Source organism: Choloepus didactylus, chromosome 17, assembly GCF_015220235.1.
Source record: "Choloepus didactylus isolate mChoDid1 chromosome 17, mChoDid1.pri, whole genome shotgun sequence".
In the NCBI taxonomy this organism is placed as follows: Eukaryota; Metazoa; Chordata; class Mammalia; order Pilosa; family Megalonychidae; genus Choloepus; species Choloepus didactylus.
The window spans coordinates 61,131,172-61,419,529 of record NC_051323.1 but is presented as its reverse complement, the minus strand read 5'-3'; the positions used below and the strand labels follow the sequence as shown (position 1 = coordinate 61,419,529).

Below are 288,358 nucleotides of genomic sequence, written 5' to 3'. Positions count from 1 at the left end.
CATGTTGCAATCACCTGGGGAGATTTTAAAAATGCTTATGCCTGGGCCCCACCCCAGATCAGTCAAATCAGAATCCGGGATGGAGTGAGGGCACTCTAATGTATTTTAAAAGCTCTCTGGATGATTCAAATGTGCTGCAGGCTGGAGAACCACTGGTTTTATCTGTTTCTTACCCCCTGGATCTGCGCTCTGGTTTCAGACCTTCAGGAGGGGTCCACTTCCGGGAGCTCACGGCCTGAGCCACACCCTCTGGCCTCCTGGAGACTCCGACCATGCCACCCCACCCAGGCCTGCTCCCTCTCGGAGTGCAGCGTGGGTACCCCCCCCAACAAGTGCCATCAGTACTAGGAGAGTACAAGGATTTCCCCAAGTCCTTGAGGGGGGACCCGCAGTTCTATATCCACTTTCACTGACAGCACTCAGATAACTGATGCTCTGACGGTCTGATGGTCTTAGGTCAAGTTCCCCAAGAAACAGACTCTGACAAGGAGATTTATGTGCAGAAGGTTCACTGGAGAGTGTTGTTGGGATCAATCTTTGTGCAGGAATGAAGGAAGAAGTGCTAGGTGGAGAGGGTTGCTGAGCTGTGATACCCTCGCAACGAAGGCCTCAGCCAACACCACGGGCAGCTCTAGGGCTGGGGAGGAGTCCCTTCAGACTGTCCCACCTCGAGACAAGGAGGAGGTCCTTTAAGTCCCCACAGCGGACAGTAACTGGATGCAGGCTGCCCCTGGAGAGATAGCATGACCTTGGACAAGGTGATGTTTTCAGTCAAGGGCAAGTACGGGCAATTCCTGCAGAAGATCTCAGCTGAGAGCCATCAGCTAGGGACACAGCCAGCAGGTGGGGAAGGGGTCCTGAACGGGAGTCTTCTACCTGGCACTGCATTATCCTCTACACCAACAATACCCTGGGGTCTTTCTTTATTGAGAAAGGGCTTGCAACATAAATGAATATATAATTCAAGTGACCTTGAGGAAGGGAGGCTTCTTAATGACCTTCAGAGGCAAGTCCAGTGTGGTATAAAAACTTTGGGATTTGAATTGGAATTTGCCCCCTACCTGAATCTATTATCTTAGGTAAGTCACCTACCATCTCTAAGCCTCAGTTAATTCTCCTTTAAAATGGGGCTGATGACTGAGAACCTCTCAGGGTCAATGTGAAGATTAAATGCATTGGCATGGGTAGCACCCAGAGCACTGGGGCAGGTGTGGACGCCGGCTCTGCCCCAAGTGGCCCTTTGCCATTTGGGTTCTTTCTACTCCTCTCTGACCCCACAAAACACCTAGAAGCAGGACTAAGCCATTTTCTCCACCTCTAGGTAATTCTTGTGGCCTCTGTCTTGTCCCAATAGCTGAGATGCTGAGAGAAAACTGATGACATCCCCCGGGGGGGGAATGCGGCCCCGACTTCCTCGATTCTCACTTTTCCGGTTTTCTCACTGAAGTACCAAGAAGTGCCTTGGGCAATTTTCCCTTGGGAAAGGTTTGCATTTTGAGGGAACAAGACCCCCTACTCCATCTCAAAGTCAACTTGGAGGCAACTATTGGTAAGGCCAAAGAATTGACTCAACTGGATTTCTGCTACGTCAATGGGGCTGCCAAACTCCCAAATAAAATTCATTATTAAGCAGATTAACAACCAGCCTTCACTGTGAGAATATCAAAGGGGAAAAAAAGACTCAAAATAATACATTCAATATGATTTCAGCTATGTTATACAATGGTGCAGAAAAATTCTGAAAGCAAAATACCAAGATGTCCAATAACTGTAAAGTAATTGTATGGTAGGATCACGCCTTTTTTCATGCATTATTTACACGTGTCTATAGAATAAGACTTTTTCCACGAAGAACAGCGGGTGGGGTAAGAAAAGGAAAAATAAATGGGAAAATGTGATCGCATCAGGGTAATGCACATGCCAGCATTCCCCACCAGTTTCTCCCCCAGATGGCGACAGGCCTGCGGGAGACGTGCAAAGCCGGGTGTTATCCCTGGCTTCAAATGCCTACGAGAAGCCATGTAAGAAAAACACACACTTGTGCTAATAACCATTTGGAGCTTGGCTGCTGAATGTTTTCTGGAAGGCTCATTGTCAGTTGAGGGCTGCCTGCTGCGCGGGGTGGATTTCCCAGCCTTCAGGAGATAATTTTATCACCAAGGAGGACATTTGTGATTTTGCAGGAGCAGCTCTCCTGGTGAGATAGAGAGGGGGGCACTGGCTCAGGCCTCAGGGCTGAGGTGGAAGGGCTCGGAAGGCTGGTGTTTGGGATGGCACAGGTTGCAGAAGCTGTAAATAGCACAGGAGACTGTAGTGGCCAAGAAAGGGGCTTTGATTGAAACTGGTAGGCCCCTCTGTCTTCAAAACACTCCACCACTATGAGCCTTGCCTTGGAAACTTTGGGCAACAGGTGTCCTTTCACTGGTGTCAAGTGTTTTTCAAAGTTTAACCCATCACTGAGAGACTTCTCAGGAGAGAGCCAGACCATAGGGGATGGATGTCTGATCAGCACATTCTGAGGAAAAGGAAGAGAGATGTGTTTGCCTAGGAGCTTTTAGAGCTGGATGACAGTCTTCAGGTCAACTGGTCCTACCACTCATGTTATGGGGTGGGGTACTGTGTGGGGCTGGGGAAGGTTGAGCCCCAAGGAGGTTAATAATGAGCCTGGGTCTGACCCGTCTGAATCCCAACCAACATCCTGTCAGTGCCAGGCTGGTGGGAGGTTTGTCAGAGAAGGACTCACCACGCCGGCCTTGTGGGAGGAGGCAAATCTGTGAATTCCAGCAGCCCAGGCCAACGCTGCACCTTGTGGTTATTGACAAATGAGTGGAAAGCTCACAGACAGCCAGCTAGTTTGGTGCATCTTTTTTTGGAAACTCAGCTTATGTTCAAGGACCCAAGGAACGAAATGCCATCTTCGGTTTGCTCCAAACTGGGCAGAGCAGGTCTGCCAGGCTGTGGCTCTAACTCCACAGAGAGCGGCTGCCTCCGGAGCAGGGAGAGGCTCTCAGGCCACAGGGACAGAAATGAAAGCAGGACTGGACTTCCAGCCCTTCTTCTCGAATTTCAAGAGGTGTCATTCAGAGACCAGAATGAGCTTCCGAGTGTCACTAACTAAGGCATCAGCTGCCCTGGGTTGACCCTGTGACCCGGGAGACCCAGTGGGGGCCACAGGAGACAAGTTTGAGGAAGGCAGGGGATGGATCAAACCTCTCTCTTCAGTAGGGGTTTTTCTCAAAACCTTCCAGTTCAGCACTTGAGTTCTTTTAATTAGTAACAAGTGAAGTTTCGGGACACCTGCTGTTGGCGATGCTATTTGGCCAGGCCCAATCTTGGGGACTGGGGATTCATGTCACGTCTGCTTTCTCCCCTCTCCTGCTTCAGCTTGTGCTCTGCAGCTGCAGCTAAAAGCAGCAATAGGTCTCTGGGTTAGAAATCGTCTCTCCCCCCACACACCTTTGTATCCAGAAAAGTGGTCTGACAGTCCAACCTGTTGACGCACTGGTAAACACAGATATTTAGCTGGCAAAATGCCATAGCGCCATTGTGGGGGAAAAAAAATTAGCTGTGATGATTGCAAAGTCATGTGGAGCTCAAGGGTTTATCTCGGTGAAGAGGCACCTGGGTGCAGAGCTCCAGGGCTGGCCCTGGCCTGTGAAATGGCGGACGGAATAGTGGAACCAAAGTTCTAAGTACTGTTTCCCTTCTTTTTTAAATCAGTGGAACTGTTTGCTCAAATCTTAGTTAGAAGTACAAACAGATTTTAAAATTAATTTTAAAATGTGAGCAGCTCTGGTTGAATTTTTTAAATCTGTCTTATGTATTTGGGCTTCCAATTATGGTTTTTCCCTGCTTCTCTTCCACCCGTCACATACCCCATAGCCCATCAGAGGAGGCTAGAGGGAACTGGGCTGTGCAGTTTCAAAACCCCCGGATTCCAGGATCCAGAAGTTCATTCCAATCTGATCCCACACGGGTTCAAGACTGGTGGTGGAACTTTCCCTGCCCAGGGCACTTTGGTGTCTGCACTATGTCATCAAAAGCCGTAATCAGGACCTTCTTTTTTCCACACCTTCCTTTTGTCCTTCCCTTCCCAGTCAATAAAATGTTTTATTTTTCCAAGTTACAAAGTTATACGAAGAATTATAAAGAAATAAGGAAGAGCTCCTGTTCTTAAGAAATTCGTTATCCAAGTGAAAAGATGGATTTCAGAATGCAGACAACATAATCTTAAAAGCAGGTCCACTGTATTCCTGAGAAATGCTTATTTGGTTAGTAGAGGTTTAATTCTCTTTGGGTTCAGTTCACCTCAAATTAACAGATAACAGAGGGATTTGCAAACAAATTTGTACTTTACCCTTCAGAGACCCGCATAACTTAAAGCTGTGTTTTTTCCTGATTTTTCCTGAGATAAAATTTTATGGGATGAGGAGAAGACTCTCTCTCTTGGTTTCAAATTTTTATGTAGGAATAGACCTTCTAGAAGACTTTATATAAGGGATTTTTTAATAAGAGAAGTCAGTCTAAGCTTGATGACCCAAAGAGCTCTGATCTATTTATGCAAACCTTTCTGAAGGAAACATTTTATGTTATGTTATGTTATGTTATGTTATTTGAAAAATTTTGTAAGATTTTGATAAACTAAATATGGCTGCAGCTCAGAAACCTGCCAATTATGATAGAAATATAACACGCAGATTTCCCAATGGGCAATGTTCCACTTCTGAAACGTCTTCTGCTCTTGACCTGAGAATTGTTTCAAAATGTGTTTTTTAATCTTATTTGGGCCTTAAGGAGAATAATATGCCGTTAATAACTGGTTAACATGCAGAGCTGTTCCCTTTAAATTTTATATCCTCTTCCTTTGTGGCGATGCTGGGTGTTTGGGGGTGTCCATGTGTGTAATCCCTTCGGTGGAGAGTCTGCCAATGAGAACTTTGTTTTGGAGAACATCATTTTGAAGGTGATTTGTATTTCAGGAATGTAGAGTCAGCATTATTTGTGAAATTTGTTTGCAATTTGTTTCCCTCTGTTTAGAATTGTCTTTCTCTGTATATTTAAATGCTAACAGGATTAGAGAGTCATCAACCGGGATCAGTCAGGGAAGCTTCCCCGGGGAGGCAAAGATCGAAGGCAGTGATTTCAGTAGAAGAGTGACGTGGCCTAGTAAGGAAGACACAGGGAGGACTTTCTAGATAAGAGCCAGGGCCCATGGACGGTGGGTAGTAAGTTACTGATCTGAATCAAACAGAAGTTTGGGGCCAAAGGGAGTGGGTAGGAAGAGTCTTGTCTAAAGTAACAAACACTTACGATTAGCCCTTTTCTGTTTTAATCTAGTCTATTGAAACTAAAGGGTCAATTTACAAAGCACTTCCTTTTGTTTTATTGTGCAACATTCTGGTGAAGTAGGCAGGTCAGGTGTTTTTATTTTCATTTTCTATTCTTTGTAAAATTAAAAAATTGTAACAGCTTTATTGTTTTTCTGTGATTAGGGAATAAAAGCATGCATGTTGTAAATTTTTTTTCCAGAAAATACTGGAAGATATAATGTCAAGTTCATCTGTAATTCCACTGTTAACATTTTGTATGTGTGTTTCCAAATGTTAAAATACCGTTTTTTTAAAAATGGGCGTTATACTGTGCATACTGTTTATAAATGTTCTTTTTTCCTCTTCTTTTATATGATACATATTTTTCGTGTCATTAACTATAAAAACACATGATCATTTTTAATGGCTGCCTAGCGTGCTATAATATGAATCTACCAGAATTTGACTAATCCCCTATTGATGGCTGTTCAGGTTGTTTCCAGATTTCACTCTTTTTAAGAAGACTGTCAAGAACATCTTTATGCATGAATATTTGTTCAGTGACCTGGTAATTTCTTATGATAAATTCATAGCTGTGGAAGTACTGGGTTAAACATTATGAATATTTTGAAGCTTTTGACAGAGACACAAATTACCCTTCAGAAAATTTTGATTTATTTACATTTTCATCAACATTTTATGAGCATGCCCCTTTCCCCAAACCCTGGACAATACCATGAAGTACTGTTCTCTTTAACCTCCTTGCAAATAATAGATCTTTTAACTTTATGTAATGTTTTAAATCATTTGAATTTTTAAATTTTTATGAAAATAAATCAGATTTTTGCTTTCGGTGACATGCTTAAAAACTCCTTCTTTAGCACAAGATTTGGAAAATATTTACCCATTTTCTCTGTAAAATTTCAGACAAGAAGGATGAAATGAAAACTTCCATTGACAGCTCTTCATTCTCAGTCTCTTTCCCAGAAGTAACTACCATTATCGATTTGGTATCCTTTTGAACATTCTCCGTGTTCTATATGTAAATCTTCATGCCACCTGTAATTTAATTTGCTACATTTTTACGTTAGGTGATTAACCCCTCACCTCCACCTCACAATAGTTAGCTAGCTGTAAGGGACTAATCCATCCCTTACTGACTGATTTGAAATGCCACATTTATCATATACCAAATTCTTTTATTTGCTTGCATCTTGCTCTGGAAATTATTTTCTCCATTAATCAAGCTTTCATTCATTTGTTTGCAACTTGTATTAAGTGACAGCTATGTGTCTGGCACTAGGCTACAGCAGTGAAGACATATGTCTCCTCATAGAACTCACAGTGGAATGTGGATATAGACATTTAAAATGTATTTATGCACAATTAGTTAAATACAAAATCATCAGTACTAAGGAACAAAAGTAGAGGGTGCCATGAGCAGTAGTTTTTTTAGTAATAATAACATGTTATTTTAAACACTTAGCTTAACACCAGAGAGATCAAGTTTTCCTTTATCAGTATTTTTTTTTAACAAATGTTCTGTTTTCTCTATCACATTTATTCTTCCAGATTAATTCCATGCCATTGAACCAAACCAATCAATCATGGAATAGCCCTAACCCAGGACTTCCTGCTGTGAAATGACATAAATATCCTCATTGTATAAGTTGAATCAGGGTTTTTGATACAAAATATGATGTTAAGTGATGCAATTATCATCCTTTATTTTTTTGCTTATTCTTCTGTTTTCCATATTTTTCTATATAGTCAGTACTTTCTTTGATCTCTTTCCTTTTGTGGGAGGGTGGGATGGGATAGGGGCGATGCAGGGAGGCATACATCCTGGTTTCGTTTCTATCGGTGCTTTCCTTAAAATCTTTAATCCACCCATACACACCCCAATATCCCTAAACCTTTCAACCTCAAAAATAAAACAGATTGCTTTACTTATTTTGTACTCCCATATATAAAATGAGGAAATGAATGCACTTTTACTCCCTTTACCCTGTCCTATTTTTCCTCTTCCTTGAATCCTTCGCTTTCCTTCAACAAACCCGTATAAACCTCTTGTTCATTGTTCTTATTTGCTCTGGGATTTTCTGCACCAACCTCTTATAGTTAATTTTGTTTTGCATTATATGTATCTTGTAAAGAATTATATTTTCTACTTGATTTGGAACCACATTTTAACCATTTTTAAACACCATTGTTCCCTTGTATGTACTGTATCTTTTCTTATTGGAGGCTTCTAAGATTTTCTCTTTATATTTGGTTTTCAACAGTTTGACTATTGTGTGTCTACATGTGGTTTTCTCTGCATCTATCAGTAGACTGAGCTTTTTGAATATGTGAATGGATATTGTTCACCAATTTTGGAATTTCCTAAGTCATTACCTCTTCAAATATTTCTTCTGCCTGATTCTCTCCCCACCATTTCATCAATTACATGTATATTAGAATTTGATTTTCCCACAGATCTTGGATACACTGTTTTTCTTTTTTCATTATTTTTTCTCTTTCTGTTTCAGCTTGGATCATTTATTTTTACCTGTCTTCAAGTTCCTAATCCATTCTTCTGCTTGTTCAGTCTGCTGGTAAATCCATTGAATGAATTCTTAACTTCCAATATTGCATATTTCATTTTTAATATTTCCATTTTTGTGTGCATTGTTTCAGTTTCTTTCCTGAAATCCCCAACTGTTCATTTCCCTCCACTATATCCTTTAGCATAATTTTTCATAGTTATATAAAGTATTAAAGTCTTTATCTGATAATTACAACACTTGGACCATCTAGGTCTCTTTCTATTGATTCTTTTTCTTTTCCTTTTGATTATGGTTCACATTTCCTTCTTCACTATCTCCTTATATTTTATGTTTGCTGGAAGTTCTGTAAAAGAACAGGATAATCTAAAGTAAATTATATTTACTCTTTCTTCTTTCAGATCATTTGAATGGGTTGATAAATAAATATAATTTGCAATTGACCTGTATCTCAGCCTTTGTTAGGCTTACTGAGATTCAATTCATCACTGGCTTCAAAATTTTTAGTATAGAAGAGAAGAACAAAGTTGGATTCACACTTTCCAATTTCAAAAGTTACAGTGATCAAATAGTGTGGTATTGGCATAAGGACAGACATACAGAGCAATGGAATAGAATCTTGGGTTCTGAAATAAACATGCAACCTATGGACAACTGATTTTTGCAAGGGTGCTAATTTCACTCAATGGGGTAAGAATAGTCTCTCCAACAAATGGCGCTGGGAAAACGAGATATGGATATGCATATGCAGCAGAATGAAGGTGGACCACTACGTCACACCATATACAAAAGTTACCTCAAAATGGCTCAAGGCCTAACTATTGGAACACAAACTACAAAACTCCTAGGAAAAAACACAGGGAGACCTCTTTAGGACCTTTGTGTTAGGCAATGGTTTATTAGACTTTATACCAAAGCAAAAGCATCAAAAGAAAAAATAGATAAATGGAATTTCTTCAAAATTTTTAACTTTTGTGCATCAAAAGATTTGATCATGAAAGCACAAAGACAACTTACAGAATGTGAGAAAATATATGGAAACCACATAGCTGATAGAACTATATAAAGAAATCCTACAACTCAACAACAAAAGACAACAAGTCAATTTAAAAAGAACACAAAACTCAAATAGACATTTCTCCAAAGAAGATATACAAATGGTTGAAAAGCAGATGAAAAGATGCTCAACATCATTAGCATTAGGGAAATGCAAATCAAAACCCTATGTCATACCACCTCACACCCACTTTGGTGGCTATTATTTTAAAATTGGAAAATAACAAGCATTGCAAGGATGTGGAGAAATTAACTCTTATGCATTGTTGGTGGGAATGTAAAATGGTGCAACCATTATGGAAAACAGTTTGGCAATTCCTAAAAAAATTAAAAATAGAATTACCGTATGACCCAACAATTTGATTCTTAAGTATAGTCTCCAAAGAACTTAAACAGGGACTCAAGCAAATACTTGTAGACCAATGTTCATAGTGGCATGCTCACAATAGCCAAAAGATGGAAGCAACCCAAGTGTCCATAGACAGATGAATGGATAAGAAAAGTGTATGATATCCATACAATGGAATACTATACAGCCACGAAAAGGAATGATGTTCTGTTACATGCCACATACCATATAGTCATCCTAAGTGCACGCTCAGTTGTTCACAGTACCATTATATAGTTATGAATTCATCACAACATAATTGAATGTTTAAAACATTATGATGGATGAAATAAGTTAGACACAAAAAGACAAATATTGTATTATTCCATTTACATGAAATATCTAGAAGAAGCAAATTTGTAGAGACAGAAAGTAGGTTAGAAGTTACCAGGGGCTTGGGGAGTGGGACTGGGGAGTTATTGCTTAATGGGTGCAGAGTTTCTATTTGGGTTGATAAAAAATTTTGGTAATAGAAGGTGGTGATGGTAGCACAAAACTGTAAAAGTAATTAGTACCACTGAGAATTTTACACTTAAAAATGGTTAAGATGGCAAATTTTATATATATATATATATATATATATATATATATATATACACACACACACACATATATATATATATATATGTATATATATCACCCAAATAAAGAAAGCTGAATGTAGAATCAGTACATTCCCTTCAATAGAGAACTGAGCACCAGCAAGACACTGAGGTCTCTGTTCTTTACAGCCTAGCTGCCAGGTTTCTGAAGCAGGGGAGGAGTCTCTGGCCTTGAGTTTGGCCACTAGCTTTTTAGATCACCAGAGTTCTCCTTAATCCCCAGCTCTATTCTTGGCATTTTTCAAATTCAATTTTATTGAGATGTACTCAATATCATATAGTCATCCTAAGTGTACAATCAGTTGTTCACAGTACCATTATATAGTTATGAACTCATCATGAGAATTAATTTTTGAACATTTTCATTACTGCAAAAAAAAAAAGAGGAAGAAAAATGAAAGTAAAAAAGAACAGCCAAACCATCCCCTCCCCTCCATCCCTATTATTCGTTTACTTTTTGTCCCCATTTTTCTACTCATCTGTCCATACACTGGATAAAGGGAGAGTGAGCCACAAGGTTTTCAGAATCCCATGGTCACACTGTATAAGCTATAAAGTTATACAATGGTCTTCAAAAATCAAGGCTACTGGGTTGCAGTTCAACACTTTCAGCTATTTCCTTCTAGCTATTTCAATACACTAAAAATTAAAAAGGGATATCTATGTAACACAGAAGAATAACATCCAGAATGTCTTCTTGACTCCATTTGAAATCACTCAGCCACTGAAACTTTACTTTGTTTCATTTCTCTTCCCCCTTTTGGTCCAGAGCCTTTCTCAATCCCATGATGCCAGGTCCAGGCTCAACCCCAGGAGTCATGTCCCACATTGCCAGGGACATTTACACCCCTGGGAGTCATGTCCCACATAGTGGGGAGGGCAGTGAGTTTACCTGCAGAGTTGGCTTAGAGAGAGAGAACACATCTGACCATCAAAAGAGGTTTTCTTGGGGAGACTCTTAGGCACAACTATAAGTAAGCTTAGCCTCTCCTTTGCAGTAACAAGCTTCATAAGGGCAAGCCCCAAGAAGAGGTCTCAGCCTTCCAAATTGGTAGTGCACAAGGCTTGTGAGTATATCATTAATTCCCCAGGTGGAGAAGTTTAGTATTTCCACATTTTTTCCCAGCCCCTCAAGAGAATACATTTTTATTCTCTGCCCAAATTACCCTGGAATGTATCAGGGCTTCACACTAACCTGTACAAACCAACTAGATCTCACTCCCTATTCAAAGTTCCATGTAATTATGGTGTTTGAATAAACTGACCATAGAAGTTAAATTATATACTGTGCTACAGAAAAATACAGATTTTGCACTAAATAAACATCTTCTCTTTTGGTCTCACCCAGAATTTGAAGTTTTAAAACACCATCAACATCATCCTTTACCCTTTAGTCTGATTTACTTTTGTCCTAACCAAGTCCATTTCATTCATATCTCTAATTGAAGTCTGATCTCTTTTTCAGACTCTTTAACATTTGCTGTATGGGGTAATGCTGACATTCATAGCTGCCAAACTCTGGCTCTGAGTCCCAAGTTCATGTCACAGATACCTGAAGTTCCAGGGACCAACCTGGTTATACACAAGAGCTCAGCATCTCTGAATTTAGAAATAGCCATTACAACTCAGGAATGGATGTAACTGCTATAAGCTTTCTCCTGATAACCTATGCTCTCAGATTCAATTCTCACAGGTTGCTCATTATTGTTAGTCCATATTATAATGTTTGTCTTTCATTTCTGGTTTGTTTCACTCAACATACTGTTATCGAGGTTCATTCACCTAGTTGCATATCTCACAATTTCATTCCTTCTTATAGTTGCTCAAAATTCCTGTGTGTGTATACACCACTGTTCACCGTTCCGTTCATCAGTCAATGTACTCTTAGGCCGCTTCTATCCATTGCGAATTGTGAATACTGCCACCATAAACCACACTGTGCAAATGTCCATTCTTGTCCCTGTTCTCAGTTCTTCCAAGTATACACCCAATGACAGGGTTGCAAGACCATATGGCACCCCCATACTTAGCTTCCTGTGGAACCACCACACTGCCCTCCAGATGGGCTGCACCATTCTACTTCCCCACCAACAGTAATTAGGCACAACCCTCTCTCCACATTTCTCCAGCACTCATATCCCTCTGTTTATTTTTTAAACAATTTTACTCACACACTGTACATTCCCTCCTAAGTAAACAATCAATTGTTCCTGGTATAATCACATAGTTACGCATTCACCACCACAATCTATATATGGACATTTCCATTTCTTCTGCAAAGAAAGAGGAAGAGGAGAAAAAAGAAAAAAGAAAAAAGAAAAAGAAAAAAATGATGACTGAAAAAAAAAGAAAAATAAAATAGAAAGGTCAGACACCACCAATGCCAGGAATCCCATACCCCTCCATTATATCCTCCTTATAGACATTTAGTTTTGGTATTTTGCCTTTGTTACAATTAATGGAAGCATATTACAATGTTACTGTTAATTATAGACTCTAGTTTGAATTGATTGTGTTTTTCCCAAATACCATCTCATTTTCAATACCTTACAAAGCTGGCATTCATTTGTTCTCCCCCATGTAAAAACATTCTTATATTTGTACATTTAATCACAATCATTGACTACTCTAGGTTTCAGTAAGTTATACAGTCCCAGTTTTTGTCTCCTATTTTCACTTCTGGTGTCATGCATACCCCTAACCTTCCTCTTTCAACGGTGCTGAGTCACCTTTGTTCAGTGTACTTACAATAGTGTGTGCTACCATCACACACTATTGTGTTATCCATTTCTGGATCTATGCAATCAATCCTCTTGAACATTCTGTACTACTTCAGCATCAAAATCCCAATCTCTGCCCTCTTTCTATCTCCTGATATCTTCATTTCTATACTCTTCTCCAAACCTCTTTCTCCTGTCTTTTCCTGTCTGTAGCACTCCCTTTAGTATTTCTTATAGGGGAGGTCTCTTGTTAACGAACTCTCTCAGTGTCTGTTTATCTGTAAATATTTTAAACTCTCCCTCATTATTGGGTGGCAGTTTTTCTCTTTCAGTATCTTGAACATAGCATACCCACTGCCTTCTCACCTCCATGGTTTCTGCTGAGAGAGGCACACTTAGTCTTACTGAGCTTCCCTTATATGTGAGGGGTTTGCTTTTCTCTTGCTACTTTCAGAATTCTCTTGGTCTTTGACATTTGACAATCTGATTAGTAAGTGTCTTGGAGTAGTCCTATTTGGGCCAATTTTGTTTGGGGTATGCTGTGCTTCTCGGACATGTAATATTATGTCTTTCATAAGAGTTGGTAAATTCTCATTGATTATTTCATCTATTATTCTTTTGCCCCCTTTCCCTTCTATTCTCCTTCTGGGGCACCTATAACATGTCTATATGTGTGCTTCATGCTGTCATTCAGTTCTCTGACACCCTGCCTGTTCTTTTGTTTGTAGGATTTCAGATGTCCTATTCTCTGGTTCACTGATCCTTTCTTCTGCCTCTCCAAGTCTTCTGTTGTATGTCTCTATTGTGTTTTTCATCTCTTCTATTGTGCCTTTCATTCCCATAATTTCTGCCATTTGTTTTTTCAAGCATACAAATTATTCCTTATGGTCACCCACTGTCATCTTTTTATCCTTCATCTCTTCTGTCACATTTTCTTTCATCTCACTGATTTGATTTAGATTTGTTTGAGCATCTTTAGTTATTTCACCTCTTGAATCTCAGTTGAGGTGTTAGTTTTTTCCTTTGACTGGGCCATATCTTCATGTTTCCTGGTGTAGCTTGTGCTTTCTTTTGCTGTCTAGGCATCTGATTTTCTTGATTAGTTTGTTCTAGAGGCTGTTTTCTCTCTTTTGCCTGTGGTTTCCTTGTTGGTTGTCTTTGATCTCTATCTTTTCTTTGGTTTTCTTGCTGGCCAGTTGTCAGATTGACTCTACCCCAGTCTTCCCCTCAAAATCAGGTGCCCACCATGGCCTGCCACAGGAGTATGAGATAGGCACAGGGCACCCCAGAAAGTTCTCTGTGTATGAGAGTACAAATCTGCTGGCTTGCAGTGGTGCTCTGTTTTCCACTGGCCAGCAAGATCTGTGTTTGTTTTAGAGCCCTGCTTTACCAGTTGAGTCTTCTGTATTTGTCAGCCAAAACAGGACCGAGTTTCTCTACAGGGCATGTAGACCAGCTCCTGTGGTCCTAAGAAAGGGTCTGGGGCTACTCTTTAAAAGTGTTTCAATTCCCTTGCACCTTCCAGACTGTCCAGCAGATGGCACTGTTCGGTAAGTTAATTGACCTCGGACGCTGCTTTGCCTCCAAGCACAGGCTATGTCTGCATGGATGAGCTGAAACTGTGGGATTCCTTTCCCCTGCTTTTCTAGCCAAAATCTGGCTCCATGTGGGGCACCACCTGTGGGAAATTACTCCCTCAGCTGACACAGTACTCCAGCTATCCCCAAGGCAAGGAAATGGCTGCCAGCTGCTGCTTCCCTCAAGGGTGGGGGAAGGGCTTTCAGAGCCAGGGCTGGAAACACTGTCTCTATCCATGTTTTCTCAGTCTCTTTGTCCCTCACTGACCTGGGCCTTGAGATGTCCTCCCCTGTTCCCCAGGCCTTCAAACAGTGGGGGTGTGTCTCACTGCTGTGAGATATTTTATAATCTGTGTCCCTGGTAGAAGTGGTCCTGTCTGCTGACTCTGTGCCTTTCCTGCATGGAGACCAAGTGAGGGGAAGGGAGAGAACCTGTTTGGTCCATGATAGACGATTCCTATCTGATACTCCTTCTCTTTCTTTGATTCAGCATTTGCAGGGTCCTTTTCCAGTCTATATCCTCCTCCAGAGTTTCAAACAATTCAGAATTGCCCTTTACTCATTGGACCTCTGGAAAGAAGTTTTCAGTAGCTGTTTACATTGCCACTCCTGGCTTTCTTGTCTAAGAAATTTCTTTCCACCCTATTTCCCTGCTCCTGGCATTCAGAGGAACATTTGACCTTGATGAGATTTCTCCTGGCTTTCTTGTCCTGCCCCCATTCTGCAGGCAGCTGCTACCATTGGCTCAGTGCAGGCCTATTTGCTCCCAGGGTGATTTCTCTAGGCTCCCCTGCTGTGTCCCCAGGCTTCGTGGGGGGAGGGGCTGCTGCCTTGCCCCAGGTGAAGGCCCAGTCTGTCTTGGATGGATTTCTCTCAGCAATCCTTTCAGGTCCCCAGCCCTCGTGCCTTACACTTGGGTACCTTGCATTTGGGTACCAAGTGGGATCCCCCCTGCTCTCCTGCTCTCTCCCCAGACTTGAGTGCACTATTTTCATGCTCTTTGTGAAGGCCCGTGGGAGACAAGCGGAGGGTGAGTGCAGACTCATTCTGTGCCTGGTGCTGCTTGGGCTCCTCCATGCAGCCCACATGCAGCCTTTCCTCCTCACCTCGGCTGTGCTGGGTTCCTCTTCCATCACTCCATCAGAGACAAAAATAGATGTCGGTCTCCTCTCTCCTAAGAAGGTTTTGCTAATTTCTGGAATTGACTTCATTTAGGTTTCTTGGCATCCTCATTTTCTGATGGGTGTTTAAAATCTGTGATTTGAGAATTTTTCTGGCTTGTTCTTTTTGTTAGGGTGGAAGTGTCACTCTCTTTGACTTTCTACATCCTAACCAGAAGTGGAAGCTTACTTTTAATCTCAGCATGCTGCATTATTATCTCATCTTTCATCAATACCATATTTTCTCTTATTTTTTCACAGAAGGAGGACAAAGCAATAACTATCCAAATTTAAATTTTGTTTTCAAGGTAATTATTTCTCAGCTATGTACCCTTCATCTGTCTCTGTCATGTTATCTATTTCCTTATTCAATTTGGCATAGAATCCAAGGGTTTTTTTTTTCTTTCTTTTATTTTAACACATTCAAGAATATAAGTCTTTTTGTAAGGTCTATTTGCCACCAAAATCATATCAGGAGATCCTTCTGGGGCTCTTTTGGCTCTTTTCCCATAGTCCTGAGAACCATTCAAGCCATCCTTGTACTTAAGTTGAAGACCTTTGTAATTTATGTTTTTATTATTAGTTCAATATTCCACAATCTGAGGGGAGGGAGGGGAAATTAGGTCTTAAGCAATCACAGCCCACGGAAATTTGTATCTGCGCTGATCTCAGATTGTCGAAACTACTACTTTAGGAGCCAGCTTCCCACTGGAGCCAGTTTTGTCTTGTTCAGTCTCTACCCCAGGTCTTTGCTAGGCCATGTCTTGTCTGACTCACCTGCTGCATTGGGGAGCAGCCCCTGTTTTGTTCCACTGACAGGTTCTCCCCTCATTCTGGATCATTCTCTCCTACTGTGGGATGAATGAACCACAGGGATAAAAAGTTGACAGAAGAGTATGTCTGACTGCCCAGAGTTCTTCTCTTTTATGAGAATCCCTCTTTTCCTGCTCTGCCCCAGCAGGTTAATTACATTAGTCCCCTCTTTCCAGTGATATGCCCTCATCAACTAGTCTCACCCTTCCAGGCTGCAAAAGGCTCTCCCAACCCCAGGTCTGCATGAGCCCAGGCCACTAGCAAAGAGCAGGACCAGAGGAAAACCATGTGCTGATCTTTAACCTTGCAACCAAGGCACCTCAGTGTCATTCACCTGCCATGGACGGGCACTAGAACGGGGTGGGTCCCACAGCTTTCATTGTCTACCCTTACGGCCAGTCCTAAAACCATAAAACTCAGGGATATTTGTGGAGTTTGCCAGAATGTCCTTAACCTGGCTCCCCCATCCCTGCACCAATCTTTGGCAAAGAGAGATTTTATATTGGCTTAATCCAAGTGATATGAAGCAATTCCTAACAGTTTATGGCATAAGATGTGCCCATTGCCCAGCTTCAATGAGGATGAAGGGTTTTTCTTCTAATTTTTGTTTTTGTCACTTTAATTGTGTCCTGGAAGATGGTGTTCAGCTCTTCTTATGCCATCCTCTTTTCCTTAAGCTTCTGATCCTCATTTTAAAATGAGGAAACTAAGTTTCAGGAGGATTATATACCAGCCCATGGCAGCAGGTGCTGGAATCAGCTGCTACAGGGCCTGAGAGCCAGTTACGCATCTCTTCCTATCTCCAAGTCCCGCTACATCATACAGGCAGCTCGAAATCAGCCATTGTGGGAGTGTTTACACCATGGAAATGGGTAAGTACACATCAGAGTGTCCCCTGCCCCCTCGCCCACCCCACTACCCACCCCTCCCCCACCCCCCAGCCCAGGGAGCCAGTTCACCAGCACATCACTGGTCCAGGGCACAGGGCCACTGAAACAGGCAGCTAGGGTTTGAGCTTGGGTTGTCTGATTAAAAACTTGTGAATTTCTTAAGTTTGGCAATATGGCCCCAGGTTATAAAAAAATTAAGCACAGGGAACCAATATTTGTATGTGTATGAAATCTTCAGACACTGACTCCACATACTATACCACAGGCTGGGTTTTTAAAAACAATTTGGCAAGATGCATTGAAAGTCTTAAAAATGTCCATATGCATAGGGGACTGGTGGTTTGATGGGTTGAGAACTCTACCACAGGACCTGCCCTTGGGAAGACTGTTGCTGCAAAGGAGAGGCTAGGCCTCCCTATGATTGTGCCTAAGAGCCTCCTCCCGAATATCTCTTTGTTTCTCAGATGTGGCCCTCTCTCTCTAGCTAAGCCAACTTGGCAGGTGAAATCACTGCCCTCCCCCCTACGTGGGATCAGACACCCAGGGGAGTGAATCTCCCTGGCAACATGGAATATGACTCCTGGGGAGGAATCTGGACCTGGCATCGTGGGACGGAGAACATCTTCTTGACCAAAAGGGGGATGTGAAAGGAAATGAAATAAGCTGCAGTGGCAGAGATATTCCAAAAGGAGCTGAGAGGTCACTCTGGTGGTCACTCTAACGTACAATATAGACAACCCTTTTTAGGTTCTAATGAATTGAGGTAGCTGGTGGTGGATACCTGAAACTATCAAACTATAACCCAGAACCCATGAATCTCGAAGACAATTGTATTAAAATGTAGCTTATGAGGGGTGACAATGGGATTGGGAAAACCATAAGGACCACACTCCCCTTTGTCTAGTTTATGGATGGATGAGTAGAAAAATGGGGGAAGGAAACAAACAAACAGACAAAGGCACCCAGTGTTCTTTTTTACTTTAATTGCTCTTTTTTCACTTTAATTATTATTCTTGTTATTTTTGTGTGTGTGGTAATGAAGGTGTCAGGGATTGATTTAGGTGATGAATGTACAACTATGTAATGGTACTGTGAACAATCGAATGTACAATTTGTTTTGTATGACTGTGTGGTATGTGAATATATCTCAATAAAATGAATATAAAAAGAAAAAAAAATGTCCATATGAAATGTTCACTATTTTATCTTCTTGGGCTCTGTGCAGAGGAAATCATCCAAACAGCAAAGAGAATTTGTACACAGAGTTCATATTCATCTTCAATATTTATTAGAGTGTTTTATTGTGACAAATGAGAAAAAGTAAAAATGTTTACCATAAAGGCTTTGCAGGTAAAGTATGATACATGCCCTCTGTGTAATAGTATGAAGCAGTTACAGTTAATTTTCTTAAGACTACAGTATGGCAAAAGCACATAAACTTTGATAATAATTATGTAGAAAAAAGGAAACAACCTAGAACTTGCAAAATAAAATCTCTAACTTTTTCCTTAGTATCAAAGTGGTATGTTATGCATGCCCCTCCTATTTTTTTCTTTTGAAAAAATTCATTATAGATATCTTCAAGATGAAAATAAGCATTTTCTTTCCAATCAAAGAGGTATGGAATATAAGTGCTGGTCAGAGCTTTGAGTTTTAGAAAACCCAAAACTAAAATCAGATATTTGATGAATTTTCTATATTTATAATTATCACTCAACTTTTCTATAAACAAAATATAATTCTATGCAAGAAGAAAATGTAAATACTCTATTGATCTAAATGATACATTAGAATATTGTAAAGCCACTCACACAAACACATGCACAACATTTAACAACATGGAGAAAGACTCATTATGTATGGTAAAAAAGAAAAAAGAACCAACATTGTATAGATAGTTGTGCCAGTTTGACTATATTGTGTCCCCCAAATGCCATTATCTTTGATGTAATCTTGTGTGGGCAGACGTTATCAGTGTTGATTAGATTGTAATTCTTTGAGTGTTTCTTTGGAATGTGCCCCACCCAGCTGTGGGTGATGACTCTGATTGGATGATTTCCATGGAGGTGTTGCTCCGCCCATTAGGGGTGGGTCTAAGTTGATTAGTGGAGCCATATAAATCAGCTGACATAACAGAAGGAGCTCAGTGCAGCTGAGAGGGAACTTCTGAATAGGAGCTATAGCCAAGAGGGACACTTTGAAGAAAGCACAGGAGCTGCAGATGAGAGACAGTTTGAAGACGGCTGTTGAAAGCAGACTCTTGCTCTGGAGAAGCTGAAAGAGGACAAATATCCTAAGTGTAACTAAGAGTGACGTTTTTGAGGAACTGCAGCCTAGAGAGGAACGTCCTGGGAGAAAGCCATTTTGAAACCAGAACTTTGGAGCAGACGCCAGCCATGTGCCTTCCCAGCTAACAGAGGTTTTCTGGATACCATTGGCCATCCTCCAGTGAAGGTACCTGATTGCAGATGTATTACCTTGGACACTTCATGGCCTTAAGACTGTAACTGTGTAACCAAACAAACCCCTTTATAAAAGCCTATCCATCTTTGGTGTTTTGCATTCTGGTAGCATTAGCAAACTAGAACAATAGTACAATCTAAATAATACTCTTTGAAAAACACAAACAAAATCAGGACAAGACCATAAATGTAAAGTTGTGGAGAGAAAGAAGACTGGACAGAAAGATTTCAAAGTGTAAACTGCTGGTTATATCTGAAAGGTGGTATTATGAGTGACTTTTATTTTCCTCTACAGACCTTTCTGCATTTTCCAAATTGTCCATAACACACCCACATACCCACATACACCCACACATGCATGTATATGCTACTCTTAAAATGTATGCAAATATTTTTTTAAAAAATTAGCTTCACCCAATTTAAATTACAATCCAGGTAACACTCGGGGCTCAAATAAAGGGATAGAGTTGGTGATCAAGTTGAGGAGGTGGTGGGCCAAATCGTGGGGGTCTCTGACAGTCCAGCTGAGCTGCTGGGTAAGAGGAGCCGTGGGCGGAGATGCTGCAGGGGTCCCAGCCTGGCCCAGCTCAGGACGAGTGGAGCAGGAGGGGGAGGGGAAGCCAGAAGTTATCGTGGGCTCTCATGCCCAGGTGCTGTACCTGCGCCTCCCTACGTGCCGCGGAGGAGATAAAGACTAAGAAGTGACTTGCCCAATGTCGCCGAGCGAGCAGGGGTGGCGCTCTGTCTCACACCGCGATGCATCTGCGCTCACCTCCCTGTCCTTTCTTCATTCCATGCTATCTTCTTGTTATAAATGAGAGGACGGGGACAGAATGGTAGGAGAGGAGAAGGCAGAGAGAATGGGAAAAGGAGAAAAAGAAGAGACGAAATGGAGGAAAAAGAAAAAAAAATGAAAGGGAGGGCCAGGAGACAAGCAGATGATATTCAAAGCTGCAAACAAGAACAAACTTTTAAATAAGATCCTGAATATGCATTGAACTTTTGACAATTATGATTTGTCAGCCTGGTAACTGATCCGTAATTATTTTATGGGAGTTTAGCAACTCTTTATATAACTGTGCAGAGCAGTTGCAGAGCTGTTAATCCTGAATGTTTATTACCCACCATTCAATAAATAGCTTAATAAATCTAAAGAAGTCAAATTTATGGGAACGGTGATAGCATGTTATTCAAATTCTAAGCAATTACAATAAAACCATGTCTATTCAGGGAAACACAGTTTTTTGTGGTGTTTTTGTGTTTTTTTCAAAAATTTGGTATTGGAGGATGGTTGTAACTTGACATCCCTTGAGCAATTCTTAGTTCTCTGTCTGGGTCAGGACAGAGTCTGCCTCCGGGTTGCTGTCTGCCAAGGAGATGGAGTGAGACTGGGACTGACTCAGTCTTATCATTTTCCATATGTTTAGGGATTCAGGTTCCTGATGACAGTGACATTTCAGGGCTATTTTGTTCCCCGTCCAGGGCTCACCTCTGACCCAGCTGGGGTAGAAGTTGCTGTAGCCCAGGTCAGGTGGGTTTCAGGGATGTTCTAGAAGGTGAACGATCTGGGAAGAACCAGGGGTGATGGAGTCTCTCCTCCCAGCCCCTTTGAAGGTCATACGCTTCTTTTCTCACTGCCAGCAGCTCAGCTCAGCCACAAAGAGGGTTGAAGGTAGAACCAGAGAGGAGGACACACACACACGCACACACACACACACAAACACAAACACATGTAATGGCATTACCTACCACTCGGCCCATGGGTGGCATCTCGTTCCGTTATCTCCCATTTAGGAGGAAACGCACTGAAAGTGACGCAAAGAGAGAGGGGAGAGGGAGTCATAGAATGGAAAAGGCACCAGGCTAAAGGACATTGAGGAGAGCCAGTCTAGCCTTACGGTGTGGTCTTGGGCAAGTCACTTCAACCACTGTTTCCCCTTCCAGTTGTGACATTCTGTGGTTCTGTGACTCAATGAAAAGCAAGAAGTGATGAATTCGAGAGATGGGCAGAAGAGGTGTCTGCAGAGGTTCCACCTGTCTGAGCCGGATACAAGACTTCACATCACCAAAGGCCAGAAGTTGAGCTCCACCTTCTTCCAGACCAAGCATTTGCGGAGCTCCTACCTATTCAGTGTTCAGTTCGGTGTTTGAAGCTACACATGAGTGAGATGCATCCCCTTCCCCTGGGGAGTTCAAGTCTAGTAGGGTAGGAGACACATATTCAAGTAATCACAGTCCAAGGAGGTAATGATTAAACTGACATTCCAAGAAAATGTTTTAGCAGTATGGAGGAGGAAAATCAGTCTTTCTGGATTGGGAAGGGTGGACTTAGGTCAGCCTTCATGGAAAAATTGGTTTTTGAGCTAGGCCTAAAGGAGGGATGTGAAGACACTCCCCACAGAGAAAATAGAGAAAGTTCTTCCCAGTAAAGGAAGGAGCAAAGGTAAAGAAGCATGCAGTTGCCGTCATTCACCGGCCATATGGGAGGCACAGGTGGGCACAAGGGATGCAAGAAAAAGTCCCTGATTTCTTGTGGCTTCCCATCGGGTGGGTGGAGATGGGTATTAAACAGTAAAACATATAAATATATAAGGTCTTAGGACATGGAGAAAGAGGCCTGGGTACCTGAAGTGCAGGAAGTGCGGTGGTGGGACGCTGGATACGAGCCTGAAAAGATAAAAACTTAGAAGACTGTAGAGGGTCTTAGGTACAATGCCAAGGAGTTTGCCCTTTGTTCTTTAGGCTAAAAAAAGATTTTTTCAGCCAGGACACATTACCATATTTATGTTTTAGAACTACGACTAGTAACCAAGTAAAGAATCCATTAGAAGGAAAAGATACTGGATGGTGAAAAGCAATTAGAATGTTATTACCATAGTCTAAGAAAAAGATGATGAGAATGGATTTAGGGCAATATCTGTGGGGATGAAAGGCATTTGAGAGGCATGAACAAGATTTGGTGACATGGGCACAATGAGCAACAAAGAGGCAAAGATGACACCATTTGCAGATGGAATCACTTGGGAAATAGTTATGCCATTCTCGAAGGTAAGGAATAAAAAGGAAGAGGGTTTGAAGGAAAACCACCCAGTCAAATTTGAGGTGCCTCTGGGACATCTAGTAGGCTGATAGAAATGAAAGCCTGGCTCTCATACATCTGGGCTAAAGCCAGAGATTGGAGAATCTTCAGTCTAGAAGTATGTTGAAGACAAAGGAATACACAAGGCCACTCAGAAAAAGAGTGGAGAAAGTTTTTCAAAATATACATGCCTGCCCCTCTCTAGCAGGCCACGTGTTATGGATTTAGGTAAAATGAACTATTTTTTTCCCACATTTAATGACCTCACAGTCTTTTGGAAGATTTTACTTACAACAGCTTCACAGTGAAGAGAGAACCTTTGACACACATCATAACTTGGGTTGCCTCTAAAATAACACATCCCTGATGTTATACGTATTTTTTCCAGAGATTTTTTTTTAATTAGAGAAGTTGTGGGTTTACAGAACAATCATGCATAAAATATAGGACTCCCATATACCACCCCACCACCAACACTTGCATTGGTGTGGAAAATTTATTATAATTGATGACAGCGCTTTTTTGTAATTTTACTATTTTTTAACAGCAGTTACATTTGTTACAATTGATGAAAGATTATTAAATTAGTACTATTAACTATTGTCCTTAGTTTATTTTACATAGGGATATTCCCTCCCCCCCATATTCCCAATCTACTGTTTATTTACTTTTTCATGCATGTCCTTATTTTATTGTTCATCGACCCATACACTGGATAAAGGGAGTGTCAGTCCCAAGGTTTTTCTAATCACACAGTCACAAGATAAAAGCTATATAGTTATGCATTCATTATCAAAGATCAAGGCCACTGTATTACAGTTCAACAAAATGAACTATTTTTAATTGCTAGTATTGGAATAGCCCTATACAGCATCTCAATTTGATCGACCGAGAAACTAAGGGCCAGTGAGGTCGCTGATATTTCTAGGATCTTCTGAGCCCAGAAGACATACTCTTTCTGTTGCACCCCCTGCCTTTTAGGAGAATTCACCAATGCCTCTGAGGAGGTACCTTTTTCCCTCAAATGAATCCCTGGGAGTCTGATAAGCAATACCTTTTTCAGTTTTCACTTATTCTGCAAACGATTCTTGAACTTGTAATATGTGCTATGCACTATGGTAGGTGCTTGGAGTGGAGGGTGAGGAGGCTAAAGGGCACATGCGGAAATACAAAGATGAACAAAACAGGGCATTTGCCTTGGAGGAGCTCACAGCAAGTAGGGGAGGTGGATCAGTTGAAAAAAATAAAAGGCTAGAGGAGTAGGGGATTAGAGCCTGGGAACACCTCTGAAGTCACCTAGGGTACCGGTGTTTAGTGCCCACTCAAAGCGAATGGGTCTATTCAGACCCACCTGTTTCTAAAAGGGAGTAACCCTGTCCCTTCTGAACTAGTAAAGCGCACCTCTCTACTCCCCTAGTGCCTGCCATATTGGAGCACAATGCAAACAAAGGCTACTTTTTCCCAGTGTTTTCCGTGGACACCTCCACTCCTCAGGCAGGTGAAACAAAGGCCTGAACAAACAAAGGAAATGGGACTTCAAAGTGTTTTTAAAGAAATGAGTGTGATCTTATCAGAAAGAACGGGGGGTCACCAGGTAAAGAAAAAGGGAGGGAAGAGGATTCTGAAAGGCTCGAACAGCCTGAGTAGAGGCCAAAGTTCAAAAGAGCGCGGCATGCTCTGGAAAGAGGGGGGCATTTCTGACTCAGAAACAGAGAAAGTGCGGGGAGAGGGGGGTGAGGCTGCCACGGTCGGTTCATCCAGATTGTATAGGATCTTCCAAGGAGTTTGGCATTAATTTGGGGAAAATCGGGAGCTGGGGTCGATTTTTAGGGTGAGTTGGTGCAAGGTCATAAAGTATATATTATCCATCGTTTCATCATAACTCCCCAGTGGTTTTCCCAGCAGGCAGGGATTTCCGTGAAGCGTCTGAAGCCTGCCTGCGCGTGAAATCAGCCACAGAGGGACGGCGATGGAATGACACATCTGACAGCAACTGGATTTCCTATCTCTTCAAAGCAGAGTGGAACCCGGGGCAGGAGGGAGGCACCCCAGGGTGAAAAGTGGTGGAAGGAGCCTGCAAAGCCAAATGCTTGTAAAGCTGCTGCCCGGTGGGCTCAAGCACTTCTGAAACTTCTGCTCTCCCTCTGTGCTTTCAACCTATAAAACTGCCTCTTTGATCTAAAGGGAAAAAATAGATTCAGCTTCTAGGTTAATGCCACTGGCTAAGTATTTCAGAGAGGCCGCGTGACTGGAGTATGGGCAGAGAACCAGCCGTGTGGATAAAGGAGATTCACTCCACCTGGATGTACCACAGTGTCCTCTCCATAAAATGGGGGAAATTAACCCCTGTCCAAAATTCCTTTCCAGAATTACTGGGAAGAGCAAAGAAAGTCAGGCAAGGGCAGGTCTCTTCATCAGTTAACTATTGCCAGAGTCCTGCTGCTTAACAACTTGGAAGCCACAGTGGCAAACAACAGCGGACACATTTTTAGCTCGGGAGCCTGTGGGTTCGCAGCTCTGGGCTCGGCTGCTTCCGCCTGGGCTTGCCCCTGTGACTGTGGTCAACTGCGGGTCTCTGGCACAGCTCTGCTGATCTGGGCTCGCTCCCAAGCCTGGGGGTCCCAGTCTATTGCCCATCCAGCATGGCCTCAGCTGGGACCACTGGGGTGCCAGGGCTCTGTTGCAAGTGTAGCTTACTTTTTGGCAGGCTGGTTCAACCACGTCCTTCTAATGATGATGGCAAAGGGCAAGGATAAAAAGAAACAGGTAAAGGGCTTTTTCAAGCCTCTGCTTGTGTCACGTCTCCTAACATTTCATGGGTCAAAGCAAATCATTTGCTTAAGCCCTGCTCCAGGGCGGGAGGGCGGAAGGCAAGGATGCAGGAGAAGTGGAGATGCAGGGCCATTTTTGCCATCTACCATAGCCTCTATAAACTGTAAGCTTGCAAATAAACGTGAGGGGCTATTGTCATCCACAGGCAATTTGATCAATGTAAGCTTGTTGAATTGATTTATTTGGGCACCGGTCTGCCTCAGATGGATTACTTTTGCAAGTGTTCTTCATTTGCCCCATAGTTTGTCATAGTTAGAATAAAACTTTTTTTAAAAACTATCTGTAAATCTTTCTTGGACAGCTAAAGCATTCTGCTTTGTCTCCCTGTGATGTTATAGTGTGTGTATGTTTGCGTGGAGGGTGTTGGCGATGATTTTCTGTTTCCATTTACCTTAAATTGTCAGCGATAACCTTAACTTGGCAGTTTCATCAGGGCTCTTTCTAAATGTGCTGACATTTCAATAAAATGTCAGTGGCATCATCCAGCTTACCAGCTGGAAGATTTGTAATGGGAAATATCGGCAGTGCCAGAGAACAGAGATTTCCACTCAGTAAAATGCCAGGTGCTATCGTTTGTCTCTACTATACCCTGATGGTACCTTCCAGGTGTGTTTTGAGACTTATTGGCTTGTCAAGATGTCCTTGGTGCTCTAGGTCAGGAATTTTCAAACTGTCCCCAGGACTCTAATGGAGGTGCTTTAGGGGTTAGGTTATTTTTGATTTTTTAATTTACTTTTAAGTCTTGGAATAAAACGTCTTCTGCCCTCCCTACTTAATTAAAGAATAGCTTGAGATGGTAGGGCAGGTGATTAAAAAGTTATTGCAATTATGTATTTATATATACTAGGCTTTTGCTTGGGAGTAATAAAAGAAAATAGTTATTCAAATCATGGACTCAGGCTGGGTTGGAACAGCTCTGTCACTTGTGAGCTGTGTGACCTTGGGCCCCTGATCCAGGTTTCTGGGCTTCCTTCTCCTCACCTGGGAATGATAACATTGTCTTATAGAGTTCTGAGGTTTAAGTGAGTTAACATATTTGAAGTACTCAGAGCAGCACTGAAGTATTAGTTATTATTGGCTATTAATATAATACCACCAAATTAAATATGGATAGAACGCAGAAGTTGATTTTAAAAATCAGCTAATATAAAAAAGTTACAACCTTGAACCTTGATTTAGTCTTTTTTCTTTTTTAATTTAACAACAACCTCATTATTGATAATTATTGACATTGTGAAAAAGAAAATATTATTCCTTGGAAATTACAAAATAAATACGTAAAAAGTAACTACCATTTATCCATTTAATTTTTATTGGGTTCTGGATAAGTTCTCATTATTGACAGTTATTGACTTTGTGAATAAGAAAATATTATTCCTTGGAAATTATAAAATAAATGCATAAAAAGTAACTACCATTTATCCATTTAATTTTTATTGGGTTCCAGATAAGATTTCATTATTGACAATTACTGACTTTGTGAATAAGAAAATATTGTTCCTTGGAAATTATAAAATAAATGCATAAAAAGTAACTACCATTTATCCATTTAATTTTTATTGGGTTCTGGATAAGATTTCATTTGTGGGTCAAAACATTCTGCTGCTCAAAACTTTGAAAGCCACTGTTCTTATTCATTGCACATGACTCACAGGCTTGAAACGCAGACTCAGCTACCCATCCGGCTCCCTAATCTACGTGGCCTTGGAGGACGAGTTCAAGGTTGAGTGTTTAAACCTAATAGTACAGAGTGAAGCCATTCTGTGGCCGTTTCCACCAGTACGTCCAGTTGAACCACACAATTGTGAGAGCATTTGGTCACGATGATCTTTTTTGGAAAGAGAAATTGCCTTGTGCATTAAACGGGGCCCAGAAACGACCCTCTGAGTGGTTGCTAAACACGGGAAGCCCCCCCACAGGAACATCTGGCTCATCTTGTCACTGCTCTCAGGCTCAGTTCTAATATTCCAGTTCAGCAGAAGCAGACAGTGGGACTCCAGGGGGAGCCCAGAGCAGGTCCCTGCCTCTCCATTCCTGCCACCGTGTGGACAGACTGCTGCAAATGAATTAATTCGAGTTAAGGAAGGGCCAGCAAGTCCAAACTGATGATGGCCGGCCCCTCCTCTCCAGGCACGCTGTAGTGGGGCTACCCTTGCCCTCCCTGTGCGTGTGGGAAAGCTCTGACAGCCACCTCCTCTCCGACCACAGCAGGGTCAGGAAGTCACACATATGGGAAGGTCACCAGCTACCTCATTTACTCACAACACTCCCCACTGTGGGGGTGGAGAGCCCTCCCCATTTTACAGATGGGCACACTGAGGTCCAGTGGCCCAGGAGGCCTTGAACTAAGCCTTTCTGACTCCAAGTCCATTATGCTTTTTACTCTGCCAGCCACCTTCAGGGACTACTTCAAGAAGGAGCTGGCAATTGCTGGAAACTTTGATTTACAGATTAAGGCAAAACTTGATTTATGTACATTATTGATGTGTTTGTTGTGTGACTTTTGGGCCCGATTCAGCTATTTCTGGCTTTGCTCAATGCTGTGAGAGCCCAAGGAGCCCCCGGGAGACAGAATCTCTTCCCCTTTAGCTGATTCCCATTGTGGGGAGCCCAACACTCTCATGTCATGGGCTCCCATGGCCATTTTAGTGGCTTTATGCTAATCCACAGATTAGAAGTGCTGTGTTCTTAACATTTCTGTTATGGTTGACCACATAGGTTGCTTTACTTTACACTGTTACTTGGTAATAAACTACACATCTTTCAGTTTAATGCCAAAATGTCTTTGTCAAAATACGGGCTCGTAACTTATGTTTATACATTTATCATTACAGGAAAAAAACCCTCAATTATGGAAAGGCAGAAAGAATGCAAACATTGTGCTTACTCAGACACCCCCATGGCTGAGAGGGGTGGACATGTGGCTACAGAGAAGGTGGGTACCAAATTGTGGAGGGGCTTGAATGACAAAGGAAGGGGTTTCGACTTTTTTTTTCTGGGAAATGGGATGTTGCTAAAGAGGAAGGAGGACGATATGTGGAAGCTGGGTGTGGGAATATGAGTTTGAGGTCAAAGTATAGAATGGATGGAGCAGAGTCTCAAGGCAGGGGCAGATGTCAGACCCTGGCTCCCGCTGCTATGTCAGCTCTGGGTCTGTTTCCTTGTCCTTGAAATGACTGGAAAGCTTAAAGCACAGAAGAGTCCGGGCTTTGGAACTAGATACACCTGGGGTACACCTAGGGGTAACTTCTAGCTCAGCTACTTACCCATCTGTAAAATGGGGAGAGTGATACCTATTTTATAGGATTAGGATGATGATTCAACACAATTATACGTGTAAAGCACACAGTCCAAAGTTTCGCACAAACTTGGACCAACAGTAACTGTGGCCCCATTGTCCATTTTACAGACTGGAGACTGCCTGAAAACTCTTTCAGTCCAGATGTGCCGGGGTTCTGTGAAGTGATTTGAAAGAATGAGGGCCTGAAAAATATATCACTGGTCAATGGATTAATGGTTTGATCTACTTTTAAAAAATTCTCTCCTGGCAAGAACCCAAAGGAAAATAATAGCCCTCCCTGTGCACGGGGTGCCTCCCAGGGTGCCTCCCACAGGTGCCTCCCAGGTGACCACGCTGTCGGAATCCTCTGGGTATCAAGCTCCTTTCAGAGAGCCAAACATTTCGCTGAGAGAAAAAATGCCGTTGACTAGAGAGAAAAAATGCTGCTGACATGTGTTTAGTTCATGTTGCTCAGGGCCCCCCAGCCCTCTGGGGTCAGTTTCTCCCAGTGCCCAGGGGAGAGATGGCAAGATGCGAGGAGCACACCTTGAAATTCTTGGATGATAAAAAAGGATTAAAAATCAATAGTCTTTCCACAGGGGACTGGTGGTTTGATGGGTTGAGCCCTCTACCATAAGTTTTACCCTTGGGAAGACGGTTGCTGCAAAGGAGAGGCTAGGCCTCCCTGTATTTGTGCCTAAGAGTCTCCTCCTGAATGCCTCTTTGTTGCTCAGATGTGGCCCTCTCTCTCTGGCTAAGCCAACTTGAAAGGTGAAATCACTGCCCTCCCCCCTACGTGGGATCAGACACCCAGGGAAGTGAATCTCCCTGGCAACGTGGAATATGACTCCCGGGGAGTAATGTAGACCCGGCATCGTGGGATGGAGAACATCTTCTTGACCAAAAGGGGGATGTGAAAGGAAATGAAATAAGCTTCAGTGGCAGAGAGATTCCAAAACGAGCCGAGAGATCACTCTGGTGGGCACTCTTACGCACACTTTAGACAACCTTTTTTAGGTTCTAAAGAATTGGGGTAGCTGGTGGTGGATACCTGAAACTATTAAACTACAACCCAGAACCCATGAATCTCGAAGACAGTTGTATAAAAATGTAGCTTATGAGGGGTGACAGTGGGATTGGGAAAGCCATAAGGACCAAACTCCACTTTGTCTAGTTTATGGATGGATGTGTAGAAAAGTAGGGGAAGGAAACAAACAGACAAAGGTACCCAGTGTTCTTTTTTACTTCAATTGCTCTTTTTCACTCTAATTATTATTCTTGTTATTTTTGTGTGTGTGCTAATGAAGGTGTTAGGGATTGATTTAGGTGATGAATGTACAACTATGTAATGGTACTGTAAACAATCGAAAGTACAATTTGTTTTGTATGACTGCGTGGTATGTGAATATATCTCAATAAAATGATGATTAAAAAAAAAAAAAATCAATAGTCTTTCTGCTTCAGCTCTTTCAATTTTGTTTTTATCTCCCTTCTGTATAAAGAAGGACAGCTACTAAGGAACAGCAGGTGCATTTAAGGGTACTTGGTATGTTTTGCAGAGAGGTATAGGAAAGTCTCTCCAAGTGCCATCGCCGACGGCAGGCGTGCCCTGCATCATTTGGCAGAGCCAGCGGCACGGGGCCTTGAACCCTCTAAAGCTGCACTTTCCAAAATGGTAGCTGAAAGCCACATGAATTAAAAATTCACTTCCTCAGTTGCACTAGCCACATTTCCAGGGCTTAATAGCCACTTAGGCTAGTGGCTACTGTGTTGGACACAGAAAGAACATTTCCATCATCGCAGGCAGTTCTACAGGACAGCGCTGGCCTGGAGAGTAATTTGCTGATACAGAATCTGATTCTCCAAATATTAGAGTGCAGAGGGTTATTAGAGATCTTCTAGTCTTGCCCTCAAACTAGACTGGGGGACAGAGACCTGAGTTCCAGTCCCAGCCCTGCCATAACCCATATGTCACTTCAGTCTATTAGCTAAGGATTGCAGCCCTTAGTTTTCTCATCTATAAAATGGGTTTAATTAGTCACTCAGTCCATCAGCTGATAATTATTTATTGAAAATCTGCTAGGTCCAGGTGCTGTGCTACAGGTTTTGCCAAGTTTCTAGCAGCATCCCTCAGAGCTGATCGAAACACACCAGTGTGTCACCGTGCCACCAGTGAGCATCACCCACATAATGTGCACGGGGTGCCTCCCAGGGTGCCTCCCACAGGTGCCTCCCAGGTGACCATGCTGTCGGAATCCTCTGGGTATCAAGCTCCTTTCACAGAACTCCCTTTGGCATCTCCCACTTCTGCACATTTTTACCAGCTGAAAATGGCTTAGAGAAGAGACAGGGCAGGGATCTGGAAGCCATGCATACAAGCAATGAGCTGGAAGCACACCAGAATGTGTGGCCGTCCCCCCAGACCCCCTCTCTACCCTCCCACCCCCACCCAGAAGAACCTGGAGAGTCTGTTCGGAAGGAGAAACTAGAGGACCTGTTCCCACATCTTGTCTTGGCCCTGCAGCATCTTAGCAACATTAGCATCTCCTTCTTACAGAACATCCATCAGGAGGTGGATGGAGGAAGTGGAACCCAGAGAGGACCAGAGACCCACAGCATTTACAGCTCCTGGTATTGGGCCTCCTGCAGGAGTTGGCGAGGGTCAGGGTGACCACACTTCCGGTGCTGAGGCCCGCCTGGCTTTGCCCGCCCATGCCAGTGCCATCAGTGTCTCCATCAGGGTCTGCCCATGGGAGGACAGCTTGGCCACGCACCCTGTGCTTCTAGAGGTTGGGCTCTGGGCCAGAGGGGAGGAGCCTGGAGTTCCCACCCCAACCTGACCATCACTGTAGCTCGGGCAAGTCAAGCAACCTGCCAGGCCATGCATCAATGAAACGGCCGTGATATCCACCTCCTGTGTGTGTGTCTTAATGAGAATCAAAATTTGAAAGCTAAAAGAAAGTGTTTTCCAAAGTAAAGCCCCAAGCAGAAATATTGCTATATTGTGCCTGGAAGGGCTGCTCGGAAGAAGCACTGAAGAACTGCAGATGTCTGGGGCAGCGTGTAATGTAAGGACTCTGTGGTTTCAGGACCATGGGGAAACAGTGAAGGGCTAGGACAGGCTCGCAGACTCTTCCTCTATTGCTGAATCTGAAGCCTGCTCTAATGCCCCGGCTTCCTTCCCAACTAACTGGGTCCAAACCTTCAGCCCATGAGTAAATCCCCTGTGACAGCATCTCTGCCCACAGTCACACAGGCTCTGCTTGGATACCTCCAGTGACCAAGAGCTCACCACTCCTAAGTCAGCCTACCCCATCTTTGGATAGTCCCATCTGTCAGAAGAGCAAGATGAAGCGTTCTTTATTGGGAAGAGTCTCTAATTTATTGTTAGTGACTACCTGAAGGACTAAATTTTAAGGAGGATTCTGAGGCTGTGTCCAGGCTCAGTGGTAAAGAGCTAATGATTAATTAGCGATGCCTGCTATTGGTTTCAAAGAGGGTACCTGTGAAATGGATGTAGCATATCTGCCTTCCAGTACTAGAAGCTCTTCTTTCTATGAGTCATAATCTGTGTCTATTTATCACCCTTGTTTTTCCCTGTAGAAAACATGGCTGAAGGTCCTGCCAGATATCAATCCCTTCTTCCTCCTTCCTAATAAAGCCCGATTTTGCTAGGGTTGCTACCATTCCGCCATTAAAACTCAGGAGAAGCTGACCTGCAGGAGCTTCAGGTTGGAGCATAACTAGTCTTAAGCAATCAGTCATCCCATCTTCCTAACTGTGATGATTAATTCAGAAATGGGCATGTGACCTGTTTTCAGCCAGTGAGATGTCATAGGAGATATTTGTTGAGGGCTTGTAAGGCCTTTCGTTGTTCTGAGAGAGGTAAGGGGAAGCCAGTTCTAGCTTTCTTTCCTACTAGAAGGGAACAAGAGAACATATCTGTGACTCCTACTGGTGGCCGCTGTAAGCTCTCCAGAGTAACCAGTTTAGGATAAGGTCAACACTGAGGAGAGCAGAGTGAAGATGGAAAGAATTGAGACCTAGATTGTACCATTAAGCCACTGGATCAAGCATCCCTGAAGCCCGTCTTTCCTCTGGACCTCCAGTTATGCAAACTAGTAAATGTCCTAGTTATTTAAACCAGTTAGAGTAGGGTTTTCTGCTGTCTGCGTTAATTGATTCGTTCCCCTTGGGCCATGTAGATTTAACAAGTCTAATCCACGTTGGGATGTCTAGAGATGGCCACGCTCTTCTCCCTGTGTCTTCTCTTCTTCACGTTCAACGTCCTTGGTTGAACTTCAACTACACCTCATATGAAATGTCTGGGAGCAATTCAGCATTTCGGTGGCTCCCCATGAGTACATCCAAATTTGTCTTAAGTAACTACAACACCTGATATGATTCTCTGACTTCCACATTTAGGTACCTGGTGAGGCCAGCAGAAAAGTCAGCTCAGGTGTGCACTCTGGCACCGCACCTCCCGACGCTGCTCCGGGGATCCACATGGTGCCCCGGGTCTCCTGGGGGCTCTCTCCCCACAGCGCCGCCGGGGCGGCCGAGTTCCTCCTGGCTTCTGGGTAAATGACTCATGTTCTCGTAAGTGCGTGTCACAGAGAGAGAGTTTTCCGTGGGGTTCAATGTAATTGCTACCATCTATCACTTTAATAGCCTAATGGAGGTGAGATGTAATTAGAAAGGGTGTCAGTGGAATATGGAGTTTGTTTTACAATTATCTATACAGCCGGGGGGACCATCAGCGCAGAACATTGCTTTTAAAAGCCCAAGAAACATGCAGCATAAATGGTTCATCATTGAATGACTTAAAGGGGCCTGTGGTCAAATTGCACCAGGTTTTCTGTTAGCTCCTTTGAGTAGGATGCAGGCTTGTCTGCGTTGGGCAATGGGTGGGCTCTGTGGAAAGTTGCATAAAATCCTGCGTCTTTGTAAATCAAATCCTCATTTCCTCCTGACTTACAATAACATTGAAGAGTTGTTTCTCTTTTCTGGAATGTCTCTGGCTGCGCCTTCTTTGATGAACAGTTAATGATTTCTAAATAAACATCATCGTCCTGGGATTGGTAGTGAAAGGAAACCTTTGGTAGCATAACATTTATTTTCATCAAGCGAAAAGTTTCTTCCTGAGATGTTAAATCTTCAGGTCTTTCAAGTGGGGCTCACCTGTCCGAGTTTCCCGTGGTAGCAAGTCCACCAAGGGTGGGGAAGTATCCACGAGCACTGGTTTCCAGAAGCCTCCGCTGCCCGCCGTGTCATCCAGGGACTTCACTTCTTGATAAGTGACAGGTTCAAGCACCAGATTATGCTCTAGTTGGAAGAGGGGAGAGGGCCCTGGAGGTGAGAATCAACCAGTGTGGCCCCAATCACTGTCTAGGTTCAACCTTTCCCAATTTCAGTGTTTTCATCTGAAACAAGGACTCACAGAATTGTTACAGAGGGTTAGATTAACAATGAGAAGGCACCTGGTGCAGTGTTCAGCACATGTCAGGCCTCAGTAAATATGATCCAACCACACACTTACATTTGCACCTTGGCCTCTGTTGGTCTCAGTTTCTCCAAGTGTGACCCTTAGAAACTCCACGATGGCACAAGGACTAAATCAAGGTTTCCTCTCATTTCCCCAGTAGCCTTGTTCGTACAGCCCCGGGCATATAGGGCTCTCTGTTAATTGAAGTTCTTATTACTAGACTTCAGCTTTCAAACTAAGGCTAAGATAAGTAAAGTAACAGAAAGAAGGCCAGCCCCTGAGGCTGCAAGACTGCGGGGGAAGATAGTACAAGGCAAATGACCTCAACAAGGTCAACAAGAAACCCAAGCACAGCAGTCACTGATGTGTGGAGCCCTCCAGGGTCAACACAGCACTTTCTTATATGTTATTATCTCCTCTATTTCCCCGCAACAACCTGGGAGAAGGGGATCAATGTTATTCTCCTTTGGCAGAGAAGCAAATCAAGGCCTAGACTTGAACCGGGTCTTCTGATGCCGGGTTCTGGGCGGGTTTGATGACAGTTCATTCTGAGCACCTCGACTCAAACCTGTTCCAGATTCGGGTCTATTGGCAGGAAGACAAACAACGGAGACTGAGAGCCACAGGTGGCGTCCTTCTCTGTTATCTCCCCAGCACCCAGAACGCCTCCATCCTGGGAAATTACTGGATAGTCTGCTCCGTTATTGTAGTTCCAGGTTTGCTGAAGTGGAAATGAGGATCCCCCCTGGTGTGTGTCTTCCATCTCAAAAACATTTGCTCAGTAAACGTTTGTCAGAATCAAGCTCAGCCTGATTCCCTGGCTGAGCTGTGGGATGACAACCCTCCCTAACCACCTCCTCCCTGCCCGCTCCCCACCGCCTTGGTTTGAATGTGGTTTATCCGGCAGGAAGAAAGCAGCAGCAGACAGACCGCTGGGTGGCTGACCCTTACTGAGAAGATACTGTCAGTGGGAAGAACAGTGCCACCAGATAACGATCACTCGCTGCTAGATAAATGCCAGGGTTTGTCTCCTGATGGATGCTGTGCAAGAAAATAACAATTACTCACCATGGCCATGTTGGACTGCTGCGGTGTTCACCCTTGCCAAGGGGCATGAGCCCCGTTTCGGGAACTTCACCAGTGGGGACTGACAGCATCTCCGATTAATACTCAGGGCCCAGACCAGGAAGCAAGAGATGCTAAATGGGCAGGGGTAGGAAGAAAGGGGGTTGGAGTCTGGCTCACCTCCAATCTGCTGTGTGACCTTGGGGGTGATTTCTTGCTTTGGCTGTGCCTCAGTTTCTCCCACCTGTACCAGAATATCGGTTACCTGCCACCCAGGCTGTTTTAAGTGTTTGTGAAGCACTTGAAACCAGCATTAGGATGTCAAAAGGCATTTCCAACCCTGGTAAGGTGCCTACTCAGCTCTGATTTCACAGTGAGGTGGGCAGTGGGGGCAGAAGAGTTAGAAGGACAGAGTGTGGACTCTGACAGGGGCATGACACAGGGCAGGGAGGTGACAACTCCCCTGGTGTGATAGAGATGGGCAATAAAATAAACCTCATGCTAACACTGAGGGCAGTTTTCCTTTCTGGGCAAACGTCAAAGTGGGGCACAGTAGGGCAAAATGACAGAGCATTGGAGTCAGATGGTTCTGGATTCAGATCCCAGCCCAGCACTTATTAGCTGTGTGATTGTGAGCCAGATATATAGTCATGTTGAGTTTCACATTCCTGAATTATCCTGAATTATCATAATATCCTCCTGCTTCCTCTTTACTTCTCTTATGTCAGAGCCAGAGGGGGCCTTTTATTAGCATGCAGGTCAGATCATGGCATTCCTGTATGTTAAGCCCCCAGCAGTTTCCATTTCACCGAGAATAAAAGTGTGTCTTTATGATGGCCTTCAAGACTTTGGGACCCAGTCTCCCATTTCCCTGACTTCCCATCCTTCTTCATCCCTCACCTCCCGCCCTCAGTCTCCTCGGCCCCTCGTTGCACCTCAGGGCCCTTGCTCTGGCTGTTTCCCCTACCTGGAACACTGTTTACCTGGATACCTGCCTCCCTCCCTCCGCCCCTTCTGTTTGTTCAGATGTCTCCTCAAGGCAACCTACCTCACCAGCCTTTTGAAAGTCACAAGCCTTATCTTGCTCTGTATTTTTCTTCAGCATGTATTATCTTCAAATGTACTGCACATTTACTATTCACAACTCACACTATACATATGCATTAGGCTTATTTCCAAGCTCCCCTCATTAGAATGTTTGACTCCATAGGGCAGGGAATTTTGTCAGCGTTATTCAATGCTCTCTCCCCAGCACCTACAAAAGTTCTTGGCACATGGTAGGTGATCAATAACTATGTATTAAATAAGATGCTTGTTGCATTGTGCTTTGTGGAGGGTTAGAAATACCACCTGTAAAGCCCCTGGCACCACACATCGGACCTTGGGGGGTGTGCCGTCATTGTTGGGATGCTATGGCGTGCCAGGGTGTGAGCCGAGCATGTGCAGAGATGCTCTTGCTCCCCCTGCCTCACTGCGCACACGAGCCTTTTTGGGATTCAGAGGGCACGGCGTCCGTCCACACACATGTGCTCACAACAGCTCTTAGGACTATATTAGTGTCATAATTCTCCTTCAGGATGAGGCAAAGGCTCATTAAATATCCTGCTCAAAGGCACACAGCTCAGCTACAAAGGGAATTGCCCCCCCAATTACTATGCCAATAAGGAGAAAAATTGCACAATTTTGCACACTTGGGGGTCTCACTTTTTTTTTAAACCTCCCTATAGAAAAATTAGAGTATAAGAGAGGAAAGAAAATGAACAAACCACTATAATACGGCCACTCAAAGTTAGGTATGCTCAGGATTTTGGTAAGTATCCTTTCAGGCTTTTGTATATATATATAAATTATGTATACATAGATTTATCTTTTTAAGTGGGTTTGTACTATAAATATTATAAATCAACTTGCTTTTTATCAAAAAAACTATATTGTGAATTACTTTCCATGACATTGCACTCAGATCAACCTCATTCCCTTTAAAGGCTGCCTGGTATTCTGTAGTATGATGGACTATAATCCATTCAACCAGTCTCCTGTTGATAGAATTTAGCTGTTTTTTTCCAGTTTTCACCAATACAGATAATGCTGCGGTGTTCATCCTTGTACACATGACTATTTCAGCAATTTTACTGTGATGTGACCAGGTATGGTTTCTTTTTTTATGCCTTTTGTATTTATTTTGCTTGAGAGGCACTGAGCTTCTTGCATTTTTTTGTTTGTTTGTTTGTTTGTTAACAATTTGGGGAAATTTCAGTCATTACAAATTATTGAAGTCAGGAGACCTGGATTTTAATCTAGGCTATTCCACATGATAGTCAGTTTATAGGAATCAATTTCTCCAATTTAAAAATAGTCACAGTAATGCGATATTGTGATGTGGGTGGGACAAGTGTTAAGAAAACGCCTGGCACAATGTTTGACACAGGGAAGAGCTCAGCGAGAGTTGAACCTGAATTTTTTCTGAGTTCTGACCTGTCAGCAAGTGAGAACAGAAGTCTAGGATTCTTGGCTCGGGGCTCTGTGGATCTCACCGTGGGTCGGGATGTGGACGCAGATGGAGGCAGCAACCTGCCGGGGACACGAGGGAGGAGAAGGAGTGGGAACTCGGGGTTGTATCCCTCCAACCACTAGCATTTGGGTTTGTTCTCTGGAGCAATAATAAATAGCTACTGTTTTAACCCACTGAATTCCAGACAGTTTGTCATGCATAATTATTGTGACAACAGAAAACAAATGCAGGTGATGTGACTAACTTAACGCAGCCAGTTGGGTGAAACTGGGATGAACGTCCAGCCCGTCTTACCCACGATGGCACCTATTTCCACACTTATGAACATACCTGAGAGCCTGGGTTAGAGGAGGCACTCCATAAATCCCGATTGAATCTAGATCTGATTCTGAATTATCGTGCATGTGTCTCCCAACCAGCCTCACAGAGCTGAGACTGGGGGACTGGGGGCAGTCACCGTCGGAAGGTCACCAGTCCTGGGAGGGGCTGGTCCTGGGAGCTGGACACCGAGAGCCCCAGCTCTCCTCTCTATCTTCCCTTGGCTGTCTGGCCCCCTGGCACTAGGGAGGCCTGTGTGGAATGGGAAAAGTTAAAACCAGGAAATGAGCGGAAAGTCGGAGAGGGCCAACGAGCAGTGGCTAGGCTCCTTGAGAAAGATCACAGCAAACCACAGCCATTGGCTGCGTGCAGTGACCCTGGACTGGGAAATCGACTCAGGGCCCGTGGGCTTCTGGCTCGTTCCGGGAGGTCAGCTATTCCTGTTGAGTACAGATTTGGCAAGGTGGCTCCTTGGACCAGGGATACACAAAAGCCTGGATTTTCTCAGGCAAAAAAAATGAAAAAGGAGAGGGAGCTAGAGATATCTCACCATTTTGAGGATTCCCCCAAAATATACAAATAGGGAAATGAAAAAGGAGAGGGAGCTAGAGATATCTCATCATTTTGAGGATTCCCCCAAAATATACAAATAGGGATAATGACCAACTTCCTCAGAATCTAACAATAACCTGTGCAGAGTTGCATCTGGAAGCTCTGACGAATATCAGTGTGCACAGGCTTAGGGCAAATGTGGTCTAGTTTACAAAAATCTAAAATTAAAATCTAAGCATTAAATAAGGGGGTGGTTTTCTCTCTACAGTGAGAATCCCCATAGGGTTCCTTTAAGCAGTGAGCTCCCCTACTGCCACTAAAATATTATTTGATTTGCGAAAGTTTAATTAGAACCAACTTTTCTGGAACACATCTAAGGTGAACCGAACTACCCTGTGTGGATAGAGACATCATGTCCTCACCGTTGAGTATCTCTTGTGTCAGGTGCTGTGCTGGGTGAATAAGACAGTCCTTGACTTCCAGGAGATCAGCATTTAATGGAGGAGATGGCCGTGTGCACAGCTATCCAGAAAATGCAATAATAAAAACATACACAGAATGCTCTGAGGCCACAGAGAACAAAACATTAACTGGGGCCCTGGAGGAGAGGCTGTGTACCCTGGGGCCTTCACAGAGAAGGCAGCACCTGTACTGGAGTTTCATTCAACCACTCAGTCCCTGGGTGTTTACTGAGCATCTACTACGTGCCAAGTGTTGTGTTACAGCTGCAGCACCAGCAAGATGACACACAAGGCCCCTGCTCAAGTGCATTACATGCTTGCAACATGCTGTGAAAAAGGTAAAGAGGGGGCTGTGATTGCCGGTCCCTGGGAGATGCAAACTTTAAATCCAGTGGGCAGGAAAATGTTCTTGAGGGGGAGATGGCATTTGAGCTGACACTTGAGAATAAGACTTACAAGGAATGCTGGTAAAAGCTCTGAATGGAGCATGCAGCAAGTGCAGAGGTCCAAGGGTGGGAAAGAGTTAATGTGCTGCAGGATCAGGAGGTTTTGGGTGTGGTTGGGGTGTACTGGGCAGTGGGAGAGACTGCACCCTGCAGTGAAGAGCCTGCTTGCTGCTTTTGGAAACAGGAGGATTTTGAGAGGGGAAGGAAATGCATTTCGATTTTCCGGTTAGAAAGAGGTGCATCCGCTGGGAAAATCCTCAGCACTTCCTGCCTAGTTTGGGGCACTCTCCCCATGTCCCTCTCCCAACCTGATCCTGTCTTTGTTTAAAATTTTGATATTGTGCTCATCATAGATTTTTTTAAAATTTTATTGAGATTGTTCACATACCATGCAATCATCCAAAGATTCAAAGTACACAAACAATTGCCCATGGTACCATCATACAGCTGCGCATCCATCACCATAATTAATTATTTTTCAATTTTTAGAACATTTTCATTACTCCAGAAAGAAATAAAGACAAAAAAAGAGAAACCTCGAATAGTCCCATACCCCTAACCATCCCCCCTTCATTATTGATTTATAGTTTTGGTATAGTACATTTGTTACTGTTGATGAAAGAATGTTAAAACTATGTGGTACATAGTTTGTGATACATATATTTTTCCCCTATACACTGCTCTATTATTAACTTCTAGTTGTAGTGTCGTACGTTTGTTCTAATTCATGAAAGAGTTTTCCAATATTTGTACAGTTAATCACGGACATTGTCCACCACAAGATTCACTGTTTTATACATTCCCATCTTTTAAACTCCAACTAAACTTCTGGTGACATACGTGACTCTAAACTTCCCCTTTCAACCACATCCACACACCCTTCAGCATTGTTAGTTATCCTCACAACAATGTGCTACCATCACCTCCAAACACTTAAGTTCAACCTAGTTGAACATTCTGTGCATAATAAGCAACTGCTCCCCATTCTTTAGCCTTGTTCTATATCCTGATAACATATTTCATGTCTATGAGTTTATATATTCTAATTAGTTCATATCAGTGAGACCATACAATATTTGTCCTTATGTGTCTGACTTATTTCACTCAATATAGTGCCCTCAAGGTTTCTTCAGCAACCCATTTTTTTTAAGACAGTTTTGTTCACCCACCATACATTCCATCCTAAGTAAACAGTCGATGGTTCCCTGTATAATCACGTATTTATGTATTCACCACCATCGCCCCTATCTATATAAGGACATCTCCATTTCTTCCACAAAGAAGGAGGAAGAGTCAAAGAAGGTAGAGAGACAAAAGAAAAAGAAAAAAAGTAAAAAAATGACAGCTAAAAAGCAACAAAAGGAAAGGCAGAATTAAACTAAAGTACACTAAAAGAGTCAGACAACATCACCAATGTCAAGAATCCCATACTCCTCCCTTATGTCCCCCTCTTATAGGGGGCATTTAGCTTTGGTATACTCCCTTTGTTACATTAAAGGAAGCATAATACAATGTTTCTGTTAACTATAGTTTCTAGTTTGCATTGATTGTATTTTTTCCCCAATACCACCCCATTTTCAACACCTTGCAAGATTGACATTCATTTGTTCTCCCTCATGTAAAAACATATTTGTACATTTTATCACAATTGTTGAGCACTCTAGGTTTCACTGAGTTATAGGCTCCGAGTCTTTATCTTTTCTCTTTCCTTCTGGTGTCCCACATGCTCCTAACTTTCCTCTTTCAACCATACTCATAGTCATCTTTGTTCAGTGTCCTTACATTACTGTGCTACTGTCACCCAAAACTGTGTTCCAAACCTCTCACTCTTGTCTCTTGCTATCTGTCTGTAGTGCTCCCTTTAGTATTTCCTATAGAGCAGGTATCTTGTTCACAAACTCTCTCATTGTCTATTTGTCAGAGAATATTTTAAACACTCCCTCATATTTGAAGGACAGTTTTGCTGGATATAAGAATCTTGGTTGGCAGTTTTTCTCCTTCAGTATCTTAAATATATCGCACCACTTCCTTCTTGCCCCCAAGGTTTCTACTAAGGAATCGGCATATGGTCTTATCAAGCTTCCTTTGTATGTGATGGATTGGTTTTCTTTTGCTGTTTTCAGGATTCTCTGTTTGTCTTTGACATTTGATAATCTGATTATTAAGTGTCTTGGCGTCGGTCTATTCAGATCTATTCTGTTTGGGGTATGCTGCGCTTCTTGGATCTGTAATTTTATTTCTTTCATAAGAGATAGGAAATTTTCATTGTTTATTTCCTCTGTTATTGCTTCTGCCCCTTTTCCCTTCTCTTCTCCTTCTGGGACACCCATGACATATACACTCATGTGCCATGTGTTGTCATTCAGTTCCCTGAGACGTTGCTCATATTTTTTCATTCTTTTCTCTATCTGTTCTTTTGTGTGTAGGAGTTCAGGTGTCTTGTTCTCCAGATCCTGAGTGTTTTCTTCTGCTTCTGAGATCTGCTGTTGTATGTCTCTGTTGTGTTTTTCATCTCTTGCATTGTACCTTTCATTTCCATAAATTCTGCCAGTTGTTTTTTCAAACTTTCAATTTCTGCCTTATGCTCACCCAGTGTTCTTTTTATATCCTTCATCACTTTTATCGTATCTTTCTGAACTCATTGTTTTGGTTTTTGAGTTGATTTAGCATATTTCTTTGAAAATCTTTAACTGATTGTTTTGTTAAAGTATTTTTTCCCCAACTGTATCTTAATTGAGGTGTAAGTTTGTTCCTTTGACTAGGCCATATCCTAGTTTTTCTTATTGTAATTTGTAATTTTCTGTTGTCTAGGCATCTGGTTTCCTTGGTTAACCCAATCAGATTTTCCCAGACCAGAACAGGTTCAGGTCTCAGAATGGGTTTATATTCAGGGTGTATCTTAGAAGAATGACAGACTTTCCTTTGAAGCCTCTAGCCTCTGTGCTTTTCCTAACCTGCCCAGCAGGTGGTGCCTGTCAGCCTGTCACTCCCGTCTATGTAAGGATGTGTGGCTCCTTTAGTTTCTGTTTTGGCTGTTTTCCCCCTGGCTCTGGGTTCTGAGTTCTGAAGGGAAAGCCAGTACTAGAGCTGGGTCCTGTTTGATTCGTCTTAGGGAAGGTAAACCACCTAGGGAGCTATCTTCTGCATTTGAATTGCTCTTTGTCTGTCTGACTCTGTTCTCTCTACCTGTCTGGGTCAGAGTGCTGCAAATTGAAAATGGCTGAGTCTTTCTCCATTGAGCCACTCAGGTTGAGAGAGAGAAAAAGGGAAAGAAAACCCCCTTTCAGAGCCAGTCCACTGCCCCCCAGTTTTTCCTGTTGGTCAGAGACAGCACCTGGCCTTTCTCGCTCTTTAAGGTCAGTCATCTCTAAAAGCCTCTGTCTGCTTGTTAGGGGTGTGTCTGTGTTTGTAGCTTGTGTTCAGCAGTCCACATTTGTTAATTAAAACCCCAGTTGAAGCTAGCTTGCACTATATTTGCTTGCTCCAGGAATACTGCTTTCTCCCACAGCGAGGTTTTGCAGCTCAGCCTGCCATGGGGGGCAGGGGTTCCCGGCGTGGTTCCACAGTCTTTACTTACTGATTTTATGCTGCAATCTCAGCTTTTCCACCCAATCCAGGTTGGTGTGTGATATGTGGACAGTTACGGTTATCCCCCAACAGTTGTTCCAGATTATTTACTAGTTGTTCCTGGTTGTTTATTAGTTGCTCCAGTGGACTAATTAAATTCCACTCCTCTCTATGCCGTCTTGTGGGAGAAGCCCCCAATAAGGTCAGGGAACTTGGGGTTCAGCTTTGGAGGACCCTGGGGCTCTGTGATAGGATCCCTCTAGAGGCTTCATAGTTTCCCACTGACTGACTCCTCAGCAGCTGGGCTTGTCTTGAGCATCTTTTTTTCTCCAGCATGTAGTATGTGCCTGGCACCTGGTGACACCATAGTCAGTTTCAGTTGAATGAAATACTGAGTGAAGGGTAAGACAAACAAAAAACAAACCAACAAATGTGGCAATGGTGAAGTGACATTCTATGCCAAGGACACTCCCTTGGGGCCATCTTAAATTGTCCTTAATGAATCACTCCTTGTCTTCTAGCCTCTGCCATCTCAACTGGACTTATTCTCACTAATAAACTCTTCCTCCGATTAGAGGCTAATTTGAAAAGTTCTTCATTGTTCTTGAAGATCTCTGAATTATTTTTCAAGTGTATTTAACACATTGGAGGAAAGTTGGATTTTGTGCATAAATGACCTAGGCTTGGAAATGGCTTATATTTAAAAAAATAGATTCTTGAGTATTATATAATATTTGAATACAAAAGATATGCATTCACACAAATTCCTCAAACCCCCATACTCTTGCCAAGGTTAACACTGTGTGAAATCTGGTAGCCTCTTCTGAAGTCCTTACAGGACTTCTCTGTAGCCCATGGACCCCTTCTTATATGTTCCACTATCATTTTTCCTGGTTGTCTTTCTACCTCTTGAATTGCTCCTTTTATTTCCTGTCTCAGTCTTCTCTGCTGTCCCTTTTTCCTCCCCCTGCCCTTGAACGTTGGAATGAATGGGACTCCATCCTTTCTCTTTTTCTCTCCCTGGATGATCTCACTCATCTCATAAACTGGTGTCACTTATATGCCTTTTTATCCACATCTTTCCTTCCAACTCTCGCCTCTTTCGTGGGCTCCAAGCTCAAATTTCCAACCACCTTGGACAGCTCCACTTGGATTCTAACATTGCATGACATTAAACTTGTCTGAGAACAAATATTTGCTTTTCATCTTGGTCCCCCACCCCCTCCTCTCTCAGTTAATGGTTCCATCACCATTTTAGGTATTCTGGAGAAATCTCTGAAGCTTCCGGCTGGCTCGTTCCTCACATCCAGACAAACTTAAATGCTGTGTAATATCCTTGGGAATGCTTCTTTCTCTCCATATCATTATCCCTCCCTTAAACCCTCACATTTGTTTTTCTCTTGCAAAAACATTGCAAACCCCCCAACGAGGTCTTCATTCTTCAGTCTCTTTCCTCTCCAATCTTTCACCTGAATCCTGGTTTTACGTGCTGGAGCCTGCTGCCAGGAGTTCTGCCCTTCCCCTGGGCAAATGAGGTGGACTCAGCCACCCGCGGGACCTGCCAGTGGTTGGGAGAGTATGTCCTCGCACCCTGTTCTCCACTGCAGATTGTACCTGCCTTACCTGCCAGGGCAGGTGGGATGGGAGCTGTAGCCTTCATCCACACTGATCCAGACGTGGCAGGAGATAACAGTAAAGTTGCCTTTTGTTTTTCTCATATCTGGTAAGTGTGCATTTCCTTTGCAAGCTCCCCCTCAGTTGGAAGCAAAAAGAGCAGTTAGATCCACCTTCAATAGCAGTGCTTTAAAAAATGTTTTATTAAGGAAAATTTCAAACATACATAGGGTACAGAAAAAGGTACAATAAACCCTAATGTACCATCACCCAGCTCCAACAGTTTTTAACTTGTGGCCGGTCTTGTTGCTTCTCTACTCTGTGCAATCTCCCTCTCCCCATCTTGGATTATTGTGAAGCAAATGCAACACGAAGACATTGGATTTTAACTGAGCTGAAGCACCAGGGGCACAAGTTCTTTGTTGAGCCACAGCCTCACTGCCCATTTCATCTCTTCTCAGTGCCTTTCTGTCTGGCAGCTCTTGGGGGCTGCACAAGGACCCCTGGGACTCAGCCCGGGCTCAGTGTGGCTCATGACCCCTGCTCCAGTCTTCCGTGGGTGACAGCCTCCCCTCCCCGTGGGAACCACATGTCTGGTGTCTCACTGATGCCAGGCTCCGCCCACCCACGCCCCACACTGCCCTCTGCTGGCGGCATCTGGGGCAGCCAGGAAGGCACCACCCGCCCCTCCCCTAAAGGAATGCCTGCCCCTGGGGTGCTTATCAGATGTCATTCCAGCAAATGTGTGGATCTATTCCTGAGGGAGAAGGAGCAGTGGCATAATGCAGGGGAAGAACTCGAATTCTTGAGAGGTGACATAGAAAAGACATTATCCGGGTCTCCAGGGGCTGGTGGGAGGGACCCAGCAGTGAATTTGGGGCAGAAACAAGGTGGCACAGCGAGAAAACAGTGTGTCCAGTCTGCCGGAAGAGAGGGGCGCCAGGCCGGACACTGCAGCGGTTCGCGGACCCAGGACCACAGTGTCGCCCCCCACCCCCACCCTTATTTCGTAATTGAGAACATTTGCCAAGCTCTGGGCTAGGATACAAATTTGCATATTGCTTTACATAAGTCAGCATATGGAGTTCACTCACCCCTAACACAAGAAAGGGAAATTAAATTCAATTAGATTAATTAGTGCAACTGATTGCAAATTGTTTTTAGACCTAATATTAAGGGTGCTGCACATAGGAAATACAGAATGGATTTTTTAATCGGGAGAGGGGGAGGAGAGGAGGAAGGCAGCTTGGGCAGCCCCCCCAGACTTGCCAGAGAGGAGTTGGGGAGGGAAACAGGGGGTGCGCTCCTGTACTTCTGTGGGATACTCACACACACACACACACACACACACACACACACCAACTATACATGCACCTCCCTACTCCACCCCCACCCGCATTTGTACAAATTACTCGTGGGCAATTTGGATGAAGCTTAGGTTTATATCCACTCTCTGCTACAGGCCTCTTCCAAGGCTCAACACTCAACTTTGCACTTGTGATAGTAACTTCTTCCTTTGGTTCCCATCTCCCCTTTCCTGTCTTGTTTCTTAGAATTCATGGGAGGGGGGGGAGGGCTCAAGGCAAGAGAGTTCTTGGGGGTGGTGCCACCCCCCTGCCGAGGTGTTCCAGCCCCGCCTTGGCCAGCCCTGCAGAGCTGCAGGTCCGTGAGCACTTGCCTAGCCCCATTGGACACCCAGCTGGGCACACGCTGGCAGCCCCTGGCTCACAACCTCTGGAGTCTGTCCTCACAGCTCCACTGTTGGGGCCTTCTCTTCCCTGACCTGTGACCGCTCAGTTCCTGAGGTCCCGAGTGGACTCCCCAGTCCTGTCTGAGAGAAGACCCCCATCAAGAAGCCCGGCCCACCTGGCTAGAGCCCCGGCATCCTGCCAGCCCCTGCACTGCCCCAGGAAAGTCCTGTCCCTGGAGCTCTTCTGCCAGGTGGGACGGTGATGGGCACTGCAAAGCTGCCATGCCCCCAGCACTCCTGCTGCCTGCCCTCTTCCCTCTGGGCCTGGCTGCTGCCCTTCACTGGAGTCCCAGCAGGCCTAGGACAGAGTCTGTCGCAGTTCTGATATAAAGGAATGCATCCACTTCCTTTATTTTCCCTGTCCAGGTCCAGTCCCCTTTCGTGAGATTGTGGACAGTCAGGAATTTCCCCAGGGAAGTAGAGGGTCTGGTTCCCAGGGCATCTGCTCCACTCCCTTCCCACACTTTCTAAACAAGACCCTATAGATGGATTTTCTGCAGGATGAGTCAGAGTTGGTGGCACAAGGATTCCTGGATAGTCAGTAGCGTCATGGAGACTCTTCCACTTGGTTCAGGTTAGAATTCATTCATTTATTTACTCATTCATTCAACAGACACATTGTCTCACCCGTGTCAGCCCTGTGCTGGTGTGAGATGCTCCCAAGGAGGATCCACACGCTGTAGTAAGGGAGGTAAGACAGCCTGACCCTAACGTGAGACGAGGAGGCTTGGAAGAAAGGCACAAACAGGTCCCAGGTTGTTTAGAGGTGGGGGAGAGCCCACATGGTTGCACAATCCAGGAAGACTTCAAGCAGGAGGCCACACCTACTGGCCCTATCAGACAGGGTAAGATTGCTACAGGTGGGCATCGAGAGGAAGGGGCCAACATGGAGTGACCAGAAGCTGGAACGACAAGACTGGGCAAGACTCCCTTATGAACGAGCAGTTGTTAGGTTGTGCATTAGACAGAATCTCAGTAGGAAAGAAGTTGGCCATGAGTGGAGAGATCTGTGGGCAAAAGCCAAACTGAGGGGAGGGGAGAGGAGGAAGGAGTGGCATCAGAAGTGGGGGCAGAGCTACATGTGGGGGTGGCGGTGCCCCCAGCCTCTTGTTTGTTTTCATGAATTCCTCCCCTTTCCTGCTACCCCTAGCTCATGTGAAGACAGAAGTTGGAAGACCCCAACACGCTGCCCCCAACACTTGGCTCAGCTGAGTCTGGGCTCCCCACCTCATTGGGCCTTTGACCTCCCAGACACACCTCCCTGGGCATCCGAGAGGAGCAGGGGCTCTGCATTCAGGCAACGGCCTGTTCTGCGTAATGACAAGCGTGTCCCTGACATTGGTAAACGGTCGCCTCCTTCTAATAAACCCCATGCTGGTTGGCGCAGCCCGCGAGGTGCTAATTGCTCTTCCCGGCTTGTTCCAACGTAGTTGGGAATACAAAGAGGCATGAATCAGAGATGGCAGCCCGCCACGGAAGCTTCACCTCCAGCTGTTTTGTTCATTTTCTAAACAATAACAGCACATTCCCTTTGTCTCTTCCCTCCACCCCCACCCACTTTTTCCTTTGGTTTGAGATTTGTTATCATCCGAATGCACTTGTCTAAACCTCCAGGCTTGCACAAGGAGAACTGGGGTGAGGGCGGCCAGACATGTCCAGATCACGGGAAGCCGCGCTGTACCCCTGGCCACGTTTGCCTCTCCTCACTGCCCATGTGGAGCACCTGCTGGGACTTCCCACCTGGAAAGGTCCGGTTGGCCCTCTGTGCTCCTGGGTTGCTCTCTGCTCAGCTGGACACAGGCCGTCCCCCCTGCAGGCTCTGCCCTGCCCCTTTTCCCAACGCTCTCAGGAGCCCTGGCCCTATATTCAGCGGCTTAGCCTCAGCTCTCCCTTCCTAATAACTGGTCCACTGCCTGCTCCTGCAGACTTGGTCCCCACCGTCTATACCATGTTCTCGTACCTGGGAACCTGTCTTGGTACTTCCTGTTGCCAGGATGGTTCTGAAGTCCTAACTCACTCTTGCCCCCCTGCTCCCAAGCCCACCTCAGCTTGAGGTCCAGCTCACTGGCAGGTGTCTGGTTCCTATGTTGCCTACATTGCCAGGTGTTTCTTGCCTCTGGATCACCTGTTGTCTGGGGCACCCCTCCACCTTGTGCTAGCCTTCCAGACGCAGATGGCTTGCTGGACCGTTGCTCCTTGCACTTGGGTGGGTGGGTGTGGGGGACTCCTCTAGCTAGGATTCCTCTCAGCAAACCAGCTGGTTCTCTCCCTGCAGCCCCCTGCCCTGTCCCCATCACAGGTCTAACCCAGGCCCTCCTGCTCCCTGAAGACTGAACCGTCCTGCTACAACTGGGCCACTCTAGCAGGATCTTGTGACAGAAACGGGTCTCAGTGACAGAGTGCAATTGCTAAGGACATGGAATCTGGAACCAAGGACCAAATCCCAGCTCTGTTGCTTACTACCTGGGTGTGCCGGTTTGAGTGTATTGTGTCCCCCAAATGCCATTATCTTTGTAGTCTTGTGTGGGGCAGAAGTTTTGGTGTTGGTTAGATTTGCTTGGAGTGTGCCCCACCCAGCTGTGGGAGATAATTTTGATGAGATGTTCCCATGGAGGCTTGGCCCCACCCATTCAGGGTGGGCCTTTATCGGTGGAGCTATATAAATGAGCTGACTGGGGGCGGGGGGAGGAATGAGAGTGCAGCTGGGAGTGATGTTTTGAAGAGAAGCAAGCTTGCTGGAGAGGAACGTCCTGGGAGAAAGCCGTTTTGAGGCCGGAGCTTTGGAGCAGATGCCAGCTGCCTTCCTAGCTAACAGAGGTTTTCCGGACGCCATTGGCCATCCTCCGGTGAGGGTACCCGATTGCTGAGGTGTTACCTTGGACGTTTTGTGGCCTTAAGACTGTAATTGTGTAGTGAAAGAGGAGCAAGCTTGCTAGAGAGGAACATCCTGGGAGAAAGCCGTTTTGAGGCTGCCTTCCCAGCTAGCAGAGGTTTTCCGGACGCCATTGGCCATCCTCAGGTGAAGGTGCCCGGTTGCTGATGTGTTGCCTTGGACGCTTTGTGGCCTTAAGACTGTAACTGTGTAGTGAAATAAACCCCCATGTTATAAAAGCCTATCCATCTCTGGTGTTTTGCATTCTGCAGCATTAGCAAACTAGGACACTGGGTGATTCCAGGGAGCGATTTAACCTGTATGTGATTCAGTTTCCTCATCTGTAAAATGGGGATAATTATTGTACCTACATCACAGGACCACATGGCAATTAAGGGAGTTAATACATCAGAAGGACAGCTCAGCCCACAGCAAATGCTCCATGGTGTTGGCTTTTACTAGAAATGTCCCAAATACCACCAGCTCCCTGGGAAGGGCCTTGAGACGCCAACAACCAATTAGCATGGATGAGCTCCCTGCTTTCCTAGGTCCAAGCTTGGCGGTGATGGTGGTGGGGCCACTAGACCAAGGAAACAATAAACCTATTCTTTGTGCCAATGGCTACGACTGTCAACTAGGCACAAGGAGGGAAGGAGAGTTGGGGTGCAGGGCCCAAAACCAACCTTGCCGGTTACAAAATCCCATCAGTGCCTCTCAGATTAGATGAATCTACAGCCAATTCAGCTGCATGGTTCCCATGTGATCTAATAAAAGAGGCAGAAAGCAGGAACCTTATTTTGCTGAGCCGTCCTGAGTGGTTTCGTGTGTGTTTTCCTCCCTCGATTTGCCTGCTACTGAGTCTGGGGAAATCTTGTTATCTCCTGCTGTAATTACCGGCAGGTTTGTGTCCTGGGGCCAGAGGCAAACCTCCCCGACAGTCAGTCGCCTGGAAAGAAGCCTGGAAGGAGGACCCCCCCCCCCACCCGACACCCCTGGTGGCTGTGTCCTTTTCAGAGTTGCCGATGAATCATTCCCCAGGAGGGAGGTGAGCCCCCGGATTTACTGTCTGCCTGAACAGGCTCTGTGCAGCGTGACCGAAATAAAGAGGGAGAAACAGAGCCATCTCAGCACAATCTGCAGAATCAGAATTAACGTGAAAATCTTGTAACTAATGATCAGAAATTACAACGTACTCAGGAGCCGCGGTGTTTAACGGAACCCCCGGGCTGCAGGGTGGAACAGTGAGGGCGAGGGAAATTGGAACAGCTCGTATTCTGCTCTGGGAACTCGGGGCGACTGTTCAGAAGCTTTGGTGAGGTGGGAGGCTGGACCCCCCAGGGCCGGGGGCACCTTCTCCCCTTGCCCCAGCCCACCACACCTCACATCAAAGATGCGATGCACCTTTGTGTGGCACTTCAGTTTACAATCCCCTTCTCATCGGATTCTCAGAGCCGGGGGCAGGTGAAATTCCACCTATCTCTGTTTTACAGGGATGAGTATTGATGTTCAGAAGATTACGCCATTATATGGTAGGACTTGACCCAGGATGCAGGTCTTTGAATTACTGGAATTCCTGCACAGAGGCATCTTTGTCAGCACATAAATAATCTCCTCTAATTTGCCTTCCCTGTAAACCTGGATTTTCCTGTATTGTGTACTTAAAAGGGCTAGGGACTGCAGCCTGCTGGCAAATACTGAGTCTGAGGCTCAAAAGTATGGCTGTTTCCTGTATTTTAAATGCTAAAAATAGCACAGAAGTCAAATACTTTCTTGCTCGCTAACTGTAAAAGCACTTAACAAGTTTTACAAAATAATTCAGATCTGGGGTTGCATCGAACCGTGAATATTTTTAGCCTCTAAGTAAATGTCTCAGAAAGCTATGGGGAATGAAAAAGAAGGGTGTATAATGAAACGAGCTTGCAGCCTCGCCATGCCCTCTTGCCTTTCAGACACCTCTCATGCCACCCAATTATCAATATCATGATTTGCCACACTTCACCTCCCAGAATAATGGACAGCAGCGAGACAGGCACCAGCCAGTCCACAGGCTGAGGGGAAGACACAAGCATGATTTGATTTCAGTTTTATTTGCAGATGTCTCCCTGGAAAGACAGAGAAAAGGCCGTTCCTCCCGAAGGGGAGAGCTACATTCTTCAACTGTAGGGAAGCACTGGGAGCATGGCGGAAAGAGGAAAGAAACCAGGCAGGCAACTGGGCTGCTCGTCTTTCTACACTAGTAGTCTTGGGGTCTTGAGAAAACCCTTCTCCTTTGTGCCTCACTTTCCACATCAATTAAATGGGGGCAATGATGTCTTCCTCGTAAGAGTTGTTGAAAAGTATCAAATAATACATATAAATTGATATATATGTTGTGTTTATCATATAGTAGGGATTCAAGGATTGTTATATGATTATATGATTATCAGTAGCAGTAGTGCAGAGTTCGGGGGCAGTCCCCCAAATAGTCCTCACTTCTAACACCAACTTACAAGTTCAGGGTCTCCAATGCCCCTCAGGCTTGAAAATTGGCTAGAAAGTCTCACAGAAATGACTGAAAGCTGTTATACTCATGGTTGGGGTTTATATCAATGAAAGTCAGCTAAGGGAAGAGATGCCTGGGGCAGAGTCCAGGCAAGTTCCAAGCTTGAAGCTCCCAGCAATCTCTTCCTGGTGGAGTCACGGACAGTGTCGACTCCTGGTAGCGATGTGTGGCAACGCACACAGAATATTGCCAACCAGGGAAGCTTGCCTGAGAATTGGTGTCTGGAGTTGTTGTGTTTTGTGTGTGTTTATTTTTATTGTGCTAACACATATGCAACACAAAAATTACCGCTGTAACCATTCTTAAGTGTACCATTCAATGGTATCAACCACCTTCACAATGTTGTGCTAACATTACCCCTTCCATTACTAAAATTTTCACATCACTCAAAACAGAAACTCCCTAACCACCAAGCAACAGCTCCCCATTCCCTCTCCCCCTAGCTCCTGGTAACCTCTAATCTACTTTCTGTCTCTATGAATTTGTTTATTCTAGATATTTCATATAAGTGAAATCATACCATATTTGTCCTTTTGTGTCTGATTTATTTCCCCCAACGTACTGTTTTCAAGGTTCATTCATGTTGTAGCATGTATCAGAACTTCATTCCTTTTAATGTTGAACGGTATTCCATTATATGGATATGCCATACTTTATTTATCCATTCATCTGTCCATGGACATTTGTGTTGCTTCCCTCTTTTGGGTATTGTGGACAGTGCTGCTAGGAACATTGGTGTACAGGTATTTGCTTGCGTCCTTGTCTTCAGTTCCTTGGGGTATATACCTAAGAGTGGAATTTTTGGTCACATGGTAATTCTATATTTAACTTTTTGAAGAATCACAAAACTGTTTTCCATAGTGGTTGCACCTTTACATTCCCACCAGCAATGCACTAGAGTTCCAATTTCTTCGCATCCTTACCAATGCTTATATCCCATTTTTTAAAGACGTCCTAGTGGGTGTGACGTGGTATCTCATTATGATTTTCATTTGCATTAATCTAATGGCTATGATGCTGAACATCTTTTCATGTGCTTATTGGTCATGTGACTAGCTTCTTTGGAGAAATGTTTATTCAAGTCCTTTGCCCATTTTTAAATTGGATCATTTGTCTTTTGGTTGTCACTTTGTAAAAGTTTTTTTTGTAATATATTTCAGAGATTAAACCCTTATCCAGGATATGGTTTGCAACTATTTTTTCTCATTCTGTAGGTTGTCTTCCCACTTCCTTGAGAATGTCCTTTGATGCACAAATTTTTTTTTATTTTGATGAAGTCAAATTTATCTATTTTTCTCTTGTTGCTCTTTTTTTTTTTTTGGTCATGGCTAAGAATCTACTGCCTAATAAAAGGCATTAAAGATTTTCATCCATGTTTTCTTTTAAGAGTTTCCTTTCTTTAGCTTTTATATTGAGGTTGTTCACCCAGTTTGAGTTAATTTTTGTATATGGTATGAAGTAGGAGTCCAATTTCATTCTTCCGTGTGTGGATATCCAGTATTTTTGGTGCCATTTGTTTGAAGGAACTATTCTTTCACTATTGAGTGGATTTGGCACCCTTGTGAAAAATAATTGACCATAGATGTGTGTGTGTGTATGTGTGTGTGTGTGACCAATTCTATTCCAATGGTCCATACATCTGTCCTTATACCAATACCACATTTTTTGGTTACTGTAGCTTTGTAATAAGTTTTGAAATTGGGAAATTTGCATCCTCCAACTTTGTTCCTTTTCAAGATGGTTTTGGCTATTCGGGGCCCTTTGCCCTTCCATATAAATATGATGGTTGACTTTTCCATTTCTGCGAAAAAGGCTGCTGGAATTTTGATTGGGATTGCATTGAACACGTAAATAGTTTTAAGTTGTACCGAAATCTTAACCATATTAAATCTTCCAATCCATGAGCATGTTATTTCTTTCCATTTATTTAAGTCTTCTTTAATTTCTTTCAGTTAGGTTTTGTAGTTTTCAGTGTACAAATCTTTTACATCCTTGGTTAAATTTATTACTAGACACTTTATCATTTTAGATGCTATTGTAGATGGAACTGTTTTCTTGATTTACTTTTTGGATAGTTCATTTTTGTGTATAGAAACACAACCAATTTTTACGTGTTGATTTTGTGTCCAGCAACTTGGCTGAAATTGTTTATTAACTCGAGTAGCTTTTTTGCGGATTCTTTGGGAAGAATCATGTCATCTGCAAATAGAGATAGTTTTTCTCCTTCCTTTCCAATTTAGATGGCTTTTCTTTCTTTTTCTTGCCTAATTGCTCTGGCTAGAACATCCAACACAAAGTTGAATAGCAGTGGAGGCCAGAGTTTTTATTGAGGCTGTTATGTAGATATGGTGAACTGTCTACATAGCTGACTTTTAGTCTCCAGCCCCTCTGGAGGTCAAATTCATAACACATTGCTCAATGTCCCCACCATAAATCACATTGTTAGACTATCCAGTGTGGTCCAAGACCCCCAAATAAATAAAGACACTGCTGGACACGGTGTGGGCACCATCCTTCCAGAAGCTGAAAAGCAAATGGGAGGCAGGAGGATGGACACATAAAACGGGGAAGGAAAGGAAATGAAGCAAATGCTAAGACAGGATGCACGCAGAGTGCTGTGGGAATACAGAAGGACATGGGGACACAGTCGCCATGGAGACACAGACCTGACACCTCGCCTCCCTGCACCCCTCCTGCCGGGTGTGCCCAGAAAAGGTCTCCTAGAGGAGAGCTGAGTCTTCTTTTGGTCTCATATTCTTCTTCAACCTCAAGACAAATAATTTAAAATCTTTAAAAGATCCTGCCTACATTCTATTAAAGTGAGGGATAAACCAGGTATTCAGACAGCATGAAGAAGCAAACATGGGTTCCTCCGTCTGGAATCCCACCCTCTCTTCCTTTTGTCCTGTCAACCTCACAACTCAACACAGCCATCCCGTTCTTTGAGGATTTAGGGGAACGTGGGAAGCTTTCCCTGCTCTGTGTCCCTGTACTCAACTGATCTCTACTGTAGCAGTGATCCTACCGAGCAATCCTCCCTCCCTCCCCTTTTCCTGTGCTTCCTCTCTCTCTCTTAAATAAATGTGCTTCTCTCCTCTGCTTGTCCTTGAAAGCAAGGACTGGTGGCCAGATAGTGCCTGTCAAATAATAGGCGCCTAGTAAATATTTATTGCTTGGTGATTTATATACATTTGGGGGGCTGAGTTGCCAAGTAAGTTGGAGGCAGTGCAGTCACTGAGAAGGGGGACAGACGGCTTAGCCACTTACCAGCTGGGCAACCCTGATCAGTTACACGACATCCCTGAGACTTCCTTATCTAGAAAGTTGTGATAATATCTACCTCATAGGAATGCTGTTAGCATTCAATAAAATAATGAATTTAAAGCGTGTGCACAGAGTGCTAGTACATAATAATCGCTCAATAAAGGCTAATTCCCTTCTCCCTCCCCTCTCTAATAAAAGATGGAGGGATGACTGAATCTGGCAGTCAGATCTTGGGAGAGGACCGTGTTCTAGGAGGCTGGGATTCTCAGATGGCTTTCCAGCGAGCCACCCGCCGGGGTGCTTGCCGCTCCTTGCCGCCTCTGGACAGTGAGTTATTGCAGCCCCGTTATCTTGGGCAGCAAGCGGAGGCACCCGGGCCGCTTCCCTCCACAGGGCGAAGCCAGGTAACAGTTACCGACCCTGAAGAGGGTAACCAGCCCCTGTCACAGCACAGACGATGACAGGATGTGTCTCTCACCCAAGGTTGTTGTTTTTTCTCCTCCTCTCTTTCTTCATTATGTTGGTAATTTTGTTTTATTATTTCCCATTGGAAAGCTGTGAAATGAAAATGATGCAATCTATTGCTGTGAAATAATGTCGTGTTCGAGTCCTTTTCCAATAAGCCCTGAGGTTTGCACTGTGACGGCTTCATTAAATTAGTTGGTGCCGTGGCAAATGGAAAAGCACTGGTAGCTTTGGATTTTGCTAATCCCAGTTGGGCCGCCCGAGACCACAGACCACAAGGGCGCTGGGGGGTTGGCCCTGGGTGCTGGGGGAGAAGGGGCCCCTGCCTCCTCTCGCCTGCTGCCTGGGGAGGTGCACGGCTGCCAGAGCTCGCAGGTGACACTCCTCAGGAACGCCTCTGTGCCCCAGATGCTGTCCCCCACGCTGTCATGAACCAAGGCTCTGTCTCCAGGGGTCCGGCAGACGAGATCGCTAATGTGTGGGGTGGGGGAAGGGAGGGGCCTCAACCCTACTGTGGGTAAGCTACGGTGACCCTGGGAAAACCCTGTACTTGAAGGAATCTGCTGAAACCCCCACGGCCAGCCAGGACACAGACGGCCAGATGCCGGGAACACACAGTTCTCCAGAGGAAGTCCGAGTGCCGGGCGCCCTCCACCCCATCAGCACACCCTAGAGTTTACAGGAACAAATCCTCTCTTGCTGGTTTCTACCGCAGTATTAAAGATTTCCATTACTGATAATCTTCGCAGTATTAAAGTCTGTCACTGTGAAGTAAAATATGCATGATCCCTAAATCTATGTTTATTATAACTAGGTTTCATTGTTATAAATTTGTCTTCCCAGTTTTCCATTTCTGCTTCTGCTTTTTAAAACTCTAATGTCTGATAACTGTAGCCAGGAGGTAATTAGGAAGTGGCACTAAAGAATCACAGGCTTATTCTCTCACTCATTCACAGAAATTTATTGAGTGTCTGTGGGAAGATATGGTCCCACAGCCAGCGGGAAAGACAGTGGTGATGGCTAATTACAGCACTCAGGACTTTTGGTCTGAGCTGCCACTGGAAGGCTCCTCCCCAGTCACCACACATATAAACATCGAGTAAAATACAAGAAAACGACTTAAAATTACAGATGCGTTTGAAAGGAAGAAAGGGGAGACAATTCTCGATTTCAGAAACAGGTGGGCATTGGAAGCCAGAGTAGTGAGTGAAAGCCGCAGGGGAATTGAAGCCAGATATATCTATCTCACCAGGGCTGGGGTTTTGACACCCAAGCAGAGGTAGAATCGAGACCCTATATATAGTCGGGTGCCTGGAGGGGCTAGGTAAACCCTACCCCCCTCCCCAGGCCGGGCGAGTGGCCATGACCCAGAAGGAGGACCACAATTTTGGGCACAAAAAGGGTAATTTGCAAGAAATGAAAATCTAAGCTTGTGCCAAACATAGATGTGGGGCCCAAATTCTCACCACTTTCACAGTGTGGGAACCACAAATGGAGAAATCAATGTACAAATTGGTTTGGAATCAACAAATCCCAGCAGAGGCCTCCAGACCCGGGCACACGGTAAGCCCAGAGGAAAGAACTCCTGCGGAAATGAGCTTGCAGAAAGAAATTACAGAACACATGAGGAAATAAACTGCTGCAGGACAGTCTCAGATCCAACTTGGCACCAGGCTCAGCCACCTGTGCTGAGCCTGGAATTTCCTAAAAACTCTCCTTTTTCCCATCTACTCAAAACCATTATCCCCCCAACTCTAATCCAGCCACCAGAAAGAGCCTGAAGCCCTGCCTCCCTCTCTCTTCCCAGTTCATTAGAACGTATACGTGTGTGTACCTATACACACATACATGTAATGTATGTGTAAATCCCCTTTCATTTAGCTTGCATGTCACACCATTAAGATACGTCAGCCCAGATTGACCACATCTTCTCTCCTGGCCGGGTGTGTTCCTGGATGAGGAGGTTTCCACCAAACCTGACCACCTCCTTGCTTGGCAGTGTGGTGAGACTGCTCTAGGGTGATGATTCTCCAAGCACAGTTTGGAGTCTAAATCTTGCAAACCCATAAGATCTAAAGAGTGCATGTCTTTTAGGTGCTCATAGGCTGATGCCATGCTATTTGACAATTTTCCCTTTTCACCCTCAACTACTGGTGACCTTAGTAAGCTTACTAAATTCCAGCTTACTAAAATTTGGTGTTCATACTCAATTATCAGAGTTGGCAAAGGACTCTAGGTCAGTATCCACCCAAAGACCTGACTGCCAGGCACAGCACGGCCACACTCATTCTGTGCCTTTGATCTCTTCTCAGAGTATCTTCAGCTCCATCTCAAATTGGTGGAGGTTTGGAATGGCTTCTATTCTTGAGTGGAAATCACAAATTACTCTTCCTTGGGCTTCATCACTATCAGTTCAGCGTGCATTCTGATAACTCTACAAAGCTTTAGTGATTCCTATTTGTATCATCAGAGTTGTCAACCTCTCTTTTCCACTAAGGCAGCCTTAAGAAACATGTCTGCAACTCAAATGGGCACCGATGATCTCTCTACTGGCAAATTACCCCCACACACCTGTACACGTGTTCAGTGACTCATCATTGTTACCACCAAGCTCTTCCATGGAAAAGGGGAATGAAATGGGATAGCTGGATGTTAGCTCTGCTGCCACATCAGAAGAGGACGAGATTACAAATGTTTGTCCCGTGGGGGAAAAGGCCACCCATCCCCTTGGGTGTTTGAGAGACCCCTAAGACCACCTACATTCTTTGACTTTATGGGGGAAGTAAAATGTAGATAAAGTCACTTCATCTTGGGCAGGGAATAGTTCTTTCAATAATTCATCTTAGAAAATATTCAGTGTAGGAGAGCCCGAGGTGGCAGGCCCAGTGCTGGGGACAAAGAGAGGCTGTTCAGGAACTTAAAGAGAGACCCATATTCAGAGCTCGACAAGTAAATAGACGAGGACAACACGAGGCGCCGGTGTTTACTTAATACATATCTGCTTCACTTTTTTCCGGGAAAGGACCCTGGCGAGAGGAACGTGCCCGTTCTCTCTTCTCCGCAGGGCTGGGTTAAGCCCTGTGGACGGTGTTCAATGAGACGCCCAAATGTCTTCTTCTATAGGTGTCTACCCATCCATGGCCTCCCTCCTTTTCAGGGTACAGTAGTCACTTCACAAGTAAAGAAAGCACTAGGGTGACTGAGTAAGCAAATCCATCCAGCCTCTGGAGATTCTGGGTCTACACACTCAGCCCTTCACTAAGGCTGTACTAGCCTACAGAAACGGATTTTTATGATGATGAGCTCAAACCACTGCTCCTCACTGACGGACATTCTGAAAGAAGGCAAGATGGACGACTGGGGTAGGCTGTCTCGGAAATGACCCCCAAAGGTCCCCGTGACCCCCCACTTCTGGGCATTCCCTCTCTTGTGTATGTGGCCCCTTCCCCTTGATGGGGGGCTGGACCTGGTGACTTGGAAAGCAGCAGAAGTGATGGGAGGCAACTCCAGGTCAGGTTATCAAAGACTGAGCCTTCTGCCCTGCGTGCACTTGCTCTCCTGCCAGCACTAGGGCCTTCCCTGCTTGCTCACTTTGGTAAGCAAGCAGCTATGTGGGAGAGACCGAGGGGGCAGGTAAAGGAACGAGGCCTTTCACCAGCAGCCTGCGAGGAAGTGGGTTGTGCCAGCAACTGCTGAATGAGGTGAACCCTGAGGTGAGTGTGGCCTTGGGCAGTACCAAAACTAGCCTTATAAAGAAACCCCAAAAAGCAGAGGACCTAGTGACGCCGTGCCTGGATTCTTCACCTGCAGAAACTGTGAGAGAATAAATGGGTGCTGCTTTAAAGCTGCTAAATTTGGGGGTAATTTCCGAAGCAGCAACAGATAATTAAGACAGTTACTAAACGGCATATGGTGAACTTGGCAGAGACTGTACAAGCATCTTTCTGAAACTTCTAAACAATATCAGTTGGTTCTTCCCTTACACCCTAGTGATCCGGAACGGGCAACCACAGTGCCCACTGGTGAACTGGGGATTTACTGGAGTGAGAAACACTAGGCTAGTGGCCAGAGGACGGTCTTACTTCTCCACGTGACACAATAGGAAGCAGATGGCCAGGGAAGTTAGTTTTTTAAGATCACACAGCTTGTTGATGGCAGAGTGAAATATGAACACAGGTTTCCTATTTCCCTGTCCTCTTCCTTGTCCACGCTGCCCCCGGCCTCCCCCGTACCCCTCCAAACCACCCACAGCCCCTGAGATGAAGAATTCGTTTAGTCCTGAGCTGACCTAAGTAGAAACACACTGACACATACACAGCAAAAACTAAGGTTATCTTTATTTGTTTTGAAAACAAACTCCATTCTTTACCTCTCAATTTAGTCCTGGCCTGGTGACAGGAAAGGCTTTTCTCTCTGGCCTCTCCCAGTGCCATTTCCAGAAGGAAAAGAACAGACACTTCCCACTGGTTATCTGTTTCCAGGTACCAGTGAGGGGAAGATCCGGCCAGGGCTGGAATTCAACGGCATTGAGAACACGTGGGCATCTCTCTGAGCCCCACTTGGCGTCAGTCCTTCCCTCCATCCTCCCCAAGGAAGCTGCTCCCGTCGCGGGTGGCCTCGCCCTGCTCCCAGAGCGGGGCGCCTGGAGTAGTGGCGGCTGCTGGCAGCCTGGTGCCCAGGCCTGCGTCGTCTGGGGATGCACCACTCCCTGGCACACGCGGGGTCCGGAAGGCCCCTCAAACGCTCTGCATGTCCCAGTGCTGGCTGATCAGCGAGGACTCGCATGGGTTGATGACAATTTCACGAAACATATCTGCGTCCAGGCAGAAGTGGGATTCGACGTGCTCGATGCGTGAACCGCTCTTGGTCCACTGCTGAGAAGGTGGAGAGGAGAGAGTGTGAACCAGGTTTTCTCTGGCCAATGCCCCAGCCCCTACTGTTCACATCGGGAGATCCAGTGTAACGGGACGCTCACACCACGTCTAGGGTCACTCGGAGACTTGACTTCACGCAGTCTCACGGGGGAATGAAACTACAACTAATTGCTCTGCCAAGTATTATAGCTGGTGCCTTTTAATTGGATAGAAAAATAAAAGTGAAATCAATATGTTTGCTAGGAAAACTCATTAGGAGGCAATAACTTTCCAAGCAATAGGCCAGAAAATGTGATACGAATTAGTATAGGTGCAAACAACAACAAAATGATCCAGCCTCTGTATTTGCATGGTTACAAAGGAGTGGGAAAGAACTGGGGGATGTTGAGAGCAGGCCACGCAGAGAAGCCCCTGGGCTGCCCCAACACAGTGAACCTCTATTTCTCTGAGGGCCCGACACGCAGGTGCCCAGGCCAAGAGGTTGTTTATGTGCTGCTGTTTGCCAGACTTCACTTCGCATAACATGGAGAGAAGGAGAAGGGTGCGTATTGGAGAGCCACCGTGTAGCAGGCACTGAGCTCTACTCCGTGCACACCATCTCAGTCAACTGCTATAACAGCTGCCCTACATGGTGAGCATCCTCAACCCCATTTCATAGAGGAAACGGAAGCTCAGAAAGGTTAAGCAATCTGCTATGGGTCACACAGCCAGTGAGCCATAACACAGGCATTTGAATCCTGGGTTCTAACTCCCATACCCACGTTGCTAGGAATCTGAATGGATCCCAGGCTAGAGGAACTGTACACACGGCACATCCAGGGAGCCAGGCACACTGGGGGACACTGTGGAACCCCAGGCCGCTAGGGGCAAGGCTGGAATCTTGCTCATCCTTGTAGTACCTGACGTGGGATCCCGAGAGAGGGTTAGAGCAACGACAGGACAGCACGAGAGGAGCCTGCCTGGTGTGGCCGGGGGCCCAGACGCCTCCAGGTGGCTTGCACACCTGCCACCGAGACTGGCACCACCTTCCGCTCTTGACCAGGACTCCTTTTCTGTCCCCAAACCTGTCCTCTTCTAATCTTTTTTTCCTGCCCACAGGATTCAGCCCCACAGGCAGACCGGTTACTGGGGGCTGCCATGTCCTGGGGTGCACCTGGCCCCACTGGGCACGTACCTGCTTGACATCTCCATTCTTGCAAAGGACGAGAACCACCGGGGCGCCAGGGAACACGGTGGGGACTGAGAGGCAGAAGTCTTCCTGCATGATCTGCTGGGTGTACGTGAAGGCCCATATCTGGGAGGAGAAGAGGCCAGAGAAGGTCCTCATGGGGATCCCGAGGCTGTGTGGGATGTGAGGACAGCGTGGCAAAGCTGGGGTCCCGGCAGGCACCGCTTGTAACAAAGCCACCTTGGAAGAGGCTACTCAAGGCCACGTCCCCTGCCACAGAGGTGGTCTCTGTCCCCACTGTCCCCTGTGAAAAGCACTGGACCCGGGGCAGGTGGGCTGCCTCTGGGAGTTCAGGGAGGGACCCCCCCCACACACACACACACACCAGCTGAGCTGCTTGGCCTCTTTATTTGGAGAAAACATCTCGGTCGGAATCTGTTCCCTGCACTGGACATCACAAGCCGCCTCTGGGCAGGCTACCCCCAGCTGTGCTGACGTGAACCACTGTCCTTGGAAGAGGCATCCAAGCTCGTGTCCCGAGAACATGAGAGTAACGACAAGAGGCAGCACGAGGGACAGAGGGGATGAGGTGCTCCAAGGGAACGGTGAAAGAAGAGCTCAGAGGGAAAAAAGAAAGTTTTAAGAAATAAAATTATATCAAGAGGATGCATGCCCTGCAACGTGCAAGCACGATAGGTGATTGGTTCAACATCTTCTGCAGGGAGAGAGGCTGACAAATCAGATCGGCCAGCAGAGTTCTGACAGCATAAAGAACCGAGACATTCTGTGGGGTTTGTCACAAGGAGTAATTCTCACGTGTTTCCTCTGAAGTCCCAGAGATCACAGAGCAGCCTAAAGCACCTCCCAGTTCCCCATTGGGGGAGGGAAGTGGCTGGTGTAACGCTGCCCAAAATATGAGCCCGGATAAGAAGCGTTTTCCCAGGTTGTAAAATGGGGATGATGCCTGCCGTTTGCCTTCGTCATGGAGCAGAAGCGATTCCCGAGTTGGATCCCAAGGGAAGCTGCTGGGAGGGACCTCTGGTAAAGGCTGGATCTGGCTGCCTACACTATGCTGTGGCTGGACGCCCATCCTCGGCCTCTGGACCAGGCCACATGGGCCACTTCTCCTTGGTTCAAGGATGCTAAAAGGACCCCTTAGCAGGCCAGCCCCTGCCCTCGGGCCAAGCGTCCCCTAAGCTGACCTGGTGGCGTCCAGCTGCCTCTTGTCCTGGGCCTTCCCTGCCTGCCTCACGCCAGCCCCCTCCTGGCCCCAGGTCCTGCCTTGGCCTCCACTCTCTCTGAACATCAGGCCCTGACCCCGTGGCCTGTCCTCACCGAGGCTGCCTGGCCTGCTGGCTGCTGAAGCTGCCTCTCCCGATCTGGGGTCCTCACCTGCCCGTCACACCTGGATGGGGCTCAGCCCCCTGGGAGTTGCCAGCCCCTAATAAAGGCTCCTATCCGCAAAGCCCTTGACCTCTTTTCAAACTGCTCAGGTTGGGAGAAGACCTAGACCAGAAAGTACTCCCTGGGGAGTAGATGGAAATATAGATGATAATAGACCATCCATGAGATGATAATTCCTGAGGCTCAGCAACAGGTGCATGGGGGTTTTTATACTATTCTCTCCACTTCTGTATTATTATGTACTCAAAATTTTCTATAATACAAAGTTATAAAACATCCTCGTTGGGGCATATGGAGAACTTCTCCGGCCTTGTGAGCATCACCATGCTTGTCATATATCACTTGCCTTGCTCCAGGAGAAGCTCAAAGGGGACATGGTCTGTACACGGAGGGGTCACGTGATAAACATGGTAACTACATTGCCAGTGATGGCTAACATTTATTAAGCATTTATTATGTGTCAGGCCTTGTTCTAAGAGTTCTACACAAATTAATTAATTTGATCTTCTTAAGAATCCTATTAAGTAGGTATTATTATTTTCCCCATTTTACAGATGACGAAACCAGGGCTCAGAGAGGTTGTCTGAGAGCATATACCAGTAAGTGGTGAAGGCAGGAGTTGGAAAATCTGGGCCCCAAACCTACCCTCCCAAATGCTCTGCTATCACTGAGGCTGGCAGAGCCACAGCTGCTCCTGGAGCTCCTGGGAAGAGACGCCTGCCCCTGAGGCTCCTCTTATGGGTTGTGGACACTGAGAAATGCAGATCGTCTCCTCCTCGGCAGAAGATGCCTCGGCCAGGTCCCAGTGGCAAGCCCACAGAAAGGGAGAGCAGGTCATTCCCTGCATCAGGGTCCGGGGTGGGCAGGCCCGAGAGTCAGCCCATACCCTACCACTTATGGGAATTGAGGCAGGGGGATAAGTGGAGGCCTGCACTCCAAATTTCTAGATGCTCCTCGGATTCCATGCCAAGCCACGGGGATGCACGCAGCGCTGCCCCCCAGCCTGGCCCACCCCCCTTTCCCGCCCCACACCGTGAACCCCCCCAGCCTGCATACCCAGCTTGGTCACCCCCTCTGAATGGTCACCCCTTGGGCCAGGTGTGTGTACCTGTGTCACAGTCCGCCCTCAGGGGGACACCCAGGGGTCCTGAAACCAGGCTCGGGTCATTTGGCCAGGGACACTGAGGTTCCAGTTACCTGCAGTGTATCTAGCAGACGGAGCAGGTCTTGGGCAAGGGCCCGAGAATTCCTTGCACTCTGGGGAGGAGAAGGACCCCGCACCCAAGGCCTGGGTCCAGAGGCTCCTGGGAGCCAGCTGCCCAGGCCATGGTCCAGCCGGCCGACTTGAGACTTTCACTGTTCTCTGGAAATGCAGCCAGACGGTCACTGATAGTGACACAAGATGAGGTTGCTCCCTTCTGTCCCATCACCCACCCCTACAACCTGTAGGGAACCACGAATTCACATTTTAAAAACAAATTCTGTGATTATGATCACCGCATATGACGGCATTGTATTTTTTGTGTTAAAAGTATTAGCTGATTAGACACAAAAGTTAATACTTCACAATTTCTGATAGTCTGTTTTGACAATTCTTCTTTAATATCCTAGGGGCCTCAAATCCTACCGTAAGTGCCCTGAAGCCTTCTGACACCAGACACCCTGTCCCCAAATGCCTTTCTGGAAGGAGCACGTGTGGGACACCCCAGGGGCCGGGGGCTGAGGAAGCCACCGAGCAGCCCCCAGAGGGGGTGTGAGAATATGGCAGAGCACAGAGCAAAGACTTTACAGGAAGTGGACTTTGCATCACCTGGTGCTTTACTGGCATTTAAATAATCCTGCCTCCCAATTTCCCAGAGGAAGGCTCAGCTCTGGCCATGTCTGCAAGGGAGAAGACTGGAGTGGGGCAAGCACAGGAGCCGGAGGGACAGGACAGAAGCAGGGAGGGGTTTTCTGATTCCCATTCTGTGGCACATTCCAGTTCCCAGAACAGCTGGTGATGAAGGGGTTCATCAGACCTGTGCCCCTGGAAGGCAGCGGTGGTTGCTCAGCAAGAGCTGGGCCCTGGGGTGGTGTCTCTACATGGGGGGTGATGGGCAAAAGCACCAGCCAGGTGGATGCCCTGCTCACCCCGCAGCCCCTGGATGCAGGTGCATCTGCACCCACGGAGGGTAACCCTGAAACCACCCTGGAGGCTGGTGTGGACGGCCTCAGAGCCCCCTGGCTCCAGCCTCTCTGTGCTCCCCCTGGAGGAGGGGAACTGATGGGGCAGAAGGGGAGCGTCCCGGCAGGATTGCCCAGGTCTTCTGGGCTTAAAAGAAAGTCTCTGGTGGAAGAAACTGCTGGTGGGAGAAGGGAGAGGGGTGCTGATGGGGCGGCCCCCTGGTTCCCTCTAGTAAATGCCTGTCTGGCAGTAGCTGTGCAATCTGCGGTGAAACAGGCCACAGCCCCCCAGCCCAGGTGGAGATGGAGAGAGGAAAGATTATCCTCAGCAGAGATAACTGAAGGAGAGAAGCGCTGAAATAGGAGCCCACCACCCAGGCAGAGCGGCTGCACTGGAATATTCTGGGGGTACCCCCTACTTTAACAGGTAAGAAGCCCCAGCCTGGGGCAGCACAGGGGACATTTGGCTGTCTCTGGGGACATCGTTTTGATTGTCATGACTGGGGGGAGGGTGCTATTGGCCTCTGGTGGGCAGAGGTCAGGGATGCTGTAAACGTCCTCACTGCACCCAGCAGACCCCCGCAGCTCACCTGGCCCTCATGCAAGAGTGCGCAGGTGGAGGATCCCCAGCCTGGTCTTGGGGGCATGGGCTGTACCAGCCACAGGCCTGCTTCTGTCCCTGTTATGCTGCAGATGATGGGGGCAGCCCGTGGGAAGAGAGGGTGCTGGGGAGCTGTGCATGGAAAACTGCCTCTTGGTTTCCGACCAGGAGATAAGCTGGAGCAGGGACAGTGGTGGCCCGAGGGTGGGCTGAGGAGGCAAGGGGAGAGGGCTGGGTCAGGCAGGGAGGGTGATGAGCCAGTGGCCCGGCCGGCCGGCAGACCTGAAAGTGCCCGTCTGGGTCTGGGCTTGGGGAAGAGCTTTCCTCTTCGTCTCACCATCCAGGACATCGGCTGCCTGTAAGGTGCTTCACGAGCCGGCAGCCTGAACCGCTGGGATGCAGGTAGAAGGACACGTTAAAAAAATTTTTTTCCTCCTTTCTTTAAATGGGGATAGAAACGAGATTGGTGCCTCTGTCTTTTTACCTTTCACAAACATTTTTCTAGAGAATCCAATAAGGTTAAGAGGAAACTCGTTAACCTGGAGACTTCTTGGGCTTCACAGGTTTACAAACTGATGGATGTATTTCTTGTTCATTTCACCCAAGGCATCTGTTTGCTGGTATCTTGGATACACAGGCTTAGAAAGTTTGTTCCCAAGGCAGAGAAGGCAGAGAAGGGGAGTGAGGAGGATGAGGGGTGGGTGGACACGGGGCGGCACAGAGATGTGAGCCAGTGCCCAGCTGCAGAAGCCACGGTCTGAGTGTCTCCATCGGCAGGTGGGTGGGGGCCCCGTGTCTCCTGGACAGTGAGTGGCCACCTGGGACCAGGACCCAGAGCTCCTGGGGCCTGCTCTCTGCTGTCCACTCACTCCAGATATCCCCCGGCCAAATGGCCCGAGCCTGGTTTCAGGACTCCTCGATTTGTCCTCCTGGGGATGGACTGTGACATGGGTACACACACCTGGCCCAAGGGGTGAGCATTCAGAGGGAATGACCAAGTGGATATGCAAGCCGGGGGTTCACAGTGTGGGGCAGGGAAGGGGGGTGGGCCAGGCTAGGGGGCAGTGCTGCATGCGTCCCCGGGGCCTGGTGTGGAATCCAAGGAGCATCTAGATGTTTGGAGAGCGGATGTCCACTTATCCTCCTGCCTCAACTCCCATAAATGCTAGGGTATGGGCTGACTCTCGGGCCTGCCGACCCTAGACCCTGACTTGGGAATGACCTGCTTGCCCTTTCCATGGGCTTGCCCCTGGGACCTGGCCAAGGTGTCTCCTACTGAGGAGGATGTGATTTTCGTTTCTCAGTGTCACAACCCAGAAGAGGAGCCTCAGGGGCTCCAGGAGCAGCTGTGGCTCTGCCAGCCTCACCACAGCAGAACATTTGGGAGGGTAGGTTTGGGGCCCAGATTTTCCAACTCTTGCCTTTACCACTTACTGGTGTATGCTCTCAGACAACCTCTCTGAGCCCCGGTTTCATCATCTGTAAAATGGGGTAACAATAAGACCTACTAAATAGGATTCTCATGTCACCATCTGAGTGGCCTCTCACAGACAGAAGCAGCAGGTGCGAGGGCCGAGCAGGTCAAGGGTGGGAGGGCCAGATCAACACTGCCCTCAGGACGGGCCAAGTGGCAGGACATGTAGAGAGGACAGACATGGGGAGAGAAGGGTAAAGGAAGGTCAAGAGGAGAGAACCCCATCAACGCCACTAGCAGGAAGGGTTGGGAAGCAGAGAGACGGTTCTGATCATTTACACAGCAAAGAGAAGTGGCCACTGAAGGGAAGAGAAGACAACGTAAGGGAAATACATTAAAAAAAAAATTCTACAAGGCATATACTCCACCCCTACATTGCAGGGAGGAGGCTTATTCTAGGTGGAATGTGAGTTCTATTGGTCTGACACAGGTCTGAGCCCTCCGGACCACTCAGGAGTGCAGCCGAGTTCTGCTGTTGGCCGTGTCTCCTCCGTGCAATGCCACGTTGCGTCACACCGCACAGCCTGCTGCCTGGGGCAGAGCAGGGACTGGGGACAGCCTTCTGAAGGGGACTGAACATCTTCCTATCTCGGCCTTCTTCCACTATCCTAACTCATATTTCTGCTCCACAGACTCAGTTGGTCTTTACCCAGGAGAGAGGAGTGATGGCTTTAAAAGTATCTCCTGGAAACTAACTCTTTGCTCACTTGAACACCGTTACTGCGATGGCTTTAGACGGCCCACAGGTGGCTGACGTGCCCCCGTTCTCACACCCCAGGAAGGTCAGGGGTCGGGCATCCAGCCTCTGGTCAGCTAAAGGCCTGGCCACCCCTCCTCGGGGCCTGGGCACTAGGACCCTCCCAGAGGCCCCCACATCCGGGGCCCTTCCCTCCCACTTAGTTATCCAGCCAAGGACGGTGCGTGCCAGAAAAGCCCCTGCTCTGCTGGAGTCAGCCCAAAGAAATGCTGTCCCAGGGAGGGGGAATCGGGCTTCTGGCAGTTGGGATCCCCGAGGAGCTACACAGAGTCACAAGACAGGGGGCGCATCCCCTCCTCCCACATTTTATAAAATGCCACTTCAAATTGTGCCATTCTCAGCCAAGCTGCCGCCCCTAAGGCAAAACTGACACCTCTATTTCCTTTCCCTTTTCTTGTCTGACTCAGACCCGTCCCTCCCCTGTCCTGCTGGAGCGAGAGACTGGAAAGCTAGAAAGTGGGGTAGTCTGAAGCCAGGTGGTGACAGGCCTCAGATGGCAGGCCCAGGGTCTAGGTTAGACAATGGGGAGCCATCGAAGGCTGTATGGAGATAAGGCTTTGGGAACAACAATGCGGTGATCACGTGGGAAGTGGAGGTGAAGGGCAGGGCCTGGAGGCTGCTGTCATCGCCTAAGGTGGATTCTCAACCAGGGCAGAGTTTGCCCCACGGGGGACATTTTTGATTTTCATTATTGGATGCGGAGTGGGTGATACCGGCATCCATCGTGTAGGAGCCAGAGATGCTGCTAAACATCCTCCAATTCAGAGGATAGCCCCACAACCAGGAATTACACAGCCCCAAATGCCGAGCGCTGAAGTTCAGGAGTGGTGATCTAGCATGAAGAATAAACAGCTATTCCGAACGAAGATGAGGTGGGCTGTCCAGAAAGGGGGTGCAGGAGAAAGAGGGGCTGCAGGAGAGAGGGTTGGAACCTTGGGGGGCACAGGAGGGAATCAGAGGGTGGGCGGAGGGCTGGAGTGCTGCCAGGTGCCCACACCCAGTAAGAGTCTGAAATGGCTGTGACTTGGTCGCCCCATGTGTGAGAGGCAGAGCCTGGGTGGGAGGTGGGGTGCAGGCTTGGGATCCCCCAGTCCTCTGCTGGCACCTGCAGCATCCCTCCCCTGGAGCTACAGCTTGACCATCTCTGCCTGGCCAAGGAGCCGGAGACTTGGCTCTTGCCTCCTGTCCAGCCTCACCCTCACTGCCCCCCTCCCCACTCCCATGGCCCTCAAGGCACCATCCCCGCTCTCTCCCCAGGTCTGTGCGTGGCTGCCCTTCTAGGGCTACCTGTTTTCCCCACTGGCCTCTTCCTATATGCCTCCCAGCATGCGGCTCATTCCAGTCCCACTGGGAGGACTTCCTGATCCTCAGGCACAAGTGGGAGCCACGTCTCCCTGCTTTAGAGCCTCTTGGACTAACTCTGTCTGTCCAGGACAGAGACCATGTCACAGTGGCTGTTTCTGCATTAGACCTCTCGGGGGGCCCTCGAGGCCAGCAGCCAGCCTTTCATCTTGGTGTCATCACAGTTAGCAGAGAACCTGAAGGAAGGAAGGGTGGGAGGGAGGAAGAGGGGAGGGAGGGAGACAGGGAGGGAGGTGAGAGGAAGGAAGGAAGGGAGGGTTGGTTCATGGGTGGGTCCTGCCCCCATCTCGATGGTGGAGTGAGAGCTTCTGGGCTCTGTCCCCCACAGATGCTCCGAACAACCAACAAGCACTGGCAGGAACATCTTTCTCAAAGCTCCAGGAAACAGTTAAAGGACTGCAGTGACGAGATGGATGCCAATTCAAGAAAAAGGTCACTTGAAAGCAGTGGATCTGGGGCCTCTGGCTGACCCTCCTTCCCCTCACTGGCTCAGCGTGCAGCGGACCCCTGGTCTCGGTTCTGGAGGGAGCGTGTGTGTCCGCCCCACCCTGCCTGGTGCTGCCTGAGGGACTCGCTGCCCAGAACCTGCCCCGTGTGCAGGAGGCGGCTCCCAGGGCTGGAGCGGTCGGGTGGCTGCCCGAGGCAGGGGTGGGCTGCCCGCAGGACATTCAGTGCAGTGCCTGGACCCTGAGGAAACTCTTTCCCAGGGGAGAGCGGACACTTGTATCCACGTAACTGGGGGATTTCCTAGGGCCGCAGCACACGCCCAAGACAAGAGGCACGTGCGGCGAGGACCAGAGAAGCCCCTACGCGCTGGCCTGGAGCTCGCCCCTGAAGGACAGCACTCACTCAGCGCACGCTGCAGAGACGGGGAAGGTGCTTTCATTCCCCTCCTCCTCCTCCTCCTCCTTCTTTGTTATTATTTATTTATTTTGCTAGCTTTAAGGAAAGCTCTGTGTTAACACTAGCTGGATACAAGCTAAGGAACAGATGTTTCAGAATCTAAATTCCAGCAATGACCAACTAAAATAAGAAAATGGCGAAGTTGCAACAAAAGATTACAAAATATACAAAGAAACAGAAAGTGATGCCTCAGGTAAAGGAGAAAATTAAAGCTTTAGAAATCATCAGTGAGGAAGATCAGACCTGAGCCATTACAAAGACCTTTAAAAAATAGTTCTAAATATGCTCAAGGAACTAAAGGAAAACATAGATAAAAAACTAAAGGAAATCAGGAAAATGATTTCTGATGAATTCAAAGAGAATATTGATAGAGAGACAGAAATTATGAAAAGGAACCAAACAAAGCTGAAGACCATAGTGACAGAAATTAAAAATTCCTTTGAGGGGTTTGACAGCTGATTAGAGTTGGCAGAAGAGAGAATCAGTGAACTTGAAGAGAAGACAGTTGAAGTTAGTCTGAGGAACAGAAAGAGGAAAGAAAAGTGAACACAGCTTGAGGAATCTGTGGGACACCATCAAGCACAGAGAAATTACTTAAAGAAATAATAGCTGGAAATGTCCCAAATTTAACAAAAGACATGAATATACAGATCAAAAAGGCTCAAAGAACTTTAAGCAGGATAAATCCAAAGAGACTCACACTGTGCCTTGTTATAATCTGTCGAATGCCAAAGATAGAATTTTGAAAGCTGCAAGAGAGAAGCAACATGTCACAAGGGATCCTCAATAAGGTTAAGTGCTGATTTCACATCGGAAACCATGGAGGCAAGAAGGCAGTCAGCAGATATTTAAGTGCTAAAAGCAAAATATTGCCAACCAAGAATTCTCTATCTGGCAAAACTGTCTTTCAAAAATGAGGGCAGGATTAAGACATTCCCAGGTATACAAAAGCTGAGGGACTTTGTCAACACTAGACTGTCCCTACAAGTGATGCTAAAGGGAGTTCTGCAGTAGAAAGGAAAGGACACTAGACAACTGACTGAAAGTCACATGAAGAAAGAAAGGTCTGGTAAAGCTAATGACATGGGTAAGTATAAATATAAGTAGTATTGCATTTTTTATTTGTAACTCCATTATTTTTTACTTCCTTCAGGATATAAAAAGCAAATGCATAAAATGTAATAATAAATCAATGGTTTTGGACTTATAAGGTGTAAATATGTAATTTAGGACAAGAACTGCATAAAAATGGAAGGTTAGAGAAATACAGAAACAAAGTTTATGTATGCTACTGAAGGTAAGTCGGTATCAAAGAAAATGACTTTTATAGACTTAGAGTGTGAAATTTAACTTCCATGGTCACCATAAAGAAAATATTAGAGCATCTGCAAACTCATGGAGACAGAAAGTAAAGCAAAGGTCATCAGGAGGAGGGGCCGGGCCAATGGGGAGTTAATTCAAAATGTGTAGGGTTTCTCTTAGTGGTGAAGGGAAAGTTCTAGTAATGGATGGAGGTGAGGGTATTGCAACAGTGTGACTGTGAATAATCCCACTGAATGGTTTGCTTGAGAGGGTTGAGATGGGAAGATCTATGTCATATATAAGCCTCCACAATTCAAAAAAAAAGAAAGAAGGAAAGAGTAACTAAAGAGACAATGACAATTAAAAGCAATACATGATATTGGATGGGATCTAACAAAGAGGAGAAAAGGCTCAAAGAGACATTACTGGGACATAAGAAAAAATTGGAATATAGAATGTAAGCTTTATGTCAATGTTAAAGTTCTTGAACTTGATAACTGCACTTAAGGTGGTTACAAAAAGTGAATATCCTTGTTTGTAGGAAATCTAAGTATTATGTGTTCAAGGAGTATATGATATGTGCAAATTGCTCTGAAATATTCAGAAAACAGGTAGATGGCAGACAGAATGATATGGCAAAGGGGGCAAAATGTTAAAACTGGTGGATCTGGGGGTGCGAGGGGGTAGGGGTATGTTGGGACTCTCTGTAAGGGGTTTGTACTATTTTTGCAACTGTCCTGTAAGTTTGAAATTATTTCAAAATAAAAAGTAAAACAAACAAAAAAAGGAATTCAGGATGGATAAAGATACAGAATGTGTGAATCAATGGAACACAGGAGACTGCTGAAGCTGAAAGCAAGACAAAAGTTCCCAAGAAACAGTCTGTAGTGAAAAGAGCCGTGACCCGAGACCCCTGCTGAACAGCCAACCAGAGGGTGTGGGGCTGGGGGAGAGGAGCCAGCACAAAGGTCAGAGGACAGAGGCAGAACAGGGGGTGCCACCGAGCCCAGGAGAGGGGTGACACGGTGGGGGGCCTCAGCGCACTCAGCAGGGCAAAGTGCTACAGAGAGGGTGCAGGGGCAGGCCCGGGGGTAGGGTGGCAGCCTTTAAAAGAGCAGTTCTATGCCAGAAGGGAGAATTTGCCCCACAAAAACATGGGGGTTTGCCCCTTTGGATGCACGAAGCCAGGCGCAGGCAAACCTTCTGAGAAGGGCTAAGTAGCCTCTCTGGACCTGGGGGGCTGTGGGAGACAGCAGAGGCGGAGCCGGAGGCCAGGTGAGGGGAAGATGGGGAGGAGCGAGGGCACTGGCCAGAGATGGGGGCCGCAGACAATGGGGAAGGTCTCACCAAATCCAGTGTGACCACCTGGAAGTCAGAGATAAATCTGCCGGGAGACTCGTACCCCAGGCTGTCTACTGTGGTGGCTGTGGTGCCAGCAGCCTGCTTTTCTCTGTTGGCCATTTGTATCTGCGAGGCGGCTGTGACACCCTCCCCGCCTGACCCAGCCCATGTTTACTGCCAACAGGCAGGACGCCAACATCGGACTCTTAAAACCCCTGCTAATGGTCGTTTTCCTCCAGGCCTTTTACACTGTCTTTAAGAGAAATTCTCTGCATTTGGAAACCTGAGTACTACGCGTACTGAGAGGGGCCACTCGTCTGGGTATAACTGGGCACTCGATGTCAGGTAAAGCCGTCGCCAAGGCTGAGTCGTGTCCCCTCCTTCCTATGTCCCCAGCCAGTTCCTTTACCTGAGACTTTACATCCTCGCCACTGATCTTGACACAGGAGGTTAACCGGGGGTGGGTGCCCTCTTCGTTTGGCACCTTATGAGAATCGAGGCACTTCTGCCTCTGTCGGATCTTGCCCTTCTCGATCGAGGAATCACTGGGGATTCTAGAGAAAGCCACAAGGAGATCTGAGAATCCAGTGCTCTTTGGATCAGTAACCGCAGCAGCTGGAGCCGTTGGGGGCAGTGCCTTGAGACTGGCAGGGCCACCCCACCCCCCCGCCCCGGGCTCTGTTGTAACGATCTGCACTGCTGGGGAAGGGAAGAGGCCTCTGTGAACATGGCAGCAAGGCCAAGGGGAAGAGAGGAGCCGGGGTCTGAGTCCGTGCCCTCTGCTCGCAACCCAGCGCTCAAACCACAGCAGGTGAGGAATACTGCTACTAGCTAACCTAAATCCCTCACGCTGTTGGTAAATATAATTTCCCTTCTGGGTTTCAGGCATACGGGTTTCAGGCACTGGTCTTCTCAGTTCTTCATATACTTAAAACCCTCATCCAGTTGGCCATGGTCTGTCTCTACAGACCCAGCCAGCCGAGGGCCTCTCCTTGCAGCCAGCAACGGCTCAGCCAGGTGGGGGGGTACCTGAGTTCTGGATAGACGTTCTCCAGGTACCACTTGAAGCTCTCACACTGCAGAGACCTCTTCAGGTTCATTCTCTTCTGGACACTATGGAGGGGGGTGGGAGGTGGGGGCAATGACAAAATACAGCTGGGTCAGGGCCAGGCACCAGCACGAGGGGAGCACAAACGTGACTGGGGGCAGGGCTTTGAGCCCATGTCTCTCTGGAGGGTGCTGGAGAAATGAACCAAGAAGTGGTTTCTATAACTCCAGCAGACCGAGGGAACCTCATGGCAATAGCTCACAGTGGTGTCACGGCACTGAGGCCCTGTGCTTTTCCTTGAGGATGGAATTCGGTCATGTTTCTCTTTTGCACTGGAGGCTGCAGTGTGTGTTAGCAATTCACCCCCAGGGCTCTGGGTCTATTAAAAAGCTCACTTTGGATTCTGCAGTCAAAATGCCACCCCTACTGCCCAGCCCCAGAGGATCCTCTTCTCTGATTGGGCCTGGGGCCTGGTTGTGTTTTTGTTCATTAAATCCTTATTGTGAGCCTAGTGTGCGCCAGGCAGTGTGCCTGATGTGTGATATGACGGCGAGCTATCAAACAACAGAGAAAATAAAACAATGAAGCAAGTCATCCCTGCCCTCTGTGGACATGGGGTGGGCACGGGGGACACTGGGAGCAGCTCAGAGGTGTCCCCTTGCCTGGGGGGGTCGATGGTGATCCAGGATAACGTTGAAGCTGGCATCTGGAGGGAAGAGGGGCAAGCCAGAAAGCACGTGCAGTGGGACCCCTGCTGCAGGCCCAGGAATAGCAAAGGGAGCTGAGTGCATGTGAAGAAATGAAAGATTTCTCCTGGCAGGGCCAGCACTGCAGGAGCTTAAAATAGGGTCTAGGGTGGGGGCGATGGGAGGGGGTGAGTGGGACGGAGGAGAGGTGAAGACATTCCATGGAGGCCCCGCTGGCGACTTTGGATGTGAAAGCCGAGGATGCCATCGGTGGGTGCTAAGCCGAGGGTGCACGTTAGGGGCAGGCTGCTGGTGGTCCAGCGGAGCAGGGGAGGCATCGGGGACAGGGAGGCAGGGAGGAGGCTGTCGCAGAAACCCGGGAGCCGATCGCGCTTTCAGGCAGGGAGGTGGGGGTGGGCAGGGAGAGAAGCGATGGGTTCAAACCCCTCCACTTCTCCCCATCCAAGTTCCACCCACACCCTGTCCTTCCTGATGACCCCACAGACCAGGCCCCGACCCCAAATCTGGGCCAGGAGCTCTCAAGGAACCAGGGCATTTAAAGAGCACTAACGACGCCTGTCATTTAAGGAATTACACCTAAAAGCACATGTTACAGTGTGCCTCTCTTGCCAGGCCATAACCTCCCTGGGGGCAGGAATGATGGCAATCTTTAAAAAAATGCCAAATGTCTGCATTTAGCCAGGACTGGGGCTCCGTGCATGAGGAGCCAGTCTCACCACGATAGGAGGCTGGACACAGGAGGGGAGGGGGGTGCCATGCAGAGTTCCGACACGCATGGAGGACGGTCACCAAAGGAGGACTGTCCACGAGCTAGGGAATAGGAGACAAGGAGCAAGTTTAGGTGCAAACTTGATGAGCCTGTGAGCAGCAGGAAACAGCAGAAAGTCACGTTCATCCAGGGAGGAGGAAGCTTTGCAGGGGTGTTGACAGATGTACAATGAGGGGCCAGTATAAGGACAGGCTCTTTCACACACTGTCTTATGCCAGAGAGTGGACTCGAAGCTGGTGAGGAAAAGGGGTGAAGACAGGGGGGTGGATGCAGGGCCAAAGAAGAGAGGCTGATGAGTCGGCAGATCTGGGGAGGCAGGAGGATGGGGCCTTGGGGAGATCCTGACTGAGACCTGGAGAGCCAGGATGAGCTCAGGATGTCGGAGGTGGACATCATTTCGGCTGGTTCTGATTAAACCCTCCAGTGACAGGCTCGACCTCTGAAGTGGAGGCTACGGGAAAGCCCCTCTGCTGGGCAGCCTGGCTCACGGCCAGCATGTGACTAGTCATTAGCTGCCCCCAAGGAAATGCAGATGGTGGTGTAAGTGAAGTTTTTTTTTTCCACTCAAATAGGTGCTGGGCTCGGGAAGGCAATGCCACATTGTTTTGGAATGAGGTAGGTGTGGCTTTGAGCCTTCCTCCCCTTACAGTGGTGAATCTAGGGCAAGTTACTTAACCTACATGAGCCTCAGTCTCCCTATCTGTAAGATGGGGGTAAGCAAGCCCACCCCTCAGTGCTGGGAAGATTAACGGGATAGCTCAGGCGGTGGCATCCAGTGCTTAAAAAAAACATTCCTTTCCTTTCCGTTTCTATTGCCAGGAGGCTGGGGCACTGCTGGGCGGGACCTCTGTTGGCGGACTATTCCTCTGAGGAAGAAGGAACGGTCAGGCTTGGGTGTCTGAGAACTAAACGAAAGATCCAGAATGCTGACCTGGAGGGATCCAGCCATTCAGCCCACAGCTGACATCCCATAAAACGCTGCAACAGCAGCTCACAGTGCAATGCCGAGCTCAGCTCTACCCGCCGAGGCACTGCCAGATGAGCGTTTCATGAGAGCTGCCCAAGGCCTGGGACCGGGTGGGGCTGGGAGGGACACGCAAGGGGCTGGCCAGACCCTGGGGGGCTTCAGGCCCGTGAGCTGGGCTCTACTTGGCTCTCCACCCTCCTCGCCCAGAAAGGACACTCACTCTCCGAAGGGCTTGTCCAGGGCGAAGGGCCGCGCGGCGTAGTAGTACTGCTTGTATTCCTCCATCCACACTTCGGCCGTCCGCTTGGTGTTCCTGGGGAGACAAGGGGTGTCAGGAGGGGTGAGGGGGTGGGGGTGCTGCAGCCCAGCCAGTCCACACACGCACCCAGGGGCGAGGCGCCGCCCCGTCTGCTGGCATGTTTGCTCCTTGGGTGCTGAGTCCAGCTGAGCCCCAGCCAGTCCCCAGGGCTGCCTTTACCCCTAGACACAGGATTTCAGCAGTAATGACAAACTGTCCCCCTAAAGGTGCAGAGCAGATGCGTCACTTCAGATACGGAACTTCTGCTGCTCCCCCAAAAATAGGGAGACAAGAGCCGGGAGAACCCAGAGTGCCCCTTTGCGGCCAGTAACCAAAAGCCCAAAGGCTAATCTCTCACCCCTGTTCCTCCCAGGCTCTTGTTTCTGGGGGCTCCCCGCTTTACCACACAGTTGAGGCTGAGGTCACAGGCTCTCCAAGGCTAAAGTAAGTCATGGAAGGGCTTCCTGAGGCCATGCAATTAGCTTGGTGCCAGTGTAAAGAATTAAGTGATCGAGCCGTCTCTTTCAGGCATGCTGCCAGCATGCTCAGCAAGCTTTCGTTTTTTTAATCAGGTATTTGCTCCGAGATTGGTCCCAAAGGATACAGAAAAAGAGGCGGGGAGACAGACCCTGACAATGTCATCATTGAGCTGTCAGAGATGCAAGGACACAGGAAAAGTAGAGAGAAAGAGAGTGGAAAACAATCAGATGCAGAGCAGATGGCCAGTGGCATGATGTGAGGGTAGCACCTGCCAAGGCCCGTGGGTGTTGAACTTGGGGTCTAACCAGAAAGGCCTTGCTCCTGCCGATACTGCCATTCTGTTTCGGAGGACAGGCGTTTGGTAAAGGAGCAGGGAGGCCCTTCCAAGCTAGAAACGACAGTTAGGTGCACTGAGGGAAGTTGACTGCACCTCGTTGGCACTGTCCACCGGCCTAACCATCTACAAACTGGAAGGTGCTTAAGAGACATCTGTGCCCCGTTTCTCAAGCCACGGAGGAGTCACCCGCGAGTGGTGTGTGGACGCCTGCTGGCCAGGGCCCAGTCTCTAAGACAATTTTGGGAGCCCCTGGTTGGGCCCTTCGCTCCCAGGCTGGCCCACCATACCGCTTTCCTATGCCGGATGTCCCCAGCCTCTCTCGGCTTTTTAAAACCTTGCAAGCTGAGGCAGCCTTGTCTTGGCTTCCGGCTCCCCCAAGGCCTACAGATTTTCCCATTGTCGCTCCCTCACTGGCTGTTTTTGCAAAAGGTGGTGCTAATCTTCCCACTGCTCAAATCCAGGCCCCTCCAGGACTGCTGGGCACGAGGGTGACCTGTGCCCACTCACGTGCGAGAAAAGCCGAGGAAGGATGGGCATGGAAGAGGAGGGTGGCACCTCCAACAAAGAGAAAGGAGAAATGGGTGCTGAGCTCCCCCTTCCCAAATGGAGCAAACAACAGAAAAAGGGAAGAAGGGGGAACAAGTGGGTGAGCAAAGCTGTCAGAGGCTAACAGACAAGATTAAGGAAAGAAGAAGCTCAAGGAAAAGATAAGAAAAGGAGAAAGGAGCTACATGTGAGTTATCTTTAAAGGAGAGGAGAAACCAAGGAAAGGAGGATATGGATGTGCCATAAGGAGGAGGGAGGGAGCAGGGAAGAGGGTGGTGGCACCCTCAGTGGTGAAGGCCCTGGAGTCTGCAAACCAGGCCCTGGCAGGAGACACCGTGGTCGAGACCCTTCTGGAGCAGGCACGGGGGCTGTATCCGCTTGGGCCTCCCCCATCCCCTCACCTTCCCAAAGGCCTCTCCGCTGGTGACCCAGGCTGAAGAGGGGAGCAGCAGATCTTCTAGAACTGGGGGCAAAAGCACCCTCCCCTCACAACAACCCCAAATGTCCAGAGCCCTGAGCCCTTACTGAGCATATGTGGGGCCTGGTCAAGTCCCAGGGGCATCGGTGGATGGAAACAGCCTTGGGTCCTCCAGCCCTGATGCTGGACTTAGCAGATGGACACCCCCTGCTGGGGCTCCCGTCCACCCGGACACTCGGGCGACCTAAGAGAGGACCAGGGACAGCGGCCACAGTCACAGCCCACTGCTGCCTGAGCTCCGGCCAGCCCCTGAGCCCCCGGGACGCCCACTTACTTGATGTACGTGTTGGTGTTGCCATCGGGGAAGTCATACGGGTGCTTCTTCCGGAAGACATGCCCCACGCGGCTGCAGGGGATGATCTCCAGGCTGCCCCCGCACATCCACACCCTGAAGGAGATTTCTGCAAGACAGTCATGGCCCTCCTTACCGCTCGGCCGGTCCGGGAGGCGCGGGGACACAGGCAGGGGGCGGCAGGTCCAGGCCTCCCGCACAGCGGTCAGGGGCAGGCTGGATGGCTGCGCGCCTGCTGGCTGGGCAACCTCAGCCTTCCCCTCTGAAAACGGGGACGACCTTCTGCTCCTGGTGACCTGGGAGGGGGCAGCCAGTCCGAGGGAAAGACCTTTTCATTTGAGAACACAGAGGCATCTTTTTAAAGTGACTGTCATGAGAAATAACGAGTGTGCCACCCAGGACAGGCTAAGACAGCCACATGGCCAGGCTGCAGCAGAGAGCACTAAATCCCCGGAGGGCATCTGAACAAGGGGTTCACAAACGCTCCTTCCAGCGCAGAGGCTGCAATTCTCTGATGCTGTAGGGACCCCGAACACAGCCGGGAGGAGGAAGTCTGCCTAGTAGCGCTGCTGCGAGCTGCTGCGGACATGACAGCTACAAAGTGGGTCTGGGGGTGCCCCCTGGATGGGGCTGTTGTGGGAAGCTCCGAGTGGGGTGGGGGTGAGTGGAGTCAGCAGAGGGGGCTGTGCTCTGGTGGGTGGGCTGCATTTCTCCCCTGGGACTGATTGGAACAGGCGTGAAGCAGGGATTCTGCCCGGAGAAAGAAGCCAAGGCAAACGGAGGCGGGGGGTGGGGGCTGGGAAGGGAGGGGCGGTGGTTCTGCTTTGGAGGGGAGGCATATTTTATCCCTGACATTGTTTACAATTGCCAGCGTGTGGTGGTAATAAAACGTAGACCGTTTTATTACTGCCTGTAAATTCTCTGCAGACCATGCACCCCCACACTGACTGCACCCAGGGCAGGCTGCCCCCCTTCCCTCTTGGTACGTGGCCGGAAGGAAAGGCTGGCTTCTGATCTGTGGGATTTCCTGCTCTCCCAGATTCCATAGCGCGGATCATGAAAAAGCCACTGTGGCTGCCCGCATGAAGGGCCCTGTGGAATCAGGCTGGGTGTGCACGGGTGGGTGAGGGTTCCAGAGCACCCCCACCCCCGCCCAGGCCTGCATCCCCCGGCCGCCTGGGCCAACCCCCTGCCTCACCGGATTCTCCACCACAGGCCCTCCCTCTCCTCCAGCCGTCCCTGCCACTTCCCTCCACCCCAACTCTCCAAAGCTGATGCCATCTCAACGAGGCACCAACTCACGCCCAGGAACCAACACTCTTGGATGAACAAAAGACTTCTCAATATGGCGACTGAATGATGGCAAGAATGGGGGGAACAGAGACAGGAAGAGCTTGGTTTGGGGAGGTCAGTAGACCGATGCTACAGTGATCCACGGGAAAACTCACTGGGCTTTGCAAAGGCTTGGTTTCTTCACGTGTAGGGTGCAGCTCATAAAAACACTTCGCAGGATCTCTCTTGGGACCAAATGAGACAAGATTTTGAGAATACTTGTGCACCCCTAACCCCCACCTAAAGGTCAGCCTCCGTTATTACGAGGTACCCCTCTGCAGCCAGTCTCTTTAAGGCACGGAGAGTGATGGGTGTGGGCACCCCCATGCCCCTTTCCACCTTCCTGGATGGCTCACAGCTTTCTACTGTCCGTCTCCGGCCGTGGGAGACCCTTCCAATTTGTGAACTTAATATCTGGGGGTTTGATTTCTCCATAAAGGTCCACGACACACACGATCTGGCATTTTGCTGAGGCACTATTTGAACTGTGTGCCCCTCTGGGCTGGTGTTTGTGCGAGAGTCACCTGGTAGGTGAGTGAGCTCAACCAACCGCCCGACAGCCACATCTCCATGTGGCAGGGAGTGAACTGAGGGCCTTGGGGGGTGGTCAGTGGAATTATGTTTGTACACTCGTGAATCTGAGTCTCAGTACGACTTCCTTGATGCGTCTAAGTTCTACTGCACTTCGATCAACTACTGTCTTCTCCAGGGACTCAAAAGGGGCTTTTCCAGTTCCTAAAATAGAAAACCCTCTAATCCCTCAAAACTAGAGATTAAATCCTTGCTTGCTAGAAGTAACCTAAAAATGTTGTGCTAGCTTTCTTCTAAAAATATGCATATGCTTCAGCTATGGTCTCTTCCTCTCCATGTATTCAAATGAAACATATGCCTCTCCTCATTTGCAAAGCAAATCCCTGCAACCCGTGCCTCAACCCCCTCCTCCCTCCGGCCCCACACCCTGTTTCTTCCCCTCTGCTCCCCTGGCCCACCTTCTGCTTCTCTCTGAGTCTTCTGATTCTCTCTCCTCTGCCACAATCACGCCCAGGTTCCCACCGTGGAAAGTACTTCACGTGACCTGTCCTTGGCCTTTCCTCTGGTCTCCTGGCCTTCTCCGACTCCATGCAAAGGCTCTGCCTTGGAGGCCATCCTGGCACTGCTTCCTCTGAAGACCTCATCTGATGCCCAGACTCCCTGGATGCGGAGAGCCTCCCTCCATCCCCCCAGCCCCAGCCGTAGTCCAGGCTCCGGCACCAACTTCCAACGGTGGACACGTCCGGCAGGGAGCCCAGGACACCAGCAGACACAGTATGTCTTCTCCCCATCTCAGGAACTTCCCGCAGCCCCCTGCACCCTGCCTCCTCTCCCCCCACCAAAACCATTCTCAGTCTTCCTTCCCTGCCTGTTTCTGCCGCCTCAGCTAAACAATTCTGACTACCTGAGTTCAGCAAACATTTGCAATAGAGGAAAACGACCCCTTCGCTCACTGCCGGGACAGGCTCTGTTAGGTTCTTTCTCAGGTGGTAGCACATTGGTCCCACCCTAATGACCACGCTAGTGTTATGTTATTACTCTTCTTATTTTACGATGCAGAGGTTCCAATGCGATAACTGACAGCTAGCAGCTGGGAGCTGAGCTCATCTCCGTAACTCCAAGACGCACACCCCTTCCCTGACCCCCTCGCCTGGGTACCTAACATCTTTCATCAGCCAACGCAGCCGAGGAGATAAAGATACTGACATCAAGGCACCCAGAAACTACAAGAAAGACAAACATGACTATCTCATCTCAACCTCACCAGCTCACTCATCCAATCCTGCCAGCTGCTGCAGCCCGAGGTAAGTTAAGGGCTTCTCTGCTCTGATATCCAGATTATCCTAACTCAAATTATTTGAGCCACAAGCCCTGACATGGATTGTTGTGCTGTTTCCAGAGTCAAGAGCTGGCCTGAGTGACGCAGTTCGGAGTTTTCAGAACAGGGTAATGATTTACAGGGACTCTAGTTTGGATCATTTAAAATCAAGGACACGGAGTTGCCCTACCCCTATTTATACCACTCGCTACAGGATGATGGCGTGGAATCCAGGCCCAGACATTTGCAGGTAGCTGCTGGAACCTTTGGAAAAGTCTTGTAATACTGGTGCCCATGCACTGAAGGCTTGTACAAGCACCACGAGAACCGCTGTCGATTGAGGTGGGGCAGGGGGCCTCCCGGGGACAGCTTGGAGCTGCTCCAGCAGAGCCATCATTTCCAGGAGATCGCCTCTGTTGAGTGAGAGGAGGAGGGATCAGAACGACTGTGTGTAGGGTCTGTACGGGTTCTTGTTGAGTCAGCACCCTTGTAATCTCCCTTGTGATAAACGTCACACAGACGCAAATCCACTCTGAACTCCAAGCAGGGAGACGAGCAATTATTCTGTCCTCCAAGGAGCACAGGTGTCTTCTTCCTTTCTTTAAACTTCAGACTGATATTGGAGAGCAAAGTGCCCTCTCCATCCTCCATTCCCGGCTCCTTCCTTCTTATCTCCTCATCAACCCATCAGTAGTTTCTACCCAGGAATCCAGGAGAGAGGGGCGGCTTTCTCCCCAGGAGTCAGACCACAGCTATTCAAATGCTGCCCCTCACCCACCGGGGCCAGGCTTTGCCTTCCTCGGATTACCTGGTTTCCAACCAGTGGCGAAGGGGACCACTGACCAGGGACGGGCGCCGCTGACTGCAACAAGCCCGGCTTTGAATGGAGCCTCCTATTTTGTGGACTCACATATGTTATACAGACAACAGTGTTACCCATTCTACTTTGGGCCAAGTTAAAAGCTACTGAGGACAAAGCCGGAGAGAACATGGTGGGCAGAAGGAGGCAGACACTCATCAGCTATCCTCACTCTTCAGCCCCACATACATCTATGGGGATGAAGACCATTTTTCAATAATCTTTAGGTTCCCAGGGCCTCCTGGGCCAGGAAGCTCTATTATTATTTTCAATAATGAACGGACTTGAGTACAGACCATCTCACTGGCCCACGAAAGGCAGCCTTGGATCTGGGTACAAAGGCTCTTCACGCCCGTCTGGGCACTCGAGGCTGAACCCAGGGCCCCTCCCTGACTTGGAAGGTCAGCCACGACCACGAGTGGACAGACAACTGCAAAGGCCATATTTCCCTACGGAGAATGATCAACCGGTGTCCTCTCCGACTGAACTTGATTAGACTTGGGGAAGTCCAAGTGGCAGGAAAAGATGACCCCAAGGACCTGGATGGTCTGCTCTAGCTTTCCTTTTCCTCTGGGGGGGAAAAGTTGGCTTTTCATCAGACGTGGATGCTCTTTTCAGATGAGGCTGTTTCCCTAACCTTGAGCCGTCAAGCGTGGAAAGGGTGAGACCCAGTGAGAAAGTAGGAGGAATGAACTACTCCAGCAGGTCAGATTACAATCCCCCTTTAGCAAATGTCGCTCACTGTGGCCTAAAGGGGAAGGGAGCCCATCCTGGTGCAGCAGAGATGCTGTACATCATCTCACAGCGTGTGCTTGTTTTCTATTGCTGCTGAACAAATTACTGCAAAACTTAGCAGCTTAAAACAGCACACATTTATTCTCTCACAGTCCCGTAGGTCAGAAGTCAGGGGGGGTCTGTGTTGAGGCCTCCAATTAAGGTCTCACAAGGATGAAATCAAGGCTGTGCTCACTTAGGGAGGCTCTGGGGAAGTTCACGTTGCTGTCAGGGTTCTGTTTCTTATGTTCCTTGCTGGCTGTCAGCTGGGGGCCTCGCTCATCTCCTTTCGTGTTGTCCCCTCCATCTTCATACCAGCAGTGGTGCATTAAGCCCTCAGGCTTCCAAACTCTTTGACTTTCCCTTCTGCTGCACGGCTTCTGCCTCTAGCCAGAGAAAGTTCTCTGCTTCTCAGGGCTCACATGATCAGAGGAGACCCAACCAGGTAACCCTGAATAACCTCCGCATCTTCAGGTCACTGATTCGTAACCTTGCTTACGTCTGCAAATCCCTTTTGCCATGTAAGGTAACAGAACGTATAGGGTCCAGGGACTGGGGTGTGGACATCCTTGGAGGACCTTTCTGCTTACCACAGGGATCATTTTGAAGACTTGGCCAGAGGCTCGCTGAGGTGAAGCAACTTTCTCAAAGACATACAGATTGCCAGTGATGACATGGGATTCAAATTTAGGCCTGTGACTCCACAGCCCATGTTCTTTCTATAACACACAGACGTGCACACACACATATACCAAGCCTGACAGACGACGTCTCCGAATACGTCCTAGAGATGGTGGGTGGTGTAGTTCCTCTCTGGACCCACCACCTCTCACCATCTTTTGGGAACAACATGCCTGCTGGGCTTTGGAAACCCCTGTTCTGAATTCAGGAATCCCATCCTCTCCTTGGTAAGTGCCAAGGCCTCCTCTTTTGTGACCCTCCCACCCCCCCATCGACACACACACACACACACACACACACACACACACACACACACACACACACAATTCTTCCTGGGCAACAGATTCCTTTTAAGGCTAAAAGATCCAGACCTAAAAGTGAGATGCAGCTTGAAGTGAGTAGATATATTACAAGCATCCTGTGTTATGTAAATTGGAGTTTAACCATCCAATTGTAATGCAAATCAACTTCTGAAAGAAACAAAATAGCTTAAAAGCCACATTTCCCTAAAGGCTGCTCAAGTGCTGAGCCCTGATGTAATTATCAAAACTATTCAGCTCATCTTGGAAATATTTTGTGGGAATGTCGGTGCAGGGTCAGGGCCTTCGGTTTAAAACCAGAGTAGGTAGTGGGGCCTGGCTGTCACAGGCCGCCGCGGCGGGTCCCTCGGGGGCTGCTTGGAGCATCTGCAAGGCGAGGCGTGTGGCCGGGCAGCGGACCGTGAGCGTTGTCACCACCGTCCTGGCAGCAAGTGAGTGCGGTCACCGTTGTCCTAGATAGAGACTTTTCCAGTAGCCTCAGGGATTTTTCTGCTGTCACATCAATGCCACATATGCGAACAGGTCTGCAGCACGCAGAAACCCCGTTTCTTAGAAAGGAGAGACACCTCCACCTGCTGTTATTACTATTATTATCAGGTTTAAAGGGAACCATGAATCATGGGCTCCGTTTTTCACAATGGCAGCTATTTTAAGTGGCACCCCATGGACTATATACGTGTCACCCTCCCCGTTCAGCCCCCACTTTTGCTCACACGCTCAGGGAGACACTTGCACAGTCCCAGGCCTTGGGAAGCAGGTGAACGACGCGTTGTTGCCTTTAAAGAGCCCCAGGCGCAGTGAGAGGCAGGGCGAGGGGCACAGACGAACCAAGAGACAAAGACACAGGAGGCCAAGCGCGGTGAGGGGTGAGGGAGGGTAGGGTGGGGAGGGCAGGGGGTGCCCTGGTCCTGGAGGAGGTGACCCAGGGCTGACCTCCACCAGGGGACAGGCACTCGGTGCCGAGTGGAGGAAAGGCCAAGCCACCTGAGAGGGACAGGCACCGTCCAGGACCGCGGGAGGCTCCACTGGCATGTCTGGAGGAGGGCGGATTTGGTGGGAGATGGACAGAGGCGGAGGGACCCCTTAGGAGAGTTCTGGTGGGGACGGAGAGAAGGTGCACGATCGGATCTTCTGGGTATGTCCATTTGAGGGATGCGGGTGGGCGGGCTCCTGCCGCGTCTAGAGTTGGGAATCCTCCACTCCAACACGCAGCTTCCTTCACCTCGTGGCGCCATCTCCCTTTTGCAGCTGACGCATCATTCCCCAACCCTACCCAGACCGCTGGGCTTCACCCATCCTGCAGGGCTCCTGTTCACATCCCCCCGCCTGTCCTCGGGTGCTTCACTACCCCCACCCGCAGATCTGACACTGTCCTCATGATATATCCACCACTGGAAAAGCACTGCATTTTCTGCCTTATAAAATACTACAACAACCACCACCACCACAACCAAAATCCATAAAACCCAGATATGGCTTTCAAGTGCCAGCAGCTGGTTATGACATAAAGGAATGTTGGGTGAGGGAAAACAGAGTATTCTGGTGATAGCTGTCTCCAGTTCCTTTTTTGTGGTTTACAGCATTTTGTGATGAACCTTACAGCATGCCTCCACCCCTCCCAGCACCCCCTCCCAACTTCTGTATTCGCATCACCACTTGTTAACACCAGCCCCCTCGGAAGCAGACGAGATGAGACTGCTATGTGATCTGAGCAGATGACGTGTGCCAACACTGCCAGGAAAGGCCTGGGTAGGTGGGACAAGAACGTGCCGTCATTAAAACCATCGTGTGCTGGAATCCAGACGTGCCTGCCACGTGGAAAGGGGTCAAACTCACTGCGCACAGTTCAAGAGGGCAGAACAAGCCCCGACAGACAGGAGGTGGGGGAAGGAGGCCTCCGCTTAGAAGAATTTCCTAACAATTCAACAACAAAGAATCCTCTACAAAAGAGAGTGTGTGCCATCCCAGAGTAATTTGGGCAGATAATAAAAAATATATTTACAGCCTTCCCCTCCCCAGCCCCGAGGATCTGGGGGAAGGTGTGGATGTGTTGGACATCCTCACATGGACTGGTGTTGATGTTGTCACAAACATTGGGACTGGTGGCTTGATGTGCTGAGCCCTCGAGCGTGGGACTTGCCCTTATGAAGCTCATTACCACAAAGGAGAGTCTAAACTTTCATGTAATGGTGCCTAAGAGTCTCCCCCTGAGTACCTCTTTGTTGCTCAGATGTGGCCCTCTCTCTCTCTAACTGAGCCATCTTGACAGGTGAACTTGCTGCCCTCCCCTCTACGTGGGACCCGACACCCAGGGGTGTAAATCTCCCTGGCAATGCAGACTCCCGGGGGTGAATGTGGACCCGGCATCGTGGGACTGAGAGTATCTTCTTGACCAAAAGGGGGATGCAAAATGAGACGACATAGTTTCAGTGGCTGAGAGATTTCAATTGGAGTCGAGAGGTCACTCTGGTGGACATTCTTATGCACTATACAGATAACACCTTTTAGGTTTTAATGTATTGGAATAGCTAGAAGTAAATACCTGAAACTACGAAACTCCAACCCAGCAGTCTGGACTCCTGAAGACAATTATATAATAATGTAGATTACGAGGGGTGACAGTGTGATTGTGAAGACCTTGTGGATCACACCCCCTTTATCTAGTGTATGGATGAGTAGAAAAATGGGGACAAAAACTAAAGGACAAATGGGGTGGGATGGGGGGATGATTTGGGTGTTTTTTTTTCACTTTTATTTTTTATTCTTGTTCTGGTTCTTTCTGATGTAAGGAAAATGTTCAGAGATAGATTGTGGTGATGAACGCATAACTATGTTATCATACTGTGGACAGTGGATTGTATAACATGGATGATTGTATGGTGTGTGAATGTATTTCAATAGAACTGAATTTAATAAGAAAAAATAAATAAATAAAATAAAATAATAATATTAATAAATGAATTAAAAAAAAAAAAAGTGTGTGCTGTGAAGCAGCGCGTGCACCATCTTGGATGCCATTCAAGCAGAGACTGGAGGACTGCATCCACCCACAACGCTGCCCAGGGGGAAAGGTCAGGACCCACTGCCAGGGGCTGTGAGAGGAGCTGTGGGTGTGAGAACACGTGGTTGGCTCTGTCCAGTGAGTGAGTGGCAATGCCAAGGGGCTGCCTGGCTCTCTGGTTCTCCTGGCCGGCCTGGAATCCCACCTCACCCACCCTCTTCTGGAGGCCTTCGCAGGCTCAGTCCCGGGGAAGGGATTCCAATTGGTTAGTGGGGTGGGAGTTTTCTGCTTTGTTTGCCGAGCTTCCAATCTGGTCCCTGTCCGGCAGGAGACCGACTTCTCTGATGTACATCTCTAGACTGCCCAGTTAGGGAGAACAGATGCTGTGGATAGGGCCAGCAGCCACACATTTCCGGGAAATAACTCTAATGACTGAGGAAGAAGCCATAAACCAGGCTGGAGGCCAGACAGGGGGGACACCGAGGCCTTGGGGGATGGGCGGGATTACTGCTAAAGGCCGGGATGGAGCCCCAGGGCCCAGGGAGGGGAAGGGGGCCTGCCCTTAGGGGCTCCTCCTTTTCCTCTCTGTGATCCATTTACTCAACAAACAGCTGCTGAGGGCCTCCTAGGAGGCAGGCACGGTTCTAAGTAGTGGGGCACAGGCATGAGTAAACACACAAAACCCCTGTCCTGGTGGAGCTTATGTTCTAGGCATCTCTTAGGTTTCACCTGCTGGAAGGAGTAAAAGTAAACTAACATGTATTGTGCCAGGAGTTTTAGGTCCTTATCTCAACTGATTTTCATAATAGCCTCAAGAAGTAGGTCATGATCCCCAGTTTTAGTGGAAAATGAGGGTCCTTCAGAGTCCCCAGCTAGATGGAATGGGTCTGGGCTCTTTCTCCTGTGGCTGCAAACTCCAGCTCCGAACCACAGTGGCCAGACCTGCCCCTCTGTTGGGACTGGTTTGGGCCCCGTGGCCCAGCTGCTCTACCCTACGCCTTCTTCACAGGCTAAAGGACATGGACAAGATCCCTGCCGTGTTTCTGCAGCAATGAATGGAGATTCCCCATTAACCGGTGCTAAGGGCTTTACTCATAGCCTGATGCTCATTCTGTCTCTCGTCAGTCTCCCTCCAACTCCACATTCCAACGTTCCATGCTCCTAGGTTGAGCCTCTCAGACTTGGGGTTCCTCCTTGGTCATCCCTGCCTTTGCACCTCAGTGTACCCCAAAGAGCCTGCCTGGGCATGTTCCCTCTGTCCTCAGCATTCATGTGGACACATGAAGAAATTCCCGTTATCTCCACCCCTGCAGCAACCCCCCAGCCTTCCCCCAAAGGAGTGGACTTACCGGTCCCTGGCCTTTCGCCAGCGACTGAGACTCTGTGTCAACTCAGGGACACAGGACACAAGGACACAGGACACAAGGATGCAGGGAGGCCCCAGGGCCAGGCCAGAGTGAGCCCCCAGGACGCACAGAGAGCCCGGGCCAGGTGGGAGAGGACTGGGACTCACCGAAGTTCTCCCCGCCCCAGATGTCCATTTCCGCGTCGTACTTCCCCAGGTGATTGAACCAGGACCTGTCCATCACGAAGAGCCCCCCGGCGATGATGGGGGTCCTGGGCATTTGAAAGAAAAAGGAGGGAGAATCAGTTCCTGCCCAGGGAGTCCAGAACTCAAGGCCATTTTCCTCCTACTTCTGCTCCTCTTCAGAAGGGCCAATATATTTTCCAATTACCTCAAACAAGAACTACTGCAGAACGTTCTCTCTGGGACTGTAAATTCCCTGACCTCGCAGATAGGCTGACTCCCCGGGCGCCCTCCACCAGGGGACCAGGACTCACGCAGAGCCCCAGCCGTTCTGAGGGCCTTTCCCACCACCTCGGTCCAGCAGGGCCATCGGGGGCCCCCGTCAGCGGGCGCCGGGCAGGGGGACACCGACCAGGGCAGGGGAGGAAACTGGACGTTCTCCCTTCCTCCCCGCCTCGCCCTTCCTCTTCATTTTCTTTTCTCAGGGCTGCACCCCAATCTCCCTGAGCTCTTGACTGCTGAGAGGGATGTCCAAGAAGCCATTTGAAAGGAAAGGGATTGAGCGGGAGGTAGGAAGGGTGTCAGAGCCCCAGAAAATATTCTGGCAAGTGCAGGAAGCGAGTCTGTAAGACAGAGGATCCCGGGAGACAGAAACCTCCTAAAGTAGTGGGACAAGTGGAGCTGGCCTAGCAGAAGGCACCTATCAACAGGTAGCAGGCTGGGGTGGGTGGGTGAGCCCTTAGGAAACTGCCCCTCATTAAATGGGTCCCAGAACGGGAGGTGCATTTTCTCCCATATTGGACAGTGAGTCGATGGAGAGCAAGTCTGAAAACAACATGCTGTTCCTTCGGGACTGGCACAACCCTGGAAAGCACCTGCTCTCGGACAAGCAGAGATACTCCCACCAGAAGAGAAAATGATCTGGGAACGCTGCCCCTGGGACAGAGACAGAGCAGGGAGAGTCCCTGGACCGTGGCCTTTGCCTCGGGCTTGCTCTGCTCCCTCGAGGTGTCAGGACCGGTGGACGCTCCCCCCACACCCACACCCCACGCCATGCAGCTGCAGGGCACCGCAGGATGCTCAGCACGGGAATAAGGTGCTACTATCTGTCCAGAAATAAAGGACAATATCTGCGGTGTCATCTGGCGCCAATCTCCCTCTTGGCATCACTCCAGATCACGAAGGCTGGGGAGGGGAGGAGGGGCCGACGATGGATGAACTATGGGCCCCGGCACAGAGTTCTCAGCGGCCCCACCCATCTATCTGGAGCACCACCATTCAGCTCTTCACTGCTCTTTAGTCCTCAATCTGAGTTATATCAATGCAGTGAAAATTATCAAACATTTACTATATGGCAGGCACCAGAAATGACCTTGACGAGTCCTGGGTGTCCCTAAATCACTGGCCTGAGAATTCCCCGTCCGGTGGCCTTTTCTGCAGTTCTCCAGGCATTGCTCTCCTACTCTTGGCCCCCACTGAGGCAGACGTGTTTCCGCCTGGAGATTCCCAAGGGGCCCAGGACATGTTTACATTCAGGGTTAGACAGGACCGGCAGGGCTGTCCACTCTAGGTGCTGAGACGACAGGCTCCCCATGGGGGGGCCGCTGTGCTCTACTCTACACCAAACCCCCAGGAGGGGTTGCCACCTTGCCACCACGTGCTGGGGCCACCAAGGGGACTGGGCGAGAGAATGCAGGTCAGGACGGCACAGAAAAGCAGCAGTCTGTGCCACCCACTCGGTTCTCACACAGAGGACAGCGGAGGTGCTCAGTGACGTGCAGCAGTGGCCAGGCCTTGCTGTCAGCCTCCACTTACCGCAGCGGCTGACTCCCCATTCCTGGGCTGCCCCACCCCAGTGGACCATCTTTTCCTAATGGGACCATCTTGGGCTCCCCGATATTAAGCAGGAAGCACAAGTACACAATGGCCTGTGGGTGGGTGGACAACGCACAGGATCCCACGAGGCCTCAACCCTTAGAGAGAAGAGCCTATGAAGACAGAAACCTAAAATAGGGCAAAAGTAGTGCTGGCTGCACAGGTTCTGTCTCTCTTCCCAAGCTTTTGTGTTCCCCACACCACGCGACGCTGGGAAAGACCACGTGATGGTGGCTTTGCAGCCCGTCCCTGCTCTGTGCCACCCCTTCCTACTTACCTAATGGGCTCGGTGGGGTCCAGGCGCCGGGCCTTCTGCTCTTGGGAGAGCTGCTCCCACTGGAAGTGGAGGCTCCAGTCAAACCCTGAAATGGCACCAGCCGGGTGAGTTGGTCTCTCAGAAGTGCCTGCAGAGCCCACCCATTCTGCACCTTTTCAAGAACCCACCCAGGCTCCCAGGGTTGCTGGTCGCCTGGGCTGATAAGAACGTGGCTGCCAAATGTCCATCCACAGCGGCCCCTCTTTCTCCACTGCCCACTGCATCTCTGAGCCTTCTCAGCCGGGTGGGGGTGGCAAAGAAAGGGCAGAGGATGAGGAGACACATTTGCCCAGGGCCATATGCTTCAGGAAGGCATAAGCAGGTTTGCAAAGGGCCTCTTGGACTACCTGAAGCACCCAAATGTCTGGGGGTGGGCAGCAGCAGCAGGTGCCCAGTGGAGGTGTGGTGGGTCCCTAGGACAGGGCAGTGCCCACGGAGCCAGGGGATCCTTGTACCACCCACGTTCCTGGGTCTGGGCTAAGCCCTGTGTCAGGAGTATCCTGGGCACCCCCAGGCCCTTCCTTTCCCAGTCCCAAATCGCCAGGGCCGAGGTGGAGCTCACTACACTACAAGGAGCAGGGTCGGATGTTCCGGACACTGCACCAGGGGCCTCTTCCTCACGCCTCCCCTTTGAAGCCACGACCAGGAGACGGAAGAAGGCGGCATGGGCCCACTCACCGCCTCTGAGCTCCGCCGCAGTCTCGATGTAGTTAAAGTTGTCCAGGTTAATGATATCGATCACCGGGCACACCACCCGTGTGTAGTCCTGCGGATCAACACACCCGGGCGTCAGAGAGCCTGTCCGGGGTCAGGAGATGGGGAGGGCCGCAACCTGCTAGTGCCAGAGCCTGGCTTTGTGGCCTCAACCGAGCGTCTCCATCGCCGATCTCAATTTTCTCATCGATAAAATGGGGAGACGGTTGTAGTGACCTCTCTAGTTTAGATGCTTAACATGCTAAGAGTTTCTCCTTGACTCCTAGGGCCTTCTCAGTCCCAATGGGCATCTGCGGATGGGTGGAGAGGTGGTGGAGGTGTCCACGGAGAAAGGGGAAGCCAGGAATAAGGGGGCGCTAGAAATCCGTCCACATCAGGGAGGCCCTCAGAAGACACCGTCAGCCCGACAGGTGACCCCAAGCTTGCAGTCCTGAGAAGCAGAGCCACATGCCCATGGGGGACCCTTCTGGAATTTCCAAACACTTTCTTTCTCTGGGATAAAGTATCTTATTAGCTATGGTTCATGGACAAGTTGATGCATGGCGTTTCTGGAGATTACTAACTTCAGCTGTCACCTGGAGACAGAGGCTCTCAAGTCTCCACCGCCAGGCTGACTCCCCTCCTAGCTCCAGACTCCAACATGCCATGGGCCACTCCAGGTGGCTTCCACACAGCTCCTCCAGTGGTGGCTTCACCACCTTCTCCCCAGGCTCCCTATGGAATCATCACACTGGATTAAATCTTGCTGAATCTAATTCTAAAATTGAAAATTGCTCTTTCAAATCCCCCCCTTGCCTCTCCTCCATCTCCTCCAGCCTGGAGTACTGCAATGGACTCCTAACCCCACCTCCCACTCCCATCCTTCTTGGGGATTGAATCGTGTCCCCTACAAAAGGCACGTTCAGGTCCCAACTCCCGGTTCTGGGGGTGTAAACCCATTTGTAAACAGGACCTTTGAAGATGTTACTAGTTAAGTTGCCCAGATGGAAGGAGGGTGGGCCTGAATCCAATATGGCTAAAGTTCTTATAAGCAAAGGAAATTGGACACTGAGAAGAAAAACCATGGGGAGCAGCCAGAAGTGGGAAGTCAACGGAACCCAGAAGAGAAAGGAGAAGACGACGCCATGTGCTTTGCCAAGTACAAGCCAAGGACCAAGGATTGTCAGCAGCCAGCCCCAGAACGCCACAGTCTTCAGGGAGAAAGCATAGCTTGTTGACACCTCCTTGGACACTCTCAAAACAATGAGCCAATAAATTCCCATTGTTTAATTCCCAAGGTATAGTATTTGTTTCAGCAGGTGGGAAATTAATATAATCCTCTTCCCTTTTCATTCTACACATGGCTGCCAAAGTTGTCTTTCTGATATGCGAATCTGGCTCTGCCACTCAACTGCTAAAACCTTCAACTGCCTGTAAGATAGATTTAAAGTCCTTTGCGTGGCATGGAAGACCATCAAAAAACAGGCCTGTACCTAGCTTTTCAGCCTCATCTCCCGCTACTTTCCCAGGCCTCTCTATTTGTCAGTGTCAAAAGCACCCAGGGATCATTTGCCAAATATACAAGCCAAATTCACCAGTTCCAGGGGCAATCAAGGCTATATACATACCTAAGTTTCCCAAGCCTGGTTGAGTTCCCCTGTTTCTGGCATGCAGGAGGGGGAGAACTGGGGCCCGGTGTGTAGTGTAGATCAGTGGTGAAGGAGGCTCTTGGACTGCTAAATGGGAATCGAGTGGCCTGGGGAAATCAGCAGGTTCTCAGGTGACCCAGAAAGGAAGGCTTTTCTAGTCCTCTGCATCTACCACCCTTTGGCTGGCATGGGCAGGAACCTCTATTTCTCCTTGAAGCCATTTAATTTCCTCATTCAATCTCTCTCCTAAATGAGGTTGCCTTCTTATTTTAAGTTCCAGATTCACCGAGTGCCTAATTTTAAGTTCACAGGCTTAATTTGGCCCTCAGTCTCCCACATGTGACTCATTCTGACAGTAACATGCTGCCTCTGAAAACCAAATGGTCCACATGGAAAGAAACGTCCATTTTCAATGCACTGCCACTACCTCTGGGATGCACACAGATGCTTCATCTGCAGGCAACACACACCTGCCCAGCTGGCACAGCTCCTCCGGGCCACTCTGAGTGTCTGTGTGCATGTACACACCGCATGCACACATACACACACACAATCCGCTGGCACAGATACCTACACACTGACACCCACCCAAAGACATTCTGGTGACTTGAATTCTGGACTGTTCTTACAAGTTCAGAGACTGACTTTCTTCTGTGCGTCTGACAAGGCCCTCATTTTACTTTTGCTTACTGAGTTTTGGGGTCTCTACAGCTATACCATGTCCTTATGGAGATCCTTGTGCAGTAAAGGAAGGTTTTGCCCTTGCCCAGCTCCTGGGAGGTGACCTCAAAGCCCTTGGAGCACCCTGTCTGATGACAGGGTCTTTGTTTTCCTGGAGCCTGGGGCCACTCCAGATAGTCTATGCAAATGGTGTGAGGCCTTGTGCCAGCAGTGCCAGCTTGACCTCTGGAGGGGCATGGAGACAAGGGCAGGCACATGGGTAGTCAGCCATGCCACGTGACCGACCTCCAGAAAATACCCAGACACCGAGGTTTGGGTGAGCTTCCCTGGTTGGCGGTACTCTGCACATAATGCCACACAGAGTTCTGAGAGGAGTAAGCGCTGTCTGCAGGGAGAGGGCAAAGGCGAGCTTGCATCTGACATCTCCTGGACCCTGCCCTGCATGCCTTTCTTGTTGCTAATTTTAATCTGTATCCTTTCAGTATACCAAGCCATAATCATGGCTATTACAGCTCTGTTGAGTGCTGAGGGTCCTTCTAGCAAATTATTGCACCTGAGGGTGGTTTTATGGACCCGTAAACTGAAATCTTATTTGTTCGTTTTTTTTTAAATCTTTCCTGAATATTTGGAGACTGAAATGCAAAGTAAAAAGTGCTGGTTGTTTACCTTGGCCACAGGCTTCCCCACCCATGGGCTCTGAGTCCAGGGCTGTGACAGGCGTCTGTGCACTCTCTCTCCAAGTTCTGTTATTCTTGTCACAACCTGGAGTCGCGGAGACCAGGCAGGCAGCAGGGGACGAATGGGGCTGGATGTGCTGGAGCCACGACTTTGAAAGGGAGCTGGAGGGGTGCTTTATGAGCAACCCCCAGAGCCTCTCTGTGTGAGGCCATCCGGGTTCGTAGCCCTCACCCCCGGCCCAGAGCCCAGTGGGAAGAAGGTGTTTGCTCGGTGCCAGCTGAGAGGTATTTGTTGATGTTGTGTCAGTGGCCAGAGAAAGGCAGGTGGGCCAGTCACAGCTGCACCAGACAGCCAGGCCTCAGCAGGAAATACCCAGACCGGGGACCCAGGAGGCCGGCCACACAGCTGTAAAGCTAGATTCACACTGAGGATCCACCAGGCAACTTATGGAATTTCTGGCCGATTCTGGACTATGGCCCCCTCCCTCACACCCCCAGAAACCTAAACTCCTACCCTGGCCCTCACAGGGAGAATGGCAGAGGTTGAAGGCACACACACTGGCCTTCGAACACCGCTGCAGCTCCAGACCCTCATTTCTCCTCTGATTCACATGTTTAAAGCACACTGTCGGAGGGTGAGACGATCGCTCACTCCGTAAGTCAACCCACATTATTGAGCACTTACTGTCTTAGAAGTGCATCAACTGTGGTAGAGACATGATCTAGAAGAATCTAGAAGAGCCTAGTCATGTCCAGACACACAGCCTCTAAACTGTCCTGGAGAGGGTGTGGGGGAGCAGGAGGGGCTCCTGGAGGCGGTGACACCGAGGGGCAGGACCAGGGACCCCTGCACTGGTTGGCGGGAGGCCTGGCTCCAGGCCTGGCAGAACAGCTGTGGCCTGAGACACAACTGCACAGGCCCTGGGACACAGTATCTGCATCTATAAAATGAAGACAAATTATTGTTTGCAAAACTGTCCTGCTTCTCCAACAGGGCTTTTGTGAGACACAAGATAGGAAAGTGTGTGAAAGGGCTTTGAAGAATAAGTAGGCTGTTATTTCTATAAATTCACCAAATGCTGCAGGGATTGAGACATTTTACAATCTTTTTTCCTACTAAGGAACTATGCAGATAAGGAGGAAAAAAAAGCAAAGCATATAAAAGAAAAAGAAAAAAACAAATCCCAACTTGGTGCTTATTTCAAGTATTGTCATGTAATTGAAGGGAGAGAAGGTAAATTGGGGAGATTTTCAATATGTAAAACAGCAGCTGAGGACAGCTGATGACAGTTAGAGCCCATTGCTTTCTTATCTCTATTTCTGAAAATCCCAAACTCCAATTACAGCTTAATATTTCCTCTTCCACTCACAGGATCAAATCACTTCTGATTCTAAGACAAGACGTGAACAGTGACACATCCACCCTCCCACGCGTGTAGAGACGGGCTCAGGGAACCAGAGCCAGGGCCCCGGGGAAAACCTCTGCAGCCCCCTGAGGCTGCTGCAGCCCCGGAGGGCTTGATGACCCGGCTCTTTGCTGCTAGAGCGTCAGCGCAGATGGTGGTGGGCCCGAGGAGGCTGGCCTGGGAGGCCGAGCTGACCCCCAGGAGGCAGCGGTCACACTTGGGAAGGAGGAGGTTAAGGCTTCGACCAGAGGGCGGGGTGGGGCTGGTGGATGGCCACACCCTCTGGGTGAGAGCACTTTTCAGGGTGGGGGGGGATTCCAGCCGAGCCCCTGGGACGGGAAGGGCCTCGCAGGTTCATTCAGGGGGTCCGAGAAATCCGAGAAAAGAAAAGCTCCTTTAACTCACCCTCCAGGGACCAAGTCAGCCTGGGGAGGGGCGGGGGGTGAGGAGGGTCCTCAGTAAGTTAACCAGAGAATTACCACATGACCCAGCAATGCCACTCCCCAGCAGAGACCCAGAAGAACTGAAAACAGGTGCTCAGACAAATCCTGGTACAGCAATGCTCCTAGCAGCAGTATTCACAATAGCCAAAAGGCAGAAATGACTGAAGTGTCCACCAGCTGATGACAAGATAAACAAATCATGGCAATGTCCACCCAATGGAATATTACTCAGCCATAAAAGAGAATGAAGAACGGATACACACTACAGCATGGATGAACCCGGAAAACACTACGCTGTGTGAAAGAAGCCAGGCTCCCAAACTCACATATTTATGAATCCATTTATATGAAATGTCCAGAATAGGCAAATCCGCAGCAACAGAATGCAGACTGGTGGTGGCCAGGGCTGGAGGGGGGACAAGTGGGGAGTGACGGCTAATGGGTGACGAAAAGGTTCTGGAATTCAGGAGTGGTGACGGCTGCACAAACACTGTGAATGCACCAAGTGCCAGGGAATCATATAGCTTAAAATGGTTAAAATGGCCAATTTTATGTTATATGTATTTTGCCATAATAAAAAAACAGTTGACCCCAGGAAGAGGCTGTGACAGCCTGGTACTCCGCGGTGACCACTGCTCCTGGGGTCAGGGCCGAGGCCCGGCCGCGCCCTGCCCAGCAGCCCCACACTGGTGAGAGTCTGGGCTGAAGGGTGCATGGCCAGCAACCTGGGAGGGGGAGGAGGTCCCCAGGGGTGAAGAGTGAAGAGCTACAACCCCCCCAGCCCCTCATTTCTCCTGGGAGATGAACTTTATGATCATTTCAGCACGCATGACAACACACCTGTCATTCCACACAAAGGGCAGATTGCCTTAGAAACATTGCTCTGGAAATGCTAGTGTAGAAAGCTAACACAAAAATAGCAGAATATAATCGTACAAATAAAGCATAATTGCAGCTATGCAAAAAGACCCTTTCTGCCCAGGGTAGAAGGTCCTCAGTGGAAAGAAATGTTAATAATAGTGGGTGCCTTTGCATGGTATTTTGATTAATTTTCATTCTAATGTTCTAAGTTTTATAAAATTTCAGAAATGACTGTGGATTGCTTTTGTAATGGGAAACGAGATTTTGGCAGCCTCTTCTGCTCCCCTGCCATGAGGTTTTCCAATATTCCTGAACCACATTCCTGACTCACATCTATCTTTTTTATGTGATCTTAATTTAAATAGGAAACCCCTTGTCTCCTTCCTATAGTCCCTGAAACAGATCTCCTCCTTCCCCTACTCCTTTCTTCCCCAGCTAAATGCTTCTGGATTCTCTAACCTTCGTCTTCGTTCTGATTCTGCAAACCTTAACCTTCCGTGGTTGTTTATTTAGGGAGCTCGGTTTCTGAACCCCAGCCCGAGTCGTGGCAGGACTGGGGCTGGTCAGCAATGCTCAAGCAGAAAAGCCTCTCTGAGGCCGGGGCCAAGGTCACTGCTGGGGAGTGGACTTTGCACAACCGCAATAAGGTGCCCAAAGTGTTTTCCATATTACTTCCCCAAGAAGAATTTCACTGTTGGTAAAGTTTTCAATTCCTTTCCCCTGTGGCCACCCTCTGTGCTTCCCCACCCTGGAGACCACTGCAAACCCGGCAGTGCCAGGTCCACAGGGAGCCACACTGCCCCTCCTGCTACACGGCTCCTTCCAACCCTCAGGACTCTGTCCAAAATGCCAGCTCAGGCAATGCGGCTGAATTAATTTAGGGGCAGAGAACAAGGCTGCTTTCCCCCATTCCAACTGGACCCCTTCCCCATTGCCTCTAGTTTATTATCATTTCTGAGCCCTGAGTCCCTGCTCAACAACAGGCACAACGGCCTCTATGAGGTGGCTGGTGCCCGCGGAGGTTGGCGATCGGTGAGAGAACTAAACCCAGGAAGGGAAACTGTGGGCAAGTGGCCAATAATTGCCGAGAGTGATTACTGTGTCAGTAGGGAAGGGTTTCTGGAGGAGGGGACCGTGGGGGCCCTGAAGTGTAAGGGGGTTGGGACAGCTGGAGAGGAGGGGAAGGGCACTGCCAGGAAAGGAAGGGCTTGGCCAGAGTGGAGCTGTGGGAATTGGGGGGCAGGCTCAGGACATGGAGCAGCCTGGCTGTGTCAGAGCAGAAGGCCCTGGAAGGAAGCTGAGGCCACAGGTGCAAGCAGAAGGGGACGGCAGACCCGGGGTGGGGGTGGCTCCAGGGCAGGGCGAGTTCCCCTCCAGTGAGATTCACCTGGACTATTTCCAAGAGGGGAAGAGGGGATTTTTCTAAACAACGCTAAGTGTAAAAAACCTCCCAATCTCAGGTTGCCGGATGGATTTTTAACATCTGGGCCTCTGGATGAGAACTTTGTAATCCCACCAAAAGGATCTCTCATTGCAATGATTGATGTTGGTGAGGATTATCCAGATCGACCCTTTCATCTTCTTACCACCGTTATGCACGTAGGAGTCCAGGGGCCACCAAACACCAAGAGAGGAAACCAGGGCAGGGGAAGAGGCTGGTGAGGCAAGATCGGGGGTGCTGGTGCCGAAGGGTCCAGCTAAGGACTGTCAGGCCAAGCCACATGGCTCCCCTGAGCCTGTTTCCTCATCTGTGACACGGGGCCTCCCACAGTGCACAGCCGCTGAAAGGGCCAGGGTGTCAGTTAACGAACAGGACGAATGCCAGTTACGAACACAGACCCCCACAACCGTGGTGCGTTCCAGGTGTGCACATGGCAGGGCAGCTAACAGATTTTGGGGGATATAAACTAATAATGGGAAAAATTAACTTTTCCCCACTTTCCAGAGAAAGAACCGAGACATGGGAGGGGAAGCGTCCGGAACCCTAGGGGCAGAAAGAGGGGGGATTTCTGGTCTCTTGGCATCCAGACTGTCCGCCGTGGTGCGGGGCCTCTGGGCAAGGGTGAAGGTGACACAAGGGATGTGCGGGTGTGGTGGAGGCAGGACAGGCCTCAGGGAAGGGGTGACGACACCTGGTGAATTCCGCCGCCTCCTTCCCACGAGCGGCGCTCACAAGGCCTGCCTTTCTGGAGCCTTCTGCAGTCCGAGAGAAACAGCACCTTTCTTGCCCAGGAAGCTGGGTGTGCCACCTACAGCTGCCCGCAGTCCCAACCACGCAGGCCAGCTGCAGGGGACTTAGCAGGTGGCCCCAGTGTTACAGAACAAACAGGTCCCAGTCCTTGCTCTACCCCTGGCACAAAGGGGGACAGAAGCTGTCCTGCCCACCTCCCAGGACTTGGGAAGCTGTGAAGTCATGAGCTTGAGAGGCCCGGAGAGAGGAAGGGGTATAACCCGCGCCCTGCGCCTCGGTCTCACTCACCTCTTTGACCCTGTGCAGCAGTGGCTGGAGCCAGTCCCGGTTCACCTCGCAGTGGCTGTCGAGGAAGGTGAGGGTGGTGCCTTGGGCAGCATCGGCACCCCGAATCCGGGACCGGACCAGACCTGTAGGCAGGGACAAATGGCCAAGTGGGTGCCACTGTCAGCTGACTGTCTGGCAAGGCCGAGGGGGAGAGTGCTGGTGTGGCGCTGTTATATACCCCAGGAAAGGGTGCAAAACCTACATGACGTTCCCGTGGGTGCAGGCCTATTGTGGGTGGGACCTTCTGATTAGGTTATTTCAACTGAGATGTGACCCAGCCCATTCAAGGTGGGTTTTAATCCTTTACTGGAGTCCTTGATGAAGACAAAAGACAGAAAAAGCCCAGAGAGCTCAGAGAGAGATACCTAGATAAGTTTGGAGAGAGCTTGGAGAGGAAAGCCCTGGAGATGCTAAGAAGGACCCACAGAAGCTCAGAGAAGAGGCCACTGGAACCAGGAGCTGAAAGCAACGGAAGCCAGGAGCGAAGGACCAGCAGACGCCAGCCACATGCCTTGCTGCCTGACAGAGGAACCCTGGATGCCAGCGGCCTTTCTTCAGAGAAAGTATCATCCTGTTCCTGCCTTAATTGGGACATTTTCATGGCCTTAGGACTGAAAATTTGTAAACCAAAAAATCCCCATTGTAAAAGCCAACCCATTTCTGGTATGTTGCATTCTAGCAGCTTTAGCAGATTGTAATAGGGAAGCATCCAGCATTTCCTCCCCACACCTGACGAACACACACACACACACACACACACACACACACACACAGAGACACACACACACAACACCAAGATCCCCGCCCAGCAGTGCAGACTGGACCCACCTTGCCGCACTTCGTTGCGGAAGCATTTCACCTTGGGCAACTTAATCAGCTGCTGGCAGTCATCGGCTGCAAAGACAGAAGTTTATGCTGGTGAATGTCTGGGAGCCACTCACGTGAGGTAAGTGGGCACTGCAGGTGAATCTGAAGACCAGGTAAGGCAACCTGCCCCTCCCTCCCACCAACCCACAGTGCCCTATCCTGACTCAAGGGTGCTTCTGGGCTTTGCGTGGAGCTGACTGGTCACTCTGATCCTTATACAAGGGGGCCCATTCAGAGCCTATGTGGGTATCTTTGGAGTAGAGCAGTTATACAGAGGCATCTACGTGCTGGCTTGACAAATTTCCAGATGGGAAACTTCTGAATGGTTAGTTGGGGACATTTCTCCTTCTTTATAGCTCATTACAAGTATGAGATAATAACCCAGTAATAAACTGGTAATAACATGCTGGGAGGCCAGAGAATGGATGAGATCAACTTTGGAGTTTCCTCCAACTTTGGACACAGGAGATCCTTTGATTGTTAAGCCCATTAGACAGAGCTGGCTCAGTTCCCCATCACTGAGCAGGAGGTGGGCAGGGGACTCCACCTGAGCCATTTGCCCTGGTGGCCTCTACCTTGCCTGCTTGCCCCACCACTCCTTTGGCTCACCAATTCCCTAGTTTTGAACTCCACATCTTGACCCCCCATTTTGGATTTGCTTCTGTAATTTACCAACCTCAGCCTCTCTACTTGGCTCTGGAATCTAAAGAGTGATTGCAAAGATTTATACAGGTTCCTCTGTGCCAGGAACTGTTTAAGTACTTTAAATGTGTTAACACATCCTTATATACTGTTATTACATAATTTGTATACACTATTATTATCTCCACAAGGAAACTGAAGCACACTGAGGTTCATAATTTGCCCAAGCTACATAGCTCAGTAGTGACGGATCTAGGATTTGAACCCAGGCAGTCTGGCTCCAGAGTCCATGCTATAACTATTGAGCTATTCTGCTTCTGAGTGCCACCCTGCAGGTAGCAGCATGGCCTTCTCCAGCTTCAGCATCAGGCAGCCCCACCTCCAATCCCACCTGCACTTGGGAAGACGGATCAGATCATGAGGTTTCAAAATTCAGAGTCCAGACCTTATCCCTCTGGATCTGGCACACAACCCACTCACATCACTTCTAGAGGTTCCAAGCTTGAAACTTCTAGGGTTTCCAGCTTGAGCCCAGCAGATCCCAGCGGGCAGTGCCTCCCCAACTCAGCCTCTAGCATCAGAGCTGGTGGGGACAGACTCACACTCCTAGAACTTGGAGCCTTCCCCAGTGGCCACTCCCAGTTTCTCCTGGTTCATCTCTGGGAAGAGGTAGTTCTGCCAGGATATAGCTGACTGCCTGAAACTGCGCCCAGGATGCTGGAATGATGGTTCCCAGGAGGTGTCAGCACTCTCTATTTTTGAATTTTAATAGTGCTTCTACAATTATTAAACCTTTCAAACTTAACACACAGATGTCTGGGAACATCCACATGCTTTCCTTGGGGAAAGTGGATTTTGGATGTGATTATGGGTGGGACACAGGTTCTTTGATAGGACTGGGGGACATGAGGTAGGAGATGATGGTATGTTGGCTGCTCACTGTCCCATAGCCAGGAGACGGGGTCCAAAGCCAGGTGTGTTGGTTTGTATATATTATGGCCCCCAGAAAAAGCCATATTCTTTAATGTAATCTTGTGGGGGCAGATGTATTAGTGTTGATTAGGTTGGAACCTTCTGATTGAGTGTTTCCATGGAGATGTGCCCACCCAACTGTGAGTGACACCTCTGATTAGGGTGTGACCTCTTGATTGAATGTTTCTATGGAAATGAGGTCCCGCCCATTCAGGATAGGTCTTGACAGTTCACTGGAGTCCTATTAAAAGAACTCACAAACAGAGGGACCTCAGAGCAACTGAGATTGACATTTTGAAGAGGAGCTGCAGCTAAGAGAGGACAAAATGCCCCAAGAGCAACATTTTGGAGAACGCCGTTTTGAAATGCAACCTGGGAGCAAGTGGAGGCCAGTCACTTGCCCTCCCAGCTAACAGAGGTTTTTTGGACACCAATGGCCATCCTTCAGTGAAGGTACCTGTTCTAGTTTGCCAATGCTGCCAGAATGCAAAACACCAGGGATGGATTGGCTTTTATAAAAAGGGGGTTTATTTGGTTACACAGTTACAGTTTTAAGGCCATAAAGTGTCCAAGGTAACACATCAGTAATCGGGTACCTTCACTGGAGGATGGCCAATGGTGTCCAGAAAACCTCTGTTAGCTGGGAAGGCACTGGATGGCATCTGCTCCGGAGTTCTGGTTTCAAAATGGCTTTCTCCCAGGACGTTCCTCTCTAGGCTTCAGCTTCTCTCCTAAATGTCACTCTCAGTTGCTCTTGGGGCATTTGTCCTCTCTTAGCTTCTCAGGAGCAAAAGTCTGCTTTCAAAGGCCGTCTCCAAAATGTCTCTGTAAGCTGAAGCTCCTCTCTCAGTTCCAGTGCATTCTTCAAAGTGTCCCTCTTGGCTGTAGCTCCTCTTCAAAACATCACTCACAGCTGCACTGAGTTCCCTCTGCCTGTCAGCTCATTTATACAGCTCCATTGATCAAGGCCCACCCTGCATGGGTGGGGCCACGCTCCACGGAAATATCAGAGTTATCACTTACAGTTGGGTGGGGCACATTCCATGGAAACACTCAAAGAATTCCAATCTAATCAGCATTAAAATCTCTGCCCCACAAAATTGCATCAAAGATAATGGCGTTTGGGGGACATAACACATTCAAACTGGCACTGGGTACCAATTGTTGATGCCTTACCTTGGACACTTTATGGCCTTAAGACTAAATTTGTAATGAAATAAACTCCCCTTATAAAAGCGAATCCATATCTGGTATTTTGCATAATGGCAGCATTAGCAAACCGAACACCAGGGTCCACGCAGCCCAGTCCTCCCATGGGAACAACAGGGAGGGGGCAAGGCAGCCTCAGCTAAGGCAGGCAAGTTCTCGTGGCACACAAGTCGGGAATCTGCAGTGGGCATGGTTGCCGGGCTCTGGGTTCCAGCACTGCTCCTCTGAAGGTTCTGTGTCTCTCCCCATGCCTGGAATGCAGGCCAGGGGGCAGTGACAGGTGTGTACAAGCATACATGCACACACATCCACATACACACACACCAACAAATTGAGTGTCTAATTTTAAAGTTATCTGGTGAGGCCCTCAAAGACTCACAGCAACTCACCCAAGAAACTTGATTTTTTAAAATGTAAGGCTTATCTCCTTCTTGAGCTCAGACGTGGACACGCCAAGTCTTCCCTAAGTATTCCAAACCCAGGCTTTCCTCCAGCCCCAGGAGATCAGTGGACTCCCCTCTGCCTGTAACGCAGGTGCTGGGAACAGACATTGGTGCGTAGAGAAAAAGTGAGAGCAATTAGATTACTTACGGTCTTTGCTGAAGTCATCCACTAGTATGATTTCCTGGATCAGATGGAAAGGGGTGCGGTTTAAGATGCTGTAAGATGGAAAGAGGGAAAAATCACGATGATGTCTCGTGGCAAAATATATACACTTGCCCAAGTTTTAAACAGCATCGCTCCTTTTGAGGCTGGAAAGCTTGGAACAGTCAATGGCTTGTCTGGCCACAGTGCTCACCTTTGTGGCATCAGGGGTGTAGCCCTGCCTTAGTGATGCCACCACCGCACATCGAGCCACCCACACAGCGAACCAGGGGTCATCCTCGGCGTCCCTCCCTGTCCCTCAAACCAGTCGTCCAACTAGGGCATAGGACATTCCGGTTCTGCTCGAAAATACCACGCAAGCACTTCCCCTTAGTCCTGCGCCCTGGTCCAACGCCCCTGCCTGGCCTGTTGCAGCACCTGCTCTGCCCCCAGCCTCCCCCAGCTCCCGGCCACTCTCCACAGGACCCTCCGAGGGAGGTTTCCGGAGCTCAGATCTGATCGGGTGACTTGCCTCACTACTACAAGTAAGTTAATAAATAAAATACTGCAGTGGCTCCTGCTGACGCCACCCCCAAATCCTCAGCACACCTCCAGAGACCTTTCACGACCTGAGCCCACCTGTATTTGCCACTCCTCTCGCCCGAAGCCGGGATCTGAAGGGGCCTGGCTCGCTTACAAACAAGGGACTTCTCGCCCCCGCCATCCACTGCCTGCCACTGCCCTGCTCTGCCCACACCGCCCAGTTCAAATGTCACTTGCTAGAATGAATTGCTTCCGCCCTGGGCTCCCTCAGCATTTTGTCCTGTCGCCCCCAGTGGCACTTATCACTGTTCGACTCTGAGGTTTGAGTGGGTACCTCATATGTCCACTGACCCCTCTGGATGACAATTCTCCTGGGAGCAGGTAGGGGCCTTGTCAAATTAACCTCTGCATTGCTGGAGCCCGTGGCAGTGCCATGACTCACAACTGTGCACTCAAGAGATACGTCGTGCACACCTACTACGTGCTGGGCCTGGTCTAATGATGAACAGAAGAGAAGGGACCTCCAGACACCAGAGTGCATGTTCTAGCAGCTAAGTACTACAGGCTGGATAATCCTGGCCAGTACTTGACTGCTCTGTGCAAATACACCCACCTATAAATGAGGGCTAGGACGAGTGGTACCCACTGGGCAGGGCTGCTAGGAGAATTCAGGAACACGTGTAAGAAGCACTTCGCACAGTGTTTGGCACTCAGGGACGATAAATGGCTTTTGTGCACTGTTAAGTGAGTTTTGGATTGAGTTGGCATCCGCTGGCCTTGCTGGGCTGTGGCTCTGTCTCCAAGGTGCAGGGGCCGGGTTTCCCTGTTAACTGTGGCTCTCGGGCTGCCAGTGGGTTGTATCTCACTTCTCCTGAGCACCCCGATCTGCCTGGCTCCTCAGAAACACTGCCCACAGTGCAGCACCCAGACCCCCGAGTATGTAGGGGAGGGGGTGCAGAATGGGGGCTGGCTGAGCGGCTGAGGGGGCCCTGCTCTCAGGAGTCCCATCCTGAGCCGCTCCTACTGTGAAGGCTGCAGAGACCCTCTGGGAGAACCTCTCCTGGAGCTGTCTGTGTTTATGACGCCTTCATTCTCACCATGGCAATTCACGAAAGGGGGAAGAGGAAACCCCAGCACAGAGATCTGAGCCCAGGGGGGTTGGGCGGACACCCCATGCCACGTTCTGTCCCAAAGAAAACACTTGCAAAACCCACAACCAGCCCTCTCATCAGGGAGGGAGGGGGAGAAGGAGACAGAGGGAGGGGAAGAGACCTGCTTGAAGAATAAACTCTAATGAGCTTTGATTACTGTAGCTTCTGCATTCGATTCCCCCAAATCCCTGCCTGTTCTTTGAGATTCAAGAGTTCTCTTATGTGAACATCAAAAGGTAAATCGCATGCTGGCTCTGTGCTGGTTGAACTGAGAGATGATTAGCAAATAAAAAATGCTCAGAGTTTAAAAAAAGAAAAAAATAAAGCAACAACCCCCCAAAATCGACAGCAGTAGAGTGCTAATTACACCATTTCCTGGTAACACCTGGCTTGTTTTGCGCCTCTAATCAGAGCCATTGGAGAGATGGTGGGGTCTCCGCAAAGTGGCTTGAGCTCCTCCAGAGGTGGCATGAGGAGGAAGGCCAGGCCCGCCCCCTGGGGCCCGGCCCGGCCCAGGTGGCACACCTGGGGGCCTCCCTCCTGCCACCCAGCCCCCACCTCCCATGCCCTGTGGGCTCCCTTCTCCCTCCTCTGCTCCCACAGGTTCTCCCCCCAGCACCCCTCACTGCTCCCTCTACAGCAAAGCAAACTCTCCCCCTTCTCCAGGGCCCGGCTGAGGAGAAGCTGTTCCTTTGCTTTACCCCCATCCAGGTCCTCCCTGCCCTCCCTGTGCTGGGTCTTAGCATGGGAGTTTCTGCTCAGTGGCAAACACAGGTCATGCTCTCCCTGGGAATTCTTCTAGAACTGAGCCTCCCATGTGTGGCCCATCTCCCAGGCAAGCTGCACCTGCTTCCCACCCACTGCGCCCCCACCGTGAAGCCACGGGAGGCCAGGCTGGCTCCACCACCTACTAGCTGTGCAATCGGGAACGAGGCCCTGGGCCTCTCCTAGCCTTCGTTTTCTTCTGTAATTACATTTTCCTCGTAAAAGCAGGTGATATTAATACTTGACCTATTTCACAGGCTTTTGTGCATATGAAATGACGAAATATATTTGCAATTGCTTTGTGACTCCACAGTGCTATATGCAGGCAGGTTTTTATCAAATGCTCCATAAATGCCAGTTGAATGAAGGGCCGAGGTCGGTCAGTGGTGGTTTTCAGTCGTTCCAGACTCTGATTGACTTGGTTCAAGTGCTGATTCGGCACCCACCATTCGCTACCCGGGAGGGCTTCCGAAAGGATTTAACCTTCAGCACCATTTCCTCAGCTGCACAGAAGAGATACTTCTACCTGCCTCCCAAGGATACACTAGGTGTAAGAGCAGCTCAACGCACTGGGCAGGCTCGCAGAGGCCGCTCTCTCAGTGCACTGATAATAATGCTATTTAAGCTAATAATAGCAGTATGCATGACTTACAGCAGGGGTTCCCAAAGTGTGATCCCTGAACCAGCAGCAGCATTATTTTCTGGGGACTTGCTAGAAATGCAAATCCTCAGGCCCCACCCAAGACCTACTGAGTTTGAATCTAAGGGGATGGGACCCAAGAAACTGTTTCAAAAAGCCCCCCAGGAAATTCAGACACCTGCTCAATTTCACAAGCCACTGCGTTAGAACACTGCCGTCTAAACAGGCAGAGGAGACTGCTAACAACACTTGCCATCACCTGTAGAGGCGCACCATGCTCCAGGCACCGTCCTTCCCCTATCTGAGCTCCTTTAAACTTCTCGACAATGATGTGAGGTAGCTACTGTTCTTGTCCCTATTTTGCAGAAAAGGAAACTGAGGCAGAGATTTATGGAGTTTGTCCAGGGTCACACAACTGGCACACCCAGACCAGAGCCAGGACTGCATGGCCATGGCTGACATTCTCAGCCAGACTGCTAAGCTGCTCTGCGCCATCTGGCAGCAGCGAGGGGGCTCGAGGACACTCAGTGGCCAGGTGAGCTACAGAACCCTGATGGGAGGGGACACGTGGAGGGGAAGGGGACAGCCCTGGGTCTCACATACACACGGGGATGCACTGTGACATCAGCGAAGAGAAGCCATTCTTTGGGTCTTGTTTTCTCCCTCCTTCAATGATAAAAGCCCCCCAATTCATCACGGTTGGGACTCACTCTCCCTCCCCCTTTGATGTGAACCCTCACTCCGCCCTGCCTCTGCTGGGCTCTGAATGCCCCCATGTGCCTTCCTGACCCCTGGCCTGGCTCCCTAGAAACAGGCAAGGAGGGCAGAGGAGCAGAGGCCTTGCCAGGTGCAGGGCAGGTGTGGCAGGGAGGGAGCCGAGAGGCGAATTTATTCCTCCTCAGCTCCCCTTGCGAGAGCCTGGGGACAAGGTCATCCGGAACTCTGGAAAGGTGAAGGTGAAATGTACCTGACGGAGGATCATTTCATTGATGGCAGGCAAGAGAGTTCGGTGTCCCCTCAGCGGCCAGCAGTTTATTTGTGTGGCTGGAGGGGGAGTGAAGGGAGGCAAAGAATCACAAGCAGGTGGTGCCTGTTCCGGTTTGCCAGGCTGCCAGAAGCGGACACCACAGAATGCACTGGCTTTTAGTAATGGGAATTTATTAGCCTCAAGCCTGCAGTCCCGAGGCCATGAAAACCTCCAAATCAAGGCATCATCAAGACGATGCTCACTTCCTGAAGACAGGAAGCTGGTGATCCTGGGCTCCTCTGCCACGTGGCAAGGCACATGGAGGCATCTGCCAGTCTCTCCCTTCTCTTCCGGGTTTTGTTGCTTCCAACTTCTTGTTTTCTTTCCTTTCTCTCTCTTTGTCTGAATTGCATTCTCTAGTAAAAGCCTCCAGGAAGAGGATTAAGACCCACCCTGAATGAGGTGGGCCACTTCTGAAGATCCTACTCAGCAAAAAACCCAACTTACAATGGTTCCACACCCACAGGAATGGATTAGCTTTAAGAACTCACTTTTCTAGGGTACATACAGCTTCAAACCATCACAGTACCTGACCATGGAAGTTTCTAGAAGTACTTTCCCTATAATTCACGTCCACTCAGCCTGCAGAGGAGGTACACACCTGTCTTGTTCACAGCCGGCTTCCAGACCCCCTTCTGCTGTTTTTCTGAGTCGCATCGGGAACTCTAGGGGCAGAAGGCAGGGCCACAGGCCCTCTCAGCAAACTGCCCAGCAGAGTTTGGTGCATCGTCCAGCCCTTTAAGGATACCTCCTGAAAGCCACGGTGCCCATGGGCGCCACGCCACCTCCCAGAGTGCAGGGGTGCCAGGCATAGGCTCAGGGGCAGCCTCCGTCAGGGTGGTGGACAGAGGCCCCAGGCTGCACCCCGAGTTGTGCTGGGCTCCCACCTGGGAGGTCAGGAAAGTCCTGGTTCTCTGCCTCCCAGCCCCTGACTGTGGGCCCCGGGTCACCACATGCTGATCTCACTCAGGATGAGACTCCAGCTGAGGGCAGAGACAGAACGTGTCTGGCCACCGTGAAGCTCAGTATGTATTTAAGACATTAATATCACTAATTAACTATTCTTATTACAATCAAAAGAGAGGAGAAGCAGCAGAAGGAGAACTATTCCTTAGAGCTGAAAGTGACTAGTCTGAGGGCAGCAGCCGACAAGCTCCTGAGAACATCGGTATAGTATCAGGGGAGCCGGGGGGCCTGTGAGACCCTGTGTAGAGATGCTCCTGCAGTGTCCTGAGAAACGAGAAAGAACTTGAAAGATGAGAGATGTCTTTATCTGTTTTTACAGGAGTGGTTAAGTGACCTGCCCAAGGCCACATGGCTGGGAAGAGGTAGGGCTGGGCCTCGACCCAGGTCTTCTGACTCCAAACGTTCTGCCCTAGTCACTTTCTTTTGAGCGCTCAGATATGAGCCATGCAGATATGAGATGGCTAGCATTTATCACGTGCTTGCACTTGCAGTCCTTTACTGGAAGTCACCCATTTGGGCTCACGGCAACCCTATACAGCAGGTGTGATTATTATTCCCCGCTCACCGATCAGGAAACTGAGCTCTCAAAGGCTAAGAGAGAGGTGATGAAAATACAGTCCTTGCTGGAAAGGGGGTCACTGAAGACCACTCTGGGGAGAGATGCAGTGGGTGCCATGCCAGGTGGATAGGTGTGGAGAAGGAGCCCCGAGGAAGCCCTTGACGGGCTGTGTGGGGTCAGTCACAGCTCTGAGAGGTCGCCAATGTCCCCATGGAAACATCTGGCAGGCTTGACCAGTGTCCTTGTAGAGTGGCCACCGTGGGCGGCAGGTCTGTGTGCTCCATGAAACTGCTGCTGTGCCCGAGCAGCTCGCAACGGTGGTGAGGCCGAGGGCTGGCGCTGCAGGTCAGCCGCCTCTGCTCCACCTAAACCCAGAAACTCCTTCCTCTCTTCACCAGAAATGGACTCACCCCGTCCTGTTCTCCCTGTGCATACCCATGCCACGTACAAATCAGCAAGGCACTGCATTAAGCTACTGGGCGACTCACAGTGACATCTGACAGTGACTTGGGACATTTTCTTGCCAACAGCTGTAGCCTCGTTGGGAAATCACATTTGAATCAGGCAGGCATCTGGGGAATGCAGAAGCTAGCCCTGGGCAAGCGGATGGTAGAAGGAAGTGGCTGTGGACATCTGGGGGCCCGAGAGAGCCACCCCTTGGACAGGTGGAAATGCCAGGTGCAAGCTGCGTGTCTGAGTGAGTCCCTGCCAGCCTAGCTCATCACCAGTGACAGGTGGAGCTGAAGACGGAGGCCTTCCCTCAGGGCTGCTCTAGAGCTCAGCGCAGCTCCCATCACAAGCCTTGTGGCCATTTTCCCCTCTCCTGGAAATTCCCTGCCTGCCCTGCGTGGGAAGAAGAGAGGAAAGGTTTGAGCTGTTTGATGGAAATGGCCAGAGGTTTTGCAGTCCCTGGTGTACTCTCTTTAGCCCCCATTTAATCGCGTCTCCTCTGTGGGACCAGGGGACTGTCTGAGGAGCTGGGATAGGCCTTGTGTCCGAGGGGCACGGAGGTACTGCCGAGGGGGTGGCTGCTGCACCCCAGGCCCCACACCAACCCCAGTGGTCCTGAAACACCACCCCTGACGTCGGCACAGGAGGGTCGGCAGCCTGCTTCACCATGATCTGCTGAGTGACCTTAGGCACCGACAGAGTAACTCTAAGTCTGCTCCCTCCGCTGCGGGGTGGGCACAGCGATGGCCTCCCCGCCTTGCCCAGCCATGAGGAGCAGAGACAGGGCTGCTGTTCCCGTCCTCCTGCATGAGGAAGCTGGTGGTGTCCAGGTGGGCGCAGGGGGAGGGGCGCGGAGGAGAGGAAGGGGTGCTGCCTGGGGGAAGGGGGCGCCGAAACAGCCTGCAGCTTCTGGGAACCGGGGCCAGCAACTCCAGACAAGTGTTCTGGTGCTGGGGCGTGTTCTGGGCATTCTGTGGGAGGCCACACCTGCAAGGGGTCACCTAGGAGAGCAAGAGGCCTGATGGGGAGCAGGGACTGAACAGAAGGCAGACGGCACACAAAGCCAATGCTGAGGACACCCCTGGCTGTCTGCCCCACACCGCCAGTGACCCATCAGGCCTGTGGGGGGCCGTGGAGAGGCAGAAAACTGTCCTGGGGGGCACTTGGCAGAACCTAGTCCCAGCCCGGGGAAGGCTTGGTTTACAGCCTGCAGGTGGGGTGTGCTGCTTCCCCTCAGTTAAGGAAACTGCGCTTCAGTCTCTTCGGCAGCTGTGAAGATCAGAATCACGTTCTAGAGGCAGGTGGCATAGTGGGCACGGGCCGGGGCTCGGGCACGCAGTTCCACTACCTCCAGGCTGTGACCAGGGGCCAGTGACCTAACACCCTCTAGACCCTGGAGAACAGCCACCCTCTCCCATTGTCGGGAGGAGGCCTGAGTTCCAGAGCGTTGCCTGGCACCTGCTTGGAGATGCCCGATGCTGACGTGACAGGCCCGGCCCACAGAGAGCAGAACCCGAGATCAGAGGCCGACTTACCTGCGGATGGTTCTGAGCAGGGTGGAGCGGGCCTCGTTGTGGAAGGTGATGATGATGCTGGTGGGGGGGAGGTCCACACAGTACAACAGCAGGGTGCACCTGGGGAAGGAGAGGCAGCAGGACAAGTAAGACCCTTGGGTACCAAGCAGGTCTGAAGAGCAGGCACCAAGGGCATCACAGAGGCCCCCAATCAGGAGAGTCCTCCCAGCTGCACAGCCCTGGGTGGGACCCCAGGACCTCAGGGCCCAGCCCTGAGAGGGTTGAGCAAGCTCCGAGAACGACTGAGCTGAATTTCCCACCAGCTGTGGGGAACGTGGGCTTGCAGTCAAATCAAGTTGATACACAGAAAATATCTTTGGTATTTTGTGCATGCCTGAGTTTACGTACAAGGGTTTCTCATAGCAAAGTAAAACAAATGCCAGGTCTTGGGCAGGGCTTCCCAGCCTGTGCCCTTCTGGCAACCCCTGCCTGGGCCTCTGGGCTGAGGGCAGGTCCCACGGCAGACGGTTCTCCTTGTTCAAGGTCAAAAGCTCCAGCCCACCACAGCCCACGGCTCTCTGCCCCCCACTTCCACCCTTAAATCTGACTTGTTGAAAGAGGCACAGCCCTAAAACCCCGGCATAAGCAATAAAACCCATCTTGAGGAAGCACTCCTTTCCACGTGTCCCAGACTATTTTGGGTGACAATTACATCTGGGGTAATTTCAATTTAATACCTCGCTGCAAGTGAAAATTGTAGCCTACAGTCTGAAAATTACTATAATAATGAAAATAAACCCGCCAAGCGAGGCTGGTGCCACCAGAGGCTATCGCTGGGTAAATGCTCCCTTCTGTCTCAGGCAACTTCAGGGGCTGTCCAATTATGGGGCAAGTGGGTATTAAAAGAGGAAATAAATAACAGACGTTTGGGAAGCCAAGCATTCTCCCAGTTTCCGCTTGGTCTGAGCTTTTACTTTGGAGCCCAGAGCCTTGAGGATGGGCTTCCAGGCTACAGGATCCCTCTGACATTGTTTGCAAAACCGTGTGTACAAATGTATATTTTTTTTTTCTGAGAAGAGGGTTCACAGTTTTCAATAGATCCTCAGAGACAACTAACTTAAAACACTTAAGAACCTCAGTCCCAGACCAAGAGTCCTGACAAGCCTTTGGCCCCCCTGATAATTCTAAAGGCTCTTTGCAGGAGCAAGCATTGCAGGTGCATGGTGTTGGTCCAGAGAAATTACTCCAAGAAAAAGTTCCCCTCCTAATAAAATCTTCCTGTATCACCCCCGCCCCCCACTCTGTGACCCCAGTTCCGAGTTCCATCACTCCTCACGGGGATGAATGAATGGCCACTTGACGGGTCTTCCTGCCAGTCAGTCCTACCTGATGCTCCCCACAGATTCCTCCAGCTTGAAGTCCCCCAGTGGCTCCTGATGGATAAACGCCAAACACCCTGGTCCAGCCTTTAAGACGTCCCACAATTGCAGCCGCCCCTGCTGCTGTACCTCCCTGCCATTGCTCACACTGTTCTGGATGGAGGAATGGCCTTCCGCCCTTCTCCACCTGGGGAGCTCCTACCCATCCTACGAAACCCAGAGCAAACGTCTCCTCTGCCATCAAGGCATTCCATACTCCCCAAGATAGCAGTCACATGTCTGTGACTTTGTGCTTCCATAATTCGGCACTTATCTCTCTTCTAGCACTTCTTAGGATGAGACTGTCTCCCGTTTGATTATGGGTTCCTACAGGGAAGGACCTATGTCCTTGTCCATTTCCGTGTCCCCATAAACAGAATTTAAGTATACCAGATGTCCATTCATGAGGGATGGGAGAAAGGAAGTCAAGAAATATTTTCCCAGGTCAGCTGAAGACTAAGGTGTAGTAGTCAGCTTCTAAGATGATTGTCACCTCCTGGCCTTCGTGCTCTGATGGCCCCTCCCACACTGCATCAGGGCTGGCTCACACGACCGATGGAACACGGTGGAAGTGGCCATGTGGGCAGCAAAGCCCTGCAGGCTCTGCCTCGGTCGTGCGGTAGGAAGGCAGCTGCCATGCCCCGAGGAACGCAAGCAGCCCTGCCGAGAGATGCCCACGAGGAGGGGCTCGAGGCCTCCGCTTGGAAGTGGGTCCTCCAGCCCAGGATGACTGTGGCCCTCCTAAAATTCTGTCTGCAGCTTTATGGGGAGACTCCAAAGCAGAACCACCCAGCCAGGATGCCATGAATTCCTGACCCACAGAGACTGTGAGAGACAATCAATGACGATCATTGCTTTAAGCCATTAAGTTTTGGGGTGACTTGATATGCATGAGATAACTAATAAAAAGGAAGGGAAATGCACTGAAATGGCCCTTGGTGAGAAGGGGCTTGGCCTCTCAGCCCCCCGGGGCTACTCTGCTGTCCTGGGCTTGCCTTACGTTGCTCATAGACCAGACCAAGTTGGGGAGGGAGAAGGCAGGTGGCGGGTCCTTGCCTGATGTCCCACAGGGTCTGGGTGGGCTTGGGAGACCCTGGCAGAGTGGGCGGTGGCAGTGGGCACAGTCAGCACCAGAAGGAATGAGACAGAGGTCAGGGGAACAGGGAAGATAACCGCCTGTCTTTCTAAAGGGGGTAATACAGTGGAGGGACGTGCAGACCCCTTGTCGCCATCAGGTGTGGTTTACAGGGACGGGAGAAGAGAGAGACTGAGCGGGTGGCTCAGAGGGCTGCCACCGCCAGGACAGTGACCCTTCAAGCTTCTCCTGGCTTCTGTGGCCCCTGCCCTGGGGAGGGGCTGCTGTGAGACCCACTGCAGGGACAGACCCCAGGCACTGCCTTGGAGATGGCTTCTCCTGCACACCCCAGGAGGGGCCCCAAACCCAGCGTTTGTGACATAAATTCTCAGGGACAAGCTGGTGATCCTGGGAGTTTTCTGCCTGGAGAGCTTTAGGGGACAGGGGCCGTGCCTGTCTTGGTGGCACCAGCCAGGGAGGGAGGTGCACCAACACCGAGCGATGGGCAGCAGGGCCAGGAGGCTGTTCCTCCAGCCGGAGTCGTGAAGAAGGCTCCGTGGGGCACAGGGGGTGCCAGGGCTGCCCTCCACAAGGCATGGGAGGACAGACAGAACGGGGTAGGGCATTCCAGTCGCGCATGGCTCCTGGCCTGCAGGCTTAGCCAGGAGGCTTCTACACACTGGCCTGAGGGCTCAGATGCCCCTGACCAGCTGTGGGACACTGGGCAGTTCACCTGCCTCTCCAGGCTGCTGCTTGCTCATCTGCAAAGTGGAGACTGGGGCCCACACCTGTACTGCTAAACGTTCTCACGCATCAGTAACCGGAAGCTAGGATTGTGGCCGACATCCCGTAAGCACGGTTCACTTAAATGGAACGTCACAAATACTGGTTTGTAGCTGCAGTGTAACTGGGTGACTGGGTATTGGCTTTACATTTCTAAGCCTCATTTTCCCCAGCTGTAAAACGCACATACTAATTCATAACCTGTAGATTTCTTTCTAGGCTATTACTATGGTAATGATAGTAGATCTTGACAAATAGTAACTAATCATTATTTTTAATATCAAGTCCAAACTTGCAGGCGACTCCTCCAGGTAGGAGGAGCTAGACCTTGGGTGAGTGGAGGGGCTCCTTGGTGAGGGCTCCCGCCCTGTGCAGCCAGGGAGCAAGGGGGTGTTGGAGGCAAGGGGGGGTGTGGGACCAAAGAACACAGCATCAATGTCAGCGCAAAGAACCTGGGCTTTGAGAACCCGGACCCGCTGAGAACCGGCTGTGTGCCCGCTGACGTGTCATTCACCGTCTCCAAGCCTTGATGCCAATGTCCCCTGTAAAGTGGGAACACGCACCTGCCTTCCAGACCTGCTGTGGGGTCTGGACCTCATGCATGCAGACAGAGCTGCGGAAGGTCCCTCTTCCCCCGGCAGCAGCTGCCCCGGCCTCCGGGCATGCTCCGGGCTCAGTGAGCAGGACAACCAGTGCAGAGGTGAGCCAAGGCAGGGACCGAGGAGACGGTCCAGAACGGCCTCCCACACTGGGCAGCACTCGGTGACACAACAGGTTGTGCTCCCGGCGCTGCTCAGAGCCTCTTGCAGCCCGGCCTGTAGGATAAAGGACGGCAAAGGGTTTTTCTCCGGCTGGGCAGGAAAATCCCGGAAGCTCCGCCAGAACCCACAGGCCCGGGCAGGAGGACGGAGCGCCCCACACCCCTCGGGTCTGCCCAGTGCCTTCCTTCTGGCCCTGCTGACTGCTCACGGAGCTCTTAATCGTGCCTGCCCTCACCTGACCTGATGAGAGAAACAGAGGCCTAGCATCCCGCTCGAGGACACCCAGCCGAGGCCACCCAGCTGAGCTGAGTGGAACGCACGTCCGGGACACCCAACCTGCACTTGTCCTCTGCGGCTCGCCCTTGTTCAAAGCCCGGGAGCCCAGGCGCTGGCACTGGGACAGGGTCCTCAGCCGCTGAGCCCCTGGGCACAGGCCACTTACCATCCGAGACCCACAGCCCCGTTTAGGGACAGACATTGGGGACTGGCCACAAGGCTGAGAGGCCGAGAAAGACTGTTAGAGCTGGATGCCTGAGGGGCTTCTGCCCAGATGGTGGGCTTTCCGTGAGAGAGATCCACAAGATCAGCTCAACAGCCAGGTCTATGAGGGGCACAGGGGGAATGAAAAAGGATGCCGACACTGATCTGGCGCCAGCGGACAGGAGAGCACGTTCATAATTTATTAAAAATTCAGAGGTTTTACCGGAGAGAAAAGCCAGTGAGCAGGAAAGACGGGTGTGGGGGTGGGGGGTGCCCCAGGGCCGGAACCAGGAGGAAGGGCAGGTGCCGCTGTAGGAAAGCAGACTCCCAGCTGCTCAGCCGCTCACGAATGACACAAGCTCCTCCCATCTGATTTTGGACTCAGACTTGGGTTTTGTTTTGATTTTCCCAAGTTCAAGGGACATGCAACAGGCTTTCTGGACCGTCAATCTCTTGAGTGTTCAGTGTCACTGACTGGCAAATGAAGCTTCCAGAGAAGCGCTGCGAGATGCTAACCCCAGGGCACCAGGTGGAAGCTTCTCCCTGCCTCACTCTCCACCAGGAGATCACAGCCCACCTCTGCCCTGGCACCTGGACATGCACCACCTGGGCCTGTCAGAAGCCCACGGAATGACAACCACTGTCGGTTATCAGGTATTGAGACGATGGGCTCAGTGCCAATTGTTTTATTACACAAGCTCATTAAATGCCGGCAGCAACCCTACGGGAAGCTAGTATGTTATTGTCCTCCCCATTTTACTCTTGAAGGGAGATTCTGGTATCTCAGGAAGGAGACTGAGGACAGTTAGGGAGCCAGGGGGACGGTCATACAAACTGGCAGCTAGATGCACAGAAATCAAAAGGGCCTGGGGACGGGACACACTTGGGTCAACCCTCAGTCCCTTGAAATTGGCTGTCATTTCACCAGGCTCAGTGTCCCGGTTTAAAGTGATGACAATCTGCACCTCATGGAAAGTTCTCAAACTGCTGTTTGTGGAACCCAGATGGCCAGGTGATGGACCAAGCACTACGTATTCTGAACGCTCACCATAACCCTAGGAGATGGCTACTGTTTTATGAATTGGCCATTGAGGAGGCTGAGGCCCAGGCAGGTAAGCTGGACAGCTGGCAAAGGGGATTTGAAACCAGGCCTGTCGGACCCCAGTATCCTTGTCTCTCACCCCATGTTCCGGTTTGCTAGTGCTGTCATTATGCAAAATACCAGAAATCGATTGGCTATTAAAAGGGGTGTTCTGGTTGCTAATGCTGTTGGAATGCAAAACACCAGAAATGGATCAGCTTTTATAAAGGGGCTTTATTTGGTTACACATCAACAATCTGGTACCTTCACTGGAGGATGGCCAATGGTGTCTGGAAAACCTCTGTTTAGCTGGGAAGGCACATGGCTGCCTTCTGCTCCAAAGTTCTGGTTTCAAAATGGCTTTCTCCCAGGACGTTCCTCTCTAGGCTGCAGTTCCTCAAAAATGTCACTCTTAGCTGTTCTTGGGGCATTTTTCCTCTCTTAGCTTCTCTGGAACAAGAGTCTATTTTCAAGGGCTGTCTTCAAACTGTCTCTCATCTGCAGCTACTCTCTCAGCTCCTGTGCATTTTTCAAAGTGTCTCTCTTGGCTGTACCAAAGCTTGCTCCTTCTGTCTGAGCTTACATAGTGCCCCAGTACACTAATCAAGGCCCATGTTGAATGGGCAGGGCCACACCTCCATGGAAATTATCCAATCAGAGTTATCACCCACAGTTGGGTGGGGCACATTTCCACGGAAACAACCTAATCCAAATGTTCCAACTTAATCCCCACTAATATGTCTGCCCCCACAAGATTACATCAAAGAACATGGCTTTTTCTGGGGGGACATAATATATATAAACCAGTACAAGGGGTTTATTAGGTTACAAATTTGCAGTTCGAAGGTCAGGAAAATGTCCAAATTAAGGCATCAACAAGAGGATACCTTCACTGAAGAACGGCTGATGGCATCTGGAACACCTCTGTCAGCTGGGAAGGCATGTGGCTGGCATCTGCTGGTCCTTCACTCCCGGGTTGTTTCAAAATGGCTTTCTCCAAAATGTCTCTGGGCTTCTGTCTTTGCTCCTCTCCCTCAGCTCCTGTGCATCTTTGCTTCTTTCTCCCAGGGAATTTCTCTCTAAGTATCTGGGGGTCCTCTCTTAGCTTCCCAGAGGGGACAAACTCTGGGCTTCATCTCTTAGCTTAGCATCTCCAAACATCCTTCTCTCTGCATCTCCAAGAGTCTCTAAGTGTCAGCAAGTGTCTGGGTCTGTGTTGGCTCTTAGCTCCTCTCTTAAATACTCCATCCTGAATGGCAGGGTCCACACCTCCATGGAAATAATTCAGTGAGAGTTATCATCCACAGCTGGGTGAGTCACATCTCCATGGAAACACTCAATCAAAAGGTTCCACCCTAAGATTGTGTTAAAAGATGTTGGCTCTTCTGGGGTCCATAATGGTTCCAAACTGGCACACCCCACAAAGCTTCCATGGTGGGAGGGAGTAGGGTAGATGCCAGCTTCCTGTTGTTACTTGATATGAAGGTCTATTCCAAGCACTTGCAGGCAGGTGCTCACATGCCAACCACTACCTGAAGAAGCAATGTCCATTGAGCTCGGGAAATCAGCAGTTGCAATGACCCGCTCAGAAGGAAGGGACAGGCTGCTGCTCCTGTGTAGTAAGAGAAAGGCAGGGAAACTGCTGGCTGAGCCTTCATAGGGCCATGCTAACGGGGGCTTCCAGGCACTGCCTACATGAAGCCAGGAAGTGTAGGCAAAGAAATGACCTCAACTAGGCCCTGCGTGGACTGTTTATGTTAACAGCTATTCCCAAATAGAAAGCTATGGTTCATTCCTCCAATTCCTGCAGTTCCAAAGCCCACTACAGAGGACAGGCCCGTGCAGTGAAAATTAACGGGATATCATCCTTCCCCTTATGCTGCATTTCCGGGAAATCTGCAGCCCAGAGACAAAGGGAAACACGGTAGAAGGGATGAAAGTGGGAATGGGACAAGTTTCCTGGGAACTAAGTGTCTGTCCCTGTCTTGGTTGGCCAGGGCTGCTCTGACAGATGCCACACAATGGGTGGGCTTAAACGATGGGAATTTATCGTCTCAAGGTTTCAGAGTATAGAAATGGAAACTCAAGGTGTTGGCAAGTCCCTGCTTTCCCCTGAAGTCTGTGGCATTCTGCTGCTGTCCTGCTGCAGGCACTGGGGTCCTTGCATTGCATCTTGGCCTCCGGTCACGTGGTCATCTGTCTCCCTGATGATGGTGTGGCCTTCTCTGGCGGAGTCCAAATTTCCTCTCTTAATAAGGCCTCCGGTCCCAGGGCTTAAGGTTCACCCTCATTTAGTTTGTCCACACCCAAAAAGGATCGTCAAGGATACAAGTCACCCTTAACACATTCAAGGGTCCTATTTACAAATGGGTCCACACCCAGAGGAGCCCATCCTGAGATTCAGAACTTGCTTTTTGTTGGCGTAGGTAGTTCGACCTACCACAGGCCCAAGGGGGGAGCTCCGTGGGTTCCTGGGGCACAGCCCTCCTCTCCCCAACATGCTCCCACACCCTCGCTCTGTTCCTCTCCAGCCCTGACGAGGCCTCGTGGGGAACCACGTCTGCTCTTTTCCTTTCTCCTGCCACTGGACCCAACTCAGAGCTGAAGAGTGTGACTATGCCAGTTTGGATGTATTTTGTCCCCCAAACACCATTATCTTTGATGCAGTCTTGTGGGAACAGATGTATTAGTGTTGATTATGTTGGAAACTTTTGATTGAGTGTTTCCATGGAGATGTGACTAGTAACACTTTTCATTAGGGTGTGACCTGTTGGTGGAATTGTTTCCATGGAGGTGTGGCCCCACCCACTCAGTTGGGTCTTAATTAAATCACTGGAGCCATATAAAATAGCTGACAAACAGAAGGACTTCAGAGAAGCTGCTACAGCCAAAAGAGACCCTTTGAAGACAGCCACTGAAAGCAGACTTTTGCTGACACTTTGGGGATGCCAGCCCAGTGTTTGCTCCAGAGAAGCTAAGAGAGGACAAAATGTCCCAAGAGCAACATTTTGAAGAAAGCACAGGAGCTGAGAGAGGAACTGAAACACAACCTGGGAGCAAAGGAAGAAGACACCAGCCACATGCCTTCCCCGACAACAGAGGTTTTCCGGACACCATTGGCCATCTTCCAGTGAAGGTATCCAATTGTTGATGCCTTACCTTGGACACTTTATGGCCTTAAGACTGCAACCGTGTAACCAAATAAACCCCCTTTACAGAAGCCAATCCTTTTCCGGTATTTTGTAAAAAGTCAGCATTAGCAAACCAGAACAGTGAGGAAGGAAGGACTAGAGGGAAAAAGCTCTTGGTTCAGCGATCATTCCATAATGTCGGTCACTCCAGGACAATGGACAAGAACGTGCTACAGGCATTTAGAATCGTAGACTTGTTTTTGAGAGCTGAAAACATCTAGCATATCCCCAGCTCAGTTCAGGGTAAGGAAGCCTGCTCTCAACCATGAGGAAAAGGAAGACGACCTAAAAAAAGGAAAGAAAAGAAAATGCCAAATCCATGACTGGCCTGCAGGTTCAAGCTCAACTCTTTAGAAAAGAAAAACTCAAGCAGTATAACAAGTGGGACAACTGTAAAATCAGAAATTCCTTTTAATCTCATTTCATGGGCAACACTGATTATTACTGTAAGGCATGAAATTTTTATTTCATGTCAATTTCACTGGGATTTCACAAGCAGATTAATTTGTTCATCCACATAAACAAATATTTCTCCCACATCTTGCCTCAACAGCCCCCCTCACTTAGTACTGCAGAAATCCTGAGTCCCATAAAGGACCACTTAAAAGAATAGTGAGATTTGCTCTCCCAGGACACGGCCGCATTTGAACTGTGGAGCACGTTACTAAATGCAGGAGGAAGGGGAGAAGTGGGACAGAGCAGGGAAGCAAATGGCTTAGGAACGTGGCCTCTGTGGTAGGCAGCTTCCAAACATGGCTCTCGATGCCCACCCCCCTTGAGTGTGGACTGAACCTAGTGACTTGCTTCTAAGGAACAGAGTTCGGCCACAGAGTTGGAAGGGTCACTTCTGTGATTCGGTTACAAATGGCTGTGACCCACAGCTTTTCGTCTAATCTGCCATGTTGGAGGGGCCCATGTGGCAGGGACCTGAGCGTGGCCTCCAGCCCACAGCCCAGGAAGGGCCGAATCCTGCCGACAACCACATGAGGGAGCTGGCAGCGGATCCTCACCAGGTCAAGCCTGGAGCTGACGGCAGCTCCCCCATGACACCTAGGCTGCTGCTGGTGGAGACCCCAAGGTCGAGGCCCTACCTAAGCCATGCCTGGATGCCTGACCCATAGAAACTGCGAGATGACAAATGTCGTTATTTTAAGCCACTAAGTTTTGGGGTAATTTTTTAACAGAGCACAGGTGATGAACACAGGCATGCTTAGCTACTTGATAAAACAAGTCTGTGTGTTTCTGACTCGCCTGGGGTGGAAGGTAAATTCCCTCGGTGGAAGAGCTATGTGCAGGCATCATGAGGCCCCTCACATGTGCCCAGAGCCCCCAAGGAACCCTTTGTTCATGCTCAGGTGGCCCTCCATGCTGCAAGATGCTGATAGGTACGGGGTGCATTGGGGTTCCTGTATCCAGAGGGAAGTTCTTCAGGAGTCTCCTTCGGGGTTGCCCCAAACTTTATTGATCCAAATCCCTCAGGGGATCCCCATACTAACTACAAAACAGTTATCTGAGTAACTGTTTTCTCACTTTTCCCAAGGGTGGTCATTAGCAAGTACCCTTATATGTGCAGAGGAGAAGTTACTTTACGCCATAAATGGATGCCCTGGGGCCTTACAGCTTGGCTTAGTTGTCTTGCAGAAGCCCAGTTAAGAACTGGCCGAGACTCTGTCATAGACACCCCTCCCTTCCATGAACACATGGCCACTGGCCAGGTGACCTGGTCAGTTTGGGCCTATCCAGGTCACCACCGTATCTGCCGTGTCAGCTCAGGGTCTGCTTCATGCCTTGCTCCTTGGACCTCCTACACTTCTTAACAACCTGGGTCTAGTAGCATACGATTTACAAGAAAGTCCCATCTTGACAATTCCAGGATATTTCCACTATCAGGTTAATTGTGGGGTGTAGATTAGAATAGTGTCCCTGGAAGTAAGAATATGCCACGGAGTCTTTCCTAATAACCTGGGAACCTACCTGGTGACGGGTAGGGGATGCTACAATATGGGGGTACACGTCTGGGCTTGCCTCAAGGCTTGGTCTCTGTCCGACTTTACTTTGGAGCCACCAGCAGCTGGAGGACCTTTCTCTCTCTAACTCCAGGTACACCCTGCGTTCCTGTAATACTGGACTGGCAGGAACTGTAGAAGATCATCTAGATCATCTAGCCAACCTACGTAGTCCCTCCCTTGCGTGCTGCGGGACCGTATTTCCAGAAGATGTCTATGCATGTGTGGTAGATAAAGTGGACAAAGGTCAAAAGAGTTTGCTAAATAGTAAATAAAGGATTTGTTTTCTTAATCCTTTGCTTTGTTTTGTTTGAAATGTTGTGTTTTTTTGTTGTTGTTTGTTTAATTTTTGATAAAGTTTAAAAAAACAGTAAATAAAGGACAAATACTGGATGATTTTTCTGATGATATACCAACATGTTAAAAGTTCTGAGAGTTCTTCTAGCCTACTATTTACCAAACTTTGACCTCAAATCCTGTCCTCACCCCCTTTTTTTTTTTTTTTTTTTTTGCACTTCATTGTTTTTTTTTTCCCAACACACAACCACCATATATAATGGGAATTCAAATATTAAATGCATATATATTGAATAAATGTATCATTTAACATCCTATCAAACAGAATTTTGTGGGACTCTGGTTTAGCAAACGTGGGCTCTAGCTTCATGCTTTTTCATGGATGAGGAAACTGAGGCCCAGAACAGTGAACTGTCCTGCTCAAGGTCACCCTGAGGGTTAGTGGCCGAGTGGAGATCTGGTGCTTAGCTATTGAACTGCCTCAGTTTTCTTATGTGCTCAGACTTGGGGACTCCAGTCAGATAGTGCCACCCTCTCTCCCCAAAATGCTCCCACTAAGGTCCCTGTTACTGCTCTATTTTGCCACATCTAATGGAAGCTTTCCAGACTTATCTTCCTTGTCATCTCTGTAGCATTTGACGTTGAAGGTCACACATTTTACTAAGTGTTCAGTGCTCTGCTCTTGGCTTCCAAGAAATCACTTACAGTAGTTATCTTCTTCTTAGGCTGTTTCCTCTTGGTTTTCTTCACAGGTTTCTCTTTTCCTTCCTTCATCTTAAATTCTGATGTTACCAAAAAATTCTCTCCTAGGTCTTGGTCTTCTGGAATCTTTATATTGTTCTCGGATTTTCTCACTTGTTGCTAAAGCTTCAATTTCCCATCTGTTTGCTAACGACCTTAACCCTATCCCAGGGAGCATCTTCTCTTAAATGTCCCAAGGAGATACTTGTCCACCCCTCTGCCTTCCCACTCCTGTGCCAAGCCGGCTCGTCCTTCTGCGTCCCCCGCCTCACCATCCCCCATTTTCCCTCACCCAGGAGTCCGGGTAATCCTGCCTCTCCCTGCCCCACACCCAACCCTAAATCTCGTCCTATTAATTCATCCTTATCTCTCAACCTGGCTATTTTTTCACTTTCCAATCATATCTTTTCTGGATTACTGCCCCAGCTTCCTAACTGGCTTTATCCCTGTCCAATCTATTCTGCGCACTGCAGCTAGAATAATCTCTCAAAACTGCAAATCTGTAAATCCTTTCAAGCTTCCCAATTGCTCACAAAATTAAAGTTTAAACTCCTATTCATGGCTTAACATCCTCAGTGACCTGGCGCCGCTTCAGCTTATCTCTTATTCCTCCTTTTCTCACCCTCAAAGCTTCAGCCACTTTCTGCTTGAACCGTTCTTTCTCCACTCTGGCGTTGGCAGGCACTTTCTCTCCCCTGGGTGGGAAAGCCCCTCTCCGCTCTCCAGAGGCCCGACTACTCTTTCCTCTTCTAACCTTGGCCAGGAAGTCACTTCTCCTGCGAAGCATTTTCTAATCCCTAAGGCTCCTCCAGTGTGCCCCCAGAAGACCCTGCACTCACCCTGTCTCGGTATTTATTTCCCAGTGGTGTAAAATGGCTTCTGGCCTCCTCTACTGACTGTTAGCTGCAACGAAGGCAAGGCCTGAGCCTTCTCCACAGCTGTGACCCTGGAACCCAGCATATGACTGAACAGGGTAGACAGACAATACATGTCTGAGGAACTGAGTGTGTGGAAAGATGGGGGAGGAAGCAGGGGAGGCTCCCGTGGGGTCACCGCCATGGGGAAACACATACCTTACCCAGCTACGGCTGGCTCCAGCTCAAGGGAGCTGCAGAACAATAAGCTGAGTGAGGTGCCAAGGCCATCATCCAGAGAAGAGAGGCCGAACAGCCACCCGACCTGGAGAAGAGTCCAGAAGCCGGAGCATGGGGCTGTGGTGGGGAGAACAGGGAGCCTCGGGCTAAGGCTGCCCTGGGAGAGTATCCGGGCAGGCTCTAGGCAGTCTCTGTTGCACTGGAAACATTCAGCTGGGTTTACAGGCTGGAGACGTCACTCTCCTTGTTTATCAAAGTCCTGGGTACCAGGAACAAAGCTTCCTCAAAGGAGAGGGGGACAGATTGAATCCTGTCCCATGGGATTATCAAAATATGGCTCAAGCACTATTCTGGATCTGCGCTGTGCAATCCCACAGCCCCCAGCCACTAGCAACCCAAGGCTCTGTAGCATTTGAAAAGTGTCTTGTCCGAATGGAGCTACGCTCTAAGTTTAAAATACACACACGATTTCAAAGACTTAGTATGAAAAAAGAGTGTAAAATATCCCACTTGTAATTTTTTTACATCGATTATATGTTGAAGTGATAGTACTTAGAAAAATTGGGTTAAATAAACTATAGTATTAAAATTAATTTCACTTGCTTCTTTTACTTCTTTTGAATGTGGCTACTGGAAAATGAAAAGTTACATATATGGCTTGCATCTCTTTCTATTGGACATCATCGTCCAAGGTAGTTACTGGACTTGAACTATACAGAAATCCATTTTAAAATCTCATCATTAGGGTCAAGCAATGGTTTCCAGACTTGGGGATTTTTTTTTTTTCATGGCTAAAATAAAATATAAAAAAGTTATAGAGATTATTATTAGATTTCCAACATTTTATTTTGCACGAGTTTCTTTAAAATTCTCATCTACCCTCATCATTTCACAAAAGAAAGGATGTCTAAACACCAAAGAAGATCACAATCTCAGAAAAACAAAAAGTCCTTTAACTTGCAAAATTTAGCTTGAAGAAAATCTCCCTGTCTCCTCTCCCCTCTACTCCACAGATCAGACTGGCACTAATTTACCAACGGGCATCTGAAGCTACCACATGAGGCCGTGTTGTACTAAATTAGCCCAAGCCTTTGTCTGAACACCCTCAGCAGACAACCTATACACAGAACCTGAAAGACAGGCCTTTTCCCAATCTTTGCTCCGGAGCCAGCAGCCCCAACCCTGTTCTTTGGTGTTGCCGATGCTAACAAGCCTGTATGGTTTTCCCCAGCTCTGTCTCCCATTTGTCCCCCACGGCCCTCCTCCTGCCTGGGCTGCCACTTGCCAGCAGTCTCAGAGCACACACACCTGGACTTAGGGACTGTGTGCTCTTCTGGCTGCATTTAGGGACCTCTCTAAAAGAACCACTGCTTCCCTATGCATCAAAGCTCCTTTTCATTTTTCCAGACAACTAATTTGGTCTCCTACGCTGACCGGTCCCTTAAGGTAAGGGGGTGGCTGAGGTCTGGAGGATGCCGTGGGGAGGCAGCTGCTCCTTCTCTCCAGAAAGACGAGCAGCTCCCTGGAGGCTGCGAAGAGGCTTCTCTTGGGGCGCTGCCAGGACCCGGCCGGTTGGCACCCAACACCCCCAGATGGCAGCTGTGGGCACGCAAGGGAGTGTTCACACGCAAAGGCGGAGCCTGGCTGGGCCCGGGAAGTGTGGAGGTGGGCCAGGGCTTATTTTTGAAATGTTTCCTGAAAAAGATTCTTTGATGTGTGGGACCAGGGCTCCTTCATGTCTTATTTTAACCCTGGTTGAGTCACATTACACCCTAGTAATAACAGGTAATTTATTGGACCCTTACAATGCCCCGGGTACTCCTCCAAGAGCTTTAATTCCACGATACCTCGCTCGTTGAGGAAGAGACCTGAGGACCCCAGTCAGCAAGCAGCAGAGTCTAGATGGAAACCAGATGGCCTGGCCCCAGGTGTTGCCCCCAAATGCTCCACAAAAACCTTCTGATGGTCACCTAGACTCTGCTCCCGAACCCTTATTTCATATGGGCCTTTCTCTCGGCCTTTTGTCTTCACGAGAAGGCTGCATGCTGGAAGGCTCTGGAAAGATGGAAAACCACAGGGCTGGGATGGCCTTCACCTGGTAAAAACCGACTTCTGCCCTTGATATTCCCTGAACTATTTTCATGATACATCTCCGACTCTCCAGGTAAAGGATCAGCCAAGACCCATTGCTTCCTTCTACCTGAAGGGGGGAAATTCCTCCAACGGAAGCTGAGACGTGTCCTGTAGCCTAAGGACGGCAGGGATGCAGACAGCACGCTGAGCTGGGCGGTGGTCTGGCTGAAGGCCAAGTGCCCTCAGTGGAGAGAAATCAGCAAAAGCAGGGCCCTGCACCTTCCCAGAGGCAACCCTGCACCAAATTCTGCCTCCATCCCCTCCTTGAGCTTCCACTCCCATTTCCCAAATCTGGTTCACACTCCTGGGCCTGCACATTACAATGGCCTCTTGACCCTTCTTCCCACCAATTCATTCCTCCCAAGCTTTTCACACTTGTTTTTCTAAGATACCACTGTACACACGTGACTCTCTCCCCTACCTTCAGGAGCTCCCTGAAATTAAAACCCAATTTCTGAGGCTGGCACTCCAAAGCCTGTTCCCTCCACGCCAACTCTGCAGCCCTGCCTCCCAGGGTTCCTGTCGGGGGCCTCTGGCCCTGCTACCTGCCCCCGGGGTCCCTGCTGCTGCCCTCCCCCCAAGGGCTGCCTGAGCTGAGCTGCTGGCTAATGTTTAGCTAAGTCTGCTTCCTCCATCATGCTTCTCCCAGGCTGCCTGGTGTCGTTATTTCCCTCTCCGAGTGGCCATCTTCCCAGGCGGAGCTGCCACGCTGTGGACTGGGCCCACTCTTCCACATGTTTACCATGGGCAAGCTGCTCAACCGCTGCGAGTCGATTTTCTCTTCTCTAAAACTGGGATCACAGTGAGCTGCTGTGAGACTCGACTGAGAACAGAGTTAGGTGTCTTCCAGGCGCCAGGGGAATAGTACAGTCAACAAGCGTTGGCTGGTTATGGAACAGGAGTTGTGTGCTGACACAGAATTATTTTTCTGGTGAAGCTGATCTTAAATTTCCCACGACTTGATTTTCTCCCCTGGTGACAAGGATTTGGTCCCACTCCTGTACCCCCAAGCCCTGAAGTTTCTAGCAGAAAGTTTGAGGATAAACTAACGAGGTGCTTTTCAGTCCACTCCGCTGACACTGATGCCGAGGCTGGGTCCTCGGCCCTGTGCTGGGCTCTGGAAATGCAAACACAAGTCCTCGAGAGACTCGAAGTCTGGGATGGGAGACAGGGAGTAAACTGATGCTTGTGACTCAGCATAATAGGTGAGTAGGCGGGAGCAGGGGGCAAGGAGGAGTCTGAGGGGTCAGGATGTTTTCCCGGAGAAGGGACCCCTGCCCAGGATCCTGGGGGCTGGAAGAGCCTCCTAAGCTAAGCCAGCAGCGACGACATGGGGCCCTGAGCCATCCCACCCGGTCCGGCAACTGCATGCCCCGGGCTGCCCAGGGTGGACGTGCTCCCAGAGCAGCGGCGAGAGACACAGCGGGGAGCATGAGCCAAAAGCCACGGCAGACGTCCAAGAAAGAGGTTCCGGGTGAGGACTGATGTGTGTGAGTCTGGGAAGCTCTCTGCGGTGGAGGTGTGGGGCTGGAGTCAGGGAGGAGGCAGGTAGGGGCTGCTGCAGCCACCCAGGCCGGAGGGACAACAGCTGAGCATGGCAGCAGGGCCAGGGCCCAGGAGACATCTAGCAGGCACACTGAGCAAGATGCGGGTGGGAGGAGACTGTGGCGACACCAGGGGTTTCAGCTTGGGTTAAAGGGGGCACAGCAGGACCTGTTATGAGATGGAGCACACATGGGCAAAGCAAGTGCATACCACATGCAGGGATGGCCCCTGCAGGCTCAGTGAGGTTTGCATAAGGAATAAACAATGTGTCCATTTGATGAACCAAGGAGGAGAGAGGGAGGAGCAAGGAAGCAAGAGAAGAGACACAAAGAAGCCAGCTCCAGCTAGCTCAGGGCCACTGTGAGCGCCAGCTGGCGTCAGGGGTAGGAGCAGCTTGCAGATGACAGGGTCACACAGACAGGAGGGGTTTCTGCTGTTGATTCAGGGCCCCTGAGGATAACCGCAAGGGGCATTTACTGATCTTGCCCCGCAGTAGCAAAGAGGCAAACCTTGGCTGGCTGAGGGACCCCATGGCCCCAGAGAGCCCGTCCTTTGTCACATCACACACCCTCAGCTATTTTTCCAGCCGGCCCAAGGGCAGAGGGAGGCCCATTTGCTCTTGTCGCTCCCTCCCACCGTCTCTCACCCGGGCCGTGCAGGAAGCTCCTGCCGCAGCTTCTCCCCCGCACAGCTGTCAGCTCCTTGCCTGCTCTTTTCATCTCTTGTCAAACCCATTTCGTGCCCCGGGCCCCTGACCCTCTACCACTCCCTCAGCTGGCCTTGGCTTCAATCCCTTGTATCTTTAAGTACAAATTTCACCAGATGTGGCACTGCAATTGCTTCGTTGTTTTTTTTGCTTTCCAATATTTTAAGACAGTTTGACATTCAGACGAGCCGAACGTTTGGCAACGGGAGCCAAGGCTGAGGCGGGCACGACTTCCCTCCCCGCGCCCCTTCTCCCACTGCCGACCGTGCTCCAGGCTCAGCGCGAGCTCACAGACAGCAGCCACGGCAGCCTGGCTCAGGGGTGGGGGCGAAGGGGTGCTGGGCCAGGACCTCTCCAAAGCACACACAGTGCCCCTTTCTCTCCGTGGGAGCTGCCACCCCCTCTGCTCCCAGCCATGCTTTGACCTAAGGAGACGGTGCATGGAAAGATCACGGGTCTGGATGTGAATGCTGACGCAAACACCAACTCGAATTTGGCTACTAATAACCACAGCAAACAGTCACTGTGGGTGCATTGGGCTCAGTCAGGAGGCAAGTGGCATTATGATCCCATTTTACAGATGAAGAAACTGAGGCTGGGAGAGTTGGAGTAACTCAGCCAGGTGCATGGCTAGTAAGTGGCAGAGATGCTTGATCTCAAAACTCACAAGTCAGGCGACACGGCCCTGCCACTTAGCCAGTCATCTCGCCTGGGCTTTGGCTTCCCCCTCTGTGAGATGGCAACGACCGACCCAGTCCCCCAAGGGACTACTGAGGGCATCATGTGAAAGAGATGTGGAAGTGCTCTGTAGAGTCTTACCTATGTCAAAGGTATGATGATTCTTATTCTGAGGACTTGGGAGTTTCCCCAGGTCCCCCAGAGCCACCCAAGTCAGCGCGCCTGGCTTCCTGCTGGCATTCGAGGCTCGTGGGCTGCGTCACACCAAGCCAGCACCCTCTGAAACGCTGGGGGGAAATGGCGACTGCACATGACTGTGTTCTTGGTTTTAATGGCAAAAAGCCCACGTGTCCCAACACCTTCGTCTACTCTGAGAAATGTGGGCCGGTGACTACTGCATGCAGCAAAGTTGCCCAAATCCCCGAGATGTGCCAACTCCAGGAACGAACAGCTCTGCTGTCGCTGTGTTTAATACATCCCGGGGCTCTCAGCTGAGTGAGAAGACAGTGGCAAACCAGCTTCCATTTGTATCCCGGCCTGGGTGCGGCTTCCACTGAGGTGGAAGGCAGGAAGGGACGGGGACAGCCCTGCAATCAAACGGACAAGGCGGCCATAAAAAGGACAGCGCTAATAGTTCTGCAGGGCCCTCAAGCCCTGTTAGGAAGGAAAGTCTGTGAGAGAAAAGATTAATCCAAGGCCTTGGGGAGGGGAGACGCCGCTGAGATGGAGGGCGGCCGTTGCTGGAAATAGCTTCCAATCTGATTCGGCTCCCCAGCCAGTCGCCACGCAGTCTTCCTGGCAGAAGTATTTTCAAGCCGGCAGACAGACTGGACGTGACCCAAATACCCATCTCTCTCCTCCCACGTGGGAGGACACGGACACCCAGAGAGCTGGAGTGGGGGGTGACACCCTAGATGGAACCCAGGTCTTCTCAGCCTCGGGCCACTGACGTCCCGTCCCACCACACTGCCTCCAGACATGGGACAAAATGCCAAAAGCACTCAGCTGAGAACAGGTCACTCAGAACGGGTTTGTGCTTGGTACTTGGGCACAGGGCATGAAAGGTAAAGGGAGAAGGGGCAAAACACCCAAGGAGGCACTTCACCAAAGAGGAAACTCAAATGGCCAATGAACTACTGCAAGGCGCCTGACTTCCCCAATCAACAGAGAAAGGCACATTTAAACCACAGTAAGACGCCACTACTCGGCCCCCAGAAAGGCAGAAAAGAAAAAAGACGGTGGTCGGGAATGAAGACATGGAGCACGGAGAAGCTCATACACTGGCCAGGAGTGGAAACGGTTCTACCCACTTTGTTCAACTGTTTGACACATCTACAAAAGCCCCCAAGGATATACCCTACAGAACCACATGTATGCTCACCAGAAGCCAAGTCGACGATTATTCATGCAGTTCTATTCCTAATGACCCCAAACTGGGAAAATCCCAAAGGGGCACAAATAGAACAGATTTATTTACAAAGTGCAATGTATTGTAATCTATTCATACCAAGAAACACGACACAGCAATGAGAATGAACAAACCAGATCTTGCAAAAATGTGGATGAGTTTTACATGCACGATTTTGAGTGTGGGAGCCACACATAAGGGTGCATGCTGTGTGACTGCATTTGTCTTAGGGTCACAAACAGGCAGCAGTAATCTATGGCGTTTGAGTCAGGATAGTGGTTACTCATGGTGTGTACCGACTGGGCAGGCGCACGAGGGCAGCTTCTGACAAACTGGTAGCGTTCTTTCTCTTAATCCAGGAATGTGGGTGTGTTCTCTTTGGAAAACATCCACAAGCTGTAGACTTATGAAGCATGCACATTTCTGGAGGTATGCTGCACTTTCATAAAAAGTTTACCTAAGAAATGATGGAGAGATTCTGCTGTTAGGGCAGATTTTGGTCTTGCAGGCAGATTTTAAAAGCCACTAAGTTCTAAGAATTCAGTACAGCCTGTGAAATACGCAGAGATGGCCAAACTCAACAGTGCCACCTTCTCCTCTTGGTAACGCCACCCTTTCCAGTGCTCCCATAGCACTAAAGAGAACACACCAGAAGGCAGAGTACAAACCCAGGGTCTCCTCTCTAGCCCTCTTCCCCGTCCTTTAGAAGTGCACACCTGAAAACCAGATTAAAAGGAAAAAAGATAATCCAGCAGAGAGAGAAACACTATGACATCCCCCTTGGTGTGTCTGAAACCCTGATCCCGTGGCCAGGGCTGAATTTCATGGGCCGCTGAAAGGAACTTTCCTCCCATAGGAAGTGATCCCTAAGGTGGAAGGTGCTAGCTGCCTGTGGAAGGCAGGCAGGGAATTCCCAATTATCCACCGGTGCGATTTACTCACTTGGGGAATTGAAGTTCCGGGAGACCAAAGCTTTGGGTCTGCTTCGTTTACTGATACATCCCTTAGAGCCTGACACTCAATAATTTGTAGAATGAATTTCCCATAGCCAAATATTTAATTCCAAATCAGTTTTGCATCCTGGGCCCTGACCACACGCCTGCATCTCTTGCCACTGGGAGCTCCCTCAGGCCACGTGTGGTCAAGGAGGCAAAGCCAGGGAGGGAGGGAAATCTGCCTGCAGAGCAAAGCCTCTTAGTTCCTTTCAAAGCCAGACAAGGTACTTCTTAGCATCCCGGCCCATCAGGATTTGGCCAGGGTGACAGGACACCAGATGACACTACCGATTCATTAGCTAATTGAAATATGTTATTTTAGTGCCTCCCAGCAAGGCTAATGTGTAATCATCAGACCATCTCAATCGGGAAACCTGGAATTCTCATACATCATTTTTTCTTGCCCCACAAGCACAAGTAACACATACAATCACACTCACTTGCTGAACTTGGACCTAATAGGGCTCTTATGTTTGTGATAGCATGAAAAAAACATATGGGCTTAAAATCGGAAGGCTGGATTTTGAGTTTCAGCTCTAGCGCTGGCCAGGTGTGTGTGACCTTGCACAAGTCCCTTAACCTCTCTGAGTGTGTGTTTCCTCTTCTAGATATCTGCTGAATCTGCTAGGCCTGCTCTGCTGCCCAAATCTCTGCAGCTCAGCACTGGTGCTCTGTCCTGAACCCAAGCAATGAGTGTGGGGTGAAGGAGTCAACCTCGTTCCCAGGACCCCAACAGCCCCTTTCCCCCAGGACCAATTCTTGCTTCTCGTCTCTCATGCCCTACCTTAGAACAAATTCTCCAGTGTGAGCCCTCACCGCATCCCAGCCCCGAGGACACCAGCGCCTTAAAGCCAAGATCCCATATCATGCTCCACCCTTTAGGTCACCCCCATGTTGAGTTCAAATTTTGTTCTATACCACTGCCCACCCTTCTCTTGGGGCAGGGCACCCTGCTGCTCCCTGGCACAGTTTTGCTCAGTGCCATCTTGGTCGCTTCCCTCCAGCAGGTGGGTGCTGGCCGCGGTTGTATTGCTTACTCAGGGCACCTCCCGGGGCTGCTGTAAAGACGGATGAGGCAATGGCAGGGTGAAAGTGAAACCATCCCAGTGTTTACCAAATTAACTCTAAGCTCCTTATCCTGAATTCAAGACTCGGCCACGTGACCCCAAGCTTCCCTTCCAGAATTATCCCCACCCCCTTCCTTGTCTCCACTATCCCCCCACCCCAAACTGGGCTGCTTCCTACAAAACACCATGACCCTTCCACCTCCTCCTCTTTGCTTCTACTATTCCCTCACTTAGAATACCTGCCCCCTGCTAAAATCCCACCTGTCTCCTCCAATTCCAGCCCAGGCCATGTCCTTCCAAAAGCCTCCTCTCTCCCATTCACCTGTAAATTCCTTCTCCTCCTCAGGCCAGCCTACTGCTGTTTTGCTTTCTTCACAGGACAGCTCCTAACTCCTGTGGTTTGCTACATGGCCAAGATAGAAACAGTTACACCCAAACTGGAGATAGGCAGAAAACGGGCACATGGAAATTGAGTGCAGGAAGTCTGTGAATGAAAACCAGAATCGAGGTTACAGCCTGGGTGCGATTCACATTTGAGCACAATACCCTGTCCCATGTCCATCTCCCCCACTAGACCATGAGCTCTGGAGTAGTGGGGACCAATGCCCAGCACAGAGCTTGGCACATGCACGTGCTCTGTAAGTGTGTTGAATAAACGAATCAAAGAATGAATGAGGAAATGAATGAATGAATGAGATGCAAAATCCAAGGTCAAAGTTGGTGAAAATTAACTAGAAAACAAGGTGTGAGTGCTAAGGCAGTTTGTCCAGATGAATTCCCATCAGCAGGCTTTGTTGCGGCTAGCCCCCTCCTGAAGGCTGAGGAGTTGCCCCTTTGAGAAATCTTCCTGAAACGCAAAGGACAGGGGGGTGGCAGGAGGGGCTGCAGGCGCAGCACTGAAAGAACCAGGGTGCCAAATCCCCACTGGTAGGAAACCACCCCGAGGGGAGGCACCGTGGGTGGTTCTGCAAACAGCTGGCCAGGGCCTCGCGGGCGGGCAACCAGCCCAGTTCCCAGCAGAGCCATTTCCCGGCTGTTCAGAAACTTGTCCTGCTGTTAACTTCCTCCCCCAAAGCTCCCTGAAACTCTGGAGTGAGGCACACTCAGAGGCACCGTCAACAAGCTCACAAACTCCTGTGTTGAAAAATGGTGCACAAGAGGGACCCGAGTGTAGCAGATGAGGACGGCTTGTTTGCAAAGGCTAAGTGCTTGTGACGGGTTTCCCCAGGCCCTCCCTTCTGCCTGGATGCAGAATCACTGACTCTTTGCTGAGCTGGTAGAATAACTTTGACTCTAAGGGGATATCAGCATTTTTTATGCTTAGCCATTCCTGCTATAAAGATTTTTATCCTATTACTGCTAAGCAACGAGCACACAGAGAGAAATGATGATGGTCTTTGGCAGACATTCCAACTGAGTAAATACAAGGAGGGAGAAAGGCGATCAGAGACTGGACCACTGGCCCTTCATTTCCCAGGATGGAAAGGAGCAGAGGAAAAATGTCTTCCTGGCGAGACGTATCGAAGTGTGGAATTTTCCCTCCGGGCAAGCGATGGGCGCCCAGCTGCCGGATCATTTAACACCGCATGGGACAAAAGCTTGAAGAAGATGCTCAGGGGAACAATAGGATCCAGCAGGGGCCGAAGAAGGCAACCCCATGAGAATCCCATGGCTCCAATTCCTTCCAGCCCGCGGCGCCAGGTCTGAGTCCATCGTGCCACCTGTCCCTGCAGCCGAAGCAACCCCATAATAAGCATCGCTAGGCAACACCAAAAATGTATACTTGTTTTATCAAAACATTTCCCCCTTCTCCAGGAATGTGATTCCGTTTGACGGCTTCTCATCTGCCAGATGTTTCATGTGCTACTTGGATGCAAGCAAATCCAGCTGTTGTCAACAGAAGTGGTGATGGGAGAGAGTGGGCCACCGGACTGTTTGCTGGACCAGCCCATGCTTTGTAAGCAGCAGAAGCCCACCGGGACATCTCAGATTCACCCCACTTAGATGTTGTCTCTCCTTCTGCTGAGATAGTTCTCACAGACCACGTCGTATTCACCCCATGACGCCACGGGACTTGCCTACACTGGGGGAGTGAAGGTCTCCTCAGAATCTTGGGCCTGACGGGAAACATTAGGACTAGCCGGTTTCCTGATTCCCTGATGAGAGCGAGAAGAGCTGGAACGTGCTGAAGGCCTCGCTGGTTACCTTGTCCCTCCTCCTCTCCTGTGGCCCGAGGAGAGGAGCCACGGCAGAGACACAGCTGAAAGCCAGTGGCAGTGGGCTCCAGCCTCCAGATTTTGATAATCATGGCAAACCTTGTAAGGGGTGAGGAGGGAAGGGCAAGACCCAAAGTGTGGTGGGCAGAAGATCCACGTGAAGGCGTAGAAAGTCACTTTGCAGATCTTACTGGACGTGGGCATCACTCACTGTCCACCCCTGACCTCCACACACCCTGCCCCAGTCTTATCTTCTCCATCATCCAATACTCAAGTAAACCTGACTGCATCCCACAAAACACCACGGGCTCCAATGGGCAAAGGGCCAAGAGGAAAACGGTTCCTCTGCCTCTGTTCTCTTCTCTGTGGGGAAATCAACCCCCCAGTGCTCCGGGGCTTCTTTTCTAACACGATACCACTTTCTGACTTGCCAGAAAGAAGCCCCACGCCGGCGGGACATTTGTTCAGTCAGCACGGCTGCCGGTGGGGCGGAAACTTCTCCAGCCTTCCTCCTGTCCTGCCCCCTCCTCAGCACCGGCCCCAGACCCCAGCCAAAGGGAATCTTCAGACTCCCCAGCATTCCCATGACCCCTGCCCTCTCGGCAGCGCCTGCTCCAAGGCTCAGCTAATAGTCCTTTGGTTCAGGCGTGGTCCAAATGCATCCTATAAATCAGAATCCAATTACTGTAGTAGAAAATTGGAAGCAAATTTAATAAGCTTGGACTCCTCCCACAGGCCGTTTCTTCACTCTTCTTGTTTCAACAATGAGAATTCTTGAAGTGAAAAAGCCCTTTTCCTTTAATTCCCTCTAAGCCTCCTCTCCCTCTCCCTTGTGTGCGGGCCCCAGAGCTTGAAGGAGAGCCAGGAGCAGCTTCTGTGACCCCTCTTTCCCCTCCACCCATCACACAGGTGGTCACTATCTTTCCAGTCTTCCTCTCCCTTTCGCGTGTTCAACGTTATTTACTGAATTCCTAACGTGGCCGGGCACTGGGGTGGGTGCTGCATGGTGTCCCTCCCCCTGGAAGGCAGTTAGGTCAGAGCCTCAGCTGCAAGGCATGATGGGAACACAAGGGTGGAAGGGGGATGTGGGCAGAGCCTGTGTCACTGGGGTCAGGTCCACTCAGGAGCCAGTGGTCATGCGGTCAGGGGTCGTCCCTCAGTAGGAGCTGTTGGGCGGTGGTGATGCTAACTGCCAGGAGGATGGGGGAGGTGGGCCCTGCAGTTGAAGGAACTGGGAGACGAGTGGGGGGCAGGAAGGAAGCAGAGAAGCCAGACACACAGCGGGTGAGAGCTGCAGCAGTTGGGGGGGGAGGTGGCCTTATTCCAGCCCCCCACGCTGGGGTCCCCCTCCAGAGCTTCTGATTCTGTAGTTTTGGGGCAAAGCCCAAGGATTTGCATTACTAACAGGTCCCCAAGTGGTGCAGAGGCTGAAGCTGCTGGTCTGGGGGCCACACTTGGAGTGCCGCTGCTCTCTGAAGTGTGATCTGAGGCCAGGCCCCAGCCCGGCCCTGCCAAGCCAGATTCTGCGTTTCAACAAGACCCCACGTGATGTGTTTGCCCATTAAAGCGAGAAGCACTTACCAACACAGTGGTTCTCAACCCTGGCTGCTCAGCAGAGTCACTTGGGGGGCTTGAAAAAGACACTGAAGCCAGTCGGATGGAGCATGGGCATCGGCATTTTTCGGAAGGTCCCCAAGTGACTCTTTAAGGAAGCCTGGTTCGAAAACGCCGAGGCTATGGTCACAACCAACACTCCACTCCCGTGGAGCTCAGGGGTTCTCGTTCTACTCGTTCTGTTTCCCTGGCATCAAGCCTCACCTTGAAATCCACCTCAGTTCTTCCCTGGGCCCCCTGCCGCCCCTGCCAACTATGCCATTCTCCTAAGGAACTCGGGGTGGTGATGCTTGTTGGGTTACTGCACTGGCTGCTCCTCTCCCCTGAGCATCTTCCGGTGCCTTAGGAGAGCCGGCCCTTCCGTTCCAGCCCTGCGGGGTCAGCCTGCCCAGACTCCCAGTCATAGCAACAACAACTGAATATTTTTCAGTGTTTTCTATACACTAGGCAAGTACTTGACGTGTATTATTTGCTCCTTACAAAACCCTAATTGGGTAGAGATCGCTATTCTTATTTTACAAAGGAGGTACCGAGAAGCTACCAGGGTCACTCAACGAGGAAGCAGCATGGCTGGGACTGGAATCTGGGCGACCTGATCGCAGAGGCTGCGTCCTTAACCCTGGGCTGTGCTACCAACCCCCCAACCCGCACCCTGTGTAGCAGAGCAGACCTGACTCCCCCTGCTCTCGGGGACGGGCTCCTGTACATGAGTCCTCGGCAGTGGTTCTCACGGAGATCTTGTCCTGCAGGACCATGTGCCCATGTCCGGAGACATTTTTGGTTGTCACAACTTGGGGTAGGTGGGTGGGGTAGTACTACTTTCATCTAGTGGGTAGAGGCCGGGGCTGCTGTTAAACATTCTGTGATGCACAGACAGCCCCCCAGACAAAGAATCCTCCGGTCTAAAATGTCAACAGTGCTGAGGTCAACAAGCCCTGGAGCCACCACCGGACACAGGACAAAACTGGGATCCAGCAGGGAGGCTGGGCTCACCGAAGGATCAGGCACTCAGCTGCTGACCTCGACCTCAGGGACAAGGTTTCCCCGAGAGGAAAGGGTTGGAAGCGGGAGAGCCTGGGGATCGAAGGTCACCACGCAACTGCGCCCATTTGGGGGAGAACCGACCTTGCTGGCAGCATCTTGAGCTCTCGTCACTGCAAGGGGGACCCAGATCTGGGGCAGCACTATCCCACACGCCGGCCTGGGTGCTGCATGCTGGAGATGCTCAAGGCCCTGGGGGGCCACCCACCCCGTGTGCTTGCCCTCACTCTCCATCCTCTTCCTCTCCCTTCCCGCTCACTCCGATAAGGTTCCATACAACCAAAGTTCTCTAACACAATCCCAGCCTCCACAGGGCACGGGCTGGTGCCCTGAGGCAGACAGACACTGACACCTTTCCCAAAGGGCCCTGCATTCTGTCTACATCTTTCTTCTCCTCTTGCTGCCATCCCAACAGATCACACTCATTTAACAGTTGCAGCACTCTGGGATAGGGGTGGAGCCCAAATCGGACCTGGTGAACTTAGATCCCCAGGATGGGCTCAGTTCATTGTCAACTACCACCATGCATGCCCGGCCCTTGTAAAACTCCCTCAGATCATAGAACCAGCCATGCTCAGGGTATCCCTGGGTACCTGCCTTCCCAGTGAATTCCTGGACACCTCCCTCCTCTGGCAACTCTCACCCAGATGCTCTAGCCCCTTTCCTGTCGAGGTGTCCCACTGTCCCCCTGCAGGCTATAGCATCTGTCCCTCTCTTGCCCACCTGCCAGAGACCCAGTGGGGTCTCCACCTTCTGTCTCCTCCCTCTTGCCCACCCTCCTAAATTTGGTCTCTGCTCAGGGAAATATAATAACCTAGTGAACTAAAGCTCTGCTGGAAGCCAAGGACCAGAGTAAGCTCTGGGCGATTGTATAGGAATAATACAGAGCTCTGGCGGTAAGAAACTTCCAGGACAGCAGAAAGGAGAGTTCCAGGAACAGCCCTCTCCGTCCTCAGCTTCCTGCGGCTGCCAGGCACCGTTGCTTAGGAAAAGGCTCAAGGGTACCTTGAGGGGAGAATTAAATTCACAGACTGTCAAAGTTGAAAGAAGCCGCAGACATCATCCAGTTGATCCCCCTTGCTTTATTTGGGGAAATTGAGTCTCTGACTTGAATGATGATAACTCTCAAGGACAGGATACATGTTGCATAAGCCAAGGTTTCCAGGTGGTACAACATTGGGGAAACCACCCCACAGCCTTCACATTTTGCCAACTTAAGCACCAGCAGGTTAATCAGCCTTGGCAGTCATGACAATTCTCCCCGCCTGTTTGTAAACCGCAGGGACCACAGTTTGAGGACCCAAGCAAATACAGAAAGCTAAGAAGCCCATAGCAGTCCTACAGCCTCTCGATTTAACATCACCTTCAAATCCCTGTTCCCCCAGCATGCCAGGCTGTCGGGACCCATGCACAGTGGCCCTCCTGCAGCAGACAGGAAACACACCCACGTGGGGCTCCGGCACTTCTGGGCCTCCCAGCTTGGAGGCCCAAGGACAGGAGCTGGGGTTGGCACTGACCTGCTTACTCTGGCCACACTGGCCTCACTGGGAAGCCTACAGACTGGATGACTTCAGGAAGGGCTGGAAAGGATGCAAAGGGTCCTTACAAAACCTCACTGTGCTGGGAAGTAAAGTCGCCCACACGCCATCAGGCCTGGCCTGAAAGTGAGGTCCGAACAAGGGGGTGGCATAAAGGAGGCTGCGTGACTGGGCCGCAATGGAAGTCGACAGCGGGACCAACCCCTCTGGATTCTCTTCTCACACAGCAAAATACGCATGGGCTGTCCAAGCCAGGATCTCTCCCAGCGACAGGAGAGACCACCAAACTGACGTCCATGGGTTTGCTCACCCTGCACTCCCCCAGGCTGAAGGCCAGGCCAGGCCAGGGAAATCTGCCAGAGAAAATCTGCCAGTGCTCCATGATTTCAGGGCAAGTGTCACCTAGGGTGGCCACTGGGTTAAGGTCAAGGCACAGGTGAAAGAGGCCCCCCAGCCCCTCCAACCTCCCGGGAGAAAGTGGGGGGCAGCAAAGAGCAGCACAGACAGCGTGAACGGCCACACCACAACCCCTTTGGTGTCCACCTGGCAGCAGGTGCTCTGCCGGCCCCAGTTCCTGGCACTGAGCTCCGCTGCCGCTCTGGCCTTTCTGCGGGGAGGGGTGCGCTGGGGCAGAGAAGTGGGAGACGGAGGGAGTACCTCGTGTTGCGGGTGTCCGGGACGGCCCGATTGCTGGAGATCCGCTCGCTCTCCCGCTGGTTGAACGCGTACCGCTTATAGGGGTCGTCCCCGATACGCCACTTCTTGGCGTTCAGATATTTCCGCTCGTCAAACTGGTCCCACGTGTCATCCCAGTCAGCATCCGGAGGCTGTGTGGCGGGAACGAGAAGTCTGTGAGAACGGCTCCTGCCCTCTGCCAGCCCCCTCTGCCCATCTCTCAGCACCCCACCCCTGTGCAGCTGTCCGCTGAGACCAGGCTTATTTCGGCATGGTTTGGCTCAAAGACGGGGGGCAGCAGGAGGCCACGGACAGACTCGTCAGTAACCGGATCAGCAACAGAACCACGACAGCCGCGGCAGCTCCCACGTATGGAGTTCTAGGTTCCAGGCCCTGTTCGGGGACCTTCACTCACACTAACTCGTGTAATTCTCATAGCACTTCCCTGACATGGATATTTCTTGCATTCCCATGATATAGATGAGAAAACAGCCTCGATGGGGTACAGGCCTTGCCCGAGAGCATACAATCAGGGAGTGGTAGGGCTGGGACTTGAATTCTAGTGCCCTGATCCCAGAGGCCAGGCTGTCCAGGAAAACTGGAGCACACCTGGTCTGTTTGGGACTCCCTGGCCTAAAAGTGCTGGCACACTAGCTGGCACACAGGAGGTACCCAGTGACTGCCATTTGCTCCACCATAGGCATGGCAGTGACGGGAAGTGGGCAATCCATCTTCAGTGGTGTGCCAGCCACCAGCCCCCCGTCCATTCCTTTCATCCTCCAGCCCACGGATCTGAGTGGTTTTAAGAAGCACCAGAAAGGTTATGTGGCTTGTCTGGGACCCTGCAGATGGGAATAGGGAGCAGCCACACGAGGACTCAGTCTCCTGCACTCCCCAGGATGCTTACAGGGAAGGGGGGGAGAGGGCCCCCAGCCAGAGCCCCAGCTGCCCACACTGGCCCTGCAGCTAACAGACTCCACACGCAGCCAGCAAGAGGTGTGGGCTTCACAGCCTCGCCAAGCTGGATGTCTGCCTTTGGTGGCCATTTCCCACTGGACACTAGTGCTACCACCATGAGGGGAGAGCCAGTCTGTGCCCAACAAAGCTCAGAACTTTGAGGGGCATCAAAACCACAAAAAGGTGTGACTTTGGGGAGAACGCCTTCCCAGAGTGTCCGCCTGCCATTGGGTTCGGAGCTGGTGCCCCGGAGCTGGCCTTGCCACCGAGGAGACACCTTGTTTTGCTCATGTGTTTTGACCCCAGTCATTGTGCACGTCTCCAAAGCTGCCTGTCTGACCAAGAAAACAGAGAACCGGCCCCACTCGGTACCAACTGGGATGCACTTTCTGCATCTCAGGACCCCAACCGGGAAGGCCCAGGCAGGCCTGGGGACAGGGGTACATGCTGGGCCCACAACGCGGGTTCGAGGCGCCGCCTGCACATTCATCTCAGGCAGCACGCTGAGCTTATCCGGTACTTATCTCCCTTTCATTCTCTCTCTCTCTTTCTCTGTTATCTCCTTTTGAAATAGCATTCTCCTGCTAATAGCACAAAATGAAACTGTGCAAACCAGTGATAATTGATTTTATTAAAGTCCTGTGATTCTGCTGCTACAGAAACATGTGAGGGGGAGTCCAGGTGGGGGCTGAGTGGGAAAAGACATGAGACTCTCAGCCCGAGCTGTGCAGTATCATGGTCTGACGGCTGCCACCCTGGCTGGGACATCACCCCAGGGCAATCCTGACTTCCCAACCTCGTGGGAAGGGCGATGGGGCTCCCATAAGCTCATTTCCCATTTAATTCATTGAAATCCTCTAAATAAGGAGCACACAGCCACAGCCCCTGTGCTAGGGAGGGGGAGACATGGACACGGTAGACCCCACCCTCTGGAGAGACATGCAGCAGAAACCCTATGATCCAACACAGGATGCGGTCAGCTCCACAGGCTGGATAACCACGCTTGAAAGCACTGAGATCAAGGGAAATGAGGGAAGGCTTCCTGGAAGAGGTGGCAAATGAGGTAGGTCTTGAAGGAGGAGTAGGGTTTCCGTGTTGGTTAAGGGAGATGGGGAGGGGAAGGTGTGTGGAGTGAGAAGCCAGGTAAACGGCAGAAAGGCTGGAAAGAGGAGATGCTGCTCAGGGGGTGTCCAGCTCTGGAATGGGGAGTCTGGAGTGTGGGCTGCCAAGGGGGCCATGAGTGAAAGCAGACCCCGGAACGAAGCCAGGGAACACAGAGGGAAGACGTGTCTGGCCCCGTGTGCAGGATGGAGTGGAGAGAAGAGAAGTAGCTGCGGGGAGGCCACTTGGGCAGGGGGGGAGGGAAGCCTGCACTGGGGACCTGCTGGGTTCCATGGGACGGTTCCTTCTGTCACCCGGGGCAGCGGGTGGGGGGGGGGAGGCACCTGCAGTGAGGCGAGGGGCTGGCGAGAGGGCACATAGCCAGAGGATGTGGGCTCATCAACCCCCCTTCTCACCACTCACATCATCTAGGGGCCCAGGGCCAGGAGGGCCCAGGCTGGGGGCGGCTGCTTGCCTGGCCATTGCCACCTCGTAAAGCAGCCGCGCTGCTCTAGCAGGACCTGCCTTCTTGGAGATGGCACCAGGAAACTCAGCTGGGATGCTGGTCCTGGGAAGCTAAGAGCCAGAGCAGCCGCCAGGCTGGCAAGAGGTATCGTGCAAACAGCCAGTTGGGGTGTCCTCGGAGGCACTGTGCCCCTTGGACTGTCACAAGGACAGAGCTCGTTTCCACTGCGCTGCACCGAGGCCCACTGAGGGGGAGCTGCCTGCACCGGAGCCTGGCTTCTCCAGAGTGATGCTGAATGTATTAGACGACAGTGAAGGTGCACCTCAGATAATAGCTATGACTATTTGAATAGAAATTTATATTTTACCAAGCAGCTTGCACCTATTTGCTCGTGTAATCCTCAAACACCCTCCAATTATATAGGGAGGGATAGGCCTAGGGTGGTTAGATGAGTCTCCCAAGTTCACAGACAGGTTGGGAGGTCTCCCAAGGTCATAAAGAGGTTGGGTGGCCCTCCCAAGTTCACAGAGAGGTTAGATGAGTCTCCCAAGGTCACAGAAATGTTGGGTGGCTCTCCCAAGGTCACAGAGGTTAGATGAACCTCCCTCCCAAGGTCACAGAGAGGTTAGATGAGTCTCCCAAGGTCACAGAAAGGTTGGGTGGCCCTCCCAAGGTCTCAGAAAGGTTGGGTGGCCCTCCCAAGGTCACAGAGGTTAGATGAATCTCCCTCCCAAGGTCACAAAGAGGTTGGGTGGCTCTCCCAAGGTCACAGAGAGGTTGGGTGGGTCCCAACGTCACAGAGAGGTTGGGTGGCTCTCCCAAGGTCGAAGAGAGGTTGGGTGGGTCCCAAGGTCACAGAGAGGTTGGACAGCTCTCCCAAGGTCACAGAGAGGTTGGGTGGCTTTCCCAAGGTCACAGAGGTTAGAGGCTCTCTGAAGCTGCTAGCTGATACAAACCCTCCCTCAGAGCCTCCCAACGCCATGGTGTGTTCTTTCTTACCAGGAACAGAAACAACAAAGAGTGTCTACTCTACTACGGGTGAGTGAGTGGATAAAGATCCCCCTCGAGGACCCGCAGAGAGCCCGTGTTGGGGCAGAACGCGTGGGCAAGCCCAAAGGAAGGAGCCGGCTGTGGCCCTCCCAGGGTCTGTGGAGGGTCACTGACTTTGCCCAGTACTTCCAGAAATAAGTTAGGAGACAGCTCCCGAGCTCTTCAATTCAGGAGCCCCCAGGTCCAGCCTGAGGGTCCAGAGCTGTCCTCTCTACCCCCCGACTTTCCGTTGGCGGCATGCTGTACCGTGTTTGAGATTCCTTGCTTCTGGCTCATGTGAACCAGAAAAGTTTCTTAAACATATCCACAAACTTTCTTAGGTTCAGGAAGCAGCTTTCCTCTCAGAAACCGAGCTCTCGGGAGGCCTGCAAGGGCCCCGTCCCAGCACCGTGCCCAGACCCGTCATCAGCTCCCACGGCCCCCAAGTGGAGCCCCCACTTTATTTCTGCTGACCAGGATTTAATCAATCTAGAGTGGGTATTTTGAAAGATGCTCTGATGCCACAGACAGAAAACAAAGAAATATCATCTGGAACTCTGGAAACGATTTTGTCTTAAATAGAAAATGTCTGATTAAGTGTGTCAAGCTCCTGGCCAAATCCAGCATCAAAAACTAACGCTCAAAAGCATATCTGTTAAGTTACTTAATTTCTTTCTTCCTAACATGGCTCCATGAGAAATCTTGAATCCCCCTTTCTCCATCCTTCCCTGAGCCTGTTTTCTCTCACTCCAGTTTCAAGCTAATTACTTGGCTCGGAAATCATGGCATATCCTTCCCTTCTGTTAGCTTCTGAAGCTGCTGCTATATTCCACTAATACTTTTGTCTCCTTCTCTTCTTTCTCTAACTTGGGAATAATAGTTCTTTCTTATTGTCCTAATTCTCTTTTTCTTTTTTGACCTCTGTGCCGGTTTGAGTGTATTGTGTCCCCCAAATGCCATTATCTTTGTGGTCTTGTGTGGGGCAGACGTTTTGGTGATGGCTGGATTTGCTTGGAATGTGCCCCACCCAGCTGTGAGTAATGATTCTGATGAGATGTTCCCATGGAGGTGTGGCCCCACCCATTCGGAGTGGGCCTTGATCGGTGGAGCTATATAAATGAGCTAACTCGGGGGGAGAAAGGAGAGTGCAGCTGGGAGTAATGTTTTGAAGAGGAGCAAGCTTGCTGGAGAGGAATGTCCTGAGAGAAAGCCGTTTTGAGGCCAGAGTTTTGGAGCAGATGCCAGCTGCCTTCCTAGCTAGCAGAGGTTTTCCAGACGCCACTGGCCATCCTCCAGTGAAGGTACCCGATTGCTGAGGTGTTACCTTGGACGCTTTGTGGCCTTAAGACTGTAACTGTGTAGCGAAATAAACCCCCGTTTTATAAAAGCCTATCCATCTCTGGTGTTTTGCATTCTGCAGCATTAGCAAATTAGAACAGATTTTGGTACCAGAGAAGTGGGGTGCTTTTGCTGCTGAGTTTGCAAATACCAAACATGTTGGAACGGCTTTTCAAATGGATAAGGGGAATATGCTGGAAGAATTGTGAGGAGCTTGATAGAAAAGGCCTAAACTGCTTTGAAGAGACTGTTTGTGGAAATATGGACTCTAAAGATACTTCTGATGAGGACTTGAGCAGAAATGATGAATGTGTTGTTGCAAACTGGAAGAAAGGCGATCCTTGTTTTAAAGTGGCTGAGAATTTGGCAAAATTGAGTCCTGGTGTCAGATGGAAAGAAGAATTTGAAAGCGACAACCTGGAATACTTAGCTGAGGAGATCTCCAGACTACATGTGGAAGAGGTATCCTGGCTTCTCCTTGCAGCTTATAGTAAAATGCGAGCGGAAAGAGATAAACTTAGAACTGAACTCTTGGGTTCAAAGAAACCAGAAGCTGATGGCTTGGAAAATTATGAGCTTCCAGGGGGTGGAATCCCAGAAGCTACAGCCCAACGTGAGGATGTAACCAAACATGGAACCCAGCCACCATTTCAGTACAAGCCAAGATTGGAAAAGGAGTTAAGCAGAAAGGATTTGTGGAAAGTCCTATTGTCTGACGGCTTTGACCCCTGTGTGCTTCATGCAAAGCCAACAGAATTTTTGCGAGATCTTTATGGACAGAGCCATTGCCAGTCTGGACTGGAGAAGACAGACAAGGAACAAACTGAAGGAAAATTTTCTTCAAAGACAGAGCCATGGAGGTTGAGGTCTGGAGTCAAGAGGTCTCGGGCTGGGAGAGTGGAGCAGCCCACACGCATGGAAAGGGTGAGTTTGCCCCAGAGGTTGAGGGTGGGCATTCCACCTCGATGCTCTGGAAGAGTTTTGCCACCTCAGGTCCCAAAGAGGGTGGAGCACATTCCCAGGGAATTGGGGAGAGCCTGGCTGCCACCACACTGTTCTGAAGGGGTTGAGCGTGTGCCCCAGAGATGGAAGGGAATCCGGGAGCTGCCCCGATGTTTGAGGAGGGTGGGGCCGAGAAGGTGGTCTCCCCAATGTGTGGAAATGTTGGAGCACTCTCGCAAGCATTTGGAGAGGACAACTAGCTTCTCAGGATTCCACAGACAGAAGCCGTTCTGGTAACAAGCTGCACCCGGGGTGGCACTCACCATTTACTGGGCACTGGTTACATGCCAGGCACTACCCTATTTTTTATTTATTTGGGAGAGCACTCTTCTCCCCTCTCCTCACGTTTACAAGGAGAAGAGGACTTTCAACCCTATCACGGGGAAGTGTGTGGATTTGGGGTCTGCTTGGCCATCCCTCCCACAGGCACTCCTGAGTGTGCTCGTCCTGGGTCTAGTTCAATGCGGGAAACAGGAAGCCTCACTTCATCCTCAGCCAATCCCACCTGTGCCAAGTCAGCTTTTACCAAACAGCCAGGCTCAGGGGTGGTAAAAGGCTGCAGGCTTGCCTAAGGTGATAAAATCAGTATTTGTTCCCCTTTTGTTTACTGACTCTTGCCTGCTCCCCTTGTAAGACTCTGGAAGGAAGTAGTGAGCGAGGGGCACCTTAAATTACTTCTAATCCTCACAAAGCCAATAAGCAATTGACAATCTTACCCCTAATTTACACATGAGGAGATGGCACAGGGAGGATAAATGATTTGCCCAAGTTCACATGACTCGTAACTGTCTGTCTCAAAACCTGTACCATCTCCCCGGTTCTCAGTGGAACCAGTTCATAAGTTGGCTGTGCAGCACTGGGGTTCTCATCCGTGTGCCGGGTTATTTCCAGAACCGCAGCCTCTGGCTTCCCAGAACAGAGGCTTCTGCTTCCAGCACCACGGCAGAGCAGACCCTCTCAGGGGACCTTTTGCTAAAATACACTAGATCCTGGAAAAGTTTCAACAAATGTTTTTGAATACACTGCTGGGCTTTCTGGATGGAAAATCCTCAACGTGGGAGAAGGGGAAAGCCAAAGCCAGAGCTAAGATAGTTGAATGGCAGGCAGAGGCAAAATGTGAGGCTGCCCTGAGAGTCAAGGTCATTGAGAAATTAAACTTTTGGTCCTAAAAGGTGGAAAAGCTGCCCCTGAGTACCCCGTAATTAAGCCCAAGAAGGGATGGAATGGTCCCAGATCAGTTGCACCCTGGCTCCCTGGAGAAGCAAATGTAAATTCTATCTGGAGGAAAGCATCTCCAATTTAGGTCCCAAGAATTCCCACAAAGCTCATCAGAAGATTAAATCACAATGAAAAATTTCTAGACACACAAGGAAACAAATCACTATAAGTGAGTCAGTGGAAACTATAAAGAACCAATTTAGATCCTCCACAGATTTCAGATACAGGAAGTATCAGACACAGAATAAAGCATAACTTTAAATAAAATGTTGAAAATATGGCATAAAAAATAGCAAAAACAAAAAACTAACAAAAATATTTGAGAAAACACCAAATAGCCCTTTCATAAATGAATAGTAAAATTACTGAAAGTCAATACTACACAGGCCAAACGGAAATGCTCATATGAAATGCAAAGGATTTTCACTTGAATATATCATTTTTATTACCTTTCTGAAGTGGCCAGGCCAATTATATCATCCCCATTTCACAGATGGGAAAACTGAGGCTCCAGGAAGAAAAGACATGTGCTCAAAACCACCTTAATTGTGAGTTGAGTCCCAAGACTCTAACCCAAGATTCTTTACCTCAAAACCCATCTTCCATGGAGAAAGACATTAGGTAAGAGGAAGGGGTAGTGACAAACAAGATAAGATTTAACAAAGGTCTTTGAATACTGAAACTTTATATAAATATATACATTTTTTTAGATGCTGGGGTGTTGGAATAGCTGGAAGGAGGTAAATGACATGATGGAACTCTAACCTACACCAACCTTAGAAATTTGTTCTATAGCCTCTTGTTGAATTGTGCTTTGAAAGTCTTCACCTTTCTGTATATACCCTTTACAGCATGATAAGGAAAGAACTGAAACTGTGAAACTGTAACCCATAACAATTTTTGAAATTACCTATTTAACCGCTTGTTGAGCTGTACCTCGAAAGTTAACAGCTTTCTGTATGTATCTTATATTTTACAATAATGGAAACAGCTGAAGTTGTGGAACTGTGACCCATGACATTCTTTGCAATCTGCTCTCTAACTGCTTGTTAAATCATACTTTGAAAGTTATCACTGTTATGTATATATGTTAAAGGTCACAATAAAAAAACGCATTTAAAAAATCCTCTCTTCCCTCCACGTCACCTGAGATTCCACTGACCCACGGGCCCACTTTTTCCCCTGCTAGGCAGTCACAAGATGCAAAAGTATCTGCTAATCCCTGTGCCTACCTGTGGCCCACCCAGTCGTGGGGGACCTTATTCTCCCTAGGGCCAGCCCAGAGTGAGAAGGTGCAACATAAGCTGCCGTCACTCCAACACGGCTGACATCAGTCCCACCCCAAGTGAAGAGTCTGCGGAAGGAACGACTCTCAGTGACAACCATCCCCAGTGTGCAGGACAAACGAGGGGCAAGCAAGCTCTCCGCTCACCCGGCTCGTGACAAAGGAAAATGCTGGAAAAGCCTTTTTTTTCTTATCAAGGGACAGCACATCAATTATGGATTATTAGATAAGATCTTCATTTTAATATTTCCACCATGTATTATCACCTCTTCCCCTCACTGGAATTCTGTCTTGGGAGTTATTTAACTGATGTGCAGGAACCTAAATTAAATTTATTATGATCTAACTCACTTTAGAAGCCAAATTACCTTGCACTGGAGAAGGATCAAGTCAATATCCCACTTGGCTTTCTATTTATCTTCTGCAGGGTTTTCTCTCCTTCTCTTTAGTATTCATTTTATCTTGGGTGCTGGTAATAAATTTAAATTTTCTTCAGAATTAGGCAATTGCTCCTTCAGTGTTGTAGTTTAGTGGTTGGGATTAATTATATGAAAGTTATTTCTGAAAGAGTTTGATAGATGGAATGGACATATAATAGAGGAGGGAAGGGCGATTTCTCGGGCCAGATGAGGTAGTAGATAATTCAGCAAGGATGAGTTTACTCTTCTCTTCTACCTCCTTCTGCCCCTTTCCCACACATTCCTCGCCGTTCCTTCCCCCCAAGCCAGGTGTCTAGAAAGCTGGCTCAGGTGGCTTCTTCCTCCAGGTGACTCAGCCTCCTTTAGTCTCTGACAACAGCAGCGACCACTGCCCAACTGCCCCCTCCCCAACAGGGCCCTGCTATCTGCTCTCACCCCCTCCGTCCCAATTACACATCAAACAAGAACACAACTCCTTTCGGGAGGAAGAGAAGTTCCAATAATTATTATAATTGCCTGAAAATTCCAACTGTGAAATATAACATGATTAACCAAATGGACAGAAGCCCAGTTTCTTTCTATGGAGATTAATTTGCTTCCTAATTCGCATGAGAGGGAGGTGCTGGGGGAGTCTAAGTCTGCGTGGCTGGGGGACAGGGTCTGTGGGTGGCCCCCCTGCACGTGCTGGGGTGCGGGAGCTCTGACGCTGGAGTGCCAGCTCCCCTACCGAATGCCCTATAAATCCCACCTTCAAGTACTGAGTCCCCAAATTCCTTTATGCAGACAGGCCTCTCAAATCACCTGCCACTTGGAGCACAGTTCCCGATTGCTGGTGGGCACGGAGCTTGGGGGAGAGGTGAATCTCAGTTTAGTTGCTGGCCCTACCCACACCGTTTATTTCTGCATCTCCTTTGTGGTCAGTGACGGAACAGTAAGCTGATCGCTGGTACAGGAGACGCCTCTGACCCTTCAAGCTCTGGTTGCCAGAGGTCAAGAGGTGGAGGCAGGAGGCAGCCAGCTACCCACACAGGGCTCAGGAGAAGGAGGAGTTGGAGGCCTGGAGAATGGCACAGCAGGGCAGATTTGTGATACCCAGAGGCCGGCCCTGGAGGAGAGCAGGAACTGGGCGTAGGCACCAGTGCCCAGAAGAGTCCAAGGAGAGGGGCCAAGAAGAGGGGCTGGACCTGGGCTTGGAAAGGCCACCTCCAGCTGGACACAGCCGGATGCTGACACGCACTGTCCCTGGTGCTGACCGGTGCCTGCGTTCTGAGCACAGGGTCCTCTCCCCAGCTGGGAGATGCTGCAGTCCCTCCCTAGGGTGGGAGCATGGAAGAAAGGAGACCAAGTCCTCCTGGGGGGGCACAATGATTGGCCAGGACAGAGCTGGGGGCCTCGTGGGCCAGGGCCTGTTCCACTGAAAGCCATTTCAAGAAGACAAAAAACACTAAAAACAAAGGTTTGGATTTCTCACTGTGGGAGACAAGGTCTCCCTGCAAAAGGCAGACTTCTCTCCCCTCCCTAGCCAGGCCCAGGAAATAGCTTAAGGCATCATCAGAAAGCCCCCTAGCCTCAAAAGGCCACTCGGGGCCAAGCCAGCGTCAAGAAACCCTCCTGCACCACGTTGATATAGCAGGGCCACAAATGTCCATGTGTCAGGGGCACTGATCACAGAAATGCCAGTGGGAGCAGGTGCCTGTTCTACTTACACTGGTTAAAGCTCCCTCTGGGTGAAACAAAACATATCCATGGGCTGAATCTGGCCTGCAGGACACCAAATCGCGACCCCCCCGGCTCAGGAAGGGAATAAAAGGGGGAGGGTAAAGAGAAAGGAGGGAAGAAGGAAGCCAGGGGGAAAGCGCTCCTACAGCGTGCTGTGCCTTTGCGACTCCTTTTCTCTTTCAAGGGACACCTTGTTCAGTTTCCATTTTCACACGATGGAAAACTGCAGCTGAGACAGTGTTTCCCCAGGGACGGGGCAGAGAGGGGATGGTCCCATCACCCCTTCCTCCTTGGTGATCCCACTGAGGCTGCACGAGGACAGGAGGCGGGAAAGCCTGGGCCCGAGCCTGGCCCTGCCCAGCACATCCTCTCACGTCCCGCTGCTGCCTTCTTCCTCTGCCGAGAGGGTGATACTAATCTTTACCACACGCAATTTTACAGGCCTGAATTAGATCTTGGAAATGAGATAAGACATGAAAAATTGCTTGGTAAAACATAATGCATGGGTAACATATTATTATTGTCAATGGGGCTGTGGTTACTATTCTTTCTTCTGGAGACGGAATGCTAATGGAGGAAAAATGCAATTTACATTCAGCAATTTATGTTTAGCTTCTCCCTTCCCTGCGGCTGAAATGGGGGCTCTGATGGCCGCCCTCCATGCTCGGATGCATCATCATGCTGTCCAGCTGTGATTACAGCAACAGGTCATTCTCCACCCTGTTGGCTCCCAGGACTTGGAAAGTCTTTTGTACCCAAAAGCTCCATCTAGAACAGTGACTGGGAAGAGCAGTGTATATAGCAAAACACAGTAGCATGCAAATGATAACAAAAGAAACCATCACAAGAAGCATAATATATGGGATTATTACCAACTTGGAAGCTAGAAATTGAGCTTTGTGTGGTTTCTGTGCTAATTCCCTTTTTATGGATGTGGAGGTGGGGCCTGGCGTTTGCAGGAAACTGTGCTGGGTGATTCTGGAGAGAGACTCAGGAAGCTTGGAGGCAGGGTCGGAAGCCCTTTGAGCTGTACTGCAGGGCCCACTGCTCGACTTTGGGCCCCTTTTCCTATTCTGGACTCTCTCCTGGGGGCCTGGCTTCCTTGGGCCCACAGTGAAATGGTGGTCCAGCAGTCACACGCACAAAAAAGGCATGTGGCAAGATTTGCAGCTTCTGAAAATCTTCCTCTGGGTTTTCTTTAGGGCCAAAATGACCTTGGGAGGAATCAGGATGGAGACGGCTATGGCAGCCTGATGTGAAAGGCTGACAAACTCTCACCCGTGGCACAATCTCCCATCCCACCATCACCACCATCACCACCATCAGCCGCTAGTTGAATACTACAAAACACAGGCTCACCCAATCAAGATGGCAGAGTGAGAAGCTACAAGTCTCTGTCCCGCCACATAAGCTTTGAAAACCAGCAAGAACTGGCAGAAACATCATTCTCAAAGCTCTAGAAAACAGTTATAGGATTTCAGTAATAGGGTGAGTGTTGGATCAAGAAAAAGGCCACTTAAACATGGTGGGATGTCCTCATGGCCTGGCTAGTCTCTTCCCTTTCCAGTCACCAGTTGGCATGGAGCCAGCCTGGGCTCCCACTTTGAGTCCCTGGTTCTGGTCCTGGAGGAAGCAGAGAAACCCTCATGCGTATATTGGGAGTGTGTATGTCTGGGCCAATCTGCCTGGTGCAGCCTGAGGGACTGAACCAGGACACTTGCTGCAGACTCATCATCCGAGAACTTGCCCTGCATGTAGATGGCGGCTCACAGAGCTCCCCCACAGGACACTGTGGGGAGCAGTCAAATTGCAGCTGCCTGGGGCAAGGGTTTGCTGGCTGTGGGACATACAGTGCAGGGCCCAGAACTATGAGGAAATGCTGTTTCCTAGAGAAGAGGGGACATTTGGATTCATGTAAATGGGGAATTCCTAAGGCCACCACACATGCCCAGTACAAGATCCATGACAGAAAGGACCAGGGAGGATATTACGCTTGTACCTGGAGCTGTTCTCTAAGCCCATTGTACGGCAAGCTCTGAAGGAGAGCACTTGCTCACAACACCAGCAAGCTTAAGGAACAGACAGCTCACATTTCAACCTCCAGTGGACTGTGATACCACATTTAAAGTGTCAAAATCTCCAGGTTTCAACAAAAGATCACAAAACATACAAAGAAACAGGAAGTGATGGGACATATCAAGACAAAACCTTCTAAAAAGTGACCCTAAATATTCTCAAAGAACTAAAGGAAAAACAAAGAGAAAGAACCAAAGAAAATCAGGAAAACAATAGATGAACATTAAGAGAATATCGAGAGAGATGGAAATTACGAAAAGGAACCAAATTGAAAACCAGAGTAACTGAAATTTTAAAAATTCCCTAGAAGAATTCACCATCAGATTGGAGCGCTCAGAAAAAAGAACCAGTGAACTTGAAGACCAGACAACTGAAATCATCCAGTCTGAGGAGCAAAGGGAGAAAAGAATGAAGAGAAGTGGGCAGAGCCTGAAGAACCACCGAGCATACCAATTACGCATTGTGGAAGTCCCACAAGGAGAAGAAAGAGAGAACAGGCAGAGAGAATAGTTAAAGAAATAATGGCTGCAAACATCCTAAATTTAAAGAAAGACATGGCTATGCATATCCAAGAAGTGGAACCAACTCCAAACAGGATAAACAAAAATAGAACCACACTGTAACATAATATAATCAAACTGTAGAATGTCAAAGATAAAGAGAGAAATCAAAAGTGGTAAGAGAGAAACAAGGAGACACATACAAAGGAGCCTTGATGAGATTAAGTTCCAATTTCTCACCATAAACTATGGAGGCAAGAAGACAGTGGGATGACATATTTAAAGTGCTGAAAGCAAAAAATCGCAGGCCAAGAATTCTATATCCAGGAAAAACTATCTTTCAAAAATAAGGGAGAGATTAAGACATTCCATATAAACAAAAGCTGAGGGAGTTTGTCACCATTAGACCTGTTCCACAGACAATGCTAAAAAGGGGTTTGCTGCAGGTTGCAAGAAAAGAACAACAGACAATAGATGGAAGCTGTATGAAGAAATAAGGGTCTCCAGTAAAGGTAACAACATGTGCAAATAAAAATGCCAATACAATTGCATTTTTAGTTTGTAACCCAGCTTTTTACTTCCTACAGGATCTAAAAGGGAAATGAATGAAATGTAATAAGTCAATGGCTTTGGACTCACATATAAATGTGTAATTTTTGACAAGTACTACATAAACGTGGGGAGAAGGAGAGGTATAGGAGCATAGTTTGTGAATGCTGCTGAAGTCAAGTTGGTATCAAAGCAAATGAGATCACTTACAGATTTAGGATGTTAAATTTAAGTCTCTCAGAAACTAAAAAGAAAATACTGGAAAATATGCAAACTCATAGAGACTGAAAGTAGATTACCAGAATAGGGGAGGGGGTAATGGGAATGCACAATAGGTGTAGTGTTTCTGTTTGGAGAGATGAGAAAGTTCTAGTAATGGATAGTAGTGAGGGAACTGAATATGATTAACCCCACTGAATGGTCTGCTTGGGAGGGGTTGAGATGGGAAGGCTTATGCAGTATATATGTTCCCACAATCACAAACAAAAGAAATAAAGAAAGGTCAACTAAAGAGAATAGCAATTAAATGCAATATGTGAGCCTAGTCAGGACCTAACACAGGAGCAGAAAAGCCTCAAAATTACATTACTGAGACAGGAAAAAATCAAAATACAGACTGTAAGCTTTATATCAATGTTAAATTTCTTGAACTTGAAAATTGCACCTAAGATAATTATATAGTGAATATCCTTGTCCTTAGGAAATGTACATGGTAGTATTAAATGTTCAAGGAGCATGATGTATGCAACCTACTCTAAAATATTCAGATGATAGATAGATAGATAGATAGACAGATAGGTGGGTAGATAGAAATGATATAGAAAATGAGGCAAAAGGTTAAAATTGGTGGATCTGGGTATCTGAGTGGCAGGTATGTTGGAATTCTCTGTACGAGGTTTGTATTATTTTTGCAAATGTACTGTAAGTTTGAAATTATTTGAAATAAAGTTTAAAGGAAAAAAAAAGACCTACAGCAACTAATAGTTGTATAGCGCTTACTATGTGCCAGGCTCTCTTCTAAAAACCTCATACATTCCATCAATACTCAGAAACAAACAGAAATAGTTGTTATTAATAACTCCATTTTACTGAAGAGGAAACTGAGTTTTTTGGGGCGAAGTGACACGGCCAAGGTCACACAGCTAGCAAGTGGAGGTGGGGGGGTTCAAACCCAGGCAGGGGGCTCCATGCACGCCCCTCAACCCTGCAATGACAGAGGGATCAGCACATGCCAAGAGGCGGGCAAATGAAGGAGGAGGGGAGGCCACGGGCAGACACTCACCTGTACACTTTCTGCCAAGGTTATCCGGGAAACTCCTTTAATACACACACCAAAAGGTGCTAAAGTGGAATCTGGCTGCAAAAAGTTTCAGACTCAAGCGTTCCCTGAGCCCTGCCATCCATTCCTCAAAGGTGACATTAGAAAGAAGCCTCAGCTCTGCGCCGAGCAGTTTGCTCCCCTCTTGTCTGCCTCTGAGGTGGAGGCAGGTCTCCCCAGATCCCACGCGCAGGATGGCCCGAAGCTCAGCGCACTCCTCTGCTCTGTAAATTAGGTGACGTCCAGATGCCGTCTGGATCCTCAAAACTAGGTGAGCTGCTGAGTATGTGGGTGAGGGGTAGGAGGGGATGACTGTGAGACTTCGCCTCCGTGGGAGCCCACGCGGGCCGCTGGCTGGCTTTTAATGGACGGGGTTCTTTTAAAGTCAAGTAGACCCAGAGGACCCAGATGCTGTGCCTGCTGGATTTGTGTGCGGGTGGGATGCCCACCTCAGCCAAGGGCAAATTTAGTGCTGCTGGGGACATGGCCAGTGACAAGGGCAGTAGGCTGACAAGCTGGGAGAAATCCTCATGAGCCCGTCCTCAGCACTGACATCGCCACAACACAGCAGGAACCTACTCTTGAGGTGCCAACTCTTGTTCCCAAATAACAGCACATCACTAGCCATTCCTATCCATTCATTAAAGCACCTGTGGCACAATCTCCTCTGCAGGTCCATCCGGATCTGCTTCCTGGACGTCAGGTGTCAGAAGGACATTTAAAGTGTCTCCCGTGCGCTAATGCAACTTCTTTTAATCCACGCTAGCCTTTCTTTTACTTTTCCTGAATTGTGCGTACTCTCGTTTTAATCAAATCTCATACTGTATGAGAATGCAGATTTGCAATTCAGATAATGAGGAAGAGATTAATCACTCCACCAGAGCTGGTTTTGTTTATATTCTGCTTTATAAAAGTCCCAGCTACAAGATTCCTTTAAGCAATCCATTTCCTTAGTGCATTCAAATGAGATTCTGGTGACAAAACGCAGTACCTGGTCAACTTTTTCGGAGACATATTCTGAGGAGTCCTGTCACCTCCTGCAGAACCAAAGTCGGGGCCCAGAACCCCAGAGCAGGGCCCCTGTCCCCTGAGGCAGAAGGAAAGCTGCCAGGTGTCACCTGGGAGCGTGACCACCTTGTCTCAGGGTTCACACTCTTGTCCCAAGAGGAGGAAGTCACAGTGACAGCGCACATCCACACCACGGGCTTTCTGCAGCTTCCCAGGACCGGATTCTTTCCGAGGATGCTTCCTTTGGGATCTCAGATCTGCCTGGGCACGGTCTCCCCTCGTCTGCGCACTAAGCCGGTCCAAGCACCTCTCCCTGTGCATTAAACGTGAAAGCTTTCCCGGCAGAAGAGGGGCCGCGCCTCCCCGCCTGCCTCTGAAATCGGGGCTGGGGAAGGAGGCAGCGCGCGGGCGGTGGGAGGGTGCCGGGAGCGGAGAAAGTGGGTCATTAGTGGTAAAGACTACAATTTTCAAGCGGTTGTTAATGCTTTGTTTATATGGATTTCTCCAAATGTGACATTTTAATGGCATCATAATTGTGTGATTACAGTGCAGGCGACACTGCTCAGGGAGGGAAGGCGACTGGGATTCCAGCAACCTGCTGGGGGCGGCGGCTCCCTGCGCCAGCGGCGAAAGGACCCGCGCTGGGCTGCGCTCAGGCCAGGCTGCTGACAAGCTGAGACGTGGCCCCCTCCAGGCCCATGGCCAGCCAGCGGCTGCTGGTGTCCAGGAAACCTGCATTCAGCATTCCCCTTGGACAAAAGCAAGTCCAAGGCTGCAGGTACAGAGAAGAGGGTAATCACACCTCACCCGGAAGGCTCACCAATAGTACTCCTCTGCATTTGCTTTAATGCATGAATGCATTCATTCATTTATTCATTATTTTTAGAGTTATTACTGCAACTTAATTGAGGGAAAAGGCCTGATATTCAGAAATAAGAGAACAAATTAAGAAGGGGAGAGTGACAAGGAAAAGGTTCCCATCTGTATTATGCAGGATTCTCCAGTGAAATAGAACCAACAGGATATATCTACATACATAAATATTAAGATTTATTATAGGAATTGGCTCACAAGGCTGTGTGGATTGGCAAGTCCAAATTCCAGCGGGCAGGCTGCAAGCTGGGAACTTCATAAAAGGTGATTCTGAAATACGGCACGTCCAAACTCTCTCAGGCAGGCCACAAGCTGGAAAGTCTGAAGAAAGTGGAGTTATATACCCCAGGAGAAGCTAGCTGGCTGAAGACGAGGCAGAAAATCTTCTTCCTGATTTCTGGAATCCTCAGTTCTGGCTTTAAGATCACTAACTGAATGAAGAGACTCCCCTCACTGCCGAGGGCCAATCTCCTTTGTTAACTGTAGATTCAATCAGCCATAGATGCAATCAACTGACTAATGCTATAAATCATCTATCTACAACATACCCCTGGAGTGAAAATCAGGCCAGGGCTTGCTTGACCAAACAGCCGGACACCATACTCAGACAAGCTGACACATGAGATCAACCATCACGCTATCCTACCAGGTGCCCAGCACTGAGCACGATTTGGTGCATTCATCTTCCTTGATCTCTCAGCAACATTCCATCCCACAGGTGAAGTCCCCCTTCAAGTGCTCTCCTCTCTTGGCTTCCAGGACACTCCTCCCCTCTCTTGGGGTTTTCCTTATACCTTGGCCTCTTCTTCATCTCCCCTTCTCTGGCTTCTAAAGGTTGGAACGGCTCATAGATGTAATCTTGGTTCCTCCTCATTACCTGCTCACCAGAGCTGACTTCTTCCATTCCTGTGGTTTCAAAACCATCCACAGGTTGATGATTCCCAATATGTTTTCTAGACTAGATCTGTTGGCTGAGCCTTCTTGATGAGCCACTTGGGTATCTCACAAGCATCTCACACTGAGTGGGTTCCAATTGGAACTCTTGATATTCTCCTCCAGTCTTTCCCAGTGAGGAAATGCCACCATTACCTATGTAGTTGCTCCAGCCAAGAATCTGAGTGTCATTCTTGATACTTCCTCCTCCCTCGCCCTCATCTACATCATCATCACGCCAATCCCCCCCCCACATATCCAACTCATCATCATATCCCATCAATTCCTCCTCCTGCAGCCACCCATCTTCCATTCTCTCCTATATCTAGAACATGCCCACCACCACAGATTCCTAAAGTGCAATGGCCCCCGACTTGACTCCAAACTTCTATCCTTGGCCCTTCCAATCCATTTTCCAGAGTCATTTTCTTAAAATGATATCTGATCCTATCTCTCCCATTCCAGCTCAAAAAACCTTCAGTGCTTTCCCCCGCACCTGGGAAACATCCTGGCTCCTTGCCAGCCCTCAAGGCCCTGCCCTACCTGGTCCTGCACAATCTCCCGCTTCATCCCACTGTCCCTCCCCCTTTGTTCATTATGCTCCGGCCACACTGGCCTTTCTTTGGTTAGTAAAAACAAACTCTTTCCCATGTCAGGCCCCCTCCATGTCTGCTGTGCTCTCTGCCTGGACCAACTCCTACTCATCCACCTGCTCTCAAACCAAACGCTACACCCTTAAAGAGGGCATCCATGAATCTTCAGGCTGAATCAAGCCGCTTTGCACACTCTCCTAGAACCTTGTACATTTCCTTCCTGGAACATGGAAGTCACAGCCCACAGCAGGTAACTCTGTCTAATTATATGGCTCATGCCTGTCACCCCTGCCAGGCCACAAGCTTCAGGAGAGCAGGAACCAAGCCTGTTTTGCTCACCCCTGTTATTACTGGCACAGTTCCCAGCAATGGGAGACTCGCAAATGTCTGTGGGATAAATGACTCAAAGAAATTATCTTATTTAATCCTTAGAAAAGCCCCAGGATTTGGATATCTTGCCCATGTCGTAAACAAGGAAAGAGGCTGATAAGTAAAGATACCCAAGGGCAGCCATCAGGGAAGTGGCAGTCCTGGGCGTCACCCAGGACCACCCACCTATAAAGAACCCTTAGTGGTCCCATCTGCCACGGAAGGGAAGACCAGCAAGGGCTGGGCCAATCAGAGAAGGCTCCCAGGAGGAGGCAAGTCTTAACATGGGCTAGAGAGCTGGACCAGGCTGAGACAGGAGGAGTAAAAGAAAGGAGAGAAGGAGCTGGGTTTGCAATCCCTCTCCTTCAGTGACTGTTGGGGTGAGCTTGGACAAGCCATTTAACCTTTCAGAGCCTCAACTGCCTGAGACATGAAATTGTGACACTGTTTTAAGGAGCCAGTGGGCTAATATAACTAAAGCACTATGCATGGTGCTGTGCCCACGTTAAGCACTTAATAGACAGCAGCTACGATTTCATTTGTTAGGAAGGTGAAGCCAACAGTAGTGTGTCCCTGGGGTGGGAAGGCTCTCACAGAGTGATTCCAGGAGACTTGCAGGAGATGTGACTCTTAGATCTGGCTCTGCCACTACTTTGCATCCTTAGGCAAATCACTTCTGCTCCCTGAATCTCTGTTTAGTTTCCCCACCTATAAAGTGTAAGGGTAGCAGAGACATTCTTCACTATTTGTAGAGACACAGGACCCCCTCATCAATGTGATAAAAGCTATGGCCCTTCTCCCCCCAAAAATGCACTTGCAGTCATAGACACAAGATTCTGCATGCAGGATCAAGGACTTGGGAACCCTGGAGCTGCAAGAGACAGCTGGCTGTGAAGTCCAGGGTGGAGAAGTGGGTGCCTCCCTGCAAAGAAGAGCCCACCTGGGCCAGCCACACCTTAGGGGGTCAAAGCCGTGTCCCCAGCTCTGCCAGCCCCTGCCCATCCCATGCTGAATGGTAATGAGGTGCACTGCACAGAGGGACCCCATAACCGGCCCCTGCTCTGATCTGTGCTGGAAAAAGACAACAACCTTAAGACCTGGCCAGCCCAAGAAAACACCTGCAGAGGTCCGCGGGAACAGCGCCGGGAGGAAAGCCGGGTGTTCTTTGCTGCCCAGAAGCTCAAGGTGTTTAACATGGGCCAGAGGTAAAGAAAGGTGAGGGGCACTAGCCTGTTTCAGAAACCTCTAGCTACTCCTTGGTGCCCCGGCAACCCGTCTCCCTGTCCAGTAGATATTTTCTTGACCTCTTTGTAGAGCTGATCAACAGATATGCTCTAGAGATTTGTATTTTTAGACTTGCATTTAACTTTGCACACTGCTGCTAGAATGCATTTTCCAAAATACAGCTGAGCCCCATCAGCAGAATAAAGGCCAAGCCTTTACTGGGGCCTCCAAGACCTTCCCTGTTCTTTCAGTCTCGTCTGGTTCTATTCCTGGCTCCCACACACCTGTATCCTTACATCACATCGCCCCCTTCCCCACCATTGCTTGAAGTAAGACAAGAAACCTAGTTCCGGCAACTGAAAAGTGTCCCCTCCTCCTGTCTTGATACTTACTATAATTCCCTATTTATCGGGGAACTGCATATGCCTTGGATTAGGATCTGGGTTTTCACTCTGAATGCCCTACATCTGGCAGAAGAGCTGGGCATCCTGGGAAAGGCTGCTGGACGACAGCCTCGGCCCGGCCAGGCCCCCAGCCACAAAGAAACCCAGCCCTCCAACTGTGGGGAGGAAACGAACAGGCTCAGGCACAAGGGGAAAGGATCAGGAATTGACTCACCCTAAATCAGGATCAGCAGAGCAGTCAAGAAGGAAACAAGCTACATGGCAATGATGCAAACATATTACTGGTGGGGGAGTGGGGGAAGCATAGCATCAAAACACACACACACACACAACATCCAGTATCCCTATTCTGGAAGAAAACATAACATAAGGAATGGGAGGAAATTACCCAAACATGCTTCACACTATAGAACACCTTAAGAATATGCATGTAATAAAATGAGAACTAAGAGATTAGATGACAAAAACAAAGGAATAAAATGAAGGAATATAGACCTAAGGGAAAAAAATAGAGACCCACAAAATGGTGTTATAGAACCGAGAAATAAACGTAGAAACTCCGAGAAGCAGAGCAGACGCAGCAGAAGGCTAATCAGTGACACTGATAAAGGGCCCAGTGCTGCTCTACCAACCACTAGCTGTGGGCTCGACTACAAGCCACTGGGACAGCAGAGGGGAAAGACTTAAGTTATTAAAGCAACTAAAGAACAGGAAAAACTATACAGAAACAGCATAGGTGACGCAGATTCAGAAAACGGGTACACCTGAAGCAGAGAAACAGACAAACACACAAAAATGTCATCTTTTTAAAAAGCCCCTGAAATGAGTAACTAAATCCACACTTCAAAAGAGCACACCCTTTCCATGGAAAATTGATACAGAACAATTGCTGGTAAGACAATTTCTGGTTAAGGTCTAGAATTCTAGGATTCCAGAAAGAAATCTTCAAGTGTCCAGTGAGAACTAACAAGTCACCTGCAAACGGGGAACGCGGCTGGGTGACTGCACCGGTACCCCTCGCCAGTGAAGCAGCCCCCACGAAGTCTGACTCCAAGTCTGACTCCAAGCATTTCAGCCTGTTGGGGGCTGTGCCAGTGTGGACAGCGGGAGGCGGGCATTGTCACCATCAGATTGCTCTGGGATCACAGCACCCATGAGCCCGTTTTGAAAAATCTACCGGATGATGACATCTAGCCACTGAGATGGTTCAAAATGAAAAGCCCAGTACTGGAGTAAAAGAACCAGGAGAGCGCTGACTCTATTTTAATTATGAAACTGAAACTCAACAACTGTGGGAGTGGTCATGAAACACTGTGAAAGTGTTATAAACACTCTAAAAATAATGGCAATGTAAACGATGGCTTTAAACTTCTATCTCTGCAGGCTTTCATGAAAGCTGCTAGAGAGAAACAAAGTAGATCCGCCCAGGTTTTCTCAAGACCTGGGTGCGGCCGCCAGCTCTCCCACCTACCATGTGTGTGTGATGTGGGGTCAGCGACTTAGCCCATTTGAGCCTCAGTCTCTCACCCGTCAAATGGGGAGACTAATGCCTGTTTCACAGTTTTAAGGATTAAATAAAAACGCACAGTAACATGACATAGTAACTGCTCACTATGGGATGAAGGTGATAGAAGAGGGGGGGAAATGAGGTTGAAAGGAGGACAAGAAACAAAAAGCACAAGGAGGCACATCACCCCAGACGCCGTCCCCACAGAGGGGTGCCGGGGCCCCACCGTCTCCCACCAGGCAGAGGAGGCCAGCCTCCACCTCAGGAGGGTCCCGGGCTGCTGGCCAGGGGGTGCATCTCCCTAGAGGCCTGGCGGGCACTCACTATGACCAGCCCCGAGGAACGGACGTGAGGGACACACGGCAGGTCAGGGAGCTGCACTCTTTCCTGGGCTCTGCCGCCCACCGCGCTGGGACTGTGGCCACGTCCCTTGGCCTCCCCGTGTTTCCTCGTCGGTAAAATAAGAGGCTGATCCCCAAGGATCTCTCAAGTCCCTGCTGGGCCTACCACAGGGTTCTGAGTTGGCTGTAACCTGCCAGTTCTCTGTTGCCATAATTAACTCAATGAGCAAATCACAGGGCGGGGCGGGGTGGGGGAGACAAAGGAAACATGAGACTGAACTGTAAACTAGCAGGTGAGGGGAAGGGAAAAGCCATCAGGCCTTTGACAGATCCAAGACCATTTGCCAGCCTTAAAGAAGTGTCCGCTGACAGTAGGCTGCCTTCCAGAGTCACTGCCAAACCACGTGGGCACCCCAGGTTCCTCTCCAAGTGAGAGCACGCTGGAAAGACGGGACGTCCAGAACTCCAGGGGAAATGGCCTCCACCTCTCCTAAAATCAGTGGGTGAAAAGTTTGAGAAGAAATAGGATATCTGCATAGTCTCAAAATACATTTTCTGAGATCTTTATTAATTATAAAGAGGAAAAAAAGTAATTTTATGGTGGAGAAACCCGGCAGGCATCATCTTGACCAAGAGGTCCCGGCTAACACCCCCAGTAACCAGACCTGTGGGCACCGTGCCTCTCCTGAAATGATAAACCGAGCAGGGCTCAACTTCACTTCTGTTGCATTTTTGCCAAAAACACATAAGCTCGATCTAATCAGGAGAAACCATAAGACCAACCCAACTGAGAGACATTCTACAAAATAACTGACCAGTAGTCTTCCGAGTGGCAAGGCCATGAAAGACAAGGGAAGACTGAGAGACTGTCACAGATTGGAAGGGACCAAGGAGGCAAAACAGTTAAATGCAACCTGGGATCCTGCTTCGGACCCTGGAAGAGAAAGAGGAACTTTGTGGGAAACGGGCCAAGTTTCAATAACGTCTGTTGTTCAGTTAATAGTTAATTTCCTGGTTTTGATAATTGTACTACAGCTATGTAAGATGTTAATGCTAGGAGAAGCTGGGCAAAAGATACCCAGGGAGTCTCTATACTATTCTGCAACTTTTTTGTAAGTCTCAAATCATTTCAAAATAAAGTTTTCCCAAAAGAATGCATTCACCCAAATCTTTGGAACACTGAGCTCTCTAAAAGTAAGTGTCCCTGGGGCCCCTGTGCTCGAGCCCACTTTACCTTTCCCTGCTACTAGCTTCCTTCCGTGGTGCCCAAAATAAGTGTCTTTTCCTACAGCGATGGCATGTGTGTAGCAGGGTGTGCAGTGTGGGTGCTGCAGCTTGGAGGACAGTGAAGTGCAGTCACTGTGAGCCAGGTGACCCAGCTTGCACACTTACTTGCTCTGTGACCCTCGAACAATCCCTTCATCTTTTTGTGCCTCAGTTTCTCCATCAGTATAATGAGATTAGAATATGTTTAGAGAGAAGATACAAGGTGCCTTGGAGGCTGTTAGTGTCCCACCCTGGTCCTCTTTGCAGACTCAGTGCACCCATCCCCCGGTTGCTCATCACTCAAAGCTTCCCCCTTTCCCACAGGATTCCCCCAACAAGCAGGAACTGCCTTGCTTAGGAGGTACCCCTTCCAGGAGTCACTGGCAGCCAGTGGCTAATGGACACAGGGCGCAAAGGCTGGCTCTCTTGCCTCAGGGCAGGGCCAACTCTGCAGAACAGTTCATAATCCAGAGTTCCCCCAGTGCAGGTCGACAGGGAGGGGGATCTGGCATGGGTGGTGGAGACAGATGATGAGAATCAGTTCGAGTCTCAGGAATAACAGCAGCAGCAGAGGCGAGCATTCCTTCTGCCAGTCGTTTTACATGTTTTCCTAGGAGTCGTGACCAAACAGAAGCCCAGAGAAGCTGGGCTCCGCTGGAGATGGAGTACAGACTCTACTGGATGGAGAAGTGGACCATGATGGGTGTTGTTGTTGGCCCTCCCATCCCCCCCACCCCCGCTGCGAGTACTGGCTGCTAACTCCTCGCAGTTGCCCCCTTCCACAGAGACATGGCCACCACTGAACCGGAGCTGCCTCTCCTGGGAGGTTACACCGCCCGACGTTGCGGGGCCACCAGTGCCAACGACTGAGCAGCCCTTGCCCCAGGGCTCCTGATGGGACCAGCCTGAAGCTGGTCTCCAGCCACCACCATGTCCTTATGGGCAGGCTGGACACAGTCTGCCATTCAGGTGTCTCTGAGCATCTCCCTCTGCCCTACCTTGCTTCCCCACTCCCCTTTGCCTGGGTGCACTCTCATTGGATCACTTTCACAAGACTCCACTTCTATGGAACCTCACCCAAGTCAGAAAGCAATTCTGTAAAGCTTAGAATAGGGCCTGGTGTATAGTAATTGCTCAGTAGATGTTAGCCATTATCATTACGATGTGCCAGGCTCTGCGCTACGTGCATTATAATCATTACTCACTCAATCTTCGTAGCAACCCTGCAATGTGAATCATAGGATGACTGTTTTATGGATGTGCAGAGGCCTCGGAGACAACTGTGGCTGACGTTTAACTTGAACCTCAGTCTGTCTGGCCCTGTGATCATTCCACTAATGCCATTTCTGTTTCACCTATCAATTCTGTCCACACACATTCATAAACGTTCCTAAGACGAAACTCCTTCCATCCCATGACCTGTCCCCTGGCATCTTGCAGGCCTGGGCCCATCCTCTGGAGGCCCAGAAGCCCTGCTAGGTGTGACCGTGGATCCTGAGCAACCAGCTCCCATCCCCCTTCCCCTGCCCACCGCAGGCATTTCTGACAGGTCCTAGCAATACAGACTCTCCCAACTTCTACCACACCCTTCAGAACATTTGAATTTACTACAAACAATGCACATGACACAGTGTCCACTTTTATAAATACTTCCACGTCCTATTGAGAAAACAGATTTTTGCTTTTACCTGGAGGGGACAGATTGATTAAGACTGAAAACCTCTGCCCCAGGTAGTGAGTCAGGGGTGGGTAGGAGGGGAGCAAAACCAGTAACCTTTCACCTCGCCCAGCTGCAAGGAGAGGATCCCTATTTTGCAAAATGCCCCATATTCTCCAGCCCCAAAACACCACCCAGGGACAGCCCTAGAAAGCCCAGCTCCTCTTACCCAGGCACACGCCAGCCCTGACATCCAGGCCACATGGAGTGGTTGAGAAAGAGGGCACTTGATTAAATTAAAAGGCAACCAATTTAAAAGAGATTAAGCGGGGAAGAAGGGATTTAATGATCAGCTTGTGTCACCGTGAACTAACTGAACCCAGTGGCATGGAGACTAATGGTTTAATGTTGTTAAACAAGAGTGAGATGTCTTTATGAGTAAAAAGGGCATCTGCAGTTACAGCGACGAGGGTGAAATGGCCCTCGCCACAGGCCTTTGGGGACATCACCCCACTCATTTCCTGACGAAGGTCATGGCCAACTATTCAGGCCACTGCTTGCTGGCCCCAGAAGTAATTTTCATGAGAAGAGGGGGGGCTTGGAGACGTCTGGAAGGAAGCAAGCCTTGCGAGCGAGAGGCAAGAGAGTGAGGAGAGCAGCTGGAGATTTAACTCACCCAGGCAGCAAGGCCCTTGGCGGGTGGAACCCAGGGCACGCCCGTCTCGGCCACAGGGACGACTCAGCTTTAAAGGCCTTCAGAGGAGTAACTGTCATGGATTGTTCACTCTGGCTGCAGAGTCTAGAAGGGCTAGACCCTTTTTTGGGTTAAAAAAAAAAAGTATTTGAAGCAAATGACACCTAGAATAGTAAGGGCATCTGGGGATGGAGAGAAGTGAGTAGTAAGGAAATGGCTGCAGGATCTTTGGGATGTGAGAACACGATTCCAGCTGACGGTAATAATAAAAAAGAGCAATTAATATTAGCAAGCACATAACCTCAGGGTCTTCGCGGTGGTCTGCAGCTCCCTGATAGCCAGAGAAACCTGTGGCTGTTGGTCTGTCCCCAGGACCTCCTGTAAGGCACAGGCAGACAATCAGGGAAAGGCCATTAGGTGAGGGAGTGAATGTGTGTCCCCTGTCCCCTCACAGACGGCGGTGTGGAGATCCTGGAGAGGGGGTGTCTAGGTGCCATGCTCAATACTTTGGGGGCATCATCTCATCTACTCCTCAATACCGCCCTCCAAGACAGGAAAGGGTACATAACTTCCCCACAGACCATGTCAGTACAGGGCAGCAGGCTTATATGCAGGTTCCCTAAACCACCAAATTGCCAAATCACCACCCCACCACCCTCCAGAACAGGAGGCAGGGGCTCTCTCTAAGAGGGGGCTGGGCCCTTCCGCTGAAACCCCATTTCAACACTAAAGAGTGTGCCTTAATGGATCTGGTGTGGGTTGAGAACTGGTTGACACTGAGACTTACATATGCGTGGGGTGTGCTCTTTATTCATTTGTAAGGAGTCCCTCCTTAAGGAACAGGAGAGCCTCGTGTCTGGCACCCAACTCTGGTCACCAGGTCCCAGAGCCATTCATTCATTCCTCCATTCGCTTAACAATCACTCACTGGGAGCCCACCTGGGCCAGGACCTGGGCCAGGCTGGGGGACACGGACACAGCCCAGGCCTGCCGTCAGGAAGCCGGCAGCCCACGGAGAAGGGTCACGGGGGTTATGACGGGGCAGATGCAGAGACACAAGGGTCGCTCGCAGGGCTCAAGCAGCTATTCCTCCGTGTCCAGGGGCTGGCACCCCAGCTGCAGCCTTGAGCCCCGACCTCTGAGGGAATGGCAGCTCATCCCAGCTCTGCACCGACTTCCTCCGTGACCCCAAGAGGACTGCTTGGAACTTCCACCCCCCGTCATAAGACAGGAGCCACGGCACCTGCCCTGCCTGGTTCATGGTGGGAATTAACTAAAAGGATGCTGTAAAAATGCCTTGACAACCTAATATCTCTCTACAAATAAGGGGAATTATTATTGTGCCAGAATTTAAATAGAGACATGTACTGGGAGAGGGTCGAGAGGTGGCACAAAGACTCAACCCCGTGACAGCATCTCTAGTGAACAGAAAGGTGCAAACTGGTCAGGGATTTGGGAACACATGATGTACACGTGTGTGTTGCTGCTATAACACAGCAAAGCAGGTTGGAGCGTCATCTGGGACATGAAAATAGTCCCACTCTCTAGAACCATACGTTTTAATTATGTTCATTAAAAAAGGGGATGGAACCTAAAGTGAACCTAAGCCAATGCTGATTTTTCTGTAACAGTTTCATCAAAATACGCCTATGGTTTTTAGCACCCATGGGTGGGCCAGTGACACTTTCAGGGAACAGAGAGACTTAGAAAGAACCGGGGGCCTGGAGCAGCCCCTCTCTGCTCACAGGCCCTGTCCCGAGGATATCTGAGTGTCCTCTAGGCAGCACGGAGCTGGCGGTGGGCAGTCCCTGATGTGCCCCCAATTCACGGTGGCCTCTGGGATCAGGAGGGTTTTCCCAGAGCCCCAAGGAGCTCGTCATCGTGGAGAAGCTCTTCAATCCTCTGCCCCTCCACATTATACCAGGTCAGGCAGTGACCTTCCCTTCCCAGCCGCACGCCTCCCACTTTCCTTGGGGAGGGGATGTGCGTTGCTGGGGAGCCAACCTCTTTCTGTTCTGTTCCAACCTGCCTCCTGGTTCTCAAGTGCCCAACAGCTTCTAGTGATCATTTGGGACCGGCAGAATCCGTCTAGCTCATTCCCGGCTCCTGGGCGCCAGCCTCGGTCCCCCTGGAGAGAATGCGGCTCTCCAGCAGTCTGCACTGTTCCGAAAATCCAATTACATGCTCACGACCCCTTTCCCGGAAGGAAACCCACATCCCTCGTGGCCAGTCCCTTCCCCAGCACACACTTATCTCAGCCAGGCGGTCCCTTCTGTTGTCAGAAATCTATAGCCGGGCTCTTAATCACCTGCCGGTGGACTGGAGGGAAGGTGGGGTGTGACCACCCCGCTGGAGCCAGGAGAGACTCCTCAAGAGCTGGGAAAGCCACACGGCAGATGGCCCGTGCGGAGGCCTGGAAGGAGGCTCCGGGGCCCTTGGAGGTGTGGGCACAAAGGGTCGGAGGGTAAGAGGCCCATCAGGGAAAAGGCCAGGGGCCCTTTCCCTCCAACCCATGGGCCAAAACTGGCTTGCTACCTGCTTCTGAAAATAAGGTGTTACTGAAATGCAGCCATGCCCACTTGTTTACCCAGTGTCTATGGCTGCTTCCTCACCAAGGTGAGTGGCTGCAACAGAGACTGGCTGCAAAGCTTGGACTATTTACTATCTATCTGGCCTTTTACAAGAAAAATTTGTTGGCCCCCTGTGTAGTAGAAAGAGCATGGGATCTGGAATCCTCAAGTCAGAAGATTGAAATTAAATGTGCACTCTGTCCTATCTCGACTGTGCGACCTGGGGTAGGTGCCTTCACTTCTCTAGAAATCAGTGTTCCTCATCTTTAATATGGGGATATAATATCTACCTTACAGGACTGTTGTCATAATTAATAAAAACAAGTTAAGTGTGTGTGCAGTGCAGGCCTCAAAGACAGATGAATTGATAGATACAGATAGGTTTTATACACAGAGAGAGAGAGAGAGAGAGAGAGAGAGAGAGAGAGAGAGACTCTTTCTTTACCTCTGTGGCTCTAGAATACATTTGCGCATCCTACTCTTCTATTTTTAGTTGGCTAGAATATTTTTAGAGACACTGCGTAAGTTTTGCAAATGTGTCTCGGTGGATGATGTGGGTCAAAGAGGTGGAAAGGGGTAAAGCAGGCAAGCTGTTCTTTCACTCCTCCTTGATTCTCTCGGGAGAAATAGCGACAAGCGTGAAAATCAAAGCCTGCCCTCTCTTTCAGTAAGGACATGGACGTACCCCCCAAATGGCCACGTAGTCCCTAGGGGTTTCCGCCAGCGGAGGGTGATGGCTGCTGGGCCCTGGGGCAATCCTGGGCCTTGACCCAATACTCAGCCCCGCTTCCTCCCACTTTTGACCAAGACCCGGCCTCTCCCAGAGACAGAACAGCACCCCCCACGGGGCTTCCAGCTGTTGTGTGACTCTTCTACCAGGCAGTGTCCTCACGCTAGCAAATGTGTGTCTAGGAACTAAGGAAGTGCTGTAGGAGCCCCAAGACTGGAGGGATGCCTTCCCCGGCTCCCGCAGGGCTCACTCCCGCCTGCTCAGCTCTTACTCTTCGGAGGACTTGTCTGGGCGTCCTTCCTCTCCGTCTGCTCTGTTTCCTCTCAGCTTTCATCACCGCCTTAGAGGTGAGCACCTACTGCTTTCTGTCTCCTCTCCAGAAGGTGAGCTTTGTGAGGCAGGAACTCCACGGAGCATCCCTAACGCCCAGCCTGGCTAGTGGTCTACTACGAAATTATTTGCTGAATGAATTTCAGGCCCCAAAGTTCAGATTTTATTTGGAGAAGCGGTGAGAGCCACTGAAAACTTCCAAGGAGTGATCTGCCCCGGCAGGGCCCTAGGACACCTTCCTGACAGCAATGGTGGGCTGGGGCAACGGCACAGACGAGCCCTCGGATCAGAAGCCAAAATACCTGGTCCTGGCGCAGCTCTGCCTCGGGGACCCTCTGTGTGCTGCAGGCAAATCACGTCATCGCCTTGGGCTGACTTTTATTTTTAAATCCATGATAATCATAAAAATAGCTGGCACTGATCTGAGTACTTACACTGGGTTACATCTCTACATGGATCGTCTCGTTTCCTCCTGGCCGTAACTTCTAGATGTAGGTATTCCCTGTTTCAGAGACGGAAAGTGCGAGGCACGAGGGAAGTCGATGTGCGGATCCCAGTGTGGGTCTGACTCCAGAGCTGGGGCGCCCCCCACCTGCTTTCTGCTTGCCCATGAGAGGGGGCTGGATGGCACGATCCGGAAGATGCCCTCCCGTTGCTAACATCCTATGATGTGGCGAGAAGGACAGATGGACCAAGAGACATGAAGAGACAGAAGGAAAGAAAGTGCAAGCGAGCCAAGGAGGCCACTGCTATCACCCACTGCGAGGTGAAGGGACTGACCAGAGGGTGAGGACACGGGGCTGGGCACGTGACGGGCAGCAGAGGGAACCCTGAGGGCTTGCTGACCAACTGGACGAGGAGGAGGAGGGAAGAGGAGGCCACCGTGGAGTCAGCTCTGGGGCGTCTGACCTGGGTGGGGACGAGTGTGAAGGTGCCTTTAACGTGGAGGCAAAGCAGAGGTGAGATGGGGAGCTCGTTCCTAGAGATGCTGAGCGTGCCGTCGGCCCGAGACCCAGGTGGAAGGTCAAGCCCTTCCCAGGAGCACATTTCTCTCCATCAAGGGCTGGGTCACTGGCTTTTCTAAAGGTGGTTTGAGAAGGTCGGAGTGTCTATCTTGGTCTCCCCCTCTCCTGTTATTACTTCGCCAAGTCCCCGAGGCCTTGTAGACACTTCTTTCTCCCCATGATTATGGCTGTGGTTATGATCCTTCTTAATTTTGGCACGCGGATGCCCTGGCTGGCTTCCAAGCAGGAGAATCACTTTCTGTCTTCCTTACAGCTCCCTGTTGCTTTTAATTGGATGCAGAGTTTCTGGTTGTCTCCTCCCGGACACCCACGAGAGTGTGGCGTGTGATGACTGAAGCGGCTGCCCGGCCCTGGCTCCGAGACGAATGAAGCCGGGAGCAGGTGAAGCCAAGTCGTGCCCTGACTGCTGCTGGAGAGGTTGCTTAAGAAGATTCCCGAGGCTCCTGTGCACATCACGTATCAGAAGGGGGGCCGGGCCGCCCCCCAAATCACAGGATTTGGGTTCTGATCTTGGCTCTGCCACTAACACACTGGGTCACTGGACCAGCATTTTCCAGTCTTTGACCTTAGTTTCCCACAGGCCTGGCTAATCCCTAAGGATCCTTCCAGCTCCAACACTCCACAAGCAGTGACAGTGGGTCATTTCTGTCTCACTCACCTACAAAGACAAAGGTCTGGCCTCTGCCAGTGGGTGTGTGAATATGGGGGCAATGACCTCACAGGCACAGATGAGACTCGAACCCGGGACTCTCAATGCCAAGGTCAGAGTCCTCACCAGTGTTCTCAGCATAGCCCACTTTTTTGAGGGTGTTCCAGGGTAAGAAACACATTTCACACTGTGAGCAGCACAAGCCCACCTATGCCTACAAGCACTGCGGAGACTAACATCTTATGAAGGATACTTGTCATTTCTACTTGTAATGCCTGTTTCATTCATGCCTAACAAAATGCAATTTACTACTGGGTCACAATCCATACTTTAAAAATCCACCTGGCACTGCATCCAGCCACAGCAGAGATCCAGTGCTCCAGCCCAGGCCTTAGAGATGGACTCTTCCTGCCCTGGGAAGCCGAGGGGCCCGGCAGAGGCCAGACCTTCACATCGGGGTCTTACCCCAGAGCACACAGAGCCCAGAAGGAGAGGGGTCAAATTTGGTAGCTTTAGGAAGAAACCTGGTACCTGGAGACCAGTGGGGTAATGTTTGCGTGTTCCAAGCACTCCTTTGGGGATTGTACACAGTGTCAGTGGTACATTATTTATCAACACAACTTCACGTCTCCACCCGCCAGGGCTAAATAGGAATCTAAATTAAAATCACATCCACTTGTGGTAATTAACACCCAACCATATGATGCAACTATGAACAACTGATTGTATGCTTTGAAGGATCATATGTTATGTGAATATATCTCAATAAAATTGCATTAAAAAAATCACATCCACGATAGTGTACTTGTGTAGCTAGCACCCCTCTACACATAAGTCTTCCCCTCTGGAAGGATGTTGGCAACCACTGCTGCCCGGGGACATGACGTGTGCAGAGACTGGGGATGCTGGGCGGGGGCAGATGAAGCAGCTGCACCAGAAATGTCTTCATCATCAGATTAAAGAGGTCTGCTTTGTCCACTGCTAATGAGCGTGCTCGGTGAGGCACAGCGTGCATGAGAACATGCTTTGCAAAGTCTAACCCTTCTGAAATATTAAACATGCCTGTAATAACTGTCGTCGCTACAGGATGAACTTGGTCTGCTCTCCCTCCTGCTCCCCAAGGCAGGAAGTCCAGCCTCTGCCCCCACCCCAGGAGGCTGCCCAGGTGGGAGGGTGTGGGCCTCTCTGCAGGGGCACACACAAACCCTTCTCGTTATTAGACAGCCCTTGCTCTGCCAAGGGCTCCACAAGCATTACTGCCCTATCCTTCCCCTGAGGTGATCTCCCACCCCCAGGAGGGACGAGCTGAAGCTGCCATTTCTGCCAGGTTTCCCCACTCCTGCCCACCTCGATGGACAGGGCTGACCCCGTGCTGACCAAGACAGAGCCCCCAGTTTGCCCCTGCTCAGAAGATAATGCCAATGCTCAGGGCTCACAGCGACGTCCTCAGCCGGCCCCTGCCCCTGGGGCCGCCTCCATCCCAGATAGAGCCGCCGCTGCCTGCCCTCGCCAGTGTCAGAAAACTGCTCCTTTATTATAAATATGCAAAGCTCAGGAGGCAGTAGGAGAGAAGGGATAAAACACCAGGGATTATTTACGAGCCTCTGACTCCCACGCTGGAGCTTTATTTGCTTAATGAACGGCCGGGGCCAGCCATCAGCCCAGGGATTTATTTGTCACCGGGAGCAGAAGACACTAGGATGTGGAGAAGTAAAAATGACAAATTCCCCGACTCAGCCAAGGTGGTATTTCATCGCCAGGAAATCTAGTGGGGAAGGGAAGGGGAGGGGAAGGGAAAGACGGCTCCCGTGCTAAGTAGCAATCGCTGAGAGTTGCTTCAAGTTGAGGCACTGGCCATGTTAAAAAACAAACAAACAAAAACCCAAAGGCTGCTTTCCAGGAGGAAGGCAGAGGGCGAGGAAGGGGGTGTGCATCCCCTCCACTCTCCTGGTTGCTCCCCAAGTTTTCATTTATCAAACTCTCACCCAGCGACAATTCTGATGTGTGCACAGGGACGAGCATGGCCGGGAGAGAAGGAGGTGTGGGTGCGCGTGGGCTCAACAACCCCCAGCGGTGTGACCTTGAGTCTGCATCTCCCTAGATCTGCTCCGTTCATTGTAAAATAAATGGTGAGACAAGTTCCATGACTTTCGAAGTCGAGGAATACAAGAACAAAAGTCAGGGGTGGCCACTTCCTAGGCACACAGACCTGCCCCCTGCAGCTCCACGTTTGCTGTCACAGGAGCCGCTGCAGCGTCTCTCTCCACTGCTGCCGCCACCTCGTCGTCCACCACTGGGATCCGAGCCCCTGGCCCCCCAGAGCCAGCCGCTCATGGAGCCACCACAGCTCTCCCAGGACCCCTCAGTGAGGTCTCCTGCACAAAGGCTGACCGCTGTCCCCTTGAATTGCCCATGGAGTTTTAGTTGTGCATGACCCCCCAGTTAGCTGATGGCTATAACTCTCAGGCTGCCTTGCGGTCCAGTGGAACCACACAACTAATGGAAGGTGAGTGGGCGTTCTTCTTACAACAGGCTTTAAAAAGGGAATTGGGGTCCTCCATTCCCCCCGTTCCCCTTCCCGAGGGCGGGAACATGGAAGTGATGCCGATGGCCAGTCTTAACCGTGCAAGGACAACACACAAAGGCATGGAGAACCAAGAGCGGAGCCTGGGTCTCCACGTGACCTCACGGTGCAGAACACCTACCCCCACCCACCCCGGACCACCTCGGGCTGCTGAGAGAGAGGGGAAGCAGCTTCCAGTTTGGAAGAACCACTGAAATTCTTGCTGTCTTTGTTATGGCGGCTTAGCCTATATCCTGGCTGATATACCTTCCACTGGCCACAGCACGTCCCCTCTGATAGCACCTGAGCACCTGACATTACTTGGTTATCACTAGTTTGTCTTCTGGACTGTGAGCAGCTGGACAGGAGGACAGCATTTTTTCCATTCTGACATTCTGTGTACCTAGGAAAGTGTTTACCATGTAGCTGATACTCCCAAAATTATAGTTCAACGACTGAATGCATTCCCTATCAGACTCTCCCATAACTTCGTCAGGGTTGCTAATTACTGCAGAACTACATCAGGAGTTCTTAAACGCCTGTTTTTCTCTGTTTGTAGGATTCAATGGGAGGCGGGGTGAAGAATCTCGATAACCCCACTTTCAGGCCATAAAGGCCTCTAATATTCAAGTATAATGAGAACGCGCACACCAGTGCATGTACACACACATGGAGACAGCTCCCATTGTGCAATTCTAATCTGAAAATGGGGTTTCCTGTAGTAGAGTTCAATCTATACTCGGAGAATTTAAGTCATAACCTGTACGTAAACCAAGTCTTTTCTCAAAATTGTAGATATTTCATGTTCAGTTCTGACATCTTGTGGTCACTGCAGGGGGATCTCTGGATGGCCTCAGGAGTCCTACCGGGTGACCACAGGGTTTAGGCAGCCCCAGGGACTGGGGAGCAAATCCCATTACTCCCTGCCCCAACATGTCCTCAACTGGAAGGCTGGAAAACTTTATAAAAGGAAGCACATCGGGGTAGAGGCGGGGCAAGATGGCAAACTGGTGAGCTGTATGTTTTAGTTACTCCTCCAGGAAAGTAGGTAGAAAGCCAGGAACTGCGTGGACTGGACACCACAGAGCAATCTGTCTTTGGGCATACTTCATACAACACTCATGAAAACGTGGAACTGCTGAGATCAGCGAAATCTGTAAGTTTTTGCGGCCAGGGGACCCGCACCCCTCCCTGCCAGGCTCAGTACCGTGGGAGGAGGGGCTGTCAGCTCCGGGAAGGAGAAGGGAGAACTGCAGTGGCAGCCCTTATCGGAAACTCATTCTACTGATCCAAGCTCCAACCATAGATAGACTGAGACCAGACAACAGAGAATCTGAGAGCAGCCAGCCCAGCAGAGAGGAGACAGACATAGAAAAAAACAGCACGAAAAACTCCAAAATAAAAGCGGAGGATTTTTGGAGTTCTGGTGAACATAGAAAGGGGAAGGGCAGAGCTCAGGCCCTGAGGCTCATATGCAAATCCCGAAGAAAAGCTGATCTCTCTGCCCTGTGGACCTTTCCTTAATGGCCCTAATTGCTTTGTCTCTTAGCATTTCAATAACCCATTAGATCTGTGAGGAGGGCCCTTTTTTTTTTTTTTTTCTTTTTTTTCTTTTTTTTTTTTAATCCTTTTTTCTTTTTCTAAAACAATTACTCTAAGAAGCCCAATACAGAAAGCTTTAAAGACTTGCAATTTGGGCAGGTCAAGACAAGAGCAGAACTAAGAGAGCTCTGAGACAAAAGGCAATAATCCAGTGGCTGAGAAAATTCACTAAACACCACAACTTCCCAAGAAAAGGGGGGTGTCCGCTCACAGCCATCATCCTGGTGGACAGGAAACACTCCTGCCCATTGCCAGCCCCATAGCCCAGAGCTGCCCCAGACAACCCAGTGTGACGGAAGTGCTTCAAATAACAGGCACACTCCACAAAACCGGGTGTGGACATTAGCCTTCCCTGCAACCTCAGCTGATTGTCCCAGAGCTGGGAAGGTGGAGCAGTGTGAATTAAACAAAGCCCCATTCAGCCATCATTTCAGCAGAATGGGAGCTTCCCTACATAGCCCAGCAGCCCAGAACTGCCCTGGGGGGACGGCGCTCACCTGTGACATAGCACAGTCATCCCTCAACAGAGGACCAGGGGGTGCACGGCCTGGAAGAGGGATCCACTTGCAAGTCTCAGGAGCCATACTCCAATACCAAGGACTTGTGGGTCAGTGGCAGAGACAAACTGTGGCAGGACTGAACTGAAGGATTAGACTATTGCAGCAGCTTTAAAACTCCAGGATCACCAGGGAGATTTGATTGTTAGAGCCACCCCCCCTCCCTGACTGCCCAGAAACACGCCCCATATACAGGGCGGGCAACACCAACTACACACGCAAGCTTGGTACACCAATTGGACCCCACAAGACTCACTCCCCCACTCACCACAATGGCACAGCAGGAGAGAACTGGCTTGTGGAAAACAGGTGGCTCGTGGACGCCACCTGCTGGTTAGTTAGAGAAAGTGTACTCCACGAAGCTGTAGATCTGATAAATTAGAGATAAGGACTTCAATTGGTCTACACATCCTAAAAGAACCCTATCAAGTTCAGCAAATGCCACGAGGCCAAAAACAACAGGAAATTATAAAGCATATGAAAAAACCAGACGATATGGATAACCCAAGCCCAAGCACCCAAATCAAAAGATCAGAAGAGACACAGCACCTAGACCACCTACTCAAAGAACTAAAGATGAACAATGAGACCATAGTACAGAATACAAAGGATATCAAGAAGACCCTAGAAGAGCATAAAGAAGACATTGCAAGACTAAATAAAAAAACAGATGATCTTATGGAAATTAAAGAAACTGTTGACCAAATTAAAAAGATTCTGGACACTCATAGTACAAGACTAGAGGAAGTTGAACAACGAATCAGTGACCTGGAAGATGACAGAATGGAAAATGAAAGCATAAAAGAAAGAATGGGGAAAAAAATTGAAAAAATCGAAACGGACCTCAGGGATATGATAGATCATATAAAACGTCCTAATATAAGACTCATTGGTGTTCCAGAAGGGGAAGAAAAGGGCAAAGATCTAGGGAGAGTATTCAAAGAAACTGTTGGGGAAAACTTCCCAAATCTTCTAAACAACATAAATACACAAATCCTAAATGTCCAGCGAACTCCAAATAGAATAAATCCAAATAAACCCACTCCAAGACATATTCTGATCACACTGTCAAACACGGAAGAGAAGGAGCAAGTTCTGAAAGCAGCAAGAGAAAAGCAATTCACCACATACAAAGGAAACAGCAGAAGACTAAGTAGTGACTACTCAGCAGCCACCATAGAGGCAAGAAGGCAGTGGTATGATATATTTAAAATTCTGCGTGAGAAAAATTTCCAACCAAGAATACTTTATCCAGCAAAGCTCTCCTTCAAATCTGAGGGAGAGCTTAAATTTTTCACAGACAAACAAATGCTGAGAGAATTTGCTAACAAGAGACCTGCCCTACTGGAGATACTAAAGGGAGCCCTACAGACAGAGAAACAAAGAAAGGACAGAGAGACTTGGAGAAAGGTCCAGTACTAAAGAGATTCGGTATGGGTACAATAAAGGATATTAATAGAGAGAGGGGAAAAATATACATGACAAACATAAACCAAAGGATAAGATGGCTGATTCAAGAAATGCTTTCACGGTTATAACGTTGAATGTAAATGGAGTAAACTCCCCAATTAAAAGATATAGATTCGCAGAATGGATCAAAAAAAGTGAACCATCAATATGTTGCATACAAGAGACTCATCTTAGACACAAGGACACAAAGAAATTGAAAGTGAAAGGATGGAAAAAAAGATTTCATGCAAGCTACAGCCAAAAGAAAGCAGGTGTAGCAATATTAATCTCAGATAAAACAGACTTTAAATGCAGGGATGTTTTGAGAGACAAAGAAGGCCACTACATACTAATAAAAGGGGCAATTCAGCAAGAAGAAATAACAATCATAAATGTCTATGCACCCAATCAAGGTGCCACAAAATACATGAGAGAAACACTGGCAAAACTAAAGGAAGCAATTGATGTTTCCACAATAATTGTGGGAGACTTCAACACATCACTCTCTCCTATAGATAGATCAACCAGACAGAGGACCAATAAGGAAACTGAAAACCTAAACAATCTGATAAATGAATTAGATTTAACAGACATATACACAACATTACATCCCAAATCACCAGGATACACATACTTTTCTAATGCTCACGGAACTTTCTCCAGAATAGATCATATGCTGGGACATAAAACAAGCCTCAATAAATTGAAAAAGATTGAAATTATTCAAAGCACATTCTCTGACCACAATGGAATACAATTAGAAGTCAATAACCATCGGAGACTTAGAAAATTCACAAATACCTGGAGGTTAAACAACACACTCCTAAACAATCAGTGGGTTAAAGAAGAAATAGCAAGAGAAATTGCTAAATATGTAGAGACAAATGAAAATGAGAACACAACATACCAAAACCTATGGGATGCAGCAAAAGCAGTGCTGAGGGGGAAATTTATAGCACGAAACGCATATATTAAAAAGGAATAAAGAGCCAAAATCAAAGAACTAATGGATCAACTGAAGAAGCTAGAAAATGAACAGCAAACCAATCCTAAACCAAGTACAAGAAAAGAAATAACAAGGATTAAAGCAGAAATAAATGACATAGAGAACAAAAAAACAATAGAGAGGATAACTATCACCAAAAGTTGGTTCTTTGAGAAGATCAACAAGATTGACAAGCCCCTAGCTAGACTGACAAAATCAAAAAGAGAGAAGACCCATATAAACAAAATAATGAATGAAAAAGGTGACATAACTGCAGATCCTGAAGAAATTAAAAAAATTATAAGAGGATACTATGAACAACTGTATGGCAACAAACTGGATAATGTAGAGGAAATGGACAATTTCCTGGAAACATACGAACAACCTAGACTGACCAGAGAAGAATTAGAAGACCGCAACCAACCCATCACAAGCAAAGAGATCCAATCAGTCATCAAAAATCTTCCCACAAATAAATGCGCAGGGCCGGATGGCTTCACAGGGGAATTCTACCAAACTTTCCAGAAAGAACTGACACCAATCTTACTCAAACTCTTTCAAAACATTGAAGAAAATGGAACACTACCTAACTCATTTTATGAAGCTAACATCAATCTAATACCAAAACCAGGCAAAGATGCTACAAAAAAGGAAAACTACCGGCCAATCTCCCTAATGAATATAGATGCAAAAATCCTCAACAAAATACTTGCAAATTGAATCCAAAGACACATTAAAAAAATCATACACCACGACCAAGTGAGGTTCATTCCAGGCATGCAAGGATGGTTCAACATAAGAAAATCAATCAATGTATTACAACACATTAACAAGTCAAAAGGGAAAAATCAATTGATCATCTCAATAGATGCTGAAAAAGCATTTGACAAAATCCAACATCCATTTTTGATAAAAACACTTCAAAAGGTAGGAATTGAAGGAAACTTCCTCAGCATGATAAAGAGCATATATGAAAAACCCACAGCCAGCATAGTACTCAATGGTGAGAGACTGAAAGCCTTCCCCCTAAGATCAGGAACAAGACAAGGATGCCCGCTGTCACCACTGTTATTCAACATTGTACTAGAAGTGCTAGACAGGGCAATCCGGCAAGACAAAGAAATAAAAGGCATCCAAATTGGAAAAGAAGAAGTAAAATTGTCATTCTTTGCAGATGATATGATCTTATATCTGGAAAACCCTGAGAAATCGACGATACAGCTACTAGAGCTAATAAACAAATTTAGCAAAGTAGCGGGATACAAGATTAATGCACATAAGTCAGTAATGTTTCTATATGCTAGAAATGAACAAACCGAAGAAACACCATTTTCAATAGCAACTAAAAAAATCAAGTACCTAGGAATAAACTTAACCAAAGATGTAAAAGACCTATACAAAGAAAACTAAGTAACTCTACTAAAAGAAATAGAAGGGGACCTTAAAAGATGGAAAAATATTCCATGTTCATGGATAGGAAGGCTAAATGTCATTAAGATGTCAATTCTACCCAAACTCATCTACAGATTCAATGCAATCCCAATCAAAATTCCAACAACCTACTTTGCAGACTTGGAAAAGCTAGTTATCAAATTTATTTGGAAAGGGAAGATGCCTCGAATTGCTAAAGACACTCTAAAAAAGAAAAACGAAGTGGGAGGACTTACACTCCCGGACTTTGAAGCTTATTATAAAGCCACAGTTGCCAAAACAGCATGGTACTGGCACAAAGATAGACATATAGATCAATGGAATCGAATTGAGAATTCAGAGATAGACCCTCAGATCTATGGCCGACTGATCTTTGATAAGGCCCCCAAAGTCACTGAACTGAGTCATAATGGTCCATTCAACAAATGGGGCTGGGAGAGTTGGATATCCATATCCAAAAGAATGAAAGAGGACCCCTACCTCACACCCTACACAAAAATTAACTCAAAATGGACGAAAGATCTCAATATAAAAGAAAGTACCATAAAACTCCTAGAAGATAATGTAGGGAAACATCTTCAAGACCTTGTATTAGGCGGCTACTTCCTAGACTTTACACCCAAAGCACAAGCAACAAAAGAAAAAATAGATAAATGGGAACTCCTCAAGCTTAGAAGTTTCTGCACCTCAAAGGAATTTCTCAGAAAGGTAAAGAGGCAGCCAACTCAATGGGAAAAAATTTTTGGAAACCATGTATCTAACAAAAGACTGATATCTTGCATATATAAAGAAATCCTACAACTCAATGACAATAGTACAGACAGCCCAATTATAAAATGGGCAAAGGATATGAAAAGACAGTTCTGTGAAGAGGAAATACAAATGGCCAAGAAACACATGAAAAAATGTTCAGCTTCACTAGCTATTAGAGAGATGCAAATTAAGACCACAATGAGATACCATCTAACACCTATTAGAGTGGCTGCCATTAAACAAACAGGAAACTACAAATGCTGGAGGGGATGTGGAGAAATTGGAACTCTTATTCATTGTTGGTGGGACTGTCTAATGGTTCAGCCACTCTGGAAGTCAGTCTGGCAGTTCCTTAGAAAACTAGAAATAGAGTTACCATTCGATCCAGCGATTGCACTTCTCGGTATATACCCGGAAAATCGGAAAGCAGTGACACGAACAGATATCTGCACACCAGTGTTCATAGCAGCATTATTCACAATTGCCAAGAGATGGAAACAACCCAAATGTCCTTCAACAGATGAGTGGATAAATAAAATGTGGTATATACACACGATGGAATACTACGCGGCAGTAAGAAGGAACGATCTCATGAAACATATGACAACATGGATGAACCTTGAAGACATAATGCTGAGCGAAATAAGCCAGGCACAGAAAGAGAAATATTATATGCTACTGTGCCGGTTTGTATGCATTATGTCCCCCAGAAAAAGCCGTATTCTTTGATGCAATCTTGTGAGGCAGACATAATAGTGGGGATTAAGTTGGAATGTTTGGATTCGGAGATACGCCCCACCCAACTGTAGATGATAACTGATGGGATATTTCCACGGAGGTGTGGCCCCGCCCATTTGGGGTGGGCCTTGATCAGTGGAGCCATATAAATGTGCTGACTCAAAGAGAATGAACGGAGTGCAGCTGTGAGTGACGTTTTGAAGAAGAGCAAGCTTGCTAGAGAGGAATGTCCTGGGAGAAAGCCATTTTGAAACCAGAACTTTGGAGCAGACGCCAGCCACGTGCCTTCCCAGCTAACAGAGGTTTTCCGGACGCCATCGGCCATCCTCCAGTGAAGGTACCCGATTACTGATGTGTTACTTTGGATACTTTATGGCCTTAAGACTGTAACTGTATAGCCAAATAAACCCTCATTTTATAAAAGCCTATCCATCTCTGGTGTTTTGCATTCTGCAGCATTAGCAAACTAGAACAGATTTTGGTACCGGAGAAGTGGGGTGCTTTTGCTGCTGTGTTTGCAAATACCAAACATGTTGGAACGGCTTTTCAAATGGATAAGGGGAAGACTCTGGAAGAATTGTGAGGAGCTTGATAAAAAAGGCCAAAACTGCTTTAAAGAGACTGTTTGTGGAAATATGGACTCTAAAGATACTTCTGATGAGGACTTGAACAGAAATGATGAATGTGTTGTAAACTGGAAGAAAGGCGATCCTTGTTTTAAAGTGGCACAGAATTTGGCAAAATTGAGTCCTGGTGTCAGAGGGAAGGAAGAATTTGGAAGCAACAACCTGGAATACTTAGCTGAGGAGATCTCCAGACTACGTGTGGAGGACATATCCTGGCTTCTCCTTGCAGCTTATAGTAAAATGCGAACAGAGAGAGATAAACTTAGAACTGAACTCTTGGGTTCAAAGAAGCCAGAAGTTGATGGCTTGGAAAATTACAGGCTTCTAGGGGGTGGAATCCCAGAAGCTACAGCCCAACGTGAGGATGTAACCAAACATGGAACCCAGCCGCCATTTCAGTACAAGCCAAGATTGGAAAAGGAGTTAAGCAGAAAGGATTTGTGGAAAATCCTGTTGTCTGATGGCTTTGACCCCTGCATGCTTCATGCAAAGCCAACAGAATTTTTGCGAGATCTTTATAGACAGAGCCGCTGCCAGTCTGGACTGGAGGAGACAGACAAGGAACAAATTGCAGGAAAAATTTCTTCAAAGACAGAGCCATGGAGGTTTAGGTCTGGAGTCAAGAGGCCTTGGGCTGGGAGAGTGGAGCAGCCCACACACATGGAAAGGGTGAGTTTGCCCCGGAGGTCAAGGATGGGCATTCCACCTAGATGCTCTGGAAGAGTTTTGCCACCCAAGGTCCCAAAGAGGGTGGAGCACATTCCCAGGGAATTGGGGAGAGCCTGGCTGCCACCACACTGTTTTGAAGGGGTTGAGCGTGTGCCCCGGAGATGGAAGGGAATCCGGGAGCTGCCCCGATGTTTGAGGAGGGTGGGGCCGAGAAGGTGGTCTCCCCAATGTGTGGGTATGTTGGAGCACTCACCTAAGCATTTGGAGAGGAAAGGGCTGCCGAAAAGGCCCTTAGGAAGGGTTAGACTCCCACTCTCTCAAGCCCCAAGGATGCAACGTTGTTCTGTAAATGACTCTCAGACTTTGAAATCTAATGGAGTTAGTCCTGCAGGTTTTAGGAACTGTTTTGGTCCTGTTAAACCTGTTTTCCTTACTCTTTCTCCTTATGGCAATGGAAATGTTTATCCTATGAATGTCCCTCCTTTGTATATTGGAAGCATATAACTTGTTCTAAGTCCACAGATCCAAGCTAAAGGAAAAGTATGCCTTAGGACTGACCACGCCTATATTTGATTTTGATGGGATCTTGTACTTAACTATTGTTACTGAAATGATTTAAGTTTCTGTGGTATTGTGGGATGAATGTATTTTGTATTTGGAAAGAATATGTTTTTCTGGGGTCCAGGGGGTGGAATGTGCCAGTTTGTATGCATTATGTCCCCCAGAAAAAGCCGTATTCTTTGATGCAATCTTGTGAGGCAGACATAATAGTGGGGATTAAGTTGGAATGTTTGGATTCGGAGATACGCCCCACCCAACTGTAGATGATAACTGATGGGATATTTCCACGGAGGTGTGGCCCCGCCCATTTGGGGTGGGCCTTGATCAGTGGAGCCATATAAATGTGCTGACTCAAAGAGAATGAACGGAGTGCAGCTGTGAGTGACGTTTTGAAGAAGAGCAAGCTTGCTAGAGAGGAATGTCCTGGGAGAAAGCCATTTTGAAACCAGAACTTTGGAGCAGACGCCAGCCACGTGCCTTCCCAGCTAACAGAGGTTTTCCGGACACCATCGGCCATCCTCCAGTGAAGGTACCCGATTACTGATGTGTTACTTTGGATACTTTATGGCCTTAAGACTGTAACTGTATAGCCAAATAAACCCTCATTTTATAAAAGCCTATCCATCTCTGGTGTTTTGCATTCTGCAGCATTAGCAAACTAGAACAGCTACCATTAATGTGAACTTTGAAAAATGTAAAATGAATGGTTTATAATGTCGAATGTAGGTGAACTAGCAATAGAGAGCAATTAAGGAAGGGGGAACAGTAATCCAAGAAGAACAGATATGCTATTTAACGTTCTGGGGATGCCCAGGAATGACCATGGTCTGTTAATTTCTGATGGATATAGTAGGAGCAAGTTCACAGAAATGTTGCTATATTATGTAACTTTCTTTGGGTAAAGTAGGAACAGGTTGGAAGTAAAGCTGTTGTCTTAGGTTAGTTGTCTTTTTCTTACTCCCTTGTTATGGTCTCTTTGAAATGTTCTTTTATTGTATGTTTTTCTTTTTTTTTTTTTTTTTTTTCATACAGTTGATTTAAAAAGGAAGGAAAGGTTAAAAAAAAAAAAGGAAAAAACAAGGAAAAAAATATGTAGTGCCCCCTTGAGGAGCCTGTGGAGAATGCAGGGGTATTGGCTTACCCCACCTCAATGGTTGCTAACATGACCACAGACATAGGGGACTGGTGGTTTGATGGGTTGAGCCCTCTACCGTAGGTTTTACCCTTGGGAAGACGGTTGCTGCAAAGGAGAGGCTAGGCCTCCCTATAATTGTGCCTAAGAGCCTCCTCCCGAATGCCTCTTTGTTGCTCAGATGTGGCCCTCTCTCTCTAGCTAAGCCAACTTGAAAGGTGAAATCACTGCCCTCCCCCCAAGTGGGATCAGACACCCAGGGGAGTGAATCTCCCTGGCAACGTGGAATATGACTCCCGCGGAGGAATGTAGACCTGGCATCGTGGGACGGAGAACATCTTCTTGACCAAAAGGGGGATGTGAAAGGAAATGAAATAAGCTTCAGTAGCAGAGAGATTCCAAAAGGAGCCGAGAGGTCACTCTGGTGGGCACTCTTACGCACAATTTAGACAACCCTCTTTAGGTTCTAAAGAATTGGGGTAGCTGGTGGATACCTGAAACTATCAAACTACAACCCAGAACCCATGAATCTCGAAGACAATTATATAAAAATGTAGCTTATGAGGGGTGACAATGGATTGGGAAAACCATTAGGACCGCATTCCACTTTGTCTAGTTTATGGATGGATGAGTAGAAAAATAGGGGAAGGAAACAAACAAACATACAAAGGTACCCAGTGTTCTTTTTTACTTCAATTGCTCTTTTTCACTTTAATTATTATTCTTATTATTTTTGTGTGTGTGCTAATGAAGGTGTCAGGGATTGATTTAGGTGATGAATGTACAACTATGTAATGGTACTGTGAACAATCAAATGTACGATTTGTTTTGTATGACGGCGTGGTATGTGAATATATCTCAATAAAATGAAGATAAAAAAAAAAACTAACGGACAAATGGGGTAGGATGGGGGGATGATTTGGGTGTTCTTTTTTCACTTTTATGTTTTTATTCTTGTTCTGGTTCTTTCTGATGTAAGGAAAATGTTCAGAGATAGATTGTGGTGATGAGCGCATAACTATGTTATCATACTGTGGACAGTGGATTGTATACCATGGATGATTGTATGGTGTGTGAATGTATCTCAATAAAACTGAATTTAATTTAAAAAAAAAAAAAAAAAGGAAGCACATCACTTGGGTACATTTTCACTGATGTTACTGGACCATCGTTTTCAAAAAATTACTATTAGATGCCATGTTAACATCACAGAATTGGTAATGAGAAAATTACACCTTGGCTCGCTAAAGTGATTAAAATCACAGTTTGGATCAGTCCACCTTTTTATTGTCCTGCAGATTCTTTGATTAAACTCTCATCTTTGATGCCACTTGCGCCTCCCCCCACCCTGCTCACCACTTCCTCCGGCCCCCACTCACCAAGTGGAGGAGACCTGGTCTCAGAACAGTGACACCGTGTTGGCACACATTCACAACACCAGGCTCCATCTAAATCTGATCATGTGGGAAAAGGAAACCTCTACATCCCCTGCCTAAGGCTTGGAATGAGCTGCCACCCCTGGAATCCTAGAAGGAAATGTGGTCCTGGGTGTGCAGGACGTTGACTGCACAATCCAGCTTCCAGGGACAGGTGGAGCTTCCCCCTTCCACCCAACACCCCGGAGAGGGCAAAAGCACCGGTCGGGACACACAATACTAGGGTCAGATGTTCTCTCCTTAGCATGAGTCTTCCTGTTTTGAGCCTGTCTCTGGCATTGCTGAGCTGTGGATCTGCTCCCCTCTACCTGCTCCTCTGGGAACTTGTAGTTGTCACATTATTCTGGACAGGAACCTTCCTTTACTTGGGAGAAGGCGTCTTTGTCCTTAAGGAAGGCCATGCTGAACCCACGGTGGGGTTTGGGGGAGAATACTCTAGTGGAGGCCAAAAGGAGTCCTTGGAGTTCACAGTGCTGAGGCCAGCTCCCAAAGGTGGGCAGCTACTCGGGGATTCTCCAGGCCAGAGCCCTAACCCATAGAAGAGCTATGTTTTTCCAGAACATCCTCTGTGCCCCTGGTCTTTGGGGACTGGAAGGGATGGCTGGTTGGGAACTGTATTAATTTCCTTGGCTGTTTAAGCAAACACCACGTAATGTGTTGGCTTAAATGATGGGAATTTACTGGCTTTGAGACAAGGATAAGTCCAAAATCAAGGCCTCATCAAGGCGAGGCCTTCTCCTTGAAGACAGTGATGTTCTGGGGCTGGCTGCTGGCGATCCTTGGTCCTTGGCTCTTCTGTCACACGGCAATGCACATGGTGGCCTCTCCTGGCTTCCCTCCTGTCTTCCAGGTTACACTGACTTTCGGCTTCCGGCTGCACCCTCTGTGGTGTTTTCTCTCTGTGGCCCTCCCTATAAGGCCTTCAGTTGTAGGATTAAGACCCACCCTAGGCCACACCTTATATGAAGTAACTCATCGAAATGTCCTACTTACAATGGTTGACACCCACAGAAATGGGTTAAGTTTAAGAAAATGTTTTTCTGGGGAACACAGCTCCAAAGGACTCACAACAGACCACAAGGACACACTCGCAGCAAACACCTCTCCATCACACAACATGAGGGACCTGTCACCCTCACCTGTCCCAGGGCTGGGAACGATAAAGACAGGTGGGGTCAGGGAGAACAAGGGTGGCCACAGTCACAACAAGGACCGCAGTGCAGGGCCCCTCAGCGTCACCGGACGGCACTGGAAAGCAGGGCGATTTTCATTTCCAGGCTGTAAGAGACCGACGAGCTGTCTGGGCAGCTGGCTCGACTTTTGCCGCTTTTATTTGTCTGGTGCTTCTGAAGTCAACCATATTAAAAAGCATCCTGGGGCTGTGAAATGACTGCAGCAGCCCCGAGGCTCATGCAAAGCAAAAGCTCAGGTTGATTCTGCCCCCCTCCTGCCAGGGTGACTGTCGAGCTACTTCCTTCCCCTCCCGGCAGCACTTCTCAGCAATCAGGGCCCTGCCAACCTCCCCTGGAAGCCCTGCCTCAAGCTTCGCTTTGCTCATTGCGAGAAAGGCTGCACCCAGGGCCCTGCAGGACCACTGGGTCACTCAGCTCCCAAAGCAGCCCTGCGCTGGGAGGAACAGGGGTCACGTGACAAGCCCAAGTTTAGGGCTGGACTGTGATCCGGGACTGGAGAACAGACCGGACACAACCTAGTGGTCCTGTGTGCGAGGGGGCAGATAGCAGCAAAGAATCAGAAGTCCGGTCTGAGCGCCCGGGCTTGCGTCAGCGAAGAGCAACTGAGCTCTTTTGACGTTGGGGCATCTTTGATTTGCCGGTCATTTCCCTCCTATTTCCATGGATGGGAACTCCTGACTATCAGAGTGGCATGGATCATACTTGCCAAGCCCAAAACCCCAGAAGCAGGGACACCATGGCGTCTCCTGTCCTCCCTGGTCTTCCTCATGGCCCTGACACTTCTACCAACAGGTAAACCACAGCAGAAATTCTATTTCAAAATAAAGAACCATGAAATTTCAACTCAAGACTCTGAAATTGTCCCAGTCCTCTCTTTCAAAGCCATCATTTAAAATGAGTGGTCTACCCTGTTGTCTACTATATCAGTTAAAACTGCTGGAATGCAATATATCAGAAATGAGTTGGCTTTTAACAAATGGAGGTTTATAAAGTTACAAGTTACAATTCTAAAGCTGTGGAAATGTCCAAATTAAGGCATCAATGAGAGGATACCTTCTCTGAAGAAAGGCTGCTGGCATCTGGGGTTCCTGTCAGCAAGGCACATGGCTGGCGTCTGCTGGTCCTTCACTCCTAGATTTCAGTGCTTTCAGCTTCTGATTCCAGTTGCTTTCTCTCTGAGCATCTGCAGGTTCTCTCTTAGCATCTGCAGGACATTTCTCTCTCTCTGCTCTCTCCAAATGTCTCTGCCTTTTATCCTGTCATAAGGGATTCCAGTAAAGGATTAAGACCCACTGTCCTAGTTTGTTAAGGCTGCAGAATGCAAAACATCAGAGATGGATAGACTTTTATAAAACGGGGGTTTATTTCGCTACACAGTTACAGTCTTAAGGCCACAAAGCGTCCAAGGTAACACCTCAGCAACCGGGTACCTTCACCGGAGGATGGCCAATGGAGTCTGGAAAACCTCTGCTAGCTAGGAAGGCAGCTGGCATCTGCTCCAAAGCTCCGGCCTCAAAACGGCTTTCTCCCAGGACGTTCCTCTCTATTAAGCTTGCTCCTCTGCAAAACGTCACTCACAGCTGCAATGAGTTCCTTCTCTTTGAGTCAGCTCATTTATATGGCTCCACTGATCAAGGCCCATCCTGAATGGGCGGGGCCACGCCTCCATGGGAACATCTCATCAAAATCATCACCCACAGCTGAGTGGGGCACATTCCAAGCAAATCTAACCAGCACCAAAAATGTCTGCCTCACAAGACCACAAAGATAATGGCATTTGGGGGACACAATACATTCAAACCGGCACACCCACCTTGAATGGGCTGGGTCACATCTTGGTTGAAACAACCTAATCAAAAGGTCCCACCCACAGGAATGGATTAAAAGAACATGGCCTTTTCTGGGGAACACAGCAGCTCCAAACCAGCACATCTACCCTTTCTTACTCATGATTCTCCAGCTAAATTCCAGTGATGCTTATTTTGCTTCCTCCATTTCTGAATGAAACTCCTGGGTACAGAGAGAGACCTTCTCATTCCAGAGCAGTGTGGCTGTGAGGCTGCTGGTTTTAAAGGATGGTGGGGAGAAGAAAGAGGGCAAGTTAAAACACCACAAAGCTTGCTGCTGTTACTGAGGTCCAGCCATTTTTCTTGAATAAATGTTCTCTGGATTGCTCCAAGTCTTTGGCTAATATCCAGAGTTTGGGAAGAGGCTGATTTCGACAATTTTGCCAGTGTCCTTGTGGCTTTTATGGAGGAGCAGATGCTCTGGGGTCCCAAAACCACCATGCTGGAAGTGCTTCACTCACCAACTTCCAGAAGCCTCTCGTTTGGTCTGGTCACCGTGCGACTGGCTGGCCTGGGAGGCCTGGCCTTGTTGCCATGGACAGTGACAACGGTGACAATGAGCTACATCTCCTTAGCTGTCCTCACTCAAGGGAGACTTCTTCTTTCCAAGAACCATTGAGATGGACAATATTCTCTTCATTTCACAGGTAAGGAAACTCAATGTCTTGACCAAGATCTTACAGGAAGTAATGACTCACTTTAAGATTTAAAGCAGGTCCCAGCCTCCCAATATCACAATCATTCTATCCCCAACCTCAGGTTTTCCTCCCAGCAGCCCACCGGCTTCCACTGCCCTCACTGAAAGCACAGGAGGCTCTTCCCTCTAGTGCCTAAATATCAGATGGCCATTTCCCCAGACCTGTCACCTGCGGGGTGGAGAGGGGCCCACCTTAGAGGAGCTCCTTTCTCACTCTCATTGAGTTCCCCACTCCTCCTGAAAGATAGGACAGTAACTGAAAGATCATGCTACAGATGTGAAAAGAGGAGAAAAAACAAGCATGCTAATTCAGCAAAGAGTTATTGAGCACCTGTTAAATGCCAGGGCCCACGTTTGCAATTGAGACAGCAGTGAATATGGGAATCCCAATTTCTGGGCACAAAGAGATTTCCATGGGAGTTATGCGTGGCCACAAACAAGCAAAGGCACCATCAGGAGTGCAACTCACCCACCCAGGCTGGCCCTGCTGTTCTGCCACTTAGGTTATGATCTTTAAGAGATGTTTACTTCAGTAGTTGTTCTGCATAGGCTGCAGTATGGTGGTGATAGCAGAAACATCTGGCCATATTTAGGAGTTTAAACAGGAGATAAAGATAGTAAAAGAAGAGCCAACATCTACATACAGCCCTCCAGGCACATTTATCCTCCTCACAAGTGGTTATTGAGAGGCACAAGCTATGAGAAACAGACCCATATGCAGGGATATAAGAATTTGGTAGAGTACTTTGCTTGCTATTGCCTTTAAAAAGGCTCACACGGTGAATTTATTTTAGAACCAAGTAATAGAAAAAGCTTGGCTTCCCTTGAGAACCTGATTGTTTCTCCCTTGTTGATAAGAGAGTTATGAAGCCACATTCCCCTTTTCACTTTGGGGAAGTTCGGAGGTGAATGTAAAGCTTAATTATAGCAATTCAAGTTACTGGAGCTTTGGGTTCTTTCCCTCTTTGTTGTGACTATCTATCTGTATATATATTTTCCTATTCCAATTTCTTAATTTCTATTTCTGTATTCCCCTTATGGCGTGTGTACTCAGTACAAATCATTCTACTGAATTATGTAACAGGAAATGCATTCAGATTTCAATGTATTGTATTGGCAATACTGAAAGAGGCTGAAAGAATTGAGATATATTCCCTCCCTCATCTAAAGAATCTTGTGTCTCTGCCTTCAGAGGTTATATGGCTAATTCAATTTGTGTTGCTAAAAAACAACACAAATTGTTGTGTAGAATCTGCTGGGCACCAAAAAGACAGACCCACCCAGTCTCAAAGGGGCAGGGGAACAACTCAGGGGAGGGAGGAAGTTTTGAGAATGTCCCCTGAGGCTGAGAAGGGGCCTGGTCTGGGGGTCCCTGAGTGGTGGGGGCTAGGCTTTCCGCCCGGCAGTGCTCTGAGTTATGGTGAGCATACGGTCAGAAGAGACCAGATGCTCCCGGCCTGGCCCTGGATGTGGATGTGACCCGTGAGGACCAGAAATCGAAGGGTCCTTCTCCAGCTCTTCAGAACTGGTGAGAAACCCTTGGCTTCTGTACAATCCTGAGGGAGCGGGGGTGGTGCGCTCTCAAAGACAGACTGAATTTCCTGCCAGTTTGGCAGGTGGAAGCTTGGCACAAATTAAATTTGATTTAGAGAAATAAATGTGACATTGCCTTCACCCTACTGTTGTGTCCTACAATTCATACCCGCCACATGAGATATAAACAAATCAACGAATACGTACACAAACCAGAGGCCAGAGTGCCTGGGATGAATTCCCAATTTACTGTGTATCCACCACCAGGGTCCCGCAACCTTGAAACACAAGGACGGACGGAAAATCGGTGCCTAACACGACACACGCCATCTGTGGGGACGGCACGGGAAGGGATGGAGGCCAGGAGCCCACAACAACACATGCCAATGATAAAAACTAGACACGATAAAGGACAGACACACAGTCCTTCGGCACATTTATGACAAGTGGAGTTTCGGCACGACCAGAAGAGGGACGCGTGCCGTAAAAGCAATGTGCACAAGGCAGTGTGGACGGAGAGGGCACGTCTGCTGCAGAAGGGGAAGGCTTCAAAGCGGAAGGGGCATTCGGCTTGTATTTGAAGGACAGAAAGGACTGGAGCAGCATGAGGCGGCCTGGGTGCGTGCCAGGGCAGGGACGGTGACGGTGCAGGTGGCACCAGTGGAGCTCAGGGCTGCAGGGGCACAGGTGACACTTCCTCACCACTGCCCTGCACAGGGAAGGAGGATGACAGGATGAGTGGTGATGAGCAGCCCAGGGAGAAGGGTTCAGAAATCGAGACAGAGAGCAGAGGGTCGCAGAGAAAATGTGAGTGATGCGAGACTCCAGAGACGTGAAGGAATGACAAGCTGCGGGGACACTGAGGAGGACAGACCTCAAATGATGACTCTGAGGAGGGTTCAAGCCCGGATGAAACAGGGCGTATGGGAGGAAGAGGATTTAGGAGAACAACGATGAGCTTGGCTGAGAACAGGCTGAGCTTGAGGTCCCCGAGGACCACCCAGATGAGATGCTTAGCAGGTGCCTCATGCAGAGACATGCGATACAGAAGTATGCCCTCAATCTCACACCTAATAAACCCATCTTTCAGAACTGATAAATTAGTATGGATCCATGGTCATCTAACAGAAGGATTCTTCACCCAGCAAAAGTATTGATAAGAGGGGACTTTAAATAGTTAGCACCTGGTGAATCTAAAATAGGCTTTAACATTTTTTAAAAAGGTGGCTTAAACCTCTCTTTTCAAAAGCTCATCTCTTGTATTAAGTAAAGCATATCTATGTAAGGAATATGGAATGAACTGGGAGACTTCAGCCAGGTAAAATTAATCAAGGTAGATGTCAAGAAGGCAGCTGTAAATCTTAAAAGGGAATACTGAAAGGGTGGCATGTGAACTAACTGATGAAGAATAAAGATTGAGGGCTCAAAAAGGGGGGTGGGGCATGTGGTCTAGTGGGATGGAAGGGGAGTGGGGAGACCAAGGGAGGCTCCTGTGTCCCAATCCAGCCCCCTGACCCCAACCGGCTCCACATGCAGCCTTCCACATCTCAGTTGAGAGCAGCTCCATCTCTCCATCTCTTGAGGAGAAAAACCTTGGAATCATCCTTCACTCCCCCTTCTTTCTTACACCCCGCATACAATCCATCAGGAAATCCTGCTAGCTCTACCTTCAAAATACAGCCCCCATCTGCCTCTTCTCACTTCCTCCCCCACCACGACCACCATGGTCCAAGCCACCATCATCTTTTGCCTCGATTATTTTAACAGTTTCCTAATAGGTCTTGCTGCTTCCACCCTCAACTTCTTAAAAACCTATTTTCGAAACGTCAGCCAGAATAATCCTTTATGAAATAAGTCAGACTTTTGCTCAACATCCTCCGATTGCTCCTGATTTCCTTCTGGATCTAAGCCAAAGACCTTTTCTTGATATGGTCCCCACCACCTGTCTCACCTTGTCTGCTTCTCACCTTCTGTCCTCCCTAGTCTACTCCACTCCGGATATACAGCTCCCTTGCTCCAGACACACTCCAGCCTTGGAGGCTTTGCTTTAGCTTTTCCCTCCATCCAGAACACACATCCCAGATACCTGCAGGACGGCAGGGCTCCAGTCTTTGCTCAAATCTACCCCTCCTGCTCCCACTCTGCCACCTGCCTCCCCCAACCTCGGTATCTCCACCCCTCTCCCTGCTCTCCTGTTTCTTTTTCAGGTAGCACTTACTACCTTCTGACGCACTTTCTACTTTCCTTATTGAGCATGCCTATTACGCAACTGGGTATCGTCTGTTGAAATGTAAGCTCCTGCAGGTGAGGGTTCTTTATCTTTTTGGTGTCGTTGTACCTGACCCATAGTGGCTGCTCAGTAAATAACTTCTGAATGAGTCAATGAATGAATGAGAGAAGAAAAAACGACGAGACAGACAAGAAGGTACATCCACAACTCAACAGCAATAGCCAGAAGTGCTGTACTCAGAGAAGGGAGGCCACTGTCTGGCTGGGGGACTCTGGACAAGGTTCCCAAACCCTGTGACATCCTTTGCCTGTAACTGCACATTACCAGGGAGGGGTGGACCAGCTGATTACCTTCTGGTGCTTTTCCATTACTTATTTAATTAATTCAACCAACACATATTGAGGACCTACTACATGCTATGTCCCTGGGCATTTAAAGTTGAGTAAGAGACCACACTGGTCCCTCACAGTCCAAAGACTGAGCTGCAAACAAGAAATTGCAATCTACTACAGTAGCTGACCTCGAGGTGGATCCCTAGACGCAGTCGCGATGGCCTCAGTGGTGGCAGCAGGGGGTGCAAGGGGAAAGGACGAGCAGGGAATGGGCCTGCCGGGCTTCAGGAGGCCTCCGTGCATCTGGGAAAGCAGCACCCAAAGGAACACCCACTGCAGATGCTGTCAGGTCTCCCGACAGCCAGCTCCACGTACCGTCTCCTGTAACGTGGATAAAGGACTAGCAACTCATCTGACTGTAAGACCCCTTCCGTCACTCAAAGATCATTTTTCTCCATGTAATTGTTTCTTTGTGTTCCCATTAGTAAGCCTCTTAAAGCCACAAAGTTGTTGTGAAAAGACAGGCCTTTTGTCCTGACACATCAGAGATCCCAGAAATATTTGCAAGGACTCAGCAGTAAAATAATACACCACTCATTTTATCCGGCAATTGCATTGTGCTTGCAGACTCAATACACTGCCCTCTTAAAAAGAGCACACTGAATAGCGCTCGCGTTCCCCTGAAAGCCCAAAGTTCCCATTCAAAGCAAGTATTTTTTTTTCCTCTTTTGCATTCCTGATTATCATTTACTGCCAACACTGCTATATTCGTTAGAACATTGATTTATTAAGTGTCCTTTCTGTGCCTAGGATGTAAGCCAGAGCAAGATAAACAGATGTGTGGCTTCTGCATTCTAGGAACGTGTGCTTCAACACTCCATATAACATTGCACAAACCAGAAATGAACCTTCTAGAAACTACTGGGTGCACTTTCCCCCAAGTATACTTGGATAGTCAGAGTATGGGGTGTCAGGTCCATGAAGGCTTTGGAAATTCAAACCAGATAATGCTCAGAGGAAAATGCCATCTCAAAAACCTTCAGAAGGGGCTTCAGGATGGGAGATGGGAGGCAGATTTCAGTAGCCATTTGCGTGTCGGAAACAGAAGAATGAGCAGGTTGCTTAGGGAGGTGTCAGAGAGGCTGGGGCTCAAGGATGTGAACAGCATCCCTGATCTGGGGAGTTCTGGAAGGTGAGGCAACCGGCCCCAACCTTGACCTGGAAAGCCCTAGCCATCAGGGGTCCGTGTCCACATCCCGGCACCCAGGGACCCGCTGAGGTTTAGCAATTAAGGTGCTCACAGGCCTGAGTCAGCCAGGTACATTCACAGCCCCTCAACCCAGAAGGAAGGGTTTTTCAACTTTTCTAGAATAAAAGACAGGTGAGGATCCAGGAGGATCCTCCATGGCCCTTCCTCCATTTTTGTAAGAAGCTAGTAACCAGCCTTTTCTCCCAGTTCCCCATGGCGATCGGGAAGCTCAACATAAAATGAAAAAGTTAACGGCAAGCCCTGCTTCACACCTGTGTGCTCACCGTGGACCATGTTAGCACCTGCTGCCCCTGCTGTGTGATCCGCTCCAATCCTTGTGGAACAAAGCAGAGAATACACCAACAATGATAACAGTGATACTAGTAATGACGATGACAAACTTTTACTGAGGAAGTTACAAGCAGTCACTAGGCAAAGTGCTTCTCATGGAAAGTACCATCGGGTTTGCCTGGGGTGGAATCTAAGCAGGCTGCCTTGGCGCCCACACACATCCACATCCAGGCATCAAATACTCTGCAGGGCACTGCTATACAGGAGCTGATGAAAAGTGGTATGGAAGTTTATGATGATACCCCTGGCTTTTAAAGAAAGTACAGTGGAGGTTAATAGTTGCCCTACAGACCAAATTTGGCTCATAGACAGGAGTTATCTGGAGCCCTTGGTACTTAATTTTTTTCTCACTTAACTGAGCTCTTGCTTTCCACAGCCCCCACCCATCTTCGTTGCGCTACACGGGCCCCTCGTCACGCGCTCATGTCACCATCGGGCCTTCAAGGGCATTTCAAGTTCATGGACCTTGCTCTAGAAGTCTCCAGATATCCTCACGTCCATCAGCTCGTTTGGTCTTTGAAATGTGTCTATCAGGTAGGCAAGACAGAAATGGAAATCCCCTTTTACAATTGGAGAAACTAAAGCACGGAGAGGTTGAGAACCTCACACCTGGGCTTAGATGCCAGGGGGTGGCGTGGCTGCAAGTTGACTCCATCTAGGTCTTCCGCTACCCCGTGTGGGGCTAAATCTCACAGCCCAGACGACCTTCCCCTGTGGACCCCTGGAGGACACCGGCTGCCCGACGCCAGCAGTCAGCTGGGGAAGAAGAGCTCGTCGGGAGGAAAGAGAGCGGGGCTGAGCCTATGAGGCTGAGCTGCCAGGAGTCAGGCTGCCATGAGGTCCCCTCCACCTCCCTTCCCACATCAGACTCAGCACGGAAGGAGGGAAGGAAAGTGATGGGCATGTGACGGGAAGTCAGCAAGTGGGCTGCCTTAGAGGCGCTCTAAGTGTGGGGAAGGGGGCATCCTGCTGGGAAAGTCGTAATCCCCCAAGCCCTGGACCCCCATGCTACCTGCAGCTGCCTACCTTACCGCTTCACTGTAAGACGCTCAGTGGGCTCAGAAGAGCTTCAGAACCGAGTCCTCCCAAGGACTGTGTATTGTGAGATGTGATGAGCACCCGGCTCCACCTTCCTAGGAAATATTTCTTACCCTTGCATGACTGAAAACAAAGAGGAGAGGGGCCCCGAGGTGTTTCCGTCTTCTTTCCATATTCAAACTCATGAGAGCCTGGACTAGTGACTGTGAAGAGTTTGTTTCTAGAAGAGCAAAGGTTCCCAAACTCGTTGCATGCCAGGACCCCTCAGGAGAGACTTTTCAAAATGCAGATTCCTGGTCCATACCTGCTGAATTATAACCCTGCATGTAAAGCCTGGAATCTGCATTCAACCATCTCTGCAGGTGAGTCTCACACCCTAATATTTTATGCTTCTCTGAATCTAACTCAAGAGAAAGAGACAAAGTTGTGATTGGATCTTCTCACCAGCCCCCAGAAAGAAGACACACAGACCAGAGAGGGGCTTCCCCACCAGTCTTCAGCTCCAGGCACATTTTCAGTGCCAGCTCCCAGCCCATCCTGGGGCAGGTCGGCTTGCAGCCAAGCACCAGCCCCTCGGGGCTCCAGCTTAGGGTCCATAATAGGTGGATTTACAGCATTTTAATCCAAAGCCTCTGAGTGTGTGGGATGCCTCCAAACACCGACAGCCAGCTTCCAGCTCTCTCAGAGGTATGTGGCCCAGACAACGAGGACTGTGAAATCATCTGCCCTGGACCCAGGCAGGTCCCCACAGCCACACGGGAGGAGGGGGGTTCTCAGAGTCAGAGATAACCTCATTACCCCCCAGCAGGAGTCCTGGGCCTCTGCATTGCCCACACCACTCTCCCAGAGAGAGGCCCAGGCAGACAGGCTGCCAAGAAATGCATCCTGGACTATTTCCTTGTTTTCTGTCAGGAATTAGAGGCTAGGGCCCTGCTATCTCCTATAATGCAGTGTCCTGCAGAGTATTTTATGCCTGGATGTGGATGTGTGTGGGCTCCAAGGTAGTCTGCTTAGATTCCACCCCAGGCAAACCCGACAGGACCTTCCACGAGAAGCACTTCGCCTAGTGACTGCTCGTAACTTACGGTAGGGGCCAAGGAATGCCCAGGGTACCTTTGGCCAGCCATTCCTCCACCATGAGGACCTCCAGAAAGGAGAAAGGCAAAACGAAGACAGCGCTCACTTCTTTGTTAGCTGCAGCCTCGTGGTAACTCAGCTGGGCTGCACGGCACCCCTGGGAGCCCAAAGCGAAGGGACTGGGTGTCTCCCTGCTTCCATCCAAGTCCTCCACATCTACCCACCAGCAACGGAAACTACAGCAATGAATGGCCAGATAAAAAAAGAGAGAGAGACAAGAGTGTCAGAGGTGACCAGGTCCTAGGACGGTTTATCATTTTAGCTGCATGAAGTGGAAGGGAGGAGAGAAACTTAGCATGACAGTCTTCCAGCCACCAGAAAAGAGGAGGGACAGCCACAGCCAAGTGATTTCATTCCCCTTCACTGCAGAGTGACATATGCACCTGTCAGCATCTCAGAAACAGACCCAGTCAGATCAGAATTCCGTCCCCTGAGGGAGGACGGGGGAGGAGGTTTATAGAGCTGGAGCCCTGCCCTCCCCTCCCCCTGCCCACACCCAACTTCCAGTGTCCTCCTCTCGCTCCTACCTTAACCTACCACTGTTCCTCCACACTAAGCCATCACTGGGAGCCACAGTCGGATCCTCTCTCCCCTAACAACTCTGCACTGACTCCTTCGCTTTCCGCTGCTCAGACCCCAGAGAAGCCCCTCAGGCGCTTGAGATCAGAACTGACATCTCCCTGTGACTTCAAAATCCTCATGAGACACCACAAACGCCCACACCCCCACGGCCACCTCCACCCCTACAAGTCAGGATCGGGCCGCCCTTCACCTAATCCGCTGCCCCCACCAGGATCCCACCCTGACCACGCATTCCCTCCAGCCACAGGCCCCGTGTCCTTTCCTTCCCCAACTCCAGCCCACCCTGCAGCCTTCCCTAACCTATGAGAAGGGAGGGAGAGCACGCCATTAGAAATCCCCCTTTTCTATCCTTGCAAATTCCTCTGTACTTTATCCAGCTAGTTCTGAATAGTATAACATATTTACTCACTCACTGGCTCTACTTATCATCCTGGTTTGCTCTCCACTGGGGGAGAGCATGTCTGCCCCTTCCGTGTCACCTGTCAGGCCACGCCCTTCTCAGGGACCAGCTTATTCTATGGCATCATAAACAAACTAGCACTCACTAAATGCTCAAAGCAAGCATAATTCCTGCTCAAGGCCACGATGAAAGAGGACAGAGGCTCCTCAGAAATCCTGAATGCTTCAACCCAGAGCGGGCGCCACTGCTCAGCGCCCCTGGTCCCCAGGGCCCCCTGGAACGGCGCCGGCAGCTCATTCTGTGGTCCTCAGGCCACGGAGAGTCCTGGAACTCCCTGTCTGGGGTGCGCAGGGGCAGGTGCTCAGTTGGAGAGAACAAGAGAATGGAGAGAAAGCCAGACAGCAAAGCAGACAGCTTTCTCTGTACACTGGTGTGCATAGGACCAGGGCTGGAAAGAAGGGGCCAAAACAATCCTGTGGGTCTCTAAAACTCACTTCCAACTTTGTTGGGGGCTGTGTTCCGACCTCCTGTGCCAGTTCCCTTCTAACTTCTCCTTGCCTGTCCCTCGCTCCAGGCCACGCCTTGCAAGCAGCATCAAAACCATCTATGCCAGCCTCTACGTGCCTGTGTTAATGAGCATTTTTATTTCACTTCTTTGTGAAATGAAACTCTTGGGGGACAAAAGTATGGAAAAGTGGAGGTGGGACCCAGAGGTGGGGGAGCCAGGGCAGAAGGAGCAAGAAATACCTGCAGCCGTGAGAGAACTCCCAGAAAAGCCCATATCAAGGGCACAACTAGCCAGGGTTCTAATGGGGGCAGACCCCACAGGCTCCAGATGTGGAGCACAGTCCCCAGTGACACCCCCAAAAGGGCCCGGCTGGGAGGCTCAGGCTGAGGAGGAAGAGCCTTAGGAGAGAATCCTGGGGAGTGAGGTTCGAGGGGACGGAGCCCGGCGGATGGTTCCCCAGAGGCTGCGAGGAGCCCGGCTCCCTCATCCTGACCCGGGGGGCTTCCACGGCCAGAGCCCTGGCCCAGAGGCAGCAGCAAATCCCCCCCGGGCTGTTCCGGGCGCGGGCCAGCATTCAAGCTCCTTAAGTGGAAATCATTCATGCTCCCAGGCCTCTCACTAAACCTGAAGCATCAGCAACCAGCAGGCCCGTTTCTTTCTTTCACTAATGCCTTTCTCTTTCCTGCAGAGTAAACATCTTGATTCCATTAGATGTTGTAAAATATTTACCAAGCGGCCAAGGAAGCTGCCGTCCTCCCCGGGCACAAGCGGGAAGAAAGCCCAGGGGTGGGGTCTGGATGAAGATCAGCAGACACTGCCACCTGCTTCCAGGCAGTGACCATTCAACCAGCGGCATTTCCACCGGGTGTGGGAGGGAGGGGGAAGGAGAGGGGGCGTGGGAAGGAGCGAGAAGGAGCGAGGAGAGAGCCACCGCAGACCTGCGTCTGGAAGAGTGGGCGAGAACTGAGCGCAGCGTGGGCTCCTGGACTGGACCCTGGGACAGAAGGACATTCGTGGAAACAACGTCAATGAAATGAACTGGGTAGGAAACCTCACACCACGCAGGGTACTGAACTCTGAATAAAGCTGGAATTTAGTTAAGAGTAACGTACCAATGTCAATTTCTTAGAGGTGACAAACACACCACAGTAATGTAAGATGATCCCATTAGCAGGAGTCAAGTGAGGAGTATACGGGAACTCTGTACTGTTTCGGCAACTTTTCTGCAAATCCAGAAGATTCTAAGCTAAAAAATAATTTAAAAAAAAATAAAAGTGAAGGTGCAGTCTTCTTGGAAGTAAGAGATTCTCCATCACGGATCACCACCCATCATGGTTTGGGGTCCCCGTGCGGGATGCCACCCAGAGAGAAGGAGCCTGCCAGTCACAGGCAGGTCACAAGTGAAGAGGAAAAGGGCAAAGGGGTTGCAGGCAGGAGCTGCTGCAGAGAACCCCCCGCCCCCCAAGACGTGCCACCCGATGGAGGCAATGAAATGAACTGGGCGGGAAACCTCAGGCCACGCAGGGTACTGTGTGCCGCACCGGGCGGCCTGTCGCTGGAATCCTTTGAAATTTGGCTCCGTAGGTGGGGGAGACTCTCACGAGCCCCAAGATGGAAACTGCAACATAACCTGACGAAGAGGGCAAGTAGCTGCGCTCTCCCACCCGGCTGGACCAGGCCCGCCTGGAGGCCCCCCTGACCTTCAGGGCAGAGTGGAGGGCAGACTGAGGGACCTGAGGGATGGGACCCTGGTCTGTGTCCTCCCTCCTCCTGTCCTGCGCTCCGGGCAGGGTCCAGCCCCAGGCCACAGTCCCGTCTCCTCCCCACGTGACTCCGCCCCTTGCTCGGCTCTCTTCCCATCGGAGGCAGCAGCAGTTTCCCTGCCCTCTGGCAGGAAGGGGCAGGTGCAGTGGATCGAGAAAGCCCAGAGGATCCAGAAAATCCGGGTGGGGGCCAGGCATGTGTTCTCCCTCCACTGCCCCCCACTCAGTCACCTCTGTGGATTCACAGGCCGGGACGCCTCGTCACTGGTGCCGTCACAGCATCATGACTCAGCCACCGAAATAAAGAGTTTGTACTGATTGTTTAAGAGTATGTCTTTCTCTGTACCCAAAATGACAGTGTTCTAGTTTGCTAATGCTGCGGAATGCAAAACACCAGAGATGGATTGGCTTTTATAAAAAGGGGGTTTATTTGGCTACACAGTTACAGTCTTAAGGCCATAAAGTGTCCAAGGTTACACATCAGTAATCGAGTACCTTCACTGGAGGATGGCCAATGGCATCTGGAAAACTTCTGTTAGCTGGGAAGGCACGTGGCTGGCGTCTGCTCCAAAGCTCTGGCCTCAAAATGGCTTTCTCCCAGGATGTTCCTCTCTAGCAAGCTTGCTCCTCTTCAAAACATCACTCACAGCTGCACTGAGTTCCTTCTCTTTGAGTCAGCTCATTTATATGGCTCCACTGATCAAGGCCCACCCTGAATGGGTGGGGCCATGCCTCCATGGGAATATCTCATCAGAGTCATCACCCACAGCTGGGTGGGGCACATTCCATAGAAGCACTCAAAGAATTGCAATCTGATCAACCCTGATAATGTCTGCCCATACAAGATTACATCAAAGATAATGGCATTTGGAGGACATAATACATTCAAACTGGCACACACAGTAAGTGACAAACATTTCAGAAATGGCTTAGTGGATGTTCCCCCACGATTTCTCATTTTCAACTAAAAAATAACAACCCATCACTCAACTTCTCACTCACCCCCACCTCAGTAGCGTGGGATCGCCACGGCACTCGTGACCCCAGGCCGAGAATTTTCTCAGTGGTGACAGCACATGTCCCACCTGCCGAGGAGCTATTTCATGGAGAAGCTGGCTTAGTCAACAGCATGCTGGAACAGGCAGGGGTCCTGCCCACAATTCTCCTGTGTCAGAGCAAGGAGGAGCACCCAGGAAGCTGCCCAGTGCCCATGGGCTCTCTGTGAGACCTGACCCAGAATTCCAGAGAGCTGGAGGCAACCTCAGCACCCACAGAGGCACCCAGGAGCCACAGTGTCCTGCTCCGAGGAACAGAGAACCTTCACCCGATGGAACCACTCATGAACCATGCGGTGGGGTGACGAATGTGACATCCTAGAGGTCACTGCAGGCCAAGTTCAAACAGCAGCAGCAGGAAGCTGGGCATCTCCCCATGGCTCCTTGGGGTGAGAGATTCCCCATTTGCACGTTGGACCCTGCTCCGTGGCAGCCTGGCATCTGTGGGACATCAGGGCATCCCTCCTCCACTCAGCCCACACACCCCAGCTCAAGTGCTGACCCCAGAGGGCCACGTGCTTGAGAGGTGAGAGAGAAATGCCAGCCTCAATCAGCCTCTACTACGGAAGATGGGAAAGGAGGCAGCAGCTTTAGAAATCTGTGGCCTCTTTGGGACCTTCCACCATTTGCTTTCAAATTGGGGTTGTCAGATTTAGCAAATAAAAATGCAGGGTTTCCAATTAAACTGGAATTTTAGATCACCTTTATATACATCTCATGCACTATTTGGGACACATGTACAATTAAAAAAAAAAGTTACTCATTGTTTATCTGAAATTCTATTATACCTAGTTGTCCCGTATCTTACCTGGCGTCTCTATTTCAAAGGGAAGAGAGTTGGTGGCCAGTCGCAGGGGCAGCTGGTCCCGGATTCCTCACAGCGGATGCCACTCATTGAGCCCAGGCCAAAGCCTTAGCTGAGGCAGGAGGGCTTTCACCAGCCCCAGACCCACAACAGAGCAGGAGCCTCAGTTCTGCCAACTGGCCCTCGCCGTGCCCCCAACTGGTCTTGCATTGCACTTCTTGTACCCATGTGCTGTGCTTTTGTTCTGCCTGGCACCCCTTCGAGGCCTTGGGGCCTGCCCGAGAACATCAGGCCCTTTACCCATCCTTGGGTCCAGGGCCTAAACCCCATATAATGGGTGGGGGCCCCCTGCCAGCAGGGTCCTGCCTGCCGGGACAGTCGTCCACTCCGAAGCAGATACCGTCTCCAGAGGATAAGGGGCCGAAGATGACCAGAATTCCCAAACCGGTGCTTACTGCAGGCTTACGCTCACCCACTGGCACCTCCAGCTGGGGGAGACCCACTTACCTTACCCAGGTGGGTCCCAGTCCTTCCCCACCTGCCCCATCAGGCTCTCCTGTCCTGCCCATCTTGGATAGCCCTGGACAGGATCTTGGCCAAGTCCAGTTCCTAAGCAAGACCCATCTTCAAACGAGGCCCATGAAAACGCACGTGGAGACCATGCCACATCACAAATCCTGTCACTTCCCCAGGCACCTGTTCCTTTTGTGCCTGAAGCCTCGGGCCCCCACCACTGAGAAGCGGGTTCTCTGCGTCCGGCACCTGCCTCGGCGCCAGGGCTTCCCTAAGACTTCCCTGCAGTGCTTCCAGGAGCTCCCACACCAAGGCACATGGCCTCCTTGCCTGTTCAAGCATCCACGCTTTCTCAGCAAGAGATGTACCAGAGCATTAACATTTAATAAAGACTAAACCTTCTCTTTCCAACGCATGTCAGTCTTTAGACCATAATAGTCAAGAGACCAGCAGCTGAAATCAAGGCTGGTAAGAGCCCTCCGGGCTTCTCTTACCTGTTCCTGCCTGCCTTGGAGCCCGTCGTTGCCGGGTTAAGAACCCTCCGGAGCAGCGCCATGCAGAGCCCAGGGAAAGAGAAGAATCAACGTCTGTTGGTTCATTCATCCATTCACTCGCAGCCATTCCACCGACTGCATGCTCACCCTGCGCCGGGTGGGCTCGGTGAGGCCCACTGCGTGCCGGCCACCGCTTCGGGCCTGGGGACCCAGGGGACAGCACGGCAGTGTCCCTGCCTTCACGGAGATCACATATTATTTAGGGAAAGAGACAAATAAAGAGGCCACTTCCAGGAAGTGTGATGAATGCTCCAGACCCCTGTAGCAAGTTGTCTACCTACTGGCTATTCTGATTTAAAAAAAAAAAAAACTAAAAACAAAAACAAATGGTTTGAGATGAGGCTGAACCAAATTTGCATATGACTGGACTTACTTCTGTCATGTGAACAAAGATAATTTCCAGTGGTTGCCTGGGCTCGCCTTAAATGTCCTCTCCCCTGAGAGGCTTTCTCTAACTGCCTGATGGAAAGGGGCCCTGTCCCTCTCCAGCCTGTCATCCTGCTTTATTGTTAGTGTGGCATTTATCGCCACCTGACATTTCTGTGTTTGTTCATCTGTCCCCTGGCTACAGCGGATGCTTGTCTGTCTCGTTCCAGGCTCACCCCCAGCCCCTGACCAAATGCCTCGTCCACGGGTGTTTAAGGCCTGAATGAATGAATGAATGAGTGAATTACTGGAGTGGCAGTCCAGGGGCTCCCGGCCTCCAGGGGCCCTGGATGGTGACAACAGGCCCCACAAGCTACTTTCAATGTATTCCAAAGCCTAACAGACTTCATTTGTTTGCCTGCCTGGATAAAGCCCCACAGGAGAAATGAAATGTCACACTTCTTGGCCTTTGACTGGAATGACATCAACTCAGCATTACTGAATCTCATTTTAATCAGGAGCACAATTTAGCAAATATATGTTGATGATTAAAAGTGGGGAAACAAAAGGGTGATAACACAAGAGCTGTTTACTTAGTGGATAACATCTTTCAAGGATGAGCGGCCAGGAAGCAAAATAAAAGCAATTAAATAAAAATAAAAAGCAAGTAAAGGTAGAGGAGAGCTGGGGAATATCTGCCCATTTTATGGGTGGCAAGAATGAGACTCAAGGTCATGCATAGCCACCAGGAGAGAAACTGCTGGAGATCTGTGCCCTAAACTATCTCTGCAAAGCAGGATGAGATTCGGCCATGAAAATATAGCTCATAAGAGAAGTCATGATCTGGAAATGGAGTAATTTGAATGAAAGCTGAATTTATGATTCACAGCACAGCTATTGTGTATCTTCAAGCCATCAAACAGATCATTCGCATGCGCTGGCAATCCACGGAAGGGCTAATGAAAATTTGGAAAGTGTAAACCCATTAGTCAGGCACCAGCAAACTGCTTTCCACTTATTCTCAGATTTTAAAAAACGTAAATGGCATGAGCACTTATCCCTTTGGAAGCTGTGACCCTTGAATGACACTTTAAATGCTTGGATTAAAGGTGCTAATATAAAACCACAGCCTTGTCATTTCACTTGACACACAGACTGGCCTTTGCAATTCCAAACTTCAGGGTCAAAACAGAGCAGTCCAGGTTGGCTGAGACTCCAGCCGCTAGAGACCAAGGGGGCCATTATCCCATTACCCGATCCGTGAGCCACGGCGTGCCCCTGCCACCCTTGCGCCTGGGCAACGGATGACAGCAGTGCCCCGGGCCCTGAGCGGAGCCTCCTGTTACAGCGAGAGGGCCTTGGGCAGGCTCCCTGGCCGACGCACTGCTGGACGGGACCGAGAGGGAGGATCTGTTATTTCCACCGTCTTTCAGAGCAGCAGAAGAAACACCTGCTTATAGGGCACTTAGCTGATTTATTTCTCTTTGAAAAGGGCCCAGCCAGAGAGAATGGCAAGACCCACAAGCCTAGCCTGACAAGCAGGCTTCTAGCTGAGCTGGCTGGTGCTGAAAGTAGAGGTTCTCTTCACTTTTATTCTCTCAATCTGATAGGAGTATAGTTTAGTTTAGAAATTAGATGGGTTCTTAAAAATTCAATTAGTAATTTGAATGTCAGGTCACTTTAAAAGCCCAAAGAACACAGGCAGTGGTTCTGGTTCTCAAACATCAGCGCGCCCAGAAATCACCCAAGAAGCTCCTAACACGCACATGCCTAGGCTCTGCACCCCAGACTCTGCCTCGGTAGATGTGGGGGTGGGGAGCTGTGCTTTAGTGAGCTGCCCAAGTGATGGTGAGGTCGGCAGGAGATGAGGGGATCACAAGTAGAAGCAGCTCGGAGTAGAAGGTGACAGTCTTCTGCTTTACCTCGTCCATTTACTTGTGAGTATGGCCGTGAGAAAGAAGGGGGGCCTTTTATGTGGAGGCCAGCGAACCCAGAGGCAGAAGGAGCCTGACCCATCCCAGGCCCAGTCCCAGGGTTTGGGCCGGGGGCCTCGGACCCTCCAGGCATCACCCACCACCATTAGGGACCTGTGATTACACGTCCACATACTTGGGGCCTGAAAGCATCTAGCCCAGGGTTCCTGGACCATGTGTGCATGTACGTGCGTGCATGTGTGAGTGTGAGAGTCTGTGTGTGCGTGTGCAAATGCGTGCCACAGGGAAGCCTGTGCACCCCTTCTCAGAAAAATGTTTACAAATGCATAAAATCAAATGCACAGCATTGCAAAGGAAAAAAAATGATACTGAAATAGTTTTCAAAATAGTTTTTAAAACTTGTGTACAGTAATACAGTGCTTCTTTATTAATGCATTGGCTAACAAAATCTAGCAGCAGGTCCAAAAACTGCTGTAATTTTGAGGTAATGACATGAAGTTAAACATTTCAAAATACCTGCAACAACTGCACTGTCTGACGGTAAAGCTCAGCCCCAACGTCGGAAACCCAGCTCAGTCGCTGAGGAACTGGGTCTGGCTCCGGGGCCAACGGAAGAACGACGTGTCACACAGCCCCTTTACAGTCCCTGGAAGGACAATCACTAGGCATGTTGCTTTTACTTCTGTTTCGCCTTATGTTGTCCCATGACAACAACACCTGAGAGCATGTCGCCCTTGTTTAGCTCAGCAAAATGGTCAGGAGCCCTAATTCTGAGGTCAGAGAATTGGGCTGTGTCCTGCTTGTCCTCTATTTGGGCCCCCACCCCATGCAGTGCCTCTGCCCTCTTCTGCCGGCTCTGTACTCAGGGTAGATGGCCACAGCTAGCCCATCCCCAAGCCCCCTGCCCTCTGCTTTACCCCTGGGTTCAGCTAGCAGGAGACCTGAGGGAGGGAGGTAAAGAAATGGGGGGGGGGGCATTTATTTCCTGCTTCCTCCCTCGTTGGCTAGCGTGCTGCTGGCCCTGGCTGTGTTCTGGGGTTACGGCTCCCATCAGGGTCCCTGGGCCAGGGCTCCCAGGCAGCTCCAGGCTCCAGGAACACCATCACCTTTGCCCGGTACAGCCCTTGGCAGTGACTGCCTCCTGCTGTGACTGGTTCCCAGGGGGTCACTGCCCCTGCTGTTCCCTTACTCCCAAACACAGATCTTTACGGGCTGCTTCCTTGAACTCCCTCAGTCCCATGCTCCCCACCTGCTTCCTACTTCTTCCAGGCCCCCTGGAAACAAACGCCCACGAGCTGCAGGACTGCGTGCAGGCACCTCACCCCTCTGAGCCCCAGGCTCCCAAGGCTTGCAGATGACGGGGGGCCACGCATGCAAGGGCTTCAGCTATGTGCCTGGCCCGTGGTCAGCTTCGGTGGGTCATTGGCTTTAGAGCCACAAGGCTGGTCACGAGCTCTGAGGACAGGTTATCCCACAGCTTGTTCTCTGTCCCTTAACCAGAATGGCCAGCCAGGCTCCCTCTGGGGGGACTTCTGGGGGCACAAGGGGCCTGGAGGCATCACGCCCAGAGAGAAGCGCTCAGCAGGCAGTGCCCAGACAGGGAAAGGTCAGGCTGGCCCCAGGGTGGGAGGGGCTTCCTGGCACCATCCCCCCACGTTGTCCCCTTCATTCCTCACTTCTTTCTCACTCACCCGTGCCCAGTGCCCAATGCCCAGTGTCCCACTGGCACTAAGAGCGAGTCTTATTACATGGCTCATTTGTGGGACCAAAGTTCCAAGACACAAAGAATCTTGTCCAAAGTCACGCATCTGGTCAGTCCCAGAACCAGACCTCATTGTCAAGTTCTCTAAACTCACATCACAAATTCTTTTCTAACACAAAGGACCTCAGACAGCAGATTTAAATGACTCAACCGAACCCTGCCCTTCAGCAGCTCTTGGGCTAGGACAGGCCCTTCCTCTGAGAAACAGGCCATCAAAGAACATGGCAACCTGCCTCCAGCCATCAGGCGTACACGGGTCAACTGCGTAATGTAGTGGAAATAATCTCAGTAAAAGGCCCAGAGATAAAAGAAACGCCTCATGTGTAAGTGAAAGTTGGAGGGTTGACAAGCTTCACCTCTTTATTTCAGGAGGCGGGGCTGGGGGAGGATAAGATTCCCGCAACCTTTGTTTGGAAGGGGACAGTAAGCAGCCTGGAGGCCCTGCCCCCCCTCACCTGTCCTGCACAAATGAAAATCAGTGTCAGTTCTCTTCGAAATCACAGCCCACTTTTATTCTGAACAGATGCATGCCAACATGATATGGAGCTGTCCCGAACTGCTACTTGGCCTGAATAAATACTATTAGATACTCAGTTTAACACAGGATTTATGGTAATGCCAAGCGCTCTTTGCCTGGCCCCTTCAAGAAGGATTCCTGACCCTCCTTGAGCGCTTGGGGTCTGCACCATCCCCAGCCCTCCCCTCCCCAGCCTGCTTCACGGTGACTGGAGGAAGAGGTGGGGTTGGCTGCACCTCACGGGTGAGGGAACCCGAGGCAGACGGGGTAACCGGCTTGCAAGGGTGACAGGGAAACCAATGTTCCAGCCAGGAACAGAACTGAGGAGACCCCAGACCAGGGTTTTCCCTTCAGAGCTGGGGAGAATATTCCAACCAAGCAGTTTCTCTGGATTTCCTTTGCCTCCAGAAATAAGTCCTCGGGTCTCGGCTTGGCCAACAATCAACAGGGCGTCCTCAGACACACCACATCTACCACCTTCGGAACAGCCCAATTTCACTCAGACAGAGCCCTGTTAAACAGGACGCCTCCTGCCAGAGAGAGGGCCTTCAATGGAGGGAAGGAATTGATTATACCCTCCGAGCTTAACAGGGGAAAGCCAATCCATTCCGAATAAATTGAATCAGCCTTTGCAGAGCATGAGGAACCTGTTCATAAAACACTTGCTAACCATTAACTACAGCCCTGCTGTTAAATGCTGCTAATGGCAGCTCCCGGGCACCTCCCCCCGTCTCGCTGCACTTTTAATGGCTAGCGGCTATCACCGGGACCCCCGGGGCCCGGCTGCCACCATGGGTCCCTCACAGCCGGGGTGCACAGCCGGGTGACATGGTTAAGTGAAGCAGCTCACTCGATTAGTTTCGGTGTTCGGGGCCCAGCAGGCCACTCTCTCTGAAGGAAGCCGGCACGAGGCCCGCGAGAGCCAATCCTGCAGAAACCACCTGACTCTGCCAGGCCGCGGCCTCCACCTGGCTGCTCTCTCCCCAGCCAGGACTTTTCTGGAGAAGCCCCAGGGCCTGATGAGGGGCTTCCACTGCCCAAGAAGAGGCAGCTCTGGAAACTGCAGACTTGGTGCCCTCCAGGAGGCTTTTAAGTGAAGCTGGGCCGGTCTCATCTTCCTTCTCCTTTCTTTTTCAATGTCTGCGTCTTCCTTCGCACCCTTCAAGCCATCCCTGACTGCTCACCTGCTCCCTTGCAATAGTCCATCACTCATATGCCAAGGATCCCCAAATCCACCTGATCTCTCTCCTGAGCTCCAGACTCCCTAACAGACATGCCCTGCCTCCTCAAGCTCGACCTGTCCCCAGCATCATCTCCACCTCCCACACCCAAAGGGCTCTTTCTCCACCAACTCCAATTTCAGTCAGTTAACTTCCTCTCTTCAATGAGTTTCTCAAACCAGAAATTTGGCCTCTTCCTTACTTTCTCTTTCTCATTCCACACGTTCCTTCCAGGACTGCTTAAAACACCCCCAAATATCTTTGCACCCACTCACTCTGCTCTCTCATTTTAAATGAAATCATCTTGTCCTCACCCAGGCTCCCTCATTTCTCCCAAGGCCAGCTGGGTCCCCCAATCTCCTCATTACAGTATACATCAGAATGATTTTGGTAAAACTGAGCCATGACCATGAAAATGAGCCCTCTGTCCTGTAGGTGACCTGGCCTTTCCACCTGGACCTTACACGCTCGGTCCAGTCTTACCTCCAGCTACTTTCCCCAACAGAACCCAACACGCCAACTACCCCAGACCACCTTGCAACCTGCAACCTTAAAAGACGCAGCCCTGCAGCGTCTCCCAATGTTTGGCGCATGCTCTCCTCCCTGGCAGGAATGCTGTTTCCTTCATTCCATATCGTTTCAGCCCATTCCCTGGCCCTTGCGGAATACAGGCCTTGCAGCCTCCTGTCTACCTGCCTTGTTGCTGAAAACTCACCACGACATCCTATAACTCTTCCCTCCGCCCACAGTGCCTGCAGTCACCACCCACACCCAGTGCTCCTTGAGGACAGAACAACAGTTTAAGTCTATTCACACCCCCAGCGCTTAACGCTGTGCCCGAAAACACAACGGTTCCAACACGTGTGAAAGTGAACCGAGTTCCTGCCTTACATGTAATTCTGCCTGCATGGGAGGGATTCAAAAAGACAACTCTACAGGGAGTAACTTCCAAAAAGAGGATTGCATTCTCATTTCAGTCCTTTTGGGCAAAGAGTCCCCTTTTACAGATGGCAAGAAAGGGAAAACAGCTCCCAGCCACTCCGCAAGATCTCAGAATGGAAATCTCATCTCAACTGGTCGCCAGTAGTTCTCTTCCCCAGGCAACCTGCCGCAGGCATGTGATCTTAGAGGGAATCAAGGTTGGAACTCAACTGAGGACAAATCTGTTTTATGCTCCTAATGTGCGTGAAGACACAAATCAATCGTAAAATGTCTCTGCCACCACAGCTTTCACCGGCTCCTGAAGTCCAGACACAGGCACAAACTAGAGAGTGGGATAATGTAAGAGAGTAAATTTCTAGAATATTAGATCCAGAAACAACCTCAGGGGTCAACTATTCACTGCATCCTAGGACTCCCTTAGAGCCCCAAATTCTATGGTCGTGAAAGAGGACAAGTGGTAAGGTTTGCCCCCTTCCATCCCCCTGATGTCCGATTCATATCAGGGACTTGGTATAAAATTTCCATTGAACTAAAAGGAGTCCACCAGGGAAAATGTTTGAAAAGTTACATCTATTCTAATTTTCTCAGGTTATTTAACAAGTTTATAAAATAGCCAAGACTGTATGTTTATGCGTCAAAAGACATGGCACAAAGGATGACAATTTCTATCGGACAGGCAGAATTTAGAGTGTCCCACTGGACCTTGCACCATGAGGGCTTCATTCTCGCCCACCGCTGGACACTCCCACCCCCGCCCCCGCTGGACAGTCCTCTCCTGGGAGGGTTCCTGGCTCAGGAAGCAAACATCTCTGTCTAGGGGAGAGGGCCGAGCTCACTGAGCCAGGAGCCCTGCCCAGGCCCAGCCGCAGCAGTTAGCCCTTCTATCATGTCTCAGAACTGCTCGGCTCTCAATACACACAGTGGGGGAAGGCAAGGCGGACAGGGACTCCGTGTGTCTTTAAAAATGACACAGCCAGGCCCTCTCCTGGGAATAACTTCTCTTTTGTCTGTATCAATCTCCAGAATAAACAGGGATGAGAAGGGGGAGAGCAGTGAAAAACCGGCAGCACATTTAAAGTGATTTGTGTCTTCCTCCATTCCCGGCAGAAGCAGCATTCACGTTCGGGCTGGCCGAGCTCCCCACGGGGATGGCAAGTGGGGGAGACAGAGAGGGGTTGGCAGCAAGCCCCAGACTGACCTCTCCTTTCCAGATCAGCCTGGAAGTCCTCCAAGCTCTGGGCTCCCAGGGAGTTTGCCATCTATGCCATACCCCTTGGTTCTTAATATCCAAGGTTTGGTTTTGTTACCTTAAGTATTTTGTGGATGTTTTCAGTCCCCAAAACCTTGAGGACAGAGATGATAACTTTTACTCTTTCCTCAAGCCTCCTCTGTCCCTCTCTCCAGAAAAGGCTGAGATGTTATCGGTGGAAAAACACTGCGCCGAGTCCATGCAAACCGCCCCCTCCACTTAGGTGAACGAAGGCAAGTGCTTGACTCTCTCTCAGCTCTGTTTCTGCCTCAGAAAAATGGGGAGGATCCTTTTCAGGAATCTGGTAAGAATTAAGTCAAATTAGATGTGACATGTAGAACGCAGGACTCAGCGCCTGGCAACTACCAGCAGACAAGGCCCGGGGACAGCCGGCGAAGGTGCTGAGTGTGGTCGGTGAGAACCAGGAAAGGGGCTGGGAGGAAGGCCCTGGGCATGTGGGCGGACACCCCCCAGCCCGGGCCACTTGTCCATGGCCCTGCACGGTCTCAGATGTATTGGCCTGACTCACCATATTGCACTTAAAAATGTATGTGTGGGCCGAAGCACTGTGAAAAGAATCGCTTTCAAATTGCACTGGGGGGGTCCCTGCATTGAGAAATACTACAGAAAGCCTCCTGTAGGAACGTGCCCAGGGGGACACAGAACGGGTAGAAAGAACGAGGCAGTCCTGGGTTTGAATCCCAGCTGCGACATTTTTGTGCCTTGTGCCTATATTTCTACATCCCTAACTGATCTAAGTACCCCCACTGGCCCCCTGAAAACCCAGGGGGAAGCAGCAGAGCCGGGACCAGAGCTCAGGATTCAAATTCCCACCCCATAGTCTCCCTGGCTGTGTGGCCTAGGGCAAGTGGCTGCACCTCTCTGAGTCCTGCTTGCTTCCTCCTACTCCTGGGGCTGATGTGGAGAGCAAGGAGAGAGCAGCTGTCTCGTGCTCAGCCCAGGGTGGCAGATGCAGATGGCAGGTGCCCCTTCCCATTGCCTTGTTTCTCAGTTTGTAGCAATATGGAGGTCCTGGTCCGTGTGGGCTTGGTTAGAGGCCTTTCATCAGCTTCTTAGCTGAGCCGTTTTAGGCCACCCCAGGGGCCCGAGCACCACCATTAAGGGAGAAGAAAGAACTGCCAACACCCTCGCCAGCTGTGCAGTGCCCAGCAGCCTGTCAGAAGCTGGAGGAACAAGGCTGGATCTCGGGAGGCCGCCGTTATTCACCAGCTCTGCCCGAGGACTCCCGGGGGCAGCGGGAGGGGGTGGGAGGGGGCGTCGAGCCACCTTTTAAGGGTCTCAGTTTGCTTGTGAAAGAGAAACAAGGGGCTGATTTATGTCACTGGGGCTGAGCCAGCAAGGAGGGGATGTGCAGGGAAGGCTTTAATTGGAGCTCTTCCCTCAGAAATGCTGACATGAGTCGGACAGGAGGTACATCTTGGCCAAAACATCATCATCCCAGCCCTCCCGGTGGAAAGATAAAATCAGCTGCAAATATTGGTTTCTGTGAGGAGCCAGAGCACAGCGCAGCCTGCGGGGGCCTGACAGCAGGTGTGCAGAGGCACAGAAAGATGCAGGGCCCGCGCTGGCACTGACAGCTGCACGCTGGCCGCCCCTGCTGCAGCTGCCACCTTCCGGTACCACGACCAGCCACCCCAAGTCCTGCCTATCCCCCCAGAGCTGGGTCACTCTCCAGGAACCAAAAGGAGAAACCTGGTCCTATCGGGAAGCTGCCCCAGGCGACGGAAAACCCAATTCCCAGACTCCTGGAGAAGTGGCCGGGCCCCTGAGACAGTCGCGTGCCCACCTTAGTTAGCCTGTTCACGGAGCACAGGACACCAGCCGTCCCAGCTCTCGGGCAGGGCACCCACCCCGCCCACACCAGCCCCACCTGTGGACACAGGAACAGCCCCCTTTCAGCCAAGCCTCTCTCACTCCTGCGCCCAGCGTCCTTCCATCGTCACGTCCCTCGGGGCATGAATCATCTGCGCTGACTCTCACCTTCCCCCATCCTCGGGGCAAGCAGATGCGCCCTGCCAGCCTCCAGATGGGGAGATGGGGACCCTCCCTGGGCCCCGACTCCCTCATCTGTCACATGGAAGAAGGCAGGGGAGGCGCAGGGGAGGCAGAGCAGAAGATCCCTGCAGACCTAGCGTCTGTGTCGCGGGGAGGAGGCTGCAGCAGGAGGGACAGCGCAGGAGCCTCGGACCAGAGAGAAGCCAGTGGGAGGATGCTGCTCCCCAGGTGGGCTGGGCGGCCGGAGGGCGAAGGGGGCCAAAGAACAGGGGGAGGCCCCTGAAAGCCCCAGAGAAAGCACCCTGCTGGTGAAAAGGAGCCCCAGGCTTTCCCTGCCGCATACTAGGACTTTACAGACACAGGGGCTTCTCCCTAAGACCCCACCCCGAGCAGGTTTTGTGATGCACAGATGCCACATTCACTCAGGAGAGCAGGGCTGGATTTGCTGAGACTGAGGTGGCGTCCCATGCCTCAGTTTACCCAGTTTACAAGAGAGGGGACCTGTTCCTACTACAAAGGGAGGATTTAGGAGTCTGAGGCTACTCTTGCAAAAATACATACATACATAAATAAATAAATACACATATATATGAATCGTTGTATTGATACAGTGCTTTTGCTTTCATTGTCATCTGCTCACTTAATTTTCACAAAAACTTGATGAAACGGGCATCCCATAGCCCATTTTTCAGACAAGGACCCGAGCTCGGAGGTGACCACTGACTTGCCGGAAGTCACCCCCTGGCCAAGCAGGGCCCAGTCCTGGCAGCTGCACATGCAGGGCACTGAGGTTCTCAGGCTCTGAGGTCTGGGAGGGAAGGAAGGGCTGGGACGTGGCCCTGCAGCCCTGGAACCTGCCCCGTCCCCACATGGGTGCCCATCCTCCCCGCTCTGCGTTGGCGACCCTGCCCCCTGCTGCCTCCCAGGGAGCCTCATCCTGCCCCCAAGTCTGCCCAGAAAGGAAGCCCACGTCCAGGACCGCTGGGCCCAGCCCAGCAGGCACCTGGGTTTTGGTTGCTTCTGAGGAAAGATGAAGGCTGCACACCGGGACAGGGGAACTCCCCCTAAAGAGTGACTGAAGGTCCAGGGCTGCCCCAGCCCCCCCCAGCAACCCCAAAAGTCTCCACACTAGAGACACAGCAGCTCCCCATGGCCCTGCAGCGAGGGCCAGCAGTGCTGTCCCCGGCTGTTTAGGGTGAGGCTGGCCTGTTCGTAACGGCCAGGAACTGTGAACACCCCTGAGGTCCACCAGCAGACGAGCCACGTAAAGGAATATTACTCAGCCATGAGAAGGAACAGGGTACCAACACAAGGTGCCACGGGGATGGCCCTTAAAACCATGATGCTGGGTGAAAGAAGCTGGCAACAAAGAACCACCTATTGCGTGATTCCATCTATAGGAAACTTCACAACAAGCAAATCCACGGAGACAGGAAGGAGCTGCACGGCTGCCTGGGTGGGGGACCAGGGAGTGACTGCTAATGACACAAGGTCACTGGGGAATGAAACTGTTCTAAAATTAGACGTGGTGATAGATTTAGTATCTGTGAAGATCCTAAAACCACTGAACCGTGCACTCTATATGGGTGAATTTTATGGTATATAAATAACAACTCAATAAAGATGTTGGAAAAAAAAAAAGACAAAGAGGCTGGGCTCACCCCCCCTTCATCTTCCCTTTTAGAGGGATATGGTGAGTCAGGGTCTTAGAAATAGCATCCAACAGCCTTATTGTTATTCCATGAGGTCACACAAGGAAAGGGAGAAGGTCTGTGGTTGTTAGTGTATTTGTCTGTGGACAGATGAGATAGCCTGAACCTGCTCAATAATCACAGTATTTATCGCTTACTGCATCCTAGCTGTATGCTGAGCACTGTGCTTGGATCCCCTCACGTGCTCTCCACAATGGCCCTGGAAGGAAACGCTTTTTTTTTTAAGTATCTCCTCATTACAAATGAGGAAATGGAGTCTCCGAGAGGTTAGACATAATGTCTGGACCAAGGAGAGGGAGACAATGGGGGCTGGAGTCAGGATTTGGATTCAGGCAGTCTGTCCCGGAGCCCTCCCTTCAGCCCTGGCTCCAGAAAAACTCCTTTGAAGCAATCCGAGATCATGCATCCTGGAGGCGCCAGGTCCAAGCTTCCCGGAGACTGAATCTCTGCAGTAAAAACTGAACTTACATCCCGAAGATGTCTTTTTTTTTCCCCCCTAAGTCACCTTGGGCAGCGACGAGATGGATTTCCTTTTAAATGACTGTCCACTGTTGTGTGTGATAGCTCTCTGGTTTTATCTAATCCTCCTCAGTTCACGTAACTGCTGCCATTTGTCTCCCCCATCCCAGTGGGGTGATGAATTGCCTTGCTCAGAGAGAAGCAGGTGCTGTCACAGGGAGGAGAGAGACATGTCAACCCTGGTAGAGAAGAGGGGAATGGCTTCATCACCCAACAGCAAAGCCGCAATCTTTCCTCCGGCCACTTAAATCCTCCAAGGATCTCGGGGAGGAAAGAGATGAAGCCGTCAGCCAATGCCTGAGTCACAGGAAGGCCCAACGGCCACATGGCAGGACCTACAATCCAAGCCCATGGCTGAGCCCACCTTCCCCAGGCTGACCAGGACTGCTGCACCATCTGCTCATTCACCAAGTGCCTGCCATCAGCTCAGGTGGGCCCAGTGCTTGTCCAGCCTCTTGAAAGGAGCCTGTGCTGGTTTGTATGTATTAGTCCCCCAGAAAAAGCCATGGTCTTTAATGTAATCTTGTGGGGGCAGATGTATTAGTGTTGATTAGGTTGGAACCTTCTGATTGAGTATTTCCATGGAGATGTGACCCACCCAACTGTGAGTGACACCTTTGATTAGGGTGTGACCTCTTGATTGAATGTTTCCATGGAAATGTGGCCCTGCCCATTCAGGGTGGGTCTTCATTAGTTCACTGGAGTCTTATAAAGGAGCTCACAAACAGAAGGAGCTCAGAGCAACTGAAAGCGACATGTTGAAGAGAAGCTGCAGCTAAGAGAGGACAAAACGCCCCAAGAGCAACATTTCAGAGAAAGCCATTTTGAAATGCAACCTGGGAGCAAGCAGACACCAGCCATGTGCCTTCCCAGCTAACAGAGGTTTTCCGGCGACCACTGGCCATCCTTCAGTGAAGGTACCCTGTTGTTGGACACTTTATGGCCTTAAGACTGTAACTTTGTAACCAAATACACCCACTTTATAAAAGCCGATCCATTTCTGGTGTTTTGCAAAGCGGCAGCATTAGCAAACCAGAACAGAGCCGATAAACAAACTCAGGAGGTCAGTTTGGGTGATGATTAAAGTGGACCATTTAGTCCCCCAGTATTCCCCTGAAGATGGAAAGAACCTGGAGATGGCAACGTCATCAAAGCCTTGCCCAGGTGGTGGTGTCCCCAGAAACAGAGGTACATGTACATACCCCTGGGCAGGCCCCTCACTTGAAGGCCGTCTTCCTCCCATTCCCATTTTACGTCACATTCAACCAGGCTCACAGTGAGGCTCCCAAAGCCCTGTGCTGCATCCACGCGTTCATTTTCCACCAGCCTGAGAAACGCTCAGCAGCCACTTATCTATCAGTGTGCTAGAGGGGAGGCCGCCGACAGCCACGAGCCGGGCAGGCCAAACAAGGACAGTGCTGTGAGCCACTCTTCTAATTTTTGTTTGAAAATGAAGGAACACATACTCTGTGGGGCCCAGTGCAAAATGAAAACGTGGAGCCCCGTGTTAAAACATCATCAACCATTTCAAAATGACAACAACAGCACACTAAGCCAAACACTGGACCCCGTGCAACTCCCGTGTGCCCGCAGGTCGGGCCTGCTCTAGGGGCCTGAGCGACCACTAGCAGAGATGCGCCCCTGCAGTGGTGGAGTGGACAGAGGGGTGGGCATAACCCAAGCGTGGGAGAAAGGCAGAGGAGGAGGAGGAGGGCACCGGGAGGGCCAGGAAAGGGGGTGTGATAGACACACAGGAGAATATGGGGATCCTGAGGGCAAAGGTGAAGGACTAAAGGCACAACCACAACCTCTGCTGGGGGAGACAGGATGGAAGAGGCAGGAGCAGCAGTGGACTCGGGCTGCAAGGAACACACGACCCCCTCCTTGCTTCCGGCTCCTTCTTCCATGCTGTTCAGTTCTTTCTCTCTCTCTCTCACATGTCCATATACATCTACATGCACACAGGTACACACACACGTACACGTATACGTCTAGTATATATATTTTTTCCCCTCCAGCTCTCTTACTTATTTTTGCTCCTTCATCGCTTTCCTCTTCTCCTTTTGTTCCACTCCATTGTCACCCTCCTGTGTTATCCTTGCCTTCCCACTCCTTACCCTCTTTCTGCCCCTCGTCTGTCCCCCTCTCTTTTCCTTTCTTTGCCTTTGGTTTGCTTGGGCAGTTCTGCCTTCCTTTGCTTCTCCCTTACTGGACCTACAGACTCAGCCTCCTGGAGCTGAAGGGGACCTGGAGGACCTTCCATCCAGCTGCAAACCCGACCCTGCTTCCTTCCGGAGGATTCTGCAGCTCAATAAAGGGGACAGAGCTATGTCCCTCATGGCCCTATAGATGGGGGTACAGAGTGAGGGGCACCCGTGCCAGGACACCCCCTGCAGAGGGAGGCCCTGTGGGGACACATGCAACGACAGACTCCCAAGCCCGGGGCTCCCCCATGCCCCACGTGGATTCTGCACAGCACTGCACTCGCTAGCTGTCCACCTGGGTCTTCTCTGAGCCCTAAGTTCTCTACACATTATGATACATAGGGTTTTGCACTTAACAACAGCTAAGTGTTGGGAATATGAAAGAAGATGATGTGGGTAAGAAAACCACTGAGGTTCAGGGGAAATACCGTGCACCACGGGGGGCAGACTACCAACCTGTGCAGGGAATAACATCCCAAAAAGCTTGAGTGATGGCCACAACGGTCACCCAGGAATAGAGTTTAAGGGCTTGGGATGTGGAATTGAACAGCCCCAGCTCCAACACTAACCAGCTCTCTGATCCCGACCTGCTCTCTGCTCCAGGGTCCCCATTTGCAAAATGGGAGGATCAACGTGATTCGCTCCATGCAGTTCTTGTGAGTTTAGGTAACACGAGTAACCTCAGCTGTGCCTGGAGTGTTGCATGAACTCAGAAGTGTTTCACAGATGAGGCTTAAATAAATATAATTATCTGCTGCATACAGACTTTGTACCAGGTATTGCTCTAGGCACAGGGGATACACATGTGCATGTATGTGTGCATATGTAGTGTACACGTATGTGCGTGTGTGTGTGTATGTACGTGTGTCTACATACATAGATGGAAACTGACAAAGACCGTGCCCTCATGGAACTTGCACTCTACATTCTAGTAGGGAGACAGACAATTAAATAGATACATTTTCTCTGCAATGTAGAAAAAGAAAGAAAATTCAGAGATTAGCAGGGAGGGAAGGAGCTCCATTTTGGGTGGGGTGTGGAGGCAGGGGCTTCTGGAGAGGTTACATTTGGGCAGAAACCTGAATAAAGGACATACGATGCTGATTCCTGGAAGAATAGTGACGGCAAAGGCCCGGTGAAGGGACAGGCTGTGGGCACAAGGACCAGCAAGGGGCCCGCGGGGCAGGGGTGGGGGCAGGGGCAGTGGAGGGAAGAGATGGGACCAGGGAGGGCAGCAAGTGCCGGCTCGTGTGCGGCCTCGCAGGGCATGATGCTTTCTCAGTGTGAGGGGCAGTCCCTGGAGGGCTGTAGGCAGGGGGTTGAGCTGATTTTTCGGGTGTCATTGGCCTCTGTGGGCAGTAGGCTGCAGGGAGACCAGTTGGAGATGACTGTGATGGCCCAGGGAGAGGTGGCTTAGAGAAGGGTGGAGTGGAACCCTTGAGTGCTCCGGGACTGTCCGCTGCCACACGGGGCTCACTACTTATCTACCTGTGTATTATCGGGGCTCACTACTTATCTACCTGTGCATTATTTGAGTCCTGCATTCTCTGCACATAATAATAACAAATGGGGCTTTACTTTGCAAACATCTGCCTGGAAGAAGCCAATGTGGGTGAGCAAGGACACTGATGTGCAGGGGAAGTAGATAACGGAGGATCAAGTCACTGCAGAAGAGGGAGCGGGTCTAATGGAGATGGTCAGCTGACAGAAAAGAGGGGTGAGGAAAACTACCGCAGCAGTGGAAAGGGGCTCTCTCTGTTTTGGGGGCCACCAAGTTCTGAATCCATGGGGAAGCCAGTGGCCATCTGGAGAAAGCAGCCTAATGGGAAGGCGATTACTCACCCCACCTTGCCCATGGCTCCTCACCTGTCTGAGCCCACCTGTTTAGGACCTAAGAAGAGAGGCAGTGCAGGGCTGAGAAAGAACTCGGCCTGCAGAGTCAGCCAGGCTCCAACTCTCAGGTCTACCTTTGTTGGCTGTGTGACCTTGGAAAAGTCACTCGACCTCTCTGAGCCTGAGCTTCCTCATCTGTAAAATGGAGCTAACAACAGACAACTACCGTGAACTCCTCTTTCATCTCTCCCTCACTGTCTCACACATCTTTGAGCCACCATCCTCCACCCACCTAGAAGCTGCTTCAAAAAAGTTTGTTGATTGATCTGGAAACAATCAGAAACAATCTCTGGGTCCTGGAAACACCAGTTTGAAAAGCATCTCTTGATTGATGCAGACTGTGTGTCACAGCTGGATATCTCTGGGCTCAGGAAAATGGAGATGAACGTCAGGGAGACGTTCCTCTGGACCGTGCCCAACCCCGAGAGTGACAGCATGTTTACAAGAGCTATTAGGGGCTGCTGCTCCTCGCGTGCTTACGGGATGATTTACTCCACCAGGACTGGCAGGCTGCTCCTTCCTCTTTCACTGTTGAATTGATTGGTGCATCACTAATATTCCGTTTGAATAACATGATTGAACTTCAAGGCAGTCAGGAAATTCAGAGCCCATCTTAAGAAGACCCTTCCCCCATGCTGGGACCTGTGGCTCTGGTAGGTTCTACATGCCCATTCATGATTTAGGGAGAGAAATCTTTCTAAAGCCTCCTACAAAGGGCTCTGACAGCCACAGGTCCCACAAGAGCAGGGACCTCATCTGCTTGCTGCCAGGTACTTCGCAGGGCTGGCACCACGGCTGTCACTCAGATCAACAGATACTTATTGAATCAATGCATGAATGGATGGATGGATCAATCCTTCTACCCTGGACATAAGCTGTCTTAACCTGAGCATGCCTGGGTCACCAACAGAGCCGAAAGCCATGGTGGACAAAGAGCAGTGGAAGAACCAGAGAAAGAGCTGAGTAGGGGCAGTCAGGAACATGATGGGTGCCCACATACATTTAGAGGCTCCTGTCTACTGAGCCCCCTACAGTCAGGCACCGTGCAATGCAACCCTTCTCACAAGCCTTCAAGGTCTACATCGTCACTCGCGTTTCATGTATAAGAAAACTGACATTGGAGAAACTCGATGACCGGCTGTGCTCCACCCTGGCACCACTCTTTAGAACCAACTCCGCTCCTCTGAAGACCCTGTATCCACTACTCCTGTTACCCCACTGTCTTAGAGCGCCTGGGCTGCTGTGCCACAGACTAGCTGGCTTAAACACGGGTATCGTCTCACAGTTTTGGAGGCGAGATGTCCACGAGCAAGGGGTCAGCGGGACTAAGCTCTCTCTCAGGTGCGTAGTGTCCTGGGCGTGACTTGCCGGCCACCCCTAACTCACTCTCTGCCTCTGTCGTGTGGCCGTCTCTCTCCCCGTCTGTCTCCTGCTCCTGTGCCCAAACATCTCTGCTCATGAGGACTCCAGCCATGCTGGATGAAGCCCCACCCCGATTCAGTTTGGCCTCATCTAAGCTAAATAGACTGTTCAACGGTTCTATTTACAGATAGGTTGGCAGCTGCAGGACCAGGAGTTAGGACTTGAAGATGTCTGTATGGGGGATGTGATTCAAAGCTCCACAAGCACCAGCCTCTGAAGACCCCCCTCTCGAAAGGCCAATGGTCAGCAAACAGCAGGACAGGAGGGTCCCAGAGGACCCCGAGGGCACCTACCTCTTGGTGACGAGCACTGCTGCAAATACAAAGGAAGGCCTATGTGTGTGTGTCTACACATATACAGATTTACATGCACATGTGTGTATCTACAGTGGCCTCAAGAAACTCATACCCCATTTGAGAAAATAGGAGACAATAATGCAATAATACTGCCATACTGATTTAGACACTAGGAGTTATCTGTAGGATGATTTGTCATCCAAACTGGCACACTTTTAAGAATGAATGGAGGCACGGTTAATAATTGCCCTGGGACAGCAGGGGTCAACTGGGACTGGCCAAGGTGAATTGGGTTGTAAAAAGTCACTATAGCCGGACAGTCCCAAACCCCAGCCAAAGTTACACAGACTGAGCTTTCAAGTGTCCTATACAAGTGCAGAATTCCGCACAGTGCCACCATCCCCTGTGATAACAGCACTAACTGTAGAATCCTGATACTATTTCTACCATTCTAGTAACAATCCTTATAATAATGGCAACTTCTATTTATTGGATTTCCCAGATGTTGTGCTAAGCTATTACAAACATCATCTCATATAATGCTCAGAATAAGAGGTGGGCATCATTACACCCATTTTACAGATGAGTAAAACAAAGTACAAAGACTTTATGCTAAGTGACATGCCCAAGGTCACAAAGGTGAGTATTCAAACCCAGGAGAGTCTGATTTTAAAGGGCCTTGACTCAATTACAAGCTATTAGTTCTCCCCTTACTTATTCTCACACATACTCCTCGAGGTTATAAGATCCTGTATATACATCCATCTTTCACCATCCATAGTGCAGCTCCTTCCATCTCGGTCTGTGTCTCTCTCTCCATTTTAACATCTCTCTCTCTCTTCAACATCTGTCCTTCTTTACCCTTCAGAGATATCAGGAAAAATGCTCTCCCTCTCTCTAAATGTTTCTTTCTCCATCTCCATTCCCATTACAAACTTCCTAAGATGCTCATCTTGTCTCATAAGTCTACGACTTCCTTATCAAGGCAAATGAAAGCCTAGTTGTAAATTAAAATTGAGGATAATAAACAGCTATATTTTCCAAGAAGTGCCCTGAAAGTGCCCAGAAGTCTCCTTCAGAGTCCCCAGAAATCTTCATTTACCTTCTTATCTGTCTCTAATTAAACCTCCTTTTCCCTGAGCACCAGCCAAATACACACATTTCTCACAGTTTCACCTTCTTTGGGTTTCACTCCCTAATAAGCAGGGAGCAGCATCCAATCCTATTTCTCCCTGGGTGTGTAGAGCTTTTCCATTACAGTCTAGGTTAAAAGGCCACTGCGGACGGGATGAGGGCCCTGATGGAGATTTATCACACTGTGTCTGCAGGGAAATTGTCCCGGTTTACCAAGGGATCGTGGCCCAGCCTCACGGAAGGGAGGCCAGGCCAGGCCAGGACATGGGGGCAACTTGGAAGAAAACAGCTCATGTAGGAGTTGAGGACATTGCCATTGTGCCAGAGGAGAAAACCCAGGAGAAAAAAAGTGATGGGGCAGGGCAATCTTAAGAAAAGATTAGCTCCGGTGGAGTCAGTGGCTGGTTCTGAAATGAAGAGGCTGGAAAAAAGCCCAGGACCAATTATGTTCATTAGTCAACAGGGACAACAGCCGAAGAGTATCAGCTTAAGCTGTGGCGGAGAAAGTTCAGGCTCGTTAGGAGAAAACTTGAATGGCGATGATCCTGCTGGATGACTTGGAGAGTTTCAGCAAGGCTCTGAAAATGTTAATTAGATTTGATAACATTAGATAATCACACGTTCATCTGGTCAACCCTCTGCCTCCTAATCAGTCCTTCTCTTAATAAGGAACACAGATTATTAAGAAAACCCTATTGTTTTCAAGGTAACCGGAAAACTGTGCCCAGCGTTAAAGCCGACAAAATGGCTTTAGCATGAAGGATCTAAGTCTGAATTTCTTATCAAAGCAATCCCTAGGTGGTTTGGGATGAGGAGACCTAGACCTCGGCCACAGAGCATGTTCAAAAGAAAGCACATAAAGAAATTAACAGATGGAAATGTATGTCAGGAAACAAGGCTCGGGCAGCCATGCCCTTGGGGAGCCAGCTTGCCTGAACCAAGAGCCACAGCCCAGGCCCCACGTCAGGATGGACGACGGGTGGACATTCAGAAAGCCATGCACTTAGGCATAATTGGCTTCCAGGTGAGGCTCCTGTCAACCAGTAAAGTGGCTGTGTCAGACAAGAACATTCTACAGGCTTCTTTAGTCATATAGGGTCTCACAGCTCAATCTAGGTCTCCTTATTCTGGGCACAGTGATGCCCATGTCCCTCAGCCCCACGGAGTGGGTCACCCCCAGATGTAGGCACCCCTGGGGCTCAGGCACTGCCCTTGCCTCTAGCAACCGTGGAGATGGCCAGTCCCCTGCAGCCGGGCCTGCACAGGTTGGCTGAGGCAAGCATTAATTCTATAGATATCAGCATCCCCTCTAGAAGGATGCAGTGAGCAGACTTGCATATTAATGCAAGCAGTCCACGAGGCAAAATCTGAGCTGACCATATTGATTTTTTAAATGAACAGAAAGCAGAAGAGTCGAATCTGCAGTGAAAACTGGCCTGTATCACCTGACACCTTAGGAACCACACATATGACCCTGTCCTCGTGGAGAAGAGGGGTCCAGATAAAATACAGGACATACTATACTAAAAATTATTCGCTATTTAGCTGAAATTCAAATTTGACCAGGCATCCTGTATTTTTACCTGTGAAATCTGGCAACCCTGAGAACAACCTAGACTCCAAGTCCAGCAAATGACTATTGCTGTAAATGAACAATAGATTAGATGTTCATATGTGGAGAATAGTTTAAAAAAAATACTACTTTTCAGAAAAGGAGAAAACACCTAAATCCCAGACCTGAGTTATTATGGGGAAAACCCCACTCTGGGAGCCTCAGAGAGCCTGTCTTCTTGTCCCAGGCTTTGTGACCTTGTGCAAGTCACCTGATTTTTACATTAAAGAAGTAACTTGGAGGATGGAATTAGGAAATCACTGTTCTTCCCAACTCTAAAAATGTTATTATTTTATTCAACTAGAACTATATGAACAGGGGAGCACATAAGTTTGTTTTTTTCTCCAAGTACTAGGAAAACAAAGCTAAGGGGCACAGATTTCAGCTTGAAAGATGCAGGCATTGATTTTTCAGCGGGCAGGGACTGTGTGTGGCCTTGTTCTGAGAGGTATGGTCATGGATTGAAGCCAGAAACAGGTTCAACAAAATTAGAGGCAAACCCATAAACTCAAATAAGTTATCTGGGGCCCCTAAGGGGGTATGAGTTCCACCCCAAATGTTCTGGGGCTGTCGGAAGGAACGAGAGCAATGCCCTTCGATAAGACAGGCCTAATTAAGACTATACGGATGGGGCAGGTCTAATGCCACAGATGCTTCTTCAATTTTTTGTTGGGAAAATTGTTTCCGAAAATAAAATGCAACTGACCTCCGTGAAGAGACTTTGTTTCAGATATGGTAAACCTTAGTTAATCCCCGAAGATGCGGATAAGGCTTCACGGAGGTTGCACCAGTAGCCAGTAGGAGTCCACTGAACGCAAGGATTTTCAGCAATGATTAAAAAAATACCAAGTTTGTAATTGCAGTTATTTTTTCTCCATGCACATTATGAGTGTTTTCCAAATAAGACTAATTCAGACTCAATTTAAAAATAGTTGGGGAACTACAAATGTAGAAAAGCTTACCTTTTTTTACTTTTTCTAATATGTGAATAAGGAGGAAGGAAAGATAAAGACTGGGTTAAATCCAACATTTTACATTTTAAGCTTTTTGGGTTGGATCTGCCTAAAACGGTCTAATTTATCTCAGCAAAAGCATATTTTGATACATACAGCAAAAATAGTTAAACATTCAGAAGTGCACATGCTTATTTTGTTGGGGAAATTATACACATTTGTTTGATTAGCTCTGGTAAATAAAATAACCAAGTCATCACTCAAGTCTCAGACATGGCTGCAGAACTGATTCGATGAAATGTCAAAATAAATCACAGCTTTAAAATGCACGGTATGTAACTTCCAAAAATGAAAACCACATCTATCTCTGTCAGAGTTGTAAGGCCTGTGCATTAAAATTATATCAGAAACGAATGCATTCGTGAAGGGAAAATATTGATTTAATCGACTCTTCCTGACTAGTGATTCAAATCATGATTTGAATCAATTTGATTTTAATCGAGCCCACCCTATCCAACAGTCATTTATATGCGCCTTTGGAGTGTATTATGTTATGTGCCATGATTTATGTGTCTTTAACTCTAGTTATACAATGCTCACACTGATATGGAAAGGGTTGTGTTTCCAAATCAAGAGGGCAGGGAGCAGAGGCTTCTGCAAACTCAGACCAGTTGCAGATGATCCCTGGAAGGCTACAAGCACGGAATATTATTAATAAGAGACTGACCAGTGGTTCCAAGGATGGCCAGGGCAGAAGCATGGGACAATCAGGAGACTGCAGGTCCTGGCTGCAGGGAGGAGGGAAGTGCCTCCAGACAGATGGACAATATACAAGAGGGGCTTTGGCTGCAAGCAGCAGGCACGGGTCAAAGCAGCCACGGGGGTTTTAAAGCAGCAGGTGGTAGGGCCAAGTCTCAGCTGTAAGAATTTGTGCTGGTTTGGATGTCTTAGGTCCCCCAAAATGCCATTTTCTTGATGCAGTCTTGTGGGGGTAGACGTATTAGTGTTGATTAGGTTGGAATCCTTTGATTGAGTGTTTCCATGGAGATGTGATCAATCAACTGTGGGTGAGACCTTTGATTGGATAATTCCATGGAGGTGTTACCCTGCCCATTCAGGGTGGGTCTTATTTCAATCACTGGAGTCCTATAAAAGTGTTCACAGACAGAAACAGGTGCTGCAGCCTAGAGAGGAACTTCCTGGGAGAAAGCCCTTTGGAAACCAGAACTCCGGAGCAGACACCGGTCACGTGCCTTCCGAGCTAACAGAGGTTTTCTGGACGCCAATGGCCATCTTCCAGTGAAGGTACCTGACTGTTGATGCATTACCTTGGACACTTTATGACCTTAAGACTGTAACTGTGCAACCAAATAAACCCCCTTTATAAAAGCCAATCCATTTCTGGTATTTTGCAAAAAGGCAGCATTAACAAACCGGAACAGAGTTCAAGTGCCATACTCCAGGCTCCTATAGAATCCTGGGGTACACAGGGTCAAGACAAGGCCTGCCTGGGACCCAAGGGAACTGTAATACTCAGGGGGTCCCAGCCACAGAAGAGAATGAGAGCCAGAGGCCAGTGCAAGGCAGCGGCTTAGAAGAAACAAGAAACCAGTGTTTAGATAGAGAGGATTACAGCAAGAAATGACCTCAACAAGAAATGACCTGATGATGAAAACACGAATGGGGGGCTCAGAGAAACAGAACAGTGCAGGTGTCGATCAGGTAGATTCAGTTACCTCCGTGCCTCAGCTTCCTGAATGGTAGCATCTACCTCATAAAGATTTAAAGCACAGTTCATAGCATATGGGAAGTCTCAGGATTAGCTGTCACCTGTTGGCGATGATGATGAAGATGTTGCTGCTGCTGATGGAATGTTCCCTAGGGTAACCAACATCTCCGTTTGCCCAGGGCCGAGGGTTTCCCAGGATGCAAGATTCTTTCAGTGCTACACCCAGCAAAGAGCCAGGCAACCTATTCCCAGCCTGATTTCGTAGCATGGGGGTGTTTCGTAGCATGGGGGTGGGACGCAACCTGCAGGTGGGCTTAAGCACCTACAGCTACAGGGATTAGAGGAAGGTGCAGGCCAAGAGTCAGGTACTGCATCTTCTTGGGGGTAAGGCAGAGTTTCCTTGTATAAGCATCCTGGTCTGGCTTTTCCCTTCAAGTACCTGGTACAGGGAATGTGAATCAATGAATCAGTGATCATTAACGAGCTGCTCAGTCTAATCATTTCCTCCTGTCAGTTTTAGTTAAGGAAAACAGAGCATGGGGGTGAGGGGATGGGAGGAGCAGGAGTGGGGAGGAAGCAGGGTCCAGGCATCCCTGGGATCACTGGGTTTCGGGTGCTCCCAAAGCTTCTACCCTCACCCGGCTTCCCCCTCCACCCCGTGCCCCCTGCCCCATGGTCGGCACCAATCCAGGGGCCCTGCATCCAGTCAGCTGGGAGTGGGGGTTGGGTAGTGGTGGGATTCTCATCGAGTGCCTCCTTGGATGAGTCTCTGTGGAGAGGCCTTGGCTCCACCTCCTCCTCGTTCTGCTGGTGGATCTCAAAACAGCCAAAGCAAGGAGGACCCGGAGACCTCCTGGTGAAAGGCTGGCTGCGGGGGGAAGCTGCTAGGGATTCCTCAGTCCCCTGAGGGATTGCGGGATGGATTTAGAAGAGCACTGCCAGAGGCTGCCTATGCGGAGCAGAGGACGGGAGCAAGAGCACCGGGCCTGGAGTCAGGAGACCTGCATTTTCATCTTCGCTCAACCAATCCACAAATGCAGCCTGAGCTGACACGTACTGAACACCCATCGGGGCCAGGCACCGTGCTAGGCTTGTTCACAAATTTTACTCTCATTTAATCCTCAAAACAAACAAGCAGGATTATCCCCATTTCACTGATGAGGAAACTGAGTCAGAGAGGTGGAAAAGGAGGTCACGAGAGGTGAGCTATTCAAGGCCACACAGTTAGTTAAGTGGCTCAGTGTGTTAGCTGAACCAGAAAGAGGTGATTCTGGAACCCTAAGATGTGGATTGAGCAAGACATGGATCGAAAACCTGCACTGAACTGATGATGGCAAATCCAAGAAACAAGAGCCTGATGGCCAGCTGCCCTGTGTGGTGTTTAAAGCACAGTTCACAGGTCCAGTTCCCCAAGTTTATAAAGGGCTTCAGGGCCCCCGACCTGGCACTCAGCCGGCCTGGGTCGCGGGGAGGGACTACATCCTCGGAAAAACTGCTGAAGTGGGGTAATAAAGGAGAAGTGTGGGTTTGCGCATGCCACACATCAAGACCTGAATAAGGAAGGGCTCTGCTCCTTGGTAACTGAGCAGCTTAAGCCAAGTCTCTTACCCTCCCGGAACCTCAGTCTCTTCATCTGTAGCTTGCTCATAGCTGATGTATCAAAGATAACATGTAAGACTCATGAGTGCTGCACGGGGAAGAGTGTAGCACCCCATACATGGAGAGCATGATTCAAGAAAACATTTGCTAATCAGCCAGGGTGCCAGGCCCACAAGACAAACAGAAACCATCGTACTCCCCCATCAAGAGGTATTTTAACTGGGTCAGACTGACGTCCAACTGGGAGTCAGACTCGAAGTCTCTGTTCCCTGCTCCCTTGTCTTGCAGGCATCCAAAGAAGGCCTGGACCTCCTCCACATGCTTGCTCCCAGGGACACTGGGGCACCCCAAGGCCATCAGGAACATGAGAAGAGCTGCCAGAGAGAGGGAGGGGCCAGAGCTCAAGCAGGCTCATGCAAGTCTCCAAAAGATGTTCCAAGAATGGCCGCAGGTAAGTCCCAGCTCCGTGAAAGAGCTGCTGAGTGGCAACCTATGCACCCGTGTGCTCGTTTCCTGAGCAACAATGGGAAGCTTTAAATACGGGAAGGTAGCAGGAGAAGGAGCAGGGAGGAGTCAGCTTCCACCGCACCCCGGCCTGGGCACCAGTGCACTCGACTGCCACAGATCCTGGGGAAACCCAAATCCCATTTGGACTCAGCCACCTCTGTGCCACTTTCCCCTTCTCCTCCTGCCCCTAGGGGTCTCTTTAGAAGTCACTCCATTTCCTTTCTATGCACTGCTGGGAGCCCCCAGCCCCTCTTGTGCTTTCTCAGTGCTTCTCTTACTGAAATGATTGGTTCTTGCCCCCGTGTGACACTTGCTCTGCCCAGCCACCTCCACACCAGTCTTTGGGTTTCCCTGCATCCCCAGATCTCCAGACTCAGGCCACACTCCATTCCAAGTGGAACACTTGCTTTTCGGACACACAGGGTAGCTATCTGGTCTACCCTTACACCTGCCACTACCCTCCAAGGGGTCACAGCCTTGCAACCATGCAAGGCAGCTCCGTGCCCATCATCACCAGGCTCCACAGGAACCCCGGCCCCCACCCTTCTCCCTCCCATCCCCCTCCAGGCCTTTCTACTGAGACCTTGAGAATGGGACCTTGAGTAAGTAACTTTATCTCTGACTTCACTTTCTGCACCTATAAAGATATATGAAGGCAGAAGTTATATTAATCATGGTTGTTGTTTTTCAACCTTTGAATTGAACAACGATTCCCCACATAAGACTGGACTTTAACATGCATTAACTAAGAAAATTTACATGACGATAAAAAGCCTCTATGTCTTGAGCAATACTTTAAAATGTATTTGTATTGTATGCATTACAACACCATTATATGAAAAATAGGAGCACACATGCACCAGATTTATTATTTAGTTCACCTACAGCTAATGAATGATTGGCACATTATGAACCCTTGGATCCAGGGAAATAATTCCATAGGGCCCAGGGGTCCACAGCCTGCAGGGTGGCAAAAAGCAGACTAGACAATCTCCAAGGTCCTTTCAAGGTCATTCATTCAACAAATACTTATAGAGTGCTTGCTACGAGGTGCACTTTCTAGTTAGGAAGACAGACAAAATCCAAGGGAACAAATAAAAGAACAACCAATTACGGTAATTCGCAGGAAACATAGATGGACATAAAAAATGAGATGGCATTGGAAATGTGACCTCCTTTAGATAAAATAGTCAAGGAAGCCTTCTCCAGAGTGGGACCATTCATACATTTATTTTTATTGTTTTTTTATTAGAGAAGTTGTAGATTTATAGAAAGATCATGCCGAAAATACAGAGGTCGAGGGGTAACATTTAAGCTGAGACTTGGAAGATGAACAGGCACCAGCCATGGGGAGGGGCTGCAGCAAGGAGGGGAGGGCAAAAAGTATTCCAGGTGGAAAAAGGAAACTTTTCAAAGACTCAGGCAGGCACCAACTCAGTCTTTTAACACTTTCACAGCTGAGGTGGGGACACAGAAGGGGCAAATTGTAGAGGGAAAAACAAGAATTCCATTTCGATGCATCAAGTTTGAGATGCATGCGTCACATCCAAATGGAAATGTCAAGACAGCTGAACATATAAGCGGAGGCTAAAACTCAGAGATAACTCTGCTAAAGATATATAGATACAGGAGTCATCAATATAGAAGATATTTGACACTCTGCAAACAGAGGGAAAGTCCAGAGAAAGAAGAAGAGGGGAGAGAAGCTCTGAAGGAAATCCTTAGAAACATGACTGATGAGCTGGGGGAAAACAACAAGCTAGGAAGGAGATGGGGAGGAGCAGTCAGGGTGGGCAGAGAGAAAGCAGGACCTGGTGAAGTCATAAAATCCAAAAGACAAAAGGAATTTATGCAGGAGGGAATGGCCAACTGTGTGGAATGCTACTGAGAGATGGAGAAAGAAAGAAGATGGAAACACATCCATTGGATTTGGCAACGTGGATGATCTTGTGAACTTGACAAGAGGGGCTTAGGTGGAATGGTTGGAGCCGAAGCAACTGGAGTGGGAGGAAGAGAGGAGAGGCAAGGACGTGGGCACCTCTTGGGTAGACAACCCCTTTTGGGCACACTTACTGAAGATGGAGAAGTATGGCGGATTATTGTTTGGCAAATATCCACCCCCTCTCCCTTGACCTGCCTGGGAGGAGTGGATTTCCCACCCCACTGACGCTGGACTTGCTTCGGGCAGTGGGATGTGCAGTCGGATCCTGGACAGGGGTTTCAAGTGTGCTTTCATGATTGGGCTTGTGCACCTGCCTCTCTCCAGGAGAAAAACACACCTAGGGTAGCCTCTGGAGGAAGGAAGATGAGCCGTATGTGGCACAAACCTGGAACAAAACCCACACCTTGGAGCCCAAGTAAACCGACAGGCCTGGAGCCCAAGTCAACTGACAGGCCTGGAACCAAAAATTGAGGTTTGTTTTATGGTACTGAAATGCTGTGGTTATTTGCTAGGCTGCATTACTGTGGCTACAACTGACTGATAGGTGGGAGAGTGTGTAGTCCAGGGAGGCCTACTGTGGAGATAGATGACGCTAGAGTATGTTTGTATACTAATGGGAATGATCTACTGAAACCAAAGGGGGTTTATTTAGATGCCTAAGAGAGGTGAGATCGCTTTGGAGGGACAACGTCTTTGAGAGGAGTGGGAGGGGATGACATCTGGAGCACAGTAGAGACCTGGAGCACAAAGGGTCACATCTCCACTGAAACAGGAGGGGAAAATGTGGGTGCAGTTGAAGGAAGGTGTAAAGGATTTGGTAGAGGAAAGATAAGGAGTCCTAATTTCCCAATGAACCACAAGGCAAGGCTGTCAGCGGAGAGCACTGGCGGTGGTGATGAGGGGAGCCTTGTTGCTTGGTGTTTGTCCTTCCTTAAAAGTCTTCCTAACTTTCTCTGCTGATCTAAATTCTAATAAGCCCCACCCTCTCCTTAAAAGCCTTTACAAGCCACCCTAGCCTACCACAACCCTCCCCCTTTCCTAAGACATATGGAATCGCCACCCAGTTCAATACTTGAGTAGACCTTCTCATTGTTTTTGATGCAGGATTTTAGCATCTTTTTCCTTCTGCCAGACTTAACCTTGACAAGAATAGTGGGCACGTCGATGACTTCTTTTAAACCCCCACACCACTGAGCATTGTGAGAGTCATACCAAAGTGGTTTAGTAATTACTTGTTTGTTGGCTCAGGAAAAAATATATATATATTTGTCTGTCATTGTTCCCTTTCACAGAATAGCCAACTTGGACCAAAACAAATCAGGCAAGACCAGCTGGAAAGAGTTAGCTAGTGGAACTACTGTACCTGGAGGCAGACACATTTTCTAGTTTGTGGTTATTTTTTTTTTCCTCTCACTTCTTATGCCAACTTCCCTGAAGCCTGATTCGTTTTCTTTTCTTGACTGCTTCAAAAATTCTTTCATCAATCCTGCCTTGGACACACTGACACCTTCCCCGGGAAAGCAGGAAGGGTTATTTTCCAGATGTTCTTTAAAGCCATTGCTTAGAGGCCTTTCTGTTTTATTTTTAATGAAACAAAAAGCGCCAGATCTGACAGGTGATGCTAGAGAGCCTGCATTTCATACAAGGAGTCCCAGAAATAACGAGCAGTGGCGTGCACCCTCATCCCAACCGGGCATCTCTTATTTATGCCTGAAAGAGAGCAGGGGGAGCTGCTCTGAGAGAGCCTCCTCGGCCTGAGTCAGGGCAGCTGAGCAGGCCTGAAATCTTCGCCTGGTGGTTTCAGAGGGTCCTCTGCCGCCATTTTCAACACCCAACAAAGTTACTTGTGGAGAGAGCATGACTGGCCCAGAGCACACGCTGCGTGGTCTCAGAGCTGCCACAGGCAAACTCGAGGGCGAGGGGCTCACAGCCCTTCCAAGTTCCCATCGTCTTCCCATATCCAGAATCATCAAGCTGGCCCACTCCTCCTCCTGTTGGAGCAAAAGATGCTGTTCACAGCAGCCCACGGCCACGAGAGGCCTCCGTCCTCGGCCACGCAGGTGAGGGCCCCTCTCCTGAGCTCCCGGGAGCACGCTCTCCCCTTCTAACCAAGCACCAACGCCTGTAGGAATCACCCCACCCGCCCCTGAGCCTCTCTGGGGCCGAGGTGGCCTCTTCATCACCTGCGTTTCCTTCTCTAGCAGTGACCAAGCACCGGGGGGTGTGCAGGAGACGGTCTGTCGGACTCCGACAGAGCAGGTGGGCAGGTCCCTGACCCACCGGGACGAGCTGGCTCTGCCTGAACCCCGGAGCCTGAGGCAATCTCTTCGTCTTCAGGGGTCTTTCTCTCCACCTGAGGGGACAGTAAAAGGCTTCCCTCACAGGTGCTGCGAGGACTGAATTAAATAATGCATGTTGTAGAACCATCGAGGGCTTTACAGAGGTAAACTATTCATACTAAATTCATACTAAAGTCTGAGAGGCCACGTCACCTCTCCCAGAGGTATTTCCACTTTTTAGACAGTTGCTCTGACTTTTATCTGCAGCAGCAACATCTTCCTCCTCCAGCAGTGGTGGTGATTTGGGCATGGGAAGGCACGACTGTATTTGTTTTGATTGTATTTGTTTTGATTAATTACAGAATATAGACCAGGGGTCAGCAAGCTATGGCCCAAATCCCACCTGCCACCTGGTTCTCTACGGCCAGCGAGCTAACAATGGTATTTACATTTTTGAATGGTTGAAAAAAAATCAAAAGACACATGAGAATTATATGAAATTCAAATCCCAGTGTCCACATACAAAGTCTTATTAGAACACAGCCCACAGCCACCCGCATGTATCACGTACTGTCTGCAGCAGTTTTGGGGCTACAATGGCAGAGGTGAGTTGTGATGGAGAACACAAAGCCAAAAATATTTACTAAGTGGTCCCTTAGTAAAAAAAAAAAAGTTTGCCACCATCTCTTTATCTGCCCAAGGCTGGTCCTTGCAAAGAATCTAGAGTAAGTCAGGATTTGATTCTGGGAATTACACTTTAAGAGGGACACAGACAAAATGGATCTATTCAGCAGGGCAACCAGGAAATGCCGGCACTCAGACACGCGTCACAGGAAGAATGGTTAGGGAGATCACTCGGGGGGACCTTCACAGATCCACAGAGCTGCCCTATGAAGGAAGACAGGGACCCTTCTCCCTGGCTGCAGGAAGTAGGCCTTGGAGTGAGGACACATGTCAGCTCAATGTAAGGAGGATCCCCGCTGTCTGGGCTGCCTCAAGGGATGAGTTCCCCGTCATGACACATATTCAAGAAGAGGCCAGAAGACCGTTTGGTCGGTGTAGTGGGTACCTTTCAGGAAGGTTACTCAGCTGGCAAATGAGCTGCACCATGGCGTGCCCGGGGTAGACGCCTGGACACCAGGTTTGCACAGTGTGATTCCGCCATAGCCTGCTGGACCAGGACCAGCTCCTGGAGGAAGGCTGGGTCCCTCAGGGCCCCTTATCTAAGAACTTCGAGCAGGTCAGGGTAAGAGCAAGGGAGGGGGCAGGGGTGCTGTATGTGGCCAGGGGGCTGATATTTATGCCCACCAAGTAGGCTGAGCAGACAAGGATGGTGTGCTAAGAAGAATGAAGCAGAAATATGGAGAGGAACGAGATGGAGAAAGAGCTCTCCCTTGGCTTCCAACAGCTCTGCATTCGGTGCCTGGTTCCAAACTCTTCGTGAGGCCTGGGTTCCATGGCCACACTTCTGGATTGACACAAAACAATCTCCTTTTGCAGAAGTTAGCTTGAGATATAATTCCCTTACTTGCAGCTCAAAGAATTTTAGCTAATATAGTAACAAGGGAAAGCAGACTCGAGCACGTATGGCCTAGCCTGTGCCCGTAGTCTTTCCCAACCTTGGGAATCGAAGATTCTATCAACCCACCTGGAGGAGAGGCCCCACCACCTCAAGGAGCAGCACCTGGGGTGTCTGGGAACACACAACCTGAGCATGGACCAAAGACATGGTGTGGTAACTTGCCCACACTATGTCCGTAGCTCTCCTCTTTAGGGTGAGGATAACACAAATCTGTCACACCATGCCGTTGTGAAGAAAGACGAATGACAGGTGCTACATTTCTTATTATCTATCACTTTATTTCTGTAGCATCCAGCAGGCATTGAATGAAAATGGACTGGAAAACACTTCTTGCAACTTCTTACAAAGAAAAATATCCCTGAGCACAGAACAGTAGAGCTCTCAGGTTCTTCTAAGTCCCAAACTAGAACTACCCCGAGCAGGACTTGAAAAGCCCCTCATACGCATCCTGATTGGCTGCAAAGTCATCAAATCAAGGTTGTTCACATTCAGTTCAGTGCAGTAAGATCTACACCAGCTGCAAGCTCTGACATGGCCCCACTTGGAGGCCAAAACTACTTGTGTGATCAGACAGCAAAGCTAGAATTGGGCATTATGTGGCCAGATGTTCTCCATCACTCTCTTTGCTCTGGTGATAGGATGGCCTTGGGCCTCCCTTGGTTCCTGTTTATTCCACATGCCAGGCATATCTCAACATTTTGCATATGGAGAACTGAAGTTCATCATTAAGTGACTTTCCCAAGGAACATGAGGCTGGTCTTGAGATTGGAAGGTACAGGCCGCCTCTGGTCCAGCAGTGATATTCCTACGGAGACTTACTGTAGGGGGCATGTGGGGCGCAAGGCAGGGCACAGAGTAGCAGAGACCTGGCTCTGGCCCCTTGTTGCCCCAGAGATACTGGGACCCAGGCAGTTCATTTCCCCTTTCTGGCCTCAGGGACTCATCTGTCCAATGAGCAGATTGGCCCAGGAGCCAGGAGCCAGAGTCACAAGGTAGAAGTATCAAAACAAAAATCAGGAAGAGGTCAGGAGTTGATGCCAAAGAACCACCAGGCAAATGTCAAGTCTAGAGTGGAATCAATGAACATAGTCTATTGAATCATTCACAGTGCAAATAAAAGACACCATGAGCTGAGTTAAAGAAGCATCAAAAGCAAAGTCAAGTTGTGGAAGCAACAATGGGAGTAGGAAAAGCAAGCAAGGTGGCAAGAACCCAGAGAAGATGATGCAGAGATGATTTAATCTTGGTAAATTTTGTTGTGAGATAGCTTCAAGTCACAAGCACAATGCAACACGGCTGTTCACTAGTTGGCCTTCCATAGCTTCTCTAGCTCCTAGAGGCCTGGAGACCATCTGCGAGCCTTGGCTTGTGTCCTCTGCTCTCCTGTTTTTGAAGATGGAGATCTTTAAAGCCAGCACTGGCCAGTCAAGTCCTTTTCACATTGCCTCCCTCTGACTTTCTCTTCAGTCTCCCTCCTCTTTTGAGGATGTTTATGATTACATGGGGCCCCGTGGATAATCCCTTCTCCTAAGGTCATCCAATGAGCAACTGTAACTCTAGCTGCAACTTTCATTCCCCTTTGCCATGGAACCTAACATATCCATGGGCTACGGGGATTGGGCTGTGGACGTGTGTGGGGGTCAGTACTCTGCCCACCACAGGCCCTGTCTCAGAATGGCTGAGAAAGCAGTCTCTTCCACTAGCTGAGCCCGAGACCCTGGCCACATCTCTTCTCACTTCAGTGACCTCCTCTAAAATTGAGGGCTTTAGTCTAAAGAAGGTAGTTAAGGCTCTTCTAGTTCCAACATTTTATGACTTTATGGAGATAAAATGGGGTCATTAAAAGATTAGCTGTTTTCTCTCTTCTGCCCCTAACACTCACCTAATACCGTATTGTCAGTAAAGTAACCGTAGCAACTGACCACACGATCTCTGTGGTCACAGGAAATGGGGCCAATGGGAAACAGCCCAGAACTGGAACTCAGAAACTCAGGTTCTAGTCTATTTCTGCACTGACCAGCCAAGTACCTTCTACCTGGGTGGGCTGTTTTCTCACCAGGGAAACAGGTCAATCTCTATGATCCATTGCACTTCCACCATGTTAGGTCCTATGCTCAGAGCTTCCCAGACTTACATTGCAATTGGAAGGGAGTCATCTCAAGCTGACGTCAATCACCACTGTGTATCTCTATTAAAAAGCTGCAAAACCAGCATCTAACACTTGATCCAGATCCATCCAGATCCTCAGGGGAGATGCAAAGTGCACACTCAGCAAATGTGCTGCATTCTGCAAACACTCCAGTGCTTGATAAAAGTTACTGATGTGAGAGGATGCTGATTTTACCTGAAAAACTCACTATGGACTCTGCAGAGCTCTGCCTCTGTTACCCTGGCTTAGAAAGAGAGGGAGAGGCTTTGAGCAAATTACATTTGGTTGAAGTAGAAGCATTAGGGGTGCATCACATCATGACATAAATGCATCAGTAGAGATGTCAGAGTCCCATTGGTACAATTACCACTTTTTAAAAAATAATACATTCATCTGTTAAAAGAAAAGGGATACAGAGAAAACAGAGAAAAGTTTCCCTTCTACCTTTGTCCATCCCCAGGTCTTACCACCACCCCTAAAGGTAAACTAGTTTGCTATATCTTTCTACAATGTCTTATATATAAAGATGCACATATAAATTCGAATTCTGACCCCACCATCACCTTTTTTTTTTTAATTCAGTTTTATTGAAATACATTCACACATCATACAATCATCCATGATATGCAATCCACTGTCCACAGTATGATAACATAGTTATGCGTTCATCACCACAATCTATCTCTGAACATTTTCCTTACATCAGAAAGAACCAGAACAAGAATAAAAAATAAAAGTGAAAAAAAAAACACCCAAATCATCCCCCCATCCCACCCCATTTGTCCTTTAGTTTTTATCCCCATTCCTCCACTCATCCATACACTAGATAAAGGGGGTGTGATCCACAAGGTCTTCACAATCACACTGTCACCCCTTGTAATCTACATTATTATATAATTGTCTTCAGGAGTCCAGGCTGCTGGGTTGGAGTTTGGTAGTGTCAGGTATTTACTTCTAGCTATTCCAATACATTAAAGCCTAAGAGGTGTTATCTATATAGTGCATAAGAATGTCCACCAGAGTGATCTCTTGACTCCATTTGGAATCTCTCAGCCACTGAAACCATTTCATCTCATTTTGCATCCCCCTTTTGGTCAAGAAGATACTCTCAGTCCCACGATGCCGGGTCTACATTCATCCCCGGGAGTCATACTCTGCGTTGCCAGGGAGATTTACACCCCTGGGAGTTGGGTCCCACGTAGGGGGGAGGGCAGCGAGTTCACCTGTCGAGATGGCTCAGTTAGAGAGAGAGAGGGCCACATCTGAGCAACAAAGAGGTACTCAGGGGGAGACTCTTAGGCACCATTACATACAACTTTAGACTCTCCTTTGTGGTAATGAGCTTCATAAGGGCAAGGTCCCATGCTCAAGGGCTCAGCACATCAAACCACCAGTCCCAATGTTTGTGACAACATACGCTAGGGGATCAGCATCTCAAAGTTTAGAGATAGGCCTTACAATTCAGGGATAGAGTTAACTGCTGTAAGAGCTTACAATCTAGGTACTATTACAATTATTGTGTCCACGTTAGGCTATGTTCTAAGATTCAATTCTGAGTTTACACATTGTAGTTAGTCCATATTGGTGAGGCATCATTGCTCTCACCATGTTTTCTCCAACACTTTTACTCCTATATATATATTTTCCTACAATTTTATAGACTTATATTCACATACCATACATTTATCCACAATGTACAATCAGTTGTTCATGGTATCATCATAAAGTTGTACATTTATCACTACAATCAGCATTTGAACATACTGATTACTACAAGAAAAATTGTTTGTTTGTTTGTTTGTTTGTTTTTTTAGCAATAAGAAAAAATGTTAAAAAGAAAAATAACATGTCATACAATACAATATACTACTAAGGACAGCAAATAACACCACTACCAAGAATCCCATATTACTCCCCTATATCCCTTTCTCATATACATTTAGCAATGGCATATTGCCTTTGTTACATTTAATGGAGGTATATTACAATGTCACTGTTGACCATAGACTCCAGTTTGCTTTGATTATGTTTTTTCCTGAATACCATCCCTTTTTCAAATTTCTACATGGTTGACATTCATTTGCTTTCCCACATGCAAAAACATTTTTATATTTGTATACCACCATCACCTTTTATACAAAAGGTAGTATAGTGTACTGTGGTGGTTCGAAAGCATGTTCTTAAACTTCATGCATTCCTGTGGGTGTGAACTCTTGCCAACAGAACCTTTTGATGACATTACTTCAATTAAGATGAGGCCCAGAGTCTTCATCCTATCACTGAAGGCCTCACATAGAGAGAAAGCCACGGGGAGCAGTCAGAAGCTGGAAGTCAATGGAACCCGGGAGAAAACAGAAGTCAGGAGAGGCCACCACGTGCACCGCATGTGACGGAGGGGCCAGGGACCAAGGATCGCCGGCAGCCAGCCCCAGGACACCACAGGCTGGTGGGAGAAAGCATCGCCTTGCTGACGCCTTGATTTTGGTCTTCTATCCTCAAAACCGTGAGCCAAGAAATTCCCATTGTTTACGCCAACCCACTGCATGGCATTTGCAATGACAGCCAGGAAACTAAACACACCATTCTACATCTTCCATTGCATGGCTATCTGATGGATGAAAGACGGTATCTCTATACAGTTTTAATTCAATTTTTAATGAAAAAAGGGTGATAACACTTTTAATACATTTAAGGGCCATATATATTTTGTTTTCTGTGAAATGTCTGGTTATATTCTTTGCCTATTTTTTTCTATTAAATTGCTATTCTTCTTCTTGACTTTTCAGAGCTCTTAACCTACTAAGAAAATTACTCCTTTGTCATTTCTCTTTCCAATTTACTTATGTAGATTCTGTTAGCTATTCAGATGATATTGTTTTCTTTCCATTTTTATCTAGTCAAATATATCTGACTTTTCCTTTATGGCTTCTGGATTTAAGTCTTGGTAAGAACGGCCTCCCCTGTGTTTCCTTCTGGTACTTTTGGAGTTTTGGTTTTACAATTTAACCTTATTTTAATTTTGAATTTTATTCCGGTGTAGTTGTGAGGTATGGGTCAAATTTTATTTTTCCCTCATAGAGGACTATCAGGAATCCCAATGGCACCTTTTTAATACTCCATCCCCTCCAGTGTGATTTGAGCTCTACCTTTCCCAAATACTGAATGATCATATGCATTTGGGCCTATTTCTTGACTAATGATTGTATTCCTTTCAACTCTCTGTGCTTGTGCCCGTAACACACAGTTTTAATAAACGAGGCATCTACTACCTAACAGGCTGAGTCCTCCCACATTGCTTTCCTTCTGCAGACTATTGCTGCTATTCTTGTTTATTTTTTTTCATATGAACTTCAAAATAAGGTTATCTAGTTTAAAAAAAGACACATTAGTATTTTTAAAAAGATTTTATTAAATTTATAAATTAACTTAAAGAGATTGATATCCATTGTTTTTCTATCCATGAACATGATATATCTTTTCATTTGTTCAAGGCTCCTTTTGCGTCCTTCCATGGTGTTGTAGAATCTTCATGTAGGTCTCACATATTTCTTGCTAAGTTTATTAATAGCTATTTTAATATGTTTGTTGTTAAATGAGGGCTTTTCTGCCTTTGTATATTAATATCTCTGTATATGAAAGGTATTGATTTTTATTTACCAATTTTTGTACATTGATACTTTATGGGATTCTCTCATTATTTGAAATAGTTTTTCAGTGAATTCTCTTGTATTTTCCAGCCATGCAACCATAGCATCTACATATGGTGACCATCACCTCCTGCTCACTTTTCTAATTGTTGTCTCTTATCTAATTGCATTGGCAAGTATCACCAGTACAATGATGACTAGTAGCAATAATTCTGCAGATCCTTGTTTTTCTTTACTTTAGTGGTAATTCCTTTAATGTTTCCCCATTAAGCAAGACACTGACTTTTAGCCTGATGTGCAGTATTTTTGCATCTTAAGAAAATTTCTAGCTATTTCTATTTATTTTTTTAAAAAAATCAAAAACAGTCATTTGATTGTCATATGTCTTTTCAGCAATGATGAAGATTACCCTATCATTTTTCTCTCCTAATATTTGCTAATGTAGAACCATATCTGCATTCCAGGAATACAGTTCTCTTGAGTTTGATGTATGATTCTTTAAGGTGCTGCTGAATTCATTTTGCTAATATTTTATTTAGAATTTTGTTATTGATAGTCATAAGTGAGATTGGCCTTTTGTTTTCCTTCTTGTGTCTTCTCAGATTTTGGTAATTGTTATACTTGTTTCTCTTTTTTTTCTATGATCTGGAACATACTGGAATTCTTTGTTCTTCAGAAGTTTCATAGACTTTTCCCTGTAAAATCATCTGGGCTGGTGCTATATTCTTGGGGCTGGGTATATCTCTTTGATAACTCTTTTTATTTTTCACCTTGGAAATCAGGATGCTTGTATTTTCAGATTCTTTTCTGGCATTAGTTGGGTAGATTTTATTTTCTTGAAAAATAATTTATTTCATTCAGGTTTTCAAATACATTTGCACAGAGATGAGCAAATCAGTCTCTTGTGATTCCTTTAATTTCCTGTTCTGTCATTATTCCCCATGTACCATTTCTTATTTTATGTATCTACACTTGCACCCACATTTTCTTCATTAGTTTAACTAATAGCTTATCTGTTTTATTGTTGTGTTTTCTCCTAAACCAGCTTTGAGATTTATTTCAATGTTTTGTTTTCTAATTCATTACTCTCTATTTTATCTATTTCTAGTTCTGCTTTCCTTCTGCTACATTCTGTTTCATTCTGTTTTTTTCTTTTGATAATTCCTTAACTTAGATGATTAACTCATCTGTTATCATTCTTTCTTGTAAATATCCAAGGCCATGATTTTTCCTCTGAGCACTGCTTGAGAGATATTCCATATGCTCTACTATTTAGTATTCTCATTAATTGTTATTTTCAAAAAAATCTGCCATTTCAGTTTTAATTTTCCTATTTGAACCATAAATTAAGTGTTTCCTTTCATTTTTATTTTACTTTCAGTGGAATGGTGTTTTGGGTTTTCTGATTTAGTATGAATTTCCACTTTAATTACACTGTAATCAGAAAATAACACCTGAATTTTTTTCTACCCTTTGGAATTTATTGGGGTTTTCTTCATGGTCTAGTGGATGGTCAATACTTGTAAATGTTTCATAGGCCCTTGGAAGATGTTTTCTTCTTCATTCAGTCTCTAGAGTTTGATATTTATTAATCAAATGTATTTTATTACTTATTTAGGTCTTTAGTATTGATTTTTATTCTTTGTCCAGTATCTGGAGATTGAAACATGTAAATTAAAGATATCTGTTACTAGTGTGCTTTTGTCTATTTCCCTTTGCATCTCCTGAAATTCCTGTCTTTTGAATACTGCTGCTATAGTTTTTATTCATTGTGAATTTCACCCTTTAGCATTACGAAGACTTCTCTGAATCTTATTTAATGAATTTTATCCCAAACTTCACTTTGACGTTAAGTTTGTGACAACTGCTTTTTATTTCTATATTTATTTTTTAACAATGTTTTAAAGCATTTACCTGCTGCTCCTTTAATCACCCTTTTATTTTTTCAACTTTCCTGTATCATTTTCCTTTAAGGCCATCTCTTAAGCTACCTAGAGTTGGTTTTGATTTGTGATCCAATCTGAAAGTCTTTTTAAAAGGTGAGTTAAACTCATTTATATTCAGTGATAAGACAAACAGGTTTGTTCTCAGTCCTCTTAATTTATATTATGTCTTCTGGCTTTTTTTGGCATTATTTTTAGTCTCTGTAATTGTTTCTCCTGTGTGGTTCTTCTGATATTTAGAAGGTTTATGGTTTTATTCTAGTGCTTACCATCATAACTACAACCTTATACATAACCTTAATCGGTATCTTTAGGCAGAATTTATTAATTCTATAAGCAAAGAGAGCTGGGGTATTTTCTCATGGGTGAGGTGGGGGAAAAAGGGGCATGGGTGCCTGGGTGCCCATCAGGAGGGCATGGGGGGGCCAGCAGGCAGAAGCTGCCTGCAGAGAGGGGCCGCGAATGCACCTCACAGCCCCCCGCACCGTTTCCTCCTGCTGTGCTGCCGTCTCTATTCCACCATCTGACTTCCATCAATAATATTATCTTTCTTAATGTTTACCTTTCATTGTCAAATATAATTAAGCTTATATTACTTCATTTGTCAATTTTAAATTTGGCTCCCCATCACTACAGAATGAAGCACCCAGAGAACTACTTCTGTCTCCTTCCGGGAACTGTGGACTGTATCATTACTTCCACATCATCAGGGCACAGAGCATTTGCATTCTCCTCTGCTGCAGCAATCTGCATATTTGTTTTGGTCCACGTTTTAGTTCAGTGTTACAGTTTAAAATATTCAGTGCCTACGCTCATGTCTTCTCTTTGTTGGCTGAAGTTCACCCTTGATTACTTTGCTCAGGAGGGGCTTGTGGGAACAGTAATTCCTGAGTTATCACATGCTCAAAACTATCCTTATCCGTAAAAGATGGCTAGGACACTACAAATCTTTGGTTCCACTCTCTTTCCTTGCTTACCCTGAGGATGTTACTCCACTGTCTTCCGGGCATGGAAACGGGGCCACCTGCTAGTATTCTCCTCTACGGTGACTTCATCTCTTTGCCTGGATTCCCAGCAGATTCTTCCTTGCTTTCTTTTTATTTGTTGTTCTGTCTCAGGATTTTTTTTTAATTAATTTTCAAATACTGTCAAACCTACAGAAAAGTTGCAAGAACAGTACAAACTCCTATACCTCCTCCACACAAATTCCCCAGCTGGTGATATTTTACTGTATTTTTCCCACTTCTGGAGAGATGCAGAGATAGATACAGATTTTTTTTACACGACGCCCACCTCCCAAACAAGGCCACGCTCCTATATAACCACCAAACAACGCTTCTAGTCAAAGTCAACACTGATACAACACAGATCCAGCCCACAGACCCCTATCAAATGTCCCCAACTGTCCCAACAATGTCTTCTTCCCTTCCTGTTCCAGGATCTTATCCACGAAGATGCGCTGTGTTTAGCTGTCACATCTCACCAGTCTCCTTCAACCTGGAACAGTTCCTCAGTCTTTCTCTGCCTCTCGTGTCCTTGAAAGTCTCAGAGTACAGACCTTTCATTCTGCAGGATCAGGATCCATCGTATATTTCCTCGTAAACAGACTCAAGCCATTCGTTCTTGGCAGGAAGACAAGAGAAAGGATGCCAAGTTCTCAGTGCACCCATCAGGGGCACATTAGTCAACTCATCCCACCACTGGTCATCTGGTCTAGCTGGTGTCCACCAGGTTCCACCACTGAAAAGTCATGTTGCTCCCACTGTATCTGACGAGAATTTTGTGGGAGGCTATTCTAATATTCTGCTAATATCCTGATCCTCATAAAACGTCCAGTCACAAGACTTACAATCCATTGACAACTCCCACCTGTATCAGCTACCACTATGAGGGTTGCCAAATGGCCAATACCTATTTCTATCATTCCTTCTACATTTATTAATTGGCATTCTACTGTAAGGAAGTTTCCCTTTCTCCGCCACCCATCCATCCACCCATCTACCTATCCGCCCATCCATCCATCCATCCATCCATTCTTTGATCTCAGTATAGGCTCATAAATTCCTATTTTATTCAAAAGGTTATGACTTGATACTCCTATTATTTACTTTGATGCTTACATTGTCCTCAGTTTGGTCAGTGGAAGCTGCATTAAGCTGGCTCCTGTGTCCTTTTGACACATCTCCATCATTTTTTGAGCATTCCCTTACCTTATGGCATAACAAGATATTTCAGCTTTCCCTGTCCTTTTCCTGAAATCAGCCCTTCTCTGAGGAGCCCTGGTAACCTTTATTGGAGGAGAGTGTTTAGAAACCATGACCCAAATACTCAGTGCACAGTCATGCTACTAGAGCGCTACTGCTTCCAAGCCATCTCAGCAGAACGAGCTAGGAAATATAAGTGTGTGTGTGTATATATATGTATATACACACATATATATACAAACATACACACACACACACACACACACACACACACACGTATACTGAAACTTCTCATTCCAAACCAACCATTCCCGGGTTCTTTCTAGCCTCCCCCATTCCAGGTTTGTAAATCCCTTCTCCAACAATGAGAAATACAGTTCCTACCATCTTCTATATATTTACTTATTTGCTCAATAAATTAACTTATGTGCCTCCTGTAACTTATCTGCTAGCCACTCCAGCCACCTCCTCTGCCCAGCACCTCCCTGGCTACACCTTTACCCTGCTTCCTTGGGAAGAGAAGGGAAAGAATTATTCCTTATCTCCCATGTCTAAACTTTCTAAGGATATATCTTGGTACTAACAGTCCTGGGTAATTTTCCTTGACACTCAAAGTTGTGCTCTTTCAACATGTAGATCCATGTCTTCTTTTCTATCATGAAAACCTTCCTAATTTATATTTGAAATGTTTGTTCTATTTCATTGTCTTGTGTTTTCCTTCAGATAGTAAAATTATCCTTCTGTTGGATTTTCTTTGCCTGCCCCCTATATCTATCGTTTTCTCTCTAATCTTTATTAGACTCCCTTATTTCCACTGCATTTATTCCCTTTTCTCATTTGCATCATCCATGTTCCACACTGTATTTTCCATAGTGTTATTTTCCCTTGAGATCCTTCCAACTTTGTCTTCATTGTTGAGATGTTTTGTCTCTTACTCTTATTTCCTTCTTGGCTTCACATTTCATCTCCTCCTGCCATCTTGTCATCCCTTCCAGAATTCTTGTTTCTGCTTTCTGGTCTTTCTTCATAGAAATGATTGCTTCATGGAGTTCTTTAAATTCATTCTGAGATGCATGATTAAAATTTTCATCAGCTCCCTAAATCCATTTTCCTGGGAGAGTTTTTTCTATTTCGGGGTAAATTCTTTGACTGTCATTGACATGTTCCCTCTATAATATCTTTGCTTCTTCTCTCCCAATAAATCTACCAATTTCTTTTGTGTCACTTATTGTATGAGGTGGACTTTCTTTGAGCAGCTCCTGCAGGAAGTTTCTGTGGGACGGGAGGAGGGATGAGCACAGCCTTTCCTTATTAAACAAGCTTATTTTGTGGAAGACGGGCAATTCCTTGGAGAAAGCACAAGGGAGCCTTCTGGGGTGGTAAAAATGTTCTATCTGGATAATAGTTATGTAAGTGTGCACAAATGTAAATGTTTATCAAGCTAAAAAATATTTGTCTACTTTTCTGTATGCATGTTATATCATAAGAAAAATATTAGGAAGGGAAAAGGAAAGGTAGGAAGGAAAGAAAAGAGGGAGAGAGAGAAAGGGAGGGAAGGGGGAGAGAGAAAGAGAGAGATCAATCTTTCATTTATTTATTTTTTTGCTAGCAGACATCACTTCCTGTGAATAGGTTTCTTCTGGATGACCCTTTGAAATCTCCACCTCCTCTGCTTTGAGGAAGCAAAACAGGCCCAGGAGGTACCTTCCTTCAGCCTCCTCACCCCAGGCTCTTTCCATTGTTTCTAAGTCAGAAGCCTCACTCTGGCTCCTTGGACCAGGCGCCTCTCCTGGACAGGAGTTTTCCTGGCCCTGTCTGCCACCCCTAACCCTCACCACCTCCTCTCACGGCTTCTCCAACCCCAGGTGCTGGTGGCAGCTCTTGCAGACTTCAGATTCCACAGATCACATGCACCTTCTAATATCACCCAAAATGACATTTTGGTGGGTTGTTACTGTTCTCCTTGTGGCTTTAGTATGGCATCCAAGAGGAGAAACAGGTTGCCTTGTCCACGTCCTGTCGTCTGCTCTACTGACCAAGCACAGCCTCTCAGACTCTCCACGGCAGCACGGGCAGAGGGGACGGCTGTCCTCCCCGCCAGCTGCTGCCGAAGGTCACCAAAGCAGAGGGCAGAAGGCACAGACAGGAGGCAAGTCTCATTCCTGTCGAGGAGGGGTCCTTGACGTCAAGAAACACGAGGCTTTCCATGGTGCTGATCCTTTCGCCCTCTCTTCTCTTCTCCCCGCAGTCTTCCCCCGGGGCTGGAGACCTTCTCTTCTACTGCCAGGGAGCAGCTGTTCTTTAGGATGAGGACCTGGCCCCACACCTCAGACTCTCACCGCCTTGCTACCAAGACATACTTTCATACCCAAAGACACAGCAGATTCTAGACAAGACCAATTTGCTAGCTGCCCTGCTTCGTTTCTCTTGCTGGCTGCAAAAGTAGCAGCAGGAACGTGCCACTATGCTTGGCACCATCTGCCTGGCTGTGAGCAAACACAGGCTCCCACAGCCCGGCAGTGCAGCTCGAGACATAGCAGACCCAGACTCCTGCCCGTGGCCCCATGTGAACCGCGAGGTTTTGGGCTGCAGATGAACCACGTCAAATCACCAGGGCCCCAGGACCCAGCTGGCATTAAATCCGTCATAAATATCACCCATTCCTAATAGAAGTGGCAGATGAGAACATAAATTCTTCAAAAGCAATCTGCTTGCCAAGGACTGAGGAACAGATGAATGAAGTGTGAACAGTAAATGTCTCCAAGTTTCAGAAGCTGGACACATCACCCACTCAGCTACACAAACAAGCTCTAGAAGACCCAACCTTGCTTCCCGTAAGCCCAAAAACATTCCTGGCTGACTCAAAGACAAACGCAAGGTTTATTCTCTCTTCTCTCTGCTACATCTTCAAGGAAGGCCCAGAACTACACTGGTGGGAGCATCGGGCATTCCGTTTTTCCAAAACAACAAAGCTAAAAACAATCCTTTGATAAAATAATCCTTCGAAATCAGATGGCTTCTTTCAGAAGCCTCCGTTGGCTTGGAAATCGTGCCCTTGGGGAATTAAGACTATATAAGCGAGAATTGTTTGCATGCTCTGGGATGGTTCCCGTGGCTGGAGGGTCAGATCAAGCAGGCATCCGGGTCACCGTCCCGGCTCCCTGCTCCCGAAGGAGTTTGCATTTTATGGAGGCAAACGCTGCTCAGCTAGGAGCAGGTGAAGTGGAAAGAGCTCGGACTAGGGGCCACGAGCTCAGGTTCTAGGTGAGTGCTGCCACCCTCCAGCTGAGTCCTCTACGAAAAGCCACTCGCCCTCCCTTGTCTCAGCATCCTCAGCTGTGCAGAGAGCACATGGACCTGATAAACCTGAAGGCTCCCAGCTTCAACAAGAGGGATTCCAGCTTACCCCCGAGCCCGGCTATTCCAGCATTCCCAGCTTCCACACCCCACACACCGGAACACCACCCTCATGAGGTGGGAAGGCCCCAGTGCAGCGACAATCAGCTGCCACTTCACCCGGTCCTGGAATACAGCTGTGGCTGTGGCAAAACACAGTCATTACATCAAAACCAACACCAATTGCAAATGGCAAAAGAAAAGGGAATTCAGCCAACTCTTGTCGCAAAACCAAAACAGCAGATGAGAGAGTGGAGGAAGGAACTGATCATGGAGCGTTTCTCTAAATTGCCCACCTTTTGTCACTCCACGAGAAACAGGCAACAGAAGGAAGCCCCCACTGAGTCTCCAAATGCATCATCCCTTGATCTCGGATGAATTGAGGATGCTAATAACGCTGAGACTTTTAAAAACCAAAGACAAGGAATCTCAGGCTTAAATGGTGCCTGTCAGAATGTGAAATTGTGCTCTTTTCCCTTCCTTGGGAGTCTACACTTACTTGGCTCAAATTATACCTGATTAGGATGCAGTGAAAATGAAATACACGTAAACACACATACACAGAGGCACTCACCCAGGAACTGGCACCTCATCTCGACGGCAGTGCGGACAGATTGTAACGGACGTGATGCAGCACAACCATTAAACATCTCTCCAGCTTATTTGCGTGCAGTGTGTCTCAATAATGTGTTACGAGGTGTGTTTGTAATTGGCTACTGATGATAGTGGTCCTTGAAAGGGAAATGGAGTATGTCTAAATGCAGACAAAGCTACTTAGTGCACCAGGACACGACGGCTTGCTCTTCGCAAGGTGCAAACGGGAGACCAGGCCTTCTTGCACCCAGAGCTTGGGAGAGAGGAAAAGGAATCATCTGTCTCAATTTTCTCAGCTCCAGAAACAATATTTATAAAATAGAAGGTGATTTCAGAGCTCATTTATTTTCCTGGTTCACAGTCCCCACTCTCTGCTGACATCATTTTCTAACCAATTTTATTTCCAACAATTGCAGGAGCAGCCTCAATTCTGCTTGAAATCGTTAAAAACAAATCCATTCTTTCCTTGTCTTTGCACCCCATCTTTTAAAAAGTGGTTTAATTTCTACGCTGCCTTTCTTTGAAACAGTATTCCAGACCTCAGAAGAGCCAGATCGGACCCTCCCTTCTCCCTTAGTTCCTAAATCCCTGCATCCCCTGTTAGTACAGAGAGGCTCCCAGTCCTCCGGTCCCCACTTCTTCATGCACTGGATAATCACGTCACAGGCTGTCCCACCTGTGGAGAGCTAGTGACTCCAAGGGACGTGTCTTCCAAAGCACTAGGCATCCTGGAAAATTGTGTAGGCCAGGGATTTAGAAAGTCACAGAAAGAAACAACCCTCTTTCTTCCCCAGAAGGCAACACCCAATGAGCAAAGCCAAAGTGTAAGAGGATATACAGGCACTGGGTTCGCTTCCATGAAAACCGTGGACCTATCCTGGCACCGTGGGCACTCGGCGCCGTCTCCCTCAGGTGCTGGAGGAGGCGGTGACGGCCCAGTGGCTGGTGTTGGCCATCCCACCCATGTCCTTCCCATGACCTCCCAGCAGAACGACCACAGAAAGAGGAACCACAGCTCACATGGTCTGCTCGTTCTTCAGGGAGCCATGCCGGTCCTGGTAATCACCCCATTTTTTCCTAAGTGCTCAGACAACCATCTGTTCTAAAATTCAGAGGCATTAATGTCAAGCTCGTTGGTCTTTTTTTCTTTCTGGTTGACCAGAGAGAGAGAAACAGCCTCTGCGAGACTCACAAGTCCACAAGATTCGTGAGGAAAACTGTCCAAGAGCTGATTCACTGTGACTCAGGTGGACGAGGAAGGAAGGTGAGAACCGCGATTCTAACCCAAATTCCCCGAGGAACCCGGGTTCGAGAACATGGTCTTCCCTAGTGCACGTGCTCCGTTTGTAAGACAACATTAGACGGTTTAAAATTCCACTGAGCAGCAACCAATGGCTACCATTAAAAAAATAAAATACCATTAGAACTGAAATATCACTTAAAAATACCTCTTCTATTATTATTTCTGGGGAATATACACTTTCCAGAGACATCGAAGCATCAAGTAAATTTAAAAAGCCAGGACGTGGACCTGGAATTGGCTCTTAAACTTCAGCTGCTTCCTGGCTCCCGACAAGGCCTTTTTACTGAGATGCTTCACGAGCAAGAAGAGAAAGCCGGACTGCTCAACGTGTCGCTCAAGCCTTAAGCTCAAACTTTTCTCAAAGGACCTGAAGAAAACCCATTCAGAGAAAGAAAGATAAAAATTTATAAACAGAATTTGACCAAATGCCTTGTTCCAGAAACTTTGAGCCCTGTGAGAAGGACCCTGTGTTGGTGATTTAGGGGATTGTGGCTCAAAGACAGGGGTAATGGGGTCCCTGAGCAGGCTGGCTCTGGGTGAACAGACAACTCTGAGGTCTGGGGGAGACATTGGAGGGGGCTGAGAAGGAGAAGGGTGAGCTGAAGGAGGCTGTGATGGTTGGAAAGGGTGGGCCGTGCTTAGAGGTGGTCACCACCAACACACCTCATCCCTGGGGAAACGGAACTTCCACTGCCCTGACACGTGCCAGGGACACTGAGGTGTGCCCTCAACCCTGGAGGTTCCTGCCATGGACTCTGCTGCCCCTGCACTGGGGAAGGGGGAGGCAGGACCTGAGCCCCAGGGTGGGTGGAGAGAATCAGAAAGAAGTGTAGCAGAAGTATCTGCTCACTAGGCAAGACCTAGAAAAATAAAAAGCCCATCAACACCAGCAGATGCAAAACAAAGACCTGGTTTCTTCATGAAGAGCTCAAGAAGCTGGGTGAGATCAAGGACCCGAGACACAAAGCCCACCCAGTCTGCCCACTGTCTATCGTGAAAGTGCCCACCTGCCACTTTTCCCTCCCCAGCTTCCCCGGGCCTCCCCGCAGCCTTGGGGCCCCCACTCCTGAGAGGGGAGAGAAGAGGAAAGAAAGTTCACCCACAGATCCAAAGAGTTGCCCACAGCTCATGCCCCACTAAAAGTTCCAAGTCTTCCACATCCCCAGGAAAAGTGCCCACCCACCCTGCTTGCTCCCAGGACTTGTAGCAAGGAGCAGAAGGGGTCTGCCTAGACCCTCTGGGTCCTCTACTGGGTAGCATACATGGAGTAACTCAACTTTGTAACAACCCAGTGGAGTAGTCCCACTTAACCACGATCAGAGAAGCCAAGAAATCTGCCTAAACTGCACAGCCAGCAAGGGCCAGGGCTGGAAGCTGAGTCCACGGGGAACTGAGGCCGAGCGGCAGGGCCACTGGGCAGTGCAGAGAGGCATTCAGTGGCCCTTTGGCCAGACATGTTTTGGGAGCTAAAACTTTCCAGCCTTCCCTGTGCCGGGTCATTAAAGCCCGGGACGGATTCTCTTCCCTCCACTGGCATGATGGAGACGTCGAAGCCTTCGGTAAATGTTCATGACCCAGTAACCAGGATACCCACACTGCCTCCTCTCCCCCTCTGTCAAGTGTGACCTGACAGCTTCTGGGCACACACTAAGAAGCACTTGGGGCCAGGCCGTTGCAACAGAGGGGATTTTCAGCCAGTTGCTGGGGTTCTACAGCCCTCCCATGGCCTCCGGGCTGAACCAGAAGGGCTACGAGCTGGCTGCTGGGACTTCCCGACGCCCCCATGTTCTCCCAGCAGAGCAAGGAGGAATTAAAACAGCAGAGAGAGGCGGAGAACCCCACGCGGCCTCCTGCTTCTGTGCTCACACCCCAGCGTCTCTCCAGAATGTGGACCGGGAATTCCATACTGGGCTGCCCAGCAGACCCAGGGGTTCTGCGTTTCCCAGTCCCAAGGACAGCAGGCTGGGGCCTGCCCAGGGTGGCTGCCCTGCAAGACGACACCCGTCCCCAGGGCGAAGGGCCTGGGTTTCCAAGTCTATTCCCATGGTGCTGAGCAAGGCACGGGACACACAGTAGATGTTCATCAAGCATTTGTGACATTTAATTTGTTCGCTGACACAACAGCAGGAAAGCCAAAAGTCTGCAGCAGGCAGAACTATTTGCCTAGCTTTACCAGAAGCCCACCATGTGGCTTTCGCTCAGAACTTCAAACTACAACCCCTCAAACTGAAAACAAACACTTCTAAACTACAGCAAACTATGCAAAAGCTCACCCCTGTGGACAAATCTGGCTTTGGCACTGTGACAGCCTGGGGTCCATGGCAAACGCTTTTTTGTGTTTAAAAAAGAAGTGAGATGACGCGGGTAAATTTATGTTTGCTTAAAGAAATTTCCAAACAAAAATCTTTATCTGGTTTTAGTCATTTTTTCTATACAAGTTGATTTTCAATTAGATCCTTTCCAACATTACTACTCTACGTTCCATGTTTCTCATGCTTTCTGTACCTTTTACTGTTTTTCATAGGCTGCCAGAAGCACCTTCATCAGGAGGAAAGGCCCACAGAGAGCCAGTGCCTGGGTGCTCTCTCCCTACAGTTTTATCAGCTTTACGTATTTGCCTGTAGTTGTTTTCTTTATAACCTTCCCTGTTCCACAGAGGACCTTTAGTATCTGGGAACTGAGCTCCTACTTCAGTCACCAACACAGTGAAAGTCTGTGGTCTAGGGGAGGCTGAGGGTCCCACCCCACAGCCCTGCTCCTGCCCGCCACCCAGGGCCCCACCCCGCAGCCTTGCTCCTGCCCCCCAGCAGCCGTGTCCTCTGAAACACTCCTGGAGGGCCACCAGCCCAGCCCAGGGAGGGCAGGAGAGCAAACAGACTGTGGGTGCTTCCTTACTCTAAGTGCCGTTTGAGCAAATCCTGGACCAAACCCTGTACTTTGCAACAATGAGGTCGCATCAGCCAAGCCTCCTGATCAAGGCGTTCACTGCTATGTGACCCTGAGTAAGTGACGGCTCCTCAGAGCCTCCTTCTTCGTTGTAAGCTGTAACTCAGAGCACTGGGAAAAGGTTAAGTGAGTTGCATGGGGCAGCACCAGGCACGGTGTTTAGAACAGAAGAGAGGCTTTATAAGTCTTGAAAAAGGTGAGGGTCTCTTGAAGTCTTCTTCATGAACTGTTGTTGCATGTCATCATCTTCTAGGAAAAATGGCAAAGATTCACAACCTAGGTTGGACTCCTGTTCTCCTCGCTTGAAAGGATGTCTGATAATGTCCCGGCTAATAGTTTCCCTCCAAATTAGGGCCCACCAGGCACCCTGTCATCAGCTAACCCTCTGTCCCATCTTTAGAACAAGATTCAGTATCATTCTCATTGGCCCACAATCTCATTCACCCTGTTCCAGATTTCACTACAAACCTCCTTCCTGCCATCCCCAAATTCTTCCTTCTGATCCCCCTGCCCTCACCAAATCCAGCTTTCTCTGGTTACAGAATCTCATCACCAATTGCTTCTGGAAGTCTTACTCTGTGATGGATTCAACCTGAGAGCCCCAAAATAATCCAATAAGGAGGTGATTCCTATCTAGATGTGTCAGATCTGCCCAGTTCTGTTACTAAATAAAGCTCCTGTAAAATCCCAGTAACACTTCACAGTGAATAACTATCCTTTCAAAACAAAAACAAAAACCTCTCTCCCCGAATGTGGCAGGATGCCAGCATTCCACCTTCTCACCTTCCTACCAGAACTTCATCATTTTATCAAAAACACTAAGTTTTAAAACAATATTTACTTGGAAGTTTCTGAAAATTCACGGTTTGAAATTTCAGAAACTGCAGAAGCGATGTGGGTAGAGTGGCGGCTTGAACATGCCTGCCGACAACCAGAGTTGTCCCTCTCTAGTCCAAGCCGGCTGCGGGGTGCCCTCCTGGGCCCAGCAGCTGGGGAGGTCAGCAGCAGGGGTGACCTGGGGTCAGGGAGTGGGGCCGCAGGTTCCACAGGCCTGGAGAACGGTGATGCCGGAGTGAAAGAGAGCCCTGCAAACAGCAGCAGAGAGACGTGGAGCAAGAGCAGAGCTACCCCGATCCTGGGGACAGCTGCACCCAAAACAGGATGCACGCTGGAAAGAAGGGAGCTCCCGTGGCCCAGAGGAAGGACTGGGAGGCTGAAGGGGCTGCTGAGTCCCCTCCAGCCTGGAGCTGGGGCAGCTCAGGGGATCCGTACTATTGCCTCAGGGAACTGAGCACCTGCCAAGTAGTATAACTCCAAGTTATGGGAACAGAGTCAGCCATACCTTTCCCACTCACTCTTGCCTCCCTGAAGGCACCAGATAGCTGGTCTCCTGTCTTGTGAACTGGACAAAGGAAAATAGCCGCTTACAATGGGGACCAAGGGCCAGAGAGATGAATGAGCAGAGCACTTAGAAGCGAGGCTGTCTGAAACAACTGCTGGAGGAGACACAGGGAACCCACACACACAAGTAATGCAGCACTTAATGAGATTTGAGTTGCAGTGCATGCACACACACTCAAACTAAAAGTCTCAGTAGATAGATGAGTTGATGAAAAGTAGGATCACTGTGGAGTCCTGAATTAGTGGCCTAGAAGATTAAGTGGAAAAATATCACAAGAAGAGCAAAAATAGAAAGGAACAAAAATTAGGGGCAAAAAGATATTTGGAGAACAAATCTGAAGACTTAACTTGCAAATAACATGAATCTCAGAAGGAAAGGAAAAAAAAAAAGAGAGAGAAGCAAATAAAGAATTGACAAGAATTAAACAGATGAAGGTAGAAAATGTCCCTGACTTGAAGAGCTGACTAACAAATGGAACTGAGCTCCTTGAAGAAGTTACAGAGAAGGACCTAACCAGGGTGCGTTCCTGACTTTCAAGGACAAAGAAAGTCTCGCAAACTTTCCAACAGAAAGAACAAGGAATCTACAAAGAAAAGTAATTAGACTCCAAGTAGATTTGCCATCTGCAAAACTGGACTCTAGAAACAGTGGGAAACCATGCACAGCCTGCTGGGGAGGAAGGCCCATATCCAAGCCAGAACATTATCCACTTGTCCTATTTGTAGGATATTTGTGGATAAGCTAGGATTCATGGAAAAGATAACGCACATACGCCTTCTGAGGAAAACAGTCAAGAAACTACTGTAGCTTTGAGACTGGAAAGATGCAGGGAAGATGAAACGATGATGGGCGATAAACCTTGCAATTTGTACAGTTAAAGCTAAATACATGGTATTAAAGCAACGGGAAACATGACATAAGTGGTAAAAAAAGATTACTTAAAATGAAGAGACATTCTGCAAGGAAAAACTTGGCATTAAGTTCTAAAAGTGTGAAATTATCTCAGCAAAACCTAAGATTTAGAGGTGGTAGAAGACAGGGTGAGTAAAAGCCTGCTAAAGGTCCGTCTGCTAGAAGGAAGTCTAAGGAAGTAAAAGTACTCCTAAAAGGCTCGATTTCATTGGAAGATAATGAATGGGTGAAGAAAGCATCTTGGTGGAGTAAAATAGCTGTTGTCTTATTTCCATTGAAATATGTATTTGGGTGTCCTAAAAAGGAAGGTAACAACCACAGTGATCGTATAGCAAGACTTCCAAATTACCAAAGGAAAGAGGAGTTGAAATTGTAACTGGACAAACCATTGAAAATACAACATGGAAAAAGAGATAAAATAAATAAATAAATACACAGTAAATATCCCATTACATCAGCTATTTCACTAATTATGATACGCTGAATATTCCTATTAAAATGCAAAAATGATAAGATTGGATTGAAAAATAAAACCCAACGACAAGTGAGTTATAAGAAACATACTTTATGTAACAAAGAAAGGTGAAAAATAAAGAGATGGGCAAATGCAAACAAAAACAAAGCAGGACAGAAAATATAATGTCAGATAAGGGGCAATTTGAGGCACAATTTATGCAACTATAAATCACAAATTTCTAAGAACCAACAATAATAGCATTTAAATATGAAAAGCCAAAACCCTTGATGGCAGGAGATTGTGATAAAATAAAATTACTGTGCATGATTTAAGAATTGGACAGATCTAGTAGACAAAAAAAAAATGACATAAACAAAGACAGACAATGATAAATTGAATCCAAAAAAAATTATCTAATGCATATCTAAAGAAAGAACTTTACAAGCATCAAATAAAGAATATTCAGGGTTTTCTAAAATATGTTCAAGTATACCTTTAAAATTGATTATGCAATTGGTCATAAATAAAAACTTAAGAACTTGAGAAGTAGAGATTTTATAGGAATTATTTTTCTCATAATTCAATAAAATTAATAATAAATAATAAAATGTATTGAATAACCTAGGGATTGGGAAATTAAGAAACATGCTTCTGGGTAGCTCTTTGGACACAGAGAAAATCAAAAATAAAAGCCATCCAGTAAGAATCAAAACGAGCAAGACTGACCAAAAGCTATGGAACAGAGCAAATGCTACATGCAAAAGAAAATATATAAATGTACAAGCCCTAATTAGTAAAGAGGAAAGATTATTCAAAAAACAAAGTAGGAAGACTGAATTACTAACAATTGAAGCTAAAATCAGTGAAAATTTTTTAAAAAAAGCATCTATTAACGTGTATAAATACAAAAGCTGATTCTTTGAAAAGACCCACAAAATAGGTAAACTCCTTACAAGCCTGATTAAGAAAGGGTAAAATACATATGAAATGTGATCAGAGATATAGCCATAGATGTTGAATAGGGAATTACAGAGAACACCATGTGCAGCTCTATGGTAAATTCTGAAAAACCTGAGGACGTGGGTCATTTCCCTAACAAAATAGAAACTGAATGAATTGACCAAAAAGAAGGAGAGAATTTGAAAAGACCAGTTACCATATGCAACAGTGTAGGACTACGCTGAACCAACAGATAGATCCCAACATTTTAGGATCCACGAAGTTCTTGCTGACACAGCGGTCTTGGGTGGGTTTTCTGGCCTGCGAGGAAACGTCTCCCACGCAGTTATTCAGAGACCAAAGCCCCTCACCTCCCGTCATCCTCCACCCCGAGAGGCTGGTCATCTCACTGTTCTAGCAGAAGGCGAAGAGTACAAAAGAGTAGGCACGGGAGGTTTTATGGGTCAGGCTGAGAGGTAGAACCCATCCCTTCCACTCCATTCTACTGGACGGAAGATAAAAGGTGCCACCTAGCATAAGGGAGAATGGAAAATGGAATCGTCACGTGTGCCCAAAGGGGCGGCCAGAGCTGGGTGAGCCATCACCAGACTCGTCTACACCTGCAGAGATTGGAAAGGTGATTACAGAACCACCCTTGAAGAAGTCAACAGAGCCAGGTAATTTCACAGATGAGTTCCATGTGGCCATTAAAGAACAGATGTACCAAAGTTATTTAAACCATTCACACATGGTAAAAATAAAAAAACTCCCTGATTCATTTCATGAAAGCAGTATATGCAGTACTCTCAAATTTTAAATTTAGATTTAATCTCAAATCTCAAATTCAGGAATGCAGAGATGGTTCAAAAATCCAGAAAGCAATGTAATTCACTACCTTGATATAGGAGAAAAATCATACAATTCTATCAAACATGATAAAAAAATCATTTCTAATAAAAATTTGAAATAAAACAGGAATAAAAAGGAAATGACTAAATTATGATAAAGTATATTTCATAAACAAGGTAAATAAACACTAAAGCCATTTGCATCAAAATCAAGAAAGAGTCCTGTACTGCCACAGTATTTCAACATTGTTTTGAATGTTCACAGGAATGCAGCAAAACTAGATAAAGAAATAAGGTAAATACTCAAAAAGGAGAGATAAATTAACTTGGTTTGCTAATGATATGATTTTAAGCCTGGAAATACCGTAAGACTAGTTCAGAAGAAGAAACCACTGGATTTAACCAGCAAATTTTGGTAACAAGTATAAGACTATCATAGCAGGAGCCAAATGGGTCAGTAGAAAAGAATGGAATTCCCAAAAATAGAAAAGAATGTTTGTGGGATTATAACATATGACAAAGGTGGTATTTTCAGTTAGCAGGGGAAATGATAGTTTATTTAATTAATGATGTTGACACAAATGACTATCCATCAGAAAGAAAATAGAGTTGAAGCAATACATCAAATTAGACATTAAAATAAATTCCAGATAGACTTAAGATTTAATTTTTTTTAATCACATAGAAGAAGAAATTAGGATGTCCTATGTACAACCTGGAGTTAAGATATTGTTAATCGAAACAGAACACTAACTAGCTATTTTTTAAAAAGACATATTTGACTATATATAAAAATAAGTAAAAATTGTATGGCAATAGATACCAGAAATAAATTCAACAGAGTCACAACTGATTAGAAAAAATATCTGCAACATACATGATTAATAAAGAGCTATCTATAACATATGAAGAATCTCATAATTGACAATCAAAAGATAAACAGTCCAGTGGAAAAATGGGCAAAGGCTATGAATAAACACTTCATAAAAGAGCAAATACCTAAGGGCAATAAATACATGAGAACATACTCAATTTACCTGAAAGACAATATAAAGTTACAGTAAGATTCCACTGTACATCTTTTAGATTGGCAGAAATGAAAATGACAATACTTATGCTAAAGGAGATGCTGGGGAAAGAGTGTCCTCATAATTTGCTAGAAGAAATATGAATTATTACATTATTTTTAAAAGCAATCTCAAAAATTCCCACTCCTCAAAATTTATCCCATAGAAGTAAAAGCACTGGTGTGTAAGAATACATGTACAGAGATATTACAGCAGCACTGTATATTTGAAAGAGATGAGAGACGAAATGGGTGGACACCCATCAAATGGAAATGATTAATAAAATAAGTCATATCCAATGATGGACTAGTATGTGTCATTAAAAAGAATGAGCTAGTTGATCTGGAGGATTTTTAGGATGTATGGATAAGTAAAGAACAAAGTGCAAAGAAGTATATATAATATGATTTCTCTCTTTTTGTTTAAAACAATGACCAAAACAGATCTGTAAATATTCATATATGTTTGCATATTGATTATACGGTGCACAGAGAAAGATAGGGTCATTTACATACTTGGGTTGTTATGTTGCTTATCTAACGGTGGGGGAGTTTAAGCCGAAGGATTTGGGGAAAGGATTAGCAAACCACCCTCCCCAAAAGTAGCAATGAGAAAAACAACATGGAAAATATCCCACTTATGTAAATCACCCATTTTTATGTTCCCTCTCAGATTTTTTTTCTTAATATATATCTTGTTTTAAACAAAACAGGACTCTGCTATGGACACACTTTTGTACCCGACTTTTCTTGCTGTTAGCTTGGCACATTGTGCGTCTCAGCTCCGGGCCCAGCACGCCCCTCCGACGACATGGCCTTGCTGGGCCTGGGTCACAGCCTGGCCAAGGCCTCTTCTGTAGGGAGCCTAGACAGATGAGGTGACTTCCCTAAGAGCAGCTACACGAATGAAAGATGAAAACAGGTGGGTAAGAAAAGCCAGAATCAAGCTCACTGAGAAACAGAGAACGTAAACCGCACCTCTCATTTCGTCCAGAGTACGGAAAAGGGAATGCCAGGTTAAAACCCCACGACATTGCCCATTTAATGCAATCTGCATTCTCTGAGCAGTTAGAAGCTTAAACCCAAAACATTTACTAAACAAAGTCCCCAGTAAGCAGAGTGATATTCCCAACTGGTGAGATTGTTTACTTCCAGACACCCTCTCATCTCAGAACAAAAAATAAGCAAACAGCTCTATTTCCTGATCATTCCATAATCCGGCCAGTTCTCATCTCCAGTTGGACCACCCTGCTGAGCCCACCCCGCAGGCAGCCGCCCTCCCCTCTGCGGCCCTCACCTCTCCCTTTCTCTAAACTCCCACAGACCCGACCTCCAGTGCTCCATCCAGCAAGACATCCCAGATGTGGCAGGGACTCGCTGGCTGTCCCCGGATCAGGGGTGTCGCCGCCCTCCCCCGCCTGGCGCTGGGGTGATTCGCTGGAATGGTCATCTGTACTTGCTCTCACTGCACTCCACCCACCCGCCCCAAACCCAACCCCGCAGCAGATAACCAGGACTCCAGAGACATGGTATTGTGAGGACTTAAACAGAAACGCCAGGTGATAACCAATCTGTCCGCTGGAAAAGCCTGTGCTCAGTGAAAGAATTGTGCAAAGTAGCCCATAGGGCAACAACAACAACAAAAAGCAGTGCCTTGAGGACTTCTCAGCCAGGAAGGGAAGGGGAACGAGCCAGTCCCGCGTGTGGCGGAGCCCCGGGAGCAGTAGGGCCCAGGGGGATGGCCGCAGGCACCCAGCATCACAAGGAAGCCTGGGGCCCCAGCTGAGCAGCAGCAAATGACAAGGTCCCTAAGGTTACGGCTGTGCGCACCGCACCGCAGGATCGGAGGCTCCTCCAGCTCCCCGATCTCCGAGGAGGCCGCCAGGACCCTGGTGAAACCGTGGGTGGGAGAGGAACCCCACACCCACCCAGGGGAATGGGAACTTGGGACTGCACTGAATTCAAAGGAAATAAGGAAGTGTGGCGGTAGACCTCGCGTCTCAAACTTTAACTGCACACAAACCACCTGAGGGTTTGCTGAGATGCAGATTTTTCATCAGGATGTCTTGAGTGGCCTGAGATTCTGCATTTCTAACAAATTTCCAGGTGATGCCAACACGCTGGTCCATGGACCAGACCGCACTTCGAGAAGGAAAGGTCAAGGGCAGGGGTCAGCAAACCTTTTCCATAAAGGGCTTTGTGGGTGTGCAGCCTCAGCTGCAGGATGAAGGCAGCTGTGAGAAGACGAAAAGGAACGAGTGTGATGTGTCCCAGTAAAACTATTTATGCATGCTGAAATTTGAACTTCTATAATTTTCATGTGTCACGAAATATTCTTTTTTTTTTTCCTCCATCTTTTAAAAATGTAAAAACCATTCCTTGCTCATAGGCTGTAAAAAGCGACGGGGAGAGAGATTCCGGCTTTGGCCTGTGGGAGCTTCAAGGGCACAGACCCCACCACAGGCACCCTGAACTGGTTAAGTGAAAGTACGTTGCTAAGTTGGCCGATATTTTCTACCCTGAAGCTGGCTTTCCTCTCTTCTGCTATGGTTCTGAAAGAGCAGACACTTTGGGGACAAGTGGATCCTGGCAAACGTGCTCCTCCAACAATCACTAAGATGACTTTAAAAGACCGCCCTAAATCCTTCTTCTTCTAACAGGAGACCCTGTGGAATAACAGGTTTCTATTTTAGTGAAACAGCTTCAAGGATGAGATTAAACTTCACCACAGTTTTCTGAGCTAACAGAAGAATGACATGATCGGGGGAAGAAATGGAACCTCAGAACAACTCCTAGTAAATTCAGAAGCAGTGGTCTCAGGCTTTTATCCCTGGACCCCTAAACGATTTACACCATCCCTGCAGCCTCAAGTTCATCTTTGACTCAAGTGAGAGAAAAGACATCTCACCATCTTTCAGTCCCTTCATTAAACAGCCATCCCCAGTGACACATTCTTATGAAGTCCAAGCAAGAGATGGAATTCTGGAAACAGAATTCTGGAAACAGGCATCTTCAGGCCCCACTACTCCCTCAGATCTTGCTCCTGGCTCTGGTCTCCATGTCCCCCCACTCCCCTCACCCACACACAATCCGCCCCCCCACCCACACACACCTTGCACAGGGTTTCACCTGCAGCAGGGCACCAGGTGGGCTTGCCGGATGAATGGACGGACTTGGCCCAATGGTCGGTGCAGGTGGATTTGCCCACTCTGGTTAGAGGCCACATAAACCTGTCTCCCCACGTTTGACAGGCACTCGGAGCTCTTTAAAGGAACTCATCCATCTTTCTATCTCCTTTGCCAAAAATCCCAGTGGCACCCCAGCAAGGGGTCTGGCTCCACCACTTATTAGCTCTGTTCATTTAGACCTTTATGAGCCTCAGGTTCCTCTCTGGTAAAATAGGGCCTTGTCCAGAATTAATATTTTGTCATCCAGAATTAATATTCAAAAAAGAAAGTTTTACTATCAGTATGGCCCAGGCATTGTTTCATGGAAAAGGTCCCACCCTTAAATAAACCAGTGTGACTGTGCTGACAGGCACCAGCTAAATCACAGCCTGCCTACCCCGTGGGTGGTGGTGAAGAAACAATGACTTAGCGTGATCAATCACCCAGCATCTCCCCCAAATGGCACGCAGTCCTCCCCTCCCCCACTCACCCCACCACATCTCCCACCCAAAGCTCTCCTTTCTACATCGATCCCTGCCATCAAATGGTGGCCACAAGTGAGCTCGGTATTGAGCACGTGGTGCAGGACACCTGGTGTCAGCTGTTGCACTTCCCAAAGGCAAGGCCAGAGCTGCCCCTGGCCCCTGCGGAGCCAGCTTCTCTCCAGACAACCCGGGGAGCTCCCGGGACCTCAAAGCCACCCTGTGCAGGAAAACAGCTGGAATCTCACACTTCTGGGGACACAGAACCAACCTAGTTGTAGCAAGGTAGCCTTTGCATGGGGGGTCACATTCAGGCACCCAAAGTACACAAATGTCCATCCCATCCTCCTTGAATGCAGGATAGGAAAGACCAAACACCAGAGTGCCACCAAAAAAAAAAAGCAAAACAAACAAACAAACAGGTCATGTCTTTTGGCAATTACCCTCAGCCCTGACTTCCCAAAATTCTCCCAGGAATGCCCACGACCCCTTCCCCTGACAAAGCCTCTGAGCCTGTGGGAAAGTGGGAACACACTCCGCCTGGAGCCTGACACTGACACTCAGTACCGTCAGCTCCCTCAAGCCCCTTCTGAAAATGGAAGGAAACAAAACAACGATTTAATTGCAGCTCAATAAACAAATACGCTTAGTATGACTGGGGAAAACGGGGAGTCTCGGCACAGAAAGAGAAGAAAGGAAATTGCGCATTATAAAAAGGAATAAACTTAAAAAATAGAAAATATCCCAAACGCAGCTTATTCACAGTTAATGGGTATTTGTTTTTGATACTACTCCAATTAATAATCTAATTAGCAGTCAATCCGATGCAGCCTTTATTATCAGCCAAGCCATAATTACTGCTCCATGCTGAGTATTTTCCCGGCACACGATAGCTTTCAACTCCTCAGCACAAACAACCAAATAATTGGCGTTATTATGCTGGATTCAGGACTATTCCTCTCCAAGGGGTGATGTCAGGGAGTTTTTAGCCACCCACTGCAGCCTTTGCATCCCCAGCATCTCTCGATTAATTCCTCACTGTCCCCTCTTTCATGAGTCTGAGGGCATTCCTAAGGCATCTTAACCCTCTCAAGACATGTGATCACTCGGAGACTTCCTTTTTTAAAGTTTAACCCTCAGACCAGGCACATTCTCAGCCTCTGCAGGAGGGCAGTGTTCAAAAGGGGATGTCAGACGGAGGTGAAAGCACAACGTATTTCTCTCTGAAAAACATTGTCAGGTTTTCTCTCTGAATGTTGTTTTGAAATGAGTGGCCCTGGCAGAGACAGCTTCTGATAGAAAACTATTTCATTGAACAGCTTCTGGTCTAAGCAAGATGTGTGTAATTCTGGGAAGCAGAACAGAGGCAGGCTATAAACGCTGGTTGCTAAGGGGAAAATATATTCAAGCCATCCTTTCAAGAGACCAGACTCTTGGTGACTGCAAAGGAAAAGAAGCTTGGGGTGAGCCTGGAAGTCAGAGGGATGGGGTGTGGACTCAGGCAGATCTCGTTTGGAATCCAGTTCCTCGGCTGAGCAGGGAGACCTCGGGCAAGTCACTTAACATCTCTGATCCCGGTTGTTCCTCATCTGAAAACCCAATAACACCTCCTGCACAGGGTCATCATGGAGATCAGATGGCAGACGCGAGAAGCACGTGGCACTTACTAGATGCTCCAACTGATTTCTGCTTTTTCCCCAGATGCAAAAAAAAAAAATACAGAAGCTGGTTCTCTCCACGCCAGTAACTCCACCTCTTACCTACAGGATGCCCTGGGGGCAGCTCTACCTGCTGGTCATCAGCCATAGCCCCCTTGCCTTGAAGGTCTCCTACTGCCCCCACACTCCCCTGGGACCCCTCAGCTCCCTACGACTTGGCAACGAACTGCCAGCACACCCTTTGCTGATGCCTGTGCCACACCTGTTGTCACCTGTCTCACTGTCTACACAAGGGAGTAAGATCTGGGGAGAGAGAAAGACCAACCAAGAACTTTCTCCAAAGACTCTTATCCAGGGAATAGAAACCAGCGGCTGTAAGAAAGAATGACATCTGCTGGGCCCTGATCCTAAATGAAGTGATAAAACCGGAGTCAGAAGCCACACAGTTTAGTTTTGCTCTTTTTTTAAGTTTTTATTGAGGTGGAATATATTCAAAGAACTTTCACAAAGTAAACACACCTGTGTAACCAGCACCTAGCTCAAGAAACCAAAGAAGATCTGTTCTCCAGAAACACCCCCCTGTCCTGTTCTAGGCACTAGCACCAACCAAGGATAATGGAGAAATGGGTTTCTAGCACCATACCTGAGTTTTGCCTGTTTTGTACTTTATATAAATGGAATACAACAGCCCACAGGTCAAATCTGGCCTGCAACCTGCTTTTGTACACCTTGCAAACTAAGAATGGATTTTACATTTTTAAATGTTCAAAAGAAATTAAAGGAATAATATTCCATGACTCATGAAAATAGTGTCATTCAAATTTCAACATCCACAAATAAAGTTTTATTGGCCCACAGCCCTGCTTGCTCTTTTATGTATTGTCTTCCATGCTACAAGGGTAAATTTGCATAATTACAACAGAGATCATGTGGCCCACAAAACTGAAAATATGTAGTATCAGGCCCTTTACAGAAAACGTGTGCCAATCTCAATTCTAGTACACGGCATTCATTGAAAACATGTATGCACTGCTATCGAATATATACTCAGGTGAAATTGCAGTGGCGTAGGGTACATACACGTGTTCAGCTTTAGTAGATACTGCCAACAAGTTTTCTAAAGCATAGGCTCAGTTTAAGAGAAAAGCTAAAACTTGGAGCCAGAAACTATACCCTCAGTTTTAAGAGACACTGGGACAATTACAGGAAGGTAATCTGATCAAGAATTGAGCAAATGATTACAAAGCCATCAGGGCCTCCGAGTGGGTAGGGAAAACATCAGAGCTGTCTAGACTTCCATTTCTTTTCATCCTTATTAGATGCACAATCTTTGAAAACAATACCCTTTAAAGAACGTTGCCATGCTCTGTAGAAATGGACCCGAGTGAGAAGTCATGGTTTTCTTTGGGATTTCGGAGTAATGTGCTGACTTTGTCATTCAGGCCATGAAATAAAAGCAGCCCCAGGAGACTTCCGGCAGCTTACCTGAACTGCAGACAAAATCCAGGAAGATGTCATCAGCCTCCTGATTTTATACTTTCATAAGTTTACACATATACATCAGTATTGCTCACCAACCTCCAAACCAGTCCAAGGAAGCAGATCCCTGTAACTGGGTAGACCCAGCAGCTCAGCTACCTGCAGGATCAAGCAGTCAGCAGTTGGCCTTCAAGGCTAAACTGCAAGCAGCAGGCGGGGTGCCCTGTCTTAGAAAGGGGGGATCTAAGACAGATGGGGGAATCTAAACTCACCTCACTGAGTCACTGAGTTGTTCCTCCACCTACCAGCCTTGCATTTCAAACAGTGATAGCTTCTTTCAAAGGACATTTCCTCTTGGAAGGGAATTGCTTGATTGTTTAAAGACCACATGCATCACGAAAGGGATTCAAATCAAAGGTTTCAGTCTCAATTCCACAATCCTGTTGACTTCTGAGCTGGAGTGGCCTCCAGACAACAGGAGAGCATAACTTCCTGCTGTCAAGCCCTGCCAGCCTGTGATCCCCAAGTTCTCAACTTCAGCCCCAGCATCTTCCCACAGCAGAAGGCAGTGGACACAGGGAATGTTAAGTGTGGCCTAACCTGGAAGCAAACCCCAAGTCCTCCCAGCCCTTGAGTGGCTGCAGAGACTGGCTTTTGCCTGCCCTTAATCCACACCTCAGCTCCCTTCTGCACCAATGTGGCACTTTCTCAGAAGTAGGGGGTCATTTTCCAGAAAGAGCACCAACTTTGTGTCCACATGAAAATGCACATATAATATACCTGTATTAAAAAATATATATATATGTTTCATTGTCCCCTGGAGAAGGAATCTAGCTCAATGGTGAGCATGGCCATAATGAAAGAGCATATGCTTTGGAGTCAAAAGACTGGGTTCAAGGCCCCTTGCCAAAGTCTCCTCCCCTGAGGAAAGAAATTTTACTGGTCCACAGAGAGAGAAGAATTTTTCCCCAGGTGGGCCATACCCAGAATCTCACCCGGACCTGATTTAGATGATTTAGAAGATGGGCTTTGTGACTTTGAAATGATTATACTTGTTAGGATTGGAATGGGTTCAGACTTCGGGGGATGTTGGGATGGAGTGAATGTATTTTGCATGTGGGAGGCAACTGAATTTTGGGGGGGACCACAGGGTAGACTGCTTTGGCTTTTGCCTGCCCTTTGAACTTTGTCCAAAAATGGTAAGTTGAAGTTCTAACCCCAGTACCTCTGCACGTGACCCTGTTTGGGAAGAGGGTGGTTTGCAGGTATAGTCAAGCTAGGATGAGGCCACACTTGCCTGGGGTGGCCCTAATCCAGTATTGCTGTGTCCTTAGAAGAGGACAGACACAGGGGACAGCCACGAGAAGATGGAGGTGGAGACAGTGGAGTGATGGAGCAACCAGCCACGAATGCCCAGGACTGCCGGACACCACCAGAAGAGGCAAGAAAGGGTTCTGCCCTATGATTTCAGGCTTCTAACCTCCAGAACTGTGAGAGCATAAATTTTTTGTTATTTTAAGCCACCTGATCTGTGGTACTTCATTAGAGCATCTCCAGGAAATGAAGACACATCAGATTCATCATGCTTCATAAAAACAAGAATGAATAATAAGAATATCTACCTCATAAGATTGCAGTAAGGATCAAATGAGGCATTTGTGATTATGAACACTTTGTAAACTATAAAACATCACACAAATAATGGGGGGGTGGGTGGGTTCTTATCTTCCCTTTCCTGATTCACCCTTTAATTAGTCAAGTCTTTCTGCAAGTTCCTCTTTTGATAAGACCACCTGCCCACCATCAGGACATTAGTCAATTCAGCACCCAGCTGGCAGCCATCAATTCGTCATCTATTAATAGGCAATTATCTAGGTGGCTTAATTAATCAGTGGACCACACAGTCTGATCTCCCCGAGATCCTAGAAAACAATGAACCTGAAATACAAGCACCAGCTAATTTGTCAATGGCCATCAAGGAGTTTGACATCCATTATGCCTGCATGTTGCAGCTGTGAGTGATGGGGGCATAAATATTGATTGGCCCAGTCTCTCTATGGCTGGGGGGAAAAAATGAATGATTAGAGTGTTCTCAGAGGAATGAGAGAAGCTACATAAATCTTCAGCCCGGGCCACTAGGGAAGAAAATCCTAATTTTCTAAACCTTGGTGAGGCCAGAGGAAAGAGAGAGCCAACCTCTTTGGAGAGAGCCAGTGGATGGGGGTGGTCAGAAATGATTCCCACTTTCTCTCCAGGCCTGCAATGAGATGCAAATTGGGTTTTAAACAGTGGGATCATTAGAAAGAAGGCAGCTGGGTTGGCTGTTCTCTTCATCTCAGGATTCAAACCCAGTGGCAGGACCACTCGTGTGTGCCGCTGCTCTCCCGCGTTTCCGGGACACATCTCTTGAGTGCGTACAAGTGAAGAAGACAAGTGACAAGAGGGGAATTTAATTATTTTTTTTAAGAGCCTAATCTTATTCCCGGGAAATGGTATGCAGAAGAGGCATTGTGCTTGAAATCAGCACTGCCCAGGAGGAGGTAGATCAGATGTCTCCTTGTTCCCGCGATAAGGGCTCTGGTGGTATCTGGGGGTCAGAGCAGGGGAGGCTGGCCCGGAGCATCTGCCTCTCTCCTCCAGAAAGAACTGCCCTGTGTGCAGAGGGGCCCCTGCACCTTCCGAGAGCAGTCAGGTGGGCTGCTTCTGACCTTGGCACCTGCAGGGAAGCAACGGTTCCTGTGGAGCAGAGGGCAGGCCACGCGGCCCCTGCAGACCTCTCCAGCCAGGATGGCCGGGTGTCCTGGGCTCGCTGCTCTACAGCCCCGCTAGCTTCTCGAGAGACGGAGAGAGGGGAATAAGAGAAGGAGGGAGAATGAGAAGCAGAGGGGAGGGGTGGCAAGAGGATCCCCGGGGTGGTGCATACATTTCTCACGCCACAGACACCTCCCTCCCCCCACCCGCCCATTAGCTTCCTGGTACTCGTTAGCGCTTGTGACGGCAGCAGCCACTGCCAGATGCAAAGACTGCAGCCCCGGAAGGTCAGATCAGGCCATTTATTCTGAAATACCAAAATACCAGAGCCAGCAAAATTCAGGAGCTTGTGCAGAATTCCCCAGGGCACAAGTGAGAGAGTGAGAGAGAGAGAGAGAGAGAGAGAGACTTAGTTCTGTTTTCCAAAGGGCTTCTTCCTTAATCAGCTCCACATCTGAGGACTGGGAGACTGATTTATTTTTTTGGTTAATCTACCGTTTCTGGTAAAATAATTAAAAGATAAGCAATAGACATGGAGTATCTGTGGTATAATCACTTATTGCTCTGAGTCTCCCTTCCAAGCTCCTCACAGCTAGCCCCGAGTGGCCCAGCGGCTGGCGAGGCCCGTGGGGAGAGCAGTGTCCTCGCGGTCTGCTCCCCATTTCATGGTTAAGGAGACAGAGCCTCAAAAAGAGGAAGCCTGAGCCACCCCTGACACCAGCGACAGCAGAAAGAGAAGCCCAGGCTGCCACGTCCATAAGACAAATCAGAGGGTAAAACCACACCTGGATATGGCATGAAGGGGGCCAACAGGAGATGGATGGGCTCTGTTTCCTGACCCTGGGGGGAGTGTGAGCCTCTGAGTGTCCAAGTCAAGGAAGAAGGCTCGGCACACAGCTCGGGATGGCCACGGGCAAGTGGGAAGAGTCTGCAGCCAGCTGCAGAGGGCACAGGGCACAGCCAGTCCCGCTTCCCCAAACAGACGGCCACCTGCCATGCTCTGACTCGGGGCCGAATGTGCAAAAGCCAACCCAGGGTTCCCAGCCTCCCCCTAGGAGAGAAGCCACGGATCCATCCCTGCTTTCTAACTCGGATCATTTCCCAAAAAATGCACCAGGGATTTTGAAAGAGTCTGGAAGAAGGAGACAAAATTGTAAACATGAGAAATCAAACAAGAGCACAGACCACACATTTCTTCAAACTTGGTTCCTGGGTGCCTGTTTTAGGTTCCCGGTGACTCAAACAAATACCACACAATGGGTTGGCTTAAACAACAGGAATATATTGGCTCATGGGTTGGGGAATAGAAGTCCAAAATCAAAGTGGCGATGTTTTCTCCCTGAAGACTGTGGCGTTCTGGGACTGGCTGACGGTGCTCCTTGGTCCTTGGCTTTTCCATCACATGGTAATGCACATGGCTGTGACTTCTCCCTTCTGTTCTGGAGCTGGCTGCTCCCCATGGCTTTCCTACCCCCACCCTCTCTCCCTCTGACTTTTACTCTGCTCATAAAGGTTGCCAGTGAAAGGATTAAGACCCCTCCCGATTCACTGGGGCCACACTTTACCCAAAGCAGCCTCGTCAAAAGGTCCTATTTACAATGGGTTCACACCCCAGGAATGGATTAAGGTTAAGAACATGTTTTTCTGGGGAACATAACTCCAAACCACCACAGTGCCTGATGATGGAAAAAAAGTATTTTGAAACTTTGGGGTGGGAGAGGTGGGGAGAGAAGAGTTTCGGCAAAGGGGGAAAACCGGGTGCATGTAAAGCTGCTTGAAGATCCCAGGCGTTAGGCCTCAGCCAATGGCAGCCTTATTCTGCTCAGGTTCAGTTTATAAATGACCTCTGAAAGTAGAAATTAATACTTATGAGTAATATAAACAGACAGGCAACCTTGAAAAAGGGCAGTCTCTAGATGGAGCTGGGGAAGCTTCCTACAGGGACAGTAATGCAGATTTTTTTCCCGGTTTTGCCTCCTTGTCTTCCCTGATTTGAGCAGGTATCAGTTTGTGCCTCGGGGGAGGATTGAGGCACATCAGGAGGCCACTAACACGGGATAAGGGGAGAGGGCACAGCCCAGACCAAGAGACTCCCCAGGAACAGAGACGTGGGGGCCCCTGGAGCAGGTCATCCCACCCTGGGAGAGAATGCGGCCTGGGAGAGCAAGCGGGGGCAGCTGCACCGGGGCATGCGCGGACCAAAAACGACCAAGGGCAAACTTCCTGCTGGATGGGGAGCTCAGGGTTTGAAAGAGCTTGCTGATATCTACAAAGCAAAGACCTGCTCTTTCTTGAATACCTGTGTTTTAGCCTGAGATGCCAATCTGCCACGTGGGTACTTCCCAGCCCCTTACAGCAGCCACAGCCGCAGCAGGCAGTGTTTCAAGCCCTAGGTGACACCCCCAACACCTGTTTCCTGGAACTGCCTTAGAGGCAAAAATGGAGGCGAAAAGAGCCCACCGCCCACAGCACTGACACAGAGCAGAGCGAATGAAAGGACGCCGGAGCATGTGATAACAGGATCCCTCTGGCCATGCCACAAAGTTCCCTGATGGAGCTCAATGAACACGCCCTGAGCAATAGCAGATTAACAGGGTCCCTCTCTAAAATTCAGGACTTCCTTAAATGGGAGAAATTATCTACTAAATGGGGAGTAAAATAACAGTGTCACATTACTTAAGGAATTGATGGTATGCAAATGCCTACCAAAAGACAAGCTATCTTGTAATAGTGTTTGCTCTACTTCTAGTACAGCACAAATTCATTTACATGGGCCCCAGGCACTTTATTCTAAGCCTTTACATTTCCAATACCTTCCTCAAAAATTACCCTCAGGCCGAAAATTCTTTCGCTTTTACTAAGCCCTAAGCTCCTGGACTAAATTTAGTTTTATGGAAATAAAAGACAAATTTGCAGTGGTTGTTTTTTTTTTTTTTTTTTAATTCTGTCACTTCTTGTATAATTCTTCAAAGGGCAAACAAATGATAGGAGAGAGAAGAAATAAAAACATTTTTCAGGTGCTTTTCAGTGGTGTAGTACTTACTGCCAAAATACAGTTTGAATTAAAACATCAAAATTGTTGCATGATTTTCAATTAGGAATTAAAGCTTGGGCTGAATATGTGGGGGGAAAACTTAGTAAAAGAATTGAATCGGCATTAAAAACTCAAACGTCAAGAAATCTGTACTTGAGCTATTAATAGAACCAGCCCTTGAATCTAAGGGGGAGGGAAAAAAGCCAATTAATTTTCTTAAACCAGGAGCACAGCATGCCTTCTCCATATCTCTTGACTTGTGACTGGGCATAGAGTTTGTTTTATTGCCAGGCCCCTCTGGAGAGCCCTTAGCTAAGGAGAGGCAGCTTTCCCTAATTCGTCACTAGAACCTGTGGTAGACGGGAGAAGGCTGTGTGCCCCCTACAATCTTAAGAGCTGGAAGATTCCCTACCCAGGAGCCCTCTCCAATCCCTACACCACTCCCAATTTATCTGAGTATTTTTAGGGAAGGGGAGCCCTCTGCTCCTGCTGTGGGAAATACGCTGGCCCCGCCACCAAGCTGGGAAGGCAAAAATGGAGGCGAAAACCTCCCCAAGATTTTAATGTGTCCAAGGCAGCAGTTGTCCCCAAGATCAGGCAGGAACACTTCCCATGAAAGCCTAGTATGCTGAATTCATTCCAAACCCGACTTTTTCTCTTTTCCCCTGCCATAGACAAATATCTCACTCACCGTTGTGAGTAACTCACTAATAACTCACCATTGAGGGAGACAAACTCTGCCCTGGCAAATGATATCTAAACCACTGGTGCTGCAACCGTCCAGCCCCCATTAGATCCCCACGCCCAGGTGCACACCACCCAGCTCGAGAAGCCCCCTAGGCCCCCTGAGCAGAACAGGTTTTCCCTCTGACACGGCTCCTGCGTTAGCATCCCCACAAATGCTACCAAACTTTCCAGAGCTCTCTGAGGGCAAGGTGCTAGGGATGCACCACCAAAGCGCGGGAAAGCCAGTAGAAAGCACACGCTGTAGACATCTCCCGCAGGGAGAGATCCAGGCAGTCTGTGCAGCTCAGTGGCATGGAAAGGGTGCAAAGAGCCTGGGACCAGCAGTTGCCAGAAGGATCCTGCTCCAGCCTGCTCCTGATCCTGCCACTGATCAGCCTAATCCTCTCGTGCCAATTGTTTAATCTCTGTACTCAAGCTCATTGACACCGTGGTACTGTCCACCTTATGTGATTGCTGTGGAGGTTAAATGAGCTAATATTTGTGAAATGGAATTAGTGAATTTGTGAAGCACTTTGCAAATGCTTGCTATAGTTATTTGTACATGAGTACATTTGCCCACATAAGCTAGGTCCATGAGTGAACTCGAGAAGAATGAAGAAAAATGAAATAATGAGGTCATACCTACAAGAGGCCCACTGAACTGCAAAGAAATTAACAGACTTGCTGTTCTTCATTCTAGCTCCCAAATGTCACCTGTCAACAGGCATCATCAGAATCCCACGGAGCACTTGTAAAAATACTGATTCTAGGAGCCTCTCCCAAACCCATGGAATCAGAATCTCTACTACAAAGCCCAAGAATCCGTACTGTAAACAAGCTCTTCAGGTGATTCTGGTGTGCAACCAGGTTCGGGAACCACCCCACTGCTTTGGACAAGCCACGTACATTTTCTGTACAGATCAGCCATGGGGAATAAAACTGTTCTGGGGCTATTCCAGAGGGGATCTCTCAATCCCTCTCTCTTCACATACATATCACTAGGCTACGGAAGGATGCTTGATACATGCACAAGCACACACCACGCATATATGTAGACAAACAAAGTCACACCTAGAGATGAAAAAGAGGAAGGAGAAAAACTCAAACAAAAAAGTAGGGCAGCTGATAATAAGAGATGTTGAGATTTTTGAAGTCCATAGAATTCACGGGACAAAAAAGAATTCATGGTAATAGGAGAAAGATACAGAAAATGGGGAAAAGAAGGAATCAAATGTTAAGAGAAAAGAGCAAGTAGTCAAAACTAGAAAGCCCACTCTTCTGCGGCTCCGCAGCATTGTGCCAAATCTCAGCTGTGGAGCCACTGGCACCCACTGCATTGTCCTCACTTGTTTATAATTCTGCCTCGGCCAGGAACTTGTGAGAGCCGCTCCCCACAAAGTGCAGGGGCACAGTGTACTCTTCACAGTGGCCCCCAATCCTAGCACAGGGCCTGGCACACAGCACACCAGGATGAAAAGAGACAGGAAAGGAAGAGGGACCAGGAAGTTTAGTGCACAAAGGAGACATCTCTGGTCCCAGATCCCTTGTGTAAACCAAGAATAAGCAAGCTAAAGGTAATGAGGTTCAACACAAAACAGAGAAAGTTCATGTCCCTGCAGGCACCATTAACTGCACCACAAAGAGCAGAACACCCAGGGAAAAAGGAGAAAAACTCTGCAGATCTACGGGCAGGGCTTGAGATGAGTGAGAAAATTGTTCTGGTGTAATAAAGGCTACTGGAAGTCACCAAGTGTGACCACGCCACTCCCCTGCTTAGGCCCTACCAGCGAGGACCCCTACACACCTCCCCAGCCTCATTCCTGCATCCTCCACACTCTAAAAGCATGCCCAACTCGCACAGTGTGCTGCGTCATTCCTCTCGGCTGGTCTCCTGCAGTCAACCTGCACCTAGAACGCCCTCCCTCCCTCCTGGCAAGCCTGTTCACCCTTCTCAACTCAGTTGTTGCGTCCTCCTCCTCCAGGAAGTCCCCAGGCTCCCTCAGCACCCAACACATCACAGTATCTTGGCCCTCAGCACACTTGCGTGGTCCTGGTTCTTTTATGAGTGAATCTCCACACCTGCTAGCACGCTGCCTGCCACGTGGTAGGTGCTCAATAAATGTGGAAGGCATCTGAACACTGGCAAGATTCCAAAGTGTAAGTGCTGGAAGACTAAGTGAAATGGGGCCCTGAGAGGCCGCTGGAGAGAGAGGGAAGATCCTGAGTGGGGGAGGTCTGAGTCCAAACCAGTGCAGTGACCTTAAAGCAAGTCACTTAAAGCCTACGAAGCTGCTTCTCAGCCTATGCAGCAAGGGGACAACCACCCAACCCATCCGCCCCCTCGTGCGGAAGGCCCCACTACATCAGGGGCCTCTCTCCTGCACCCACCGCCTTGCCCCCTCCCCTCTCCTTGTTTTTGTTTGTTTGTTTTCCAGTCCCCGGCTTGGGACCATAAGTTCCTCGGGGGCTTTCTTCCCAGTCCCTGGAGGACTGCTCCGGACCCAGGTCACAAACTTTGCCTGGCTGGCCCAGAAATCCCCCAGCCAGGCCTCGGGGAGGGTAGGAGACTGAGGAACACGCGCGGGCTCTGAATCGAGAGGTAAGAATGAGCCTGACGAAGAACCTTCTGGCTCCGCTCACATGAACTGACTGGGCAGGACTTGGAAAAGCCACGAGGATTCCCATTTCCCCAACTCCCCACCAATACCAACGCCTCTGTTTTTACAAGCTGTGTAGCGGCGTTCCGGGCAAATTCAACTTCCCTTGCAGCTGCGAGGCTCGGGGGAACAGTTACAAAGCCGCGTGGCAACAGGCCGGGTGGGCCCGGGCAGCAGCCGCGCGGGAGACTGCAGAGCGCTCGCCCGCAACACACACGCGCGCGCGCGGCGAACCCGGGCCTCCGGGCTCCCCTAGTGGGGCCTGGCAGCTGCGGGAAGGAGGTCACCGCCGCCGCCAGACTTCTCACCGGCGCCTGCCCCGGCCCAGCCACGGGACCCAACCGCCGGCGACGGTCTCGCGGCGTCCAGGCGCCGCCACCTCCTCGGCCGCAGCGCCCCCTCCGCTCGGGAGCCCGGGCGCGCTGCTCAAGTTGGGAGCCACGCGCTACCCGCCAGCGCGCGCCCACCGCCCACACCCACTCACACTCGCACCACTGCGGGACCAGAGATGTCCCCGAGCTTTTTAAAATCTAGAAATGTCACACCGCAGCCGCATCTGGCACCCGGTTACCTGCTCGCAGCACCCACAATCTCCCACCCCTACCCCACGTCCCGGCTTCCCCGGAGCCCACAAACCCTGTACCTTGAAGCTCGGCACTTCGGGTTCCACCAGCACCTCCAACTTCCTCTTGGTTATCCAGAAGAACAGCAGCACGGCGATCCAGAGCACCCCGAAGATCGGCAGCGCCAGGCGACGAGTCAAGCGCCGCATGGTCCGCTTTGCCTTCCGCTCCCAGCGGCTCTGCGTCCCTGGGGCACCCCCCGGCGGTCAGGGTCGGCGGGGCAGGAGCCCGCGACAGCGCCTCTCTCTGGGAAGCGCTGGCTCCGAGATCAAGGTGCAGGGGCGGCGGGATGCTGCCGGGAGCCCCTCCCGTTCCGGAGAGAAGCGAGCCGGGGTGGCGGCCGCCGGGCGCCTGGAGGCGCGGCAGAGAAGGGCCGAGGGGCAGCCCAGCCGAACGCCCGCTCCAGCCGAGGAAGCGCGGCGGCAGCCGAGATGCTCCCCACGGCGCCGCCGCCGCCGCCTTGCCCGCAGCTGCCGAGAGGGAAACTGACTCGAGCTGCGGGGAGGGAGAATTCCGAGGCTGTGTGCGACACCCGGGATGAGCACGAGGGAGGAGGGAGGAAAGGGAGCGGAGAGGGAGGGGAGGGGGTACAGACGGGTAGGGTGGGCACGACCGACAGACCGACTCCGAGGGAGAGCGGGCTGGGGGGAGCGGGGCTCTGAGAGGGGGCGCTACCGCAGCCGGCCGATCGAGGCGCACCGTGCCGTTCAGTGGGCGCCAGCGCCGAGTTCTGCGCGCAGCTCCGGGCCATCCAGGGGCGAGGCGGGGCGAGGCGGGAACTGTGTACCCACGGATTCCGGTGCCCACCCCCAGCTGCAAGCTGGGACCAAAGGCCCCGCCTGCACCGGGAGGAGCGATGCCTGGGAGCACTTTCCCGCGCGCGCCGGGGGTGCACGTGGCGCTCACACCCGGGTCTAGCTGACGCCCGGTCCCGCCCTCACCGCACCCGCTTTCCAGGGACCGGCGCTGGGACGCTGAGCTGTTAGCAGGGCTGCTGCCCCAACCTGGGTTCATTCCCCACGCTGTTCAGGGCCAAGGCCGAGTTCAACCAACTCCCTAGGGCGGTTTTCTGCCTGCCTCCCTGCCTGCCTGCCTGCGAGTGCCGGGCCACCTTTTCTTATTGATGGAACCTGCGCTGGTCTAAATTTACCTTTAAAGAAACCTTTTTAAAAATTAAAGTGCAATAATCTCCCTTAAGGGTTTTCACTCTTGTAAGCATCAGGGTCCTGTGCTTGCAAGGAAGGGGGTCCAAAGTGGGACCAACCACAAGGGGTCTTGGAAAAGTGACCCTGGGCAGGGGGATACTGGGTACAGAAGGATATCTTTCAAAAGCCCCCTTTCCCAGCTTCTTTTGGGAAGAGCATCAGCCCCCCACTTCCAGATTAAAACCACTTGATTCTAGAGACAGCCAATTCTAAATCCAATTCCCTCTGCCTTAGCTAGTCTGCACTAATGGCCGTCATCAGGGTTATAGACCTTGCTTGGCCACAATGGCTGTGTGACTCCCAGGGGAGTCATTTCTCTTCTCTGCACCTTAGGTTCCCGTCTGACGAGCGAGTAGTTGTGAAGGCTGGATGCAAGGTGGTGGTGTTACCTGGGGGCTTAAAGAGGGTAAGAAAAAGCCTTGCTTCTGCCTCAGGTGCTGTGGCTACCGGAAGTGTGCCATTTTAACGTGTGCAGCCTTAACTGGAGGGCTGCTTGCCTTGTCAAGTTTTTGGGGGAGAAGATAACTACGTACCCACGGCTGCAGCTACCATCCCCCTACCTCCCTCTGCCCACAGGCTCAGTACAGAAACAGCTCCCATCCCTGCATGGAAGTGGGGAGAGTGTAAAGCAGGCCTCTGGATTTCATTCTCTGCTTAAAATGGAGACCCTGAGAAGTGAATCAGAAAGGGAGAAGGCTGTTCAAGACCTCCTGTGTTTGGTACCTGCTCTTTCAGCCAGAGGCCTGCTCTGCTGCACTACCCCAAAGAGTTCTTGGCCAGACGGTAGGTAAGTTTTTGGTCAAGAACAGCAGTAGAAATCAAATCAGCCCAGAAAAGCTGAGCATTCTTTTGGCAGCCCATCTCAAGGTTCAGCTGAGCTCTCAGATCATCATGCAGAACCCAAAGGGTCCTCCAGCACTTGCTTTTATTAGAATCCTATCTGCTGAAAGGTTGGGGTAGGCTCCCCAGCCACTGCTTTGGCCAGAAGGTGAGGCAGCTTGATGCCAGGCAAAGGTCCAGGTAGATCACGTCATGGTGGTGGGGAGGAGTACGGGGGTCAGGAGCAGACAGAAAGCCCATCTCTGCAGCATGTGCACTGCTCCTTGGCTCCAGCATTCCATTCTCTTCCAGATGCCTCACCCTGGACCTGCAGTCTCAGGCCTGCAAAGCGTTCTGCAGCCGGCTCTGCAGGAGACCCCCGGGCAAGTTGCTGAGACGTTGTCAGCTCCTGGCAGGAGCTGCAGCACCGTAGTCCATTGCTCAGCGCTTTGTGATGCTGCTTCTGAGTAACAGATGGCAGACAGTTACACAACACCACCGCCAAGCTTTCGGGATGGTGCAGCACTACGCTGGCTGCTGCTGAAATGCTGAGTGCTTCATTCTGACTGTTTGACATATGGGGAAACTGAGGCCCTGGAGTGAGAGCAGCTTCATACTGGGCCTGGGAAGAAGCAGGGATTTTGTTGCAAGGTGCTATTCCTCGAATCGTTATTTTGTACTCCAAGGGAAGATTCCCTGGACCTGGGGAAGCTGTCAAAGGAATCTAGTTTTGCTAAGTATCGTTACTTGATCCAGCCAAAGGGCTGTCCAATCAGTTAACTGTCCTTTGGATTGAAATAGATTTCAGGTAGAAGTCAGTTGAGCCTCCGTGCTGGGCCCAGCCCTGTAGATCTCCCCGGGATCCAGCCTATCAGGGACTCCCCATGCTCAGACAAGATATTTAAAACTTTAATATTCAGCTTCAGTAATGCAAAGCACAGTTGATCCCGGTGAGGGAATAGCTATCATTGGTGATTAATCCAAGTTACATTTTTCTCATCACAGCCCGTATGGGGAGGAAAAACTTCTGGCAAAAGATTTAACATGGCAGGAAAAGGGAAAAATAAATATACTCTGAATTAAGAAAATCTTGGGGCACTGAAGTGTACCACCTCCTTGGTCTTGATTTCCGTGAGCAAGTTCCTCATTTCTCTAGCCTCAGTTTCCCCATCTGTAATGCCCCACTCTCTCACAAACCTTTCCTTCGTACACAGTCAGGGTTCTAAGCTTCCTGGTTCCTGGATTAGAACTCTGCCACGGGTATCATTAGCAAGTTCTCTGTAAGCTGTTCTCTCTGGGCAACCAAAGACATTAGAGAGCAAATTGGGTATTGGAGCAGATGTGAGTCATTCATGTTAGTATAAAAACTATAAGAATAAAATCCATTACGGCCCCGGAAAGCTGTGTAAAGCAGCATATGGAGCAAATGTAAGCTGGAAACAGGAGGAAGCTGTGAAGTCCAATGCATATGCTCCCCGGTGGCTTTTGCTGTGGGTTTTTGCACTTCACTTTTCATTTCCTTTAGCTGTCCTTGTCACTCTCACTCAGCTCACTGCAGAGGCTGCAGCCTTTTGTTCCCTTCAGATCACATTCCCCACGTCCCACCTCCCTGCCCGCTGCATGACTTCAGTGAGAGTGTGTGCCTACGGGCGCGCGCGTGTGTGTGTCTTGCCATCTGCACACTTATTAGGACTGCCACAACCAGCGAGATGCCCTCGGTGCCAGCCTAATGAAATCTCATCCAGAGAGGCCCAAGGGGTTTTCAGATGAGATCTTTACTCCTTCTGGACCACAAGGAGAGGTACCCAGTAGCCAGGCAGATTTCAGCACAGTGAGGGGATGGGACACATGCGGGCCCAGCCTTGGCAGGGTTCCCTGGCAGCAAAAGGAGTGGCAGTGAGAATTCAGAGATTGCGGTCGGGGTTACTGCTTCTAGGGGGAGTGGCGGCCGGTAGCCGAGCCCTCAGCTCTCGGGGCTGCTTAAAGGGTACCGGCGGCGGGGGCTCTTTCCCGGAGGCGAGGGCGAGGCGGAGGACGTGGCCAAGGTCCTCGGCGAGAGGCGTGCAAGGTATGGAGGGCGGCGATAAGGACAAAAACACTCTTCATCCAGTAGGAGTATGCGCCAAAGAGATTTATTCAGGGGTGATTACAGGTTATATAGGCTGGTAAGAGGGGCAGGGCTGGAAAGGAGGTGAAGTAGCCTAAAATGGCAATACTGAAGGAAGAGGGGCTAGGATTGGTTCTGAGAGGACGCAGGAGCCGTTGCAGCGGGCGGGGGTTGTTTTGGCCACGGTGCATGCGCACTGGCGGTGGCAGGAGTGGCCTTGGCACAAGGGAGTATGTGGGTAAGATAAGGAAGTGGGGAAAGGGCAGTTGGGAGAAAGGCGGTTTCCTCCGGCAAGCCTCCCCTGCCCGTGGCATTTTGGGTGAGGAAAAGGGAGCTGCCTTGACCTCGCTCCCCAGGCTCGGGGGGGCTGCAGAGGGCACTCACGCCCGTACCTACTACCCTCCCCAGGGGGTGATATCAAGTCCCCTGGCCCAGGCCTGGTAAGTCGAGGCACAAGCTCAGCTACCCGCAATTCCCCTTTCTTTTCTAATTAGAGGAAGAGGCTTTACCGGAGAGGCCCGCTAAGGGTGAGGGAAGGGGGAGGTAAGGGAAGGGAAAAAGGGGTTGACGGTGGCTTAGCGAGGCTGGAGCTCAGTGTTGGTGTGGTGCCCGGGCGCTCGACAAGGGCTTCGCTGCAGCGGGCTGGGCGAAGGTGAGGGGTTTAAAGTTCAGGGGTTTAAAGTTCAGGGGTTCAGAGAAGCTGGAACTCGAGGCGAGAGCGATGTTCAGGTGATTGAGAAGGGCCTCGCGGTCGGCGGGTCGACCGGTGGCGTTGAGGTCGCGGAGGGTTGGCTGTCATCTTGGAGTGGGGGGCGTCAGAGGTGGCGAGTCGCTGATACTGGATTTGCACGAACGAGGAAAAAATGGCATCTGTTTGTTTTCTTACAAGCTGGACAATTTTGCGTATGATGCAGGGTCCTAAGATGAGAGCTAGAATAATTATTAATAGGGGGCCAAGAAAAGGAAGGATGTATGGGAGGATGGGAGTGAAAAAACTGGACCAATAACTGGTGGCTTCACGATCTCTTTTACGCTTTTCCAGTCCCTCTCGGACCCTTTTCAGGCTGTCCTCGACGAGACCTGTGGAATTGGCATAAACACAGCACTCTTCTCCTAGGGCGGCGCAGAGGCCTCCTTCTTTGAGGAGGAGAAGGTCAAGACCTCGGCGGTTTTGGAGCACTACCTCAGAGAGGGAATTGACAGAATTTTTTAGATGGTAAATAGCGTTTTGTAGGTGGCGAATGTCCTCGTCAACAGCCGCCCTGAGGTGAGTTAGGGCGGAGCCTTGACTGGCTAGTGCAGCGATTCCGGTGCCAGCGCCGGCAAGACCTAGGAGGGAGGCAATTGTAAGGACGGTGATGGGCTCTCGCTTTTGCAGAAGGGCAGGAGCTGCAGTTCTTTCCAGACGGAGGAAGAAGTCTTCTTCGCTATGATATAAGACCCTAGGGATAAGGACAATTAGGAGGCAAGTTTCTTTATATTCGCTGATGATATTCGTGCTGAGACAGGGGGTGAGTCCTGTAGAGGAGCAGAGCCATTGGGAGGAGTTATGAGGAATGAGAAATTTTGCCGAGCTGCTAGGAGATGAGTAGCTGGCACAGGCAGTGAGGTCGGGAGAGTTACTGGAGCGAGGGCGGACGCACTTTCCTGTATAGGAGACTGAATGAAAGGTTAGGGGGACGGCAGAGGTATTCCAATTGCATTCCGAGGGGCTGTCTTCTGTGCTTTCTGAAAAGGAGAGGTTGGAGGCAACGGGCTCGTACAGTGAGGAAGAGGTGGAGAGGCAGAGCCAGCAGGAGGAGGTAAAATTGGGGTTGGAGGAGTTCACTGAGGCAAAGGCGGCTTGGATGAGGCTGAGGAGGGGAGAGGAATAACGAGAAGGGGGCAGAGGAAGCTGGGGTGGTGGGGTTGGCGATGCGTTGTTTGTAGCTGAGGTGCGGTTTCCGGATGCGCTGCTTGTACTTGAGGTGCGGCTGGAAGGCTGTGGAAAAAGGGGGTTAATGACTTGGTTGGGACCTATGCCAGAGGGTGTTTTTAATGCAGTATTTTGGCCTGGTTGGTTTACAGCCTCCTTTTTTATTAGAATAAGTGATCCTCGGTCGGTTCCTTTTTCATAGATTCTGAAGCCTCAAGTTTGACCGAGTAACCAGGAGGGATCAGTGGGGAGCTGCACTGTAAGATTAAGATGTGTGCAGGATCCCTCACTTTCTTGGCCGAGCCAGTTAACTGTAGGGAGTTTGCACCCTGTAGGGGTTCACTTTAGGGTAAGGTAATGATCAGGAACAGGAGGCTTCCAATTATTGGCTAATGTTTTACACCCCCAGTATGCACAGTAGTACTTGTTGGGGGAATTACAGCACGATTTTCCAGGATTGGAGGATGGGCACATGTAATATTGGGTCTGGGGATTACTTACCTTTTGAGCGCAGGTTTCTTCGACTCTGGAGACAAAGGTGGCGAAAGGCTTACTCGGTTCCTGGAAGAGCTTGGTAAATTTGTTAGGCTGACGGGCAGAGCAGCCGGCAAACGCGCGCAAGGCGATGCCTCTGAGGACAGTCCAGAAGGCAGCAGGGGCATTAATATAAGCAGACGCATTTAGAAACGCTCCAGTGCCCATATAGGCTTCGGGGGGATGATAGACTCCAATGGCTGCATCTTGCTCACTTTGCTTAGCTGCTTCTGCCTGGAAGTGAGCACGCCAGTCAACAAACTGACCGGGGTTAAAAATTGAACGGGCAAGCGAGGCCCAGTCTTGGGGGATGCAATAGTTCATAGCGAGATCCTGTAGTATTTGGGAAGCATATGGGCTACCTAACCCGTCCTCCCTGACGGCCTTGCGAAGCTGCTTGATAGCATCTAAGTCAATGGGATACCAGTCATGCGGCCTCTGTGGGGTGGGGGCAAGGTTAAGAGGAAAGCAGCGAAAAGCACGAGAGAAAGGAGGACGCGCTTGAAGAGGGCTTGGCGCGGGAGTGGGGGTAGGGGGAGCGTTGCCCCAAGGGTTGCCTTGAGGTGCAGAAGGCAGCCAGGGGTTGTCAGTCGGCAGGGTGGAAGGAGCGGCGGCAGCTGCCGGTAGCGGCTCCGAAGGGGAGCTCGCCGGAGGGAGAGGTGGGAGTGGGAGGCCCCAAGCGTCGCAAGATGGCGGCGCGGTAGGCGTGGCTAAGACACAAGAAGGTGGATCAGCTCCGCCCTGTGAAAGGGTGGGGCCCAAGGCATAAGATGGTGGACTAGCTCCGCCCTGTGGAAGGGCGGGGTAAAGCGTATGCGGTTTCTGGCCCAGCTTAGGGCTGATGTCATCGCCAGAGCATTTCCTCCCCTCGATGGAAGAAGAAGGAGGAAGTTCGCCATCTTGGCGTGGCGCAGTGTTATTTTGCTTTTTGGGAGTCACCTCGAGCGCGTTGTTAATCTGCTCGACTAAGGACTCCGTGTCTGAGTCATGATTTGAATTAGTATCGCTATCTGAATCTGTTGGCTGGGATGATAGGGCCTCTTTGGATTTAACGGGGCCTCTATCAGGGGGGAGGGAGCCTTGAAGGCAGGAGCGGATGGTTATCAAGGTGGGGAGCAAGCCGGGAGGGAAGCGCTTGCTCTCATGTTCCATGGCATTAGTGACTCGATCAATAAGGCGATCATAAGTAACAGGGTCCCAAAGATGGCAAGTGGTGAGCCATGGGTTAAAGGGCAGCAGGAGATCCCAGTATATCTGCAGCTGCCGGACAGACACTTTACAGCTATGCGTGTCTAGGAGACCCGCTAGAGCACGAACTTGAGGTGCCTGACATGTAGATATACGATTACCCATAGCTGAGGGGAGAGGAGGGGGAGTTGTTCCCGAGCCGGGCCGGCCGGCTGGCGGGGAGGAGAAGGAGGAGTAGTTTACTGAGCAGAGAGAATGAGATAAACTGTGGCTGCAAGGCCGAAGGAGACGGCGAGAGCAGAAAGCAGTGCCCTTTGGCAACGAGAGCAGTGAGGGGGGGCGGTTACAAAGAGGCACACGGCACCAAATGAGGAAAGAAAGATACAAAGAACTACAGCAAAGTAATGGAGGGGAAGAGGGGGAGTGTTAGGAGGAACGGGGGTCATAGAAGTGCGCATACAAGAGGACGAAGAGAGCGTGGGGGAAGGGAGGAGTTCCTACTGGATGAAGAGAGCGTGGGGGAAGGGAGGAGCGGCTTCGGAGCAAGGAACCTCCCACGGCTCCAGAAGCGGCGAGGGAGAGGCGGCCCTTTACCTTGCAGGCGAGGAAATGGGAAGCTGGAGGGGCGTCCGGGCGAGCGGGTGACCTGCCAAACTGTCGTGTGGAGACGTTCCTCACACGGGGCACCAGTTGCGGTCGGGGTTACTGCTTCTAGGGGGAGTGGCGGCCGGTAGCCGAGCCCTCAGCTCTCGGGGCTGCTTAAAGGGTACCGGCGGCGGGGGCTCTTTCCCGGAGGCGAGGGCGAGGCGGAGGACGTGGCCAAGGTCCTCGGCGAGAGGCGTGCAAGGTATGGAGGGCGGCGATAAGGACAAAAACACTCTTCATCCAGTAGGAGTATGCGCCAAAGAGATTTATTCAGGGGTGATTACAGGTTATATAGGCTGGTAAGAGGGGCAGGGCTGGAAAGGAGGTGAAGTAGCCTAAAATGGCAATACTGAAGGAAGAGGGGCTAGGATTGGTTCTGAGAGGACGCAGGAGCCGTTGCAGCGGGCGGGGGTTGTTTTGGCCACGGTGCATGCGCACTGGCGGTGGCAGGAGTGGCCTTGGCACAAGGGAGTATGTGGGTAAGATAAGGAAGTGGGGAAAGGGCAGTTGGGAGAAAGGCGGTTTCCTCCGGCAAGCCTCCCCTGCCCGTGGCATTTTGGGTGAGGAAAAGGGAGCTGCCTTGACCTCGCTCCCCAGGCTCGGGGGGGCTGCAGAGGGCACTCACGCCCGTACCTACTACCCTCCCCAGGGGGTGATATCAAGTCCCCTGGCCCAGGCCTGGTAAGTCGAGGCACAAGCTCAGCTACCCGCAAGAGATGTCTGTCTTAATTCCACGGTAGTAAAGACCCAAGTCTTTGACCGGCCCCTGCAGTCTGCTTTGTGCGAGTTCTCCATTGTAAATCACACAGCAGCCCCCCTTTCCTCTGTGTTCCTCTCCTTTCTCCTTGCCACTGTAGGATGCCACATGTCCCAGCTCTCCTGCAAAGCCTTTTTCAAGTGAGTGAAAGAACAGGTTAGGCTGCCTGATAAACGAGAATGAGCTATTACCTACCCACTTTCCTCCTCTCTCTGCCGCCTTGGTGCATCTCTGTCAAAAGAATAAAGCCAGTCGGCTTTTCCTCTCATCTTTGATGAGTAGATGGGTGGCTTTTTCTAAAGGATCTGAAGGTCCACCTTTCTGGATCTTTCTCAATTCATTAAACAACTCCTTTCACCATGCTACTAACACTGTACAGTTTTTTCTTGAAAGGGATGGGTATCTTTGCATTTCAAAAGGGCGTATCTTTCGTTTTCTGAAATGCCCCCACATTTTCTTAGCTCCTCACCCAAATGCCAAGTGCAAAACTTACTACTGCTATAGTGATGTGTCTTCGCTGGTTGTAGAAAGTAGTTTGATCTTCTATGATGGTGTCCTGTGGGGACCAAACCATGGTCCTCCTCCCAAAAGAGGCAAAGTTCTAGCAGCGTGAAAGAGGTGACCCTATTCGCTTAAAGAAAAGTTGCAAACAATTCCTTAACCTCAATTATCTAGAGAGAAACCTGAAAGAAGAGATCACAGCAAAAGAAAAAAATGAAAGGATCTAAAGACAACTGTCATTTACTTCTCAGGTTCCAATTACAGATGGCCAAGTGTGATGGACACTGGCATCACCTTTTGACAGTCAAAGCCAGTTCTTGGTAGGCTTAATCATTTGAACTGGGAGAGTTCAAATCCTGGAAGGAACAAAACTGTGGTGGATATTCTCCAATCTGGCTGGAATTTCAACAGTGAGAAGAGCCAAGCATGGCCCAGGGTTGGAGATGGATCAAATCTGGTTCCCAGGACAACCTCTAGAAGCTAATGGTAGATTTTGTAATCAAGTCATTAGCGGGTGTTGCATATTGCATAGGGTAGAAACAAGCCCCGGTTTCCTTGCAACAGTGCTGGTTTGTGCCTGTGTTTCTTGGCATAAGTATTAATAGCACCCCCTTTCATTTTCAAGAAATTCCTATTTTAGACCATAAATTATATGGCCACTCTAATTACTTGGAGACCTTCCAGTGATGTTGCTAAAAAGATGATTGCTTTTCTTAGATGACTGAAAACGTTGGTCTCTGCATTAAAGTTGTTTTGTTGCCTGCTGAATTTAGGAGAGCCTAAAGGCTCATGTGGGGCGCTACTCTGAGTAAACAATATTCAAGGTTTTGGGGCAAAGAAGAGATATGGTAGACAAACTAAGCCAGCTTGAATAAGGAATAATTACGTTGCCCACATCAGTCAGTGGGTCTGATCTTGTCTGCCTGACTGCAGATGTGCCACCCCCTCGCAGCTCACACTTGCCAGGAGGTAGCCAGTTTCCTGGGAAAGACAATCCCTTCAGAGGGCAGGGCGTTCCCGGCACCAGATGCTTATCATCTCTCCAACCGTCTTTTCCTCTTACCCAAATGCCTCCAGGGGCCACGACAGTAACATGAGTGAGGGAAATGGGATGGAGTTGGGGAAATAACAACAAAAGCACAATGATGATGATAACTGACATTTAACCTTGGTGTTGATGACACAGCAGGGCTGACAATTGCCGGGTAGACAGAGTGTGCCAGAATTTTTCAACTCCTCAAGAGAAGCACAGGTCCAGATAACTGTGAAATCTCCTGGATCTCAATTGTTGTGAACTCATTCATCCCCACCCTCACCCCGCCCCCCCCCCCAAAAAAAAACACTGGATGGACAAAGTTAAACACCTCAGCAGTCTGGACCGAGCCTCCTGCTTGCCAGTTTGCAACCCATACTGTGGCCACAGAAGTTTTAATAAGCACTGAGATTGTCCTGTGTACCCGCTTTCCTTCTAGCTTGCAAACAGATATGCCCGGTTAGGACAAAGGGGAGATGATGGACCAGACTATAAGAGGGAAAGGAGGTCATCCAGTTTAATGTCCCTCACTTTATATTTGAGGAAAATGAAGTCCAAAGAAACCACACGAGCCATCGACAATAAAAGAGCAGCTCCTTGGTAAAGCCTGGGTTATAGGTTATCTGCCCCAAACTGTTTCACTTGGTTCAGCAGGCCAAGTGAAACCGGGTGCCGAGGTGTTTTGGTGGGCTCCCATGCCCAGCAAAGCAATCAGCAAACGCACCGGGAGCACAGGCTCTTGGCAGCTTGCTCTGAGGGATACAACTAAGGATGAGGCCTGTTCCCAGCTTTTCAGTAAAGTTTAATAGTGATTGGAAAGTGAGCCTGAGTGCTGGAAGATCTGGGTTCTGGTCTTGTACAAGAGAGGGTGGGAGGCAGGCAGTGCCTCAGTCCACCTGAGAAATAGCACAGGAAAGTCATTTTTGTGGCCATCCTCAGCACCTGTCTTCCATTCCCCTCCCTAAGTGCTGTACAAATATTAATTAAACATGGATTATTTGAAAAGTGCTTTTAGCATTTGAACTCAGCAGGGCTGCTTCAAAGGATGATATTAATATCTTTCCCCTGTTGGCAGAATTCTGTTTTTTAAAATAAAAACTCTTTCCTTTTTGCAATTTTCCCCACACAGACAATTTATTTTGCCCATCCTCTGGCTATTTCACCTTTTGTGTCATCATTTTCATGAGACAACTGAAAATAATATTTCTCTTGTGCTCCAAAGAGCCAAATCCCTTTTTACTGGCTTGATCCGAAGAAGGTGGGTTAGAGCAGTAATGTAAAAGAGCCTGATGTACAGTCCAAGCACAAATCCTCAGGGATAAATAATGTATCTCTTTGGGAAAAAAAAAAAATAGCTTATACTGATGAGGTAGGAGATTTTCAATTTATAAAGGTTTTCTACTTCTTTCAATTGCCAGGATAACTGCATTCCAGAAAGTTAGGCTTCTCATGTCTAAGGAGGGCCTGCTTCTTGGATCTGGAATGTAGATTTACAAGTGATGAATGACAAGCTTCAATCTTCTTCCCCTTTGCCACTACCCCAGGAATTTTAAAGCAATGCAGATAAAAGGGTTAAAATCTATTACCCAGAGAGATGGAAAAGTTCCTCTCCATGAATTCCTCCCCCATCACTGCTCTTGGGCCTGAAT

At 48.9% G+C, this 288,358-nt stretch overlaps 1 protein-coding gene across 4 annotated transcripts; it reads right to left on the bottom strand.

Annotated features, from left to right (window-relative positions):
• Positions 1–59,938: 59,938 nt before the first annotated feature.
• On the bottom strand, positions 59,939–276,159 carry GALNT14 (polypeptide N-acetylgalactosaminyltransferase 14). Of its 4 annotated transcripts, none has more exons than XM_037806884.1 (15): positions 276,026–276,159; positions 140,777–140,946; positions 112,273–112,371; positions 104,643–104,710; positions 101,190–101,255; positions 100,323–100,444; positions 92,112–92,199; positions 91,395–91,479; positions 89,228–89,331; positions 78,881–79,007; positions 76,688–76,780; positions 74,006–74,089; positions 73,386–73,530; positions 61,676–61,841; positions 59,939–60,501 (listed from the first exon to the last, which is right to left on the bottom strand). In XM_037806884.1, the coding sequence occupies exons 1-15, from the start codon at positions 276,152–276,154 to the stop codon at positions 60,428–60,430; spliced, it is 1,620 nt and encodes a 539-aa protein (XP_037662812.1). In that variant the 5' UTR covers positions 276,155–276,159; the 3' UTR covers positions 59,939–60,427. The 4 variants fall into 4 exon arrangements, with proteins under 4 accessions (XP_037662812.1, XP_037662813.1, XP_037662810.1 ...); XM_037806885.1 differs by having other exon boundaries at positions 59,939–60,498; XM_037806882.1 differs by having other exon boundaries at positions 61,676–61,795.
• Between the last annotated feature and the right edge of the window lie 12,199 nt (positions 276,160–288,358).

Bases quoted from the DNA above. Each gene is read 5' to 3' on its own strand.
- GALNT14 (XM_037806882.1), bottom strand. From the start codon at position 276,154: ATGCGGCGCTTGACTCGTCGCCTGGCGCTGCCGATCTTCGGGGTGCTC. The intron at 79,008-89,227 runs GTGAGTCCCAGT...ACTGTCTTGCAG, and splicing joins CTGGGGCGGGGAGAACTTCG to AAATCTCCTTCAGGGTGTGG. The intron at 61,796-73,385 runs GTAAAGGAACTG...TTCTCCTCCCAG, and splicing joins GCGAGGATGTAAAGTCTCAG to ATATGGGCCTTCACGTACAC.